At 39.7% G+C, this 261392-nt stretch overlaps 2 protein-coding genes and 3 pseudogenes across 11 annotated transcripts; 4 read left to right on the forward strand and 1 right to left on the reverse strand.

Moving 5' to 3' along the window:
• Positions 1–5368: 5368 nt before the first annotated feature.
• Positions 5369–45669, forward strand: ATP1B3 (ATPase Na+/K+ transporting subunit beta 3). Its single transcript, XM_054594906.1, has 7 exons — positions 5369–5681; positions 28054–28182; positions 32161–32268; positions 35660–35844; positions 38146–38199; positions 42303–42386; positions 45005–45669. Exons 1-7 carry the CDS (start codon positions 5573–5575, stop codon positions 45173–45175), a joined length of 840 nt encoding a protein of 279 aa, XP_054450881.1. The 5' UTR covers positions 5369–5572; the 3' UTR covers positions 45176–45669.
• Positions 45670–64007: 18338 nt separating this feature from the next.
• Positions 64008–233982, reverse strand: TFDP2 (transcription factor Dp-2). 10 transcript variants are annotated; one of them, XM_054595457.1, is made up of 14 exons: positions 233672–233982; positions 186648–186745; positions 175403–175469; positions 120325–120443; positions 111687–111790; positions 106903–107024; positions 105303–105350; positions 90097–90259; positions 85774–85920; positions 82848–82916; positions 75847–75998; positions 71734–71900; positions 66933–67038; positions 64008–66724 (listed from the first exon to the last, which is right to left on the reverse strand). In XM_054595457.1, the coding sequence occupies exons 5-14, from the start codon at positions 111687–111689 to the stop codon at positions 66541–66543; spliced, it is 1161 nt and encodes a 386-aa protein (XP_054451432.1). In that variant the 5' UTR covers positions 111690–111790; positions 120325–120443; positions 175403–175469; positions 186648–186745; positions 233672–233982; the 3' UTR covers positions 64008–66540. The 10 variants fall into 10 exon arrangements, with proteins under 10 accessions (XP_054451432.1, XP_054451435.1, XP_054451436.1 ...); XM_054595454.1 differs by lacking the exon at positions 120325–120443 and having other exon boundaries at positions 64444–66724; XM_054595455.1 differs by lacking the exon at positions 120325–120443 and having other exon boundaries at positions 64445–66724; positions 85774–85917.
• LOC129088241 (40S ribosomal protein S15-like) lies at positions 172217–182534 on the forward strand (annotated as a pseudogene).
• Positions 197561–198077, forward strand: LOC129088123 (protein Hikeshi-like; annotated as a pseudogene).
• LOC129088124 (proton-coupled zinc antiporter SLC30A2-like) lies at positions 204032–205416 on the forward strand (annotated as a pseudogene).
• Positions 233983–261392: the final 27410 nt, after the last annotated feature.

The following is a 261392-nucleotide window of genomic DNA, read 5'->3' on the forward strand; positions in this document are numbered from 1 at the left end:
GAATGCTCCAAACATCAAGATCATTTACCATTGAAATAATTACCATTTCAAACTCTTCATTAGTTGCTCAAAATAATACCACAGTTTAGTTTGCTTTATATTTGGAACACAGTATTAATGCTTTCAATTGCTTTCCATTTTTCTTTTTAACAAAAGGACGTGTCTACACCATGTGACTAAATTTATCCAGGATCTTAATCCCTGTCTCTGTGGCATGGAATCAACTTTCTGCAGGAAGGCATTCTTGTCCATTCAAAACCAGTTTCCTCCTTTGCCCTGCTACACAGCTGTCATTCTAGACCTTCCCTTCATTGCACTCCTGGTTTAGAACAAGTGTTTCTCATTCTTGGATTTCTATTTCTTTTTACTGGTCCATCCTTAATTGATTATTTTTTCAGGAAAGATGAGGTGGAATTTCTGAGTTCTTACGTATCTGAACATGTCTTCATTTTACCCTTACAGCTGACCGATGACAGCTTGGTTGGGAATGATATTCTGAGCCTCAGGATTCTGCTTCACAGTCTCCTGGCCCTGAGTGTTGGTGAGAAGACTGGTACCAGTCAGATTTCTGATCTATTGTAGTTGACCTGTTGTTTGTTCTCTGGAAGCTTTTAGGATCTTCTCTTAGTATTTGATGAACTATAAGATCACAAGGTAATCATTAAGTATGGGTCTGTTTTTATTTTGCTTGGCACTCAGTCATTTTCTCAATATGAAGATTCCTATCTTTCTTTAACTATTGGAAGTTTTCTTCTATTATTTCTCTCATTATTTTCTCCCTTCCATTTTCTTGTCTAACTTCTGGAACTATTAGTTGAATATTGTTTTTCCTAGACTATATGGTCTTCGGACTTTTAAAAATATTTCTTTTCCTCTGCCAGTTTGCTTTATTTACACTTTGGAAGATTACATTGACCTTTTTTTCAGCTCTTATGCTGATTTTTATTTTAGAAACTATTTATATTTTAAATTTTCAGCAATTCTTTTTTGTCTCTGATCATATATACATATATACAAATACATGTGTGTGTGTATTATTTTATGGATACAATGTCTTTGCAAATTTTCCTGATCATTAATTAGAATACAAAATTGTCTTATGTTCCCAGAATGATCTGAGGTCAGCTTTTTTTCTTAATAGTTTTTTTTTGAAATATTAAATCTATACCTTCTTTTGGTTGTTTTTAACTAAATGAACTAGAAAATGTGCATCAGGAAAATGGCCTATACTTTGCCTCCAAATTTTTTTTAAATCAACTGCTTTTATTATTCATCTATTTCATGGAAAAGAGAATATAGCAAATGAGTCAGGTGGAATGAAAAAAAACAACACAGGTTTGAACACTTTGCCTTATTTGCATCCTGGATCCTCCTATTCTCCTTCACAGACACAGCCCTGGCGCACGGGGCACATCGCCCAGGGCAGCAGGAGCAGCAGCTCTTCTCGCAGGAGGTGTATTCACAGGAGCCGGCACAGGTGCAGGATCCACCACGGGGGCAGGAGCAGTTGGGGTCCATTTCCAGCAGTTTTGAGGTCCAAAGCAGGAGGCAGGGCACTTATGCTATTGCAATGCGTGGCTGCCTCAATCTTTAAAAAACAATTTATGAAACATTTCAAAGATATGCAAAGTAAACAAAGAATAAGTCCTATATACTTATCACCCAGCTTTAATAAATATCCATATTCCACCATTCTTGTTTCACCTATACCTCCAACCCACTCCTGTAAATTTTATAACCAAATTATTAATTAAACAATCTTTTATGTTGAGTTTGTCATTTGAACATATTTTTCATTTAGTAAATGATCCGGTTAGATAACATACAACTTTTCATAAAGCACTTAACACAGTGGATCACAGAATTAAAAATTGTAACGATGAAACCCCTACCATTTACAGAGCATTTTTCTGTGCCAGATATTGTGCTCAATGGTTTACAGAACATTCGTTCATTTAACTTAAGATGATCAATAATGCAATTGTCTGCCCTTTAATCTTGAAGGGATATAGCGATGCTGTTTGTTAAAGGATTAGTTAAAAAAAAAAATTATAACCAATGTGTGAAAAAGTACATTTTCTGTGGAGAGGAGTGTGTATTCACAACTGTGTTTCTCAGATACAATTTTGTATCTGAATGCCAACACAATTTTAGCTGCTGCTTGTGGGGAAGGACTATTTCTAAGGACATCTTAATATCTATTCTCTGAGGGACAAATAACAGACTTTCAGTGATTCAGTACCATAGCTATAACACATCAGTTATAACACCAAGTTACAAATAAGATGATGCTATAGGTACTGAAATACTTTTTTTTCTGTACATGTGATTCTAAACTTCAGGAATAAAGTAAGAGTTTTAGCAAATTAAGAGCCAAAATATCTTGTTTATTCCATAGAACATAGAAAACGTATTCTGTTCATAGGACAGTATACTCAGTCAGTGGCTGCCAACTCTGTTTCTCTCATTTGGCCTCCTTCAGCTTTGTGAAATTTCCCCAGAGTGCTGCGAGCATTCACTGTGGAGGCAGTGGAGAAGATGGGCATTTGAATCCATGTGCTGTTGTCTGATAGTTTTTTGACCATGGGCCAATTATTTAATTTCACTAAACCTCAGTTTCCTCATTTACAAAAGTAGGGAAATAACACCTCCTTCCTTAAGGTATTTGTGAAGATTAAGAAAGAAATGATACTAAGCAAGTGGTATAGAGCCTAAGACTTAAGTATGTGTAAATAATTGTTGTTGTTATTACAATGGGATTCATAGGCACCCTCTATAGGTAGTGTAGTCAGATTTAGCAAATAAGAGTACAGGATATCCAGTTAAATTGGAATTTAAGGTGGACAAGAATAATTTTTTTAGTCTAAGAATGTCCCAAATATTGCATGGAATATACTTGTACTAAAAAATTATACTCCATTTCATCATCCACCTGGCAAAATAATTTCTTTTATTGGAGTAGGCCTCTCACAGGTACCGGCTGAGAGAGAATGTGCAGAGGACAAAGAGCCACAAAGGATTTTGCTTCCTTAACAATGGGAGATGTGTCCTTGGGGGTTCCAATCACCAACCTGTCTGTTAATAACCTAACAAACTAACCAATGGTGCCACAAAGACCACAATAATTTTTTTGTAAGAGAATCTTAGGACCCCAGCCAGTGTGGCTCAGCTGGTTGGGCATCACCTAGCAAACCAAACCAAACCAAGCCAAAAGGCCACTGGTTTGCTTCCCAGCCAGGTCACATGACTAGGTTGCCAGTTTAGTCCCTGGTGGGGGAATATGCAGAAAGCAGCCAGTTGATGTTTCTCTCTCACACTGATGTTTCTCTCCCTCTTCTTTTCTCTCTCTTCCCCTCTCTCTAAAATTAAAAATTAAAAAAAAAAATAGCTTTTTTAAAGGGAGCCTTAGGTACAGTCAAATAAACTTGCAGGGAATAAAGCTATGATTAAGTATCATATTAAATCTGCTCAGACTTGGTAGTCCACTATCTCCTAATACACTCAGTATTTTCTCTTCCAGGTAATGTTCAACTATCATATATCTGAAACAAATAGTTCCCCTGTTTTGGAGTAAAATATAAACTTCTCTCCAAACTGAAATCTGTTGGGATCTAGTTACTGTAAAAAATATGAAAGTCATATTAACCACCACTAAAAATATACAAACTACCAATTTCTGACAGCATGCAATGTCTTTGAAACACTATTTCATAATGTTCTTGCTTACCATATTTTCTTTGTGTGTGCCAAGTAATTTATTTCTCAGTGTGCTTGTTATTAGCATGGGCACTCACACATCCAAAATAAATAAAGCAGATGGATTTTATATTTTATTCCAGACTCTAACTCTTCCCTCTTACCAAAACTAAAAAGTCCATTATCAACTGTGTGTACCAGTACTTTAGCTTTCTTTTAATTTGTAATAGGATTTTTAATGAGATAAAAATAATTAACTACTTCCATTCCTAAATTGTTTCAACCTTGTATGTGAACTAAAGAAAAGGTCTACTTGCACCGTGTTTTTCTATTTCTAATACTAATTTCATGCCAGTTTTTACAAAATGCTTCTACAAATCTTTGTATGTCACTAGCTCAAAAAAGTAACTGGATTTCGGTTATTCCCAAAGTAATTGTAAATTTAGCTTCCCTAAATGCGGGGAGGGGGGTTCATTTTACAATATTATATTCTCCCATCTCTTTTTCACTTGTGGGAGACCTAATTCCTAATTTCTTGCTTTGATAAGCAAAGTGAGCCAGAATCTCATTATCCATTTAGTCCTTTGCATTTGCAGGCTGTTTAAACTTTCAGGTGGATTATAATGCATCCTTTCAAACACGAAGATGTGTACTAAATTTTTTCATTCATAACTTTTTATTTGGTAATAAAACAGAGGCAGTGCTCCATTTCTTTTTCCAAAAACCCGCACTTTCTGCCCAAACTCATATTGAAATCTTTTCATCTTGTTCCAAGAGTCGCAGAGCACGGTACTCTTCAGCTCCATCTCGTGTAGGAAAGGTAGACTGCACCTCAGCTCGGACCAAGGGGAGCATTCACTACAGCGAAAAAGATGAAAAGCCGGGGAAGTTATTTAGGCATCAACACGAAATGAATTGATTTCCTGTAGATGAAGAATCTCAGTGTCTGGAGAAAAGCAGAAGGCTCTTCGTTGAGAGAAACCTTAGGAAAGCATGTACTGTATATTGACTTCCTTGATCAATTCTGGAGAAATATTATACTCCATTTAATCAAGACTGGCATATTTAGAATGAAATTCCCATTCACCCCAGATTCCTGGTTAAGTCCGTCAAAAGAGCCAAGGACGGACGTTCTCTGAGCAGCAGTATATGTATAATACAGCACACTATCTTTTAGTCACGTCATAGAGCTCAAACGAGATCGCCTGGAGACGGCTTGGGAGGTAGCTGCAGAAAGGAAGGGTAAGCCCGTCTCGGGTGAGGGCGTCTTAGGCGGGGTGGAGTCCTTTCCGTGCTTTGCAGGTCGGACGCCGCAGGCAAGGAGCCGAGAGGACCGCTGCCCGTAGCATCGCTCCAGACTCCTCTTTCTGAGAAACCTGCGGGTGGGGAACGCCACCTTTTGCTTGTTATTATAAATTTTCTTCTTACTAAGATTTTAGGATTTTTAAAGTTGCTCTGTGAAGTTTATGCTTCCTCCGACCAAGCTGGAAGAACCCTTAAGCGATCCCGGACTTGAGCAAGAGAGTAGCAGGGTGCGGCGGGGGCGAGCCCCGGCTGTGGGCGGGGCGCCCTCGCAGCCTGGGGCTGCGCCAGGCCGCGGGCGGGAGGCGGTGGCGGCGGCAGTGGCGGCGCGGATCCAGCGGAGCGGGGATTGGCTGCGGCGGGCGGAGACGTCAGGCTCCCGCGGCCTCAGCGGTAGCCCCGCTCGGCGCGGCGCAGTCGGTTCGAGTGAGCACAGTACAGAGGAGGTGTCCTCCGCTCTTCCACCTTCTGCCACCGACGCCGGGCTGTGCCGCTTGAGCCGGGACGCACCTCCGCGCTCCTCGCCGCTTCGACCCCCGCGGCCGCCACTCCCCTTGCTGTAGGCGCACACACCATGACGAAGAAAGACAAGAAGTCCTTCAACCAGACCCTGGCCGAGTGGAAGCTCTTCATCTACAACCCGACCAAAGGAGAGTTCCTGGGACGCACCGCCAAGAGCTGGGGTGAGCAGGCGGCAGTTAGGCGCCCGGGGCCGGCCGCGGTCCAGGCGGCCCCCGGAAGGGTCGGATGGGAAAGGAGAAGCAGGAGACGGCTCCCCGCGCGGGGGGCCCCAGCAGCAGTCTACGCCGTCCGCAGCGGTTTTCGTTCCGGGCCTCCAGACTCTAATCCGAGGGCGGCCCATTCATTTTCTCGGGGCGGGAGGGCCGTCGCTTGCGGCCGAGGCAGCGGGCCCGCGGACAGCCCGGCCGCGCCGGTTTCTTCCTCTCGGCCCAGAGCGCACGTGCTGCCCGGGCCTCTCGCCCTGAGCGGCGCCGGAAGCCGGCGACCTCCGCCCGGAGCCGAGCTCCGAGCGCTCGGGCCTCTTTTTGTACGGAGCGTGCCGGAGGAGAGAGGCCCTGGCGGAGGCGCTGGTGGCGCCGAGAGATTCGGGGAAGCCAGACCCTGCCCCACGCCCGGGGAGAGGAAATTTCCACTCCCTCCGCTATCTTGTGACTCGTCCACGCTACCACCCCAACAGGACAGAAGAGGGAGAGTGAATGTTAAGTGTGTGGGATGCATGAATGCTGTGGTGAGTTAAGCCAAGCGCATCGTCCACGAAAATGCACTTGAATTTGGACAGTGAAAAGACCTTTAAAACTTGGTTCTTCCCTAATTCCTTTAATTACAGAGGTTTTCTTTATTAGGAAAATTGCTTCTTTGGGAGAAAGTAAATACTATCTGAAGGGCACAGTGTTTTTCTGTGCCTTCAAAACGATGTGATCGTTGAATATGTTAGCATTTTATCTATGCATGAGTTCTTTGTTTTAAAAGAAATATTTAAGCCATTCACCAGTGTAGTACTGCTTTAGGGTGCCTCTTTTTGGAAAAATTAAGTGAACAAGTTTTACTCTTTGTGGGCCTTTTGAAAAATGTTTTGTAAGTGGGTCTCGACAGAACTGTTTTTCTGAGTGAGAATAAATTTCTGGAATTGAGAAGTATTGGGACACATTTTTAAGAGAACCATAAAGAGTAAATTAGGCATGACTTAGAAAATAAACTTGATGCTGACAAATCGGCTCCTCCAAAGTGGATGGAAAGGTGGCTTAAGTCATATCACGAGCTGAAAGGGGCCTGGGAGGCTTTTTAGCTCAATCCCCATGTTAGAAAAGAAAAAAAAAGGAGATGTGGAGAGGTTGTGATTTTGCTTTGTGTAAAATTACATATTCCACAGAGCCAAGAAAAGAACCCAGTTCTTCTTTAATCCTAGTCCAGCGGTTGTATTATTTTACAGATGCCTTGCCTAACTACATGGTAATCACTCACAATTTTTATTTAAATGGCTGTCTTTTGGGAACCCACTAGTGTGATGAGGAAATACGTCTTGCATCCGGAGTTAAATGGGTGGGGGGAATAGTGAACAATTATTATTGTTTCTCAAGTGTACTAACTTTTGCTGAAGGAATTTTTGAGTTGTCAAGAGGGATTAATTTTTGTAGACTAACTTCCTTTCTCCCTTCCTCAGTGCCTTCTCATTTCCAGTGATTAGTATCTTCACTTAGTGTTAGAATGACATGACATTTTAAACTGGAGATCGTGCTCTCTGTATCTAACCTTTGTATTGTATGATGTTGGGGTAGAGGATTTTTTGGTCTGTGCATTTACATGGATAACGTGCACAAATTATCAAAAAATGGGGCATTCTATAAGGGCAGTAGAAGTACAAGAAAAGTTGGGATTAGTTTTTTAGCAGGATTAAGGCCAGACCTTTATCAAAATTGAAAATAAAGTATTACGCTTACCAACAAATATTAAATTTGTTTATTGTAATAATAGTGCAGGATTGCATAATAGGTGAAAATTATCCATATTATCCAATTATCCCAATCTATGGGCATCCCTCCAAGAACAGGTAGGGGAGTGATGTGTGGAGGCTGAAATCCATACTCAGCTCACCAGGCTGTGTACCCTAGAGTGTGGGGGTCTTCCTGGAGAAAAGGGGTATTTTGTTCTGATTCTCAGAGCGGCACTGCATGAGCTAGTTGATCTCATCATCCCAGAGATGCCCATTATTAGTATTTAGGTATATATCTGGGCAGACTTGAGAAATGTCTGTAACTCCCCCCCCCCCCAACAAAAAGAGATCATACAGCGTTATATAATCTTTTTGAGTATATTGTGGTCATCTTCCATGTTAATAAGGATCTGTATTACCATTTTTAATAGCTGACCAGTGTTCCATTGTATAGTTAGATGTTCTGTGATTTTTTTAAATGAACAGGTTTATTAACATGTATATTTCATGTATGCATGAGACATACAAAGGGAAAAAATCAGTGACTTCTGATTTTTTTTTTAAACCAGTGCATTATTGTATGTACTGGTCCTTCCGCCTTCTGTTCCCTTCATTTTTAAAGATTTATTTACTTGAGGTTTTTCTACTGGTAGAATTTCTAGGTCAAGTATAATATCTATCTTCTATAACTTACATTTTGAAAGCATGTTAAACTTAAGAAAAAAACCCATTTGTACAAAAGCTTTTTTCTAGTTGCTTTTGAATTTAATGTAAGTGGTGATGGGGATGATTACACCTTTTTTTGATCTTGGTAAAGTTGCTGCTGGGTCTGTTGGTGTGTAAAGAAAGTCCTTTTCTATCTACCCCAGGGATTTTATAAGGCATTTATCTAAGATGTCCCTGATTTTATTTTTATGTTTGTCTTATAATCTGAGATTCCTTTCCAGATTCATTAGATATATTAAAAATACAAATACTTACAAAGCAACTTTGCCATTTACAGTTGGAGTACAGTGAAAACACTACATGTTAAACCATATTGCCTTATTTAAAACAGCTATATATGAAGATTTTGAGTAGCCACTTGATTATGTAATAGCTTACACTTGGTTACAGCAGTTTAAAATGCTCTTAAATACATAAAATCACTTCATTTGATTTTCACAACCTTCTAAATCACACTGTGTAGTTGACCGAGTGTACCTAGAGCCGGTTTTTTAAGCACAATAGTCAGGACACATCAGGAATAAATAGTTGCCATTTATGGAGAACACAGGACAAAGAGAATTTAGCACTTTGTGACTGATGGTGCTAATATTAAGCCTAAATGCATTAAACACAAGTAAAATCAAAGTAGTGAAAGATAGCCCAGAGATCATTGTTATTTAAACTGTAGTGAACCATGTGTTGCAATTAACATTTTTTTAAACAATAAAATAGTAAAAAAATCAAAGGTTATTCTATGGAAAAATGCTGTTTCATGAAACTGGACTATATTTTGTATATATAGATACCCCAGTGTAATATGTATTTCTCACTGTGGGTCAGAGTCAGAAAAGCTTAAAAACTACTAACCTAGCCCTGTGAGAAAGTTGCACCCACAGACCTGACTTGCCAAAATTTACTCAGTGACAGAATCCTTGGGCCTTCAGGCTCCCTCCAAAGGCCAGGAGTTGGTTTTGGTGTTTTTCATTTTTTGTTTTTTTAGAAAGAAAATTAGGACATTTCATGACCTCATCTAATGTTATCTGTCAATAGATGCTGTATGTTAACGTACAGCCTGAGCTACTGATGTCCAAGCAAAGTCAGGATTCTGGACCAAAACTGTTAATACCTATAATTTTGTTCATGTGCCTTCTCTTTCATTATAGGTCGATGAAGTGCCATTTTCTCAATTACTTGCTCCCATTATGGGTCATGCTTCATTTACATTTGGGATACAGTGAAAATACTGCATCTTACACCACATTGCCTTATTTAAAACAGCTATGTATAAAGAGTTTTAATTATATATAAATGCTCTGCTTTGGAGATCAGACACCAGCCCATCTTGGGTGTCTGACGATAGGGATTCCCAGAAGGCAAGTGTGTTTATTTTCTCAGTATCTCATAGTTTTGTAAGGTGTTGTTCTTTGTCCTGTGGAATATGACATACTAAACTTTACAAATCCAAGCACCATTGGAAAAGTAATAGAACTTGCCGTAGCCTGTGTGCAAACTAAGCCTGTGTGCAAACTAAACGAAGGCCATTGGTGGGTGTGGCAGAGGCAGCAGCAGAGGCGAACTGACCGGCCACCCAGTAGGAGACAGGCACTTCTGGGCTGCAGGGGCCGTGGGGGAGAGGGGTAAGTTTCTGTGCTGTGTTCCAGGCACCATTGTGACTACTCTAATACGTGCTTTCCTGTTGGTAAAGAGCAACCTACCCCCATCGCCGAAATAATTTGATTTCTTTGAAATTGAATTTTGAATTTATACCTATAGAATTAGATTAGCTGTATTAAAAGTTTAAAAACCCGCCTGTTTTTTTCTTGCTTTATCATTATGTTTGACTAAGGACCCACCATTTAACACTGATTGTGTAATGGAAGAAAAATCCATTTAACCTTGAAATATAAATTTATTACTGTTTTCTAATAATGCATTTATCATGTTGATTTTGAAATAAAGTCACCTGTAGTGTTTAACCACGTAAAATGACCACTGTTACAATTTTAATGGTCTTTTTCTATGTGTAAATAAAATTTTTTAAATGTATAATGCATAAAAATTTTAAATTTACAGTTAGCTACTTAGTTTTGTCATTTAATGTTTGAGGGGGACGGTTTTTATTCCTCTGCCACCTTCTTAGTGTTTGCTGTGTTGGGGGTGTCCTTGGCTCTCTCCGTCTCTTCTGTGGGACTGGCCACACTTCTGCCAGAACGTATGTATTCTGGTGGCTTTCGTTTCTCTCTGTGTTAGGACTCCCAAATCCGCATCTCTAGTCCGTATGGCTTTTTCATTTTGTTATAACCAATTGCCTGTTAGAAATATTCAGTTGGATGTTTCATAGGCATTTCTTCATGTAAATCTCCGTTGTCCTCAGGGCCTCTTTCTATTATCTCTCTGGCATACTGCGCTCCTGTCCTCTCTCTCTGCCATTCCACACAGTTCTCCTGCCCGCTGGGCCTGTGTCCTAGCTTCTGAGCATCTTTCCTTCACCTTGACATGGCTACTCAGGTGTCAGCTTTAATAACCTGATCTCTGGTAAACATCTTTGAACCTCTCTTTGCCTTAAGACGCGACCAGGTGCTCCTATGTACCCCATAATACGGGTTTTTATTATGGTATTTATGGCTTTATTCAATATTGTTTCCCATTTACTAGACTATAAGCTTGCTATTCACATCTTACTCATCTTGATTCCCTAATACCTAGCCTGTTGCCTGGCACTTAGTAGGAACGCAATAGAAATCCATTGAATGATTGAATACTATCTTGAAATGTTCCCATGTATCCTCTGCAACATGTTTTTAATGTCTTTGATGGTATTGATGTATCATAGTATAACATTTCCCCCGAGGTTTGGGCATTGCCCCCAACCCCACGCCCCCCTTTTCTTCCCTACAGCACTGATGGGTTTTCATAGAAGGTCAGTGTTCTGAAGACGCTTCCACTTAACTTTCTTGTAGACTCAGCTGAGTCCATGCCCTGGGTCATGCATCTGACTAGGGTAACAGAACCAGGGTTATTCAGGTCTCCCAGGTCCTGTTTTATTCCCCTTTTTAGATCTTTTTTTTTTTTTTTAAGCTTGCTCTCAGATTTAATGAGGACTTAATTAACAGTATCATCCTCTCCCTTACAGGGAAGACTGAGCTATTACTAATATTTCTGAGAAGATTTCTCTAACTTAGCCTTCCACATGTCTGTGTAAGTTTGTTGCTGAGTTAGTTGTGGAGTTGGCTCTTATTTATGACTTTCTTTCAGTACTTTGCTGGTGCCATGGTAAGGTATGACTTTGGAACTAACCCTCATCCAAAGCATGAGGTACTTCTCTTTGGCTAGTAATTGGCACAAAAAAGTGGCCGTTCCCCAACTCCATACTTCTCTAACTGTTCCTTTCTTGGCTCCTTCCTGTCTGCTCCTCTTTCTCCTGTTTACTAAATGGATAGTTTCCAAGGGCTGCCTTTGACCTTGATTTTTCTTCATCATCTTCCCTTGCAGTTTCATAAAACAATTGCAGAGATCACTCACAGACTACTTCTTCGTTTAACATCTCTCTCAGATTCCAGTTGCTTCATGGTTATCCCATTAATCTGAGAGAGTGAGGCTTTGGTAACTCCAGTTCCTTACATATCTAGTAAATGGAGGTCTTTCCCCTTCCTCCACTGAAGTTATGAGTTACTCCTATATTTGTAATTTTTGAAAACAGTATCACTATTCCTTTGTGTCATCTGGGCTCGAAATCTGGCCAAATTAGGCCAGCTCTATGTCCATACACCTGACCTGCTCATCCTGCAAACCCCCATCCCTCAGTATTTTGTGAAAGCGCTCACTGAGGGAGCCGGAGATACTCGTTTTTCCTAGCTTCCTAATCCTGACTACCTGTTTGAAATTTCTTAGCCCTTAGCACTACCACCAAACTGTGTCTCTTCTTTATCAAGATCTGGTCATGCCTTTTCTTATAAATTCTCTCATGAAAAATCTTGAAGCGCCAGATAAAAGGCTTTTGTAACTTTTTCAAATGAACATCGGCCATTGGCTTTCCGAAGTATAATTGGAAGCTTTTTAAAAAGTATAATGTTGTTGACTGTAGGAAGGTGGGATTCCAACTGATCCACCCCCAGAAAGATCCAAGGGGTCAGTTGGAATCATTGTGACCTAAATCTTTGTAACTTCACTGCTGTCAGACCATTTCTAAGGCTGCAGCTTTGATCATGCTACTCCCTGTACTTCCAGACTGGATCCCCACTGCTTTCAGAAGGTTAAAATAAGTTCCAGACAGCTTGGCATTCCAGGCTTGTTGGCTTAAAACTCGATTTTCAACCTTATAACTTGCCATTCCCCACCTTACTTCCATACACCACATGTCACAGCCAGATGGGTGTATGTGAGGCCTCTTGGCCTGGAATGCCGTGCTCTTTCCCTCTCCCATGCCTGCATTCTCTGCGTCATAAATTCTCTGCTCTCGGAGCTGGCTCGAGTGCCAGTTCTGCCCGAAGCCTTTGCTGATGATGCCCAAGTGAAAATAATACTGCGTTTGTCTCCTGTAGCACCTAAAACTTTGTGTCCTGGGTTAAAGTTGCAAATATATGTATATTGTACTAACTAGATATTCTCACCGAGTAGGATTTACCTCTGTGTTTTATATCCCTACAACGACTAGCACGTAGTAAGCACTTACTATTTTTTTTTGATGAACAGATTGTCATTTAATTAGTTTCCACGTGAGATTCATCTGTTGCTTGGGCTAAAGTTGAGAGTATTGTGGGCAATTGGTATAGTTCCACACTGAAAGTCTTATTGGTATAAATTCTTGTACCTAAAGGTATATTCCCCTTAGCTCACCATGATTCTGTCCCAATAAACTTCTTATTCATTTTGTAGTTTCCCAATAGGGCATCATAGTAAAATGGAGCCTGTTGGCATAAATAAGCAGTTTTTACTTGATGAATCTTAGAAGTACACGAATATACTAGGAAGATGACCCAGTGAGGATGCAAAATATAGACCTAAGTTCTAGTTCCACATCTCCATCTCAGCTTAGATAACTCATTTAAAATCCTTGGGTGTTAGTTCTCTCTATAAGAGAAAAGTTGTATAAGAAAAGTTTCAAATGTCACTTTCAAATGAAGAATAAAACCTAAATAAATGCTTTTAAAACAAGAGGTGGCAAATCTTTTCTTTAAAGGAACAGATAATATTTTAGGCTTTGCCAGCCGTGGCAACTACTCATCTCTTGTAGCTTAAACGTGGCCACCATTTAATATCTAAACTAACAGGCATAGCTGTTTCTCAATATTTTATTTACAAAAACAAGCAACAGCCATGGTTCGCTGACCTCTGCTTTAGAACTTAATAGTTAGTGGTCTAGGCTGATTCAAGAAGCCTGAAGTGGTCTTAAATGGGATGTGGACTCATGGCTTTGTTCTTTTCATGTAACAAAAATGACACCATTGTTTGAATTTTTAAAATACAGGTATGAATAAGTAAGTAAGTCTGCTGTCATCCTTAGCTTTTTCCCTTGGTATCCACTGTTAATTACCTGTAATACTGGCTGTATCCACTTTGGATAAGAGTCTGGCAGTTTCATACAAAAGTAAAAGTAAATATACCTCTACCGCATGACCCAGCAGGTCTACGCGTAGGTGTCTACCCAAGAGAAATGAAAACATGTCCACGAACATACTTGTACAAGACTATTCATAGTAACTGCAAACTAGAAGCAGCTCAAGTGCCCATCAGCAAACTGGTTTGTCTGCACAATGGAATATTGCTCAGCAGTAAAAAGGAACTAACTGCAGATAACACAAAACCTAGATGAATCTCAGTTGGGCTTAGTGTAAAAAAAGCTTTACCAAAGAGAATACATACTATATGATTCACTTATGTGAAATTCTAAAACTAGCAACACTTAATTTATGCTGGAAAAAAGCCCATGTTGGTGTTTGCCTCTAAGGACAGTGGACGTGGGATTGCCTGGGGAGGGGCCGGAGAGAACTCATCTTGGTAGGGGTTGAATCACAAGTGAGTGCATTTGTCTGAAGCCAGTTATTGGTACACTGGAGATTTGTATCTTTTACTGATTATAATTTTTGTCTCTCAATTTTAGTTAATATATGTGCTGAAGTGTCTAGGGCTGAAATCTACTGACATCTGCAACTTGAATACAAAAATGCATAAATGGTGAATAGATATGAGATAAATATAATAGTTTTAATTGGAGAACCTAGGTGGGTTATGGGTCCATACATTGCTTAATTTCATTCAACATTTCTGTGTATTTATGAATAGTCTAACTGAATCTTGGAGAAAAGAAATACATGGGTATATTCATGTTTCTTTGGATTGCCTTCTGCTAATCATGGAGTCTTTTCTGCAGGTAATGATTATCAGTTTTCCTATCGGTCCTTTTTCAATCATTTATATATGTATATATGTGTGTGTATAGAATATATCAGAATAAGTAATTTTCTTGTCCACTTTTACATGAATAATAGGAAAAATGTATATTCTAGAATTTGCTTCCCCCCCCTACTTTATATATGTCTTGGCCATATTACCATGTCAGTAAAAATAGATTTATCTTATTCCTTTGAATCATTGTACAATATTCTGTAGTTTAGAGATGTATATCCAAAATACATGTATTTCTTCATAATGAATATTTAGGTTGTTTCCAAATTTTTCTTAAAAACTGCTGCTGTGTATGACTATTTAGGGTAAATACTGAGGAATGGAATCAGCAATTTGTGGTATATGCATACTTTTATTATTTAGATTGTCCGATAAAAAAGCTGTACCAATTTCTACTCCCACTAGCAGTGGATAAAAGAAGCTGTTTCCCATTCACTTCCTGAGCATTAGATATTATCACTCTAAAAATTTTGCCAGTTTGATGGGATGCTGGTATCTGAGTGGTTTAATTTGCAATTTCTCTAAAAACCACAACTTAGCATATTTTTTAAATTTTTTAAAAAGATTTTATTTCTTTATTTAGAGAGAGGGGGACGTAGGGAGAGGAACACCAGTGTGTGAGAGAAACATCGATGGGTTGCCTCTTGCACGCCCCCCATATAGGGGCCCAGCTCGCAACCCAGCCGTTCGTTGGTTTGCAGGCCTGCACTCAATCCACAGAGCCCTACCAGCCAGGCCTGTAGCTTAGCACATTTTTATGTTTACTCGGTTTCCATTTCTTTTCAGCCACTCACTCATGTTTTTGCTCTTTTGTCTCTTATTTTTTTAAATTGTACTTGCTCTAAATTAACATCACAAATTTAACAATTTTTTATGGGCTGTTCCTAATCACCCCAAAATATAGCGAATAATCCATCATTTCCTCACTGATTTGAATTGCCAACTTTGTTACATGCAAAACCTTATTTTACATGGATTTCTTCCTGGACATTATGTTTTGTTGATCTGTATCTCCAGTCCTGTGTCATTATCACACTCTAGTATATAAGCTCTATATAAGTACTTGAAATAAATGTGAGAAATTTGTGTACTGTCTGTCCACTTTTGGTATCTGAATAGTGCTAGCTTTATAAAAACCATTTAGGTAACTTATGGGCCATATGGAAGGAAGAGTTTATGTAGAGAAAAAGAGCCTATTCCTTGAATATTGGGAGAGCCAACGAAGCCATTTGGACCGGTGTCTCTTTTAGGTTAGAGCTCTGTTTATTTTTTTATTTTTATTTATTTTTTCTTATTTGTTGATTTTGGGGGGAGAAGGGAGAAAAAGAGAGAAACATCGATTTGTTGTTCCATTTATTTACGCGTTCATCGGCTGACTCTTGTACGTGCCCTGCCTGGGGATGGAACCTGCGGCCTTGGCGTATTGAGATGATGCTCTAAGCGACTGAGCTAGCTGGCCAGGGCATCTGTTTATTTTATTGTAAAAACTTCTAATTTGAAAATGTTTATTTTCACTAAAAAATCATTTCACCTATTTTCAAATTTATTAACTGAAAACTGGTTTTATTAATCAAATTTAATGATTTTTTTTTGCATTTGTTTCTATTAATTTGTGTTTTTATCTTAAATCTCTCACTTTCCTTGAATTTATCTTAGTCTTGAATTAAAACCCTGCTTTTTATGTTAGTCTTACTTGCTTTTTGGTGAATTCATGTAAGGCTGTGGATTTTCCTTGTGTTCTGCTCTGACTACATTGTTGTTTTGAATATGAGTATTTCAGATTTTGTTGCCTTTTTAGTCCACAGATTATTTAGAAGTTTGTTTTTCTAAATTTTCATTTTAATTTGCAGTGTGTTTACTTTGACTTTAGAGAATGTAGCCTTAGAGAGAGGGGATTTGTTGTTTTTGTTTGTTTTTGTATTTTTTTGTAATTTAAATGGTGGTCAGTTTGGGAACAGCATTGTAAAGACTGTAATGACTAGAATGTTCTTACATATATTAGATCACTGGTAGTTATGTTTTAAAAATACTGTCCTTTTGGTATTGTTTACTTGGCCTGTGGATTTCTGTAAGAAATACGTTAAAAACCCTACTCATGATTGTGATGAATTTTGTAATTCTACTTCTGTTTTATGTATTTTAAGCCTCTTAGCATCATGAAGGTTTATGGCTATTATGCCTGTATCTTGTTATTTATTTACATTTTATTGGTAGAAAATACCTTGTCAATGCTTAAAAAAACCTTTTTTAAATTGAATTTATTGGGGTGTCAGTGGTTCACAAAACCGTACAGGTTTCAAGTGTACAACTCAACAAAACATCATCTGCACCCTGCGCTGTGTGCCCGACACCCAAAACAAAGTCTTCCCATCCCCAGTTATTCCCCGCCTTTGCCCCCTCCACCTACCCGCCCCCCCAGCCGCCGCCGCCCCCCCTTGCTTTCCCTCTTGCTGTCCCGGCCCAGTTGTCTCTGTCTGAGATAGCTGTGTCTGTACCTGTAACAATGTATTTTTTTGCTTTAGTCCCTTCACCTTTCATCCAGCCCCTCAACCACCCTCCCTTCTGACAGCTGTCAGTCTGTTCTATGTACCCATGCCTCTGTTTATTTTATTTTCATGATTAGAGTCGCCATATGAATGAGATCATATGGTATTTGTCTTTCTCTGACTGGCTTATTTTACTTCGCTGTTGCAAGAGGTAAGATTTCCTTCTTTTTCTATGGCCAAGTAGTATTCCATTGTGTAAACGTACCACAGCTGCTTTATCCACTTATCTACTGATGAACACTCAAGCTGTTTCCAGATCTTGGCTACTGTAGATAATGCTGCAGTGAACATCAAGGTGCATATATTCTTTCAAATTAGTGTTTCAGGTTTCTTCAGATAATACTCTCAGAAGTGGGATTGCTGGATCAAAAGAGACAGTGCCATTTTTATTTTTTAGGAAGCTCCATACTGTTTTCCATAATGCTTTTTGACTTGAATTCTGGTTTGGTTGCAGTAAAAAATTACCACATCTACATTTATTTTTGAGACCTACTTTATTTTAAAATTATGTTTTAATTTTAGGTTTTCTTTTATAAATAGCATTTAGTGGACGTTTATAAACCCACCTTGAGAATTTCTTAAAATTATTTTGACTACTAAATTATTCCTGTTATATTAGTTGAGCATTTTAGTTTGTTTTAAATTTCAAACAAATTTAAAATTTTAACTTTTAGGAGATCATTCACTGACTTCTAAAAGTTGAAGGGTGTAAGGGTTACCAAGGGGCACAAGGAATCTTTTGGAGGTGATGGAAATGTTCTGTATGAAAGGGTAGTGGTGGTTTCACAGGTTATACAACCATCAACATTGTACAGTTGAAATCAGTGAAAGTTACTGTATGTCAGTTATTCCTCAAATCTGATAAGGAAAGAAATTCCAATTCCTTCCTCATTCAGAGGTAATCATTATGAATTTGTTTTGTACATTTCTGGCCCATTTAAAAAAACACTCTGTGTACATATATTTATAGAATTCTGTAATTGAGTGTTTTAAATTTAAGCAAGTGGTATGTATCATTTTGAGGTTACTTTTTTCTGCTTAGGGTTTTTGAGATCTATGTGGATCTATTTGAGATCTGTTTTTAACTACTGCTTATAGTTTTCCATTATGTACTTTATCTCCCTTGCTTTGTTTGAGGATACTTTGGTTGTTAGCAATTTTTTGCTATTGCTCTTCAATTATTTATTTTTTGTATTACATGACCAGTTACTGAGGGTGGTAATTCTGAGTCCTTGTATGTCTGGAATTGTTCTTTTGTTTTCTTGGTTGATTGGTATTTTAGTTTATAATCATTTTTTCTCAGTTTGGAACATATTGTTTTATTTTTGCCTAATGAGATCTGATACGTCATATATTTCTCTGCCCTAGGTAACCTGTTTTATGTTTTCAGAAGCTTAATGAAATTTTCTCTTTATTTTTGGTGTTCTGAAATTTCTTCTGTTTGTGTCCAGGTACAGGGTATTTTCCAGTATTTTTCAGTCCTTGCTGATCTAGATACAGGATTTAGTATTTCTTTGAGCATTCTCCCCGCTCCTCTTTTCTGGTGGAATTTCTATTAGATTTGTTGATATTGTGGTTCTGTCCCCCACATCTCAACAATTCCAGACGTACATTCCCTCTCTGTCTTTTTGCCCAGTGTTGTAGAATACCTTAATATTTATCACCCCCCAAAATTTCCTCTTGCTCCTGTGTAATCCATCTCTTTCTTTCCTCCCAGTCTCCAGACAAAAATAGATCTGCTTTTTGACACTTCGGTTTGTACTTTCTCAAATTTTAAATACAAGGAATCATGTAGTGTGTACTCCTGGGAGGGGTGGGCTGACTTCTTTCATTCAACAAAATTATTTTGAGAAATAGTTCGTGTATGGAGATAGGTGAATTTATTCAATTGTCAGCATGCATTTGGGTTGTTTGCAGTTTTTAGTGATTACAAATAAAGCATCTGTGAATATTCATATATATCTTTCCTCTGAATATGTGCTTTTGCTTTTCTTAGTCAAATATTTGGGAATGTATTGGCTGGATCCTATCATAGGTGTATGTCGCTCACTTCAAAAAGTTGTCAAACTGTTCTTTACAGCATGGTTTTGTGTTGTGTTTGATGCATTCCCACTAGGAGTGTATGAGTTTCAGTTGCTCCACTTCTGGGCCATGGGTTGGTGTGAATAGTCTTTGAAATTTCTAGCATGCTGGTGACTGTGTAGTGGTGGCTCCTGGTGGTTTTCATTTGTCCTTCCTTGATGATTAATGATATTGAGCACCTTTTCATGAGCTTATTTTTCCCATCTTTACATACACGTGAAGCTTGTGTTCAAACCTTTTGCCCACTAAAAAAAAAAAAAGGCACCTTGTTCTGAGTTCTTCAGATATTCTAGATGCTGGTAAGGTCTTTGTTGGTTACATGTTTTGCAAAAATTTTTTCCCAGTCTTCGGTTTGCCTTTCTAGTGTCTTAAGTATCTAGGTTATTAAAATTTGACTCTTCTCTAATTCAGCTTATCTACTATGTTTTTAATTTTAATAAACAATATGAAGGCTGATTTTTTAAATCATTACTGCACCTTTTACTCTATATTTTAATTATACTTAACACTTCTCCCTCTCCCTTGCTCTATTTGCTGTTACAACACAATTTTTTAAGGTGTTACTTTCTTTGTTTAGTTTGTACCTTCATCGGATTAGTTTTTTCTGACATGTTTCGTAGTCACTGGTTCTGTGCTCCTTCTCTTTGTGTTTAGACTTCCTGTCACTGCATGGAGGCTTTAGGTAGCACCCAAGAGCTAGTCTAGGTGTGGAGACTCTGCTCCTTTAGGTTTTTTACCAACCCATCTAGGACATTGGCTGCTTTTTCAGCCCAAGCCCCATGTTCCCTGTTCCTACTTCAGAGTAGATGCTGCTGCTGTTCCCAGTTGCTTGGCACCAGGGGGCATGTGTGTTTTGGGGGTAGGGGCACAGTTTACTCACCTGGCTGCTCCTGCTGTGGAGTCATCCAGTCATGTCCTTTTTGATCTAGAGCTTCCTTCTTTTCTCCTTTAGTTTTTAATTTTTTCAAAGAATCATACAAGTATCATTGCTGTCCTTTTATTTATTTTTAAAAGTTTCTTTTATTGTAAAATTTTGAAATTACAGTTTACATTCAATATTATTTTGTATTAGGTGTATAGCTTCTGTTCTCCACCTTTGGTGAGCCACCTCACTTGTTTCTGGGAGGTCTTCTCTGGTGAAATAAACCCCTGTCCTTTCTCTACCTGCTAAAGACAGTTAACTGTGTTCTCCCCCCAGCACTTGATATCTGTAATTCTTAGTTTATGTGTCTGCCACTTAGGATAATTATATTCTATGTAAATTTATCACCTTGAGTAACACAGAATGCTTGAAATATTTTACAGAGAATGAGAGTTTTGATTACAAAAGGTAACAACTTGAGGCTTCCAGGGACAGTAGGCTAAGTAAGGTACCTCACAGAGAAGTACTGGTCTGGGTGTACCTCTCTTACTGGTAGGTAAATCTTGCGCAGGTTATTTAATCTGGTGTAATCTTTTTATAACACCATAATTTTAATAAATATATAAAATTTGGTTGCATGTATATATGCATATATTTTTATTTTAAAAATAATACGTACTCATTAGTTTAAGGAAATTAAGAGCTAGACCTATAAAATTCTTAGAAGAAAACAATGCAAGTTTTACGACTGGATTAGGCAATGGAGTTTTTTTTGTTTTGGTCATGAAAAGATACTCAATATCATTTGCTTAGGGAAATGTAGATCATACCCACTAGGGTAGCTGTATAAAGAGACAGTAAGGAGTGTTGATGAAGCTGTGGAGAACTTGGAGTGCTGTTGGTGGGAGTGTAGAATGGTACAACTGCTTTGGAAAACGGTCTGGCCCTTAATCAAAAAGGCTAAATGTAGAGTTATCATATGACCTAGCAATTCTACTCATAGGTCAATAGAATGTGGATTATACCTCAGTAAAAAGTTATTTTTTAAAATTCAGATATACAAAGGATTTTAAACTTGTCCATATAATTTACTTTTTAAAAAATATACTCTATTGACTATGCTATTACAGTTGTGCCAGTTTTCCTCCTTTGCCCCCCTCCACCCAGTACCCCAGTTCCCTCCAGCAATCCTCCCCTTAGTTCATGTCCATGGGTCATGCATGTAAGTTCTTTGGCTACTCCATTTCCTACACTGTTCTTAACATCCCCCTGTCCATTTTGTATCTACCAATTTGTACTTAATCCCTGCGCCTTTTCCCCCCCCCTCTACTTTCCCACTCCCAAATGATAACCCTCCAAATCATCTCCATACCTATTATTTTGTTCCTGTTCTGCTTGTTTGCTTAGTTTGTATTTTTAAATTCAGTTGTTGATAGTTGGGAATTTGTTGCCTTTTTGATATTCATAGATTTGATCTTTTTCTTATAGTTCCCTTTAACATTTCATATAATAATGGATTGCTGATGATGAGCTCCCTTAGCTTTACCTTGTCTGGGAAACACTTTATCCGCCCTTCCATTGGGTCCCTGCTTTTCATCTCTTTGAATACTCCTTACTAATCCCTCCTTGCCTGCAAGTTTCTTTTGAGAAATCAGTTGATAGTCTTATGGGAACTCCTTTGTAGATAACCCTGCTTTTCTCTTGCTGCTTTTAAGATTCTCTCTTTATCTTTAACCTTTGGCATTTTAATTATGATGTGTTGTCAAGGGGTCCTATTTGGGCCCAACTTGTTTGGGACACTGTGCTTCCTGAACTTGTATGTCTCCTCCCTTCACCAAATTAAGGAAGTTTTCTTTCATTATTTTTTCAAATAAGTTTTCAATTTCTTGCTGTCCTCCTTCTGGCATCCCTATGATTCAAATGTTTGTATGTTTGGAGATGTTCCAGAGGCTCCTTATTTTCTCCTCATTTTTTAAATTCCTTTTTCTTCTTGCTGTTCTGATTGAATGCTTTTTTCTTCCTTATGTTCCAAATCATTGATTTGATTATTAGCTTCATGCACTCTTCTGTTGGTTCCCTGTAGATTTTTCTTTATTTCACTTAATGCAACCTTCATTTCTGCCTTGGTCAAATGAGTTCTTTGAGCATCCTGATACACAGTGTTTAGAACTCTGCATCTAATAGATTGCTTTTTTCCATTTGGTGTAGTTCTTTTTCTGGAGTTTTGTCCTATTCTTTCATTTGGGCCATATTTTGTTGTCTCCTCAACTTGGCAGCTTCCCTGTATTTGTTTCTGTGTATTAGGTAGAGCTGTTTTGTCTCCCTATCTTAGTGGCATGGCCTATTGCAGAAAAGGCACCTGTAAATTGGGTGGGGCAGAGCCTTAGGTAATCGCCAGGGTGAGGCAGCCCCATTCACCACTTTGTGGCTCTGTGTGGGGGAGGGCTCACAGAGGGGACAATGCCGCTGCTTGACCTCTGGAGATTTGCCCAGGAGGGGGCTGTCTCCTGGCACTCGCCCTGTTGCCAGTCCCATCATTTTCTCCCCATATGCCACTTGTACCCTTCCAGCAGTTGGCCTGGTGCTGAATCCCAGAGCAGATAGGTCTGTGTAAGTCATGAGACCTTTGCATGCCCTTTAAGGAGGAGTCTTCTGAAAATCTGGCAGTTTCTTCCGCCACCCCAACCCCCACTGGTTTTTACAGCCAGAAGTTCTGGGGGGCTTATCTTTCTGGTACTGGAACCCTTAGCTGGGTGGTCTGGTCTAGGGCTGGGCTCACTTGCTTCTAGGGTATCCCTCCCGACTTTTATCCACCACACATGCATGTGTGGCTGCCTGTTTTGCCATTTCTCTGCGCCATTCTGCATCCTTATGCCTCTCTGCATCTCCACCCCTCCTACCCACCTGGATGACTTCAGCTTCTTTAAATCCTTAGTTGTCAGATTTCCATACAGGTCAGTTTTCTGACAAATCTGGGTGATAATTTGTTTTGTAGTCTAGTTGTAATTTTTGGTGTAATTGTGCAGGGATGTGAAGTGTGTTTACTTACATTTCCACCTTGACTGGAAGTCCATAATTGACTTTTTTAAATTATACTTGCGTCTGCTTTAAAAATATATATATATATTTTGAGTTTTTATTGGATTATAATAAGATTAAAGAAGGCTGGGGGTTTTCTGTTGTGTGGCCCCTGGGTTGTTGGGTGTTATAATATGAGGCAGCAGTTTGTTCCAATGTTATCTTCTGCCTGCGGCTGTAGGGAACAGTTAGTTGTTTTTGCTTCCAGTAATTTCCAGTCCAATCGCTGGCTGTGAAGATTGGTGAGGAGGTGGCTCTCCACAGAGTCCAGAGACAGAGAAGGATTAGAACCCTCCCTCAACCTCATAGAGACAAGGTTAGGGGACTAGCTGGCATGGGATGCGCATCCACTGCCCACTGCTCTCTTGGTCGCAAGTCTCAGGAGGCCAGAGGAGAGGGAGAAATAGAGAACATCCCTGTATGGGCCACCAAAATGTTAGGGTGGTCGGTGACAAGAGTGAAAGAATTCACAGAAGAAAGTGTAGAGAGTAAAGTCTTTATTCACTCTCCAAGAAAGGAGAGGGGGATGGTGTGGAGCGATACATAAGCCTGCTTAAAAAAAATTGTTTCTTAAACATTTTATATATCTATTTTTAGAGAGCGGGGAAGGGAGGGAGAAAGAAAGGGAGAGAAACATCAGTGTGTGGTTGCCTCTCGCACACCCCTTCCTGGGGACCTGGTTTGCAACCCAGGCATGTGCCCTGACTGGGAATGGAGCGGCGACCCTTTGGTTCACAGGCCAGCGCTCGGTCTACTAAGTCACACCAGCCAGGGCTACTTTAAAATTTTTTAAACTGTAAACGCCAGTTTGTTTACCAAGGGGATGTAGTTTGTAATCAGAAAAAAATTTCCAAGGAGAGGCACAGTTTTTCTAGTATCTCGGCACCGTCAGACAGCAAGGGAGTTGGCAGCGAGAGTCAGATCACAGGGTCTCCCAGTGAGGTGAGTGGGTGTGTATGTGCAGGCCTTTATGAAGCCTAATGATACCCCCATCCCCCGCCAGGTTATGGTACTGGTGTTGTATAACAGTTTGTCTGGTCCGTGTCCCAGGTTCCTAGTACAGAGGGGTGCTAGGTTGATAGGAGTGTCTTTATTGTACTAGAATGACACATAGTGGGGCATCTAGATAGGTTCCATGGGGGCCTATGGGGGCTGGCAACCAGAGGGACCAACCATGTGTTTTGGAGCTAGTTCTGACCTCTAGGGAGGGTAGAGGAAGGAGCTGGAGATTGGTTTCAATCATGTGGCCTATGATTTAGTCATACCTACCTAATGAAACCCCAATAACAACTCTGGATACTGATGCTTAGTGGGGCTTCAAGGCTGGGGAGCACATGGATGTGCTGAGACGGTGCTGTGCCTTCCTTCCAGGAGGAGAGGGCATAGAAACTGCGTTCCCTCCCAGACCTCCCCCTTTGTGTATCCTTGATGATCAACTGTAATCCTAAGTATGGCCCTTTCCTGAGTCCTAAGTCTTCTAGGGAAGAACCAAACCTGAGGTGTAGTGGGAACCTCCCAGGTTGGTAAACCAGTTGCTAAGAAGTTTGGATGGCATCTGCAGGAAGGGCATTCTTGGGAGGACTGAGCCATGAATTAGTCTGTGCTACTCCAGGTGGTTGCTACCAAAACCGAATTGTCAGACACCTAGTTGCGGTTGAAAGGGAGTGACTGGACACTACAACCAACTTTTCTTTCCCATGGATGACATAGCGTAAACCTTGGCCAAATTCTTGCTGCTTAAGAGTCCACATGAATCCAACCTCATTTGTTAAAACATTTTTGAGAATAAAATGCAATTGACTAGATTAGACTTTGAACCTTAAGTTTAGCCTTAAAGTGTAGTTGCAGCATCATTCCAAAAATGTTTCTAGGTTTTTGGCCTTTGTCCCCCTGAATACTTTTCTTTTTATGTCATGGAGTCCCTGGACTTATATTTTCATTTCTATAATGTAAGTTAATTAAATACTATTTTACCCCCTTTTCTTTCAGATGGGACAAAGTGGTCAGGCCAGGATTTGAGCCCAAGTCTGACTGGCATAGCCCCTGCATGTAACCACCCTGCTCCATAGCCTCCAGTTGCATCTGTCCTTAGCACCTACCCCCTCATCAAAACAGGAGCAGAGAGAGGGAAAGGATTAGAAAACGGGGCTTCTCGAGGAACAGAAAGGAAGAGGGAGGAGAAGGGTGAATTCCTCTTTGAGGGAGAGGCAGAAGTTTGTAATTGTTCAACAGTTTTATTATGTACCTTCGATTGGAGAGTGAAAAATGTAGTGGTAGGATTGTTTTGCCTCTATACTGTTAGAACAACAGGGTAATTATAGCATGAAACTTTTTGGTATTTATTTTGGATAAACATCTTTGGTTATGATTCTGTTGACTTCTGACTGTTTAAAATACTTATGTTCCTTCAGAACTTTACTCAGTTTTTTTTAGGTTAGCGATGTAAGGAAATTCTTGAAGGATTTAAAGCTAGGGAACATCAGTAAAATAAGCACAACTTAGGCTTCATTTATTGTTTCCTGCTTGCCATGACTAGCACTGACGCAGACATGGCACATTGAACAGTTCCCGTCCGCACCACCCCGTCACTAACCGAGGAGGCCTCCAGTTTGAGCTCCGTCATGGTGTTAGACCCATCAGGAAACTGCATCTGAGTGTCCAACTGCACGTTTACCCCTGTGAGAGCAGCAGTTTACAATTTCTGTTTTTATTTTCTGTTGTTTTTCTTTTCCCTTTAGGAGGGGAGAGGAGGTTAAATGTTGCTGTCATTTCATGTATGAGATTTATAAGTGAGATTCATTTTAATTTTTAAATGTTAGGTTTGGATCTCTTAGCAAAATAATTTTTTTTTTAATCAAGTAGGAAAAACTCACTTCAGTGCTGGAAATGACTGACTGACTTGTTTGTACACTCCCTACATTCAGAATTACCTTAATGTACTAATACATGGCATCAGATTTGGGACATGGCTGTTAACTTGTGTATCTGTTTTAGGAACCTCTTTGTAGGAAGTTTGAACACTTTTCATTGTGTAATGGTTCTTTAGAAACCATATTTGGATACAGCTTCTTCATGTCTCCTATATGTTTATTTGCTTTGTAACCGTGTTTATGGCAATTTAAAATGAAGTTTTGAAAATGTTATGATAAAAATATTTGAGATGGCTTTAAAACAGTGCTAAATAATTTAACTCTTAACACTTTTGTTTCGAACTTCTTCAGTTTACTATCTACTGCATTCGTTGACAAACTACTCGGGCCTCAATCTGACTGTTTTTGTACAAGGTTGTGTTGGAACAAAGCCCACACTCATTACATGTATGTACAATATTTGTCCACTCTGCTCCGCTGGGTAGAGGATTTTATCCGTAGATCCTACAAACATGTAGATCTGAAAGGATCATTTCTCTCCTATATGTCATTAAACTAGCCTTTGAGCTTCACATGTGTTTCCTCCCCTTCTGTGGTTAACTGTTTGCCTCATTGAGATTGGTCTTCCCTTTCTTTCCTGCAACAGGGTCGCTGTGTGGGTAGGGAAGCGATGCTGTGTGAAGGTGACATGCTCTTCTCCTTTCCTCCTTCTGTCCTCTCGCTCCCTATTTTTGGCCTCCTGGTAATTGGGGCAGGGTGGGGATGGGGGAATGTTAGTCTAAATTAAAATAAAATTGCCTTAACTGTGTTTCCTCATTACTTGAAAAGGGGGAGAAAGGGAGACAGTTTTCTGGGCTGCAGTTAAGACAGAAAAGTTACTTAGCTTTTACCAAAATCTGTTTTGGGGTCATGAAGTCTTTTGAGAATCAGAAGAATGTAGTAAAGCTGCTCCAGGCGGGGGGCTAGGGGGTGGATATATTTTGAAATATGTTATTAGGGAAAACTTCTGGAGAGTAGGGTTGAGGAAGTCCAGGAGACTCCAGGACAGGAACAGGGCTGTTCTAGCCGCTGGGCTAGGAGTAGATTGAGGACACAGAATAGGTTTATGACTCGGGAAATGAAGCTGATGTTGATTCAGCTCGGAGGAATTAAGTGTTTTTCACTATTATTATACCTGAGGATTTAATATTCATTGATTAATTTTTAAACATTTAACTATAAATGTGTGATTTTAATATTCTATGTAATTTTGATGGTGACCGCTAGAACTTCAAATATAGACATTTGAGAAAAATCATTATTTTTAGATGTTCTCAAAAAAAGGTCACAGGCTTAGGATAGAACGATCATGGTGTTTTCAGGTTGTGAAGAGACAAAGATCGAGCCCTTGATGTTGAGGCTTGTGTCAGCCGGCTTTCGCGTTGTGCTTCGCAGTAGCGTTGTGAAGGCCCGTTGGTTGGGGTGCTTGTTTCTGGTCTTGACCTCTCTTTGCTTTCGCATGAGCCTTCCACTCAACTAGTGTTTCCTAAACTTTATTCGTGGAATACCACCTTCATGATTTGCCTTTCTGTACATTCCCTGGCTATTCTTTAAATCAACTCACTTTTTAACACTTAAATTTATGCATATAATTACTGTACGAAATACGGGGTTGATATACTAATTCTTTTCTATTTGCCACTTAAAGAAACATGTACAGATTGGGTTTGTCCCACTTAAAATCTTTTATCTTTCTAGAGGGCATCAAGTCCAATTTGGGAAACACTCCTCCAAGTGCCAGAATTTTAAAGCTCTGACCTTGAACCTGAGTATGCCTTGTAGAAGCTACTTATACCTGGAAGTGTTAGCAGGGTGGGTGGGTGCTCCCTTGCTGAAGTACTCCTTGCTTGGGCAAGCTCATGTTCTGAATATGGAGATATTTGGCTGTGTGCATGGCAGAGCTTGGCATCCTGGCCTTGCAGTGGTTGGTTTGTTTTTTTTTAATCTGGACACAACGTGTGCACAATGTATGTTTATATCTCCAAATTTCATAAGTTTTATTTTCTTCTACAGGTTTGATCTTGCTCTTCTACCTAGTCTTTTATGGGTTCCTGGCTACACTCTTCACGTTCACAATGTGGGTTATGCTTCAGACTCTGAATGATGAAGTTCCAAAATATCGTGACCAGATTTCTAGTCCAGGTAACTAACTTGCCATTGGAATGGTTTGTATAGCTTCATCACAAATGTTTTACATAGCAGATAAAAGGTTGTTAAACCTTGGCATTAGGTAATGTGAAAGTTTTGATTTTGTTGATTGTTTAATATTTACACACTGATACAAAGACCTTTAATATTTACACACTGATACAAAGACCTTTAATATTTACATACTGAGCTGATAAATCTTGTGTCCTTTGCCAAAAGCAAGCAGAAATTAATATCGAGAATTATAGTAAAGCCAGATTTGATGGAGGGATGACGTTCTAAACAACTGAGATCCCCAGCCAGGGCTGAAACAGTCTTGGAATGCCAGCTCTGCCTTCATTGTTGGCCATGGCTCTTGTGTTCAAGATGCTGGCTATTTTTACAGAAAGAAGATAATAACATGCCAGAACCCCAGTGTATATTCCCCAAAATGCGAACAACTTCTAGAGACAATACAAATGGAAGGCTCTACATGGAAGAGTGGGATCTGGGTAGCAGGCAGGCCAAGAAAGGGGGGATCTAGCATGAGGTTTCTGTCCACAGGAGTGGCTCTCATCCAGTGTTGATTTGCCTTCCAGAGGCCATTCAGAAATGTCTGGAGACATTTTTGGTTGTCGCACTGGAGCGGCGCCACTCTGAATACAGGCCAGGCACGTTCCGAAATAAACATCCACAATGCACAGCACAACCTGCCACAATGAAGAATTACCCAGTTCACAGTGTCAGTAGTGCCACGACACGAACCTTAATCTAGATCCTTGCTCACTGCATGGACTTGTAAGCCATGTCCACAGCCAAACTGAACCAGTTTCTCAACCTACTTTTTCTTAGAACAGTGTATTTTAATGGGTTTTCCTTTGTTTGCAGCTAATTCTGCCTAAACATGAGTAATTCTTAACCTTTCAGTTTATTTGACCAAGTATCAGACTAGCTCCATGCTAATTTTCTCGCATCTCTCATTGTAGCTATTTTCTTTCAACTTATACTAATTTTAAGATAATTATTTTTCTTACTGCTTCAGTTATGTTAATTACCATTGAACATAAGCTGATCTATTTCAGAAATATTAAACTCTTTATAATTGCATGAATAATATAAGCAGTGAAATATGTTTAATATATTTAAGTACAGTTTTAAACTGAGTTCCATAAAATTATTTACCAAGTGTATTATGGCTCTTAATGTATCATTAGTTTAAATAAATGAATGAATATGCACACATTCATATGTATGTATAATATTAGATGAGTATACATTAGTTAAACATCTTCATGGATTGTGGGCAATTTTTGTTTTTTTGCTTGCATTTTCTGAGTTTTTTTTTTTTTTTTTTTTAACAATGATCAGCATTTCAGTACATTTTTACCCAGTAAAATAATCACTAGCTTCAAGTTTCAGGGGTGGTGTGTGTGGGTGTGTGTGTTCTCTCAATCACAAGCACATACTGCCTATCCACACCCCTACTGACACACACACACATTCGTACCCCAGTGGTTGAGATTGGAAAGAAATAAGTTATTGTAGTCTTCACATTCTGGAGATGGTCATGGTTTGGGGTAAGCTAAAATCTTTATTTGGAGTGTGCATGTCGAAAATGTGGCTGCACCGCACTGTCCCGCTGTGGATTTTTTTATGTAAGAATTTCAAACGGGCTGTTGGCTGATAAATCGCAGGAGCTAGGGCTCCGGGAGCATTGCTGTGGACCTCAGAAGTAACTGGTGTCGGAAATTGTTTTAACATTCATACAAAATTTTGTAAATTTTTAAAAATTCTCTTAAAATTAGTCATACAAAGGAATGCAGTTTCTAAATATAACAGATTTCTTCATGTTTTTCTTTAAAATTAATTTAGAAATCTGCATGTTTTATTTTGGGTTTTTCTTAAAAGGTAGATGTTTTTTACAGGTACATGCAAGCTGCCTTGACTCTGTTACATTTTTGCTTGCAGTATAATAATATGGCTTGTTCCTGCTATAAAACGTAAAGAAAAACAGTAACATGTATATAACAGATTATTCTTTCATTTATCGGATGGTCAGAGGTGTTACTTCTACTGTCAACCTAAGAAATGTCCAAACCTGTAGGGAATTTTGATAAGTTTATTTGAGTCAAACTTATGAGATTGCCAGGAAGCAAGGTCTCAAATGCTCCCCGTGACAGTTCACAGTCTACGGAGGGATCATAAGGAAGATTACAGGAAGCACAGAGAAAGCAGGGCTCTGGGGATTGGATTACAGGAGAGCTAAAATTATTGACAGGATTATTTGCTCTCTTGAGGGTAGCCACCCTACAAAGGGGTCTGAAAAATAGGCATTTGAAAGGTTTGTTAACTAGATGCAGGGAAACAATGGATAGGGCTTGCTTAAGGCAAAGATAACCTTTTACTAGAGAAATTACAGCTCTGAGACAGGACTACCCACCCTGACTTGCCCAGGTGGGAAATTATATCATTCTGTGAGGTTTCTTTTGGTCAGATTTATTAACATGTGCGCGCGCCGCCCCCCACCCCCACTTTTTTGGGGGGGTGGTCTGTACTCCATTAAATGCTTTTATTTAAAAAAATAAGTTATTGCTGATTTTATAGTAATATTTCTGTGGGTGGAGTGGTAAGAAAAAAGACATTATGGGATCATACAAATTCAAGTGATCTGCTCTGTTGTGGTAGGTGAATGTGGGGTTGATCATGGGCGCATTTGTGCCTCATACAGAATAAGATTTGCTGTGCCATTTAGGAACAGTGCTTTATTGTATTTAGATAGTAGCGGATCTAGTTTAACTCAAAAGCTGTACAATTCAACTCAGGCAAGTATTTATGGTTTAAAAGAAACTGGATCTGGTTTAAAAAGAAAGAGATGACCATAGGCAGCAATTCTAATGAAAACTAAAACAATCACTTTTAATTTGTGTATTTTTTCAGATTCAGTGCAAGGCATATCTTTAATACTTTGCAGTGGGGAATGTTTAGAAACTAGTGAAAATTTTAGGATTGTTTTTGAAGCTCTTTTTGCAAAGCTGAATTAATAATCTAGATCTAATGCTTTTTAAACGACAGCTTCTATTAAAGTTGGAAGTCTTATTATGTTTCTTACAGATGAATATGCTTACATTTTCTGTCAATAAACTCGTGGAACATGTACTATATACATGAATGTGGACTCCTGCTATGAAATTGTTGGTGGTTATACTCCAAAGTCAGTATGAGAGAAGCGCTTTTTTTTTTTTTTTAAGATTTTATTCATCTTTAGAGAGGGGATGGGAGGGAGAAAGAAGGGGAGAAACATCGATCAGCTGTCTCTCACACGCCCCAGTCGGGGACATGGTGCGCAGCCCAGGCCTGTGCCCTTATTGGGTGGAAATTGAGCCAGCGACTTTTCATAGGCTGGCACTCAACCCACTGAGCCACACCAGCCAGCATGAGAATCACATTTTGTAGAGCCGTGTTTATTGTTGAAGGAAGGCAATTTAACCACAGAGTTAAAATTCCCAAGGCCTCGTTCACTGAATAAGGTGAGCTTTCTTTATGAATATTTCCATACGGCTGTTTGAATGGCAAAAGGGCTGCGATTTGATTTACTAAAATTTTTCTCCATATATTAATGGCAAGTTGACAAAACCTAAAATATTTTATAGAAAAATAAATATAGAAAGTACAAAGTAAACTGTAATTGAACAATAAAAAAAAAAAATACAAAGTAAAACTTGCCTCTTTAAGGAACAGAGCAATTATAATTAATTGTAGCAGACATATTTAGCAAAGTTTCTAATTGGCCTAAGGTGATTTTGCGCATTTGAGATTCTTTTGCTATAGATGTGGACCCTCATAGTCAGAAGTGGGACGTTCTTGGTAATTTCAACCTACCTGTGAACACAGATTTCTGTGTAACTTTGCTGAGATGTGTTTTTTAGGGTTTGGAGGAAAGAGAAGGGAATTTACTGCAGTTAATTTCCCCTTTTCTCCTTTATCTCTTTATAGGACTTATGGTTTTTCCAAAACCGGTGTCAGCGTTGGAGTATTCATTCACTATGTCTGATCCACAGTCCTATAAAGGGTACATTGAAGACCTTAAGAAATTTCTAAAGCGTAAGTTTCTTTTCTTAGAGTAAGATAAAAGATCTAAGTTATTATAGAAACTAGTAGAGATTATTTTACCTTTTTTTTTTTCCCTGTCAAACACAGTCAACTTAGAGGACTTGCAAGTAGATCTTATGATTAGCTGTGATATTCTAACTTACGGGAAGAGGGGTCTAAGCCTATGGGCAGTTGCTTTGAATTTTTTTATCCCATAAGTAGTACATGAGTAAGTTCATTGAGCCATAACATTTATATCTGCATTAAAATGGAAAGTATTTGAGTAATAAATTTAAACTATATTATATAAAATAATGCCTCTTAAGTGCTTGGATCTTTTGCATCCAGTGTTGTGCTTGTGCAGGGAACTGGGGATGTTGTTTATCATTAAAAAAAAAATTTGTGTATCAGTTTTGAGTTTTTTTGGAGTTACCAGTTGCAAAGATTCATAATAGCCCTCTGGCCCAGTTTTTTCTCACATTTTGCTTGGTCTAACCCCATGATATTAACATGAATAATCATCAAATGCTCTGGCTTCTTGGTTCTTGATTGTCTCACCTTTTCTGAGCTACACACTCCTACAGCCATTCCTTAGAACGTGTAGGAGTCCATTGCCAAAATCGCAGATTAAGGCTTTCCTACCGTGACGTTCTGTCATTGCAGTTTGCTTGTGTAACTTTCCTTTACTAGCCTCTGCCTCATTGGGACTTTTACTGACCCTTTTATCCTAGTCCTTCACCCCCAATCTTCCTTCTTATCAAGCTTAATTCCATGGTTTTTTATGTCTTCTTTACTCCTGCCAGTATTTTAAAATCACTTGCCTCTATTTGTCATAAATTGCAATGGATGGAGCCATAAAATTCCTGGATGACGCTCTTCCTTAGAACCTGCCCCTGAGCAGCCAGGTGCTGCTGAACAAGTATTTTCAATGAGACTAATTAACACTGGGCTACTTGATAGCCCCCCTCAGCCCGCTCTGCTACCTGACACGGCTGTGCAGTTGCTCTGGATAATTATTTCCAACCTCTACTCAAACCTCTACTTCCCTACCTTTTCCTTTAGGACCCACTTTCTTCATACATGGTCATGTGCCGCATAGTGATGGTTCAGTCAACAACTGTGTTTACCACAGGGTCCCATAAGATTATAATAGAACTGGAAAATTCCTGTTGCCTAGCAACACTGTACCCATCATAAGGCTATAGCTCAGTGCATTACAACAAATACCATTGTGTCACAGTTGCCAGCAGTATTCGGTACAGCAGCTTGTTGTACAGGTTTGTAGCCAGAGTTATAGGGGAACAGAATTTGTCACCCCAAAACGCCCATGGCATAGGGTTTATTTTAGGCTGTTTAATTTTAGGAAACAGCAGCCTTGGAAGCAGCTCTGAATACCAACTAAAAGTTACCCTTGGTAAAAGACCTTTACGTTTGCAAGGCCAATCTCCATGTGTAAGGGGATGGACCTTATCTCTAGAAATTCTCATCAGTGCAGAAGAGAAACATGAAAACCTGCTGCCCTTGTTTACTGTGCTTTTCCAGGTCGACTCCCATAACTGACACCCCAACCCCAACATCTTTTGTCTTCAGCTGAAGATGGTATATAAAGTGATAGTTTTGGGCTATTTTGGCAAGTTACTCAGTTTTTCTGGGTTTCCCCCATGTATACAGGAGGTATACCTGTTATTAAACTTTTGTCTTTCTCCTGTTAATCTTTTATTATGGGGATGTCTCAGCCAAAAACCCAAAAGGACAGGAAAAACGGTTTTTCCTCCCCTGTAGAGTAATAGGCTATGTGATACAGCCTGGTATGTAGCAGGCTGTGCGGTCCGGGTTTGTGTGCGTACGCGCTCTGATGTCTGCACAATGATGCGCTCACCTAAGGATGCGCTTCTCGGAATCGACCCCCATCATTGGGTGGCACTTGACTCTAACCTTTGTTTCTGAATCAAGAGAAATTTGAAACTGAGATGGGAATTCCCTCTGTGTCCCGCCGCTAATACAACAAACTGCCAGTTCCTCCCACTTGTCTGCGGCACCCTCCTGCCCTGAGGAGGGCGATCGGCTGCACCACCAGCCAGGCTTCGGCTCCTCTCCCCTCTCCTGCCTCAGAAGCATCACACTATTTGCAGTCCCTTCCTAGGTGTGTTTCATCTCTATAGGATCTTTCCTGTCAACATGCAAAACCCTCAGTTCCCTCCTGTTTTAAATCGAAATCCTCTTTTGATCCCACATCTTCTGTTAGCTACCCTCCTAAGTCTCTCTCCCTTCATAGTTAAAGATACACTTACTTTTTATGAGCTAGGATCCATGGATTAAAAATCAAATAGGAAAGAAAGGTCTATAATGAAAACAGTTCCCTGCCCTCCTCCTTCCTCACTGCAGTCCTGTTCATTCCACAAAGACTTTTTTTGAGTGCCTTCTCTGTTGAGCGCTCTTCTAGGCTCCGTCAGTAAACACAGGAAAAGTCTTTGTGGCGGTCACTGGCCCGCAGTGTATCAGAAGGTAATCAGTGTGCGGAGGAGAACAAGGCAGCAAAGGGAGTTGCGGAGAGTTGGGAAGGGCTGCAGTTGTGAAGGGTGGGCTGGCAGGGCCTCGTATCACTCTGCCTGCGCTTCACGGGGTCTTTCAGGAGTTCTGTTCGCTTGGACCACACTGCGGTGGTTCTTTCTGAGACACTATTGCACTTCATACAGACTGCTTAGCAGTGGGTATCTTCCAGTACATTAAGCTCAGTGACAGCGGGGACCATGTCAGGCTTGCTCACTGTTGTACCACTTCTGCCTGACACTGTGCCAGGGCAGGGCAAGCATCTGGCAAGCATTTGTATTTTTTTCTCCTCTTCCCTCCCCATCTCCAAGTTGTAACCAGTTTACCCTTTTACCACTTTAATCAATCTAGTTACCTCCATGTCTGCTAAGAACACCGTTCTCTAAGGTGTCTTTAAATCTTAGCTGTGTTTCAAGTCACCTTAGTGTAGCCTGCATAGTGCTGTATATCTTCAGACCCTTCAGTTATGATTTTCTACTTAACACCTGTCTTCACCGTGCACTATAAGCTCCAGAAGGGCAGTGGCAGTATCTTTTTATGTCCTCACCATTGTGTCTTGGGCCAGGAGCACAGACGGCATTCAGAGGATGCCATAGCCATGGCTTGGACCACCTCACGGTGAGAAAAGAGGTCTATAATCCAGCTTGTATCATTGTTGAAATGCAGTAACTTTAGAGCACTAGGTAACTCTTAACAGTTAAAGGAACAGACTTAACATTCTTTCCCTAAAATTATCTAATACTTAGCATTGCTGTTTTTGTCTTTGAAGAATGTTGTCCAAAGGAGGATATATTCCTGGTGTATTTAAGACCTTTTTTCAGCTGATCTGTGCACACATATGTTTCCTTTTTAGCATATGCTTCAGAAGCACAGAACAATCTCTCAAAGTGTACTGATGGAGCACTCTTTGAACAGATGGGTCCAGTTTATAAAGCATGTCAGTTTCCTGTTACCTTACTTGGAGAATGCAGTGGGGTTGACGATCCTGACTTTGGCTACTCCAGTGGACACCCTTGTATACTTGTGAAAATGAACAGAGTATGTACATATTTTGCTGCTGTTGCTGCTTTTTCCTAATGCCCTCTATTGAGAAGCTGACAAGTATTTTTAAAATGTTATCTCATTTAGGGTAGCTTGTGTAACAGGCCAATAGTGATATGATTGACCTCTGGAAAAATGAATGCAGGAAACAAACAAGATTGGTTCACAGATTAATCATGGTTTAGAGAGTAAAAACAACTTCTGTGCTTCCCTGTCGGAGAGTCACGTGTGCTTAGGCGCAGATGGATGCCTCACGGGGCCGGGGGCCTGGGTGTCGGGCCCTGGTTTTGTTAACTTGCAGTGCTCGCCTTTGAATACTGTGCTGTAAAGTAATTTCAAGTCCCATGGAGAATATATGAAGTTTTGACATATATTTAGTAGGAAAGCATATTTTTATAGTATATGTGTGTATAATTAAATAGTAGAAATACAAATAAAGTTGCATTACAATGAGCTCAGTTATAGCCAGTTAGCGGCATTTTGCTATGTTGCACAGAAGAGGTGCCTGAATTGTATAGCCAGTAGTAAATTAAGAAGCTAACGTCTCCCTGTGTGAGTGATAATAACTTGCCATCATGGTGTAAAGGAAGCTGCTCCCCTTCTACAGTGAAGTAAGTGGTCCCTAACCCCTGTGCACTGCTGCTCATTGAATGCTGCGCTGCAGAGTTGCATCCTAATACAATTATGCTGTTGAGGCCTTGCAAGGTCTCCCCTTGGAAAATGAGGTCATTTCCGAACATTTACTCAGGGGAAAGACAATTTCTTAAACAGGTATACACCTCTCAAGATCATGAGTTCACATAGCACTGAAGTCATTATCCGATAAGCAAATGGCTACCATCCCTAGTAAAAGTACAGCGTGCGTCGTCTGAAGTTGGCACTGCTAAATAAGGAGTTACCTGTAGGGGGTGTCAGCCAGATCCTAAAATGCCCACACTGACACCCCTCCAGTCCTTCCTCCCTTCCCCTCTCCTGGTGGACGATGACCATTTCCTGTCTATCCCACAGCCCTCTAGAAATCACTGAAACACTGCTGGACACATCATAGGAGCCAGTTAACGGTGGAGGGCTTTTTCAGCAAGACTTTCTTAAGAATTACGGTTAACAAAGTAAGCTAAAAGTAAAGTGAAACTAGAAAATCTAGCTTGTAAAATGAATTAAATTTTCCCCTTAACAGGGATGCCTGTTAAAATCCCAGCCTCCTAGGAGTGTCTTCAGGACAATTAGATTGCTGGAAAACCTATTCCCAATAGAAAGAGAAATTTCAGTTCCTTTTCCCACAGGACCAGCCTTCTGAGAGTATGGCTGCCGGCAGGGGCAGGCTTCGCAGAGCATGACAGGAAGACAGCATCAGACACAGGGATCAGTAGTGAGATGTATATACTGACTGCAGTTTGTCCCAAAACCATTATGTGGACAAAGATAGTTATTGCTGCTTATATTATTATTTAGATTACTATAATACTTTGTCTTTTATGAGGAATATTTAGTTACAGGCATTCGCATGTAAAATGCATATAAATTCAAAATGCCAAAAATTTCACAAAATAGATGGAAAATACCCGTTATCATTCATACAAGAGTTACGTCAGCTACAACCATGAAAATAGACTCATCCTATGGAGCTCAGTGGTGCTCCCAGTGTGTGCATTTCGTGGAACACACGTGGAATATGGTCGGGCTCTGTGGAAGCATTATGGAAACATGAGGATTGTGATCTGACATATTATCTTTTACTTCTTTTTTTAAATTTATTTTAGAGAGAGAGAAACATCTGTTTGTTTTTCCACTTATTTATGCATTCATTGGTTGCTTCATGTACATGCCCTGACCAGGGATCAAACCCACAACCTTGGTGTATTGGGACAGTGCTTTAACCAACTGAGCTACCTGGCCAGGGCATGACCTGATGTATTTTCATGAAGAACAGTTAATTAGTTATATTATGCCCTACAGTTCTTATTGTTTGCATTAATTATTTGTTCATATAAATCATGGAATTTAATGGCTTCTGTTTGTTTTAAGAGGGTAGCTAGCTAGTTCAGTACTGTGCTTTGGTCAATTCTTTGGTAACTGATTTATTTCCTAGCTTGGCCTAGTACAGTGGTAAGAGAGTTGGTAAGATTATTATATTGAAAAGTCCATTCTAATTCTCAAAAATAATTAGCATAAAAGGCACAGGTAACAGTTTTAATACACAGAATTACTGTTCGCCCCAACCCTTACCCTCCTGGTCCCTAGCAACAAAAGGCCTGTTGTATACATTTGTGATGTTTCAATCAATATTTTTTTCCCTAGATAATTGGATTAAAGCCTCAAGGAAAACCAAAGATAGAATGCTCTCTTTCTAAGGTTAGTATTCAAAAAATAACCCAACTTTTGTTAACGCTTTAATGTGCTTAATACTTTAAAAGTCTAATGAGTTTTAAAGTCCTCTGTAGGAGCAGTCCCCAGCCTTTTTGGCATTAGGACTGGTTTCGTGGAAGCCAGTTTTTCCACTGGTGGGGTTGACGGGAGGTAAAGGAGGCGGAGCTCAGGCGGTGATGCCCATGAAGCTTCGCTCGCTCGCCCATTCCTAACAGGCCAAGGACCAGCACCAGTCTGCAGCCCCGGGGTTGGGGACCTCTGCTCCATATAGGGCCATTCTCAGAGAAATAAAATTTCGCCAGACTTTGTGGGTAGCCCTTCTCTGTTTGCTCATGCCAATTTAAAAAGACTTGTTTTCCATGTGCGTTTGATTTCACAGACATTGCCTTTACAGTTCCACATATCATATTTCATTTATTCTAAAATTCACTTTTTTCCCCCTGGCCTAATAACACTGAAATTGTGTTATTGTGTTATTAATTGTGGTTGACCAACAATTAATGATGTCTTACAAGATTTTTTGTCTTAATGGTACATAAAGTAGTGCATGTCAATGGAATCTGAGATTTAATGAAATACGGTACATTTTCCTCAAGGTAGAGGCATTGTTTTTCTCTCATGTGTCTGCTTTATTTTCCTGGGAGTGCTGTGCAGTTTTCATCTCATGATTTCTTTTGTTTTCTCTCCATGCTGCAAGTGCAACTAAGACAAATATGTAAATGATGGGTAAGAGCTCTGAGGAGAAACTTTTAAGCTCTAAATTTAATTTTATCGTTGTGCAAAATATTAACATTCCAACTCCAATTGTGTGTCAGAAGTATTTCTCTTGAAAGGTTATGTTGAAATCACTTCTGACATTGTTTATGGAAGGAAAAACAAAGTTATTTGTTTTAACCATGAATGGATTTCTTGTTTGGGCAGACACTTGCTCAGTGATTCCCGAATTCAGTCATGCATTAGAATCACTGGGAGAGCCTGTTGATTCCCGTTCCTGAAGTCTCTGGCTCCATTGGTCTGGGGTGACGCCCAGAATTTGCTTTTTTACCTGGAGTTCCCAGGTGATGGTGATGCTGCTGGTCTGGGGCCCGCACTCTGTGAACCCCACTTTAGAGCATCCTTATTAGTTTCTTTTGGGTACTTACTCCCTTGTGAGTACCACACAAAATCAGGAAGTGTGTGGTTTCTCATCCGGGTGGAGGTATACATATTTGGCCATAGGCAGTCTACTTTATCTCTTTGTGCCATATTCAGCTCAGCAGGAAACTTGGATAAAAAGCCAGAATCTCACTTAAAACCAGATGCTATATCGAAGCCGAGCTTTTCTTGATAAATAAGTCCTTCTAAAAACCTAGTGAGCATACACTTATCTCTTAAGACAAAAGAAAACATTCCCACTGTAAGCTACATTTAGAAGCTGCGTTGTGTAACTCTTTATGAACCTCCTTGCTTGCAGATCTTCCCAGCAGCAAGTTCCCAAGGTTTGGGTGCTAGGCTTCAGCCACATACAGGTGCTGATTTCATGACAGCGTTACCTGCATGAGGAGGGTTTGCTGTTGCACGCGGCAGACCACACAGATAAGCTTGGGTGGTGGGCCTTGGAGCCACCCCGCCCAGAAGGGAACACACACGCAGGTTTAGGCCAGAAGGGCAAAAGCTTTAAACGGCCCTTTTCTAAGGTTTCAGTTTTATAAACCTCTGGCCAATATAAAAACCCTCCATGTAACTCATCCCTTAGGGTTTTAAATGGATTTTCCTCCTGTGTTCTGTGTCCTTTGCTTTTAGAATAGTCGGGGGAAATGCTGATGAAAAATCCTGGTATAATGACTCCGATTTCAGATTGTTTTTGTTATGTGTAAAGTACGTAAACTAATCAAAACAGATGGGGGGTGTTGTTTATTTAGTTATGGGATATTTTTGTTTTTAGAAAAAGCACACAAAATTAGAAGTGCTTGTAAAACTTCGCATTTTACTCCTAGGCTAGTCACACAGGAGCGGCCAGGTGGCGTCTAAGTTTTTGTGTCCCTTTGGGGCAGATGGAAACACTCACTGCACGAGCAGTGGGGACGGACATGCCCTTAACAGGTGGCCTTTTACAGGCTTATGTCGTTCATTCCTTCGGTATTTTATTTTCTTACAAAAATGAATCATGTTCATTTGGGAAAATTTAGAAAAATGCAGAAGAAAAAAATGGTAATGCTACCCAGAGATCATCACTGCCTAGAATATGTGGTGTATTCTTTAAATAGTTCATGGGTGATGATTGTGTAAGAGGAACAAAATGTATTAATTTTAAAACTTTATTTTGTTTTCAGTAGAACTTAGTGCCTGTTAATGAACTCCTGTACTTAGTTGCTTATAGTTTCCAATGTGGTACCATTTCTTGAACCTAGAAAACTATGAAATGTATGCTTTACCCTTAAGTAGCTCATCATTATTCAGATATGCATTTCAATATTTCACAATTTCTAAATGCTTGTTTTCACAGAAGGTATAAAATACAAGTTTAAGTAAAAGCCTGCCAACATTAGGGTTTAGGTACAAACCAAGAGGACAGTTAAGAGCCTGTCACACCTGGGTAACCTCGAGCCTGTGACCTTTCCTGGGAGCCCCAGTTCACCCTCCATAACTGGCCCTGCCCTCTTATGGGTTGTCAGGTCTCCATGAACGAGGTAAATATCGGAGAAGTGTGGCATCTGCTTGGAAGCTCACACTGAAATAAACTGTAACCCAAGGGAAACCTTTTGCATTTGGGGGAACATCTCTGTGTTCCTATGGATTAAGCTCATATTAAGGAAAAGTAGTTCATACAAAAGCAGTGCAGAAAAGCACTCATATTAAAGTGGTTATTTTTTTCTCTGATACAAAATGCTATTTTAGACTTTTTTAAAAATAAGGAGTATAGGCCTACAGCGGTGTTGGAAGAGTGAATTTAAAATGGCTTGTACAGTTTCTGTCAGCCTTGTTTTCTCCCGCGCTCTCCCCGTGGCGGAGTCTGGTCATGAGCACGGCCCTTGCGTGGTCTGCTCGCTGTGCGCTCCGTGCCGGCTTCCCTATCGCCTCGTGTGCGTGTGCTGCGTGACGGTTAATGAAGTAAGCTTTGGTGTCCGTGTGTGCTTTCAAAAATAGAATTTAGTGTATTCAAATCTGGAACTCAAGCATTTGGTCATGTTTTATTTTACATAGTGCTTAGTAAATTTGCCACGGATTTTAATTGTCTATATGTTATCTAGTATGTGTTAAAATTACAGTCATTAAAATTAGACCTATTTGGAATGTGTTACAAGATAATTTTTATAAATTGCTTATTAAAAAGAATACTAGAAATATCTAACAAACAGCAGGAGCGAGTTGGATTATAGATGGTGATTAGATTTGTGTATCATGTTTATCTGTTTTTTTTAATACATAGAATACAATTCCTATAGACTCACAATATTTTTCACTGATTTACATGTGCTCCTAAACTTATTTAAGGGAAGTGTGGTATTTAAATTGATTAAGAATGGGTTTTTGCTTGGAGTACCTTAAATTTTTCCTAGTAGTTTTGTCCATGTCACCATACTCCCTCCTCTGGCGACAGCGGTCACGGTTGTTCATCACCTAAAACTTTTGGGCCTGCTGCCCCGCTAGGTCGTGACAGCCATTGCTCTCCAGTCTGGGGGCACAGGACTTTATTCATTGGGGTACAGCGGTCCTAAACCCGCTGATGCGTTTCTGCGGCCGAGTGGCTGAAGAACTGGCATTTGGTCATTGGAAGACAAGTAAGAGTTTACAGACAGTGCATGAGCAGGTCTGGCTGTGAATTAGAGGGTACTGTCATGGAAAAGCGTGTGTATCAGGAAATGTAAGAAGAGTCAGGATAGTTTGTTTCAAGGGGTTTACATCAAGATGAACAGTCGCCTCTCCAAACACACCTGTGATTAGTGCAGTTGGAGCAGCATTGCAGTTTCCCCGTATTGTTCATAATGAGAGTCTGTAATATAAATGCATGTTTAAATTTGCTTTTTTGTGACCTAAAAAGTTTTGGTTTTAAGTTTGTGTTTTTTTGTGTGTTTTTTTTGTTTTGTTTTTTTTGCTTTCAACTCTAGGGTGAAAACACGACTCTATCAGTTTATCCTGACCCGGGAAATCTAGACTTAAAATATTTTCCATATTATGGGAAGAAATTGCATGTAAGTATTTAGGAGCTCTTAAGTGACTGTGACTCTTGGGAAATGGGCTCATCTGTATTAAAATGTCGCTTGTCTGGGACCTGTAGACATGTCTTATGTAACTTGTGCTTCATTTGTTCTGGTTTTTAAATACAAATGGTGATGGCAAATTGAGATTCCATATCTATAATTCAGATCACAAAATCCAAGCAGGAAATACCATTATCTTTTTCATTATTTAGCATATGATTATTTCGAGAATATAGAGAAGTACTAAAAAAAATAAAGCTCATTACCCAGAGATATATTGTAGTCTAATTTTTTTTCTTGTTTTTAAAATGTATGTATATAGGCAAATCATTTTATAAAATTAGGATCAGTCCTGGCTGGTGTGGCTCAGTTGGTTGGAGAGCCGTCCATCCATCAGAAGGTTGTGGGGACGGTCCCCGGTGAGACCACACACAGGAGGCAACCGATCAGCGTTTCTCTCTCATGCTGATGCTTCCTTCCCTCCCTCCCTTCCTCTCTCTCTAAGAGCAATACACATATCCTTGGGTGAGGATTAAAAAAAATTTTAGGACCATACTGTGTGTATACTTGTCAAACTTTTACTTTAAAATAATTTCAAACTTAAAGTGGCTAGGGTAGTAGAAAGAGCCTTTCCCCAGATTTCCCAAATGTTCATATTTTATCTCATTTGTTTTAACAGTCTCCGTTTATATGTAATTTTTTCCCCTGAACAATTTGGCACTAAGTTATAAATGTGGTGCCTCTTTACACTAAATGCTTGAGTATTTTTCCCTAAAAATAAGGACATTATCTTATGTAATCATACTACAGTTGTCAAAGGAAATGAACATTATTAAAGTAGTGTTATCCAATCTATAGACCTTGTTAGAGTTCACCAGTTGTTCCGGTAATGTTCTTTATTGGAAAAGAAATAGTGTTTTCCGACACCAGGATGTCACGCTGTCAGCATCTTCAGTCACCTGTGACCTGGAACAGTGCCTCAGTCTGTCTGTTTCATGCCCTTGTACTCTTCAAAAACGAGTGCAGGTCTTTTTTGGCTTGCTCATTTTGGGTTTGTCTGATATTTTCATGAATAAATGTAGGTTGTACATTTTTGGCAGATATGCCTCAGAAGGAATGTTATGCCCTTTTCAGAACAGCCTATCAGGAGGGACATGGTGTTGATGAGTCTCATTAATGGTGACAGTAACGTTGGCTGTTTGGTTAAGGTGGTATCAGCCAGATTTCTGTAAAGTTACTCTTCTTTTTCCCCCCTTTTTAATAAATAAATATAATCTAGGGAGAATACTTTTGAGAGGCTGTAAAATTCTGTTTCTCCCATAATCTTAGCATTTGTTGATTCTTGCATGAATCAGTTAATAGAACTGTTCCCAAATGTTTTTCTAATTACATCTCTCCTTTTTCCATTTACTTGTTGGCATTCTACTCTAAGGAAGAACTTTTTCTTCTCTACAACTTATTATTTATGTATATCAGTATATTTTCATGGATTCTTATTTTATTCATGGGGTTATAATCTATTATAATCACTTATTTTGGGGCTAAAATTGTCTCAGTCTTGGCTGGCGGGAGACATTCAGTGGCTTCCCTGTCCTTTCGACATGCCCCCGCGATTCTTTGAGCACCTCCTTCCTGGAACCACAAGATATTCCAGGTTCGTCTTACACTCTGCCTGTCCCAGCCCTGGAATCAGCCCCTAGTTCCTTTTCGGGAACAATGGTATTTGGAAATCACAATGCTAGTACAGCAACTGAGTATATTTGTACCAAGCGTCACAAAGTCATAAGTAGGAGATCTGGGGGAAACCTAAGTCACATAATCAATAAGGTAGATCTTACACATATTATCAAACATTACAATACAATACTTTTCCTCAAGCACACCTGGAACAGTCACAAACATTTATCACTAAAAAAAAAATTCTAGCCCTTACTGGCATGGCTCTGTTGCTTGAGCATTGTCCTGCAAAGCGAAAGGTTGCCAGTTTGGTTCCCCGTCAGGGCACATGCCTAGGGTGCGGGCCCTGTCCGTGGCTCGGGACGTCCAAGGGGCCACGGATGAGTGTTTCTCTCACACACTGATGTTTCTCTTCCTTTCTCCCCCCTTTCCCTCTCTCTAAAAATAAGTAAAATCTTTTTTAAAAAATACATCCTAAAGTTTCATGAAGTAGAAATATAAATGATGCTTTCTGATCACAACGCAATAATTATTACTATAATTAGTAATAAATAATTTAAAATAAAAAGACCATTTCCAAAGAGGGAGGGAGTTGAAACCGTTTATTAAGCAACTCTTGAGGGAAATTCAAACGAAGATTGTAGAGTATCTAAAAAATACTGATAATGAAACACAACATGATCACAGCCCAAGAGATACATTTAAAGCAGTGCTCAGAGGAAAACTCATAGCCATAAACACTTTTTTTAATAAAAAGTGAAAATAAATGAACATCCAGTCTCAAGGAGGAAAGGTAGAGAATGGGAAGTAATAGATCTAATTAATAGATTAAAATTTTGTTGGTTTTAATATTTTACAAAGTAAGCCAACTGTTGATGAGTGTAGATGCAGTTACTTTGAATTACTAATCCCTTTTCCTCCTCATTTGCCAGGTGGGCTATCTACAGCCGTTAGTGGCTATCCGGCTCGGCTTCGATGCTAGCGGAGCCCAAAAAGAAGCAACGGTCGAGTGCAAGATTGTTGGATCATCCAACCTGAAAAACCACGATGACCGTGACAAGTTTTTAGGACGAGTTGCGTTCAAAATCACAATGCGTGCATAGTAGGAGTTAGAATACATCCACAGGGTTAATGTTGTGTTGTCTGTTTTTATTTTCTATCAGCTGGACCTGACATTCTAGAGTTACGAGACCCCCTGAGAGAGGGGTGGGTGGTACACGACACTGGGGTAACGTTGTAATGTGCTTCCAGATCATAGTGTCCAATGTCCTCTGAAGTAACTGCCTGTTGCCTCTGCTGCATTTGGGAACCATTGCACAGTAGCCCGATGGGGACTGTGAACACCTGATTCTGAACATAGGGGTCTTGTCCTATTTTTATGTGGGTTAATTGCCAAGTGTCTAAAGCTTAATGTGCTGTGCCATGTAAATATTTTATAGATTTAACACTGGTTAACTGTCATTTTGATGCCAGCAAAGTTTTAGGGGTGAAATGGTACCTGACCAACATGAAGTGACTTTATAGCTGCAGAAAAACGTGTGTGCGGAAGTTCTGGGTATGAAGAGGAAAAGAAAATAAAAGTGGATTTGAAAAGTTATCTTGAGTTTCGTGTAAAGTTATTTTTCACATGCTGAATTAGTCTGTTAATCTTTTTGATTATGAACACAAACTTTTTGTTGTAAAACATGTTAAAAAAAAAAAAGGGTAGTGAATGAATTGTTAGTGCTGGGACTAAATTGCTTATCAATAGCCTTTCAGCCCTGACTGGGTGGCTCAGTGGATTGAGTGCCAGCCTGCAAACCAAAAGGTTGCTTGTTTGATTCCCAGTCAGGGCACATGCCCTGGTCCCCAGCTGGGGGCATGTGAGAGGCAACTGCACACCAGTGTTTCTCTCCCTCTCTTTCTCCCTCCCGTCCCCTCTCTCTCTAAAAATAAATTAAAAATTTTTTAAAAAGTATTTCAGACCATAGATGAAACAGCATTTTTAGGTTTAAACGCAGTTAAAGTCCTAAGATTTAAATTGTATAATAGTTTGTGAAATACTTTGTTACAGCTTTTATTTAGCGGACTGGATTCTAATAAAAAATATAAATTGTGAAATATAAAACATGGAAAACTTCTCACCAAACAGTAGTTTTATTTTAGCATTCTTTGATTAGTGTCATGAAATATTTCCTCTTCCTTAGGAGTTTCTCATGATTCTTTGTCATAATATCAGGTGTTTTCTCTCTTGAGAAAGGTTTGCTTACTATATGGTCTCGGGGGGGGGGGTTATTTAAGCTTATTTTTTATTTTCTCCTTGAAAAAGAAAAGCTGATATTTTTTAGGGTTTTTTTTGTTTTGTTTTGTTTGTTTTTTGATTTATTTCTAGACAGAGGGGAAGCGATGGCGAGAGGGAGAGAAACATCAGTGTGTGGCTGCCTCCTGCATGCCCCGCACTGGGAACCTGGCACGCAACCCAGGCATATGCCCCGACTGGGAACCGGACCAGTGAGCTGGTAGTTCGCAGGCCAGCACTCAATCCACTGAGCCACACCAGCCAGGGCAGGTTTTCTTTGTTTTGATGCAAGTCAGTGAATGGGTCCCACCCACCCCAGCTGGCTCAGGCGTGGCTGGAGAAAACGCGAGTGCTCCTGCCGGCGTGAGCTGGGCCTCGGGGTCCCCGTGGCTCCTCCGCGCTTTGGCAGTGGGCACTCACCCCCATCCGGAGATCTGCTTGTTGTTCTCACTAAGGTCTTAGTGATGACAGATTTTCATTTTAGAGGTCTTTGCAACTGAAGAAAATGATTCTTGGAGTTGTTAATAAAGCATGCCTTTTCTGGGCTTGGATTTTCCTCTCTATCCTGTCTCTTGAGACTAAAACAAGGATAAAAGCTGCTGCGTTGAGAGCTATGTCATGGAGTGGGTCCAGTGTGAGCAGGTCAGAGCCTCAGCAGCTGTCAACTTGGGCTTATGTGAAATTCTTATTAAATACATGATTAAATGTCTATTGTGTTTTTTGAGGTATAATATGGATTTTTTTTTTTTATGAGCTTAGATAAAAGCAAGTTTGTTCTCAGACCATGAAACAAGAATTGAGATATTCAAAGTGAGTTTTGGAGGGGAAAATGGGAATACATGCAAGTCACTAAGTCATACTCATGCCCTTGTGGTTCAGAAGTTGGGGCATGGCTTTTCCCGACTGGTACAGTTTGAGCCCTTTTCTGCTACATTTCAGGTTTTCCTCAAAACTTCACTGAGCATCTCACATGCAGCGTCTGATTCTCTATGAGAACCCCTGTATATCCAGCATCCGCCTAAGTGCTGCCTGTGCTGCCTGTGCATAGACTACAGTTTGATTAACAAGGGACAGAGGACTAAAGACAAGCAGCTTTGCCTCCTCAGGGAGTGAGTATAGCACTAGTTTGATTGGTGGGTGTGAAATCAACTGTCAGTTAACTAGCTGGTATTTAAATTGAACAAGTATGTCATATTTCTAGCTCAAGGAAAATTGTGCATTAGTTTCCACAGGCGCACATCCAAGCTGTGTTATACTTGGAATCCTTTTCTGCAGTGAACTCCATTTCATTTTGATCACTTTGGTGGCTGGTAAGCGACGAGTTAGAGTGTAGTTCAGTCTGTCCCACTTCGGACGAACAGGCTTTCAGGCGCCTCCTGTGGTACAGAATGTGTGTTGTTCGTCCTGTGACTTAAGCTCTATTGTTCTTTCTTGGTGATTTTCCCCCTGTGGTGAGATAAGAAAGGCGGGGCTGGTGCAGCCTGGGAGGAGGACTTCCCAGATTCTATATTAGATTCTGCTGGAAAAGAAATTCTGATAGAATCTGCTCGTGATCATTCGTTTGGGGGCAGAGGGAGGTAGAGTTGGCTTCAAATCCTCATTTACAGTTGATGCTTAAAAATCTTACGCAGCTCTCTCCTTCACGGTAAATTGAGGGTAACGCCACCCTTGAGGGCTACAAGGATTAAGTGAGTAAATTCACACACAGTGCCAACAAGTAGTCCACGTTCATGTTAGCTTCCAGGGCTTGCCCCCCCTTTTGAGGTTGCAGGCCTCGGGGGCGTTTCCTTCCTGGTGACTGGAAATGGCGTGTGTAATGCAGCTTTGCTGCTGTGTTGGAGCGATTGTTTTCCACTCGTTGGAAGGGGAGTGGCGAAAGGAGCTGGAGTCTTTGCTGTCTCTCCGCAGCCTCCTGTGTGGCAGGATTGTACGAAAAGGGGTGTCACGAGCATGTGACTTTGAAACAGTCCACATGGGATTCTTTTCATTTCACTCGGTTTCTGCTTTAGTAAAATTGTCAAGTTGGAGTTTAAAGAAGACTGAACAGTTTGCTGAACTGATTTCAGAGTTTTCTGGATCCCACCAGTTGCCACCCTGGCAGAGCTGTGTTCTGAGCAGAGGATCCTCGGGTGCTGCTCACCAAGATTTCCCTCCCGGGTGGCCAGTGCTCCCAGAAGGGGGTGTGTCTGCTTTTCGAACACACCAGCTTTCTCATGTCCCAGTGACTGTTGACCTTCAACTAAGTCCCTTTAGACCAATTATGCTACCACATTTTTAACCTTTAGAACTTTTCAGGAAGGACCTCTGGGTTTACTTTCAGGAGCCCACAGTGTAGTCTGACTATTGTCAGAAATTGCAGGATCTGTCCATTGAACATGGACTTTATAGAAACAATCAAAATTCACTTGGGAGTCAAGACTGGTGGGGGCCGGTATTTCAGCATGAAGGACAGCGTGATAAGGGACCGTCCCCTAAGCCAGTCTCAGATCATTCGCGCGGCCCTGGCACCACTGAAGAGCCTCCACGAGAACAAATTGGATTTGACTCCTGACCAACCAGCTAGTGACAGGCTGTCGTTAATTAGTTCTAGATTCATTTGAAGATTTGACCACTCTTTCCACTCAAATATGAGTCTTTGGAATTGGAACAGTGAGTTGTCTTGCTGGCGACAGACCTCAGAAAATCAGGAGGCGGGGGTGCTGGCCCCTGAGACCCTGGGGTGCGGCCACACTCTGAGCGTGCCCGTCCCGCAGGTCACAGCCCGGGACTAATGCCGGCGCTGAGGAGGAGTGAAGGGGGACATGAAATAGCAGGCAGGGGGGGCGCCATGTTTTTTATTAGCCCTGTTCCTTGTGACCCTTCCCGAGGAACCAGCCAGCCAAGGAGGGCGTGAGAGGGATGGACTTTGTGCAGAATTACGCGCGCACTCAAGTGAGTCCTCTCCCGGAGCGGCAGGGAGCCGAGATGTGGTGGGAGACACTCCATAGCTGGGTGGGTGCTGGGCAGTGGCTCATGAGTGAAACTACGGGCCAGGGAGGAAGAATCAAACTGGGTATAGCGAGTAGAGAAGCTTGGCACAGATGACAAAATTCACAGTAGCCCTGACCAGTGTGGCTTGGTTGAGTGTCATCCACAAAGCAAAAGGTCCCTGGTTTGATTCCTGGTCAGGGTACATGCCTGGGTTGTGGGTTCGGTCCCTGGTCAGGGTATGTCCGAGAGGCAAACCAATCGATGTTCTCTCCTCTCCCTTCCCATCTCTCAAAAAAAAAAAAAAAAACATTAAAAACCTCTCAATCAAATTTACAATAAGAAAGTCACAGCACTTGGGGTACTCTCCCTAGATGATGAATCCTGATTTGGCTCTATTGCCTCTGGGGTTGTGCCACCTGGCAAGAGCGACTTTCAAGATAAAGCTGTTACTTGCTAATCAGCCAGCCTTTAAATAGATTATGCGAGATAACCAGAGGGCCTCGTGCAATCACAGGAGCCTGAAGCAGAAGTCTGATCTGAAGCTGGCGGAGGGCTGGATTCACTGTTGCTATCTTGAAGCCTTGCAGAGAACCTGAGAAGGAAATGGATTCTGGAGGCTGAATCTGCCAGGGAGGCTCCACGGGAGGCCCCGTGGAGCCACACTGGGCCCAGACTGCTGACCACGGAATCAGGAAGGTAGAGGATCACCTGAAGCCATTCAATTTGTGGTCCTTTGTTACAGCAACCAATAGAAAGCTAATACGGCCATTCTCTCAGTGAAGATTATATCCTCCAGCCCAGTGCTTTGCAAACCTAGCGTGCCTGTGACTCCTGAAGGGATCTTGTGTAAACTGCATGTGATGATCCAGCGATGACTGCATTGAGGCCTGAGAGTCCTGCTGCTCCGAGGCCCACATTGGAGCGCAAGGCTCAGTACCATCGCGGGCAGTGCTGTGTCTGGAACCCGAGCCAGGGCAAAGGCTGGAGGAAGCGGGAGTTGGGAGGCAGGCCTGGGGTAGATACTATGCAGCTGTGAAATAGCCTCCAAAGACTGAGGTGGGACGGCACCCTCTGTTGGGGGCCCCTGGCCTGCAGGTAGGCTGGGCCACCCCACACAGATTCTATATTAGATTCTCCCACATTGGGCATGACGGTGTGGTACAGTTTTTGCTCTTTTCTGTGGCCCTGTGGCAGGACAAGGGCCTGCAGCCATGGGCCCAGCTTCCTGAGGATGGCACGGTGCGGGCCTGGCCATCAACAACGTCCTTACCCAGCACCCCTTTGGCCCCAACTAGATAAAAGGTAAGCTGCTGGTGGCCTCCAGGCTGGAGGTGAAGGAACGCGCCGCGTCAATGAAAACACTGCACAAAGCTGCTCTCAGTTCTCTAGAGGGAATAGACTCATTTTTTTTTTATTCTTTTATTTGTAATGTTTATTGCGCGCCCCGTGTGGGCCAGGCCCTGTACTAAGAGCTTGGGATCCGCTCAGATCACAACGAGGCCCTGCCCTCACGGAGCTTGCGTACAGCCTCGCAGCTGCAAGCACAGCAAAGCCAGGTCCACCCCGTCAGTGCCCTGAGTGCAGTTGTCCTCTCTGCTCTACTGGAAGGCAGTGGCCTCTGGAAGCGAAGTGCTGAGGCCGGAGTGGGCCTGGCGTGCTGGTCCACTGCTCACCTCTGGCCCCCAGGCGTGCTGGGCTCCATAGGTCTGTGGAGCCTCTTTCTGAGCAGACCAGTTGCAACTGGTCAGAAATTCCTTTGAGGCTGGAGCTACCCAGAGGGATGGCAGTGATGTGCCTACAAACACAACCTCAGGACATTTGCTCTTACCTTACAAACACCCTAAAACAAGAAAGGATTGGAGAAAATCCCATCAGACCCTTAACAGATAACTCCAAAGGAGAAGAAAGGCTAGCCGGTATGGCAAGCAGAAGTTAAAAATCCATTATTAGTTGGAAAAGAATACTGTGATATTTATAGATATGTTGCAAGTATAAAAGTTTAAAAGTAGTGGCAGGACACTGGCAGGGGGGCAATGTTAGAGCATTGTCCATAAAATAAAGGGTGTCCGGTTCGATTCCCGTAGGGAGCACATGCCTGAGTTGTGGATTTGCCCCTGGTCAGGGCGCGTACCTAGGTTGCAGGTTTGATCTCTGTTCACAGTGCATACAGGAGACAACCAACATTTCTTTCTCTCTGCCCCTTCCCCTCTCTCTAAAATCAATAATAAACTATCCTCAGGTGATGATTAAACAAATAAGAAAACTTCATATATGGTACTTGGTCTAGATCCTGCGAAGAAGCAGTTATTTTAAAGAGGGTCTGTCCCAGAGTCCATCTGAGGGAGTTTGTTAATGAGGCATCAGAGGTTTCATGTCACAGACCCCAAACATCAGCCAGGTTCGGGGAGCCCCAGACCTCTGGGGCCACTTTGCCCGGGGAACCCCAACAACTGGAAGAAACAGGTGCAAATAGCAGCCACTGGCCCATTTTCTCTGGACAGAATGCGTTTTCTTAGGTATCTTTTCCATGACGCTCTTTCTGATTAGGGGAGGAGGCGCGGGGCCATGCAAGATATGAGCAACCTATTCTCTGAACTGTCACAGAGAACAGACGATCCAGCCGTTCAGATGTGGCCTGTTGCCCTTTTAACCTCTCTCCGTGTGCTGGGCCGCCATCTTTTGTGTGGCTCTCCTATGTCCACTGGGGACTGCTAGGCTCTGACAGCCTCCACCCCCACCCCCCGGAATGAGCCTCCTTTGGGCTGTCTTGCCCCAGGGACACGAGGCTCAAAGCTGTCTGGGTGGGTGGTGGCCCTTTGTGGGTCAGTGCTTCTGTCTTTAGTTCAGACTTGATCATCTGTGCTGTTCCGTGACACTAACGTCTCAAGTTGTGATTGGCAGCCCCTCGGGGGCAGGAGCTGCCCTCTCGCGGCCCTTTGTCTCCTTCAGCCCTGACTTCTGCCACAGTAGGTTTGCTCTAGTTCCTTAGGGGCTTTCCTTGAAATTTTAAAAAAATCAGTCCTGTGTCTTTATCAAAGAGCTAGAAAGAGACTACACCTGGCAGCCGTGGGGTGAGGTACTGGCCGAACGGTGGGCGGGGCTTGGGCCCTGGCGATTCAAGGGCAGGCCCGCGGCCTGGGAGGGGAGGCCAAGGGGACCAGGCCTGGCCCGGCTGAGCAGGGGCCTGAGGGGGCGTTTTCAGGCCCTGGAACAAACGGCTGGTTCTGCCTGGCTTGCTGGCTGGTCTGGGCAGGTCTGGAATCTCCTTGAGGTCACCCTGCCTTGTGTACCTAGATCATCCACGGGTTCTGGTCCTGTTCATTGTTTTCCACGTCCACCTCCTTGACTTCTCCATCCTCAGGTGACTCGTTGTCCTCGTTCATCTTGCCACTGTCCTCTGAATCTTCTTCACTCTCCTCGTCATTGTCTTCATCTTCCTCTGAACCCAGAGGACTGCCTGCCTCCCACATCTAACGCCAACTCTGTGCCAAGTGACAGCCCATTTGACCTGGAGTTGTTTGTATAAAACTTAAAGTCAGACACTTTCCAGATGTGAAGACCACCTAAGAGGGGCTTCGATCGACTCCGTTTAAGAGCGCAACCTCGACCGCTTGGCTCTAAATCTTCTTTCTCTGCCCTTTGCTCAAGCTGTGTGACCTTGGACAATAACAACCTTTCTGTTTTTGAGATTCTGTTAAAGAGGGCTAAGTGTTTAGAACAGTACCCGGCAATTATGTCTTAGTAACTTATTGTTGAAAAAGATGAGTTATTTGGGAACAGTTCACTTCTCTGTTCCCTCCCGCGCTCCATGCTCCTGCCACCGGCGTCCTCATTTGCCCAGGCACCTTGTCGGCCCCTCACTGCCGCCGCCCGCTTTGCAGCTTAGGGGACTCGCTCAGGTTTGTGGCTGCTCCCTGGAGTAGTGGCAAAGCTCCGTGCTCCATCAAGGGTCTCAAGTATGACTGTCTTTGACCTTAAGGATGGAGTGGGGGTGAATGTTCAGGACTCAGCCTCGAAGGCCTTGTGTTGGCTTCTCTAGCATTTAAGGCACGTTCCTGACTGGAAACAAGGAGGGTGTGGGGACAGCTCTGGCTGGAATTGGGATCCTCTCTCCGCCAGTGACCTGGTGGTTTTACAACCATGGGATAGTCACTGTCCTCCATGGCAGGCGTCTCCTTGGAGGGGCCATTACAGCGCATTTCACAGGGGAAGCAGCCACAAGGATGACAGACCTCTCGCTGTAGTTCTCAGTCATTGTTCCTGACTGTATAAAAAGCTCTTTCCTCAGGCTCCCTGGCTTCCCTGGGCAAGTGTCCTCTTGTTAACAGCTGCCCACACTCGAGCATGAAAAACTCCAGCAGCTGCTTGTTAGAAAGAGCTTGTTCGTGGCAGCCGCAGGGACACGGAACCACCTGGCGCGGGGCTGTGGCCGGAGCGCAAGACAGCCTTCCAGTATCTGAAACACGGACCATACTGGCTTGGCACCCGCTGAAGACGTGTAGCCCAAAAGTTTCCATGGTCTCTTCCTAGCTTATAGAAAATAAACTGCTAAGCTTCCTCTGGTGGTGTGGGGGTCGGGGTGGTGGGGTGGGCAGAGAAAGGGTGCAGTGGGCTCACCTGGGCCAACTGCAAGCTCAGCGGGTTGGTGGGCGAGTGCCCAGAGAGGGAGTGACTGAGGGCTGCTGCTCTCTCCTCTTAAGAGTTGTGTTTTCTGCTTAAATCTGCTTATTTTCCACAGCCACCCACTCACTTCTAAAACCAGGCAAGTGCCACACTTTTGCCACATCTCAGTCTTCTCCGTCTTGTCCCCTCTTGACTCAATCCAGCAGAAACGAGCACACAGAGTAGTGAAAGACAGCTTTTCATACTTGCCCAGGCCTTGACCAGCTCATCTGTGCTGCGGTGAGAGCGCTGTCTGCTTAGCTGAACTAACCGGAAAATCAACATACTTAGGGTATGTAGTTCATTCACCCAGTCCATCCATCCCTCCGTCCGCTCATCCATTCACTAAAGACTGAGAACCTAGCATTATAATTCAGCTGCTATGCCAGACCCTGAATTTACAAAGATGAAAAGAAGTCCATGTACAACAAACGTTCCTCCTCGTAGGTAATGAAGATTTTCACCAGTCTCCCGATTGGCAGTGGAGTTCGAGTCCCTGAGTCGGGTGGGCGCTGGCTGGTGGTGTCTTGGGCTACAGCGACCTTCCCTCTTCCAAGGGAGCTTCCCAGCCACAGCGACCCCACGCATGCGTGCCCACACGCGTGTGTGCACAGCATCTCACCAGAGGGAGGGAGACAGGTACAGTGTGCATAGGACACTCCCTTTCTTTCCCCACTGAGGGTGATGTTTCTCTTGACTTAAAAATTTGTCAAGAAAATGACAAACTCAACTGCAGAGTGTGTTCTAATACTGCTTTATTCAACACAACAAAATCCTACAGAAACATTGGTATTTTGGTGTAAGGTTATGCATAGGAATTATTTCATGGGATTTAGGATGAATATATATGTGGCCTGAGAAAAGCCCAGCTGTTACCAGGAGAGACCTGCTTCTTTTTGCCAGTGCCATAAAAAATTAAAGATTTGCAAATCTATGAGTGGGCACGCAGGGTTTATTGGTGATCTGTTCTCATGGAAGAGAATGGGCCCAGCGAAGGTGGGGGTGGGGGGCTGGAAGGCATAGGTTCAGGAAGAAGCAGGGCAAGGGTGGCGAAAGTAAGGGCGGCCAGGGGCCAGGCAGCCTGGCCAGGAGGCCAGAGAACCAAGCTTGCCAAGCCCTGAGTCCTTTGCTCTAAGGACATATTGTTGGCGGGGGTGAGGGGTGTTTACACATTGATTGACAGGTAAAGGTGGTGCCGACTTTGGAGGGGCTAACACTAAAGGTGTGAACGAGCTTCCTCCTTTTGGGCGCTACAGCCCCTTTCGGGCCTTTCACGCCTTGGGGTGAAAGCGTAGTTTCAAATGCTTTCTTTCTCAGATAGTGGAGAAGGTACATAGAATTTCAAGAGCTTCCCTCCTTCCTGCCTTTATTTCCCCTCTGGCCGCTTACGCTACTGTAACACAGCCATTGTTAATATAATGAGAGCAGTTTGCACAACATCCCTGTCCTGGCAGCCAAGGAGAGTGGACTGGAATGCGCAGGCGTGAACAGTGGCAGCTTCACTCTGCTAGTCAGTGGGGGCAGTAGACACTGTTGAGGGAGCATGTGTAGTGTGTGGCTGTCACATTAAAAATGAGTGAGTAGGGCAAAGAATCTGCATCAAATTTTGTGTTAAGTTTGAACATTCCCCTGCGGACACTATTCAGATCAGAAGGCCGCAGCTATGGGCAACTGGTGATTGGCAGCTTCATCACGACAATGTGCCTGCTCATGCATCACATCTTGTGCAGAGTTTTTTGGCGAAATCTCCCAAGTGACTCAGCCCTGCTACAGCCCAGATTTGGCACCTTGAGACTTCTGGCTTTTCCCAAAACTAAAATCACCTTTGAAAGGGAAAGAGATTTCAGATTGTCAATGAGATTCAGGAAAATACGACAGGGCAGCTGATGGCAATTGGGAGAGCTGTGTGAGGTCCCAAGGTGCCTACTTTGAAGGGGACTGAGGCATCATTGTCCTATGTACAATGTTGCTTGTATCATATCTTCTTCAATAAATGTCTCTTTTTCACATTCAGGGCTGGATACCTTCTGGATAGACCTCGTATACATAATAAATTCCTCAAATGGCAACTCATCCAAGGTTATCAAATGAGTAGAGATCATTAATTTATAGCCAGCAAGACTTTAACTGAATCAGGGACTCTTAGCGCATCAATCGGTATTTGTTGAGTCTTGCAAACAAAAACCTAAATAAAACACACCACCAGCACAAAAGAGATAGTGCTTCAAATTAACCAGCAGCTGCAAGAGTTTCGTCCCTCCCTCAGCACCTGGAGGAAGACACAGCTGGCTTTGCTGGGGGCCCTTAGCCCTGCGATGCTATGTGGGTGCTGAAGCTTCCACTTGTGCGCTTTCTCTGCCCACAGTATTTCTCCCCAGCTTTCTGCCATCTGCTCTGTGCCTGTCCTTTGTCAGGGTGGCTGGGAGTGGTCCCAACCTGCCCCAGCAGGCACCTGCCTCCTGGACCAACCCCTACCCCTGCATCGCTCCTGCTTTTGTCCTCCAGGCGTGGAGCACCCTTTCAGAAGGGATTCAGCAGGGAGGTGTGGGGGAGGATACAGAGGAACTCTTCGTTTCCTCAGCAACCTGCTGTCTTTGGCCAGACCTCTGGCATCTGCATAATCAATGCATAGGTGTGCTCTTTGGTGCGGCCCCTACAGGGAGGTAAGAGCTGCCCTGGAGATAGCGACCCTTAGCCTAGACATTTAAGAAATGTTTTGGGGGAAACTGCCTCTGGAAACCCAGGAGCTTCCTTGACGAGCGCTGTCCGTGAGGACAGACTCCGCCACCGGCCTGTCTCCAGGGCTCTAGGTGGGGACTGAGGCCAGAGCCTGGGACTGTGGAAGCTGCCTGGCTGCCGGGGCCTGAGCCAACGCAGTGGTGAGCTAGCTGGTCCCTCTCCCTTGCCGCCCGGTGGCTCGTCAGCTTGAGGAGACTAGGAGAATGGGAGGGATGCGAACCGCCCATGTGCGGGGCCATCTGATGGTCTGCTCCTCCTTCTCGCCAACTTCCAAGAGAGTCCAGTGTGCTCATGTTGGCTTTAGTTCTTAAAAATAATTTCCAAAAGTATTTGCTGCAATAGACATCTGTCATTGGTGTTTCCATCTTTAACTGTTAACTGAATTTATTGATTTTAGAGAGGGGAAGGGGGGAAGAGGGAGAGAGACATTGATTTGTTGTTCCACTTCTTTATGCACTCATTGGTTCTTACATGTGCCCTGCTGGGGATGGAACCGGCAACTTTTGTGCATCAGGCCAACATTCTACCCAAATGAGCTACCCAGCCAGTGTCCTGTTAACTGAGTTTGGACACAGCTTGAAGAAACTGTCCATTTTTTTTAGATGATTGTCAGATGGGCTGGAGCCCTTCATGCAGAATAATAGCTCTCCTGGCAAAAAAAGCCTTGTCTCTACTGATAATACCTACATGCTTTAAAGACACGTCCTGTAAAAGCACTTTTCATTGTATTCAACTTCAAGATCCAATACAGACTCATGTTCACTGGAGGTTTAAAAACATATCTCTTTAACCCTGGCTGGTGTGACTTGAGTGCTGGTCTGTGAACCAAAGGGTCGCCATTTGATTCCCAGTCAGGGCACATGCCTGGGTTGCAGGCCAGGCCCCCAGTAGGGGGCGTTCAAGAGGCAACCACACACTGTTGTTTCTCTCCCTCTCCCCCTCCTTTCCCTTCTCTAAAAATAAATAAATTTCTTTCTATTTATTTATTAGTAGAACTTGAAAATAATTCCTGTGGAGATGGTACCTTTCAGGACCATCATTTCAGGCTTTAGCACACATTCTACTTGCAAACTCTGAGTTCTGGCTTCTGAGGGCCAAGTGCTAGGCCATGGAAGAGGAAAATAAATTCCTGAGCTTCGTACAGTAGATGTCAAAGTACTGTAGGCTCCTTGAGCAAGGTAGGAGTTAAGCAAGCAAGAAGGAAGTGGTTGGTAACAGTCACTGCGCCCGGTGCCAGAAATGTCAGAAAGTGATTTGTGTGAAAAGTGAGAAGGTGGTTATGACAAATTTCTACTTTGCATTAGCTGAGACTGGTTTTGCCCACTTGGATGCAGACCTTCCCTTACCATAGTGCATTTTACACTCAGAGAAGATTAATTAAAAGCAAGTTCCAGCAAGAAGCTGGAAAGGCCTCCCAGGAAGAAGGTTGAGCTCCCGGGCATTTGGCAACAGTCCACAGTGAGAGCAGATGGAGCAAGAACGCCGGGAGGCTGGAGGTATCCTCGGGTGTCTTCGGGTAAGAGGAGCCAGCGCTCCAATGAAGACACAGACATGGAAGAAGCATGGAACTGCAGAAGTTCATCTGTCAGAAGGAATGGGGAGGAAAATAGCTTCTGGAAGTGGGAACTCCAAGCTGGTAGTCAGTTCGGTTCTGTCCCCAGGAGAAGGCTTTGTCATTTGAGGCTGTCATCTTTCTCATGCTTCGTCTCCTCAGCCGAGCCCGGCTCCAGAAGCTGGGTATTGGCGTAAAGAGCTCTTGGGCTCTGGAGACGACTTCCCTGGTCAGCAAAGTGTCCAGTGGCTGCGTTGATGGCTACCAACAACACTCCCAGCTGCCCTCACAACATCTCTCACGTGGTCACAATGGCAAAAGCACTTTCTGATGGCCAAATGTTTCAGTGTTATTCCCATAGGTCTTTGGACACATTAGCCAAACAGCACTATGGGACAGAAGGAGCAGAGAGGACACGACACCAGCTCAGCCACATCCCTGGGATGAGGCCGTGGGCACGGGCTCCTCACTTCCACACTGGACTCTACACCATGAGCATCATGACGAGCATCACACACTGCATCTATTGAACTCATGAGTCTTTTTTTTTTAGAGAGAGAGGACAAGGGAGGGAGAAAGAGAGGGAGAGGAACATCGATGTGTGGTTGCCTCTTGAGCACCCCCTACTGGGGACCTGGCCTGGGGACCTGGCCTGCAACCCAGGCACGTGCCCTGACTGGGAATTGAACCAGGACCCTTTGGTTCGCAGTCCAGTGCCCAGTCCACTGAGCCACATCAGCCAAGGGAACTTGTGAGTCTTTATGTAAAGATGCCTTCCTTACCAACATTAACATTCAAGTGATGCTTTCTGAATCATTTCCTAGTGTATTTTCAAGACCTGACTCCATTCGATGATTCCCAAATTGCTCCAAACCCTTGTGTCCCTTCTTACGCCCCCAAGCCCACCATGTACCCCGCTCAGCTTGTTGGAGCCCAGGAGATGGTGTTTTCAGGGGCTCCGCCTCTCCCTGGGGCCAGCAGAAACTGCCTGACCGGGGGCGGCGGGGGCGCTGCGGTGGCTGGGGCCAGGCGAAGAGCTGCGGGAGGCCCACTCTCAGCCCCGCAGGGCTCACTGACGCAGGTTCAGTGTAAAGGGAAGATAAGCATCTTCCCTAAAAATCACATTCACGCCCATCGTTTCTGGGACTGTAAAGACGTTATTCTTCATGTTATCTTCTCAACTGACCTTAAAAAGATATGAAGTCATAGGTCTCTCAGAAACATTTTTTTTCCATTTAAAATTAAGTTTATTGGGGGTAAATTGGTTAATATTACATACATTTTAGCTGGACAGTTTGATAATGTGGCTATACCCTTGTGTGCTCACCACAAAGTCTGATCTCCTTCCATCGCCGTGCACGTGGCGCTGTGATCCTCCCTCCTCCTCTGGCAGCCACCATTCTGTTGTGTCTCTGAGGTTTGCTGTTTGGTTGTGTAACCCACACACAAGTGAAATCACATGGTTCTTGTTCTTTTCTGATGTATTTCACTTAGCACAGTAATCTCGAGATCCCTCCATGTTCTCACAAAAAAATTCATCTTTTTTATGGCTGAGTAGTATCCCACTGCATATATGAAACGCATCTCTGTTATCCAACCAACCGTTGAAGGACACGTGGATTGTTTGCATGCCTTGGCTATTGTGAATAATGCTGCAATGAACAAAGGGGTGCATATGTCTTTGTGAATAAGTGTAGAAAACCATCTACATATCTGAACTATCTCCATCATCGGTGGGACAGGGGGTGTCCCTGTATTGGAGGGCGCTCCTGGGAGGACCACCTGCCAAGTACGAGGGCAGCAGGACAGGCCAGAGGAGGTGCCTGAACCATGATGCCGTTGCCAGAGGAAGTGGCCAACTCCATGAGGAACTCGGAAGTTGGGGCGGCCCTTCAGATACTCTAAACTGGGGCACGGAAGCTGGGCTGTGTGCCCCCCTCACTGACTGCACTTCCCGGGGGAGGGACTCAGCTGTGGGGGGAACGTCTCGGAAAGCGGGGTCGGGGGTTGGGCAGTGTGCCACAACACCCACCGACCCCTCATCTGCCCACTAACAGTGAGGCCAACATTATTTTAAATTGTTTTTTTCTATAGTACATCTCCTTCACATCATACAGCAATCTGATATTTTTTCCCCCTCAAGCACAACTGATACTCATTTCAGATGCTTTTTCTTTTAATCTTCCAGGACGGACAAAGATACGCACACTTTAATGGACAGAAGCATCATTCAGAGTTTATTGAAAGTATAGCTTCCCAGGCCCCACTCCAGAGCTTGGGTCAGACCCAGAGATGCAAAATTCTAACCCCCACCCCCATCAATGCTGCTGCGGGTGGTCCTTGGACCATTGTTAGAAGGACTGCTTAGGGCTTGTCTGTTATCTACTGGAAGCAATTGCATAAAATCCAGGAATAATTAAGTGTACAGAAATAGCTCTTCTATAAAATTTCCGTATAAAAATAATGGTATTTATTTACAAAGTTTGAGATGCTACAAAATAATACATTGTATTCGGTTAGGTACTCCAATCTCATAAAGTCTACATCAGGCAAGTCAGATGTGGTGTTTGCATTTCATTTTCCCCTTATTTAAACTGCTTAGAGTATGTGGCACCATGGTTTCCTTCATGCAGAAAAAAGGAATCATATCTTCTGGAAATAAAACCTAACAGCACATGATCAGAGTAAAGTATCTCCAAATGAACAGGTGAGCCAAGAGGTGATTGGAGCTCACAGCCTTTTGCTTTTTCATCTAAAAGTCAAGTGTGACGGTGGTGCACAAAATACTCCGAGGAACTCAGTAGTGAGCCGTGTCCTCAGAACGCGGGCCTCCTGAGCAGATGTACAGGCGGCCAGTTGGCAGCTCCATTTTCCAGGACACGGGGAGGCTGGCCCTGCCATGGTCCTACTGGGACAGAGAGAGCTGCAACTGCTCGGAAGTGTTTTAGCAGAGAAGTCCTCAGAGACCTTTTAGTATGACAATGAATCTGACTTTAGTCATGAACAAGCAAAAATTAGGCCATTTGTCATTAGACCATGCCAGGCACGTGAAGATGGCACAAGGAATTGACAAAATGATTGGTTTTAAAACCCAAACATAATCTGAGGACGTTTCCTTGTGGAGACAGACAGGAACAGAGACAAGTCAATGTGGTAGAGAAGTGTAGCTGGTAATTCACCTCAAGCCCCTTCCCAACGACCAGCAGGCATGACAGTCTTTGCCCATGGAGCAGCTTCTTCCCGGATGTGACTGTCTAAACCCAGGGTGTTCTGAGTTCAGAGAGGCCATGACACCGCAGCCTCATGAGCAAAGTCCCACCTCCACTCTTGGCTGTTGAGCACTGGGTGTAACCCGGCCGGTGCTAATCCCAAAGCCATCTACACGGAAGGACCGCGGGGAGGGCGTGGCTTCAGGAGGCAAAGTGGTGCCCCCGGGAGGAGGGATTTCCTGGTTGGGGGTGCAGACCCTGCCGCACAGGCTAAGGGATGTTAGACAAGTGATGTCGTAATGAGCGGGATGGAGAGATGTTCTCTCCCCTTCTGAGGCCCTTGGTGGGGGAGGGGGGAGTCTTGCCTCCAGGATTCAGCCAAGGTGACTCCCAATGCAGCTAATAAGCAGGGAGCCCAAAGCAGGATCTGCCGGAATAGCAAGGGGTCAAGATAACATTGAATCCCATAGCCTTTTGTAAAGCAAAGGCCATGTAACAGTGAGTTTACCCCGCCTGAGAGAACCACAGCACAAAATAGAAGCAAGCAGCCGACCTTCTCCTGTACCCACAACACGGTGAGTGGACCTGCTCCCAGTTAAGCATCTACTTGCCGGGAATTCCCAGGGCGCAACTGAGGGTCAACTTTGCATCCCCTTTTTCTTCTTTAGCATTGTGTGCACGCAGAGGTATGTGGAAAACTGGATCCCAAAGGTTACCCAAGCATAATTTTTAGATATCTTGGTTGTGTAAAGGGGCTAATTCCTGAGAAATAGTATAATCCATAGGAATATTTAGCCCAATTTTTTTAAAGGTAATTACACTTTTAGGCAAACATCAGACTTTTTCCTTTAGTGTTTGGCATGAGTGGAAGGTAAACTAACTGAACACTGTATGGTAAACAGAGGGCGGGGAGGCACGCTTCTGAGGGTCCCTCCAACGGCTCCGTGCAGCCCCGGCACACGCGATGGACTTGAGGGTCTCCGTACATCTGTGTGGATGCTTATCAGTGCTTGGGAGGCATTGCTTTGGGTGCGTGAAAATGGGGAGACTACTTGGGAAAATGATCTTTATGTGGCCTTTAGTCCCACTGACATCAGTATATAAGCAGAATAAAAGATGACCCTTTAGATGTCTAATGTAAAAAGTAGATATTTATGTATCTGATAAGTTGTCAAACTAGAAAAAAACACCTTAAAAAGTGATTGCATTTCCACCTTTCGATTGGAAGGTGACGAAGTGGATAATGAGAATGTCATGGATTAAATCTTCTCTTGGCTTATGGATACTGCTGGTGGCTAAGCCTGGTTTTCTTTTAAATACTAAACATTGTTTAACAGACTCTCAAATGTATGCCTCACAACCGGAACAGCATGGCCATGGCAATTCAGCAGAGGTTCCAAGTGCTTGCTGCAGGGCTGTGTGGCGTGGTCGGATCCTACAGACATGTCTTTCAACGGTCTGATTCAGGACCGATGTCCCTTTCTCCAGGAGGACTTCCCTGGCCACCCCCAGCCATTGCCCATTGTCCCACTACCCTGACGTGTTTTTTTCCATAGTGCGAATCAACTTTAACGTTTTCTGCTCTCTATTCACTCAAATACTTACTGAAGGACGAGACCTTTATTTACATTCACTGCCAAGGCAGCAGTCTTACGCCCACCTCAGGTTTTCTGGGGTGTGGACATGCTGCTTTTGTATGCTTAGGGGACGGCGCTAGTCACTTAAAGGGCCCTTGAGCTGAAACACTGACAAAGCAAAACAGGGTGCCTTCTCTGTGTGGCTAAGGTAGAAACGGCCGAGGTACTCCCCTACTTCGGCCAACCCTGTCCCCGGGAACGCCCACCTGCACTGCGCTCTGACCGCCCCAGGCACCTAAGTCACAACTGCGCTTGGAGCGACTTTGCTGCCTCCGTGACCCAAGTAGCCAAGAGCTGTGGTTTAGCAAACAGCCGGCAGTCTGCCTGGCAGTACCGACCCCTCTTCTGTGAAACATCTGTTTGAATGATCAGATGGGGGGGCACTAACTTGTTTGAGGACTGACCCTGGCATTATTTTTCAAGTACGGCAGTGTGCCTGCCACTGTGACCCTCGCTGATGAGGGGAGTTACCCTCTTGATCCTGTTAAATGGCAGAAGCCACACCAAGTTTTCTGCCCACCACTTTATATTATATAGGATTAAATCGAAGGGAACAAAACATGTGGGCACCCTTTGTCAAGTTTCCGAGGGCCAGCGGGCACCGAGGTGAAGGAATCCCGTTAGCGGCTCCTTTCCTGCCGCCGCGCCACGGCCCCCGGGGTCAGGCAGTGGATGCCCGCGCTTACTGACGGTGCTTTCATCACCTTGTCACCGCGTGAGAAGAGTTAAGTGGAAAAGATTCACGGAGGGGAAGGGTGAGGAGAAAGAAGCTGGGGCGGGTGCCTGGGTGCTTTAAGCACTGCCTCACCCACGGAAGGGCCACACGGGGGGACGGGGACTAACGGAGCGGAACCTACTGGTTGAATGACACTGTGCACTTGAAGGTGTAACAGTAACCTGACCCTCAAGGGGAAAAAGTCCTTTGGAACTCCCCGCACATCAGTGTGACCCGCACCCCTGGGAGGGGTGCCCATGCGTGCACAGCTGTGCACACATAACCCCAGGGGACCTCCCGTGAAGGTGCCTGGATGTTGGAACCACAATTTCCTAATTTTTTTTTCACTTTAATTTCCATACAAAATTGTGCCTGAGTGCTGAAATTTAGGCCCCGATGATCTGTTTAGGGGAGATGTAGAAGGATGACCGAATGTATCTTTCTAAACATCTCAGCCTAGCTTTCTGCTCAGGTAAGGCTTTATTCACACCAGCAACATGTCCTGATGACCACGGGGGGGACTCTAGCAGATGTCCGCAGCTGTGACCCAAAAACATTACTGAGGAACAAGGGCCATTTCCGGTCCAACAGCACACAGCTATGGCTGGGGTGGCCAATGACGGGGCACCAACAATAATGAGTCTTTGGTTGCTTTTTCTTTTCAACCTATATTTTATCAATTTAAAGCACTATAGCAGCAGTAGCAGAAGAGAAGAGAAAAGAGAAGAGGGAAGAGAGCAGTTTCCCAAAAACTCTAGCAAGGATTTTGCAGTTTGGTGGAGCACAGGTTATGATTAATGTTCCTGTCATGAATGTTGATGTGCAGATCTTGGGACCTGGAGCGCAATGCTTTGAAGACTAAAAAGCTAGCCTGCCCCTTGGTCTCTCGAGGTCCCTGCTAGGCGCCCTTCAAGACAGAGATGAGGAAGGCGGGGCTTAGTAAAGGAGGCGGCAGATTTTCAAAGGAGAGCTGGGAAGGAAGCCCGGCTTTACCTGCCGGCAGCCGCCGATCTTCCAGCCAGGGTTTCCCAGAGGCCCATGAGCACCTGCTGCGGCCTTTGCAGCCTCAGACTTCCCCCGTCTGGGCCCAGCCTAAGACACCTGCCCCAGCACCCAGGCGGAGAATTCTCTAAAACCCGCCTCCATCTCTCTGCCCCCGGAACACTCTGAGCCTACACTATGGCTTATTTCTGACAGAATGAGTTTTGTCTCTTTTATTAAAGTCATATGTTTTTGTGTATACATTTCCATGGCCTAGGCAGACTGACGCCAGCCGGTCTGTGGAAAGGCAGCGCAAGGCACCTGCACTTAGAAAAGGGCTGATTTAGGCTGAGTGCCCCACAGGTGCTAGACGCATAATCTAGGGGCAGATCCAAATGATTCAAGACAAAGATGCAGAATTAATTTTCCATTATTATTTGCTCCTTTTTCAAGGCCTCAATGTGAAATTAAGCTGGGGTGTGGCCACCGTGGCAGATGTCTCTACACTGCGCTCCTCAGAGGAGCAGGCGCTGTGAACACACCAGCGCAGGGTCCCCGGGGGCCTCTCTGGCTGTGAGATAACACACGAGCTACTGCACTACCATGAACAGACCATCCGGAGAGTTCACCGTTGTTTCTGTGAAACGCTATATCAAGTTAGTTTGAAATGCAATTTACCCAGGAATAAACTCAATAAAGTCATTTTGATGAATGAAAATGTATAAAAGGTGACATGTATAGGAAAACATTGCTGTTCATATTTTGGAAATAGACTTTTCTTTTAAAAGTAATGACATTTGGTTCATTTTCATCAGTTGCACACTGGGTGAAATCACACAATGACTGCGGGGAACTGTAAGCAAGCAATCCAGTCAAAGGGGTTTGTTTCTTTGAGTGAAAACGCTGTATGAAATGCATAGCTTTGACTCAACCTATAGACACCATTTCCTTCTCTGTAAAACTCCAGATTTAGAACGCTGGCAAAAGGCAGTGCTGGCAAAGTATTTAATGCACGTGGAAATGCTATTCTATTTTGGCTTCCAGAAGTAGCCCTAAAAAATTCTATGCACCAATGCATTGGCTAATAATGATCATTTCAGTTTTACTATAAATTATTCTAAGTGTCACTTAAGTACTTAAGAATTAGCGCTCGCTCCTTTCTAGAAGCCGTCTAAGGCAGCGGATGCGTGAAGCACCTCAACTAGACCTCCCACCAGCTCCGCCGTTCAGTCCGGACCCCTCAGGCCACAGGATGGCCTCTCCATCCGCCACCATACAACTCGCCCCCGCCGGGGGCCTTCCGTGCTCACCTGTGCCTTGTGAGGGGGAGGAACATGGTCACTGAGGACTGTCCGTTGCAGCGATCGCAGGTCTGAGGAGGGCTACATGGGTGTGGGGGACAGAGAGATCCCACCTCAGGGAAGATAAACGGGCTTCACTCATGCTGCCCAGTTCTCCCGGGACTGTCCCTGCGGTCACCTCAGAAAGCTTGCTTTGTTTGAGAGGCGGCCTACTGCTCTGTCGTTCAGAGTTTTCATTCACACTACGTTACCTTTCATCTCAATCGTGTCGGCCTGCGTGTAATTCGCTTATTGTGTTTCCCTAGTTTTCACTGGACACACAGTGCAGACAAAGGCAAGGGCTGAAGCAATCATTTCAAAACAAGAGCTCACACTAAAAACACACATGAGCATCAAACATTAAAACGTGGGTTTCGTCCTGTCTTTATTCCGGGGAGGAAGAATCCTCCTCCTCTTCTTCCTCATCTTCGTCGTTGAATGAGCAGGGGGTCTCGCCTCGGGACTCGGAGCAGTGAGAGGCTGCACTGCTGGACTGGTGACTGTTTGGGGCAAGGAACTGCCCGGTTGCTAAGGCCACTTCCGCATCCAAGCACAACCCCTGGTTTACACTAGCAAACAATTAAAAACACACAGGCTCGTTAATGTGGCGTACATTTTCAGCTCGTAAAATACAGGACTAAAGCATGGGAAAGGAGGCCCCACTGGCGAGCCCTGCCCGAACCTGCTGGGGCGTGTGCGGGCAGCAACACGCCGGCTCGCCCTCCGAGAGGGGCAAGGCTCCATGGCTGGCCTTGGTGACTCTGAGAAAGTACGTACCTTGACTGGGACAAGGTGGCCCCAGTGGTCAGGTCTAAATTCGAAACTGATTGGGTCGAGTTCAGCAGTAGTCCCTGATTTAACCAAGAAGGTCCTGTGGAGATATCTACAGGAAGAAACAAAAACAGAAGGTGTCAGCTCTGTAAGTCCAGCAGCTGCCACTGTTACAGTGCGAGGAACGCGGACAAGCGAGGGCACAGGCCTGTTCCACAGCAGTTAGACACATTTCCAGCCCTGGGAAGAGCCCAGGTTTCTTCAGCTTGGGGAAAAGAAATTTCTAAAACATAAGAGCAGGGAAAAAATCTATGTAGGGAGGCAGACTACAGCAAGAAAAAATTCAAATTAAACCCACTGCAGACTCTCATTCTGTTTTCTGAAATAAGACCTCACGGGGGCAGCTCACAGAGGATGGCAATCGCTGCACTATCCTGGGCACCTGCTGTCCTTACCACAAAGCACTCCAGACGCCGATGGTGTTAACAGCCAGGCTGGGGCGGGTAAAGAGAAAGTCCCATCAGAAATATCGCAGGTGTACAGGACAGACACAGTTTTGCCCAAACCCCTGCTGCATCATCTTTTCAAATACCTCCTGGTGAACTCAGTGGTATTAATCATCAAAGACCTATTCCTTCTGCCCTGGCTGGTGTGGCTCAGTGGACTGAGTGCTAGACTGCGAACCAAAAGGTTGCTGGTTTAATTTCAAGTCAGGGCACATGCCTGGGTTGTGGGCCAGGTCCCCAGTAGGGGGCACGCAAGAGGCAACCACACATTGATGTTTCTCTCCCTTTCTTTCTCCCTCCCTTCCCCTCTGTCTAAAAATAAATAAATGAAATATTAATAAAAAAGAAATCTATTCCTTCTCCTGGTATCTTTGGCTTATAACTCAAACTAGCCCTTATTTTAAAAGGTCTTAAGCAGTCATGCTTTTAATGAGGGTAAGATAGGCATTACTGTTCAGTCCGCATGAAATATTTAGGGTGTGTCCTTTCAATTTATTTTCTGTGCGTATACCGTATTTCTCCTAGATCAATTCTTATTGTAATTATATTTGTTTAATACCTGCTCCTTATCTAGAATGTGAGCTCAGAGAGGGCAGTGATGGGAACACATAAGGTGTCAATGTTACTGAATGAATGAGTACAGTCTCTTTCAATGGTGAGTTTACAAAGTAGGTGACGTGTGCGTGTGTATCGAAGAAAATACATTCCTAAAAAGAAATTCTCTGAACTATATTATAAGATCAAACATACACCAGAAAATGTAATTCACCAAAATGAGCTTTTATTATATTGAATCAAATCGTTTTTAAAATTTTTTTGAGAGGCGAAGGGAGGGAGAAAGGGAGCGAGAGAAACATTGATGTGCAAGAGATTCATCAACAGGTTGCCTCTCACATGCCGCCTACAGGGGACCTGTCCCACAACCCAGGCATGTGCCCTGACTGGAAATCGAACCCGCAACCTTTTGGTTTGCAGGCTCTATGGAGCCACACAGGGCCACACAGGGCCCTATATTTTTTTTAAAAAAGATTTCACTTATTTATTTTTAGAGAGCAGGAGAAAGAAGGAGAGAAACATTGAAGCGCTGCCCCTTGTATGTGCCGCAACCAGGGACTGAACCTGCAACCCAGGCATGTGCCGTGACTGAGACTCAAACCAGCGACTTTCACTTTGCAGGATGACGCCCAACTAACTGGGCCACATTTTTTAGAGCAATCAAAACAGTTTTATAATTACTGTGCAAAAAATACAAAACTATGTGTGTTGGGATTGGAAACTCTGCTCTCCAGGCTCCGTCTGACCAAGTGAGAGGCATCCTGTGCAGGAAGAAAATAAACTAAATGTCTACATTGATTTTAGAATGGCCTTGAGAAGCTTTTTCTTTACAGCTAACTAAGGTAGCTGTAAAAAAAAAAGAGCTTCAACTCTAAGAATAGCAGACTTTAAGAAACATTAAATAACAAGACTGTACATGATAAAATTAAAGCCAGAATCCTGTGCTGAATATTAATCAGTATATATGGACGCTTTGTCAGAGCACAGCTATTTATTTGTTTGTGAGCAGGACACATTAAATTTTCTTTTTAGAATGGCCTTGAAAAGCCCAAGTTTCTTTCACATTATCCCAGAAACCACACAATGGTCCTCACCATCTTATTCAAGAGCTCCTCTGTCCCTTTGCACACTAAAGGCATACGTTTCTTATTTTGAACTAACCAGAAAGTCTGTACCCCAGGCAGCCAATGAGGTAAAAACCACAGAGACTGCCTCATCACCCTGAGCTTCTACCGAGAACAGGATGAGATAGAGACGCAGTGATTTATTGAGTGAGTTCTTTCCCCAGGCCCTGCTGGACTGCCATCAATGCGCAGGCCCTGCTCCGGGACAGCAGGGAGGGCGGCGGGGCGGGGCGGGGCGGGCACGGGCCGCGGGGCAAACAGGGTTGAATTGGCAGGAGGTGATTGACGCCAATTTAAGAACTAAATTCAAAAGAAGCCAATCTCATTCAACACTTGTGTTGTGACCAAAGGGCATAAAACAAAACTAAATAAAAACTTCTTTGCTTATATGTGATTTAACATACCTTAGAATTTATTAAAATGTCTTTAACAAGTGATGTGAAATTCTAGGTGGTGATACTTACAAGGAAGGAAACTGCCCAAAGCAAAGGCAGAAGCACTGTTTCTACACCCAAATTCTATGTGCAGAATATGTCATAATCTTAGTAATTCGGACAATCATGGAGATTTCTGAATTAGTGAAAAAAAATCTGAATTATAGAACATATGAAACATAGCGGTTTTGTTTTCAAGTATACTCAGTATACTCTTACAACTCATGATAAAAAGACAAAGAAACTCCAATTTAAAAATGAGCAAAGGATCTGAGGAGACATTCTCCAAAGACATACAAATGGCCAAAAAGCACATGAGAAGATACTCAAATCATTAGTCACTAGGGAAATAAAAATTAAAGCCACAGTGAAATACTAAATCTACTAGGACAGCAATAATAGAAAAGGTGGAAAATAACAAGTGTTTAGAAGGATGGGGGAAAACTGAAACCCTCATCCATTGCCGGTAGGATTGTAAAACGGCACAACTACTTTGGAAAATAGTTTGGCAGATCCTCAAAATGTTAAATATAAAGTTACCACATGATTCATCAGTTCCACTCCTAGGTACCTACCAAACAGAACCGAAAACTTACATTCACACAAAAACCTGTACAAGAATGTTTATAGTAGCATCATACATAAAAGCCAAAAAGTGGAAACAATCCAAATGTCCCCCAAGTAATGGATAAGCAAAATGTGGTCTATCCATACAATGGCAATAAAAAGGGATGAAGCAGGGACGGGCCTTGGAAACATTACGCTAAATAAACGCAGTCAGTCACAGAGGCCACATATTGTAGGAGTCCATTTATATGAACTGTCCAGAATGGACAAATCCCCCGGGACAGAAAGTAGAGTAGTGGCTGCCAAAAGCTGGGAGGGGGGCGGGGGGCGCGGGCCGGGCCAGGGAGTCATTGCTAGTTTATATGAAATTTCTTTAGGGGGTCATAAAAATGTTTTAGAATTAGTGGTGATGATAGCACAACCTTGTGACTTTACTAAGAACCACTGAATTACACACTTAAAAACGGTCTGTTTTATGGTGCGTTAATTAAATTTCAATTAAAAAAAATTACAATACCACTTCAACATCCACCTGGCTGGGAAAAATAGAACACGTCCCCTCTGCAGGTGAGAGCGTAACTTGCCAGAAACAAACAGAAATTCTGGCATCGCCTGGTCCAGCTGAAGGTGCGCCTGCCTCTGACCCCGCAATGTCGCGGTTCACGCCCACACACGATCGCTAGGATGTAATTACAGGAATGTTCAAAGCAGCTCTGCTTTTTAGTATTAAGGAATTGGAAACAAAACTAAAGGTTTATCATTAGTACAATGAACGAAGAAGTTGTGAGATTTTCACATAATGGAATTCTATACAGCAGTAAAAAAGTATGAATTACAGCTACATTAAATCGCATGGGTAAATCTAAAGAACATACTGCTGAGTTAAAAAAAAAATCAAATCACAAAAAGATATATCACTATGATTCCATTTATATCAAGGTCAGGGGCAGGCAAAACTAAAGTGCTTCCAGTTTACATTGTGTTTGTATCTTCGAGAAAAGCACGTGATAACACACAAGAAAGAATGAGGACGGCGCCCGTGAAGCAGCAGGAAAGGGTTCAGGACGGGGGGCGGGCACGCAGTGGACCTGAACGGATTTTCTACGAGAAAAGGAGAAAGGGTTTAACATGTGGCAGGGGCGTCCAACCCACGGCCTGTGGGCCACTTGGGGCCCAGGGTGGCTATGACTGCAGCCCAATACAAAATTGTAAATGTACTTAAAACATTATGAGTTTGTTAAAGTACATTTTAAAAAATGATTTTATTTATTTATTTTTAGTGAGGGGGGAAGGGAGGGAGAAAGAGAGAGAGAGAGAGAGAGAGAAACAACAACGTGTGGCTGCCTCTTGCGCACCCCCTCCTGGGGACCCGGCCCGCAACCCAGGCCTGTGTCAAAGGGAACTGGTAACCCTTTGGTTAGCAGGCCGGCACTCAGTCACTAAGCCACACCAGCCAGGGCCACTATGAGATATTTTTGTGATTATGTGTTGCAATGTATATAATGCATGGCCCAAGACATCTCTTCTTCCAGCGTGGCCCAGAGACGCCAGAAGGTTGGACACCCCTGTTTGGGGTTTGACATTAACCAGGGACAGCGTGTGAAAGCATCAGTTACCGTACCTGTGATGTAGCCTTCTAAAGCCTTTGGCACCAGTGATTTAGCAAGTTTCAGGTCCTCCAGCGAGCATTTGCCTGACTCTAGGCCAAAGGACATTCCCATCCGCTTCAGTACTTCGATGTCATCGTGGATCTCAAAGGTGTTGTCAAAATTGAAAAGATACTCAAACCTGCATCAGGAAACAAAGTTGGTATGGGGTTTTCCTTAATGTTGGGGAGTCTGAAGAGTTTTATACTCTCTATATATTACATAGACGAATGCTATGTTCAGTTATGGTACTAGGAATTGTCATCATTTACAGCAGTAAGGGTTGTTCTGCTGTACTCAGGAGATGACATCTCGAATACACCATTTTCCTAATTAAAACAATTTTCCTGTGACAGACGAAAGGAGTCCATAAACCTCAGCCCTCATTAAACTATGGCAAACTGGAGAAAAAAAATTCTCATCTAAATCCAAAACTTTTCAAAGTTGTCTGCAACTTTGTTACAAAAAATAAAACATGAAGAAAGCCTTCCAGTTTAATACAACCCTACTATAAGTTGGCCTATTAGGATTGAAGAGAAAACATTCTGGATGCTTATTTCCTTATTTTCATGAGTCAAGTGTTAGCTATAGCTAATTAGGTATTAAGCAATAATGGAAAACTTTTCACAAATTAACCAATCCCCAAATCCTGCCTTGAGGGACTAAGAAGTAAAACGTCTTAAGAAAAATGTGTCACATACAACACATAGCGTATTTCCAAATGTTCTTGAAAAATACCCAATCAGGATGCCCATCTACCCAGCACAAGCTTTCAGTAAAGAGGCAAATGTAGGAAGAAACAGTCCCTTCTGACATCTAGGCTAGGCCCTGGGGTACTACCCCCCACAGGCCTCAGACCTACAGGGACAGAGCAACGCTGAATATTCTGGGACAATGGTGGGTTTATGGAGCAGCGAAATTCTGTTTTTTTAAAAAAAGATTTTATTTATTTTTAGAGAGAGGGGAAGGAAGGGAGAAAGAGAGGGAGAGAAACATTGATGTGAGAAACACCAGTTGGCGCCTCTTGCATGCGGCCCACCAGGGGACCGAACCTGCAAGGCACGTGCCCCAGCTGGGAACTGAATAGGCGACCCTTTTGCCTTGTGGGACGATGCCCAACCAGCTGAGTCACACCAGTCAGGGTACAAAGTTATCTTTATTAAAATCAAGTCAGGGTAAAACTTTTTACGCTAGATCTTAGATAAAAGCAAAAATGATAATTTGAAGCAAAATGTCATATTTGTAATTAATTAAGTACATCAATACATTTTCAGAATAAAAGCAAATAAACAAAAATCTGAAGTGGGTGCCTTCCACAGAGATGATTTCAGATATACATTAAAAACAGATGGTCTGGTCCTGGCTAGGTAGCTCAGTTGGTTAGAGCATTGTCCCGATGTGCCAAGGTTGCAGGTTCAGTTCCCAGTCAGGGCACATAAAAAAAAAAAAAGATCAACCCATAAATGCATAAATAAGTGTAAAAACAAATCAATGTCTCTCCCTCTCTCTCTCTCAAAAAAACAACAACAACAACAAAAAAAAACACCATACAAAAAATTTTTAAAAAAGGCTAAGGGTTTTGTTAATTTAATCCTCATAGTGGGAAAGCTGCCTGGCCAAATTAAGGGGAAAAGATTGCAAAGTCTTAACTGAAAGATAAGGCTTTAGGACCTACCTTAAGTAACAAGCTCCTACAAGCTTCTCAGAGTCTCTCTCCCTCCCTCCACACAGGTGAGGGCGGGAAAGAGTATGAGTCAGTCACCACCTGAGGATGGAAACTTGACTAGATCCCAGCCAGCGGGGGAAGGGAATCTGCAAAGCCCTTAGGTAAACGACCTCTAGACTTCCTGTGACCCCTTTTAGACTTAGAAAACTAACCAAAGATGAGAATATAATAGTTTCCCACAAAACAAGAGACTAAATACAGAGAGTACTTAGAATTCTAATAGGTATTTTTCTGGAAAATACGTTCATTATTCTCTAGACTTGTCAGTTTTAATGTTAGTTCTTTTAGATAAAGTTTTTTGTAAAGAATTTGCAAGTGCGTGAAGGACAATACAGACATCTACTATTTACTGACCACTGGGCTGGGCCTTTGGGAATATATTTATAACTTTTGTAAACTAGCAACTTAAATACTGTAATTTGTGTTTTTATAAAGGAGGGAATTAGATCTTGGAGAGGTTAAGAAACTATACAGCTGGAGGAAACTATTTGGACATTCTGACTTCATAGCCTACGGCAGTCTCTACTATTTCTCACCGTGTCTAAGGTCTTAATTACCAAATACTTTTGAAATCCCTGCTCACTACTGTTCTTCTTCTTTGTTTCCTGGGTGACTTCTCACTTAAGTGACCCAGAATCTCTGTATGCAGTCAAGACGCAGGAGGCAGCACTGCCAGAGAAAAAGCAGGGAGCAGCAGGGGACAGCGAAGCCCGAGGGCCATGCTGTGGCTCTAAGGAGATGGAAGTTCTGGTCCCTGAACAGGCCCAGGCTCGGCCTCTGGTACTTGTGTCATTGTTGAGCTCTCTTTTGCTTGCAAATATGTCCCAAACTGTTCGATATATTTTACGCCAACCCTTTATAACAGCCTTTGACATTTATAAAGCGTTTGCTTGAATCCAACTTCACAGGCATTCTCTCAATTAATCCTCACCACAAGGCCAGGAAGCGACAAGGCCCTGGTGTCACCCCCGTTTGTTCTTCAGAAAACAGAGCTTTGGAGCAGCACGTGGGGCAGCCGTGACCCACCCCCGGGTCTGCCTCACTGCCACCCTAGGCCCTTAACTATCTCACTGTACTGGCCACAGCCGGCAGACCAATGATATCGACTATTTTCATGAAGGGTAAAATAAATTACACATTAATTGTTTCGAAAACTGCTCCTTTGCATTTGCTGTGATGAACATTACCATCAATCTTAGTTAAAATGTAAAAATACGTTGGTGGGATTGTAAATTGGTACAGGTACTACTACAGAATGGAGGTTCCTTATAAAATTAAACATAGAACTACCATTTGATGCAGCAATTCCACTTCTGGGAATATATGCAAAGGAAATGACTGTTTTGAAAAGATATGCGCATCCCTGTGCTCACTGCAGCGCTACTCACAAGGCCACGGCTATGGTATGAAAATAACCTAAGTGCCCATGGATGGACGAATGGATAAAGGCTATGGTAAGAAAATAACCTAAGTGCCCATGGATGGACGAATGGATAAAGGCTATGGTAGGAAAATAACCTAAGTGCCCATGGATGGACGAATGGATAAAGACAATGAGGTGCGTATACAACGAAACACTCAGCCACAAAAAGGAGGAGGAAACTCTGCCCTTTGTGGCGACATGGATGGACCCTGGGGGCATCGTGCTAAGTGAGAGCAATCAAATACCGAACAGCCTCACTCATGTGTGGAACCTAAGAAAACCGAACTCACCGATACAGAGAATAGTTTGGTGGTTGCCAGAGAGGAGGGGGTGAGCGAAACAGGGGAAGGTGGTCAAAAATATTAACTTCCAGTTATAAGATACGTTTAAAAAAAGAGAGAGAGACTGCATCTAACAGAGAATGCATCTAGCATTTTCATATCCATTCGGCCATCAATAGACAGAAGCACACTCAACTATGATACAGCAAAACAGAGAAGTAGCTGCTTTAATGCCACATGTTGATCCGAAATAACCTCCACAGCAAACTATGGCAGGGAGTCACCAGCGAGCCTGCCTTGTGCCAGGCCCTCACCGATGGCCCGCCTCACTGCAGGCAGCTGCCCACAGTTACACCGCGTGTGTGTACACACACTCACATCCTGGTCTGGGTCCAGACACTACCCTGCAGGTGACAGGCCGCAGCACAGCGCCAGGTGAGACAGGGGGCTGGGGCGGGGGGCGGGGGAGGAGTGGTGGCGCACACACCGGACCGACGCTGACAGCACCTCAGGCTGGAAAAGGCGCTTCACAGGCCCCACCCCAGGAAGCCGGCCTGGGAGGGCTCAGATGGTGGAGTGCGCCCTCCTTGATTTTGCAAATGACAGGAAGCTGTTAACAGAGGCCCAGCCTGCAGTCTTCCCCCAGCTCTGCACTCACTTGTCGCTGGAGATGCTGCAGTCTATGACTGTCTTCCTGCTCGTATTGATGATTATGAACGGCAGCTGAATGGTGGAGTTCAGAGCTGGCGGGCCCTGGTTCTGCTGTTCATTTTGCCGATTCCTCTGCACCAGGTTTTTGAAAGCAATTTGCTGTAAGGATCAATGAAAAGAATACAGTCATTTAACGTAGATAAGTGAGAGGTGAAATTAAAATATAGTTTAATTAGGAAGTTTAAAAGGGCTTCCAGCTATAAGTGAATTAAACGTTTAAGAAAAACTACTAGAATCCAACTCAATAAATATATTTCAAGAAAAAAAAATTACATTTAAGAGGTGTCTCACATCATCCCTATGTAAATACTGAGCCCCATGGTTCCCGTCATCCACAGAAACGAGATCTTACAGAGCTATCAGAGCCCGGGGCGCCTGCAGCTCTTCTCAGAGTGAGGGCCACGGTGAGGGCGATGCGCAGGGAGCTTGCATTTTCCATTTATCTAACAGACTCCCGAGAGGTTAGGGGTAAATACATCTTTTTATTTTTTTAACCCTCACCCAAGGACATTTTTTCATTGCCTTTAGAGACAGAAAGAGAGAGAGAGAGAGAGAGAGAGAGATGTAAGAGAAAAACATCCATTGGTTGCCTCCCATATGTGCCCCTACCAGGGCTCCAACCAACCAAGCCACACCGGCCAGCACAGGTTAAATACATCTTTTGGGTCTCTAGCCGAATGATATGCAAACTTTATAAAGCCAAAGAACCCTTTCCTCCGATGGGATCTTATGAGACACCCACTTTGTAAGACTGGAGAGTGCAGCGCTGCCTTGCTGGCGGCAGCGGGGCAGGTGTCCTGAGCCAGCCAGCTCTGCCCCCTTCACCCCTTAGGGTCCAGCGCAGGACCTCTAAGGGTCCTCGGGGCACAGTTTGGAATCTGGCCCAACCCTCTCGCCACCTGATATCTCTCAGATGAGGAAACTGAGGCTTGGCAGTGATGATAACATATATCATCACTGAATCTTTGTACTGAATCTTGCTATTTTTAGTTATAGCCCTAACTCAAGAGTCAAAGAAAATGACCTCCCTTTTATTATTATTTTTAATCTTCACCTGAGAATATGTTTATTGAATTCAGAGAAGGAGACAGAAGAGAGAAGGGGGCGGGGAGAGAAATATCAATGCGAGAGAAAAACATCAGTTGGTTATTTTCCCTATGTGCCCTGACCAGGGACTGAACCCACAACCTTTTGATGCATGGGACAATGTCTCACCAACTGAGCCACCAGGCCAGGGCACCGCCTAGCCCTGCCTTTAATAATGCAAATGTGTCAGATTTCCACAGCTAGAAAGACCTCACACAGTTCAAGTTTTTCATCTGCTCATGAAACAGATACTGGTTTCAAAAGCTCCTGGACTCAGAGCCATTCATTCCCTTTTACCAGCTGCTTCCATCTTCTCCTCCAGGACTGACGAATTTCAGTTTTTTTCTGTGGTTTAGCAAACTTATCCTAGAACTGTTTATTTTAGGTTCTGTGTCTTAACTAAAGTTTAAGATTATTATTACTTAAAATGGCTGGGCGCTATCTCCCTGGAAAGTGAACATTTACTCTCTTAAAATACATAAAACAGAAGGGACACCAATTTGTTGTAGCCCTAACAGTGTGTCCAAACATCACTATCAAAAAACTATCACTCGCAATGCCATTATCAAATATTACTTAAGTCATACTCCAGTATCTTCTGCTGTTAAAGAACAGGCAGACATTGCCTAATTCATTTAATAATGAGGGAAAACATGCTGAAACCATAAAAGAAACTGATTCTTTCACACATATGCAAAAGAACCATGTTTAAATACTTCTGCCTGGCCTCTCTTCCCTTCTAGTAGAAAAAGCGCCCGGGGGTGCTCTCGTACTTTGCCGAGCCTTGTGGCCACAGGGCCACACGAGGACCCTGATATAAGGGACTATAAGCAGTGATTAAGTTAGAGTTCCTACACGTTTATGAGTCACTGTGTCATATTATACACATTTAATAGCATCAGTGATTTTTCAGGGGAAGGGGAGCAGTAAAAACATATATTGAATAGAATGTTATTTTGATAGAAAAACAAAAATCCCCTCTGATTTGTTCTAGACTGATTTCCTTACTTGTTGCCCTTTAATTTTCCTTTCAGCCTTTTGTTCTTTTCCAGTCTCATTAACACCTATTTCAGAGGTTGAACAGCTTCAGGTTTGCTCGTGAGCTGCTCCAGACAAGGCTCAGGGGCTGGAAGTGCTCATTACACAGATGTAAGTAGGGTATCTGGGGGTTACCTGGAGGTATTACATACTCACGCCGTTCCTCTTCCACATTATTAAGAACGAAAAAGAGGTGGTAGCATGTAAGTAAAACTTACCTCTGCCATGGGATGTCAGTGAATTGTGACATTAACTGTTAAAAATTAAGCTAGCCTAGCGATGGCAAGTTATTAGTGTTTATGGACAACTTGTTTAATTTACTTTCTTTCTTTCTTTTTAGAGAGAGGGGAAGGGGGGAGATAAAGACAGAGAGAGAAATATCGATGTTCTAGAGAAACACCGATTGCTCACCTCTCACATGCCTCAACCAGGGACTAAACCTGCAACCCAGGCATGTGCCCAGACCAGGAATCGAACTGGCAACCTTTCAGTTAGCGGGACGACGCCCAACCCATTGACCTATACCCGTGAGGGCTGTTTAATTTACTTCCTATGACAATTTCATCAGTGTTGTTTGATGAAGGAAAGGAAAACAAACCTCTAGGAATAAATAAGTTATATGTCTACCAGAGAGGCAAAAGTTGTTTTCAGTTATACTTTGGATTTCATTTCAATAGAGAGACTTGTTTTTATAAATGTTGATAGCTAGGTTACCCGGGGTTGAAGTCCTCTATAAATATTTGGTTTGAGAGACCACAGAGGAACAGAAATTTAGGACTGAAAAAATACACACAAGAGCAATCCTGCTAGGCATCATTCTTTCTGATAAACAAATAATTACAAGTATACTGAGAAATATATTTTAAAAATAGCATGCCAAGCCCTGGTTGGGTAGCTCAGTTGGTCAGAGCATTGACTCAATACACGAAGGTTGCAGGTTTGATCCCCTATCAGGGCATGTATAAGAATCAACCAATGAGTACATAAATAAGTGACACATCTTAATTAGAATGTCAAAGGTTAAAGATAAAGAGAGAATCTTCAAAGCAGCAAGAGAAAAGCAGTTAGTTACCTACAGGGGAGCTCCCATAAGACTGTCAGCTGATTTCTCAAAAGGAACTTTGCAGGCTAGGAAGGACTGGCAAGGAATATTCAAAATGATGAAAAGCAAGGACCTACAGCCAAGATATCATTTGGAATTAAAGGGCAGATAAAGAGCTTTCCAGACAAGAAAAAACTAATGGAGTTCATCATCACCAAACCATTATTATTTGAATTGTTTTTTTCTCTTTTTTTAAAAAGATAAATGTGTTACTTTCAAAAAAGATTTTATTTATTTATTTTTAGAGAGGGGGAAGGAGGGAGAAAGAGAAGAAGAGAAACATCAATGTGTGGTTGCCTCTCAAGTACTCCCAACTGGGGACCTGGCCCACAACCCAGGCATGTGCCCTGAGTGGGAATTGAACTAGTGATCCTTTGGTTTGCAGTCCAGCGCTCAATCCACTGAGCCACACCAGCCAGGACTATTATATGAAATGTTAAAGGGACTTATTTAAGGAAAGGAAGAAGATCAAAAATATGAACAATAAAATGGCAATAAATACACATATATCAACAATTGAATCTAAAAAACAAACTAAGCAAACAAGAAGAACAGACAGAATCGTGGCCATGAAGAACATTTTGATGGTTGCCAGACGGGAGGGAGACCTGGGGAGGCCGGATGAAGTGAGGGGATTAAGAAGTACAAGTAGGTAGTTACAGACTAGCCACGGGGATGTAAAGTGCAGCACAGGAAATGGAGCAGCCAAAGAACTTATACGCATGACTCATGGACATGAACACTGGTGTAAGGATGGCCTGAGGGAGTGGGCGTGCAGGGTGGAGGCAGGGAAGGGGGGAAAATCGGGACACCTGTAATATCATAATCAATAAAGTGTAATTAAAAAATACATAAATAAACAGAACGACAAATCAATGTTTTCCTCTCTTACCGCTATCTTTCTCTCTAAAAAATCAATAAAAATAAAATAAAATAAAATAAAATAAAATAAAATAAAATAAAATAAAATGCGAAAAATCAAGCTCTGATATGTCCATGACACTTCTGAGGAAATCTGAGGAAGGCTTCGCACGGAGTTTAGGAGCCACGCGATAACAGAGCTGACTGTCCAGGGACAGGACAACAGAGAGGCGGCTGGGGGAAGAAGGTGACAGTGTAGGAGTCACAACGTGAGGGCCTGGTGGGCCAGCTCTACAAGAAGATAGGATTCTACCGGGAGGAGCTATAAGATTATGAATAAATGGTCGGCTTTCAAGGTCTTTTTTAAAGCTGCAGAACACTCTTCAAACAGTCTTATTCGAACATCTAACATGAAAAACACACAAAATGCCTCCTCCAGTGGTAGCTCCTCAGGTAGGTCCTCTGGGCTTCATTCAGTGTGAAAAGCAGACACAGAAGACAGAAAAGAAGAAATGCCCTAGTCGGGGAGGAACACCGTCTCTGGGGCTCCCTCTGTTTGGAAAGTCCCTGTTCAATCAGCGGCAACTCCTCTGCCAGGGCCCTGCCCTGCTCTGGGGTCAGACACGGATCCCTGGAAGGGCGAAACAGTCTTCTCTTGCCCCTCAGATTTATACGTGAATGGGAAAGAACACAAAAAACAAGCATAAGCATCTGGAAAGTGAAAAACAAAAATCTGGAATATTTAAGAATACTTAACATATTCTGTCCATTAGACAAAGTGAATATGTTAGGGAAAAAACCCTGCTATAATATTTAGTAACTTTCTGCTATCTTTATTTCTGATACATGGATCACACCAAAAATTTAATCCTACAGTTGCTTGGCCCTGGCCTGGTGGCTCAGCTGGTTGGAGCATTGTTCCATACACCAAAAGGCTGTAGGTTCGATTCCCGGTCAGGGTACAAACCTAGGTTTTGGGTTTGATCCTTGGTGGTCAGGGTGCACATGGGAGGCAATCAATCGATGTCTCTGTCTCTCTGTCCCTCCCTTCTCTTTCTCTCACTGTCTCTCTCCCTCTACCCCCTTCCTCTCTCTCTCTAAAGTCAATAAACACATCCTCAGGTGAGGATTAAATTTTACAGTTGCTCCAGTCAAGGTTGATTTTATGATTGGTTGAAAGCGTTTCAAAATAAAGACAATTTACTGATATAAAGCAAATGCATAAAGATTCTCAGACTCATTTTACAAAGCTTTTTTTGATTGGATTGAAAACAGCTCCACTGTATAGCTCAAAGTAAATTTGTACACCAATTACAATTACCAAAAGTAGAAAAAAGTCCTTCTACCCTGTGATTGTACCTCATGGAGTTTTATACAAAGGCTATATTATATTTTTTAAAAACCACCCAAATTCTAGGCAATTATCCAAAAGTATAAATATAAGGATTCTTATTACACCATAAAAGTTAATTTTAATTTAAACAGAAATGTGCTGGGAACCGTCCTGCCTGGTTTCAGGGACTGCAGCCTCACCGACAGGTGAGAGGGCCCCGAGGCTGGAGCTGAGCAAGGAGGCCTTGGGAAAATAGGCCACTGAGGAGACATAACCTATCTCCCTGGCAGGGGCCCAGCCCCTGCTTCCCTCACATCACCCTGCTTGGCCCCAGAGGATGACTGGTTAGTCAATAATGGGTAAGACCCCTCAATGGCAGGGGCAACCTAAGACAGGCACAGTCGCTTAGGGGTCATGAGGGAAGGACTTAGGGGGCATGGAGAAGGGGCAAAAGACCCTCACCCCTCAGCTTTGTCATGGCCAGAGTCCTCATTCCATCTGAAAGAAGTCTCCTCATCTCTTGGCTGCTCTGCTCCATGGCCTGACCGGGTCAGTGAAGCAGTACTAAAGGCATGCACAGCCCTAAACTGAATCAGGCGATTGCCCAGGGGCAATTAGACCTGGAAAAGGAATGCCTTAAATCCTATGAAACTTACTTAACAAGTACTGATGTTTGGGGTCAGAGCATAGAATGTGATCATTTTCCTAGGTTTCAGGGCCAAATGGGTGCCGCCCTGTCTACCAGACCCTGACCTGAGGCAAATCTCTGTGTTCCTTCCATTGTTATCAATGATCTCTGTTTTCTGTAAACATAGACTTTTGACATTGATTGATGAGCTTGCATGCATTCTGTATAACCCTGCGCATATCCTTCTCAATAAAAGCCACCTCAAGAGAAAGGCTCGGGGCATTCTCCACTAGAGGGAATCGCCACCCCCTTTTCCTGGCAGACAGAGTGTCTGGAATGACTTATTTCTTCATCTGCAGCGGCTGGGGGCACTGCGTGGGATGGGGTGCTCTTCTCAGAAATGAATTTTAAGGCTTCATATTTTTACAGAGCTTATTGAGTCACTGTATGTTTTTCCATTACAGACAATAAGTATTACAGGTGGATTTGATTATTTAACCTGCCCAAAATTTAACTAGATTTACTTTCTTGTATTCCAAATTAGGACTGAACCGCCCCCCCCCCCCCGCCCCGAATAGTTTCTGTGAGGAGTAATGATAAATGTCAACAGTAAACTGCTGTGTAATCTAAGTCTCACACAGGGCAGGTGAGTGGCTGTGGGCCCTGGGGAAGGTGAGACAGAACTGGCTCAAGGACAGACCACGTGGATGGCGAGGGGCTTGCTGCAGCGAGGCTGCCCTGCTGGGGCGGCACCTGGCCCCAGCTCTAGGGCCCCCTAAGCAGAAAACATTGACTCTAAATAAGTGAGTGGAGAAGCAGAGTGCAGATTTCTCTCTCCTTTTCTTTCTTTCTCCTTCCTTTATTTATTTTATTACTGGGAAAACATCCCGGCATCTTTACCTGCAGGAGAAGCTCTTGCAGCTGGGCCCGCTTCTGCTTTATCCGTTCTATCCGCCTCTGCTTCTCTATCTTTAAAACATAGGTTACAAAATAACATGAACATGTGTAGAGTATAAAGCTCATTTTCAGGTCCCGATGCTGAGATATCAAGAATTTTCTTTAGAGAAATGCAACCCATTTTAACTACCGACATCAGTAAAGGCAAATTACACCTCTTGGAGGCTGGGGCGAGGGTTTGGGTAAAAGAGCAGACAAGCAGCAGAACTGCCCACTGTTATCCGCAATGAAATCCATCTCCTTAGTGAATACATGGTATGTTTTACTCGTTGCTATTTATTACTTAATTTGTAACAGAGTAAGAACTAACACTTAGAAACACTTACTCTATGTGCCAGCACTCAAACTCAGCACTTGACACACATTATCTCAATTCATCTTCACAAAACCCTATGGGAGAGGTAAGTACCGCTGGTACCCATTTTTGCATGTAAGGAAATGCAGGCACAGAGAGTTAAGTAACTGCCCAAGGGCACACAGCTTAGTGCTTGGCACGACCCTGAGCCATCTGGTGCCAGAGACCCTAGTAGTAATTGCTTTGCTCTATTGCACCCCCGCCCCCACCAAGAATGAGGAAAGACTTCATTCAAGATCTCAATTTAACTGGCTTTTATTTTTACTTTACATTTTATTTATTTATTTAAACATTTAATTTATTTGCCTCCCCTCCCCCTATAGGGAACTACATGGCTGATGGCCAGGTGAAAGAATATACATAGTATGTGGGGCGTCTGAGACAAAGTCCTCCCTAAAATTTCCCCCCCTAATTTCTGTTCTCTTTAGTATGGTTATTTCTCATTAACTCAGTCAGTGCTAAGACTCTTTCCAGATGGTGCATAGGACCTTCTAATGCTTTCATACTTGCTCTGATCATACAGAGGTTGACTTTCAATCCTATTCTATCTTGTATCATATAGGTTTCACATGTATAAATATCACTTTCCTGATAAAAGAAATTATGCCAGGTTTCTCTCTCCTTCCTTCCTTTTCTCCTTTTATTTATTTTATTTTATTATTGAGGTAAAAGCGATGTATTTTAACTGATTTAAATAAGCACAGCTGCTACAACAAACAGCTTGCATGTTCAATATATAATACCTGCTTGTAGTAAGAAACATGTTTATGGGACAAACTGCCCAGCTTCAAAGGACTACTATTTTCCGTATTCTTATTATTAGGTCTGAATTTCCTTGCGGATGAGTTCCTAACTGTCTCTTTGGGAAAAGTCAGTGACGCCAGTTGAGACCTTTTCCTTGTCTACCCCAAGAGAATACTTCTCATTTGCTCCCCGCCCACTGTGGTCTGAGCCAGGAGTTCCCTCCCCCTGTCCCTGTAACCACCACCACACCTCATCCTAAATTCCTTCAGATTGACTGCAAATCTGCGTGGCTCTCCTCATCTGAAAGCATGTTGTAGGAGTTGCACCCTGTGCCCGAAGCTGGGACAGGCCAGGCCCCCACCGGCCCCTCTCGTCCCACATCCAGGTATTCGGGCTCTAGGACCCCGCCCCAACCTCACCGCCACGGCCTCACGCAGGGTCTCCAGTCGCCCCCTCCCCGGCCCTGCTCGTGCTCCTGCCAGTTCAACCCCAACCCCCCACTAGCAGAGTGACCCTTCAGAACACATCCGACCAGCCCTGCTCGTAGAGTCTTCAATAGCTTTTCCTAGCTGATAGGATAAGGTCCCGACTGCTTCGGACTTACTAATCCACCCCCTTTCTTTCTCCTCGCCTGTACTGCGGCCACACCGGCCGGGGGCACGCTGTCGCCTGCGGCCTCAGCCCAGGCCCGGGCAGGCCCCAGACTCCTGCTCCGCCCTCAGGACTGAGCTCCGGGACGTTCTGTTCTTGGTTAAGTCCTCCCTTGTCTCCCTTTCCAGTAAATCTGCACACACTTCTTTCACAGCAGTCATCACATTTTGGGTAATTCCTTTTACATTTCTCCTCTCAATTAGAATGAAAGCTCCTCAGAATCAGAAATTTTATCTTGTATAATCTTTGGTTACGCATATAACAGATGATAATAGATTTCTGTTATCAGCTTAATATTGCTGGTAATTAAAATGACCCTCAAATTCCACTCTATTAGAAGGAGAAAAGGAGGACATCACCACTGCAGCAAATACATAAAATTATTCTGTAACTTATGATAAATGTCTGGTTTCTCCCTCCAGTATAATGGTACCAGACGAGAAAAACATGAAGTCGAATTTATCTCCATAAGCTTTCTTTAACCTCAGTTTATCCCTTTTAGGGCATGACAGTAAATTATGTCAAATTTGTAAAACATATGCCAGGACACATGCTCATTTAGGAAGGATTTTCTATAATGATTAAAGTTAACAGAATAAAAGATGCTTTTGCACATATCATGTCCAAATTCATGCAACTGCCAAACACTCTATCCATTCTGACAAAGCTACAAGTGAAACACCATTCTGCTGCCACTGATTCTAGTCAAAGGCAAACATTTAAACATAAGAAATAGACAGCTGAATCCATTTTGTGGGGCCCATACAGCAAACATTACATTAAACAAGATATTATTTCTAGAACACAAATCACCAAAAATTTATTAGAGTGTTCGGAATTCAATTAGAATATAGATCTTCTCTAAGAAACAGTAAAAATCAAGTCATTTAATTTCTATGTCCCTCAGGTTCTTCAGGGTATCAGTCAGACTATATTATACATCTCTAAAGTTCCTTCCAGTTCTAAAACTCTACATAGAAGATCTATTTTTTAAAAATGACATAGTATACATAAATAATTAGAAATATTTTACTATTTTGTGACTGTATTTCTAAATTAAAATACCTCTGATGTAAAATAAAGCAGACTACTTTGTACGAACGGATTTTCCTCACTTACCTCCAGGTTCTGACACTCCTGAGCAGAATTGGTAGGCAGACCAATCCATTTGATTTCTTTTTTTTCCTTTGAAATGATGTTCATTGCCATTAGCACATTTAAAGCATCATAAACTCTTCGTCTAATGTTTTTCTGGTCATAAGCCTGCTAAAAAATATTTTTATTAAGTGATACAAGGGTTAAGATATAGTAACAAGACACTAAAATATTTAATAAATAGTATTATTATTATATTTTCAAAGTGCTGAAAGAATTCTATACCCAGTGTACACACTTATCCTTAAAATGTAAAGATGAACTAAAGATATTTTCAAGTAATCTAAAACATGAAACAGTCTCCTTGCTGGTGTAGTTCAGTGGACTGAGCGCAGGTCTGTGGACCAAAGGGTTGCTGGTTCAGTTTCCAGCCAGGGCACATGCCTGGGTTGTGGGCCAGACCCCCAGTAGGTGGCACACAAGAGACAACTACACATTGATGTTTCCCTCTCTTTCTCCTCCTCCTCCCCTCTCTCTAAAAATAAATAAAATCTTTTTAAAAGTTTCTAAAAAATAAAAATAGAACATAAAACAATCTAAAAAATAAAGATTATGTTACCAACAGATCTAAATTTAAAAAATACTAAAGGGCCTTCTTCAGGGAGAAGAAAGATGATCTAAGATGGAGTTTGGAAATGTAGAATGGAATGAAGACCAACTTAAAAGTTTAGCTATGTGGGGAAATCTCAATTGAAACCCTCTGTATAAAACAAGAACATCTTGTGGAGTCTAGAATATATATATAGCACTAACATACATGACAACAATAGCATATATATCAGAAAGGGGTAATGGAGTTAAAGTGGGCTAAGGCCTTGCATTGTCTGCAAGGATATTAGACTTTGAAAAGTCAAGAACACATGTTTTAAGCTCTAGGTAAACAGTGCATCTCAAAATGTGGTCCATGGACTAGTACTGATCAGTAAACTCTTACTAGCTTATAATGAAAATAGGAAATTTGCACCAAAATGTCATCACATAGATCACTAAAGCACACTGTTTAGTTCAGCTAACTTTTTGGGGTGGGGATAGTAAGACTTTCTCAATGAAGGAAACCGTGTTAACAGTGTAGAAAAAGCCCTTTATCTTATTGAGGATGGGTAGTTCCTAAGAACAAAATCCAATCAATCAAATCCTAATAAATGATAATAAAAGATAGTGGAGAACACTTAATCCATTTAAAGGTAGAACTAACAAAGTAAATGGGAGATTTAAGTTATAGAACTGAATGTAAACATCAGAAATCCTGACACTAGAAATGAGAATATAATTGCTTCTTGGCCTTTTGGCTAAGATCAAGTGTAGAAATGGTAAAAGGACAACAAATATCTGGAGGAGGCAACAAAGTAGGTCAGCTGATTCCTTCCTCTTTGATATTGGAAGGGGTATGGATTCAGGCAAATGAACCATTCAAAGCAGATGAACTAAGTAATAATAGAGCTTTTGGCCTAATATATTTATTTTAAATCATAAAACCAAATATGATAATATTCTTTTAACAACTACCACTTATATGCAATTTGAATCCTCTGGTAGAGGGGAAAGAAGGGAGATGGGAGTAAATATAAGCATAGTAACTTCTTTTTCCTTCTATAATCAACAGATAGTGGTCTACAGGTGATAACTCAAGAAACAAAATGTTGAAGTTACTTAAAGTTATAAATATAACCAATGCAAGAACTAAAGACTATAAACTTTCCAAATTATCAGAAAAATAACAGCAGTGAATAGACAGGAAAAAATCCAACTCTTGCTTATACCCAGGGGGTGGGGATGGGGGAGGTTAATATGTATGTTAGATGTTGAAAAGTGGTTAGAAGAAATGCCTTCTTGTAGTAACATCTGAGCAAAAATCAGATGGAGGGGAGAGAGAAACCACATGGATCTCTAGCAAAGAGTGCTCCAGGCAAAGGAAATAGCAAGTACAATGGCTGACAAAGACCATAACTGGCATATTCACAAAATGTGCAGTGACTGAGGGAGTGCATAGTAGGAGATGAGATCGGAGCAGTAGTACTGGGCACATAGGGTCTCGCAGATCACTTTGGGAACTATGGCTTTCACTCAGAATCAGAATACCCTATAGGTTTTTTCCAATTAAAAGAAAAAAAAATCACCCTATATAATGGCTCAGAAGGAAAATCTCAAAGCAATGAAAAAAATAGTTTATAGGTAATATAAGTAAAAATTTGTAACAACAAATCACCTAGAACTATCACCTAGAACTATAAGAACTCTTCCTAATATAACTCTTAGGTCAAAGAATAACATTATATCAGAATCAATGGGATCCAAAGCAGTTCAGAAGAGGAAAAGTCACAGCCATAAAGACTTTCGTTATTAAACAAAAATAATAAAAGTAAATAAAGTATACATCATTGCCTGCAGTGTAGAGAAACAACAAAGGTAATTACAGGAAAGAGAATATTAAATAAAGATAGAAACAGAAATCAACCCTGGCTGGTGTGGCTCAGTGGACTGGGCGCTGGCCTGAGAACTGAGAGATTGCCTGTTCCATTCCCTGTCAGGGCATGTGCCTGGGTTGCCAGCCTGGTCCACAGTTGGGGAAGAACAAGAGGCAACTGATTGATGTATCTCTAACACACCCATGTTTCTCTCCCTCTCTTTCTCCCTTCCTCTCTCTCTAAAAATAAATAAATGAAATCTTAAAAAAAAAAAAAATCGACTGCAAAACAGGAGGTCAGTACAAACAAATCCAAAAGATGGTTCTTTGGGAAACATAATTGCAAATAATTCTGAAAATAGGAAGAAAGAGAGGATTTTTCTTAAAAACAAAATACTAACTTAAGGGAAACAGGAATTCTAAACAGACAAACACCAAAGAAGGAATGGAGATACCTATCTAAACCCCCGCCCCAATCACCAGGCCTAGGTGGTACCATAGGTGATTTCTATAAAATTTCAGGGACCAGAAAGAGACATCCAATGCTAATTAACCTGTAACAGAATAAAGAGAAAGAAAAAAGGAAGCCTCTAAATTCCTATTATAAAGCTAGCGTAACACTACTAATCAAAACTATAAAGATGGTAAAAACAAAACAAACAAAACAAAAAACCTCACTATTCTAATTCATGACTATCAGTGTTAAAATTATAGTTTCATAAATTTTCAGGAAACTGTCCAGAATTTGATAAATTCAACAACAATTTCATATTTTTTAACTGAGAAAAATGTTCATTTTTAAAAAAGATTTTTAATCTCAAAGCAAAAGCTTTATTATAATTAAAGTTAAAATACTATATTTCCACTAAGATCAAGAGTTAAAAACTCAATATGACTAAAGTTATTGTTATTTAATATTGTTGTGGAGTATGCACAGTATCATTACATTTCAATAAAATGTAAACTGATCAATCATGATAAAAAGCAAGAACTGTTAGGAAATGATGAAAACAATCTGTATCCTGATTACTGCGGTTGTTCCATAGGTGTACACAACTTTCAAAACTCATCAAATTTTACAGCTGAATTCAATGCATCTTATTGTATGTAAACTATTCCACAATAAATAAGGAAAAAAACAATACTTTAATTGCATCCTTAAGACATGTACGTTTCCCTCCCTATATATAATTTTATCTCCATTAGAAAAAAAAATGGGTGATTTATATGTGGTTAAAAAAAAAATCTCCATGATATGTTGGAGAGAAGATAAAATTAAGAAATGCAGCATTTAAAGCACAATCACACTTGTGTTTAAAATAGAAAAGGAAATAAATTTTATCATGGTATATGCATAAACAATTTCTGGAACAAAACTCAAGAATCTGGGAATAGTGAATATTGCCTTTGGGGAGGTAGATTAGAGTCGGTGGTAGGAGTTATTTTTTATTAAATACTATTTGGTATAACTGAGTTTTTAATTAACATGTTCATGTATTAATTTTCAATTAGAAACAAGATAAAATTTTCGTCTTGACTTAGATAGAAGAAACACTAAAAGATTCAGAAATGTATCCAAACTCATTCAAATATAAAAAGTATGTTTAAAAAAGTATGTTGCTTCAGTAACTCCCAAAATTATATTTTAAAAATATTTGTTCATCTTTATACTGAAATATAATAAAAGAAATCTTTCCAAAACAAAACAGACAAAACAAAATTAACAACAACAAAAATTCCCAACAAACAACATGAAACCCGCAAGTAAGAACTTGGGGATTCCCCAGCTCGCCTGAGTTCTCAAATCAATGACACAGACACCCCAAGGAGGTACCCTGTTGCATTGCTCATCAAAGTCAATGTGAAGCGAGTGATCTACCTACCGAATCAGCTGACAAATGGTTATTTGAATTGGTGAACTCTGATACCAGCTCATCAGCTACTTCATTATATGATGTTGTACCTTTCCGCTGAACTTTCTCGCACACTTTCATTGAAAAATGTCTTAAGCCTTTTCCATTTTTATCTCCTTTTTTGCTTCGTTTACTAAAAGAGAAAAAAAAATTACACTCCATTTTAATTACTTAGCAACTTCCTTTACAAAACTATAAAATAATGAGTGAGAAGATAGCAATTTGATTTTTTACTTCAAGTGTAAGATTTAACTGAATTAGAGATGAGGACATGCTTTAAACTTAATTTTTACCTTAAAAGGCTAACAAAATATGAAGCTAGAGTGCTATTCTTATGCACATCATCTATTTCTGCAGCAAACATTTACTGACCAATTACTTACTATGAGGTGCCAGGCACTGTTCCACATCCTAGGAATAAATCCCTGAGAAGAAGAGATAAAAACTCTGCCCTGGAAGTTTATATACTGGTCAATGCTTATCTTTTTGTATGCTTATATTATAGTTCTTTTTCACCTAAAAGTACCACTATTCTCAGTTTCATTTATCTACTCAATTTTAAAACAGATGTTATTGGCATTAATAATAGATACCAGTCTTCAATTATTTCAAATTCGGTTAATGCCTAGGCCTAAACTTTGATAATGTAATCAGTAAAATTTTCAGGGGTTCGGTTTAGTTCTAATAAACTGAGTAGTTCTACTAATCTGGCTGCCAACTACATGCCAAGAACTGTATTAGTGGTTGGCAGTGCAGAAATGGTAATTGAGGCAAAATCCTTTCCCTCAACGAGCCATGGGGGAGGGGAGCGAGAAAAGAACAGGCAAATAATGACAAACAACCCAACGTAATAAGGTAAGTGTCCATCAGAGTTACACTGTCCTGTGGGAGCTGGGGAGAGGGGCATGCGGTCTAACCTGCAGGAGGAAGACTTGCTGGAGTGAGAGTCAAGTGCAAACAATCAGCAAAATGGAAAGGCAACCTATATAATAGGAGAAAATACTTGCAAACCCTTTATTTTATCTGATGAGGGATTAATATTCAAAATATCCAAGAAACTCCTACAGCTCAATAGAAAAACCACCACCAAATAACCCAACTGAACAGGCAAAGGACATGAATAGATATTTTTCCACAGAAACTTACAAATGGCCAACAGCCGGATGAAAAGATGCTCAACATTGCTAATCATCAGGAAAATGCAAATCAAAACCAGGCATTACCTTGCATCCATTAGGATGGCTATTTTACACACACATACACACATACATACATAATGGCAACGTGGAGAAATTAGAACCTTTGTACACTGTTTGTGGGAATGTAAAATGGTACAGCCACTATGGAAAACTCTATGGAGTTTCCCCAAACTGCCATATGATCTAGCAATCCCACTTCTGGGTAACTATTCAAAAGAACTGAAATCAGGATCTCAAGAAGGTTATTGGCACCCAATGTTTATGCAGCAGTACTTACAATAACCAAGATATGGAAATGACCTAAATGTCTTTAAGCAGGTAGATGAAGAAAATATGGTGTAAATACATGCTTACAATGGAATATTATTTAGCCTTAACAAAGAATGGAATCTTGCTGTATGCTACAACATAGATACACCTAGAGGACATTACACTACATAAAATAAGCCCGACACGAACGGACAAATAATGCATAATTCCACTTACAAGAGGTACCTAAAATAGTCAAACTCATAGAGGCAGAGAGTAGAATGGTGCTTGCTAGGGGCTAGAAGGAAAGGGGAAACGAGGAATTGTTGCTCAACAGGTATAAAGTTTCAGTTATGCTAGATGAGTAAGTTCTAGAGATCTGCTGCTGTACAACATAGTGTCTACAGTTAACAATAATGTACACATAAAAATTTGTTGTGGGAAGATTTTCATGTTAAGCGTTCTTACCAGAACAACACAAAAAGAGAGTTAGTCAAGGGACAGAAGTTAGGAAGGGTCCCCAAGCAGGAGAAGCGGCGGCGGTACATACATGGAAGAATGAAATAGGTGATAAATGTCGAGAGATATAAACAAACAGTTCAGCGTTATCGGACCATAAAGTTCAAGGCAAAAGATGAAACAGAAAGATAGATAAAGGGCCAGGCCCTTCATGACATGTAAAGAAACCTGGACTTGATCATATTCCACCAGTATAACTATATTCATTTATATAGTTTTTTACATGTTTTACTGTACTATATACATTAAGAATTAGACACTAAATGCACTTTTCAAAAGAATAAGATGAGGACAGACATCTGCTTTCTTTGACCCGTGTCCCCAAGCAATCACCCGTGCACTCGCTGCGGTCACGGGCTGCCACCGCCATGCTGTGGGAACCACTAAGTGGCAGTAAGCAGGGCGGCGCGGGGGGCGGGGGGGCGGGGGACGCGGCCACGGCGTAATTTTCAGTGAGGTGGAGATCCTGGCTCTAAAGTAGAAGATGGACTTGTGGGAAGCAGTAGCAGAGACAGGGAGACCAGCCGAGAGGCTACTGCTACAGCCCAGGCAAGAAACGAGGAGTCCTGAAAGTGGGGTAATTGGTAGGGTTGACTAAGATATGGGTTTGCAAACACTTTAAAGATAGAGATCAGTAGAACTGAGTGACTGACTGATGTGGATGGTAAGGAAGCGAGACACAGGAGAATGAGCCTCAGAAAGAGGGGTCATTTACTGAGATCAAGGAGATCGGAACAAGGTCGCGCGCTCCATTTTAAACCTCTCATTTGCACCGTCCAGTACCCTAGGCATGACCCACATGTAGCTATTGATCACTTGAAATGTGGGGAGTCTGTAAATGTAAAATACACACTGTATTTCAACGACTTGGATGAGAAATGAGTATAAAACATGTCATGAACAATTTTAATATTAATTTTATTCATTTATTTATTTTTATGAAGTCTTTCAAAAAAGTTATTGATTTGAGAGAGAGGGAGGGAGGAAGGGAGAGAGAAGCATCGATTTGTTGTTCCACTTGTTTATGCACTCATTGGTTGATTCCTGTATGTGCCCTGACCAGGGATCAAACCCGCAACCTTGGCATATGAAGGCGATGCTCTAACCAACTGATCTACCCGGCCAGAGCCAATGTTGAATATTTTAGGTAAAATGGATTACATAAAAGATATAAAATTAATTTCACATTTCTTTTTACTTTTTAAATTGGCTATTAGAGATTGAAATTGGTCATGAGAAGATTAAAAATTATAGGCAGCTTGCATTACATTTCTATTGAGCAACAATGATGTTGAGGTGGACACACCTATAAGCCATCCAAATATAAGAGATATATATGCAGCAGAAAACTGGATAGGTAAGTCTACAACTTATGGGAGAGATCACTCACAAACTTATCTGCCTGTGACCCACGCCATCCTCCTTCCCACCAGCCTCAGAGGGTTAGGTATCCCTCCTCCTTTTCAAATCTCTAGTTCTCTTTTTAAGAAAACAGCTCCATTGAAATATAATTCACATACCATAAATGTCACTTTTGTAAAGTATACAATTCAGTGGTTTTAAGAGTTATGGAACTATCACCACACTCTAATTTCTTCCCCTTAAAAAGAGACCCTGTACCCACTGGCAGTCACTCCTCACTACCTGAGCCCCGGGCGCCTCCCAGCCACTGCTTTCTCTGCTTCTATGGATTTGCCTATTCTTCCAAGTCAAATATTCCAATAGAAATGTTCACTCCAGTGTTTCTGTGTCTGTATTCTTTGTTCTCTTTGACTGTTCCATTCAGTGTTTTTTGATTTTGGGGTTCTTTTTAAATATACTTTATCATGGTACCTGAATCTGATCAGGGCTCCAGATCCACCTACCAGTTTAAAGGAAATACCGAGGACAGAAGAACATGCTGAACTACAGGACAGAGATGCAATACGCAAAGGGATTTCTCCTCAGGACACATAATGTGGTTTCTTCAAGTAATAAATCATAAGGGAAAAGGGGACAGAGGGAGACAGAAAGGAATAGAGAAGGGACATTTTGTAGATTATAAAAGACACATCAATTTACTATTTAAATCATGTTTCAAACAGACTGTACACACACACACACACACACCAGCTAATGGGGGAATCTAGGAAGATAGCAAGATAGCGGCATACTTTTTAAAATTCTCCAAATCCTAATAAAAACAGGGAGAGCAACTAGATAGCAAAACACAAACCCCATGACAACATTTACAACAAAACTGAATCACACGGTATCCTCAACAAACCTCAGAATACAATATCAAAAGGCCTACACAGAAGTGTCGGTGTGAGTAGAATAAGAAATCCTCAGTCGGGCTGCATTAAACAGGAATCAGAACAGGGTAATCCCAAAATAGCCAATAAGGATTTACTAGAAAGCACTGTAGGCCAATTTGAGAGGAGCAGTTGAATGGAGGAGTTGCACCCTCTTGAAGGTCAGGCAAGTGCAAAGGACACACACTAAAGACTAAAGCAGTTTTAACAATCTAGTTCGTTTAATTCCTACAATTAACATTCAAGAGAAAATGACAAATATTGAAGAGAGGCAAAGACTATACTGACAATAAGACTATCTGAAGAAGAAAATAAAAGCAAGGGAATAGAATAAATACTAAATGCTATAATTCAAGCAAATGTTTGTAAAATAAAAGGAAAAAAGGGCATATTAAACCAGAATGGCAAATACCAAACATTCTAGTAAAATTACTGAATTTCAAAGGAAAAGAATCCTTTAGAGATCTAACATTTTTCAACAGCAAGGTGTTATGCCAAAATAAATTAAATATATTTAAGAAATTGAATGAAAAAATGAGCCAAGGATTTTTGTACACAGCAAACTTACTTAACTCAAATATAAAAGGCACCGATGTAGGGATTACTAGTCCATGAGCACCTCCTGAGGAAACCACTGAAGAACAAGCCTCAGACAATCAAAATCACTAGAGAGACACGGATATAAGGCCTGGTGAGCATTAACTATACAGTAACCTGTAGATGTGAGACTAAATGAGTATATAAATGGTTATATGCTCTCACACTGTAAAGGAAGTATGACTATAAAAACGGGGAGAAAATGAAGAGAGCATATGCAAAATAATTTTTAAAGTTTTCAGTAATCACATTGATGGTATTATTTGGGACTGCTGAGCAATGTAATATGAGATGAGATAAAGCCAATGAGTAATTATCACATACACTAATACCATCATCTCTTTCATTCCCTATGTCCTTAAAAATCAGAATCAGTGCGAAATAAAGGGGATTGAGATGTAATAGAGAATAGGTTTATTAAGATTTGAATGGGAAATACCAAAATGAACTCATGAAGTATTATACCTGTGTGTATCTTAGCTCTGTCCATTTAAAGGACTAGAAAAATGACCAACCTGGTAACAATGAGCATCCTAGGCCCCTAGCAAAGAGGCTGACATACCATTCTCACTAAAGAAAACCAGGGCTTCTTGGAGAAATGGCTCCTTCCAGGTAAAGGGCAGAAAATGTACAAGATCAACGTGGAACATCTTGTTATAACAGACAACAAAGAAGCTATCAAAGATTGCTACGATCATGTCAAAAGGACTTAAACATCAACTAGAAGAGGCTCCTGCTGGCCAAAACTGAGACGATTTAGGCTTCAATAGTGATAATAACTGCTATGTAAGAAACCCATCAAAACATGTTTAAATTCATCAGCTCATAATGATTTTTTTTTGAAAGGGAAAGCCTGTTCACCTTTGGAGATAGAAACAAATTCATCATCTTGAAAACTGCGGGTCAAGCATTTATTTTGCTTTACTATATGAACTGTACCTCCACGTAAACAAACAGAAGAGGGAAAGGGTTTTTATATAAAAGTAGTGCCAATAGTAAATGAAAAGAAAAGGACAGAATTAGAATAACACTAATTGCAACCCACAAGGAATTGATAGATACAAGCAATAAGTGTGTACACAGCACAAAGAGAGATGACCAAACTTCATGTGCCTCTTAATGGAAGAACATACCACTATCTATACATAGTCTTGCCAAAGGATTGAACATTAATCTCATAAAGCCTCTGACTCTCATTGCCAAACTACAGGAAATCCAGAAAACAGAGGAAAATATATTAAGATGCATATGAGTATGCAATCAACAAAACCTAGACTGTGAGAAATTCCATAGGTCAAATAGTCTCATTTCTTCAACAACTAAAGTATAAGGAAAATAATAGGACAGAGGGGAAAGCTATATAAAAAAGAGACACCAAATTTTTTCTTTAATGGGCAAGACTAAAATGTAGTGCCAAAGGAGGCACATTTAAGTGATAAAACTACTTACACATGCAAGAAGCGATTACTATAAAAGTCACAAGAATGGTTATTTATAGGGGTGAGAGAGGATCGTGACTAGGACGGGACACATGGAAGGGCTCCTGGGCTTATAATTCTTGAGCTCGGGATGGTTACAAGAGTGTGTGCCTTAAAGGGTTCATCAGTCGTCCATTCGCTTTTTGATGATTTTCTGTATCTGCATTTTATTTTACAAAAAATTACAATATGACATTTGAAACAACTGTAAATTTGAATACTTGCTAGATATTTGATATTAAGGAATCACTGTTAGTTTTCTTAGGTATAATAACGAGATAGACATGTTATAGAAAGGTGTCTTTTTAGACATAAACACTGAGATATTTATGATGGAAATGATAGGATTCTGGGATTTGCTTTAAAATAATATAGGAGGGGGCATATTTAAATAAGATATGGCATAAATTGATCAGTGTTGAAATTCAGAGATGGGTACATAGGCGGCTTATAAATGAACCATCTACTTTTATATTTAAAATTCTCTAAAATAAAGAGTTAACTAAAAAAAGAAGAGAATCAGAACAGTTCAACCATACCTTTGATTATTTACACAGGGTCCAGTCCTTAGCCTCCCAGTTTCCTACGCTCAGACCAGCCTTCTCAGGAAGGGGTCCTTACACATGACACCACCATATTAACACAAAGGAAAACTCAACATGTACAATACGTAACTCTGGCTCCTACTGCAGCTCTTATCTACAGTAGCTGAGTGACAACCATCCACCCAATCACCAAGCCAGCACACCAGATTCATTCTATGCTCCCTAATTGATCTAATTTTATCAAATCTAATTAACTTAACCTCTTCTATCTGTTCCCACTGCCCTAGTTCGGGCCCTTATCTCTCTCAGCCTATAACTAGGACCTTGTAATTGCTCTCCCTTGTGCTGTGTAGATGCATTTCAATCCTTCCTCCACATGGCCATTACAGGGATCTTTCTAATAAACCCGACTACGTCCCTATCCTGTTTAAACCTGGTGGTGGTGGTGGTGGTGGTGGAAAATAGTAAATACTTAGTGAATGTTAAGTAAGTGCTGGTCAGTGTTCTAAGTAATTTCATTTTGGAAAAGAATCCCCCAGTTCCCATTTGCTATACTGTCTTCCATGCAAAGCCCATTCTATGCTAAGTAACCCTTAGTTTGGTGCGTTGAGATACAAATGGCTAGTCACACATAGGTTTATATCATTAATACAAGTTAGGTGACAAAAGTAAGAACTGCTAAAAATAGGAGTACAGGAGTTATTTGGAAGGAAATATGTTGTGTATGGGGTTTTATATTTAGGTTAAAAACTGGATAATGGCTTAAAGTAAATAAAATTCTTGACTCAGTGTTTATATACTTTTAAAAGCCAGGGACAAAGCAGGCTGTTGTTTTTCATGTAATTCTAGTCTTTTTAAAAAAGAGAGTCCTGGCTGGAGTGGCACAATGGATTGAGTGCCGGCCTGCAAACCAAAGGGTTGCCAGTTCAATTCCCAGTCTAACGCACATGTCTGAGTTTCAGGCCAGGTCCCCAGGAGGGGGTGCACAAGAGGCAACCACACATTGATGTTTCTCTCCCTCTCTTCCTCCTTTCCCCTCTCTCTAAAAATAAATAAAATATTTAAAAAAGGGAGAGAGCAATAAAATAATCATAGGGTAGTTTGGGGCGATTGCTTGCCTTACCCTTTACAGTCATACATGGGTAATACTTAACGAAGAAAACTAAACACAGTCCTTAAATAAGAACAACTAGACTTTGAATGCTGAAGAACACACTCCTGAAACATAAATACAAGACTACATAAAAGAGTTTTATGGGTTCAGTACATGAGTTGATAATAAACTTGAGGAGAGTTATGGTTAAATATCATCACTGGTAAACTATTTATAGTTACATATTTTGAGAAGTTTGTTTCATTTAACTCTGACCCAGTCTTTATCCATCAGAAAAACGGGGACACAAATATCGGTCTCACAGGGATATTGCAAGGATTAAATGATAGAGTTTGCATAAAACATTTGGTACACCTGAGGTGATTTTCCTCTTTGTGAGCTCAAGAATTTTTATAACCAATATAGAACTGAATGTTGACTCAATCAAGAAATTAAGCTTTTTCTTTGAAAGGTTGGTAGAGCATGTGCCAAAACCTCATCAATGTCTCTATACTAAAATTCAGCAATAGTTAGGACAGCCAATACCTACTGTACACAGATAAGAGATTTGGTCCTAGCAACCCATTCTATATAAAAACTTCTTTAACAATTAAGGGAACAATGCCTCTAGTTAAAAAAGAAAAATTAAAAGGTAAAAGGCTATATAAAGAACTCAATTCAACTCCACAACAACCAAAAAAAAGAACCCAAAAACAAAAACACAACTCAATTAAAAAATGGGCAAAAGAATTGAACAAAGAAGATATACAAATGGTCAATAAGCACATAAAAAAAAGCCCAATATCACTAGGGAAATGCAAATCAGAACCATAATGACATACCACTCACACCCATTCGGATGGCTATTATTAAAAACAAAAACAAAAACAAGAAGCGCTGTGAGGATGTGGAGAAACTGGAATCCTTGCGCATTGCTGATGACAATGTAAAGTGGGTGTAGAAAATATTATGGTGGTTCTTCAAAACTTTAAACAGAATTACCATATGATCGAGCAATTCCACTTTTGGGGCTACACCTAGAGGAACTGAAAGCAGAGTCCAACAGATATATGTATATCCATGTTCATAGCAGCAATATTCACAAGAGCCAAAAGGTGAAAATGATCCGAACAGCCATCAGCAGATGAATAGGTAAAAAGAAAAATGCGATGCATACAGTACATATAATGCAATATTATTCAGCCTCAAAAAAAGAATGAAATTCTGAAACATACTACAACATGAATGAACCCTGAAGACCTGATAAATGAAACACGCCAGGCATGAAGGGGTAAGTATTGCATGATTCCTCTACCTAGAATGGTCAAAATCACAGAGACAGAAAGCAAAACTCGCTACTGGACCCAGGGGGAGGTGGGGAGTTACTGCTTGATTGGGTACACAGAGTTTCAGCATGGGGTCGTCAGAAAAGTTCTAGAGATGGACAGTGGTGATAGCTGTACAGTAATTTATTTTCTCAGTGGTTCTTCTGGTTTCGAACTTGTTTACGTTGTCTTTCATGCTTAAATGTTGATGGTTCCATGGCTTCATTAGCCAGTATATCTCTATAAAATAAAATGCTGTGGCTTTAGCATTTCACCATTAATTATGGCTAAAACATCAAACTCTATACAAAAGAGGTCACGTTTCTAAACAAAACAAATACAAACTCTATTCTTCATTCTTTAAATCACTTCCATTGTCACATTTAGTTTATTACGAATGCTGCCACACTCAGAAAAGATGTGCCTTTTCTTGGCAAAAATAGTTCAGGAATGCCTGATTAACCATCATAAAATAAGAATTTAAAATAATACAAAATTTACTTTTCTAATTTAGCTAATAATTTTAAATAAACTTAATACCAGATTTGTTTAAAAAATTGAAATGGTTGTAAAAATGTTATAAAAATAAATGCCAAAAAATGCCTACATTTCACACATCCTCTATATGCTTTTGGGTTACATTAGACAAATTAATGTTACATATATTTTGTAACATTAATTTGTCACATGCTATAAAATGTCACATGCTATAAAAATTAGCTCAAAATGCACCAAAGACCTAAATGTAAGAGCAAAAACTATAAAACTCTTAGAAAAAAAATAGGCATATATCTTTTGTGACTTTAGATTTGGCAACTTTTTCTTTTAGATATGACACCAAAAGCATAAGTAACAGGAGAAGAAAAACAGGTAACATAACATAGTCTAAATTAAAACCCTTTGAGCTTCAAAGGATACCATCAAGTAGGTGAAAAAGACAACCCACAGAATAGAATTTTTTTGCAAATTGTAAAGTGTCTTGTATCTATATTTTTAAAAGCCCTTACAACTCAGTAATGAAATGACAGTCTCCAGGATCTGAGCAGACAGATGTTAGTCAAAGATGATACACAAACAGCCAATAACCACAGGAGAAATTGCTCAATACCATCAGCCATTGGGGAAATGAAAATCAACCCTAACGAAATAGATCCACATAAAAGAGACAGATATGTGTTCACAAAGATGTGGAGAAATTGGAATCTTTTGCTGGTGAAAATACAGAATGGTACAACCACTCTGGAAAATAGTCTGACAGTTATTCAAAAGGCCAAAGAATTACCATATGACCCAGCAATTCCATTCCATACAAGAAAAAGAAAAACTTAAATCCATATAAAAACTAGTTCACAAATGTTTACAATAGCATCATTCACAATAGCCAAAAAGTAGAAACAACTTAAAATGTCCAAATAGACAAAATGTGATATACCCACACAATGAAATATTATTCAGTAATAAAAAGAAATGAAGTACTAATTTATGCCACAGGGTGGATGAACCTTGAAATTAAGCTAAAGGAAAGAAGCCAGTCAGAAACTCAACCAAAGCAGGGGTCCTGCTTCCTTGAGATGAACTTTCTGGGTTTCAGCCTGAGGAACTGTCTTTGGTGTAATTTCTCTGTTTGTAGAGATGGGATGGGAGGTACAAGGGCAAGGACGTGGAGGACTGGGAAGGTTTAGGTGGCTGAGGTGCTCCTTGGGTATTTTTCACTCCGCACCCTCGTTACTCCCCCAATAGCTCTTCCTTGCTAGTTACACGTGCAGACTCCAGGCCGGAGGCCCTCCGGGCCAGGGCGGGGCAGGGCGGGGCAGGGCGGGGACAGCTCCCATCCCCAACGCGGACTTCTCTGCGTGTTTTGAGGTGTGGATTTCTCTACTTTCACTCGTCTTTCATTATAATCACACTAGTTTTCATCTTCCAATTGGAAAAAATCTGTAACTCTACCACTTTCTACAGCACTTTTGGAGATTTATTTCCTTTTATTAGTTTTGCATGAAAATGTCAATAGGATTTTAGGGGTTAGGGTGTAAACGTGGTGTTCAGTTTATCATCCTTAACTGAAATCTTCCTTTCTAAATCTTAAACAGATAGAGTTTACATGCTCTCTTAGAACCTGAGCTCTTTGAAACACCAAGATCACCTTTCTAAATGACACTAAATTTGGCCACAGGATGTAAACACTATGGCCATAAATCAAATAAAAGAACCAGCAGGAAGCATTCTTTAACAAATAAAACCAAACTGAGAAATTAAGAAATAAGAAAATAAAACTACTAATATAGTATAGTTTGAAAAACATGTTATATTTCTATAATAATTTCATTTTAAGTATTCAAAAAGATTGTGCCCAAAGAATTAAAGTATTTCTCTTTCTAGGGACTTAACAAGAATCCACAACCAGTACCCTTTTTATATTTTCCTAATAATAATTTATTTTTATTTACAAAAATAATATAAAACTAAAATTTGTAGTATAAAGCAGTATACCCCATGTATAATAAATGTGTTCCATTTAAATAAATTATGTATTATATAATAAAAACTGTATTTCTTATTAAAATGAGTAAACCAGAATATTTAAATCAGCAAGATAATTTAGTAATTTGATAAAGTAATTTAGAAAAAAAAACCCCTCACTTTCCCGTAAATATGTTTACCATTGGGTATGTGTCTGGAGTGTGGCGGGGGGAAGGGGGGAAACTTGAGATGGGAAATAAACGTTTATTCCTCATGGACCTTTACTCTCTCCCTCCTTGGGTATGTCATCCAGGCCTATGACCATTTACACGCTGATGAACTACTTCCATACTAATGATACTATCACTTAGATAACTAATAAAATTCTTGAACTTCCTATATCTAAAACAAAACGCAATCCCTCCCCAAACCTAACAACAATAAATGTAAATGACATCCATATTCCCCCAGCGGTTCATGCAAAAAAAAAAAAAACACCCAAAAACAAACCAAAAAACCATCCTTTATCGCCTCCATTCCTCTCTTCAATCTGTTATTAAACTCTGCTGGTTCTAGCTCCAAAACTAATTCATTTTTTCCCTATCTCCACTACAAGCCACTGCCTCCTATGATACCTTCTAACAGACTTCCCTGCTTCGGTTCTTATCTCCTTAGAATCCATTTCAGTAGCCAATGTAAATTAGATGTCATTTCTCTTCTTAAAACCCTCTTTACAAATAAAAACCAAATTCCTTTGGTTTTACTGTGACCTGTAAGTCGGTCCATGATCCGACTGCTGCCCACCTCTCCATCCTCGGCTCCTATCACTTGCCTTTCTTACTATCTCCAAGCCACTGTGCTTCCCCAAATACAGCAACCCGGTTCCTCCTTTAGTTTTACAGTTGCCATTCCCCCTGCCTGGAATCCCTGGCTGCCCCACATCACCGGGCGATTTACACGCCTGACCTCTTTGCATTCAAATGTGATCTCCTCAGAGAGGCTTTCTCTAAGGCAGCCACCCTGCTGCCAGTAATGTGCCATCCACCCTTTTATTCTTTTTCATACCACCTACCACAGTCGAAAGTTTAGTGTCCACCCCCATATCAACTCTTTAAGGGCAGAGACTTTTCTCTTATTTATCATGCTCTCCGATGCCTAGAACACAGCAACCCTTAACAGATCTTCAAAATATGTGTTGGATGAACAAACGTCATCGGCATCATTAAGCAGTTACAGATATTAACTATAAAGATTTTGATTATTATTAACTTATAGTATAAGTTGTATTAGTTTATTTTAAATAAAATTTTAACTGAATTCCAACACAAAAAAAGATATTAAGGACCAGTAGAAGTCCCAAAGCAAAAGCAGACCTATTTGGAAGAGATGCATTTAGAAGACACCATCAGATTCTGTCCAAAGGTTAAAAGAGAAAGTGAACAAACATCTTCCAGGATCAAAACCCCATGCAAGACCAGAAACGGAATTTTCACAGCTCCTTCTCCTGCAAACTCTGTGATAAGAAGCCCAGTGGATCAGAATACAGGGAAAAACTGTTGAGAATCTCTCTTCCAGGGACCCCACCAACCCACCAAACAAGTTCTTCAGAAACCAACTTGCTTTTGCAAAGGACCTTAACCAAGGAACAACTGTGTAAAACACACCTCAAGTTGTACTGTCAAGCAGTAAGATGAGGATAAAAAACTTGTAACTATCTGCATATATTGATGTATAAATCCCTGAGGAAAACTAATAAAAATATTTACATAGCAAACTAAAATCTACATATGAGACACAGAAGAAATAAAGATTAACCTAGAGTTGAGAGCTGGCTTTTTAAACCTGAACACTTGGGAGAAGGGAAACAAAGACTTTTTGCAGCACTGTACAAAAATACAATAAATTTGGAGGAAATTAAACATTTGTAAGAACAATAATAAAAACCACATGTAGTCATTTTTGTGGTTTGATTAGGGAGAGGGATTCATTACAGAAAAATTATATTAAAAAACAAAAAGAGAATAATAAAAACCATTAGCAAAATAAAAAAGCCACTGAACCAGATGTAGAAAGACAAAGCCGAATCAATGGTTATTCTAACAAATTTAACCTAGCACTTTTAATGTGATCTTTTGAGGCCTTTTTCTTACAAAGGAGAAAATAAAGAGAATCTTATTTTTATACTGTTTGCAATAACAGCTGCCAACAATCATAACTAATGAATAGTTCTATTTTAAGGCCTTAAACATTGCTAAATACATTTGTAAGGACTTACACTCCTACCCTTTCCTAGGATAAATACAAAGACCAGTATCAGTTGGAAAGTGTAATTTCCATTAGAGAGAAAAGAACATTTTGTCATATATTTCTATATGATACAGTAGTTCCTCAGAGATGATTTTGTGTTCAAAGCAGTTAAGAACCAAGAAGCAAGCAACAAGAGCCACCAAGGAATTAAAGCAGAGCTGTGTCAATATAAGAATACACACTTTTAAAATATATAGCCCAAGGTCCTCACTCAGAGCCCATTCCCTTTTATTTTAGACTGAATTCTAACACAGTTGGCCATCTAGCTTCTCAGTGCCCAGCAAGTGAAGGATGACAGCAAACTAGGAAATGTAAAAGACAGACAACTTTTATATTGAGAGCAGATAACCTAACAGGAGAAAGGAGACTGAAATACCATTGAAAAAGGGAATTACAAAATCTTAGAATCAAAAATAAAATTTAAAAGCATAACTGGCAAGGTGTTATTTAAAACAGTAATAATCTTACAGAATTCAACTGCCTGTAAGACCAGGCATCTTATTTTAGCAGTGCAACATTAATATCGTACTCAGCACAGTGGCTTGCGTGGAATACTGAACTTATGTTCAACAATGACTAGAAAGTGAATTTTCAATCCTGCAGAAAGTGACAGTTTTCAGTCCTGGAGTTTTACACTTGGTACGTAGGCACTTATAGTTTTTCAACAGACCACAGGTGGTTCTGATGCACACTGAGAACTGAGAAGCACTATCCTAATAATCTAAGGAAAGGTTACATTGTACTTGATGTATTATTTAAGAAAGAAGTAAGAATTCACTATGATCTTTAAATGTGTTCAGTAAAGTTTGTAGAAGGTTTGGGCATGCCGAGGTAATGTGGAGCATTCACTTTGGTAGAATGCATCATCTCCCAAAAGGAGGGAGGGGGCTAACTGACATACTACCAAAGCCAATCTACTCACAGGATAATTTCTTTTAAAACCATATAAATAAAATAAATAATGTAGTATGAAATAATGGTAGAAACTCAATAAAGTCAAAGTTATTGTGTATAAAAACATCTCACTAACTTAAACTAACGCAAAGTCTGGGAACCAAACCTCTCTACGCAGTAGCATCTCCCAAACAAAATACTCACACTCATACTCACCTTTCTGAAAAATCAGTGTCTATAAATTCTCTAGCCCGTTTTCTATCACTAAAAAGAAGAAAAAAAAGCATAAAAAGAACACATATAAACACTACTTTATTTCATGAATAATTTATTGTAACTTGTCTAATTCTACAACAAATATATCCAAACACAAAACTAACTAATCATTTAAGATGCATCCATAAAATAAAAACTTAAATTTTACCAAAGGACCAAGAAATCACATGATAACCTTGTTTGAAATGAGATCAATGAATCTTTAAGGAGGAAAACACTGCAGGTTTACAAGGAAAAAGACACAGAGAATTTTTATTTACTCTGGAATGACTGACTATAAAAACACTGCCAACCATACCACCCCCAACATAAAGCGCAGCTGGGGCTGAAAACATTCGAACCCTGGTCATCTCCAAAGTGAGCCAACCCCACCTGCACACGCGTAGCGTTCATGTTATAATCTCCCAGGGCTGTGCAGAAATCCCGGTGACTCTTACACCCACATGAGAATGCTCATAATGACTGAGTCAAGGCCACAGAAGCACAGGTGGTTCTGCCATCTCATCTCATTTGATAATGGAAAAGTATGAATACATATGAAACTCTTCTGTCTCTGTGCGTGCGTGCATGTGGGTAGGTATATGAAGATGTATATGGCTTAAAATACTTTGTCAGGATTATTTCATTAATTTGTTTAATAATCTTGAAGCAAGGAGATTTTTCCTCAACCAAGATTTATTGTCTGCCAACTAGAACTTACAGTTCTAAGTCAAAGATAGAACTACCAGCACAGTATTTAAATAATGATCTAAATAACTTCTAAAGTGACAGAATGAAGTTTTGAGTAATTAGTTTTACTATTTGTTTTTCTTTTATGGAAACAAGAGATGTTTAAATTAGTGGAAAAATGCTTAGTAATGGTATTTTACAGGTAAAGATGAAACAAGTGAAGCTTTGATACCACTCAGCAACACAGAAGAAATATGAACTGCCCAGTATTTCAAAACAATCAAGGGGAAACTCAATGAAAAGTTCAATATACTTGGCCTCTTTCTCCTAGTTCCTTTTATGGTTTTTAAGGAAATAAGAATTCATAAGAGAAATTCTGAGTATAGTCAACATTGAATGTATCTTTTTGTATTTTTGACATACATGACAAACATTGTATGTTTGTATAGTTACATTTTATATTGTTTTGACATCTTCAAAGCAGCTAAATGCCATAATCATATAAAGTTGCCTTTCAGAGCTGAAAAAAGCCAGAAGATTCAGGTATAAGTTTTTATACTCTTTTTCTCTCTTTTAAAACGGTTGCTCAAAAAAAAAAAAAAAAAAAAAAAAAAAGATGAGTGAGTAAATAAAAAGTCTCCAGTACCTGTGAAAAAAAATAAATATAAAGATAAAATAAAATGGTTGCTCCATAAATGGTTTCTATCTAAGATATGAAGTGAACTAAAATAAGTAATTATAAAGGAGACACATTCGTCTTTAAAAACTAGATTAGTATAAAACAAGAACAGAAGACAAGGTTGTGAGGAAAACGGTTACAGCTTTTTAAAAAAAAAAAGCTTAAACACTGGCAACTGATAACAGCTCTTACCTGGGGACCCAGCCGGTAGCCTCTGCTATGTGCGTCTGAGTGACCATCGCCGGCGCAGGGGTGTACGGGCTCCCGATCAGAACACTTCCTGAGCTGGTTAGTCTCTGAGGTGTGCTTATAATCTGTAATTAAGGACAAAGGAAATAATAGTCTCAGTTATTAAGAAAAGCCTACGGGCACAAAATAATGTTGATGGCTAACCTATATACAAGGAGGAAACTTTATTGCCTAAAATGCACTTACTATTAATCATCTAAAATATGAGCAATACCTCTCATTTCTTTATATGAATCAAAGTACAGTATCCTGAATACTGACATGAGGCCACAATGCAGGTTTCGGCAAGTGAAGAGCAATTTGGAAGGATTAAGCTGGCAACTGACAATGTTTTAAAAATCAGAAAAACAAAAAGTTTTCTTTGAAATTACAGAACCTAATTCCAGTTAAGCTTGATTTACTAGAACCGGGGTAACAGTAAATCAGATCTTCACAGTCCAAAATATTTCCAAAGACATGACACATTGTAGGTTATTACCCAGATGCAATTTTATCTTTTTTCCAAGAGCATTATTTCCTCATGTCATTAAATATTCTTCAAAGACATATTATATTCCATCATTTAAACTTCTTATTCCCTCTCAGATATATGGATATTCAATCATTCAATATTATACACCATGCTGTGATAAACATTTTTGTACAACGATCTTAGCCTTAATTCCTATTTCCTAAGGCCAGATTCTGGAAATGGAACTCAGGACATGAAACACAAGTTCCTTGGTATGTCTTACCAAATTGCTTTTCAGGTCTCTTAACTTTCATTTGTACATAGAATATTTCCCCCCCCCAAATGTTTATCATAATTAATCTGAAAACAATTTAGCATTCTGGTAAAATCTTTTAAAGTGTTTTCATTAAAAAAAAAAAAAAAAGGGCAGTGAATAGGGGTATTAGTGAAACAAGACTGTCCCCACCCCAGATAACTGTCGCAGGGGTGGCTGGCCGCAGAGGCTCTACTTCTGTAGGCCTGGGAAAATGTTCGTAATAGTGAGGTTTTGTTTAAGTGCCAATTGAGAGGGAAAAGCATCAATATGGATGTATACTTTTTAAACGGCAGCTCTTAAAACAAAAGAAATACTTTTATTTCTACTACCTTATGTAAGTCAAAATGCTAACTGATTTTTTGTCTTCCCGATTAAATGAAACCTGTTTTGGCAGCCAGGGGCTAAGCTGAGTCATTAAGTTAGTTGCCAACTTGCTCCACACTGAACCTCAGGGAAGAATTCATCTGCATTTCGCGCTCAGTTCAGATTTAGTCAAGTCTACTCAACATTTATTCATTTACTAAATACTTAAGAACTTTAGTTACCCTCTGTGTTTGGCATTATGCCAACTAGGGGCTAGGGAAATATTACAATATACAAGTGCCTAGGAAATAATTTTAGTAAGTTAATTTTATAATTCAAAAATAAAAACAAAAAACAATAAACAATGATAGGTGTCTGGAGAATTCTGACTCTCCACAAAATGCCAAGGATTATTAATCAGGGCATTCAGAAGCTTGCCTTGTGTGAAAATATGAATACTAGGTAATGTGTCTGGACCTCCTACATCCCTCTATGTATCCCATCTCACCTCCTCACCTACATTTCGGTGCAAGATCTGTGAGGGCAGAGAGTGTCTGCAGGGCCTAGCAGAACACTCACAGGATAAAATGTACTGAACGGAGACAGAAGACCCAGCTTTTAAGATGATGAAAAAAAGTAGTTTCTTTATTCACTGATACACTAGAAAGGATTATATAAAATCCAGCAAGAAAATACTCTACGATATAAAAGACAGTTCTCACCAATCACTACATCACATATTCAAATGTCCTCTTGACTGTGACAACTTAAGGAAAATTTGAGTATTTAATCAGTCTTTGGTCTACTCTTTTGAGAGCAGGGGTCTTCAAAAAGCAATTCTAAGTGTTCCACCCTACCCTTGGAACAGGCTCCATTACTTGTGCAGTATTACTACTAAGGAGTTCTTTCTCTGTATTTGTTACTAGCAGCCTACAGCCTCGGTTTTACTTGATTTAAAGGGCTTTGTAGGGAAAAAAAAAAGAAAGAAAGATGGAAAGGAAACAGAGCATAGGAAGACATAGTTATCATTACTGAGGATGACTTCGGAAATGAACTGCTATGTTCTAGTTTACTTTTTCTTCCTCTGTGTCAGACTGTCAGCTGGTACTCTTCTCTGGTCTGAGAGTGGTTAACAGTTCTCTGTTCCCTTCTTTTTAGCACAGGGCCTGGTACATAGTAAGTTCTTAATAAACATTTTCTGAATGAACAAATTGGGGATGATAGACTTGAATGGGAAAGACCAGTTGGAAGCTCACGTGAGATGCAATGAGTTTTTAAATTAGGACAGTGAGTCTTAAGAAACAAACCCGAAGGAAAGTTAACAGAACTGATCAACCACTGAATATTAGAAACTTATGTAAGTGATGAGTCAGACATGCCCGTAAAACTAAACCTTAATTTTGAAACCCCCAATTAAAATGAGACATAATTCGAGGCAATTACTTTAATATTCAGTTGATCTGATAAGGCCAATGAACATTTCAAGTTTACCTTCCCCTCAAAACCGTCCTCCCCCAAACAAAGACAATCTTAATTTAAATGTAATTGTGGTTTCTTTGACAATAGACTACAGTTAGGCAATGAAAATCATACAGCAATTGAACCTCATTCGAGAGATTTTCTGTCCTCAATCAGTGTATCTTATGTACCACTGCCACCTACAGTAAGAAAGCCAAGGGAGCATGTTATTCTGAAGGGGAAAAAAGCTATATAATTATAAAGTATTATATTAAAAGATTTCACTATTTCATGAAATTCTAGTTTTTAATATCAGAAACATGTAGTTTTAATCATATTTAAAAAATCATAAGGTCATATATATACACATACAGATGCCTTTAAGAAAAGGGCAAGTTTCCCAAACTAAAACAGTTACTGCTAGTTTTTAGAAACACCAAAAAAAGGTTTTTCTCAGGGACTTTTGAAATTTCTATCTACCATTAAGATTTGGCTTCCAAAAAGACATGAAATTTAAATTTGCCACAAGGAGAAATGAGGGCGGTTTTATTCAAGAATTTCTAATTAAACAAATATTTTTTAAAATCATGAATGAGAAATTGAAGGCCAAGGGACAATGTTCATAAGAGACAAGCAAGAGAAGAAGAAAGAAATGGCTCTAATGGGGGTCTACATCAATGAGGAAATCAAAACAAAAACTCTGGATTCTGGCCCAAAAGCTAAGAACTGCAAAAAAACACCTGAGAATTAGGGAGACACACATAGGCCTGGGGCTGGCCTGGTTTAAGGGACGGCCCGATCTCCTTTCTGTCTGACCCTTTTGCTGATTCTGAGGTTAGCAGTAATTGGGTAAGTATTATACCTAATTACCTATCATTGTCCGAACTGAAGCATGTAAAGACTTTCACGTACATTAGTTCAAACTGAAAATTGAAAGAGAAATTACATGTTTCCAAAAGAGAAATTCGAACTTGAGCCATCGTCACTAAAATACCAACAGAGAACAATATCTCAAAACAGAGGAATACTGTAAGGGCCAAACTCGTAAGAGTTTGTTTAATTTTGGTGTTTACCTAATCACATTTCAAAGTGCAGACTTTAAAGTTAGGTGCCCTCTCTCACCTGTACCTGCCGTAGTGGTTGAGGGGCAGCAAGATGCTAGCAAATGTTTGAAAATACACCTTGAACCACCTTGAAGTGGAAGCACTTACCTAAGCTTACGTTTCTATGAGGTTTGGAGCTAGATTACATTCTTCACATAGTTAGGGTAAATTGTTAGATCTTTGGCTTGGATTCTGTAGATAACTAACAGTTCTCAAGCGATCAGAAAAATGTCATGCCTAGAATGTCTTAAAATCTTAAAGACTTCCTGGAGCCAGTAGGTACATTAAAAGATATTTTTGTGTAAATAATTTTGTGTTTAACAGAGTCCTCAGTTCTGTACCTTATAGGCAAATTTTATCCTTACTGCACTATACATGAGAACATACAATGAGGAGCTGCTGTTCAAATGCTTACAAAGTTTTGCTGAGGGTGGTGAAGCCATTTAAATTAGGTATATTTCTTAGAGTAGTTGCATGCAACTTTGTTTATAAGTAAGGCTTTCTAAAAGTGCTGTACACTTCAAGCTCTAACAAAATTAATGAAATACCATCAGAAAAAGTTAAATATTTCTCATTTTCATCCATTATTTCTACTGTTAAATATTAAAATGAATTGGCACGTTATTCGCCTCTCAAATGTCCTTTAATCACCGATTTCAAACTAATAGCTCCAGATACAGGTTAACTAATGGGTCATGTACAATGTATATGAGAGCGCATAGTTTAGGGCAGTCAAGATTATTTTAAAAGTCAAAAAAAAAAAAAAAGGAAAGAAAAAAGGAAAAGAACATAAAAACAACAGATTTCAAAACAACTTAACCAAACAAGAAACAAGAGAAGACTCACAGAGGGAGCAAAAACGTCTTACACATGTGGAATTCACAGAACCAAATGCACAGAAATTAAACAATGAAGAGCACACGCCTTTCTTTTTCCCAAGACTTAAACAGTTACATTCAGATAAAAACAAAACTTCTTAAAAATCTGATTGAGGTAAGAAATTAACTGGAATATTTGACCATCTTTAGTACAATTATCCTTTAATTAGTCTTACCTAAGCAAAGTTTCAAATTTTAAGATTTGATAATTTTCTTACCATTTGGGGTCCAACATTCACATTTATTGGTCCTAGGGTTTTAGGTAAAATCTTTGTTGGTGAGTTGGTGCTGGAAACTGGATACGCAACAAATGAAATGTTACCTGAAATGGTATCGAAACACTGGGTTAATGTTCTGCAATATCAAGGCCACCTTCTAACCCCATGGTCCTAACCCCAGTTTTGTTTAAGTAATTTATAGTTATCTCATAAGTAAATTATAAACAAGAAGGCTTACTGAAAAGCCATGCCAACGACTGCTTTGTTGCAGTGAATACAATTAGTTCTGCTGAAGAGGAAATCTGTAAAATAAATAGTTTAGTCTATCTGACAATTAACTACTGGATATTTAGTTGGTTTTTTAGAGAAAAAAATAGAGCGAATACATAAGGCAAAGCATAGTTTAAATCAGAGTTGAGAAATCCAGTTACTTCTTTATTAGACATCATAAAACCAAAAAAAAAGTATGAAGTAAAATGTGTTAGAATTTCTTTATAGTATAAATACAAAATATTTATACTAAAACATGTTTTCAAAATATTGAGTTGGTAGTTTTTTGAGGTTTTATTACAATAGAGAAAAAAATATGATGCCACCTAGGTTAGTAATGTTGGAAACTGTGGGATTTGTACAGTGTTTTCAAGTGATTTCAACACTTTATATTTTAAATTAAGCTATCAAAGCACCACCCTGCAAAAAGGTCAACGAATAATCTTTGGAACTACCACATCAGCAACTTAACTGCTCCTGACAAATTTCAGTTTATCAATGTTTCTCTTAGAAGGTAACAGTGTAATTTGATACAACAAAGGGGATCACCCAGGAAGCATGTGAAAGAGCCACATTGAAACTCTGGGGGGGAAAAAAACAACATGTGAGAGAGAGCAGGACTACAAAAACACCTCCTTCTCAGTCTCCTTCCCCAGACGGCCCCCTTCCTCGGCCCCCTTCCTCGGCCCCCTTCCTCGGCCCCCTTCCTCGGCCGCCGAGGCTGGCCCATATTCCTTAATCCCCTTCCCTTACCTCCTGATTCTCAGCAGACACTCATTATCTCCTGCAGTCAGGATATCAGGCCACGGGGCTAAATTACAGCTCTTCTTCCTCAACCTGTGAACTTCTCTGCACCCTCATATTTTTACTTATTTCTTTCTGAGTGGAGGTTCTCATATAAATTACTTCTTTCATGTCTGCTCTACATTTCCTGTCTCCTCAAGGATCTCAGTCATCAATTACTATTCTGTCCCTTGAGTTTTCAACTGTGCCATTGGCGCTTCCCCTTCAGTTTCTCTCTCTGTCCATTTGTTGTGTATTATTTTTCCTCAATATCCATGTTTTAAAATCACATTCTTTATCTTTCTCAGCCTCGCTCAATACCCAAATAAAGCCTAATACCCAAATCTGCTTCTCTTTCATGTCGTCAGTCTTGGTATACAATGGAACATTGATCACGTCCACCCAGTGACCCAATCCAGAAATAATCACCCCCTCCGCAATCAACTGACCGTTTCCTACTTGTTATCTCTGTACCCTGGTTCCTTTGGGCCGTAGGTACTTCTTTAATTGGGAACCTTATTATCAAATCTGGTTTGAATGCAGTCACTGCTGTTCACAACCATGGTTGTACAGTGGAATTATCTGGGAAGCAATAAAAAATACCGATGCCTGGGTCCTGCCCGCAGGGCTGGTCATATAATTGATACAGTCAACTTGGGCATCAGACCGTTAACAGTTCTCCGGGTGGCCCCAACGCAGAGCCAGGGCTGGGCACCGCGGCTCTAACTGGATATCCTACTTCAAATAGCTTTCCTAGCCCCTCCAGACATCGATAACAAACCAGTCTTTCAACTGGTGAAACCGTCCTGGCCACTCCCCTTCAGCTTAAGGCCTTCAGAGGCCCCACAACACTTTCTCGACCTTTCAGACTCCTGAACAAGACACAAAGCTCCAGTTCGGAGATCTCACTCCAGCCTCCCTTCCCAGCTTCACCTTCAGCTTTTGCCCCCGACGTGCCCCCCACGCTCCAATCATGAAATACTGCAATTCCGGGAAAGGCCCCAGTTCAACTATGCCCTGGCTCTGGCGTACACCTTTCCTTGTGCTGAGACACCTGCCACCTCCTAACACTTCGAAATGGGATTTCATACCATTTTCTGAGTTATTACTATGTGCCAGAGTCTGCTCTAGTGGCGTCCCATACGCACGTCACCTCATTAAGGCTGAGGACAACAGTGTGAGATACAGCACTACTGGCTTCATTTTCTACATGAAGAAACTGGGATAGAGAGAGGCTAAAAGGCCTGCGCAAGGTCTCACAGCTGGTGAGAGCCCTGGCTCCCTCTGCCACCTATGCTGTGTGTGTGGCCTTCTCTTTGAAAGCTGTGCCCAGCCTCCGTGCTCTAGGTTCCGGGCGCCCTGCTTCTGGCTTTTCACACCGCCTGTTATCATTTACTTGTAGTTCTACGGTAAGTGGGCCGTGTCTCTCAGCTTTGTATCCCAGCTGATTTAGTCCCTGGTTTAGTCCCTGGTACATAATCGGTGCATGAAACTATAAAAACTGATTAGCATAGACCTTTCCTAATCTGGATGCCAGACTTCCCGTAATGTAGCCTACACTGTAGCTTTTCTTACTTTTTAACAGGTATCATGACTTACACTAAGTTTGAAGTAAATTTAAATACCAGGTCCTTATTTTTTGTTTGTTTTAAAAACATGACTGAACAACCAGTATTGAAATATACTGAACAACCAGTATATGAAATAGTTTCCTTACTCTGTAACTGTGCAACTGATTTTTTAAATAACGTATCTTATTAACTGCTAAAGAGTAAGGCTATTATCAAAACTCCCTAACCATGGTTATTCACTAGTTTAAGAATCCACCAAACTTGGAGAATAATAATCTACGATTCTAGGGGAGAAACGGCTACATAATTGACAGACATATGGCACAAGCTCAGTCGCAGGCAGGAGAACACTCCACAAACTCCTGTGAGGGAAACCGTGGCCCTGAAAAAGCCTGGCTCTCAGATGGACTTTAAAAATCACCTTCATCCTGCTGAATGTTTAAGAAGAGACCATCTCTGACCTACTGTGGTAGGGGCAAAGGTCAAAAACTTCCGGAAAACCCATAAAGCAAACAAGAAGATAATTAAGGTTCGGAAACAGGTTGACTCTGATTTTAAACCTAACACTAAAAAAAATTAAGAATATAAAACATTGGTAAAAAACAAAAGGAGAAATATTATTAAAGCCAGATCTGACATGCCAGCTAATACCAAAAGAACTTAGAGGGAACCTAATAAATTTGTCAAATTGATTCTAAAGTATATGTGGAAGAGTAAAGGCTGGTAACAGCCAAGAAAATCTTGGAAAAAAAAAAAAAAGGAATAATGAGGAAGAAGGGAACTTCAGCTCACCAGATTTCAAAATTATTGCATAGCTAAAGTGAATGAAATAATGTGATACTGGCTAAGAAGCAGATAAATAAATTGACAAAACATAAATTAAAGTCTAGAAAGTACTTCACCTACTGAATATATATGAAAATTCTATGTATGGTAAAGGTAGCAATTCAAACCAATGGGAAAAAATGGATTACTTAAGGAACAGTGTCAAGACAAGAAATTGTCTATCTGAATAAATGAAACCTTAAGATTTCAATTTCTCATCTTGCACAAAAATAAATTCCAGAAAGATAAAAATCTTTAAGTATGAAAATTAAAACCATAAAAGTATTAGGAGAAATGAAACCATTTTTTCTAATAGTACAGGGATGAGGAAAGCCCTTCCAAGCATGCTACAGAATTTAGAATCTTAAGTGGAAACAGATGGACAGATTTGACTCCCTAAAAACAAATACCGGTATTTTTTAAGTAACAAAAGACCCAATAACTTAGAAGACAAATCTCAGAGTTGGTAAACAAATCCACAACACATACAGGTCATTATTAGATTACTACCCTTAAAATTTTTATTCACTTAACTTCCCACTTATAAATCAATAAGACAACACCTCAATATAAAAATAAGAGTACATGAAGAAATATAAATGTCCAATGATCATATAAAAAAAGTTTGATTTTAATAAAAAAATTAATATCTAAAAAAAAGGAAAGTTTTTCACCTACCAGATTGATAAAGATTAAGTTTGACCATGCCCTGAGTTGGTTAAGATGTGGCAAAATCAGCACATTCAAAAAAATATTTACTTGGCACCGACTACCTTACCTATCTGTCAAATACTAATGCTGGGCACTGCAGACATCCGGTGCGGGAGACACTCTCCCTGGCACTCAGGGGCTGGCGCCCTCTGTTGGTGGAGGGCGCGCGGTCTGATGGAGTTAGAGGAGTAAGGGAACTGTGTACAAAATTTGTTAGAGTACAAAATTTTAAGTGCTTTAAAAACAGTTCTACATATTTTTAAGCCTCTTTCCACCTCAACAAATACCCTTTCAACTGCCCTCCACTGCTTAAGTAGCAAGCTGGTCCCCTGGCCTCTCCAACATCTTAATTAACAATGGGCATACCCACTCCTGGATAGGAATCCTAATGAACAAAGCAGATGGAGAACAATTATACATGTTCTTGGACTGCAGCACTGTGGATAAAAGCAAAAGCCTGGAAACAATTTAAATGTTCAAACATCTTTTGATACATGTGTATGATAGAGTATTATACAGTCCTCCCCCCAAAATACAAATATGTACTGCAATGGAAAAATGTTTTCATTACAAGGGAATATAGCCCGGGCTGCTGTGGCTCAGGGGACTGAGCGCCGGCCTGTGAACCAAAGGGTCACCAGTTAGATCCAGGCAGGGCACGTGTCTGGGTTGCAGGGCCAGGTCCCCGGTTGGGGGCGTACAAGAGGCAACCTATCGATGCCTTTCTTCCTCCCATCCCTTCTCTCTAAAAATAAATAAATAAAATCTTTAAATATAATTAGTATGATTCCATTTATCTTAAAAACTATATACACACGTAAGTTTACATATGTGCAAAAAGTCTGGCAAGGTAAATAACAAATTTAATAGAGGTTGGCTCTGGCAAGGATGGTAGGGGGAATGTTTTACTTTGTTTTAATACTTTTTTATTATTGAAAAAACATTTTATAAACATACATGCACTTGTTTTATAATTTAAAAAGCTATTGCCATTCTGAAGAGAAAAAGAGAAAGTGAGACAATCAGCTACAGCTGCTGAAACAAGAGGAACGTCTATTAATGAGGTATCTGTTTTTTTTTAATTAGTAAAAATAAAATCTGTTTTAGAAGCAATTAAAGGGGCTCTGCTGGGATTTCAATAATTGCAGCATTCAGAAAAAAGCCACGTATGTGTTTAGACAGTTTATTTTTCATCGAATAAACTAAATTCAGCAGCAGAAATGCAAGTTTCTGATTCAAAAGGACATATTTAAATAGGTTACAAACATCTAGTCTCCCAAAATTTCAGCCAGGTAAAGAGAGGTAAATCACACTAAGTCTCAACAATTTTTCTTAAGTGCCTGGCCTTAATTCCTACCTTCTTGGCAACAGGGGCCCAATACTGTCCAGAAGCCAATTCCTGGTACTTGATGCATTTATTGAAAACAAAAACTTAAAGATCTGCCTGGATTTTGGTTCTGGCAATTCCCTGAATTAACTAAATGAGATCAATCACCTAGGGAAGTGGCTGGGGGAAAAAAAAAAAGGTAAAACCTCATGCCAAATCTTGGCATAGGCACAAAATTTTGGCTCAAATCTTATTTCAATTTCTTGAGTAAATGAAATCTTGCTGTTTTCCATTAGAATTGTCTAGACACCAAAGGTTTCTTTCACTCATAACTCTTCCAGCTCCAGTTAATCACCTTCAATATGTTCAATTAAAATGAAAAAAAATTCAAAGAATTGTGGTTTGTCTGCATGATGCCATTGTAAAATTATTTTTTCACAGCACTAATTTTCTGGGGGAAAAATTTTGTTTTTTGCTGGAATTAGCTTTTGGAAAAACCTTCTTAACCCAAGCCTGTATCACATCCTCACAGAAGAACCAAATTACTAAACTTACTGTAGTTTAGGATATGCCTACTTTATGGGTTCATAAATAAGTCAAAGCAGAAGTACTGGTATAGCTCATGTGCACTGGGTCCAACTTCACAGGACAAGCTAACCTACAGCTCTAAATAAAAGTTTTAAAATAACTCAGATTGTGGTGGAGTATGTGTTTGTCAAACGTAATTCTACCAGATACATATCCATTATACCTTAATTAAAAAAAGGATGGGAAAAAGTGACCAACACAATTTTATATTTATTAGTAAGAGGCTAATTACAGATTATATAGCCCTTTTGATTTTCCTCTTCTGTTACCTCAATCGGGACTGTTCTTTAAATTTTTATTTTTTAAATAGGCAGTTCGTGTATTTGTCTAAATGACATCCTTCAAGCTACTGTCTCTTTTAAGTCTCCTGAATCGCCCCCATCTTTCACTCTCCGCTAAATCATTCTCATCAGCACACAAATATGCATTATTTCTTCCATCTAAAAAACACACAATGTACAGCTCTCTGGCTCCCAACTCATTTCTGTTGCCTCCTACAAAAAAATTCACAAAATCTGTCCGCATTTGCTATCTCCACGTCTCCGTTACTATTTTTTTTAACCCACTTCCTCTTCTCCCCCACAACTTCACTGAAATACCTCCTGCCAAGATCATCTTCATGTTGTTACGTCCAATGGTCAACTCTCAGCTTCAACCTATTTTAACTTACCAGCCCTATTTGACACACATAGAGAAAGAATTGCATCTCTGAGAGACTTTTCCTTGGCATCCAACTATCATTTTCTATTGGTTCTCCTAACTCCCAGGCTTCTCCTTCTCAGTCTTGATTGCTGGCTCCCCTTCTCTAAAAACATTCAAAAACATCTGGTCCTCCAACTTTCCTCTGTCAACATGTTACTAGGTGATCTGATGGCTCTCACATATATTTCTCCAGATTAAACCTTTCTCCTGAACTTCAAATGCACATATCCGGGTGTCATTTCTCATACCTCTATTTTGATGCTCAATAAGTATCTTGAACTTAACACCCAAAATTTAACTCCTGACTGCTCTCCATCCCACCCAGAAGCCTCCGTCTCCCATCTTTCTCTTTGCCTCCCTAAATGTCACTCCAGGCCCTGGTCGGGGGACTTGGCTGGACAATGGTCCTGATGCCCCAAGGTTGTGGGTTTGATCCTCAGTCAGGGCACATACAAGAATCAACCAATGAATGCATAACTAAGTGAAACAACAAATTGATTTCTCTCTCTCTCAAATTAATCAATAAAAAATAAAAATAAATGTCAACTCCATTCTTCAACTGTTCAGACAAAAAAAAATCACTTAATTCCTCCCTTTCTTTTATATCCTACATTCAATCCAATAATAAATCCTGTTGGCTCTATGTTTAATATATATCTTGAATACCATCACTTCTCACCTACTCCACTGCTATCACTCTGGTCCGTCACCATCCCTTGCTTTAATTATTACTTTTAAATTTTATTTATCTATTTTTAGACAGAGAGGAAGGGAGGGAGAAAGAGAAGGAGAGAAACATCAATGTGTAGTTGTCTCTTGCACGCCCCCCACCGGGGACCTGGCCCACAACGCAGGCCTGTGCCCAGACTGGGAATTGAACCAGCAACCCTTTGGTTCTCAGGCCTGTGCTCAACCCACTGAGCCACACCAGCCAGGGCTCTTGCTTAAATTATTGTTTCATCAACCTACTTCTGCATTGCCAACCCCCGATTCTATTCCCATCCATTACAGTAGTCACTAGACACATGTGGCTATTAAGCACTTGAAATGTGGCTAGCATGACTTAGAACCTCCATTTTAAATTTACTTGATTTTAATTAATTTAAATTAAAAAACCAAAGCAATTAAAAATGTTTTCCCTTTAAATAAAGCTGTATTGTTTTGGTAGTACTAACTTTTACCGTAACTGTTGAAAATTTAGCATCTAAATTGACATGTGCTCTAAGTGAGAAATACTCTTCAGATTTTTAAGGCTAAGTACCCCAAAAGTGAACAATGTCTCTTTGATAATTTGTTTACATTGATTACATGTTGAATGATAATATTTTGGATATACTGGATTAAATAAAATCTGTCACTGAAATTGTTTGTTTCTTTTTACCTTTTTAAATGTGGCTACCAGAAAATTTTAAGTTACAAAAGTGGCTCATATTATATCAGTGAAGAGCATTGTTCTGTCCCCCGCACAGCAGTCAAAGTAATCCTGTTACGTGGAGTGATTATATTCAAAACCCCGGCTGGCTTTGCATCTGTCAGCAGAAATCCTCCTGCTGCTTAAAAGAGCCCTTTGTCACCTGCACATTTGGTTCTGACCTCATCACCTGTCCACCTCCTTCTACTTCCTTCTACTGCAATCACACAGACTTCTTTGCTGTTCCTCAAAACATGCTGAGCAAATTTATGGCTCATGGCTGCTGTTATTGCCTCTGCCTGTAAGTTTCTTCCCCCAGATATTTATCTGTGTCTTATTCCCCAGCTTCCTTCAAGTCTCTGCTCAGTCATCACTGCATCAGAGATGCAGACCAGCCTATAGCAGCATTTCCTAACTTACTATGATTTTTTCACCAGACTACAGGCATACCTCAGAGATATTGAGGGTTCAGTTCCAAATCACCACAATAGAGCGAGTATTGCAATAAAGTGAGTCGTAATCTTTTGCCGGTGGAGGGTCTTGCCTTCAATTTGTAAAAAATGCAACATCTGTGAAGCACAATAAAGCAAAGCACAATAAAACGAGGTATGCCTGTACGTATCTCTTATTGACATGCTGCATATTTTTATTTACTTGCTTATGCAATTAGTAGCTGTCCATAGCCCACCCGCTCTCAGAATGTTAAGCTCTGCAAGGACAGGGGCTTTGTCATCTCATTCACTGCTGTGTCTCCAGCAACTAGCACTGTGCTGGAGGCATAGCAGGGTTCGACAAATATTTGTTGGGAGAGTGAATGAATGAATGTCTGATGGAAACCTATGGTATAAATTCATGAGACAAAGCTATACAGTGAAAACTAAGTGTCCTCCCAACGCCAACTGCCACCTAACCTTCCCTTCCCTAGTGACGGCTACTGGTGCCAGTTCATTTGTAATCTTCCAGAAATATTCTAGGCATATATAGACATATATGCATAAATATCCTTTTTTTCCCCTTTGCATATGTGGTTGAATACTGTAACAGTTTGCATGTTACTTTTTTCCCCACTTAGTAATAGGTATTTATCTGAGGTGGCTTTCCATACCAGTATATGTAGTTTGCCTCAATATTTACTTTGTTAGTTATATACTATTTCTTTTTATGGCTATAGCAGTTTACTTATTAAGCACATTAGTAATGGATTAAGTATTACAAACATTTTTAATAGTAAAATCTTTTATTACTAAAAATAACACTGCAAAAAGTAAACACACATACACACAGCTTTCTATACATTGATTGTACCAACTTATCCTCCCTTCAAAATGTATGAAACGTGTCCGTTTCCACATATCCTTACCAACGCAGTGTGTTATCAAACTTTATTTCTGTTAAAAGTAGTACTTGATTTTGCTATTTTGGTTTTATTATGAATAAGGCTGACTTGGTTTGCTTAAAAGTTATCTAAATTTTCCTTCCTGAGAAGTATGCTCATCTTTCTATTGGCTATGGGTGATGTTTTTTTATTGGTAGGCCCTCTTTAAATATCGAAGGAATAAGTATATTCTTTGTTATACCTGCTGCAAATATTTTTACACATTTGACATTTGTCTTTTGCTTTTATATATGATTTTCTGTGCACACTTAAAGAAACGCAGGCAACTTTATAGCTCTTTCCTTTTATGACTTTTACATCATGCATAAAAAGATCTGTGAGTATGTTTAAACATAAAAATAAAGGAAGTCAGATTAACTCCCAAGTTTATTTATCTTTACTCTCCACTCTGGAGGTGGACATTGTGCACGGACATGCTATGCATCCTTTACTATCTTCCAGGCTTCGTATTTCCAGTTGGATATGCTGTTCTTTGAAATTATCATTAATTATAAGCTAAGATGGTATAAAATATCCCCCATGTTCTCTTCTAATTCTTTAATGCCTTCACTTTAAATTTTACACCCTCGATCCATCTGAAATTATCTGACATGAGAAGTGCAAAATCCAATTTTTTTCCCAGAGGGCTACTTTAATGAATAATCAACTCTCCTTCCCCCATACTGATACAAAGTGCTATCTTGATCGTTTTACTTATTTGGATTCACATATTGTCTTTCTATTCTGCTCCACTGATCTGCTACTTGTGTGACAGTGTCACATGCTTTCTTTCGTTAGTGATTAACATTTCCACCAGAGAATAAGCAGTCAGAAAGTGTCAAACATTTCTTCCCATACTACCCTTTTATCTACTTGTTAATACCTGTTGTAAAGGTCTATCAGTTCATTTCAAATATATTACTAATGAAATCAAGTCACAGTTTGATTCTGAAACAGGCTAATTCATTTCGCAATGAGAAAAGATTCCACAACCTTTGATCAGCCGTCCAGAAAACAATGTATGTCATCGAAGACAGTGGACTAGGGAGGAATGGGATGTAGGGCTCAGGGGATATCTATCGCCTTTACTTAGAAAAAAATAACTCAGGTCCAGGAGATGAACAGCACTATCTTCCCAAGTGAAGCACATATTAAAGACTTATAATTAATATGAAAAGATAGCATATCTAACTGGAAATACAAAAACTGTAAGTAAAATAGCCTATCTATATATATAGCGTAGGTCATGATCAAAAGGTAAATAAACACTGCAGTCACTCTGACTTCATTAATTGTTTTAAAAATTTTTTAAATTTATTTTTAGAGACATGGGAAGGGAGGGAGAAAGAGAGGGAGAAACGTCGATCAGCTGCTTCTTGTACATGCCCCCGCCGGAGACCAAACCCACAGCCCAGGCATGTGCCCTGACCGGGAATTGAATCAGTGAGCGACCTTTCGCTTTGTGGGATGACGCCCAACCAACTGAGCCACACCAGTCAGGGCTGACTTCATTTTTATATTTAAACGTACTCAAATTTTTAAGTTTTTATTCCATTTATAGCTAGCTACTAGTATAGTTATAATGTGCATTACCTATCTGCACATTATAACCCTGTTACATTGCATTTCATTACATTTGTGCACAACATGTTCACCAAACTTCCTAAGAGTAAATCCAAAGGCTATTGCCATTAAACTTTTAACTTGGGCGACCACACTATCACTACAAATAGGAGGAGTAAGAAACAGAGGATGAAAGTTCATAATTATCTCCAAAGTACTCGTATAATGGTTAAAGTGACCTCCAGAACCTCCCCTTGCGCATTTGGTTCCAAAATAGAGATCAAGCATCCTATAGAGAACATAGGTAAGGACAGATCTGAAATGCACACCCCTGCAGATCACAGGCATGGAAGTAAAAGCCTCGATGTTTCTGCAGCTGTCAGAACACAGGACTTCTAAGATTCTCCCAAAGGGACCACCTAACCAAAATCTTCCCATGAACCAAAGATCCTTTAAATGGCCATAACAAGAAATAGCTCTACAACCCTAAGGGCACACGCCTAAATAGGTCAATAAATCTTTTATGTCAGTCTTTCCTACATACTTTCCCTGGAGGATCAAATCTGTCCTCTTGGCTTTGATAAGCACTTTTCCTTGGAGGACATCTTTTAAAACGATTAGCAAACTCCTTCTTTATCTGGTATCCAGAACCATAAATGCCATGAATTCTTCCATTTGAAAGGAGAAAAAAAATTCTCCATCTTCCCACATGTCAGGGTTTAAACAGTACCTCTTCATTTCTTAAATGAACTCCTTAATTCAAGCTCTGGTATCTGGACTATTATAACTGTTTTCATTTAGTTCATCAAAGCTTAAAGCTAAAAGATCTTAGAACTCACTTAATCCATTCTCACTAGGTGTCTTTTGTAGAACCTTTCCCAATCAATATTTTTAAAATGTCTGTCCAAAAACACTAAGTGATCCTGCTGCTTTTTCACTGGCTGCTTTATCTTTAGTTAAAATCTGTCATTTTGTCCTTTTTCTATTACCGTGCTCAGTCAGGGAAACCTTTTAATTCTTAATTTTCTCATTTCTCTTCCACCTGCTTAATTAGAATTCCCCATTGTAGGACAATATATCTTCTGATTAATAACTAAATAAGTTTACCATATGGCCTCAAGTAACTTGGTTCTTCCAATTTCTCACAATTCTTCCCAAATGTGCCTGGTTATAAAAATGCAAAGGATGTGAGAGGAACGGAAGAGAGTAGTATCCCTCTTATTCGAGATACACATTCTTATGTTCCATTTGATGCCTAAAAAATTTGAAAATAGGTGGGAATGCATATTATTTTTATTTTTTAAAAAGATGTTATTTATTTACTTTTAGAGAGAGGCAAAGGGAGGGGGAAGGACAGGGAGAGAAACATCAACCCATTGCCTCTCACACGCTCCCGACCAGGGACCTAGCCCACAACCCAGGCCTGTGCCCTGACCAGGAATGGGACCTGTGACCCGTCAGTGTGCGGGATGGCCCACTGAGCCACACCAGTCAGGGCTGGCAGTGTGTACTGTTATCAGGGCCTCGGGTGATTCTTAGGACCGGACCAGCCTGGGAAAGACTTCATCAAGTTTTCCTCTTTGTTTAAGGGAACGAAGTAATGAAGTATTATATAAGGAGACTCTTTCTACTCTGCTTATCTCTATTTTCATTTTAAAAAGAGAAAGGGCTTCAGTCTCTTTTTCATGAACGTTCCATCTTTTCAACGTTTAACCTATTTTCAACCACTACTTTGAGCGCCAGCACCACAGCCAGCACACCCACCAGATGGCACACAGACGCTGCCTGCATGCCCAGTGAAAGGGGCTGAGCTGAAAGCAGCACATTTTATCTTGAATCAGCAGCCACTGAATGGCTAGAGAAGATCGAGGCAGCTGGGAGCAACCACAAGGACCAGAATTTATGAGCCTCGGAATACCCAAGGGCTCGTAATTGGAAATCATTCTCACGAAGAAGCCAACAGCCACTCTGAAACGGTGCCCTGCCCCGGGCAGTGTTAACAAAGAAATTGCTTTAAATTTGCAGTCAAGAGGTATTTTTCTCATACTTATAAAAGATGCCGAAGACGACAGACAGATCTAGAATGTGAAAGATCCATTCTTAAAATAAATTTAAAACTTAGGACACAAACTCGGAAAGGCCAAAGATCCCTGATTTAGAGTTTCAAAACAGTTCTTTCTATTCCTTAGCAAATAAAAAAGGGGGTCACTGTACTCCATAACACTATACTAAGTAGCTCATTCAACATTTCGATGTTATCAATATTCTTATTTCAACATGCTCCACTTGAGAGCTACTATTGCAGCTACATTTAAATCGTACTGTGAAGAGCCAGAAAGCTTAAAGTTAGACATCGGTATCAATAAAATCTTTTGCATTAAAATTTTATCCATTAAAAGATTTTGCAAACCTTTATAAATCCCACTGGGTCTACTTGGCACACAGTAAGTGCTCAGTTAACAGTCTCTTTATTTTTCTATCAGAGAAATTGCCAAGAGAGTTGCCAAACTTTGCAACACAAGTGAGCCAAGTGCCAAAAACAAAGCCCCCCTGCTGATGAGCTCTTGCTTCAGAGTCAGGATCCAAACAGTTCATTTGAAAATTGGTTCCTTGAAACTTGGTAGAAAGAAATAATTGTATGACATGGTAGGTTCCTGGGCCTATTAGCACAATAGAGTTAATACACTTAAATACAGTGATACCTCGGTACTCGTCGTTAATTTGTACCAGAACTCGTGACGAGTACCGAAAAATGAAGCATTTTTCTCTTGCAGGTTGGTTTCGTGACTCATACAAGTTCTAGCATGCAAGTGCTTGAACCTCCAGCAAGCACAGAATGCTGAAATAATTTTTCTTATCAAAATGCGAGAGTACAGGGTTTGATGAGTTCCGAAGCCGACAAGTACTGAGGTATGACTCTATATACTTAAAGCACAAAACACATACTATTTTACCTGCTCCTAAATAATAATATAAAAGTTTTCTTTAAAAAAAATAGGCACCAGACAAATCTTCTGACTTCCACCCCAGAGATTGTTTCTAATTGCATACACATATGTAAGGCAAAGAGAACATCTAAATCAGCCGCTCTCTAGGTGTTCTGACTTGGGGAACAATGAATAGTTAGAGCTCAGATTTCCCAGACCTCAGTTTTGTGCTAAAGAGTTCACATGTAAAGCAAGGATCATAGGTACCTCACTCCAGAAGTCTTATTTCAATATATTGCTCTTAATTTGAAGGGTCAACAGTCTCAGTTATTTCTGCATTGTTGTGGTTGGTTCTGTTTTCTTTGTTAAGTAACTGATGCCCACATTTATAATCATCAGTGACACACATTTTTGGTAACTACAACCTTTGATGCTGCCACAGTTACATAGCCCACGGAGAGCCACCAACATTGTTTTAGGGCTGTCTATTCTATTAAAGTGACATATTTCTTGGTCAAAAGTGTAAAAGTTCTTACTTTAGTCAAATCTATAGTTTATAAATCCATTTTAAACTCCACATAAGTTATTTTACTTAAAGAGGAAGAAAACCCTTCAACTGCTACATAATACTATTCCTTTGAAAAGCAAACTGTACCTAGATCAATTTTAGAATCTTCTAATCTTATTGAAACAATGATCTGAAAAGCTTCAAAATCTTTAATTTCTGGCATTATTACTTAAAGCAAAGAAAATCTTCAGGGTATCAATAAATCCTAGTTAAAAGCAAGAGAAATTTTTAATAGTCTCGAATGTTGATAGCTTTTACAGTCTTCTCCTTGGACTAATTAAACACTTAGAAAACTATTTAATATTTGCTTTACAGAAAAATTTTGAACTATGGTTCAAATAATTTTTTGGCTAGTACATATTATTACTAATTTTACAGTGTAGGGTATGTCAAAATTTTAATTAATGCTTGACATATGAAAGGTTTGGCACACTGGTTTTATAAGAGTTAACTTTTAAGAAATTGCATAAAGTTGTAATGTGTAATAAATGTACACTTTCCAAGGGCACAGAACTTCTCTTTGTGTTACTACTAAAAGGTTTTTATTCATTTCTCCCACATTTCCTATTCAAAGATCTTCTGAAATAAGTCTCATGCTTCTCACTGAAGATAAAATGAACTAACACTATATGCAAATGATGTTTCATATTGCAATTTCATTTTGAGCCTCAATACCCATTGTGCAATTACAAACTGTCGCAACCTCAGTATTCCTCGCATATTTTATGATGGCTTAGTTTTTCCCCCTAATATTCTATATGATTTAATGACCATTTTTACGTACTAAAATTAACTTTCTCACATTTCCATTAATTACACACAATGTTTCAAGATTTTTAAAAAGCCTCTTTAAAAGATACGTTACTCAGAATATGTTTACCTATACTGATTCTCAACTCCTGAATATAAAAGAATAAATTTAAATGATTAAGTTTTATGTATTCACTGATTAAGTCAGATTTATGACCTCCCCTCCCCATTTCAGCCACTGTGAATTTTGAATGAAACAGCCTCAATTGTAACAGAAGAAACATCTGTTGCTTTTTTCCTTCACCAGGGCTTTCCTAACTGAAAGAAAGGCTCCCTGCCCGCCCTCTCTCTCCCACTCCCCCTCCCCACCCACACTAAGTTGCTTAAAACTTTTAAGTAAATGTATTATTTAACATTTTACTGTATCTACTTAAAATGTCATAGTTTATTTAGAAACAATGACTTCTTTATTAAAATTCAAAGAATGAGTAAGTGTTACATACATCAAAAAACAAGAGATGTGACTGGTAAATATTGTAACTGAAACTTCAAGAGTATTCTTGGAATGATCAACTCAATCACGTTGTCACACATTCCTGGCTTGCTCAGTATTGTTTAGGGTTAAGATTTTCTTCACAGATTCATATAGGATCTTGCATGCTGTATTTTCTTTGCCAATCCAACACTAACATAATGGCAGTCACTACCCCAAGAGGCAGACACCAAATGGTGCCACCCACACGCTCACACTGTGCCTCATAATAAACCATAAAGCAGTGGAATGCACCGGCCCCTTTATGAGCAAACAATGCCCGAGCTTCATTAGAATACAGCTGACATTTTCAAAGCACAAATACTTTTTAAGAAAAATGTACTAGGGGGAAAAAAAAAAAAAGGAATGAAACAGCTATAAGCTGAAAAATTTTTTAAGTGTCAGGTTTATTCCAAGGATCCTGAGGAAGCATATTTCACTGTTGACAATTTAAAAGTTTTCATAAATGGAAAAAATGTATAGTTGAGGACAAAGCTTATTTTATTAACTACTGGAAAGAAATGAAAGTAAATACTATCATTTGGATTGCATTTACAAGTAATAACCATGAAGTAAGTACCTTTAAAATTATGCATTTCCTCAACTGCTTCCTCAGTTCCTAAATGAAGAAAACTGAGCTCCGGAATTATTTTCACATTTTAATTGATTTATATAAGTAACAGTGATAAACTAAGCTTACTCTACCCCTCCCCCCCACCCACCCCAACCCCCATACTCTGTAGTTTTCCTGTCTGCAACAAGCAAGGACGTCTTGAATTCAGCGTGCTCCTGGCTATTTATCAATTTAATATTGCTACTGTTGAAAGAATATAAAATAAGCGCTGCAAAAACTCACCCAGCAGGAAGAAACAAAATGATCTCTCTTACCTGGTCTAAAGAAGCATGCCTCTCACTGCAGTACCAACAACACTCTACAGTCTTTGTTACCATTCACTGGAAACTTGAGACTGTGTCAGACATAAGTAATCGAGCTCAGAAAGCTCAATTTAAAGCACTTCTCAGTAAAACTAAAAAGATGCTCAAGAAAACTGGTGAGTTAACTGTCTTTCAGAAGACAAATGAATACTATCTAACGCAACAACACTTCAAAAGAAACTGAAAGTGCAGGTCTTAACAGACAAAGGGACCTTTTTATGTAAAATCTTGCTTTTTGAAAGGTTACTTAAAATATGCCTGAAATAAAAGTGGTAAAACAGTATAATGCCTAACTCCATTTTCCTAAAAAGCACTTGAATTTTAACTAGCTAAAAAATAAGATTAAACTTACTCATGAAACCTGCATAATTCGAATTATACATGTCAAGGTATTTGCTGGCTCCAAAGCAGTCACAAGCAGGAGATCTTAATGCATCTTGAAAGCAGAGCAAAAGCACCATGAGTTTCAGAGGGGGGAAAAAAAGGAGGAGAACTCTTGAAAAACTGGTCAGGGCTTTTCAACCTGTAATAACTGTCCAGCTCTCTGGGGAGGAAAAAAAGTCCCAGTCCTGCCCCCTGAGATAGGAGGCTATGCTTCAATGCCAAAATGAATGACAGGCCCATTTCTCATATCAACAAAGAGCAGCTTAGTTGTGCTCAATTTTTTTTTCCACTTTCCCACACAGTTCGAAGTTCTGACATTTTCAGGTTAGTACCTTTATACCTAGGGTTAAGTACCTTTCTCCACTTTCTCAAGAGAGAACCCAGGTTATCTTGTCCTAGTTTTTATAATGATTAATTAAAAATACGTATGTAACCATTTTACTCAGCTTTTCTTAGACAGGAAGTTGAATAAAAGATGACCCCCCTAAGTTGCTTTCCAAATCTATCCTTTGCAATATCAAATCACCATATACCTTATTATTAATATTAATGGGTTTTACCTGCACTCTGATACTTGGGCACAAGAAGAAACAAAAAGTAGGTAACAAACATAAAAATAAAGTAACTGAGGTTATAAAATTTTCAACTAGTTAAATTTAAAAATTATTTACTGAAATACATGTCTATGATTATACAAATTCAAAGCAATAAACTCTTCGATCAACAATATATATTTACTGAGTGCCTATTAGGAGCCAAGCACTATCTTGGGCTCGGAGACAGAGCAGTGAACACAGCAGCCAGAAGTGAAACAAAAATCTCCGTCTTCAGTGAGTTTATTAGTTTATATCTCAATTCCCTGTACACCCCTCCTAGATGACTAAGGCACCTGTGCTGATTTTATTAGTTACCACCTAATCTGAACTATGCCCCTCTGAAAGTATGCTTTGACATCGGCCCAGGAGGGTTGTTCTGTCTTCAGTGTTGTAATAGGCACTGTTAGACACTCCAATAAACATATATTGAATGAAGCAGATCAAAGAGGGCCTTTTCTTAGTCAAACTTTGCAAACAGACTATGAACCCTGTTACACTTACATGCCTACTGAGATATGTCAAAAATGATATAAGAAAGGTGCAAATTAGATTGTGTTGCAAACATATAGTCACTTAAAACTGAAAATGCAGCCCTGCCTGGTGTGGCTCAGTAGATTGAGTGCCAGCTTGTGAACCAAAAGGCCACTGGTTCAATTCCCGGTCAGGGCATGTGCTTGGGTTGCAGGCGAGGTCCCCAGTTGGGTGCATGTGAGAGGCAACTGGTCAATGTATTTCTCACACACTGATGTTTCTCTCCCTCTCTTTCTCCCTCCCTTCCCTTGTTTCTAGAAGTAAATAAATAAATAAAATCTTTTTTTAAGAAAAATTGAGAATACAACCTATATGGTCTTGTATCTTTTCAGATTCTACAATCTGTTTTCACTATCAGATGTGAAATTCATTAAAATATTTGAGTAATCAGTTAAATTCTATACACAAAGTTTTTATGGCCCACCAGATTTCAGAGGAGTTTTGAATAAAAAAAGAAGAAACTTGTAAATTACACAGCATCCGATCAGTTTTGTAAATTAAAATCTTGTATGTTTGCATCCATTTACATACCCTATTGAAAATAATGTTGAACTCTCCGTTCTGCTTATCATCTGAACTGCCTTCCACAAGCCACAGAGAGGAAACAAACACATACTTCCAACCTATCAGATCAGCCAGAAGTGCTCACTATATTACTCAGGGCACAGACATTCAGAGGCTAGATATGGTTACACCTACTCTGGTACAGTCTTAAAAGAATAGGAAATTAAACTTCCTAGTACTCAGGTACACTCCCCATCCCTCTACATAGCAGAGCATTCCCACCCCATCCCCTCTACGCTGACCCCTCAGAGCTGGACAATGATTACAAGTTCAAATATAATATTCATGCATTCAGTATGTGTTCTAAAAATAAATCCAAGAGCAACCCAAGGTCAGGAAGACATGTGATGGCTGAGGTCAAGTATAGATAAAATAAGGTGGGGCTACCCTGATCAGTGTGGCTCAGTTGGTTGGGCGTTGTCCCACAGAGCAAGAGGTTGCCGGTTCGATTCTTGGTCAGGGTTCAATTCCTTGGTTGCAGGTTTGTTCCTTTTGGGGGAGGGGGGTGTATGAGAGTCCCTCTCTTTCTCCCTCCCTTCCTCTCTCTCTAAAATAGACAAATAAAATCTTAAAAAAAAAATGTCAGGCCAAAGTAGGATCACATTGTTCCCATTGGAGCAAGTCTTTCTTTCCTTAGCTATTATTCATTCTTTCCTTCAACAGATGCTTATTGAGCACCAGGCTCTGAGCTAGACAGCAAACGGACCTTTTCCCTACTGTCCACTCCATAGGTCTGACATTAATCCTATCTCTAGTCTTCTATCTCTTTCTTTCTCCCTGTTTGTCTTCCCTGGGGCTGCCCTTTCTGCAGTCCCAATTCTTCCCTCACACTGCCCTTCAAACCCACTCCAACCAAGCCTTCCTCAGCAGGCAGCACGCTCGCCGCCTTCTGTGCTCCTTCCCTCCTGTCCCCGACACGTGAACGACACACGTTGGGAAAATTCATAGGCTTCCTGTGGCATAAGAAAATGCATCTCATGTAGGTCCTCTCAAATAATTTCTTTTTAATCTTACATAGAACATCCACTTAAGCAAACCATTATTTACAACTATTGATTACCTGGAAAACACCAACAGGGGGCTAGGCATTCTCTCCCCCGACTTATGTGCTAATGTATTTGAACTAAAGTTGGCTATATTTCTTGGCGACCTGAACAAATATTTACTATATTTTACAAATAAATACATTTATATTCTAATTTATATTCTCTATAGGCAGAAATGACACTATGATAGCACAATAAGAGTTTCTTTTGTCCCATTTCTGCTAAACACATCTACCAGATCCATATTGAGGGAATGGAAATTAGCTATGTTGATTTCCTATACATATTCACATTTTCAAGTAAACTGTCTAATCATGTTTCCAGTTTTTTTTCTAAAACACATACCACTTCCCTGATTTAAAAACAAAGCAAAAGAGTCTGGCCAGATAGCTCAGTTGGTTAGACTATTTCCTGATATTCCAAGGTTGCATGTTTGATCCCTGGTCAGGGCACATGTAAAATTCAACCAATGAATGTGTAAATAAGTGGAACAAATCCATCTCTCTTTCTCTTTCCCTCTCTCTCCCTTCCTGTCTCTAAAATCAATAAGTAAAAATTTAAAAAAATACAACTTCTAATAACCTCAAAATGTCTAGAACTACAATAGAGCCATAGCCACATGTGGATATTTAAATTTAAATAGATTAAAGTTAAATAAAATTAAAATGTTAATTTCCCAATTGCACTAGATACATGTTACCCAGCCACACGTGGCTCGCAGCTGCTATACTGGACATTGTAGATACAAAACATTTGGAGAAAGCATGAGCATTGGAGTCAGAATGCTTGGTCCAAATTCATGTATTGATTTAGTGACAAGGGACGGAAACTCAGTTCAAACTAATTTGACTTTAAAGGAAATTAGTTGGCTCAAGTAGCTCACAGAGTGTGAGAAATGATTAGGAAACCACAAAAGAGAACCAGTCAGAAGTGAAGAATAAATAAATGGAAGCATATACCGTGTTCATGGATTGGAAGAATTAACATCATTAAAATGTGTGTACTACTCAAAGCAATCTATAGATTCAACACAATTCCTATTAAAATAACAATGGCATACTTCACAGATCTAGAACAAATATTCCAAAAATTTATATGGAACCAAAAAAGACCCTGAATAGCCTCAGCAATCCTGAGAAGGAAGACCAAAGTAGGAAGGATCACAATACCTCATATCAAACTACACTACAAGGCCATGGTAATCAAGACAGCCTTGTACTGGCATAAGAACAGATACATAGATCAATGGAACAGAATAGAGAGCCCAGAAATAAACCCATGTCTCTATGGTCAATTAATATTCAACAAAGGGGGCACGAGCATACAACGGAGTAAAAACAGCCTCTTCAATAAATGGTGTTGGGAGAACTGAAATGGTACATGCCAAAAAAATGAAACTAGGCCACTAACCTACACCATGCATCAGAATAAACTCAAAATGGATAAAAAACTTGCATCCCACATAGCAATATTTTCATTGCTGTATCTTCTAGGGCAAGGGAAATAAAGGGGGGGGGGGAACCCCAAGCAAATGGGACTACATCAAATTAAAAAGTTTCTGCACAGCTAAAGAAACCATTATCAAAATGAAAAAAGAACCAACTGTATGGGATAACATATTTGCCAATGACATATCAGACAAGGGTTTAACCTCCAATATATATAAAAAACTCATATGACTCAACACTAGGAAGACAAACAACCCAATTAAAAAAGGAGGACATACAGATGGCTCACAGACATATGAAAAAATGCTCAACATCACTAGCCATTAGAGAGATGGAAACTAAAACCACATAAGCCCTGACTGGGTGCCTCAGTGGATTGAGCTCCAGCCTGCGAACCAAAAGGTTGCCGGTTTGATCCTAGTCAGGGCACATGCCTGGGTTGTGGGCCAGGCCCCTAGCAGGGGGCGTGCAAGAGGTAACCACACACTGACGTTTCTCTCCATCTCTTTCTCCCTCCCTTCCCCTCTTTCTAAAAATAAAAATAAATTTTAAAAAATCTAAAAAAATAAAAATAAGACCATATGATGTCCCCTCACACCAGTCAGAGTGGCTACCATTAATAAATCTACAAACAACAAATGCTGGCGAGGCTGTGGAGAAAAGGGCACCCGAGTGCACTGTTGGTAGAAAGGCAGACTGGTGCAGCCACTGTGGAAAACAATATGGAATTTCCTCAAAAAACTAAAAATAGAACTGGCTTTTGACCCAGTGATTCCACTGCTGGGATTATACCCTAAGAATTCTGAATCATCAATTCAAAAGAATCTGTGCACCCCAGTGTTCACAGCAGCACAATTTATAATAGCCAAGGGTTAGAAACAGCCCAAGCAGCCATCAGTAGATGAGTGGATTAAAAAACTGTGTTATATTTACTCAATGGAATACTATGTAGCAGAAAGAAGGAAACAAATCCTACTTTTTGCAACAGCCTGGACTGAACTGGAGACTATCACTAAGTGAAGTAAGCAAGTCAGCAAAAGACAAATACCATATGACCTCATTTATACCTGGAATCTAAGGAACAAAATAAACTAATGAGAAAATAGAACCCGAGACATGGAAACATGGAACAGACTGACAGCTGTAAGAGGGGAGAAGGGTGGTATGTACATACAATGGAATATTATTCAGCCTTAAAAAGTATGGATATTCTGGCATATGCTACAACATGGATAAACCATGAGGACATTATTCCGAGTGAAACAAGACAGACAAAAAAGACAAATACTGTATGATTCCACTTACATGAGATACTTAGCAGTCAATATCATACAGGCAGGTTCTATGGGTAGGGAAAAATAGGGTATAGAGTTTCAATTTTACAAGATGAACAGAGGTCTGGGAATGTATAGCATGGTGGTTGCACAACATTATGAATTCACTACCACCAAACTGTAATGCTTTAAAATTGGCTGAGATGATAAATTTTGTTATGTGTATTTTACCACAATAAAAAAAAAAATTTGAGCCCTGGCTGGTGTGGCTCAGTGGATTGAGCACAGGCCTGTGAACCAAAGAATCTCTGGTTCAATTCCCAATCAGGGCACATGCCTGGGTTGTGGGCCGGGTCCCCGGTAGGGGGCATGCAAGAGGCAACCACATATTGATGTTTCTCACCTTCTTTCTCCCTTCCTTCCCCTCTGTCTAAAAAGTAAATAATAAAGTCTTTAAAAAAAAAATTTAACTGAATTTTTTAACCAAAAGGTAAAAGGTGTAACTGGCTGGGTGGCTCAGTTGGCTGGAACATCATCCCATACACTAGAAGGCTGCGGGTTTGATTCCTGGTCAGAGCACATACCTAGGTTGTAAGTTCAATCCCTAGTTGGGGCACATGCGGTGAGGCAACTGATCTGTGTGTCTCTCTCATATTGATAGTTCTTTCTTTCTCCCCCTCTCCCCTTCCTCTCTCTCTAAAAATCAACAAACATATCTTTGGGTGAGGATTTTTAAAAATTAAAAAAAAAAAAACCCTCATGCAGCAGTGGGTGCAGAGGGTGTATGGGAAATCTCTGTACCTTCCCCTCAATTCTGCTCTCAACCTAAAACTATGCTTTAAAAAAAAGCTATAAAAATAATGCCACATACAGCTATAGTCCAAAATGTCTTTACCCTCTTCTTTGCCTCTTCAAAGTCTGCTCACTCCTCAGCATCCAGGAGTAGTTCCATCTCTGCTATGAGAGCTTCTCTTACCTCTCTTTAGGGTCTTACCTAACCATCTTCCTCTAAATTCCTACATAAAATAACATTAAAATACTAAGGCCAGTATAGACAAGATAAATTAAATGTGTTACAAGAATAAACTTGTTACAATTTAAATTTCAAGAACTTTTAGTTAAGTTACATGATAAATTTGATTTTAGAGAAGAGAGGAAGGGAGGAGAGGGAGAGAAACACTGATTTGTTGTTCCGCTTATCCATGCATTCATTGGTTGCTTCTTGTGTGTGCCCTGACTGCAATCGAACCACAACCTTGGCTCTAACTAACTGAGCTACACAGCCACATGATAAATTCTTTTTTTCTTTTTTTATTGTTGACACAATTACAGATGTCCCCATTTCCCCACATTGCCCACCTCCGCCCACCCCGGGTCCCCTTCCCTCTGGCCATCACTGCACTGTTGTCTGTGACAAATTCTTAATGAGCTATTATTGTCAAAGCTACAAAATGAACTATGTTGTTCTAGCTGCACGTATTTAGTAACCTTGACAATGTGCCAGATGCTAGAAGGAGACCTAAAAATACATTGGTGAAGGAAAAGATATAATCCCTAGCCTCAGGAAGTTACAGTCTAATGGAGGAAATACTGTACACAAGTAAACAAATACAAAAATATCTATTGTGTTCACTGCATTGAAAGAAACTAGTGGGCATCAGAAAGCTGGGAAGGATTATTACATGTATGCTCTTTTAAATTAGATGGTCCCGGAAGATCTCTCTGCGGGAGTGATATTTAACCTGCAACCTGAAAGATGAGGTGGTGTCAGCCATAAAGTGGGGGAAAAGAGTGTTTCAGGCAGAAAAATAGAACTGAGAAAAGGCTCACATAATACCCGTAACTAAAATAAAGCAAATAAATAGAAGCTGAGGATGACAAATAAAATACATATAATGGAATGGTTATGGGAAAAGGTGACTAATTTTGTTTATTTTTACAAAACAGTAGAAGGAACCCACTTCTATTTTCTTATCTGAGGTTACAGCAAAGAACATGCGGGAAGAATCAGAATCATGGATGTCATTATGAGCAGAAGAATAAAAAGGAACACAAGGATTAACACCCCTCAATAAGTATTTGCTAAACACAATCAGGAACATGTACTAATTCACTGTATTGATGTGTTATATTTTATTTTCCTATGAGAATTTATACAGTCTCCATGTTTTACCATTATAAGCAATTATGTAATTAACATTTCTATACTCAAATCTCTCTCTCTTTTCTAATCACAACATGCCGAAAGGGTTTCTACTGGGTCAAAGGATATAAACTATTTTTTGCTAAAACCTTCCCACAGATCTTTGTTTAACTAGGATAAATCCACAGAAGAGAAAACGCCGAGTCAGAGCGTGCATGTTATCAAGACTTTTGATTTGCACTGAGCAAATCATCCTCCAGGGGTTCTGCCCCTCTGAGTTCCCATACTCTCCCCTACCGCCCTGATGTGGGTATTAACAAAAAAACAAAAACAATCACTTCACTAATGTGACTGGGAAACATGGGCTTTTTTCATTTAAATGTGTGTTTTGATTACTGGTGAAATTGAACACACATTCATATTTTCCTTATGCATTTGCACTTCTTTTATGAGTATGCCATTCTGCTACCACATTTCTTCTTGCAATGTCAATATGTAATTTATTTATTTGTGTTACCTTTAGTTATCATGTTTACTAAGCCCCCTCTGGTCTGGGACAGTTTCTCAGATCTGCCTTGCTTTCTGATGACCTCGACAGCTTTGAGAAGTACTGGTCAGGTATTTTGTAGAATGCCATACCCTCTGGATTTGCCTGACTTTTTTCCTCGTTGTTAGACGATAATTAGTATGGGTTACTGGAAGACTCCATCACATCATATCAGGGTACATGCTATCAACATGACTTATGGCTGATAAAATTAACCTTAAGGGTTACCTGGCCAAGGTGGTGTTTTTCTAGTTTTCTCCACTGCGAAGTTCCTCCTCCACAGCCGCCCCGTGTTTCCATGGGCTACTCTTTGGAAGCACGGCACTGCACTCAGCCCACCCATTCAAGAGGGGCTGGAGGATTTAAGTTTTACCCCCTGGGGACCTTATCTACATAAAGTATTTGGAATTCTCTATGGGCAGCTGTCTCTTTCCCCTACATATTTATTCAGTCCATTATTTAGAAAAATATGAACTGATGTAGTTTTATTTTATACTTTAGGTTAAAATCCAACATTACAGTATTTATTTTCTTGCTCAAATTGCTCCAGCTTGGCCATTGGGAGCTTTTTTGGGCTGGCTCCTGCATTGCTTTGGCACTCGCCACCATTTTGGTTTTTTTATTAATAATATTTTCTTATATTTTTGGTATTTAAGACACTCCAGGTTACCTTGTATATTTGCTGCCCCAAAACTAGATTAGCTATTTTTCTAGAGCCTTGGGTCCCTTTTTTGGAGAATAGTATTAGAAACCAAGATCTGGGTGGTGGGAGACATTACTAGTTTTTAAAAACTCTAGCAAGATTTGATTGAAGTGGTGTCATATAACTTTTATTTGCTTTGGAAAGAACTGTCAATTTTTAAATACTTACACTTCTCTTCCAGGAATATGAAATGACTTTCATTTCCTGAATTGTCTTTTATCTTTCTTAGTACATAATAAAACATTTGTTTTTGCTGAATATCTTAGTGATAATAATGTAAATGTCACTTGATATTTCCTCCATCTGCTAATGCAAATCTTCCAGACCTTACAAAGTCTCCAACAGCCCAAAAGGCTTTCTATCAGCCTATAAAGGTGTGATCCTCAGCCTTGGCTGCAAATTAGAGTCAACCACAAAACCTAAAAATCTCCTGTCGCCTCGGCTTGGTAGCTCAGTTGGTTAGAGTGTCGTTCCGAAGTGCCAAGGTTGCAGGTTCAATCCCCAGTCAGGGCACATACAAGAATCAAATAAGGAATGCATAAATAAGTGGAACAACAAATTGAAGTTTCTCTCTCTCTCTAATCAATAAATAAAAATGTAAAAAGATCTCATGTCCAAGTCACATCTCAAAGCAACTCCATTGGAACCCATGAGGGTGGGATGAAGCATCGAAAGGTCTCAGATAATTCCAATGTGTAGCTAAGCTCAAGAAACATGGCGTTAGTTTTTTACATTCCTCATTAAAAGCTCGTCCCAGTAAGTACTGCTGAGTAATGTTGCCTCCATTGGGCACAGATCGCCTCCTCCTTCCTCTGCTGAAACACTGGGCATCCGTGAAGTGTCAAAGCTTCAAGTTTTGCCTTTTTTTAAATAAGGGAGAATATTTTGCTTCCTTACTATATTGCTTTCTAAGAGATACAAAGAAGCAGCACTGCTTGTGACTTAACGAGATGACTTTCATAACATTATATTTTAAAAGATCATTGTTTTGTTGGTTTTATAAAAACTTACACTCACCCTATTCTCATAGGATTCATATATCTTTTAAAAAACTCTTAACAAAATGTTAAGCAAACTGAATACAGCAATAAGTTAAAAAGGATAATACATTATGAGCAAGTAGTATCTATCCAAGGAATGCTAGCTGGCATAATCCAAAAGGATCTATAAAAAGAGCCATCAAAAGTAATAAATTTTAGTAAACATTAGTTTTTAATGTTTTAATTTTAATGAGTTTAACACAGTAGCAGGGTTCAATACATACAATATACAAAAAACACCAAAGAGTAAACTTTACTATATGTAAATTATACCTCAATAAATCTGACATTAAAAAATGAAACAATAGAAAACTAAATAAATAGTGGTGTCAGCTGACCTCCTTATCTTATTCCTGTTTTAAATGGGAATTTCTGTTTTTAATGGAAAGGCATTAAATGTGGTATAGACTAATAATAATAGCCTCTTAAAAATATATTTAAAAGTATCTTTTAATTCCTAGTTTGTATGATGTAAAAAAATTTTTTTATATAGCATGAAAAGTATTTCATACAAAAATATGGTTCTTTGCTCTACCTACGTAAACATATTATCGGTAACCTTAGTATTAAATCAACCATTTTTACCTTCTTGAGACAAATTCTACTTGGTTCAAGGTATATATTGGATTGACCAAAAAAGTCTGTATGGTTTTTTCCATAAAATAAGAGACACATTTTTCATTTTCACCAATAACTTTATTGATTTGGAGATTTTGAGTATGTTGGCTATTTCCCACAAGGTAGAGTGTTGATTGTCCTCAATTAATGTCTTGATTTGATCACCATCAATTTCAACTGGTCTACCTGATGGTGGATCATCATCCAGAGAGAAATCTCCAGCATGAAACTTTGCAAACCACTTTCGACATGTGCAGTTAATCACAGCATCTTCTCTATACACTGCACAAATCTTTTTTGTGCGTTTCAGTTGCATTTTTACCTTTCTTGAAATAATAAAGCATAATGTCAAAAACACTGCATATTCTTCCATTTTCAATATTAAAATGGCTACACAAAAATGCATCTGTTTTGATAAGTTTTTTTAAATGCACGCTGATATGACAGCTGACACAATATAATCTAACAAAGTTGTTTTGAATGAAGTTAAGGACAACTAAGCACTACTAGAGCCATCTTATGGAAAAAAACAAATGAACTTTTTGGCCAACCTAACAGTTCTCTTACTATGTTCATTTTATTTGCTAATACTAAAGTTTTGCTTCTATAGTGTGTGACTGGTTTATAACTTTTTGTAGTGTTAATTTTTATTGTCTAGTCAAATCAGTTTTGTTCCATGCACTGGGAAACCTTTAGTTTTGTACACTGAGTGTTTTATTGCCTGGGTTATCTATTCATAGAAACAGGAAAAAGTTTACCCATAAAACTCTCAGGACTAGAGATTCTTTTAAAGTGATTTATCAGACAATTTCTATTTCTTCCAACGTATTAGACTTTTTGAGTTTTCTACTTTTTAAAAAAAACCTTCACCTGAGGATTTTTTAAAAACTTATTTTAGAGAGAGAGGAAGGGTGAAAGATCGGGAGAGAAACATCAATCAGTCGTCTGCTGTATGCACCCTGACCAGAGCTCAAACCCACAACCTACATATGGTGCCCTGACCTGGAGCTGAACCTGCAACCTTTTGGTGTAAGGGACGATGCTACAACCAACTGAGCAACCTGGCCAGGGTGAGTTTTCTACTTTAAAAATAGAAAAATCAATCTTAGTAATAAAATTTTCCCCCAAATAATTTATTTCAGCAGTATTTTCAAACTCCTTAACTGCTATGTAATAATCTGATGTATAATGTTACTAATATTTCCAACGTTTTGCTAAATGACTCCCTAGAGTTTGTTATTATGGTAAATTTACCAGCTCTTCCAGTTTTACCTTATTTCTATCATCTGATTTTATTCAAATTTAAAATTTTTATTATATTCCTCCTCTTCTAACTTTTTCCTAACTTTGGGAGACAAATTGTTTAATTCCATTTTTTTTTAAAGATTGTATTTATTTCTTCTTAGAGAGAGGGGAAAGGAGGGAGAGAAACATCGATATGTGAGAAACATTGATCCATTGTCTCTCTCAACAGATGCATCAATCCAGAGATACATTAATCAGTCACCTCTTGCCCACCCCCAACTGGGGGCCCAGCCTGCAACCCAGGCATGTGCCCTGACTGGGAATCGAACCAGTGACTTTTCATGTTGCACGACAGCACTTAATCCATTGAGCCGCATCAGGCTGTGCTGTATAATTCCATTTTAAAATAATAAAAGCATATACACAATTTTGACTGTACCTTCATACATATGTGTGTATGTATGTGTATATACATATAAATTATAATTTTTTGTTATTTTTAAGTAATTGCACTTCAAGGTTTCTGTTTTAGCTTGACAGCTATTTTGGGGGAGAAATGATAGATGGGCTTCTAGTATTAATTTCACATTTTATTACAATGTGGCCAGATATAAAGATATATCAAATTACTGTTTTACAGACAATATTGAAATTTTCCTGTTTTCTGTAATGGTTACCTTCTGTAAGTGTTCCATGAATGCCTCAGAAGAAGAGACCTTCTCTGTTTGTAAGCCACCGAGTGTTGGAGTTGAAGTAGTGTGGGGAGAATATTCACCTGGGAGTGGCAGAGATGGGAATTTGGTGACACATGCAAGATTAATCACACAAGTAATGGGAGCCAGAAGGACTTCCTTTAGAAGGCTGTTTAGTTTTATAAGAAACTATTAACAGTTTTCCAAAGTGCCTGCACCATTTTGCATTCTAACAGACCGAGAATAAGTCCATTACTTGCATTCCAGTCTGCAGTTTGGTACTGTCAGTTTTTTAGATTTTAGCCATTCCAAAGGTGTTGCTTTTTCACTGTTGGTTTAATTTGCCATTTCCTAATGGCAAATTATGTTGAGTTATCTTTCATATGCTTATTTGCCTTTTGTATATATTCTTTGGTGAAGTGTCTCTTCAGGTCTTTTGCCCCCTTCTTGAGTTCTTTTTATATTTTGGATGCAAATTTAGGTAGTAATTTAATTTGACCCAAAGAGAGGTCTGACTTTGTCCTTAGCCCCTGGGAGTTGATCTCTAAATCCTTTGAATGTCTTGCCTGATGAAAGTATCCTTCTTTAACTGGGAGCATTGGGCCAGCTGGAGCAACAATGTGATTTAGCCTGGAGGCTTTGAGTCACACCAACAATGAGATTTACGGTGGGGGAATTTGAGTGTGGTATCAGCTCGACTTCCCAAGGGGCTAGAGACTTCAATCAGCAATGGGAGTACCTGGTCAGGCTCCCACGACTGAAGCCCAGAAAAGACTCTGGACACCAAAGCTTGTATAGGCTTCTCCGGCAGGCAATACTCTGTGCATGCTATCAAACATCAATATCAGGAAAGTGAAGCTGTACCCGACTCCATGGGGAAAAGACAACCAGAAGCTCCACATTGAGTTCATTTCTGGACTCTGCCCTTTGTGCCTTTTCACTTGACCTATTTAAATCAGTGTCCTTCAACTGTAGTAAACTGTTAACTGTGAGTATAACCAATTTCAATGAATTCTGAGTCCTTCTACAGAATTATCAAACCCAAAGGTGGTTTTGGAGACCCTTGAACTTGCAACTGGTATCAGAAGTAAGGGCAACCTTTTGTGCACTGCTCTCTAACTTTGCAATTGGCTAACTTCGCAAAGTCTTTTATCAGATGTGTTAATATGCTATTGTATCTGAAGAGTCATTGCCAAAGCCAAGGTCACCTAGATTTTCTCCTACTATTTTTCTTCCAGATGTTTTATCTTTTTGATTTACATTTATGTGCATGATCCATTTTGATGTATAAGGTCTGTGCCCAGGTTCATTATTTTTTATGTGGACTTCAATTGTTCATCTTTCCAGCCTCATTTGTTGAAAAGACTCTCCTTTCTCCATTGAATTCCCATTCTTCCTCTGTCAAACAAAGATCAGTTGATGGTATTTGTGTAGGTCTACTTCTGAGCTCTTCTCTATTCTGCTACACTATGTATCCATTCTTTCCTTAATACAAGCAGTCCCCCTTCTCTGGGAGGATACATTCCACGACCCCCAGTGGATGCCTAAAATCAAAGATAGTAGGATCCTACATAGGTTTTTTCCTATTCACACATACCTAAGATAAAGTTTAATTTATAAATTAAGTACAGTAAGAGGTTAACAATAACTAATAATGAAATAGAAAATATATACTGTAATAAGTTATATGAATGTGGCCTTGGCTGTTGTGTGGCTCAGTGGATTGGGTGCCAGCCTGCAAGCCAAAAGGTCACCAGTTTGATGCCCAGTCAAGGCACATGCTTGAGCTGCGGGCCAGGTACCCAGTAGGGGGCGCGCGAGAGGCAACCACACATTGATATTTCTCTCCTTCTTTCTCCCTCCCTTCCCCTCTCTCTAAAAATAAATGAGTAAAATCTTCTTTAAAAAAGTTATGTGAATGTGGTTTCTCTCTCAAAATATCTTATTGTACTGTACATACCCTTCTTCTTGTGATGGGAACTGATACAATGCCTGTGTGGTGAGATGATACGAGGTGAATTGCGACCTAGTGTTAGACGACTACAAGGGTTACTTGAACACAAACACTGCCATACCTCAACAGTCGATCTGTTAATTGAGGCAGTTACTATGTGACTAATGGGTGGGTAGCATATTCAACGTGATTCATGTTCTAGATGGGGTAGTGTGAGATTTCATTATGCTAATTAGAAAAGTTTACAATTTAAAATTTATGATTGTTTATTTCTGAAATTTTCCATTTAATGTTTTTGGACCACAGTTGGCCATGGGTAACTGAAACCACAGAAAGCAAAGCCTGTGGATAAAGGTATTGTACTATACTCTCTTGATTACTGTAGCTTTAGAGTAGCCTCAAAAATCAGGTAGTATGAGTTTTGGATGTTGGTTTTTTCATCCAACTTGAGTCTCTGTCTTTTACATTTATATGTTAAAATATTAATCTTTATTCTAATTACAGATAAGGTAGTCTTATACTCTGTCACTATATTTCTTGTTCTTTAATATTACTTCCTTTATTTTCTGTCTTTTGCTAATAACTCTGTATACATTTTCTTTTTCCTAATAATACTATCAATATTGTTCCACTGTTTTTGCTCTGTTGTACTGGACAGAAAATCTGTGATTAGTTTTATTTATAACTTTTTGTAGCACTCTCCTTTCCATCCCTTTCTGAGATGCCTATATTTTTTAATTCTCAAAATTTTCAACCTGATATATCCAGTATTCTTTATGTATCAGAGAAATTCTTTAAACTGTAAATGTATTTCTTAACTTCAAGTATGTTGTCTTCTATTTTGCCTTTGAGTATTGCTTCTCTTCTATTTATTATTCTCCTTTACTCAAGAATACTATTTAACTACATACTGAGGATTTTAATTCTCTGTATCTATCATTTTTACCTTTTTCCACTGTTGTATTTTTGAAGAACTTCAATTTCTTTTGTACATCAATGACTTGATTTTCAACACTGATTATCTTTTGACTCTATTGTGGATTTTTAAAAATTTCATTTACTTAAAAATTTTTAAATTGATTTTAGAGCTAGAGAGAAGGGGAGGGGAGAGAAACGTCAATTTGTTGTTCCACTTATTTATGCATTCATTGGTTGATTCTTGTATGTGCCCTACACAGGAATTGAACCTGCAACCTTGGCATATCTGGGTGATACTCTAACCAACTGAGCTAGCCAGCCAGGGTATTATCATGAATTTTAATAGCATCTTGAATTTTAATATATTTGTGGGTTTTGAGGAGTCTTGAAGAAATTTTAAAATATAGTAAAGTACAAATAACAATTCAAGATCCTTTGTAATCACCCTTATTTCCCCTAAGTTCAGGGCCCTAGAATCTCTCTTGGATTCAAATCTGAGACCCACCTCTCACTAGTTGTATAATTTTGGGGAAGTGATTTAACCAATTTACTTCAACTTCCTTGGGAATAATCACTTAATTAATTAATTAATTCATGAAGGGTTTTAATACAGTATCTGGTCCTCAATAAATATTTAGCTATTATTATGATAATCTTTGCTGGTATCTCAGTTGATCCCTTTCCATGTCTTTTAAACACTAATTCAGATTCATTAAATAATTTCAGGAAGAAAGCAAATATCATCTAATATTATCTTGTTTCCTCTCTCAATTTTTTCCAAGTATGATTTTCCTGTGTCTTTAGTATGAGGTTTTTTCTTTTATTTTGCAGAATTTTTAATATGCTGATGATGGCTTAAAAAACCATTATCCATTAGTAGAAAATTGAAAAAATTATCCAGGTTTGGTGTTTACTAAGAAAAAATTTAGGTAACTTCTGGTTGACCTCTCCCCTTCACTGTTCCCCTGGGTATTATTTAACTTTAATTCTCAGTTCTTAAGTTGGAAAAAAGATAGAATCACACAGCCCTTAGTCAAATTCCTAGTGTTGAGCAGTCTTATAATATTATGGTTCTCATCTATTTTGGAGATTAAGGATCTTGCTGGGATCCCACTAAAATTACATACTCTCTCTCTGGAACACAGAATTTTGCTTATCAATTCAGTCTGTTGTAACTTGAAGTCACTTCATGGAATCTATGTGAAGAAGCCCCTGACAAACTAGGGCTCTGGTGAACTAAGACTCTCCTGGTTCTACTGTCTCATTATGTGATGTATGTGATTGGTTATTTAATCCTGGACACTGAAACAGAATCTAGTTTTCCCTAGTCAAAATAGGGCCAAACCAAGAGTGAAGCTGGTGATCGGTATGAGAAAGTTCATTAAACTGTTCTCTTTTCTAAGTTATTAAATTTTCCATAATAAAAAGCTTCATTTGTGTATTTGAAGTAGGGCCTGAAAAACGCATACCACTTCCCCAAATTCTCTTCTCTCTGCTCGTTCCTACCACTATTCCCTTCGCATTTGAAAATGCACCATAACCAGCCTGCTCCTGCCCCTGCCTTTACAGAACTGTGGTCACCAAGGGGAGCGGAGAGGTAACGATAAGAGAGATGGGAGGCAGAAAAAGAGCCCTGGACACTGCAGATAGCAGTTGCAACACCACAGAGGACAGCTGCCAAGTTTCTGGTTGGCAAAGAGCCAGCTTCCTTACCATGTAGGGAGGCAGTAAAGATGGGTAGAAAACCTAGTTTTCTCCTGCCTGCCCCTGCTATTCAGTCTCAAGGATCTGTCTTTACGTTTACTCATAAAAAATCTTCCTGAGGCCTGGCATATTTTAATTTATATTTCCAGTTTCTCATTCTATTTGTAAGTTGGCTTTTCCATGTATTTTCACCTATTTGACAATGGAATAAGAGCAGGGATTAAATTTGGGCTGACTAGCTGGCTGCGAGCTGACCCCAGGCTTCCCAGAGTTGAATTATTGAGGCTAAAATGAAAGGTCCTCAATAATCTGGCAAATGTCTAACCTCTGATAAGTGGAAGAAATAACTTCTGATCTACCCTTGCCTCTCTTAACTTTCACCCACACTACAATTTTACACAAACAATATGTTTATCAATATGTTTATTGATACTATTGAAAATACGGAATAGAGCATAGTAAAAAAGAAAGTGTGATTTCTCTCAAGGAAGCTCTAATCCACATTAACAATATCAAGAAACAACTAACGGATGTAAGGTTTAAACCGAAGCACTGTAACAACCAGTTAGAAATATTCAAGTTTCTCCAATAAAGTGCACATGGTAGAACTCATAAATTGGTGAGCTAATATGCCAATTATCAGAGACAGTCTCAAAATAAAGTGGAAAATAAGTAAGCATATAAACAATACTAAAAGAAATTAGCATAATGGGGTGGAGTGAGATTATTTAGAGGTATAGTTCTTTAAATTCCTCTGGTCTTGTCAGTAATGTTCCATTAATAAAAGATTTCCTGAAAAAGGTAAGTACACAGAGCAGTGTGCTTAGAAGGCTGGACTCTGATCTGAAAGTCAGGATATGAATCGTCTCTACCACTTGGGAAAATTAAATGCACTGAGCCTCAGTTTTCTCATTTCTTAGTACTAGAAATGGAGAATTAATAGTACTTATCTTGCAAGGAGGTTGTGAGGATTATACGACATAAACATAACAAGCTTAGCACAGTTCCTGGCAAATACCACTGAAAACACAACAGAATTTTTATAAGTAAGTGGAATTCTTCTTTCAGAGGTTAATGCCTTGAAAATGCTGGGATAAAATAAGGTGTCTACTAGGATTAAAGGTACTTCAGAAAAATAATCAAAACAAATAAAACAAAAACAAATATAAAACATTGTAAGTAGATTATAGGCCAATATCTCTCAAAAATCCTAAACAAAATTTTAGCAAACTGAATCCAAGAATACATAAAAAGGATACTCTATCACTTTGGCATAATATATCATGCCTAAGTGAGGTTTACCCAGGAATATAATGTTGGTTTAACATCATAAAATCAATGTAATTCACTGTGTATAAACAGAATAAAAAATAAAAACTTCACTATCATCTTGATCAATATAGATGAGGTATTTGGCAAAATGCAACAACCACTCATGATAATAACTTTCAGCAGACAAGGAGTAGAAGGGAACCTCCTCACTGGGCTAAAAGGCATCTACAGCTAAAAATTATACATAATGGTAAAAAACCTACAGCTAAAAACTATATATAATGGTAAAAAAATTAATGCTTCCCCCCTAAGAACAGGAACAAGACAACGATGTCCACTTCCACTGCTCCAACATTGAACAGGAGTCTAAGCCAATGCAATAAGTCAAGAAAAAAGGGCAAAGGGCATAAAAATAAGAAAGGAATAAGTAAAATGGACAAAATGTTGGTCTGTGTGAAAAATCCTATGAAACTCATAAAAATTTACTAGTAGTGAGTTTATTAGTGAGGTTACAGGAAACAAGGAAACCTAAAAAAGCAACTGCTTTTATATTCTAGCAATTAAAAAATCAGAGATTGAAATAAAAGATAATTTGTAATAATACCAATAATATGAAAAACTTGAGGATAAATTTAACAAAATATGTACAAGCTCTGTACGATGAAAACCACATTTTACTGAGACAAACTACAAAAGACTTAAAAGACATTAAACCATGCTTATAAATGAGAAGACTCAACATTGTTAAGATGTCAATACTTCCCAAATTTATCTACAGATTCAATGCAGTACCAGTAAAAATATCAACAGGAACCTGTAGATATTTACAAACTAATTCTAAAATTTATATAAAAACACAACAGATCTGGTATAGCTAAACTAACTTTGAAAAAGAACAAAGTTGGAAGACTTGTACTATCTGATTTCAGGACTTAAAATATAGCTAGAGCAGAGTTTCTCATCCTCAGTAATACTGACATTTTAGGTGGGCTATTTCTTTGTTAGGGGAAAGTGTCCTATACACTGCAGGGTGTTTAGCAGCATCCCTGGCCTCTACCTTACCAGAGGCAAATCCCCATGAGTTGTGATAATCAATATGTCTCCAGGCACTGTTAAATGTCCCATGCGGGGCAAAACTATACTTCACTGAGGACTACTTGAGCTACATTAAGTAGTGTGTAATTAACATGAACACATACATTTAGCTCAATGGAACAAATAAAATCTAGAAATAGACCCTCAACCACACAGTAAACTCATATTTGACAAAGGCATGAAGCAATTCTATGGGAAAGGGTAATACTGTCAATGAATAATACCATAATGATTGGTTATTCATATGCACCAAACCCCTTTCCTCATTTCATATACAAAAATTAACTCAAAAGTTATTACAGACAAATTTAAGAGCAAAAACTATAACCCCTGAGAAAAAAAATATAGGAGAAAATCTTAGTAATCCTGGCTTAGGCAAAGACTCTTAAATAGGACATAAAGAAGTACAAATAGACTTCCAGTCAAGATGGCAGCACAGGTAACATAGCTTGCCTTCTTGCACAACCACATCAAAATTACAACTAAACTATAAAACAAACATCACTCAGGACCATCAGAAATTGAGTTGAATGAAAGTCTGACCACTACGGAATTAAAACACATTCATCCAGACTGGTAGGAGAGGCTGAGACATGGAACAGGCTGGTCCCACAAGCATGTGTGGCGGATAAAATATCAGGAGGGATATCTCAGGGGCAAGGAGTCCCAGCCTCACACCAGGTCCCCCCAGCCCAGGGTTCCAGTGCCAAGGATATAAGTCCCTATAACTTCTGGCAGCAAAACCTAGAACGGAATGAATCAGTAGAAGAAACTTCTGCAGTCCCAAGCAGTTCCCCTTAAAGAACTCACACATGGCTCTGGCTGATGTGGCTCAGTGAACTGAATGCCAGCCTGAGAAATGAAAGGTCGCTGGTTTGATTCCCAGTCAGGGCACATGCCTGGGTTGCAGGCCAGGTCTTGGGTTGGAGGCATGAGAGAAGCAACTGGTGGATGTATCTCTCACACATTGCTGTTTCTCTCCCTCCTTCCCTTCTCTCTAAAATTAAATAAATAAAACCTTAAAAAAAAAAAGGAACTCACACATGGGCTTATTCAGACTTACTCCCTCTGACTCCAGCACAGTGGTAGCACCTTGAAAGGCTCCAGTGGCGTACAGGGAGGAATTGAAGTGTTTGGCATTGAGGTGGGGGCTGGGGAACAGCCTTCTCCCAGACAGAAAGGTGGACAAAGGCCACTGTCCCTTTTCTGAACCATCCCCGCACAGAGTCACAGAGACAGCAGGAAGGTGCCACATCTGAGACTCCATCAACCTGGCTAACACTGTCCTGCCCTGAAGATCCCCTGAGACTCTATACCATCCAACTTATGGCCCACACAAGCTGTTAACAGTGACTTTTCCATATGAATGGTTGATCTTGACTTATGCTTCACAACTTCCTAAATCCTATCAAATAAGCAACAGCCAACCCCAGGGTGCCCCCAGCCACCACACCTTTTGCTAAGTGGCCCCAGGAATAGCACTAGCAGCAGCCAGCCTAGACTCACAGCTTGGCTTTGCTTGGGAACCTCCAAGCCCAGCATAAGTAGCAGCCATCTTATATTGCTCTACAGTCCATGCAGAGTGGCCCTGGGCAGTATATGGGCAGGGATGACTTTGGCCGGCACCACCAGGAAAACCCTACACACCCAGCGGACAGCTATATACTACAACAGAGCACCACGACCCTGACCCACACACAGCTGATCCTCCACGGAGGGTAGAGGTTGGTGGTCAGTGGTCACAGCCAGTCCTTGCAGCTGACTGGCCTGGGTAAATCCCTCCTATTGACCTGCCAACAACAATCAAGCCTCAACTACAAGAGGAGCATGTACTCAGCCCACATGAGGGCCACACATCAATTACCCAGCTTGGGTGATAGGGGAGGCTGTGCCGTGGGATCTACAGGACACCTACTACATTAGGCCACGCTACTAAAACTGAGAGTCATAGCAGCTCTACCTAATACATAGAAACAAACACAGGGGAGCCTGCCAAAATAAGGAGACAAAGAAACATGGCCCAAATGAAAGAACAGATCAAAACTCCAGAAAAAGAACAAAACAAAATGGAGATAAGCAAACTATCAGATGCAGAGTTCAAAACACTGGTTACAATGATACTCAAGGAACTCAGTGAGGACCTCTGGAGGATAAAAAAGATCCAGTCAGAAATAAAGGACATGCTCACTGAAATAAAGAACAATTCACAGGGAAACAACAGTAAATGGATGAAGCTGAGAATCAAATCAATCATTTGAAACATAAGGAAGAAATAAATTCAATCAGAACAGCAAGAAAAAAAGAATTAAAAAAAAAAACAAGGATAGGGTAAGGAGCTACTGGGACAATTTCAAAGATACCAGCATTTAAATCATAGGGGTGCCAGAAAGAGAAGAGAAAGAAATTGGTAACTTATTTGAAAAAATAATGAGAGAAGACTTCCCCAATTTGGTGAAGGAAATAAACATACAAGTCCAGGAATCACAGAGTCCCAAACAAGATGATCACAAAGAGGACCACACCAAGACATGTCCTAATTAAAATGCCAAAGATTAAAGATAAAGAGAGAATCTTAAAAGCAGCAGTAGAAAAGCATATAGTTACCTACGGGGACTTCCCATAATGCTGTCTGCTGATTTCTCAAAAGAAACTTTGCAGGCAAGAAGTATTCAAAGTGATGAAAAGCAAGGAACTATAACTTAGATTACTCTATCCAGCAAAGCTATCATTTAGAATTGAAGGACAGATAATGTATTTCCCAGACAAGGTAAAGCTAAAGGAGTTTACCATCACCAAGCCATTATGATATGAAATGTTAAAGGGACTTATTTAATAAAAAGAAGAAGGTCAAAACATTAAAATGGCAATAAAGTCACACTTATCAACAACCTAAAACAATCTAAAAAACAACCTGAGCAAATAGAAACAGAATCAGAGATATGGCTATCATTAGGATGGTTACCAATTAGGAGGATAAAGAGGGAGAAGGGGGGAAAAGGTGTAGGGATTATGAAGCACAAATTGGTAGGTACAAAATAAAACAGGGTGATGTTAAGAACAGTGTATGAAATGGAGTAGCCGAAGAATTTATATGCATGACCCATGGACATGAACTAATTGGTGGCACTGTCAGAGGGAATGCGGGCACTGGGTGGAGGAGGGCAAAGGGGGAAAAATTGGAACAAAGGTAATACCATAATCAATAAAATATAATTTAAAAAAATTAAAAAAATGTTTAAAAAACTAAACAAAATTAAAAGGTACTATGACCGCCAAATTGGTTAAAAAAAAGTGCAAAGTATCTTTTTTAATTGAAAAATTGCATATTAAAATATAAAATGCTTGTTGTTCCAAATTTACTGTTAATAAAATAAAAAGGGAAACTACAGGCTGGGAGAAAATATTTGTATAATACATATTTAATAAAGGACTTGTATCTAGAATAAGACAACAACCCAAATAAAACCATTAAAAGATGGGCAAACAATGTAATTCATTGAAGATATGCTGATGGCAAGTATGCACATGAAATGATGCACAACATTATTTAGTCAGTGGGGAAATGCAAATTCAAACCACACCTAAGATACCACATAAACCCACTTGAATAGCTAAAATGAGAAAAGACTGACCATACCAAGTGCTGACAAGGACACAGGGCAACCAACACTCTTATATATTGCTAATGGGAATACCAATTTGTACAGACACTTCAGGAAACATGTCCGACAATTTCTTATAAAGTTAAACATACATTTACCCTATGACCCAACAATTCAACTCCTAGGTACCTTAGAAAAATGAAAGCTTATGTCAACACAGAAGTTTATATTTGAATATTCATGACAGCTTTATTCATAATAGCCTACAACAGGAAACAATACAAATGTTCATTGACTGAAGAATGGATAAACAAATTGTGGTATATCCATACAATGGAATACTAGTCAGTAATAAAAAAGAACTACTGTCTGGGCCAGGAAGCTCAGTTGGCTAGTGTCCCGATACACCAAGGTTTGCAGGTTTGATTCCAGTCAGGGCACATACAGGAATCAATCAGTGAATGCATGGATAAGTGGAACAACAAATCAATGTTTCTTTCTTTCTCTCTCTCTCTCTCAAATTGATAAGTAAAAATTAAAAAGAGAACTACTGAGACATGTAACAGTATGAATAAATCTGTTATACCTAAACTTGATTTTTCAGAAGAAACACAGACTGAGGAAGTGGGATCTTACGAGCCTTCTTTTCTTTTGGGTTTTAAGCAGGAGACTGGTTTGTGGCAGAAAACCAATAATTGAAACATCCATTTTTGATCCTTCAAGGTAGTTCCCTTATATTTTGGGGAATAGTTTTCAACAAGATCTATCAGGGGTTTCCAACCTTTTGGTGTCTGTGGGCCATGTCTCTTCTGGAGGAAGAGTTGTCTTCGGCCACACATTAAATCCACAAACACTAACAAAACCTAATAAGCAAGAAAAAGGTCCAAGCATAATTTCTTTGCTATCCACCACCGCAGATAAGCAAAAAAGTGCTTTCATGCAGACTGCGGGTTGGACACCCCTGCAGAGGAAAAATTAGCTATTTTAGACTGATATAAACAAGTTAGTTTTACTCTACTACTGTGTTGTTGCCATAGTAATCCATCTAAGTAATAGAGAAACCACAGGTTCAGATATCTGGTATATGTGTTTGGCTGAGAATCTACAGCTGGCAGAATTGTGAATGCCTATGAATCAAAAGCCAGAATCACTCAAGGAATGACGGGGTCAACGAGCTTCATTAGGGATTTGCAGTGTGCCTATACCATGTGCCAAAAACAGGCACTCTGCTAGGCAAGGTCCTAGTTTTTATCATTTCATTTTCACAAGGGTCCTTATGAGGTAGCTGTTTTTGAGATGAGATTATTTTCCTGTTTTTGAAATGAGACAACTGACATTCAGAACCTCAACTAAGTAATCTGTCCAAGGTCATCATTATTATGTGACAAGGCTAACATTCAAACTCAGAGCTATTTGACTCCACGTCTTTACCATTACTTAAAACTTTTTACTACTATATAAAAAGCTCAGTTTCCAACTATTACAGCCAGCACAGCTCCTAGGAAATAATAGGCTGAATGATTTTTGTTTTTCTTTCACAGTAGACAGGGAGGAGGCAGCTATTATCTAAGGTAGGCAGGAAACAGGTGTTACCTCCAGCTATCAGGAGGGGAAACTAAAACTTATCTAAAAAGTGGTAAAGCAAGCTTTTGAATCCGGGAATTCTTAGCCATTTTACCTACCTACATTGGCATTCCTCTGACATTCGTCATGAACATGATGACGAAGAAGAAAAGATGGAGGAAGAGAAAAAGTACAAGCAAGTATAAGACCAAGTGTTTTCATTCGTTGGATAGACCACACATATTTATTGAGTACCTATAAAGGTCAAGCACAATGCTTGGCACTGAAGATACAACAGTGAATAAAATAAACAAGACACAGTTCCTACCCATAGGAAAGTTACATTCTACCAGGAAAATACTGACAACTAAATATACAATTAAAATATAGTGCGCAATGTAGAAACGGGGTAGCACAGGGTGCCATATGAGCACAAACAAGGCAAACGAAACCCAGAACAGGCAAAAATGGCACTACAGGATATCCAGTTAAATTTAAATTTCAAATAAACAGTGAATACTTTGTTAGTATAAGTATGTCTCAAATATTGTCTTGTATTCTTACTTCCTACATCTGGCAACCTTCGGTAGGGATGAGTTTTAGAAAAGTGTCTCAGAGGAAATGATACCTAATACGAAAACTGAATTAGTACTTGTCCCCAACGAATGAGGCAAGGATTTCAATCTGAAACCTCTTGACCGTAGCCAGTAAGGAGCTGAGGGCTCTTGAAAACAGATTTCCAGCCGCGGGCCAGCCTTCAGGTGATACAGTGTTGGCCAACAACTTGATTATAATAAACGAGAGACCCTGAGGCTGAATTACTTAGCTGAGTTACTCCTGGTCCACAGAAACTGTGAGATAACAAATGTTTGTTGTCTTAAGCAGCTGGGAATTTTTAATTCACCAATAGATAAGTAATACTCTGCCCATTAGAGGAGTTCTGCATCCCATAAGAACGGGCCTACACTATTACCCCATCATGCTCCGTAACTGCTGAGAGCAGCCACAGTGAGTGTGGGCGGCCTAAGCGAGAAGGAGGTGGTGATCCAGCGGGGCCACAGCTGCAACTGTCAGTCAATTACGCCTCTGGCCGGCAGGAGAGCTGAATGGTGTATTTCCATGGTCGCCGCAGGACAACAAAAAGTTTATTAACAACATATCCTTTCTGAAACAAAATAATGAAAATAAGATTTTAGAAAAAAATAAAAAATATTTCTTTGTTCAGCTGATTCATTAGAGAGAATTGTGTGAAAATAGAAACATAGAAAATTAATAGAGAAAATTAGCAGAGCTAAGAAAACTCCAAATCTTGATTTAGCTGTGGTTCTCAGCCTGAGTTTATGTGTGCTAAGAATTGATGTTGCTCTGCCAACCAAGGAAATAGATAATTAGTTCCTGGGTTGTTTTGACTTTCCTATTCCGAAAGGAATTTCTGAAACTTAAGGATAATGTGCAACTGAAGAGCTATGTACTGTGGTTAATCAACTAATCCAGAATTTCTAAGAGTACATTGGTGAAATTGGTGAAACAATTTGAGTGTTGTAAATTCCGTAAATTATTTCAGTCCAAGAGATTAAGTTCAAGCAAAAGTGATTGTATTCAAACTATCTACTAAGACTAGAGAAAGGAATCTCCCTCCCTTCCCCAAACTGAAGGATGAGTTGGAAGGCAGTAGATAATAACTGTGAGCCAAACATGGCGGCAGGGAGATGCAAAGTTTTCTTTGACCACAGCCCCCAGACTGAGCCCCTTGACTATATAATAGTTTTCGATCCAAACCATCTCAGGGGTCAGGCTCTTATGGCATATTTCTCCCCAAGCCAGTTCAATACCAGTTGAGCTAAGTATGTGTTTGTTTGAATTCAGATACGTCAGAAGTCATTTTTCTCCTTATGGCCTGTAGAACAGTCACAATTACCGTACGAAATCCCCAATCCAAATTTCACAGAAACTAAGATAAAGACATTACTTTAAAGGGCTTACATCTCTAGGATAGCATAATTAACTGATGTAAGTAAAGTCTGATCTAAGCCATGTCTTCTAGAAAATTGTATGTAAATTAGCATTTTAAAGTATTTAATTTTTAAACTATACAATTTTTTAAAAAATTACCTTGGTATACTGATCCTATATATTTAAAGAGAAAACACAGTGATCAAAACAAAATCTAGAATATCTTTGAATTAGAGTACCTGTTATTATAAAACAAAGCAACAGTTACTCAGCTATTTTTGTATAGAATTAGGTAGCAGTTTTATATATTTGCTTTGATCAATTATATAAAATTGATACACATATTAAACAAAGCCCTGAAGTTTCAGGCCTAAGCCCCATGAATTTTCTCTGTATCCACTGTACTACATATTATTAAAATTTTCCACTGACTGTATTCAATGTTTCTTAACACCTGGATTGGTTCATAGTCTAAAGATCTGGAACCAAAAACCAGGGAAAGATTTAAAAACTGGCCAGCAAAATAATCAACAATTTCTAGAGGATTAGCTTTCTTTTTTAACCAAAGAATACACTGTAAAATTCTGTAATCCAGAGTAGCAGAAAACTGAGAAGAAAAACACTCAACACAAAACTCCTTAATATCATCCTGGATCAACAGATGCTGCTCAGACAGATGGACTATTCTAAATCTCTCTGCCTCCAGCTTTCTTTCCTCCTATTTGGAACTTCTTTTATTTTCCTCCTCTTAAATTAAGCACCATTGTTTTTATAATTTTCTTTGTTCATAAGTAACTTACATGTATTGCAGAATTTATGTCACTGATACATGTTAATTAACAAAGATAACAATACTTACTTTGTTTTTTATTTTAATGGAAATTTATATAGTTAAATTCTTCAAAAATTAGAACTACAAAAATAATCACAAAAATGCATGATATTTCCAGTGATTTCACAATTTTATCTTTCTCCTTTCTTAACTTGTCTTTATGGGATTATCTTGGAAGAAAGTTCCACTTTGAAAAATGTTGCTAATAACAACTTTCTTTTATTCATCTCAAATACCCCTTTTTAAACTAAAGATCCGAAATTGAAGAGTGAGGGACAACAAGCAGAAGCTCCAACAAAACCTGAAAAGAGAAAGACTTGACAGCAGAATTTTGTCATTGTTTCATCCACTCAACAAACAGGCGTTAAGACCCTATGAGTGGGGCACCGTGCAAGGGACAAGTCCTGCTTTGTTTCAGGAGCCTACCACTACAATATAACCTTAAAATACCAACAAGGCTAATACAATTTTATACATGTAATATGCAAATATAGAATATGTATATAAATGTGTGTGTATGTATGTATGTATGTACATATATGTATAAAACTGAGTTTATCTATGGAGGGTTAATTGCTCTGTGTTTTCCACCTGGCTCTAAAGACTCAGCCAATAAAAAGAAGGGAATATATTCTGAGAACTACACATGTAGAGTTAGGAATAAGGTTATTAGTGGATAAAATAGAAAGCAAGCCACGATGTTAAGAACATTTCAAAGTTATCAAAGCTCTAAAAGTAATACAAACACTGTATAGTGCTTTGTAAATACTGTGAGTCTAGCCATCTCCCTGATTACAACAGCCAAGAGAGTCTATCAGCTTGCTTGTTTTTGCCAAAATATTTAAACTCAATCTACTGAAGAATTTTCATATAAGAACATGTCTTCAATGTTATAATTGAAGTCAACAGGAAAATAAAATTCAATTACAAAAACAGACTTCACAGACTCATACCCAATCTCCTTATACAAGGAGGGGGGGCCCCAAAAACATAACTGTATAAAAAATTGTGTATTTATTCTTGCATGTTTAAAATTCAGTCACCTTCAGAGTACTCTCCATTTGATGCAATACACCTATCGAGACATTTTCTCCACTGCTCAACCCAGCTTTTGAACTCGTGGGTTTTGATGCCTTTTAGTGCTTCTGCCATTTTTTGTTTCACCTCTTCCACACTGGCAACACGTTTCCCTTTGAGGACTTTTTTTCATCCGGGGACACAAACAAAAAATTTGCTCGGGGCAAGATCTAGTAATAGGTAGGGTGGGGCACAAAGGTCATGGCATTTTTTGTCAAAAACCGGTGATGCCATGTGGGCAGGTGCACTCATAAATCACTCATCACGAAATGGGCAAATGCGTTGAGTCTTCAAAAAAAATTCACTGAAGCTGAACGCAGCCTCTCACAACAAAGTCAGCTAAATATGCTGATATAGAGGGGTTCCTAGAACACCCATATAGCGGGGGAAGCCTGTAGGACAAGGGGCCTGCCCTCCAGAAGATACTTCCGGGATTTTTTGGGTCCCCCTTGTATGTCTTATTATAGGACATTATGTTAACACTTGAGTCTTATTTCCATTATTAAATGTATGCTATTTTTAAGATCCGTAACTGTGACCTTGGTTCAAATTATAGCATCATTCAATGCATAAAATACCAGTAAAGTATTTCTTGTAATTCAGCTCCCTGGAATGAAGCTAAAATAAGGGGATGTTTGATACAAAACTGCAAAATAAACAATGATTTAATCATAATTTACAACCAAAAATATGGAAAAGATTTCTCACTTCACAGATCATCAGGATAATACAAATTAAAGTCACAATTACCATTACACACTCACCAGGCTGAGTGTAAGAAAAAGGACGAAAATTACTAAGTATTGGCAAGGATACGAGCAACATGGAATTTTCATATACTGCTGGTAGAGAAGATCATTTGGAAGTTATCTACTAAAGCAGAGCATATTTATATTCTAACCAAACAATTTCAGTCCCAGGTATATGCCCTACAAAATGCACAGATATGCTCAAGAAAGGACATAGGCTAGAAGGTTCATTAGATCACTAATTGTAACACTACAAAACTGAAAACAACGCAAATGCCCGACAACATTAGAGTAACTAACAGCTTATTAACACCATTAGAAATTAGAAAATATTTCTAATTAGCAATAAGAAAAGATCAACAACTACATACAATTCATACAATATGGATGAACCTCACAAACATAATGAGGAAGAAATGCTAGTCTCAAAAGAATAATTACTACTGTATGATTCTGTATATAAAGAACAAAAACAGACAAAAATAATTTTTGCTCTTAGAAGTCAAGATAGCAGTTACCCTTGAAAAGAAGCACAAGACATGCTTCTGGGGTGCTGGTAATAGCTTCTAGATATGAGTGCTGGTTTGTAAACTTTTGCTGAGCTGTACATTTTTCTCTATATATTGCAACTAAAACTTGAAATTTACATATATACAAATATATGACATGGGCATTTTCATTATAAAAGTAAAACCCCTTTATAGACACATTACAAAATACAGAAAAGAATATATAATACAAATCAATCATAACCTCATCTAAAGATACCTGTAATTTGACATTACTTCCTAATTTTTTCCATAATAAATTTCAGTTAAGAACAGATCATACAACTTTACTTAAATTTGAGCTGTTAAATCATATCAAAACATCCCTAAATCAAGTAATTGTTTATTGAGCATTTTCTATATTTGAAATGCTTCTTTTCATAAGCAAAATATGAGTACAAAATTAGCTATCACATACATACATGCACAAATTAATTTAAAATCACCTTCTAATATGCATCTGTGCAGGAGCTACCTTTTTGCTGTCTATAAATAATTCTACAATAAATATCTCTGTCTCTGTCTTTATTAATTATACGCCAAAATTTAGTTCCTTAGGAGAGATGTCTAGCTTTCAGAATTACAGGAGCCAATGTTTTTGCATTACAAGTAGCAAAAGATAAACTATTGCTATAACATGAAGACAACAGTTTGAAAAAGCAACAAAAAGGATAAAGAAAACTTTATTTACAATGGAGTCAGGAAGCTGTGAAGGGGGAACTCTCACATATTGCCACCCAGACCCCAAATGGGAGGACACATCACACCAGAAGGAAGAATTTCTCCTAGTCCAACAAAAGACCTCCACCTTTGTCAGTCGTTACCAGAACCTCTTTAGCTGGTTGCCTTCAGGGTTGGGCTCCTGGTTACTGCCCAGCCAATGAGAAACCAGTACATCCAGATAATGAAAAGCTGTTAACACCCTGCTCTTCCATACAGCTCCTCCCAAAGACCTCTTTTTCCCCCTATAAAAACTAAGTCCCTCTCCTCTGTTCTTTGGACTTGCCTGCAGTTAGCTATCATTTGCTTTTCCCAAATTGCAATTCCCCTACTATTCGGAATATATCTATTTTGTTGATAAAATAAGTGTTGTTTTTTTTTAAGGTCAACAAAATGCTAAGTATTATGCATAAAACTTTACAATGGAGGGTTAAGTGAGAAAATATAATTTCTTTGAGGAAGGTAGTATTATCTCCACAACACAAATGTGAAAATCAGACAAAGAGACTTTTAGTGAGAGCAATTTTCTGTTAAAGCTGTAGACCCAGTAAATACCAAAGCTAAATTTGAACCCGTGCTTCTATTGCTCCGAAACCTATCCCTTTTCAAATATATCAAACTTACTTTACAACATGAAGCAAAACACAATGTGTTTTTATTAGAGTGAATAAAACTAAACCTAAAGAACTACAGTTAGTAAAATTTTAGCAACTTTTAATAGTTTTCTATTTAATAATTTTGAAAGACAGTTTTTGAAAACTATTTTAGCTACCATTTTAATTTTTATTTACCATATATTTTATAAAGAAGAGAAGGAGAAGCCCTACCTGGTGTGGCTCAGTGGATTGAGTGTCTACCTGCGAACCAAAGGGTCGCAGGTTTGATTCCTAGTGCAGGGCATAGGCCTGGGTTGCAGGCCAGGACCCCAGTAGGGGGCACACAAGATGCAACCACACATTGACGTTTCTCTCCCTCTCTTCTCCTCTCTAAAAATAATAAATTTAAAAAATATATTTAAAAAAAGAAGAGAAGGGAGAACCTGGCTGGTGTGGCATAATGGACTGAGTGCCAGCATATGAATCAAAGGGTTGCCAGTTCGATTCCTGGTCAGGGCACATGCCTGGGTTGAGGGTCAGGTCCCCAGTTGGGGGCTCATGAGGAGCAACCACACACTGATGAGATTTATCTCCCCCTTTCTCCCTCCCTTCCCCTCTCTCTAAAAATAAATAAATAAAAGCTTTTCTTTTAAAAAAAGAGACGGACAAGCCAGATTAAATGTCAGAATGGATAATTTAATCTTTCCTGAATAATAAACATCTGTGATTTAAATTGCTACATTTGATTTTAGAAGCATTGTTTTGGCAATAAAGTTGTTAAACAGCTTTATGGCATGTTTTTACATTTGGAAACTTACACAAATTTTATGTTGGTCATGACATGACAAATTTAAACAAAGAAATTCAAAAAAGATAAGATTTAAGAGGTTGATTTTAGAACTAAATTCTCAATGACAATCAAAATTATCTTCTCTGGTGCTGTGGGTTTGATATTAACCAGTACCAATAACTACCAATAGTAAGAAGACATGGGCCATGTGGGTTCAGGACATAAAAACAGGCAATTAGACAAATTCCACTTCAAAATACTAAGCAAATAAATCACACAAAAGCAGACCTTGTAATCTCCACAGGATTCTACTCTTCCACTTGAGCTCTAGGCTGATTCACTGAAAATGAATTTTGAAATAATACAGAAACAAGATTGCAGATATCGTTCTCTCCACAAAGAATCATCAGTTTATCAACATTTCTCAAGAAAAAGTAACTGATTATCTCACGAAATATAAGAAATAGGTATCATCATGTCATACTCTTTATAATAAAGCAATTTAGATGAATGGGAATGGAGAATAAAAGTGTATATGAAAAATGGGGGAGAGCCATTTTATTGTAGCTCCAGGTAAAACATATTGCATTGTCAAAACTATTTATAAATCTATAACATGCAATCAAAGCACAAGGCAAAGTTATGTAATTCTGCCTAACCACAATATATATTGTGAAAGCAGTTAACAGGAAGCTAAGAGATGGGGTAACTACAGCCTGTTTTAAAACACTTTGATTTTTCTTTCATTTTTTTGTTTTAAATCAGGAATTCTTTAAACTTTATTTCTAAAAGGTAATTCTTATTTTCTAGTATTTAATTGTTTAATAAGGTATACTAAACACTATTATTTAAATAAAGCATCTTATAGATAAACAGAAAAATATAGGAGAGAAAAAGGATCAGACAGCATAGGGTCTTCAGGAAGAGCAAGCTACTGGAATGAACAAGTCAAGAAAACTGTTTGGAGAATGGGACAGCTGTCTATTTTCAAGTCATTAAGCTATTTTTAAATAGCCTGAAACCAAACAGAAGTTCAAAAGGCAAAACCAGAACCGTTCACTATGTTTATTTAAATATAATCTCCTACTAAGCCTAGCACAGTAAGAGAGGCCAAACTCACCCTAATATGACCTCAGATTTACACAGGTGCTGAAAAATTTTATAGAAACAGCAACCCAATGCCACTTATGCCTACTATTCAAAGTAATATAAAAATACATCAAAAGCTTACTTGATATTTTAGGACTTAAGTTTGGAAAGCAAAATTCAGGGGGGAAAAAAAGAATATGGGCAAATGTTAGCAGCCTTTTTAATTAAATGTACAACTCTAAAATTTGTAAGCCACTGAATTTTTAAGATTTTGAACACTGAAATAATCTCTAACACCAACTCCCTATCCTTTCACCTTTCCAGCTTCCTTCAAACTTTTTCTCATCAAGGAAGTGAAGTTTTTGCATAATAATGCAGAAATGTCCTGTAGGGAACCATTTCAGTGACAGTTTGGGCAGAGCTCCGAATTCTTTCTGTCCTTATCACCTTGTCCACAAAATGCTTCCTATCAAGTGGTTATTCCCAACTTGAGGTACAGATTCACTGCAATCTCAATCAAAATCCCAATAAGTTATTTTGTGGATGTCAACAAACAGATTCTAAAATGTTTACGGAAAGGGAAAAAACTCAGAATAACCAATACAATATTGAAGAAAAGTTGGAGGACTGATACTACCCAACTTCAAGACTTACTATAAGTCCACAGTGTGGTAGCAGCAAAAGGGTAGGAAAATAAAATGAAATAGAGAGCCCAGAGAGAGACCTACACAAATATACTCAACTCAACTTTGACAAAGGAGCAAAGGCAACTCGATGAAGAAAGGAGAATCCGACAAATGAGGATGGAACAAGTAGGCATCACATGTAAAAATAAATAAATAGATCTGGGCACAGACCTTACACCTGTCATAAAATTAAAATAGATCACAGACCTGCCCTGACCAGTGTGGCTCAGCTGGTTGGAGCATCATTCTATAAACCAAAAAGTCCAAGGTTTGGTTCCCAGTCAGCATATGCCTAGGTTGTGGGTTCAGTCCCAGTTGGTGTGCACATGAGAGGCAACCGATTGATGTTTCCCTCACATCGAAATTTCTCTCCGTCTCTTTCCCTTTCTTTGTCACTGGAGTCAATGGATAGATCCTCAGGTGAGGATTAAAAAAAAAAAAAAAAGGACCATGGACCTAAATGCAAACTGAAAAACTCTCAGACGAAAAACAGAAAATTTAAGTAGCATCAGGTTTGCCTTTTCTGATGCAACACCAAAAACATTACCCATAAAAGAAAAACATGGTAAGTTGAACTTCATTAAAATTAAAAACTCCTCTGTGGAAATACTGTTTCTCTACTATCCGATAATGAATGCCAATAGTCTCTGTGTTCTCTTAAGAAAGACATTATTTGTTCTTGTTATGTCTGTATATGTGTCATTATTCCTCACTTCCTCTTTGAAATTTATTTTATTTTTCAATTACAGTTAACATGCAATATTATTATATGTTAGCCTCAAGTGTACAGCACAGTGGTTAAACGTTTATATAATTTATGAAGTGATCCCCCCATAAGTCTAGTACCCACCTGGTACCATACGTAGTTTTTACTGTATTATTGACTGTATTCCCTAGGCTGTACTTGACACCCCATGACTATTCTGTGACTGCCAATCTGTACTCCTTAATCCCTTCACCTTCTTCTCCCAGCCCCCCGACCCTTGTCCCATCTGGCGACCACCAGTTTCTTCTCTGTATCTATGCGCCTGTTTCTGTTTTGTTTGTTAATTTTGTTCTTTAGATCACACATACAAGTGAAATCATATGGTATGCGTATTCCTCACTTCTTTTTAAAGTTATATACTCAGCACTCTCTGAACTTTTATTAACTTAATGTGTCTTTGTAGATCATTACATATTTATACATACCCAATTTTAAATCTGCATAGTGTTCCATTATGTGTATAGAACACTATTTAACCAGATCATACAAATGGATTTATAGTTTCAAATATTTTGCTGTTATAGACAACACTGGAAAGATTATGTTTTATTTCCCAAATTTATAACCATGTCAATAAAATATATTCCTAAAATTGGGATTGCTGAGTCATAGGAAATGTGAATGCTAAATTAATAAATACTGTGCATTGTTTCCCATAAAGGTTATACTAATATATGCTCCTACCAGCAGTATGAGAGAGCATATATGTTACCCTACACTCATAACAACAACAGTGTTTTAGTAAACTCCTTAATACTCACTGATCTTACAGAGTGAAAAATGGTAAATGACATGTTTTTATGAATGAGGTAGAGTACCTTTTCATCTGTGTAAGAACTATTAATATTTCTTTTTCTGTGAATTGTTTATTCATAAGTCTTGCCCATTTTCTAAAAATTGGACTGTCGGTTTGATGGTTCCTTTTATCACCATACAATATTCCTCTTTGTCTCTTTAATGCCTTGAGGTTTTTAGTATATTTTATTTCATATCAATATTAGTTTACTCTCAGTACATCTTTGACAATTTCTTATTTTCAATCTTTTTTAGGTTTAAAAATTCTGAATATATTTTTAGTTCCAAAACAACTTTTTCTGGGTTGCAACTGTATCCTTTTGACAAGAGTTTTCGTTCCTTTTTTTCCCCCATCACAGCTTTCTCTCATTTTTTCCATTAGTTCTGCCTCCATAGGAGGAATATGATTATTCAATGATATTCTCTCTTTTGAGTTGCTGAATTCATTTTAATAGGTTGTAGTTTTCATAGCTGGAGGCTATTGCAATCTCTTGGATGATGTGGAGCTGGCAGTCAGTACGAGACATGCATATTTTAAATCTGATGTGCAAGCAATGAATGAGTTGGCAAAATGGAACTGCTCTGCTTAGGATATAAAGGAACAAGTGGAAGCTGTACAGCAGACCTCATGTACCTGCAAGGATGCCAGCAGGTTCATTTCTAAGTGCAACCCTCCCAGCAGCTGCTGATCAGGCAGTTTCGCAGAGGGCTGCATATAGCTTGCAGGCAAATACGGCCTCTTTCCACATGCCAGAAATACCCAAAGGCACAGCCCACCGGATAGCATGTGCCTCTCAGATAACTGAGGAATCCCTGGTCTTCACCAAAGGTCCTGCTGAACTTTCAGCACCATATATAATAAAGCCCTCACAGTATTTTTATCTTACATTTTTCTTAGTACAGCACAATGACATAATTTATGACAAGGACATATAAATACTCAACTGCTCTTAAATTCTCTACTACTGCCTTGGTTATGACTGATTATATAACTATCTTCAGGCTTTTCTTCTTCTGGTTAAAAGAAGAAAACTTTTAAACCTCCAACTCTTAGACATATGTCCTAAGACAAAAAGCTCAGAAACCTTTACTGACTACCTTAACACCTTGTTTTCCAAATACTGAAGATAAGTTCCTTCTTTATACACTTCTCAAAGCTTAGATAAATAAACATTTTGGTTAAAAGTCTGGGAATGCTATGGCCAAACAAGCCTTTGCAGTTCCGTATTTACTGAGTATGTGCAACTGTGTTAGACATTAAGCTAGAGTCAGAGGACAAAAATATGAAAAAGGACAAGGAGCTCACAGTCTAATAAAATAAAAGGACAATTATATAAAGAAATACAATATAATGTCATGAGGACAACAACATATGTACAGGATCCAAAGGTCAACACAAGGATGGCACATTAACAAAGAGGTACAGTGGAATTCATTGCCAGCTAGATTTCAACAAGCACATCTAACTTTGCCTAGTGGTCAAAGGAATTGTAGATAGAAAGGACATTTATTCTCTCAACAAAGCTCCAAATATGGGACAGATACTATAGGACAGATACTTTGAAATATCTGCCCGAGACATACAATGATGACTAAGACAAAGTCTCTGACTCCATGGAGGCAGGTGGGGACCAATAAGTAAACCAGTACTTAAAGCACAGTGTGATACATTCTACAATAGAGGTAAGTAGAGATATCAGAGGCTTACGGGCTGAGCAGGAATAAGACCTAAACAGAGAGATAAGAAATCAACAGAAATTGGGCAGGTAAAAAATACACATGGTAGGATTGGAGTGGAGGATGATGCCAGGGAGGCATGACATGCTAGGCACAGAGAGGAGCGCATGGAGAGGCAAAGCCATGGACAGAGAGACAAAATACAGCTCAGCTCAGTACGCCAGAAGCACAGGTATCTGAGATAAGGCTAAAGTGAAAGCAAGAACCATATTATGGAGGATCTTTTAAATTGGAGTTTGGACTTTATCTTGAGGGCAATAAGGAACTGCTAATGGTTTTATTTTGTTGTTGTTGTTGTTTTTTAACATGAAAAGACTTGTTCAGATTTGTGCTTGAGAAAAAAGTATGTAGCTATAGTATGGTTAATAAAATAGAAAGAAAGAAATTTGTAGGTAAATGAAACAGCTGCAGTGATCCAGAAAGTGGTTTCCTAGTTGTCTGAACGAAGTAGGAATGGAAACAGAAAACGGAAGGGAGGGTGGAGAGATTTAAGTGGTGGAAGAAACAAGCCTTCTAACTGATTTGATTGGAAGCAGAGGGAAAGAAAAAGGAGTCAAAGATGACAGATCCCTCAGTTTCTGGTTTGGGCAAAGGGTGGTTAGTGCTGCTATTGGGTATAACAAGGTAAAGGAGAGAGCGTACTTTGAAAGGGTAAAATAATCACTTTAATTCTGGTCAGACTGAGTCTGAGAAGCATACAAGTTATTCACATGAAGATGTCCAATAAAAAGTTGGATATGCAAAAACTCAAGACAAACGGCTTGGACCAGAGATAGAGATTGGAGAATCATCCACATACAAAGTAAATGATAACTAAATTAATGTGAATAGATGAAACTGCCTGGGGAGAATGTACAAGATAAGAAGAAAATCTAAGACAAAACCCCCCTGAAATACTAACATTTAGAAGACAAAGAGCTAGGAGAGTTGAGTGAGAGGGAACAACCAAAAAAGGAAGATGAAAATATTAACAAGAACAGAGTAAACAATGAATGCTTACTATGTGGTAGGTGTTATAATAACTGATTTATGTGCACTACATCATTTAATCCTTAAACACTCTTATTATAGATAGAAGGACATACATTCTTTCAACAAAGTTCCTAGTTTGAGACAGATGCTATGGGACAGATACTTTGAAATAGCTGTCCTAGAGATGGAATGGTGAGTAAGACAGCCTCTGACTTCTTATAAATAATAAGTGAGTAACTTATGATCTGCATCATTATAGATGTGGACATTTTGGATTAGAGAGATTAACTTGCTCAGGTTTACCCATTTGGTTGGGTATAAGAAAGGCAACCAGGATTTCACCCTAGTCCTCCAGAGCCCTTTTTCTTACCTGCCACACTGCACTGCTTTAAGGCTTAGAAAGTGCGGTATCACAGACACAAAGAGAAACAGTAACCCAGAAAGACATCATCCCGGTAGCAATGAGCGCACCTAGCACTGAGATCTTGGTTTCCAATAATTTTCTCCATTAAAAGGAATCAGGACTCTTTGGGGAAATGTGGAGTGGGAAGGAAATACATAGAATGAACCTGGAGCATCCTGTAGTGATAAAAAGTAAGAAAGCGCTCAAACAAACAACCCCGCAATAAGGGGAATATGTCAAAGGGTATACAGAAAACCAAAGCTCCCAAAGGCCATAGTTGTAATAGTTTAAGCAGCAATAATAATAATAGTAGTAGTAGTAGTAGTAGTAGTAATATTGGGCTTTAACTCAGAATATAAAGTAGATATCTACAAATCCATACAAATGTCTACAAATGACATAGATTGAATGAATGAGTGGAGACAAGACAAATCTAGGGTGCGGAAGAATCCAAGAAGGTAGACAAAACTCTCCACTCCTCAAATGTGAGCTCTACATAATGACTTCCTTCCAAAGACTATGGTATGGAACGGGGGGGGGGGAGGATAAAGTCACTTTACAGTAGAGAAATGTGACAAACTCTACCTCAGCCAAGTGATCAAGGCTCATATCAACAATGATAAGTCATGTTGATAGTATGCAGCCTTGATATGCTGTGATAAAAATGGCACTTTTTTTTTATCTATGGTTTTTCCCTCAAAAACCTTCAAGCTCAACCTAATCATGAGGTAAACATCAGAAAAATCCCAATTGGAGGGACATTCTATAAAATACCTTACCAGTATATCTCAAGCCTGTCAAATTATCAAAACCATGGTAAGTCTGAGATAGTGTCACGGCTGAAAGGAGACTAAGGATGCATGCTCATGAAATGCAATATAGTATCCTGCATAAGATCCTGCAATAGAGAAGGACATTGGCTAAAAACTAAGGAAATCTGAATAAAGTGTGGACTTCTGTTAATTATAATGTGTCAATACTGGCTCATTTATTATAAAAACTGTACTAGACTAATGTAGATGTTAATAGTAGGAGAAATTAAGTGAGGGGTTTATGAGAACTCTCTACTATCTTTGTAATTTTTCTGTAAACCTAAAACTATTCTAAAATTTAAAGACTTTTTTTTAAAGGGCACATTAACAGTGTCAAATGTTGATAAAAGACAAAGACCAAGAGCAGTTCCAGGGGATTAATGGAGTCAAAAGCCAGATTACATTGGGCAGAGAAGTGAATGAAAGTTCAGAATGAGGTTGCAAGTGCATAGCTTCTTCTAAGAAGTCTGATAATGAGGGATGAGAACAAGTCAGAGCTGGAAGCAGAGACTGAGTTGAAGAAAGTAGTTTTGGTTTTAGTTTTGTTTTTAATCAAGGTATAATTCACATACCCACATATTCACCTTTTAAAGCATACAATTCAGCCCTGGCTGGTGTGGCTCAGTGAACTGAGTGCTGGCCTGCGAACCAAAGGGTCGCCAATTCAATTCCCAGTCATGGCACATGCCTAGGCTACAGGCCATGTCTCCAGTGGGGAGCGCTTGAGAGGCAACCACACATTGATGTTTCTCTCTTTCTCTTTCTCCCTCCCCTCCCTTCTCTCTCAATAAATTAAAAAAATACATAAAATATTTTAAAGTGTATAATTCAGTAGTTTCTAGTATATTCACAAAGTATAACCACACCACTATCTATTTCTAGAATATTTTGATTACCTCAAAAAGAAATGGTAAAGTTAAAGAAGACCTAAATAAATAGACTATGTTCATGAATAGGAAGACATAGCATTGTTCAGATGTCAATAAAACTAAAGTGGTCTACAGACTCAATGAAATCTCTATCAAAATTCTGTTTCATTTTCACAGAAATGGAAACGCCAATCCTCAAACTCATGTGGAATTGTAAGGAGTCCTAAACAGCCAAAAGATCTTGAAAAAGAAGAATAAAGTTGGAGGACTCAGAGTTCTCAACTTTCAAACTTACTACCAAACTAGTATTTGAAACATTGTGGTACTAAAATATGGAGAGACATATAGACCAATGGGATGGAATAAAAATCCCAGAATTAAACCCATATATATGGACAACTGATTTTTGACCAGGGTGCCAAGACCATTCAATGGGAAAAGAACAGTCTTTTCAACAAATGGCGGTAAGAAAACTGGACATCCATATGCTTTCCAATTTGGCCACTGCCTTACAAAAATTAACTCAAAATGTATCAGAGACCTAAATGTAAGAGTTAAAACTATAAAATTTTTAGAAGAAAATCTTGGTGAAAATCTTTATGACACTGGATTTGGTAACCATTTAATAGATATGACACCAAAAGCACAGACAATGACCAAAAAAAATAGTTTAACTGGACTTCATCATAATAAAAAACACCAAAGGATATCAAGAAAGTGAAAAGCCAACCAACTAAATGTGAGAAAATATTTGCAAATCACTTATCTCACAAAGAATCAATATCTAGAATATGTAAAAAATTCCTAAAACTCAATTCCAAAAATGAACAATCCAACTAAAAAATGAGCAAAGGACTTGAATAGACATTTCTTCAAAAAAGATATGCAAATGGCCAATGAGCACATGAAAAGATGCTCAACATTACTAGTCATTAGGGAAATGCAAATCAAAAGCACAAGGAGATATCCTTTCACACCTAATGGCTATATTAAAAAAAACACCCGAGACCAGGAATTCAAACAGCTCTATATATAACAACAATGTTCATAGGAGCATTATTATCATAGCCAAAAGGTAAAAATAACTCAAGTAGTCATCAATGGATGAATGGCCAACCCAAGCTGGTATATAAATAGAATGGAATATTATTTAGTCACAAAAAAAGAATGAAATTTTGATATATGTCACAATATTGATAGACCTTGAAAGCATTATACTTAGTGAAATAAAGCAGGCACAAAATGACAAATATTGTATGATTCCACTTATATGAGGTGCCTAGAACAGGCAGTCCGGAGGTTATGGGGGCTGAGGAGGGGGAGAAACTGTTTACTGGGTACAAAGTTTTTGTTGGGGATGATGGAAAGTGTTGGGTACAAAGAGTAGTGAAGGCTATATTATACAACATTGTGAAAGTATTTAATGCCATTTGATAAAATACAATTGATAACCACTTACAAATGGTTAAAATGATAAATACGTATATTTTACCACAGTAAAAGAAATGGTAGCTATTGGCAGTTGCTACCTTTTGTGTTCCCCACAACCACCCCCATCCTTGGCAACCATTCATTACGCTTTGTCTCTATGAATCTGTCTATTCTGGACATTTCATATAAAAGGAATCAAATAATATTTGGCCTTCTGCGTCTGGTTCCTTACCTAGCATAATGCTTTCAGGGTTCATCCATGTGATAGCATGTATCAGCACTTCGCTCCTTTTTATTGCTGAATAATATTTCATTGTACAGAAGCTAATAAAACTATATTTAAGAACGTAAAGTAAAATAGTTTCAAAATGAACAAAAAAACAGGAATTCTCAGTAAAATCAAATAAAAATTCTAGAACTGAAAACTTCAGTATCTGAAATTAAAAATTCATTGGATAGAATTAACTGCAGAATGATGATAATAGAAAAAAACATAAGTCAACTAAAATGTATATTAGCAGAAAATCTCCAGTGTGAACAACACACAGAAAAGTTGGGAGAAAATAATGAACTTGGAGGGCAAGGCCGAAGGACGGAATAGACATACAACTGAAGTTCCAAAGGGAGAGCCACTTGTAGAAAAAAATTTGCACATTTACTATCCAAAACTTCTTTAAATTTGGTGAAAGATGTATCTTTAGTTCAGTGAGTCCCAAGCAGAATAAATACAAAGAAAACCACATCTATGCACATCACAGTCCAATGCTAAAAACCAAACAAAAAAACTTACGATTAATCTTTTTATATTTAAGATGGCTTCCCTAATGCACACTCTTAAAAAGCTTGATTACATGACCAAAAGAGGTCAATATTTTTCAATTTCCTCAGAGATACTGCAAAACTTCCCAAAAGAAGTATCAGTGTGGCTGAAGTACAGTGGGTATAAATAAGAGTGGCAGAAATAAGGATGAAGTCATGTGTAGGGGCATAATGCGGGATTTTGCAGGTAAGGAGTTTGGGATTTTATCCTAATTTAAATAGGAAGAAGGTTTAAACCTGTTAAAAAGGTTTTAAGCAGGGAATGACCTAGTAACTGAGTATCTTAAGAAAATAAATTGAGAGAAACAAAAACTTAGCTGACTAAAAACATTCATTGTGATGTCCAGCATCCCAGCTATATAAAGATATAGATGTCTACCTGTGTTTATATAAATAATATATGTAAATATATACATATCATATATATAACCAACAACCAAAAAAAGACTCAAATATACAGCAATTAGAAAATGGGAAATGATTAATGAATTACGACTCATAAACACAATGAAATAGTATGAAACTCTAAAAATGTTGTTTATGAAGACCATCAATATAAGAAAAATGTTTTTGTGCACTCGGAAGAAAAACAGAGGAGAAAATTATACGTATATTAGCTTTGTAACTATAAAGCATAAGTATATGAGTAATAGGTGAAAAATAATAAATAAAAACAAAGTTACATTAGATGATAGAATTTTTTTACTAATTTTCAAATTTTTCTATAGTATCATTGTTATATCATCATTTCAATTAAGTAAAATACTTTTCTATACTTTTCTATATCTTATTTCCAAAATAATTCTCATCTTAGGCCTGTAATAAATATTAACTGAATTTCAACAATTTAAAAAATTATTAAAAGAAAACTCTTTTCTAAATCCTGTACGTTTGCTTAACCTGGAGTTCTTTTTGCTGCCACCAGCCAACAGCTCAAGGAAGAGGAACAACTTTCTTTTTAAACAAATAGCTATTTCTAAACCTGATTTCCCTAGTTTTTGCCTCAAAAATGATTGTTTCCATCTTCTCCATTTGTCCTATTAAGTTAAACAAACTGAGATGGTTTTACTCTATAACTAAACTTCACTGGTGTTATTGACATACATTCATGGCTGACCTTCGTGACTCTCTTTCTTACCCTTCAGATGCTGCATCTGACATCAAAGGCAACCTCCCTCTCCTCAACCCTCATTCTCTTCCTTTGTCGTCTTTCAAAGGCTTTTTTTTCTATGTCACCATTCCCCTTTATGACTTGGCATCCTCTCCCTTTTTATCTGCAAGATCATTGCATTACTCCATTATCTCTGTCCCACTATTCAGTGTCATAGTTTTCCACATTACAAAGCTTGTGGTTCCCAGCTCCTTCTCCTGACCTGGATAATACCATTTACTAAAGCAGAGATTTCCAACTCTGTGTTGTGAACAGACTACGGGTTACTAAGATACTGATCCCCTCGGCCTTTGGGGCAGCCAGGAGTGGACTGGGGCAGCTGGAGCTTCTGGCTTGCTTACCCCTGACCTTAAGCCACCTCTCTGTTTATCCCAGTGCATCCTATAAATGTTATCAATTTCTATTTATGCCATAATGTGAAAATAAACCAACAGCCATATAAAGCATTTCAGTAGACATTTCTCCAAAGATGATGCACAAATGACCAATAAACACATGAAAAGATGCTCAACATCACTATTTATTAGGGAAATGCAGATCAAAACTACATGGAGATACCGCCTTGCTCCCATTAAGATGACAATAATTAAAAAGAAGAGAAAACAACAAGTGTTGGTGAGGATGTGGAGAAATAGGAGCACTTGAGCACTACTGGTGGGAATGTAAAATGGTACGGTTGCTGTGGAAATTGGAATGGCTATTCCTCAAAAAATTAAAAATAGAATTACCATATGACCCAGCCATTCCACTTCTAAGTATATAGCTAAAAGAATAAAAAGCATGGTCTTAAAATAAAACAAAACAAAACAAAAAAAAAAACCACACAGGGTCTTGAGGAGATACTTATTTTTAAATATTATTTTACTTTTCAATTACTGTTGACATACAGTACTATATCAGTTTCAGGTGTATAACATAGTGATTAGACATTTATATAACCTATGAAGTGATCACCCTGATTTAAGTATGGTACCCATCTGACACCATCCATAGCTATTACAATATTATTGACTCTATTCCCTATGCTGTAATGAGGAGATAGTTGTAGCCCCATGTCCACAACAGCATTATTCACAATAGCTAAATCAAAAAAGCAACCCACGTGTCCATCAACAGACGAATGGATAAGCAGAATGTGATATAGTAGTCCCCCCTCAGCCAAGGGGCATAAGTTCCAAGACCCCAGTGAATGCCTGAACCCTACATATACTTATGTATAGCACTGAACACTATGTATACTATACTTTTTCCTCCAACTGTTGTACCCTTTCCCTTAAAGGAAGTACTTTGTGGCTCCTCTTTGGCACATCCAGACTGCCATCATTACTACTCTTGTGCTTTTGAGCCATTATTAAATAAAAGAAGGGTTCCATGAACACAAGCACTGTGATACCAACAGCTGGTCCAATAACCAAGACAGATGTAAGTGACCGAAGGGCGGGAGCATGTACTGTGCGGATACGCCGGACAACGGGATGATTCACATCCGCGTGGGACAGCATGAAATTTCATCATCTTACTCAAAACGGCATGCAATTCAAAACTTATGAATTGTTTGTTTCTAGAATTTTCCATTTAATATTTTCAGACTGTTTATTGACTGTGGGTAACTGAAACCATGCTACAGATAAGGCGGGGACTACTATACGGGGAGGGCAAATTTAGGTTTATAGGTGTGAGTACAAAAAAAAAAGTTTACTCTTATATTATTATTTATTAATTTTGAATTATCTCCCATATGAACAACTGTGAACCTGTGTTTGCCCACTGCTGTATATATGTACAATGGAATAGTATTCAGCCTGGAAAAGGAAGGAAATTCTGACACATGCTGCAACATGGATAAACCTTGAGGTCATTATGCTGAGTGAAATAAGCCAGTCACAGAAAGACACATACTGTATGATTCTACTTATACAAGCTATTTAGAGTAGTCAACATCATAAAGACAGGAGGTAGAACGGTGGTTTCCAGGGGATGATGAGAAGGAGAAATGCAGAGTTGTTTACTATAATTTTAGTTTTGCAACATAAAGAGTTATGGAGACAGATGGTGGCGATGGTTGTACAATATGAATGTACTTCCTACCACCAAACTATATATGTAATCATGGTTAAAGTGGTAAATCTTATGGTATATGTATTTTTCCACAGTAAAAAATTTAGGAAAAATCTGAGAAGTGTCAAGACTTGAAATATCAAATATCTCTTTTATTGCTTCAAAATCCATATTTAAACTCTCAGTAATTCTGTAGATCATTAACATTAAGCCACACATTTTTATGCTGAAATACAGATTTCTCTAACTTTCTCTCCAGAGTACATAGCTCACCTGAGACATAAACCCTTTGAGGAAGTTGATGTTTCTCTCATAACTATTTGTATTGTAATGGCATACATTTTTCTCCTACCCGATTTAATGGAAAACTTCAAATATATACAAAGGAAGAGAGATAGAAATAACAAAATCTCATATAGCTATCACCCAGCTTAAACAAGTAATCAACTCATAGACATTTTTCTTTTATCTATAATTCTACCCACTTTACTCTTCTTCCTCCAGTGGATTATTCTGAAGCCAATCTCAGACATCGTTATCATTTCAATCATCAATAATTCAGTATGTTATCTCTAAATACCAAAAGACACTGTTGAAAGATACATATTGAACATACGACCAGTCCCCTGCATAAGTTCCTGTATTGGTCAGATTTCTGACACAAGGAATCTTACTGAAGATTCCTCCAGTAAGTCATATATTAGACACACGAATTTATATACATTCAATCATTCTATTGTAGTTCCTCATAAGTTAAAAGAGGGCCTTCAAAACAAGAAAAGCAAGAAGAAAGTGACTAAACTAGTTAGTTCTAATTGTAATAGGATCACTGATCAAGTATGGTCTTAGAGACCTCTTAGGAAAGCGATGGAGAAAAGTTATACACTCTCTCCACCTCTCAGAGGTACTTGACTTTCATATGACACAAGTTATTTGTATGATAACAACACAGTAATAGTATATACATATTATTACACATAAAGTAATGTATGTACCTTCACGTTTTATAAAACAAATGCAATAAAACTAGCTCAGTGCAGAAAATTTTTATTCAACTGTCCTTACCTTTTGTTGGACTGAGATTCTGATCTATAAATCCTCTTAATTCTGTATTTGTGGAACTCAAACCAACCTGAATAAAATAGTTTCAAAAGTTAAAAAGAAGATCTAAAGTATTATATGATCACTTAACAAGCTATTTCATACCTTTCACCAGAGGTCCATATCAAATGTTAATATAGCCACATAAAAATGAATTAACTAACAACTATAGGAGAAGGATTTAAACGAAAATGTTGCCATATTGCTTGCAATGAGGAAAACATGAATGGTTTAGATAAAGTAAAATTAATAAAATGGCACTTATGAGCAGAACTTGGGTCTATAGATTTTACCGATGGCTTTTTTTTTTAAAAGCAAGTACCGTGGCGGCCCTGAAGTCACCCAAGTTTCTCACCCTCATAGCTGCCCTTAATCTTTACTATTCAAAATCACGGCCTACAATGCTTTTCCACATTATGACATGTAAAGGATCAAATAAAGACCGTCATGAGTGGGACTTGTTTCGTGATGAGCCGGAAGATGTTTAGGACGTGGGTCTACGGCAGCGCGACGCCCACGCGCACTGCCCTGCGGGGACCCCCCCCCTGCCCCGCCGCAGGGGGTGTGGCCGGCCCACAAGCTCCAGGTGTCACTTTTACCCAGGGCCTGTCTTCTCAATCCCGCACCTCTCCCCAAAGAATATGCTGTTTATTCTGTTTTAAAAAGTTACCAAAACTAATAATAACACAACGCAGGGGGGAGGTCCACGGGCCCACGTCCGCCCGGTGCTTAGGTTGGCACTCTGGCTCATCAAGCCTGCCGTGTGCGTGGCCGTGGGCAAGTCCTACAAGCTTTCGACCCTTCTGTCTCCTCACCTGTAAACTGGAGGGCGCTAAAGCATTCACCAATGCAGGCAGTGAGAAAGCGTGGGTAAGATAATTCATGCAAAGCATATAGCACAGTGCTGGGCACAGAGTGCTCCATTCATGTTAACGTTCATAATCAGTATGATACTTGAGGGAACACCTACAGCAAGTATGTTTATAAATTCGCCTTCAGACAATGTACTTCATTCAATGTGCTGTCTACTGGACTATTTGGAATCAGAAGTGAATATGGTAGGACCCTCAAACACAATTTTACAATTTATTATAGAGTCAGGAGGGGGGAAAACCTCTATTTTAGAAAACTTGACACAAAGCAAGCATCCAATAAATGGTTGTACTATTACTATCATATTATTGTTTTAATCCCTGTAGATTTGTAATCTTAAAACATCATTGCTAATTCAGTGCCTCAAATATCCTTTGTTTTGTTTGTTTATTTATTTATTTAGTTCAAATACATTTGCCTACACCTTCCCGCCACCACTTTCCCCTGCCCTCCTCCCCCATCTCCCTCCCTCAATCCTTCCCCACTGTGGCTTTGTCCATGGGTCCTTTATACGTGTTCCTTGACTTGATCCTCCCCTTTCCTTTCCCCACCCACCCCTCCCTCCTTCCCTCTGGACTCTGTTGGTTTCTTTTTTCTTTCGAAGTTGCTGGTTATCAAATATCCTTTCAAAGTACCATCACACTGATAGGATTTCAAAGCACATAAACTTTATATATGCACACTTGTCTTTTGTTTTTAAACTACCCACTGCTTTAACATTATACATTCTATATAAGCACTCATTTGATACCTTACAATTTCATAATGTAAAGGCTATTTGTTCCCTTATTTGGTAATCCAAATGCTCTACCAAAAGCTGTTTTCTTTTTGTTACAAGATATGTTATCAGAAATATTTGTAAATATCATGGAAAAGTAATTCTGATGCACACCTATCGTTAGCACCTAACATTAAATTTTTATGACAGCAGCTGAGACAAAGACATCTAAAATACAGCCCTTTTTTGCCCTTGCCAGGTGGCTTAGTTGGTTGGAATGTTTTTCTATACTCGTATACCAAAAAGGTTGTGGGTTCAATTCCCAATCAGGGGACACGCCTAGGTTGCAGGTTCAATCCCTAGTCAGGGGTATACAGGAAGCAAGCAATCAATGTTTCTCTCTCACATTGATAATTCTTTCTCTTTCTCTCTCCCTCCCTCTTTTCCCCTTCCTCTCTCTCTAATATCAATAAACATATCCCCAGGCGAGGATTAAATAAATAAGTAATAAGTAAATAAATAAATAAATACGTAAAACAAAGCTTTTCAATTCTATGTAGATAATGGTGTAGATAGTTAATTCTGTCTAGCTTCTCACAAGTACTCTGTCAGAAATAAAGTAAACCTTTGCAACAAAATTTGCAAATTACCAGTACACAGGTCTCCAGAATTGCTCACAACTGCTAATGTTAAGTGTTCAATTTGTAAATGCCAAGAGTTTGTTGTGGCATCACTAACATGCCTCTACTTTTTACACTCTTCTGCTATAAAAAGAAGAGAAAGACACAACTTCTATTGGTGTTCTCTACTGTAAAAGGAAAGAAGGCTAAGACAGCCTTTAATATATTCCATGCTCAACACAGTGGGACTGTTTAGTGAATGTACTGCAATAACCTCAAAAGCATCAGTTTATACCTTTTTATTATTATACAAAGATAACGGCAAAAACCTCAACTAAAACCACATATTCACGGTCGAGAGTTCACAGTTACTGGGTTACTGTTATGTTTAAACACCTGCTCTTAATGTCCAACTTCTGCAGAGTGAGGCAGCAAACGAATTAAGAAACTTTTTTAGCATCTGTACACCTGCATCTTAATAATCAACAAATTATACTCTAAAAAGATAAAAGTCAACTGTGAGTCAATATTGTCTGCTAATTTTGGTGTCCTAGATAGAGGGAAGGTGTTCGTATTTAGAGTTCATATAAATTTATTTAATTAAAACTACCAAAATTCATTTAATTAAAACTTCAAGAAGTACTAATTTCTGTTTTCATAAATAGTTTACAGTTTAAACACTCAAAGAAAAAGTAGGTTGTTTGAGAATAGAAAAAGTTGCTAGGAAAGGCATTTAGAAGTATTAACTATTCTTTCCTTATTTTATTTAAAAAGGATCTTTCTTTAATGTTTCACAGAGCAAGAGAAAAAAGTGAATTCATTTTACATAAAATTTTTCATCTAATGAGGTCCTGAGAAAAGTTTTCTATCTGGATATTCCAACACTGTGTTGCATACTATAAGCAGTCATAACTGTCTATTGAATAAAAAACATCCAAGCCCAATTTTTAAGGCTCAAATCATATTCCCTAATAATGGCATAATAATTTCACTAACATATAGTATGTCAGCGCTGGCCTGCAAACCAAAGGGTCACCAGTTTGATTCCTAGTCAGGACACATGCCTGGGTGTCGTGCCAGGTCCCCTTTAGGGGGTGCAGGAGGCAACCACACATTTATCACATCTTTATGTTTCTCTCCTTCTCTTTCTCCCTCCCTTCCCCTGTCTAAAAAGAAATTTTTAAAAATATTCAAAAAAAAATTTCAGCTAAGCATCACTGAAGGAAAACAAAATTTAGACATCTACCATTTACAAGCAAGGTGATCTTGGAACAGTAGCTACAAAATAGGGATAATACATATGTATACAAAAAACTCAGAGAGCTCCTGTATGAAATTAAAACTTGTGTGAACATGAGTGTTAACAGAAAAGCAATATTCAAGTATTGGTTTTTATTCAGTGGCTGTAGTTTTTGACACTTCAACACTGACTAGACAGTTTATAAAAGAGAAATGCCAATGACTTATAAACATAGAGAATACCAGTTTGACCTAATTAGCAATGTAATCAGAGATTCCTGATCACATTGAATATATATATATCAAGTCATATACCACTTTTTGCTGATAAGATTGGCAAAAATTAAAAAGAAATAAATGGAAATGGGATTCTGATACACCACAGGTTAACGTATAAACTGGTGAGATCTTTCTGAAATGCAATTTAGCAATATGAATCAAAAGCCCCAAACAAAGCACACACCCTTAGAACCAGTAATTTCATAAGACTATGCCTCATGGAAATAATACAAAATGTAAGCAAAAATTTTTTGAAATTTTAAGAAAAAAATGGAAATAATTTAATTGCCAATATTAGGAAACCAGTGTAATGTATGTAACAGACTACACAAAACAGCCATTTAAAATGATGGTGCAGAGTTCTCAAGACTCTCATCATAGAGATTAAGCTAAATAGTAGGTTACAAAACAGGGTGACCTCATTTTTACTAAAAAATATGTAACGTACATACATTTGGGGGATGTGTGTGTATGCACATTTGTATAAGTACCAGGCAAAATTTTGCTCATACTCTCTAGACTAGTTTATCTGTACTTTCTAATTTTTCTGTAATGAGTATTATGGCTTACATATTTTTTAAAAGACTCTTGGCAGGGCCAAAAAAAAAAAAAAACCCCACCTCACACTAACTTTCAAGTTCTTTATTGTGTACTGAGTGAACTTACGTTAGACACCTGCATTTTGGGTCTAGGAGAGTATCACTGGATATGAGCAACTATTGGAGGGCAATTTCACCTCAGACACAATGAATATATGGCCATCTTGGCCGAGTTTCCTTTTATAAAGTGACCCGCCCTACAGTCCGTGTAGTTCGGGCTGGACTGCTCATCTCAGAGCCCCACGGTGCCATGGCAGCAGGAGTGGACCCCGACCCAGAGCGGGCCATTTTTGGGGCCCCACTTCCTCCTTCATGCTGGCTTGTAGGCCAAGCAGGGTCAGCCAAAGCTTCTGCATGGAATTTGAAATATAAATGCTAAAAAGGAAAACCTCCTTCTCTTCCTCTGAGATACACAGTCTAAGGCCAATGTAGACCGCTATGGTGCCATATAGAGCCGAGAGATGTAAAAAGAGAAACAGAGCCCTGACACCATCGTTTAATCCCCTGAATCCAGATGTGTTTGAAGGCAGAGTACTCCAGGCTTTTCAGCTGTGTGAACCAATACATTCTACTTCTTGCCATAAGCTATTTTGAGGAGACTTTCTTATTGTTTGCAAACATAAGAGACTAAGTATGGCGTGGGTAAGGCAAAAGTAACTCCACAAAAAACTTCTCTCATAAAAGAAATGCAAAACAGGAAACTAAAAAAGATGTAAATAACAATATGTGTGTATGTTTAAGGATACCTCCACAAGACTGGACAATCTCTTCCATATCAAAGAATCTCTTTTCAGTGACATGTGACACAGTTGATCGATCCCTCCTTCTTGAAACACTTTCTTCACTGGATGTCCAGGCTCATCAGGATAACACTGCCTCTTCCTTTTCTGGCCATCCCGTCAGCCTCCTTGGTCCTCATGGATTCTCCATCCATGCATGCGCTATATAACCTCATATAGTCCCTCTGCTTTAAAGCTATTTAGTAGGAAATGACTCAAAAACTTCTACATCCAGCCCCAAGCTTTCCCCTGAGCTCCGGAGTCGTTTATCAAACTGCCTAGTCAGTTACCTTTATCAGGATGTTTTTAGGTCCCTCAAATTGAATATATTCAAAACAATTTTTGAGTTTGGCACAAAATCCTGCACCACCCTAAGAGTCCCTCTTCACTGAGTTACACGAGCCAAATACTGAGGAAGTCTTCCTTATCTTCTCCCCTGTCCCAGTATCCTAACTGGTAAGTCCTCATGGCTGTCCCTTTAAATACACCCTAGATGCAGCCACTTTTCCCCACCTGCAATATATCATTATGTTATCCCAGTGCAAATCACCACACTCTGTTGTCTGAGCTACTGAGATACATACCCAAGAAGTCCCTCCCTGCTTCTCTTACACCCCTCCTCGGTCTATTCACTCAGTAGCCACAACAAACTTTCAAAATTTTAAGTCAGGTCATGCAAGCATCCTCAAAACCTCCAATAATTCCTCACCAACATTGCAAGTGCATACCCCCTGCCCCACTCTTCAAGGCTCCACATGATCCGGCTCCCGTCACTCTCCCTCGCTTGCTCTGCTCCATCTATAAACTGATCATATTATTCCAAGAACAATCACACTTTCACCGGCTCTACCTGGAACGCTCCTTTCCCAGATATGTACATGGCTGGCTCCTTCCTGGATTAAGACTCAAAGGCGCTGCTCTGTCTAAATGTCATCTCTTCTTAAAAAGGACTCTTTTGGACACCAAGTTGAAAGAGCACCCCCCCCCCCCATCCTCATCACACTCTCTCTTTACCCTCTTTTTCTTCATAACATTTATCATTATCTGACTATATATTTATTTCTTATCTTTTAAAATTATATTTTACTGATTATGCTATTCCATTTGCCCCAATTCTTCCCACTTTGCCCCCCTCAACAGAACACCCCCACTCCCTCAGGCAAACCCCACACTATGTTCATGTCCATGGGTCATATGTCCAAGTTCTTTGGCTGCCCCCTTTCCTGTACCGTACTTTACATGCCCATGGCGATTCTGTAACTACCTAATTGTACTTCTCAATCCGCTTCAAACCTCTTCACCCATTCCTCCCACACCCCCCTCCCTCCTGGCAACCATCAAAACACTCTCCATATCCATGATTCTGTCTCTGTTCTTCTTGTTTACTTAGTTTGTTTTTTCAGATTCAATTGTTGATAGATATGTATTTATTGCCATTTTATTGTTCCTAGTTTTGATCTTTAAATAAGTCCCTTTAACATTTTATATAATAATGGATTGGTGATGATGAACTCCTTTAGTTTTTTTCTTGTCTGAGAAGCTCTTTGTCTGGCCTTTGATTATACATGATATCTTTAGCGGACCTTCCTCAAGTTCACCTAGTGTGGCATGGATCTCCACCAGCTGCTTGACATGTCCTATGAGCAACAGATGCAGCTCTACAGTGCCAGGCAGCGGCGGCGGATGAACCGTGGCCTGTGGTAGAAGCAGCTCTCAGTGCTAAAGCGCCTGCACAAGGCCGAGAAGAAGGCGCCGCCCACGGAGAAGCCTGAAGTGCTGAAGATGCACCTGTGGGACATGATCATCCTGCCAGAGATGGTGCGCAGCACGGCAGGCGTGTACAAGGGCCAGACCTTCAACCAGGTGGGAATCAAGCCTGAGATGACTGGCCACTACCTGGGTGAGTTCTCCATCACCTACAAGCTGGTGAAGGACGACAGGCCCAGCATCAGGGCCACGCACTCCTCCCGCTTCATCCCTCTCAAGTAGCCAATAAATACACAGACTTATTTAGAAATAAATAAATAAATAAATAAATAAATAAATATTTGTGCTGGGTAGAGCAATGTTGGCTGTAGGTCCCTGCTTTGCATCACTTTGAATATTTCTTGCCAATCTCTTCTAGTCTGCAAAACTCCTTTTGAGAAATCAGCTGACAGTCTTATGGGAACTCCCCTATAGGTAAGAGAACTGCTTTTCTCTTGCTGCTTTTAAGATTCTCTCTTTCTCTTTATCCTTTGACCTTTTAATTATGATGTGTCTTGAAGTGGGCTTCTTTGCATCCATCCTGTTTGGGACTCTCTGTGCTTCCTGACTTGCATGCCTATTACCTTCACCAAATTAGGGAAGTGTTCTTTCATTATTTTTTCAAATAGATGTCCAATTTCTTGCTCTTTCTCTTCTCCTTCTGGCACTCCTATGATGCAAATGTCAGAATGCTTGAAGTTGTCCCAGAGGCTGCCTATACTATCCTTGTTATTTTGGGTTCCTTTTTCTTTATGTTCTGATTGGATTTTTTTTTTTTTTTTTTTTTTTTTTTTTTGCTTCCTCATGTTCCAAATCATTGATTTGATTGTGGGCTTCATCCACTCTACTGTTGTTTCCCTGTAAATTGTTCTTTATTCCAATTAGTGTATCCTTCATTTCTGACTAGATCTTTATGCTGCTGAGGTCCTCACTAAGTTCCCTGAGCATCCTTAGAGCCAGTGTTTTGAACACTGCATCTGATAGATTCCTTATCTCCATTTTGTCTAATTCTTTTTCTGGAGTTTTGCTTTGTTCTTTCATCTGGGCCATGTTTCTTTGTCTCCTTATTTTGGCTGCCTCCCTGTGTTTGTTTCTATGTATTAGGTAGAGCTTCCGTGCCTTCCAGTTTTGGTAGTGTGGCCTAATGTAGTAGGTGTCCTGTAGAGTCCAGTGACACAACCGCCCCATCACCTAAGCTGGGTACTTGAGGTGTGCTCTCCATGTGAGCTGAGAACAGCCTCGTCTTGTAGTTGAGTCTTGGTTGCTGTTGGCAGATCAATGGGAGGGATTTACCCAGGCCAGTCAGCTGCAAGGACTGGCTGTGACCACTGACCACCAACCTCCACCCTCCATGGAGGATCAGCTGTGCGGGAGCAGGGCGGTGGTACTCCGACCGGGTCTGTAGCTCTCCTCTGGGTGTGTAGGCCCTGGGGTTTCCTGGGTGGTGCAGGCCAAGGTCAGCCCCAACCTGTGTTTTTCCTGGGGCTACTCTGCCTGAGCTATAGAGCAATCTGAGATGGCTACTAGTTGTGCTGGGCTTAGAGATTCCCAGGCAAAACCAACCTGTGAATGTAGGCTGGCTGCTGCTAGTGTGGGGCCTGGGGCCACTTTGCAAGAGGTATGGGGGTTGCCGGCTCCCTGAGGTCAGCTGTTCTTTGTTTGAAGGGATTTAGGAAGCTGTGAAGCACGAGCCAGCCCCAGCCATTCATATGGAAAAACCTCTGTTAACAGCCATAAATTACGTGGGAGGGAGCCTCAGCGGATCTCCAGGGCAGGGCTAACGGTGTTAGCCAGGTTGATAGTCTCAGATACAGCACCTGCCTGCCTCTCTCTGGGAGAAAGCTGACCCCCAGCTCCCACCTTGATGCCAGACACTTCAGTTCCTCCCTGTACGCCACTGGTGCCCTTCAAGCTGCTACCCTGGTGCTGGAGTCAGAGGGAGTATGAGTAAGTTCATGTGTGTGTTAAAAGGAACTGTTTGGGACTCCAGCATTTTGTTCCACTGACTTGATCCCCGTTGGTTTTTGCAGCCAGAAATTATGGGGACTTATCTTCCTGTTACTGGAACCTTGTGCTGAGGGGTCTGGTGTGGGGCTGGGACTCCCCGTTCCCGAGACATCCCTCCTAAACTTTTATCTACCACACATGGGTGTGGGCCCAGCTCGTTCTGCATCTCTGCCTCTCCTACCAGTCTGGATGGATGTCATTTCTTTAAGTCTGTAGCGGCCAGACTTCCATTCAACTCGGTTTCTATGGTTCTGAGTGATGGTTGTTCTATAATTTAGTTGTAATTTTGATGTGGTTGTATGAAGAGGCGGGCCATGTTTACCTGTGCCACCATCTGGGCTGGAAGTCTATTTCTTGTCTTTTATCATTATACTGTAAGACCCAGGAAGGCAGGTGGCTGGAAATAGTGTTACCCATACATACTGTTGAAAAAAGGTAGGGATGGGAGAGAGGAGAATGAATTGCTCGTGGCATTGTAAACTCATATAATCCTTTTAGTAAGTACCTCAATAAAATATATTAAAAGCCACAAAAAAAATAACTACTGCAGAATGGCTAGTAAACTTGACTGGATATTTTCAGACAATTTCAATTGTCTCCTACATGCTTCAGCCCAGTCCGAGGCTCGATCTCTCCACTTCAAAAGAGGGGCAACCCATCACTTACTCCTCTCCCCCCAGGTTGCCATAATAGAAGTAGAAACATGTTGCTCATTGTTTGATTTCTTCCAAATATATACACAAAAATAATGGTGGTATAATTACCACTGGTAATTTCAAATGCTTTATGTTACTTTCAGGAAACAACTTTTAATACAGCAAGCTGTACATATGGCTAGGAAGATTGTATTTGATTCAAGGTACATTTGAAGCCAAAATATACTTTTGCTATTTAAATATTACCATCTTGTTGCTCAGGATAACTTTCACATCCTCTTTCTTTCTAAAGGAGAGAAAATCAAGCTAATATCCTATAAGAAAATTCCCAATACAAAGACTAAAATTTTGCTTCTTTTTTTCCCCCTAAATGACACTTTAATAAATGTATACAAGAGTCTTAGATTAAAGTAAACTACTCCAGGTAATTTATCCTAACAAAATTAACTAAATTTTAATGATATTTGCTTATAGCCACTAATGCATGCTAAAAGCAAGATTAATAATTGCAAAACAGAGATAAGCAATAAAGGTTTATTTCTTAATGCCATTCTTTAGACGAATAATGGTAGTATTTATAACCAGTTGTCTGGCTCATAAAGAGAACTCTTTACTCACTATAATGCCGCTTCTCCTGATGACAACTAACCAGACCACTCGTGGACATCAGACTTGAGCACTGCCAAGTCCTCCTCAAGGAGTCTGAAACTGGAGCTGATGTAGGCCGGCAGAATCTGTCAGGTTGCCTCTGTCCCTCCCTCCACACTCCCCTCTCTCTGAACAGGCTGCTCTGAAACATGTGCACTGAGATGTTGACTGGAGAACTGAGAAGGACTTGCAGAGAGACAGGGTGATGAGGCAGGTGCACAGAGAAAAGCAGAGACGACAAATGGAAACGATACACTGCCTCAGTTCCTGTTGGAGTTCACGTTCCTGGCCCCAGGTCTTCCTGCGAGCCCAGTAAATTCCGACCCTTGAATTCCTTGAGACATCCTTGTATTTTTATAATAAATTCCCTCTCTGTTTAAGGCACTCTAAGCTAGTTTCCATGACCTACAATCAAAGAGTCCAACATAATAATCCCTGCATGCTTTAGTATTTATTTCCTGGCATAATCCTTCACCATTAACTGGAAACAAATCCATTGATACAGAGTGACAATAAAAATGTGACTTCAAAGAATGTAGATCCGGAAATGACAGTTTTGAACAGCAATAACAAATGTGTAACTTCTCCAAAACACCTAAGGTCCAATGTAACATCAGGAATCATGTTATGGAGGATAGCAAGTTTCTTCTAAATAACATCTGAGTATACACATTTCCCTCAGTAAAAACAAAAAAAGAAATTGAACCAAAGAAAACAATAAGGACAAGAAACTTTCCAGCAAGTGCTAAAACAAATTTATTACAGTACCCAACAAAGGAGCAGGGTGGGAAACTTTCTAGAGCTAGCAATTGCGCAGCTGTTGAGAAGGAGCTACTTAGCAGCAATTTATAAGAACGCTGCCATGCCTGTTAGCGTACTGCATTCAGCAGGATTCAAGTTTACTATCTCATTCTTTGCATAAACAAAAACAATTATGAATTAATACCAGTAAATTGAATTTGATTGCTCTGAGTGGTGAAAAAAAGACCTAAGGAAAAAGCACAACTCACTTTAAAAACACATTAAAAAATTTACAAATACTTACATTTTTTGCCGTCATGTCAAATTGTATTCGATTTAAAATTCTGTAAAGCCATTAAAAAAAAGAAAAGATTTTGTCTTCAATAATTCTTTAAAAATATCCTGTTAAAAAAGGAGAAAAGGAATAGTAATGTAATAATAAATATAGGCAACATTTATGTCATATATACTTTGTGACATACATTGTTCTTTAAGTGAATTATCTAAATTAGTCTTCACAATGAAACTGTAAGACATGTACCATTTTAACCCTCATTTTCCAGATAAAAATTGGGGTTTACAGAGGTAAATATTTTGACTAAATCAACTGAGCTAACTCAGCTAACAAGAGATAGAGCCTGGGCTTTGAAATACTGCATTAGGCTGTCTTAGATAACCCATTGAAAGAGACATCAGGGCTTCTTGGATAAGCAGCCAATCCCAGGGCTGGGGGAGGAAATGTACAAGATAAACGTAGAACATTTAATTGTACCTAAAGGAAGGGTGGGCTCAAAAAATGATGGAGTCATATCAAAAGTATGCAGGAAGCAGCTTAAAGGGCCTACAACTGGACAATAAACACCAACATACATATTGACAGTAACAGATGTAACAGACCATAACCCTTGAATAAAATAATATTCCTGGAGACCATACTGATATGAACAAATAATGAGGAAGAGGGGAAAGCTCTTCTTGCAATATAATGCCAATTAACAAATACAGGGTGGGGCAAAAGGAGGTTTACAGTTGTTTCTATGGGAAATATAATAATGAATAAATAATACAAGAAGAAACTGTGTTTTGGGTACTCAAAACTGCAAACCTCTTTTTGTCCCTCCCTGTATAAAGGAATGATGTAGAGAACCCCCAATTTGTGGTTTTTTACAAAGGATTAAGCCAGAATCATGGGTAGATCCTAAAACTAGTGGATGAGAATTGGTGAGAAAAATTATATACCCTTGAAATCTCTCCCCACAAAATCCATATGAATTCACATTTTACAGTGAAGACACCCGACACACACCGTTTTAACCACAGCGGTCAGAGCTCCCCAGTGATCACCAGCAAAGAGACAGACCGACACCTGCACCTCCTCAAGTGCACTGAGATAGACGGAGTATCACTTCTGAGGGTTTCTGCCCAAAATGCACAATCTAAATCTAATTATTAAGAAATCAGAGAATTGAGGAACACTCTGTAAAATAATTCGGAATTTTTCTAAAATGTTGGTGTCATTAGAGACAAAACAAGCCTGAAAAACATTCCAAATTTTAAGAGACTAAAGTCACATGAAATTTAAATTCAACCCATGATCCTGGACTGGCCTCTAGACCAGAAAAGTAACTGCTAGAAAGAACATTATTGGGACAATTGGAGAAATTGAAATATGGTCCACAGACTGTATAATAGTACTGTTTTAATGTTTTATTTCCAGCTTTTAATCGCAGTTAGATAGGACAAAGATCTCAAGGTCTGGGCTGTTCTGATTAAAAGTTATTCTTGCTAAATGTCTAAATGTTAAGATGTACCAAAGTATTCTGCAGATGCAGCTGTAAACAGGACGACACTGCCAGGAACTCAATTGGATAAAGTAGCCAACAGCAAAGAAGAAATCGATGCATATAAGCAATGGCTAAGTCTCTCTTTGAGGAGACAGAGCTTTGGAGGTGAATCCCTTCTCTTCTTGCTGCAAGTGAATAAAACCTTGAGACAACCATGTCTCATGCTTCAACAGAACACCTCAAGTGGCAACCCCTTGAGTTCAGCAACAGTATTATGGGTTTTTAATTTTTTTTATTTTATGTTTTTAGATTTACTTATTTGTTTTTAGAGCAAGGGGGAGGGAGAGAGAAAGAGAGGGAGACAAACATCGATGTGTGACAGGAACATCATTTGGTTGGTTGCATCTCACTGGCACCCAACCTGGGACCCGGCCCACAACCCAGGCATGAGCCCGCAGGGGGGATCGACCCAGCCACCTTCAGGTTTGCAGGCTGGCGCTCAATCCACTGAGCCACACCAGTCAGGGCTGTATTATGGGTGTTTTTTTTTCAGTGCGTGTCCTGCTCTTAGAAAAATACACCAAAATATTTAGGAGTGAAAGGGTATATGACAGCAGCAACTTACTTACAAATGATGAAAAAGAGTATGTATAATTTACATACACACACAATGGGAATGATAAAGCATATGTGGTAAAATGTTAAAAACTGGTAAATCTGGGAAAAGGGTACTCAGGAGTTCATTGTCCTGTTTTTACTTTTCTCTTACTTTAAAATTATCTCAAAACTAAAATGTTAATAACACATTTGAGGATAAAGCTGAGTTTCGCTTTGCGACTGTCGTGGCAGATTTGTTTACATCTGTCATGACCTAATAGGAAAACCAAGTCCCTACAGTGGAACTGTTTTTCCTATTCATTCATCGATTATTTGATATTTCCTCTTCAGTATTATAAATATGAAATAAATAATAAAGCACGAGTTCCTGAGATTCCATTCACCAAATTACTTGACATATTAAAACTAGGAATATAAGGCTAAAATATAAGTACTTCATTTTGAAGATTACTATTTTAACCAAGCTTGATATAATAGACCTACATAGAGCTCTATACTTGAGATCCTATTTACAAAATTTGTCCACATACAAAGTCACAAATGATGAAGTAACGAAATTCAAAGAGGCAGTATTATCCAGTTTATAGTCTCTAACCACAATCAATTAAATTAGGAATCAGCCATTTTTTAAAAACACCTGAAAGTGAGATATTTAGAAAATAAAAATATATTATTGCTCAAACAACCCATGAATTAAACAAGGAAACCTGAAATATTTAGAACTGAACAACAATGAAAATAAGAAAACCTGGAAAGTGCAGCTGAAATAGTAACTTGGAAGTAAATTTATATTTCTTTTCATTCATTAAGCAACCAAGTGAAAAGTTCAAAAAGATCAGTGCGAACTCAAAAGGAGAAGAAAGAACAAGAACTAATGAAATAGAAAAACCCCCCCCACAAAATGACAACTGGTTCTATGTGCCTTGCTTGGAGCGCCCCATATAATAAATACAGCAGCATTGTTAGCAGAGTGGAAAGTGGATGGAATTTTTTTTTTTTTAAAACTTAGGCTCAGTCTCAGGTCTGAAACGTATTAGCTGGTGTGACTGACCAAGTGACTGCCCCTCCATGATCTTCAGTGTCCTCTGAAAAAGGGGAGTGCTGAGTTTTTAGGGTTATGTTAGGAGTAAATTAGATACAATTGAAGTGAAAATCATCAAATCCACCAAGTCAATGTGCCAAATGCCCTCCAGTTCATACACAAACACTGAACATTCCTGACCACAAAAAATTCAGTTTTAAATATTTTCAAGATTACCTTATGAACGACCGAAATGTATTTATAACAAAGACAGTAAGGTCTTTTCCATCCAAAGTGCCTGTTATATTTTAGAAACTTGCTGTATCTATCTTACGCAGATACTGTTGCCTGCCCAATATCACTTCCTCTTCTTCCTTAGGAGAAGTTGAAGGTGACAATGTGTCCAATTAAAACTACTACATTCTCAGTCTCCCTCTCAGACAGGCTGACCATATGATGTAATTCCAGCCAATGAAATATAAGCAGACATTGTTGGGCAGAGCTACCAGACTTGGCTATTCTTTTTGCCCTTCCCCTTTTTCCATGTCCAGAGTATGGTTGTAATGGCAACAGAAGCTTGTCTCCATGGATCTACTTCATTACTGTATTTAGTATTCAATCTTGTACTATATTTCCTAAGTACTGTGTTATTGAGCAGCATATGCTACTCTTGCAAATAAAAGAAATTAACAGTGTTACTATTTCTGCACACTATAGCTGTAGGCTACCAATAAAAATACTATGTAGCCACATTAATGAGCTTGACAAAACAAAATTTTGTTTAGTAGTTCCTTTGTATCTTCTCTCCAGAACCAGCACAAATTAGAACCTCTAAATGTTACTTAAACGATAACTATTTGAAAGAGTGAAAGTGCGTGTTTCTTGAGCAAATTTACCTTAATGTCTCTGTGCCTCAATTTTTTCATCTGCAAAGCAGTGACAGTATTTATCTATTTAATTAAATGAGGCAAGGCATGAAAAATCATTAAGATACGACCTAGCACAATGTTAGCACTCAACCAATGTTAGTGAAAAAATCAGTCTGCTGTTTCTCATGACAAATTAAGGTTTCTTACTCATAAATAATAAATACAGAATTCACACATAGTGCAAGAGAAAAATACCATAACACAAATGCAATTTAAAACAGAAGAAAAGGTTTTAATTGTGGTTAAGAAAAACTCTGCTAAAATTAACAAGATTAGGTAGTAAGTTCACTCATTAATTTATTTATTCATCTGTCCAACACTGGATGCCCACTACACATAAGATCCTAATGCAGGCACTGGAGATATCCTAGTGAATGAGAGAAACAGTGTAAACCTTCAAATGTAATTTAAGTTAACAGTAAGATAAATGTTACAAAATGAAATGGGATTGTGACAGAGATGTGTTCCATTAAAAATGAAGTATGCTATACTGTCTGAGAGTTTATGAACCTATAATTTAAAAATACACATTTCTAACACACGCGCACGTGCGCGCGCGTGCACACACACACACACATACTTCTAAGTACTTTTAAAGCTTCTTTCTTTTACATTGTCTTTAAGCTACAAATTATTTGAAATATATGACTTAAATCAAGCTTCTAGAAAGTGAATAAACATGACACTGAATGTTCCAAGAAATTGCCATCTTTGACAGTACTGGTGATTCTCAAAGATAAACCTATCCTGTGCACTGATGCATTATGTTTTACCCAGCCTCAACAATTGTACACTCCTTCCTGTCACCAAGTTTTCTCTTGGCTAAAAATAAATAAATAAATTGGATTTCTTCTTCCACCTTCATGAACACATTATGTCAAGCTCAAAGAGTCAATCTCTGTGACCTCACCATCTGCCATGATCTCTTGTCAGCTTCAGACACCATAACTCCCACAGATGGTCTAAAAATGCAAACCCTTCTCCTTTCCAATCACAAGTTAGCAGCTATAGCCACAAAGCCTTTTAAAATGGTACAACCATAATCAAAATAAAAGGAAAAAGAAAATATAATTATAAATAAATACGTAGAATTCACATTATTGAATCAGAGTACATAGGCTTTCTAATGCTGCTGGGAGAAAATGCTACTAAAAATTAAAATTTCAGCAAAGGCAGAGTATTTTTCTTGTTTTTTTATTTTTAAATTATATTTTCTTGATTATGCTACTACAGTTGTCCCAATTTCCACCCCCCTTTTCCACTCTCCACCAAGCACTCCCCACACCATTGCTCATGTCCATAGGTCATGCATGTAAGTTCTTTGGCTGCCCCCTTTCCTATACTGCACTTTACATCCCCGTGGCTATTCTGTAACTACCTATTTGTACTTCTCAATCCGCTCACCTCTTCACCCATTCTCTCCCCACCCCCAATCTGGCCACCATCAAAACATTCTCTGTATCCATTATTCTGTCTCTGTTCTTCTTTTTTGTTTAGTTTGTTTTTAGAATCAATTGTTGATACATACATATTTATTGCCATTTTATTGTTCCCAGTTTTGATCTTCTTTTTCTTAAATAAGTCCCTTTAACATTTCATATAATAATGATTTGGTGATGATGAACTCCTTTAGTTTTTTTTCTTGTCTGTGAAGCCCTTTACCTGCCCATCGATTCTAAATGATGTCTTTGCTGAGTAGAGCAATCTAGGCTGTAGGTTCTGCCTTTGCATCATTTTAAGTATTTCTTTCCAGTCCCGTCTAGCCTAAAGCTTCTTTTGAGAAGTCAGCTGACAGTCTTATGGGAACTCCCCTATAGGTAAGAGAACTGCTTTTCTCTTGCTGCTTTTAAGATTCTCTCTTTCTCTTTATCCTTTGACCTTTTAATTATGTGTCTTGAAGTGGGCTTCTTTGCATCCATCCTGTTTGGGACTCTCTGTGCTTCCTGACTTGCATGCCTATTACCTTCACCAAATTAGGGAAGTGTTCTTTCATTATTTTTTCAAATAGATGTCCAATTTCTTGCTCTTTCTCTTCTCCTTCTGGCACTCCTATGATGCAAATGTCAGAATGCTTGAAGTTGTCCCAGAGGCTGCCTATACTGTCCTTGTTATTTTGGGTTCCTTTTTCTTTATGTTGTTCTGATTGGATTTTTTTTTTTTTTTTTTTTTTTTTTTTGCTTCCTCATGTTCCAAATCATTGATTTGATTGTGGGCTTCATCCACTCTACTGTTGTTTCCCTGTAAATTGTTCTTTATTCCAATTATTCCAGTGTATCCTTCATTTCTGACTAGATCTTTATGCTGCTGAGGTCCTCACTAAGTTCCCTGAGCATCCTTAGAGCCAGTGTTTTGAACTCTGCATCTGATAGATTCCTTATCTCCATTTTGTCTAATTATTTTTCTGGAGTTTTGCTTTGTTCTTTCATCTGGGCCCTGTTTCTTTGTCTCCTTATTTTGGCTGCCTCCCTGTGTTTGTTTCTATGTATTAGGTAGAGCTTCCATGCCTTCCAGTTTTGGTAGTGTGGCCTAATGTAGTAGGTGTCCTGTAGAGTCCAGTGACACAACTGCCCCATCACCTAAGCTGGATACTTGAGGTGTGCTCTCCATGTGAGCTGAGAACAGCCTCATCTTGTAGTTGAGTCTTGGTTGCTGTTGGCAGATCAATGGGAGGGATTTACCCAGGCCAGTCAGCTGCAAGGACTGGCTGTGACCACTGACCACCAACCTCCACCCTCCATGGAGGATCAGCTGTGTGGGGGGCAGGGGGGTGGTGCTCTTTTGTAGTATGTAGCTGTCCACTGGGTTTGCAGGCTCTGGGGTTTTCTGTGTGGTGCAGGCCAAAGTCATCCCCGACCTGTACACTGTCCAGGGCCACCCTGCATGGGCTGTAGAGCAATCTGAGATGGCTGCTACTTGTGGTGGTACTGGCGATTCCCAGGCAAAGCCAGCCTGTGAATCTGGCCTGGCTGCTGCTAGTGCTGGGTCTGGGGCCACTTAGCAAGAGGCACAGGGGTTGGGGGTTTACTGAGGCTGGCTGTGGCTTGTTTGATAGGATTTAGGAAACTGTGAAGCATGTGTCAAGACCAACCATTCATAAGGAAAAGTCAAGGTTAACAGTTTGGGTGAGCCAGAGTCTCAGCGGATGTTCAGGGTAGGGCTGACAGTGTTAGCCAGGTTGATGGGAGAGTCTCAGGTATGGCACCCACTTGCAAGCCCCATGGCTCTGTGGGGGTCAGGGCTCAGAAAAGGGAAAATGGCCTCTGCCCACCTTTCTGTCTGAGAGAAGGCTGTCACCCAGCTCCCACCTTGATGCCAGACATTTCGATTCCTCCCTGTACGCCACTGGTGCCTCTCAAGCTGCTACCCTGGTGCTGGATCTCAGAGGGAGTCTGAGCAAGTTTGCGTGTGGGTTCTTTAAGGGGAACTGCTTGGGACTCCAGCAGTTTCTCCACTCAATCCCCATTGTGTTTCGCAGCCAGAAGTTATGGGGACTTGCCTTCCTGGCATTGGATCCCTGAGCTGGGGGGGCCTGCTGTGGGGCTGGGACTCCTAACTCCTGAGATATCCCTCCCGAATTTCTAGCCACTACACAGAATTTTTATCCATCACACGTGGATGTGGGACCAGGCCATTCCATTTCTCCACCCCTCCTCATCTCTCCTATCAGTCTGGATGGATGTGATTTCCTTAATTCTGTAGTTGTGAGACTTCTATCCAACTTGATTTCTGACAATTGTGATGGTTGTGTTATATTTTGGTAGCCATTTTGATGTGGTTGGGTGAGGAGGCGAGCCATGTTTACCTGTGCTGCCATCTTGACCAGAAGTCTAAAGACAGTGTATTTATATGGGAGACGTTATTAATTTAAATACATATTTCAAAGTTTGGGAAATATACATACTTTAGGCATTCTCCTACGTATGATCTCAGATAACTTATACCAGAACACTATCAGGTAGATACACTATTCACATTTTACAGATGAGAAACGGGCCTGGGTAAACCCCTCCCATTGACCTGCCAACAGCAGTCAAGGCTCAACTACATGAGGAGGGTGTACTCAGCTCACACATAAGGTGCGCCTTGAGTACCCAGCTTAGGTGACAGGGGAGGTTGTATCACTGGACCCTACAGGACACCTACTACATTAGGCCACACTATCAAAACTGGAAGGCACGGAAGCTCTACCTAATACATAGAAACAAACACAGGGAGGCAGCCAAAATAAGGAGACAAAGAAACATGGCCCAAATGAAAGCTGTGAAGTAATCTGCCCAGCTAAGCAACTATGTAAATGGCAATGACAGAATATCAACCTAGGAACCAGCAGACATGCTCTTATCTACTGTGCTAAATTACAAAATATATCTGATGAGATATAATAATGATATCCTCAAAATATAAGAAAACATTATTATAATAAACCATATAAAAGAATAACATTTTACCAAAAGAAGCCTTCAGAATTTCATATAGGACAACTCCTATATCAACTCATGGATCAGGTTTTAACCCTTTTTAGTTCATTAATTAATGGACTAAATTAAAATTTTCTTTATTTTTGAGTAGGTAGTAAATTTCCTCACTTTTTCCCACAGCTTCACAGGAACACTTTACATCATTATTACCATAATTTATTAAACTAGCCCCCTACTGATGAACAGTTAGAATTCCCATTTCTAAACTGGCGACAGTATCACATTTTGATGACTGAATCCTTCATGTTTGATCTGGTCTCTGCCTACCTCTCCAGCTCTGCATTGAACCACTTCCACATACCCATCTCTGATCTAGTTCCACTGGCTTTCTGTCAGTTCTTCAGAAACACGCTCCTCTGGCCTCAAGGCCTCTGCACATGCTGTTTCCTCTGCCTGGAACTTTCACCAGTGGTTAATTTCTCCTCCTTCAGATCTCTTCTCAAACTTCACTTCCTCAGAGGTCTCTACACAATGCTCTCCTACTTTCTCCTTTTACAGTACCCAGTTTACATTGGGTTGTCATTACCTATTTACCTGCATTATTAACAGAATGTGGTCTGTCTCTAGCAACTACCATGTAAATTCCATGAGGGTAGGAACCCTAACTGTTGGGTTGGCCAAAAAGTCTTTTTTTTCCATAAAATAAAAAGGTACATTTTTCATTTTCACCAATAACTTTGTTGATTTGAATATTTTCAAATCAATATTTGAAGTATCATTCATACTTCGAATCATTATTTGAGTACGTTGGCTATCTCCTGTGTGGTAAAACATAGATTATTCTCAGTTAATGTCTCGATTTGATCACTATCAACTTCAACTGGCCTACCTGACCGTGGAGCATCGTCCAGTGAGAAATCTCCAGTACAAAACTTTGCAAACCACTTTTGACACATTTGAATTGGTCACAGCACCTTCTCCATACACTGCACAAATCTTTTTGTTACCGTTGTTTTTACTTTTCTTGAAATAATAAACCATAATATGCCAGAAATGTTGCATATTTTCTTCCATCTTCAATATTAAAATGGCTACACAAAAATTTACCAATTTTGATAAGTTTTATTTATTTATATATTTTTAGAGGGAGGGGAAGGGAAGGAGAAAGGGAGAGAAACATCAATGTGTGAGAGATACATCGACCAGTTGCTTTTCTCACGCCACCAACTAGGGACTCAGATCACAACCTAGACGTGTGCCCTGACTGGGAATCGAACTGGCAACCCTTTGGTTCTCAGGCTGGCACACAATCCAGTGAGGTGCACCAGCCAGGGCATGATAAGTTTTTGTTGTTGTTTTTTTTTTAATGCATGCTGATATGAGAGCTGTCACAACACAATCTAACAAAACTGTTTTGAATGAAATTAAAGACAACTAAGCACTATTAGAGCCATATTATGGAAAAAGCCAAAAGAACATTTTGGCCAACCCAATATTTTGTTCATTATTATATATCCAGTGTCTGGCACATGGTTAGAACTGAAGTAATGTTTGTTTTTTAAAAAAATCTTTATTGAATTAATTATATATTCAATGTTATATTTATTTTCATCCTTTAATAATGTATTATAATTTCCTTATCACACATATGACTTGGCAGCAGAAAATCAAAAGAAGTGTAAACATTTAATACAATCACACATCTCAAATGTCACTCAGCTATATAGCAGAATTTTAAGTGTCACTTTCTGACCATGAACAAAAAGTGTTTTGGAACCAGCATTATATATGTGTTCATTAATTTTTTAGTTTTATGGAAAAAAATTTTAATAGGGTTACTTTGATTTCAATATGTTTAAGGTAAAATGAAGTACAGGCAAGAGTAAAATTCTAAAAGCTTTTTTTTCAAGCTCTCAAGTGCTCTCTAAAAACACTTTTATGTACTAACAGCTGTTCTGACATGGAACCATTGACATTTTACACTTATGACAAAAATTGGTTAATACTATAAGCAATTAATGACAACTTAAAATTTTTTTTCTTTCATTGATTCTAGAGAGAGGGGAAGGGAGGGAGAGAGGGAGAGAAACATCAGTGGGAGAGAGAAACATTGGAGCAGTTGCTTCTTGCACTCACTCCCACTGGGAACCATATGCACAACCCAGTCATGTGCCCTGACCAGGAATCAAACCAGAAACCTTTTGGCTTGCAGGACAACGCCCAACCAACAGAGCCACATCGCCAGGGCTAATAACAACTTTTAACAGAGTCTTCTCCATAAGTGTAGCGAAATAATGAATCAGTTGCCTGAGCAGTCCTCATCTGTTTACTTATTCAATACTTACTGCCTACTGCATGTCAAACACTAGGCTGAGCATTGGAAGTACAGCGAGAAACAATGACAGTCCCAGTTTCACTAAGAAGGCAGATATTAGGCCGCTGCCACCATGTTTGGCTGCTTGGTGGGGGGAGGTCTGCGCATACAGCCGCACAGCAAGCAGCGGAAGATAAATTTGTTTTTGACTTGCCTGATTATGAAAATATCAACCATGATGTCATTTTTATCCTGGGAACAATCCATTTCCTGAGGGAACAGGCGGATCTGTCTACTTTTCCTATCCTAATTCAAATGGAATGCCAATATGCCTAGAATTTGTCACGAATGGGAAACCAAGTGCTGTCTTCAAAATTTCAGGTCTTACATCTAGAGAAGGAAGCCAACACCCTTTTGGACCCATGGATACAGTCCGAACTCCACGTGTTGCTGAGATGGGAATTTCAGTGGAATTACTGGACAGTCTGGCCCAGCGGACTCCTGTAGGTAACGCTGCTAGACCCTCAGTTGACTCATTGACTCAGTTCACACAAAAGATGTTAGCCAACTTCTACAATTTTGCTTCATCATTTGCTATCTCTTAGGCCCAGATGACACCAAACCCACCTGAAATGTTCATTTTAATTTGAATAAAATAATTTTTAATAGATTCTGAAATTTTTTTCTGTTTTGAAGATAAATGACTCCATTTAAAAATGAACTCAAAAGGATCATGAAACCTAAGTTTAAAAACCTTAGTGACTGTGAAGCTTAATTAAAATCTTAATAAAAAACTAAAAACATTAAAACATGAAAATATGTTCCTCATTAATGAGTTTTTCCCCTTAAGCTTAAAATACTATTCAGAGGCAAAACATTTTATTTTGGCTATGATACATTTTTTTTTAACTTAAAAATAAAGCATTGTCATAAACGAAACAAGAAGGCAGGCATTAAACAATGAAGTTTAAAATGAAGTTAATGACAATTACTGTATGTGCTACTACAGAGACAAAAAAAAAAGAGGCAAAAGAAGCATGAAACATAACAGACTGAGACTCAGGTGATTTTAGAAATTTCTCGCCAGCAAACTATGTTGTAGCCTGAAGCCCTGGAAAAAAAAAATAAAAAATAAAAAAATAAAAAAAAAAAAGAAAAAAAAAGAAATTTCTCTGGGGAAGTAGAGTCTGAGCTGAGTTCAACACAGTAAACCACTGGCAAAGAGGGGGCACTCACAGGCAGAGGGAGTGGCTAGCACAGGACTAGGAAGAAACGCATATGGGAAATTCCAGGAAATGAAGGAAGATCTATGTACCTGAAAATAAAGGGCAAGAGGGTGTGCTTCGATGAGAAGAGGTGGGAAGCCAGGTCAGGCAGAACATAACTTTTTTGTAAAATCAGATCAGTGGGAAGCCTTGGACAGACTTTAAGTAGAGAGCTGAACATCAGAACTAGAGAGAGACTAAACTGTGTTCACTAAAGATTAAGTAAAAAATATTTGCATTCCAATTCCTTAAAAGCCAGAATTAACAGCTATATTTCGCAATTCTTTTGTAACCGAAATACTCATTTCTTGACTATATCAGATAAATTTATACTCACTACTATAATCCATTTACCTAAAAACAAACAATCCATTGCAACAATACTCAAAAGCTCAGAAATAAGCAAAAAAAAAAAAAAATTAAAAAAAGTTGCCAGCTCTTAAATTAGCTTTCACAAAACCCATGCACTAGTCAGGATCTCAAATCCTCAGGTCCTCCTTCATCTCAATGATTTTATTTAACAAAAATTGTTATTAAATTTACTTATCTTGATTTTCAGGCATGAAGCCAATTAAAGTCAGTAGAAAAGGAGCAAATGAGCCTGGCAGTATTATAGATGAGTACACTGACAACTGTCAGCTTAATACTAAAGTAAAATTAGACATAGAATTATATTTCATCAAATAAATCCACTGAAGTAGAATCCTTTCCTCATATCCTGGCAAAACTGGATTAATGGCGTTTTCCTATACATGCTTCCACAATAAAACCTCGGGGATACTTTTGTTTCAAATATTTTTAGATTATAACATTTATTATTTGTTTTTCATTGTTGAAAACAGAAGTTTAATAGAGAAAACAGTTCTGTTCTGTCCAAAGGAGACACATTAGAATCTAAGATCACCCAAATTTAGAACAAACTTCACATTTCATGATCCTGCCAAGAGCCTAACAAAAAGTTGTTCTTTCAAACAGCACAAGACAAATTTTAAACTATTCGTTGACTTTTACACAATGACTACATGGATTACGTCACTTGTTGCACATATGCTCTTTAGCAAAATTTCATTCCCAAATGAGCATAGCCTTGGATTAGAAATACAAATGTTAAGACTTACCCTCACTTGATCCATCACAACAGGCTGAAGGAGTTTTTTAAATATCATTTGGGTGTTTGGGTGTTAATGTAAATTTACAGAAAAAGTACTGTTCAAAGAACTATGCAAGCATAAAATACTCAATTTATCCAAGAGTCAAAGAAGATAAAAATGGGACAATCAAAAAGAAGCAATCTGTGAAGAAAACAGCATAATTTCTCATCCTCATTTAGAATGCCACTGTATTTATATACGTACCTAATCTATATTCAAATGACACCAAATGAAATAATTTTATAATCAGCATCATTGTAAGAGGTATTTACTATGGTTAATTCCCAAAATAACTCTCCATTATACAGGAGGGAAAATTGAACCAGAGAGCTTAAATAACTTGCCCAAGGTCATTTAGAACCAAAACTTACAATAAAATTTAGGTAAATGAAATGTTACTATATACATGTGCCACATCCTAAAAGGGTGAGTTTCAAGCTGTCTTCATTTTAAAGTAATTTAAGATTTTTAAGTCATTATATTAAAGGACATTTCTATTACTTGTAAATGTTGAACAATATAAATTATTATACGTATACTTTAAAATTATCTTAGCCCTGACCGGCATGGCTCAGTCAGCTGGGTGCTGTCCTGCAAAGCGAACTGCGGGTCAGGGCACAAGTCGGGGTTGCAGGATTGGTCCCCCATCGGGGCACGTGCAAGGGCATCCAATTAAAGTTTCTCTCTCATATTGATGTTTCTGTCCTTCTTTTTCTTCCCCTCTCTCTAAAAATAAATAAAATCTTTAAAAAAAAATAAAATTATCTTAAAAAGACTGCTTGAAAAATGGCAGAGTATGAGAACATTTGTCTTATTTGCATGAGTACCCTAACTATTTAAATATAAAAGTTAAGTGATGGCTCTTTTAAATTTATGTTAATACACTGACACTTGTAATAAATTAATCTTTATTTTTAATTTTTTCTTTTTAGAAAGAGAGGCAAGCCAGAAGGTGCAAAGGGGCACAATGAACTGTCACTCCGCCTCCTTCCCACCTACCCCCCGTATACCTCTGCATGGACAGTCACAGTACTTACGCTTCTTATGCATCAGCCCTGGGTTTCTTTGAGCACATACAAGTAAGTAATACGAAAACATTCTTGTTTTCTCATCTTTGAAAAAGCTTAATAATTAGTTTTGTATCTTGCTTTTTTAAACGTAATAACATAGCATTGGGATCTTGCCAAACTAGTACAAAGAGAATATCTTCATTCCCCTTTACAGCTGCCTAATATTCTGTTACATGACTATACCGTTATTTAACCAGTTCCCTCTTGTTAGAATTTGGGTTTCCAATACTTTATTATAAACAATGTTTCAGTGAATTACCTTATACATAAGCAATTGTGCATGTGAAATTCTTTGATCTAATGATATATGCCTTTTTAGAAATATTGCTCCATTGTCCTCTATAGCTGTTGAGGAAATTAGCACTCCAACCAGCCATACATAAAAGTAACTATTTCTCCACAGCTTCTCCAATACAGCATCCTTCTTAATGTGTTTATTCAATATGTTTTTAAAATGGTATTTGCCTGCAATTTTATATTATTCTTTTTCCGAGTGTGACTATTATTACTTGCTTACTCTTTCATTTGAGCTTTGCAATATGCACCTCCAATTCGGAGGCAGGGGGAGGGCGGGGGAGGGAGCAAAAACAAAACTGTCAGTGATTATCTTGGATCATATCAATCTTCCCTACATTAACTTAATTTATAAGTTTCACATCTTCTAAATGTTGAGTCTTCTTATGGAAGAACAAAGTATATATTCTCATTTATTCAAATTTGCTTCTATGTCCTTTAGGGGTATTTAAAATTTTGTCCTTATATAGGTGTTACTAGTTGAATTGTGTTCCTCAAAAAGACATGTTCAAGTCCTAAACCTATGAATGTGACCTTATTTGGAAATAGGATCTTTGCAGATATAATCAAGTAAGGTGAGGCCATACTGAAATTAGGGTGGCACTAGCCCAGAATGACTTGCATTCTTACTAGAAAAGATAAACACAGAGACACAAAGGGAAGTCGGCCACTTGAAGACAGATGGAGGCAGGGATTGGATTGTGCTGCCACAAACCAGGAAATGTCTGGGGTTACCAGAAGCCGGAAGAGGCAAGAAAGGATCCTCCCCTAGAGACCTCAGAGGGAGGTGGTCCTGCCAATATCTTGATTATTGACTTCCAATCTATAAAACAGTAAAAGAATAAATTTGTTGTTTTAAGCCACCCAGTGGATGGTACTTTCTTATGGCAGCCCTAGGAATCTAATGCAAAGGGTTTACACAGTTCCTGGTACAGTTATTCCTAGGCTGTTTTTTTTTTTTTTATAGTTTTGGGGTGTTTTTTGCTGGTGAATTGTTCCTATTGATGGCATTCTCCATCATCTCTTCCAAGCTATTTGAATATAAGAAAGTTACAAATTTCTATTAATTAACTTTTTACCTCACCACATAACTACATTCCCTTACTGTCTATAATAGTTTTTAAGCTGACTCTTTGGGGTTTTTCAGGTATAAAATTATACAAAAATAGGGACTGCTGGACCTTTCAAGTCTGCATAACAATGGAGGTGGCCTGAGCACAAATTTCTCCCTGAGCCTCCCCAAACAGATATAAAATAAACAAGAAGAAAAAATAAAACCCACATGGAATCCATGCCTCCAACATTATCATTACTAGGAGACAGCAATCACAACAACCTTCAAATTATCATAAGTAGAGTGGGAAAAAATAAATGCCACAAATTATTCCACTGCCTACCTTCTGCAAGCCTGTGGATGCAGAGAATGAGTGAATGGGAGCGAAAAAGACTTCATGAGCTCTGGCTGGTGTGGCTCAGTGGACTGAGTGCTGGCCTGCGAACCAATGGGTCACCGGTTCAATTCCCAGTTAGGGCACATGCCTGGTTTGTGGGCGAGGTCCCCAGTTGGGGGCCCGTGAGAGGCAACCACACATTGATGTTCCTCTCCCTCTCTTTCTCCTTCCCTTTCCCTCTCTCTAAAAATAAATAAGTAAATAAATAAAATCTTTAAAAAAAAATAAAAAGACTCCATGAAAAAAGGCAAAGGAATACAGAGGACTTAGGAGAAGCACAGACAAAATTATCCACAGAGAGAGATTGTAAAACAAATGCAAAAAATACTGAACACAAGTTAGGACTTAATAGTTCACAGCCCTACTGATGTGAAAGTACCTAGAAATTTCTGGACCAGCTGTGGCGGCCGCCAAGAAAAAGTGCTTCTGGCAGGGAATCAGGTATATAGATATAGAGAACAGACCTTGCCTCTTAGAGACAAAGTAATAAATGGAAAGACAAAAAAGGGAAAGTAAAGCTCCTGAAGAAACAAAATAAATATAAGACCTACCAACCTTTTCGTTACCTCTCCCTCACCATCAACCCCACAAATTCATAAAAGAAACTGAAGAGGGAAAGGCGACAGAACTCTCACATTAGGGACTGTGTCCACAAAATGAATAGACCCAACAACAGCAAAAGTAGACCATGCGCCTACAAAAGCACAGCACAAAGACAAAAAAAAAAAAAAAAGAAAGAAAAAAGAAAAAAAGAAAAATAAAAAGAAAGAAAAGAAAAAAAGTTGCACTGTTGATGGTTTTCTCCCCCAAAACTAACCATGAAGTTGGAAAAAAAAACTGTACCACGCACACCTCAAAATGAATCAAATATCCTCAGACAACAATTTGCAGATATGGAAAAAAAACAAACAAAACACCCTGAGTCAGAAATATAAAAACTAAGAACCAAAGTGGACCAAAAAAGAAAAATTAAATAAAATGGGCTGAGCTACAGAAAGAAATAAAAGAAAGGCAAAATCATATGTGAAATGAAAACTAAGTTATAAGGCACACCAAGGACAAGAGAATTCAATAAAAACTCAAAGGAGGAGAGGACACAACCGTAGCCTGAGGGGCCACGTTCTTCCCCTAGGGGTATTCAAGGCGGATTCCTACAAACCAAGCCACCTAGCTGGGTGGGACGCTGCCAGATCCAAGCCGCGAAGAGCACGTGCAGCCCTCGTTCAGTCCTAACTTTACAGAGGCGGTTCGGCTTCTCGGTGCAGGCCAGGTAGGCTCGCCAGGGGCAGAGGGGAAGGGTGCTCTGGGTCAGCTCCCGGGCGTCCTTTGCAGCCACCCACCCCCTCCTCCTTCACCGCGGGCTTTTGCACAGGATGTGCCGCTGCAGGCCGCTTCACCCGAAGTGGAAGTGGCGAGGGTCGGATAAAGCGCTCAGCGCTAAGGCTGGAAAGGCGCGGCAGCGGGACGAACCCACCGCAGCCAGAGCAGGAGCAGCTGCGCGGCGGCGCCGGCGTGCGAGGGGCGCACAGGGGGAGACGGGAGAGGTACGCAGGCTCTCCCCGCAGGTGCGTGCGGCGCAGCGTCTGGCGCGCAGCTTCCCGACCCAGTGCGCGGCGCGCAGGGCCGCAGGAAGGCCGCGGATGAGCAGTACCTCCTAGACGCCAGGCCCGGAGCCCGGTCTTACACGGGATGTCTGTGGCAGGATGGGGCTGGCTGGATTTCTGTGTCCCTACCTGACTCGGAGTTGTCATCCACTGAGCTGGCTGTGGAGAGTAACCATTACTGTCACACCCAGAAGGGTCCTGGCAGTCACTGTGACCCCAAGAAGGAGCGGGCCTGTCATCAGTGCTATGGCTTCTGCCATCTGCCTGGCGTTCATGATTGGGGAAATCATTGGTGGGTACCTGGCACGTAGCTTGGCAATCATGCAGCCCATCTACTCACTGGCTTTGCCAGCATGCTCATCAGCCTCTTCTCTCTGGATGTCCTCCCCGCCAGCCACCAAGATCATGAATTTCAGCTGAGAGCAAGCTGAGATCCTGGGAACTCTGCTCTCTGTGCTGTCCGTCTGAGTCATGACTGGGGTACCGGTGTACCTGGCAGTGCAGCAGCTGACCCCTGGGGACTATGGGATTGCGCGGAGGGCCGTGCTGATAACGGGGCTGCGCTGCGGCCGTGGACATCATGACGGTGTTGACTCTTCACCAGTATGGCCACGGGCACAGCCATGACACCAGCCAGCAGCAGGAAAACCCATGTCCGAGCTGCCTTCATCCGCGCTTGGAGACCTGCTGCAGAACTCGGGCATCCTGGTGACAGCCTGTATTTATACTTCAAGCCAGAGTACAAGCATGCAGACCCCCTATGCCCCTTCCTCTTCTCCATCCCGAGGGACGTGATCCTGGTGCTAATGGAAGGGACACCCAAGGGCGTGGACTCCACAGCTGTTCTGGACCTGCTGCTCTCGTGGAGCGGGGGAAGGCCTTGCACAGCCGGCATATCTGGGCGCTGACTGTGGCCCAGCCTGTGCTGCCCGCCCGCATCATCATCGCTCAGAATGCAGAGGCCCAGGCCGTGCTGACAGCCAGCGCCCGCCTACAAGGAAGGAAAGTTCCACTTCTACACCATGACCATCCGGACTGAGAAGTACTCTGAGGACAGAGTAAGCGAGGCAGTCAGGCAAGCGAGGGCCCCTGGAACTGGCTGCCTGGCCAGGTGCCAGCTGGAGCATGGGCAGGACCTGCACGTGGCGGACTGAGTGTCCCCCAGGCCCAGCCAGGACCCCGTTTACCTTGGCTGCATTATAAACCAGATCCCTCTCCTGACCTTAGCTCCGCGATCAGTGTGGAGGAGCCTGGCCCACAGCAGAATGAGGCTCTTCCCTTTCCTCCCCTATCTGACTATAGCCAGCGCCAGTGGGAACGTGGCCAGTGTGCAACTAGTATGAACCGCCTCCTCCTGCTCCTGGGTCAGTTCCTGGTGGGGCTGGGTTTGGGCCTAATCGTCAGCCAATGCCATGTTACCATCTGCCTCTCGGAAGGCAGTGAGGCACAGTAGGGGGTACTGAAGGGTAGCCTGGCCTCAATGTCCCTGCCTACCTGCCTCATTTCCTTTTTCCAGTCTGTCTGGACTTTGCCTTAGGAATCTATAAAGAACCCTACCCTAGAGACAGAGCCCCCTCCCTCTGCTCTAAGAAGGACCTGATTTAAGGAGGCCCTGGGGTTTGAGGAGTTATGAGACAGGCTACTAAGCCAGGATGAGTGGAATAGGGAAACTGATAGTTAAATGGCTAAGCCATTTACAACTATCCGATGATAAATCACAAAATCCTATCTTCCCTAACCAAGGACTGCTTAAAAGTAAATGGCTTACACTTGTCCCCGACCAGAGGGCAAATAGTTTAAATCACTCTGTTCAGGGAGATAGATAATAAAACTGCAATTAGTGCCATTTGTGCCAACCATATACAAGGATGGATGAAGCCAGAGGAATCAATCTCATTTTGGCGAATGAGCTTGAGATCTACCCCTAAGACCTCCTCTAAACTCCCAATCCTTAAAACTCTCAAGGTGGCCCTGGCCAGTGTGGCTCAGTTGGTTGGAACACAGTATCGTACTCCAAAAGGTTGGGGGTTTGATTCCAGGTCAGGGCACATGCCTAGGTTGTGGGTTCAATCCAGTTGATATTTCTCTCTCACATCGATGGTTCTCTCTCTCTTCCTTCCTCTCTCTCTAAAATCAATAAATGTATTTTTAAAAGTTAAAAAAAGAAGGCTATTGAAGAAAAACAGGAAAACAAAGAGAATGAAAGTGAAATAAAGAATCTATGTTGAAAAGTCCTACCAGATACTTAGCAAAATGGCTCCAGAATGATAAACTGTGACATAGAGCCTAGTAAAATTGTTTATGGAAAAAAAAAAAAGTCAGGGCTTTCTGGGAAAATGATAAAGTAATTTACAAAGGTAAGGGAATTACACAGCATCAGATTCCTCAAAAATAACATACAAGCACAACAAAGGTAGAGCAGAATTTTCCAGAAACTTTAGATAATGTAAACCAAGGACATTATATCCTGCCAAAGTTTACTTCAAGTTTCAAGGACATCAAAAAAGAGTTTTGGTATCAGTCTTGGTGATGATTTTTTGGATTTGACAACAAAGCAAAGAGAACAAAAACAAAAATAAAAAAGTCAGTCTAACATCAAACTAAAAAGCTTTTGCAAATGTTCCGATATGTCAAGGTTGCAGGTTCAATCCCCAGTCAGGGCACATAAAAGAATCAACCAATAAATGCATAAATAAGTGGAACAACAAATCAATATTTCTCTCCCTCCCTTCATACCTTCCTCCCTCCCCTTCCTCTCTCTCTAAAATCAATTAAAAAAAAAAAACTAAATAGAGTCTGCACAGAAAAAGAAACCATCAATAAAATGAAAAGGCAACCTACTAAATGGGAGAAAACACTTGCAATTCATATATTTGATAAGGGGTTAATATCCAAAACACATGTTTAAAAATGCATAGAACTGAGTAGCCAAAACCCCACAAACAATCCAAATAAAAATGGGCAGAAAAACTGAATAGAAATTTTTCCAAAGGAAGCATACAAATGTACAACAGGTATATGAAAAGGTGCTCAACATCAATAATCATTGGGAAAATGCAAATCAAAACCACAGTGAAATATTGCCTCACACCTGTCAGAATGCCTGTCATCAAAAAGAACTAACAAATGTTAGTGAGGATATGGAGAGGAAAGAACCCTTGTGCACTGTTGGGGAGAATGTCAACTGGTACAGCCACTGTGGAAAACAGTATGGAGTTTTCTTAAAACCTTAAAAGTAGAGCTGTCATACAATCCAGCATTTCCACTTCTGGGTATAGATCTGAAAGAAACTCACTGTATTGAGAAAGACAGCTGCACCCCCATGTTCACTGCAGCATGTATAATAACGAAGACATGGAGAAACAACCTAAGTATATTGAAAATGACTGGGTAAAGAAAATATCATACATATTCACATATATATGAAAAACCACAGGCTCAAAATGGTGTAAAAGCCCATGATACCAAACCAAGATTTACTTAACCGATCTAATAGTCTAAAAGCAGTTTCAACCTCTCACAGAAATGTAATCTTTTTTGCTCCTTTTTATTTATTGGGGTGACACTTGTTTAACAAAATTGGTTTTCAGGTGCCGTTCTGTAATGCATCATCTCCAGAAATGTAATCTTAATCCACCAGTCTGGAATTTCTTGGCCAAGCACCAGCACTCTGTCACAAAGGCCCTCTCCATCCCCATAGAAAGAAGAGGCAATCTGCATGATAAAAACCCTTCCCATTCTCTTCTCCCCCCCAAAAATGTCCAGTCCCACAAATAATCTTTTCTTTCTTTTGCTAATAGCTTCCTTGTCCCACCCTTCTTCCTATAGACCTGCCTTTTGTATAACCCCTCAGAGCACCCTTCTCGTTGCTAGATAGGATGCCACCCAATTTATGAATTACTTAATAAAGCCAATTAGATCTTCAAGTTTACTTGGTTGAATTTTGTTTTTTTTAAACATGTATAGTTTTAAAAACACATACACACAATGGAATATTATTCAGCCATAAAAAAGAAAGAAATCCTGCCATTTCCAATAACATGGTGGTCCGTGAGGGTATTATACTAAATGAAATAAATCAGGCAGAGAAAGACAAATACTATATGATCTCACTTACGTACGGAATCTAAAAAAGCTACACTGAGAAACAGCAAACAGACTGATGGTTACCAGAGGTAGAGGCAGACGAGGGGGGAATTGGGAAAAGGTGGTCAAAAGGTACCAACTTCCAATAACGAGGTGAGGGATGGGGATGTAATGGACATATGGTGACCACAGTTAGTATTATATATGTTATATACATTAAAGTTGCTAAGGGAGTTAAAAGTTCTTATCACAGGAAAAAATGTTTTTAGCTATGTGAGGTGATGGAGGTTTAATTGTGGTCATTGTTTCACAATATATACATGTATAAAACCATTAGATTGCACACCTTAAACACATACAATGTTGTATGTCAATTATATCAATGAAACTCAAAAAAAAAACAAACCAGTTTGAATATAGCAAAACACAAGGGAATACTATGGATGTGTGTCCTTTCTGAGGAATCTGAGGACGAGCTTCATCCAATCAAAATATACCTGGGAAAATTCTGCAAAAGGACTGGCAGTATTTTATATATTGAAGTGTAAAGGTAAAACTGAAATAAGACTGGGGTCAGGGAGTGAAGAACAATATGAAAACATTACATGTTCTCACAGAATAGAAGAATACAACCAAAAATTGAAGGAGAGAGGAGAGAAAAGGAGGAAAGTAGAATAAGAACAGTGATTGGTACATAGGTGGGATGCCATTTTTTTAAAAAAGATTTTATTTATTTTTAGAGACAGGGAAGAAAGTGAGAAAGAGAGGAAAGAAACATCTTTGTGAGAGAACTATCAATTGATTTCCTCTCCTGCATGACCCAAATGGGGACCAAACCTGCAACCTAGGTGTGTGGCCTCACGGGGAATCAAACTGGTTACCTTTTGCCTTGCGGGACAGTGCTCAACCAAATGAACTACACTGGTCAGGCAAGGTACCACTGAAAACGGATAAAAAGTTCAGTAAGAAAAAAATGGTACTATTAGAATAAAGACGTAAACCTTCTCAAATATCAAAAGAGATGCTTAAAAAAAGCAAAGAGAACATATACAGAAATACAGTAGCTATAACATAATCCACATCATAATGACAAATAGTATGTCCCATTATAAGGTCCATAATATACTGCATTTATGCCATATAAGGGTTGATCAGCTTAATAGATGGTACTTAACACAACTGGTTAGCCATCTGAAAAAAAATATACAGAATATACCAACTGTTTTAAATTCATTCCTTTGAAAAACAGAGGGAAACTAGGATGCAGGAAGTTTCCTGGGGAATGCTCTTAGGAGACACACCCGTAAGTAAGTGCAGGAGGCAGAACGGGCAATGGAGAGAAACTGGCCCAATGAGGTCGCAACTGGGGCCTCAGCTGACAATATATGCAGCGCTAGAGCTGGGATGCTCAAGTGGAAGCTAGTTGGGTTAGATTTTATATCCCTGCAGCACCCAGTTAGTTCTCACAGCACTCCCCTAGGAGTGAGCATAACCTTGGGCAAGACAGTACCTTGGGCCAAGGGCAAGTCCCAGTAAGGGATGGCGCTGTAAGTGGAGAAAGCGTATTCAGCTATGAAGGGAAGGTCTGGGCAAAGTAACAGAGTACCCACTACAATTACAGAGCAATGAAAATTAAGTAATTGATTTCAGCCACTTTGCTGCATATCTGAAACTGGTATGGAATGGCAGTGAATGTAAACTGTGGTCGAAAAGTAAAACTAAATTACATTAAAAAGAAAATTGAGTAACATGCCACAACATGGATGAAACTTACACATGTAATAATAGGTTACAAATATTTCTATACACACATATATATACACAACATGATTCTGTTTACATAAAGTTATGGCATGCAAAATATACATATTGCTTAGGGACACACAATTAAAAGTAAAAATATTAGAAGCACATGGCAATTACAGATACCAACTTTCACTTCTCCACGCGAAAGAAGGAAAGCATTTAAGTTGGGGAAGAGGGAAGGCTTCAGCTACATGTTGGATTGTGTAAGCAGAGTTACAGGTTACATACATTTATTTATCTGTATATCTCAGCTATAACAAACATTTAAGTCAAAAAGAAAAACGAAAAACAAATCCAAGACCCATCTCTTAAAACAATAAGCTGATTAACTACTAACAAACTTAATAAGGAAAAAGAAGAAGAAGAAAGCACAAATACACAGCATATGAAGGGATAAAAAGAACCCTGGCTGGTGTGGCTCAGAGGACTGGGCAAGGGCCTGCGAATGGAAAGGTCGCCGGAGAGGCAACGGATCAATGTTTCTCTCACACATCCATGTTCCTCGCCCTCTCTTTCTCCCTCCCTTCCCCTCTCTCTAAAAATAAATAAATATATTTTAAAAAAGGAACAGATAAAAGGTGAAAATACCACAGAATCAAAAAAAAATTAAAAATCATAAGAGCTACTTTGTTCAGCCTGAGGCAAATCAATTGAAAACTGGATATAAAGGATAATTTTCCAGAAAACTGTTATCAAAACTCTTCCAGGAGAAACAGAAAATCTGACAAGTTACTATAGTAAAAAATAAAGTTGTAAAAGGGTTGCCTATCTAAACAACAACTGGGTCTCTAAATAAATAACTGGGGCCATATTCTTTCACAGATGAGTTCTATCAAAAAGAAAAAAATATATTTTTCATTATTTATTAATTAAAAAATAATTATTAATTTTAGTAATGCTCTTTAATCAAATGTTAAAATACTTTTAAAGGGTTTGACAAGATTTTAAATGTGTCCATTATAAAATACAGTCTTGCTAAATTCCTGTTATAAATGTTTAATGAAGGAAAAAATACTGACGTTTTTTCCTCCGAGGGTTTCCTAATTTTACCGTTTTGCATGCAGTCATTAGTTAGGGGCACAGGTAGCTCATCTGTCTTTACAAGAGACAGGGCAGAGGCATGGCGAATGGGGGGGAGATCTGTCATATCTCAGAGCTTGTAAAAATTCTGTCTACTACATATATCAATTTTCTTAGGAAAATAGGAAGCAAGGTCACGTGTAAGTAAGAACTGGGGAGAAGATGTTAGGGGTTTGAAGACATAAGATTTGAAATGGCAATCTGAGGGGTGTGGGAAAATTAAGGGACCAAGTAAACTTGAAATAAGCTTTGGGTAGCATGTAGAGTAATACAAACACTAACACCAAGTATCGATTAGACGCAACATGGAATATGGCCTTATCAGGAGTGGTGTCTGTGTGTGGGAGGAGGCAGGGAGATAAAAAAGACCCAAGTAGAAAAGAGCCACAGCAGAAGGGTAAGAGATACTAAAAAACATACCCTTTGTATAAAAAGAGGGGAATACTCTATGAATCAGACAAAAGAGCTAAATGGTTTTCTCTTAAAAGGACTGAATTTTATTTTTAAATCTGGTAGAACTAGTTTATTCTATATATGCACGAATAGCTTTCATAAAAATATAATTTGAAAATAGCATTTGAAATATAAAAAAGGAGTAGGATAAGGGAGAAAAGAAAGTATATACCAATTCGTATATATACATGTAGATATCTTATATGTTTAGCTGTTTGAATAAAGTGTTTATTTGTTTAAAAACAGAGAAAATGGGGACTATTTAATGAGACTATACTCATATTTTATGAATAATGCATATAGAATTTACCAAATGCCCTTTCAGCATCTATGGATATACTTTTCACTAAGCATTTATTAAAGAAACTGTCTCATTAAAGAAAAAAAATGAGGACACCTATTATTATGACCCAACACTATTTTTAATATTGTTCTGCAAATACCAGCTAATGTAATTAAACAAAAAAATAATATAAGTATATAATTAGAAATGAAGAGGTAAAATTATCATTATTTACAAATGATTATGACTGTTTACAGAGAAGCCTCAAGAGAATCAGCTGGAAAGCTCATTCAGACAAGGAGGGAACTGGGTGATGTGGTTGATAAAATTCATATGCAGAAATTAGTAGTTTTCTTATATATTAAAAATGTCATCTAATAACAACTAGTTAGAAGAAATCATGGAAAAATTACCCCACTTATAGTAGCAATGACAATAAAAGAAAATTAGGAAGAAACTCAGCAAAAAATATATAGGGGTAAAAAAATTTAAAAAAAAAGTCAAGTTCTTGAACAGAATACAAAAATCATAACAATATCAACTGCCCCAAAATTAATCTACAAGTATAATGTGATCACAAAATTAACAAGATCTTTCCCTCCTAATTATATCAATTGATTAAAAAGTTAATATGGAATGCAAGACCTAAAACTATAAAGCTCTTAGAAGAAAAAATAGGCAAAAAATTACATGAGATTGGATTTGGCAATGAATTTCGGATATGACACCAAAAGTACAGGCAACTAAAGAAGAAAACAGATAAAAGGGCTTCATGAAAATTTGACTTTTGTGCCTGAAGACACTATACACAGAGTAAAATGTCAAGATACAGAGTGGAAGAAAATATTTTAAATGATACATCTGATAAGGAGTTGATATTTAAAATATAGAGAACTCCTAAAACTCAACAACAAAATAACACCCCAGTTCAAAAATGGCTAAAAAATTTGATTAACATTCCTCCAAAGAAAATTGTAAGTGGCCAATAAGCACATGAAAAGACGTTCAACATCATTAATATTGGAGAAATGCAAATCAAACCCACAATGAGACACTACATTGTGTCCATTAGCATGGCTACTATATAAAAAAACCCCCAGAAAAAACAAGTGTTGGTGAGGATGCAGAGCAACTGTAACCCTTGTGTGTGTTGGTGGGGATGTGAAATGGTATAGCTACTATGGAAAACAGTATGGCAGTTCCTCAAAAAATTAACAATTAAAAATACAATTACCACAGGATCCAGCAATTACACTTCTGGGTACGTATTCAAAAGAACTGAAGGCAGGGTCTTGAAGAGACACTTGTACACCCATGTTCACAGCAGCCCTGTTTGCAATAGCTAACACATGGAAGTAACCCATGTGTCCATGGACTGATGAATGGATAGGCAAAATGCCATGTATACGTATCATGGAATAGTACACAGCCTTAAAAGGAATTAAATTCTGAGACATGCTCCAACATGGGTGAACCTTGAGGACAATAGGATATGTGAAACAAGCCAGCCACAAAAAAGGCAAACGCTGTATGATTCCATTTATATGAGGTACTTAGCGTGGTCACAAGCATAGAGACAGAAAGTAGAGTAGAATGGCAGCTGCTGGGGACTGGGAGACAGGGAACAGGAGTGGGAATTATTCTTTAATGGGTAGAGTTTCAGTCCCACAAGGTGAAAAGTTATGGATAGCAGTGGCAGCAATGGTTGCAAAACATTATGAATATACTTAATACCACTGAATTTTACACTTAAAAAGTGATTAAAGTCGTCAATTTTATGTTATGTGTAATTACCACAATATAAAAATTTTCTTTAATGGACAGAAAATAAAGTAGGGGAAGAGCAAGAAAAAAAAGTTTATGTGGAAAAATACGCAAAAATAACCATACAAATTCTGGAAACATGGAGTAAGGATTAACCCTACCCAATTATTTAAATAATTTATAAAGTTACAATAATTAAAATATTATACATGCTAAATGAAAAGGCATATAGCTTGAAGAACCAGAAAAACAAGTCAAAGGATAGTCCCAAATCCATTAACAAAATTTAGTAAGTGTCAAAGTTCAATCGGGGGGGATATAATTGGTTTAGGCAGATTATTCCAATAAGTAGCAGTGAGCATTAAATAACCATCTTAAAAGAATTAAATGGAGCCGTATTTTACTTCTCATTCAAAATAAATTCCAGCTAGATCAAATAATTCAATGCAATTTTTTAGGCTACTAGAAGAAAACATGGGAGTTTGATTTTTTAAATCTCTGTATGTGGAAAATTTAGTTCTAAATCCAATCCCAGAAGTCATCAAAGGGGAAAAAACTGATATGAGTACAAAATATGTGTCATATACATACATATATACATTTTTTCATTAAAAAATAAAACCACAAAGCTAATCATAAAAATCAATTGGAAAGAAAAGTATTTGCAACTCACATTCCCAGATAAAATTCCAGTAACATACTTTTTCAAAAGCCACAAGATGGCGTTATTACTTTATTAGTCTCCCTGGTACCAATATCTAAGCCTCTCATCTTTGTCAGTAGAAACCTGTTTTTCCTCTTCTTTGTGTCTGTCTCTTTTTGCCCTTCTCCATTCCCTCCTATATTTACCTATCTTTCTACTTTTCACCCATGATATAAAACTGAAATAAACATCAGTGAAAAGGGAAGATAGAAGAAATCCTGAATTTATAACAATCCTATTTTAAAATGGATATAACAATTAAAATGTTTAAGATTCTCTTTGTTAAATATGAACACTGGTTTATATCCATCCTCTCCTGAAACGACACTAAAATGATGCTACAGGGCTAAAAGAGGATAAACATAAAATACACACACACACACACACACACACACACGCGCGCGCGCGCGCTTGATAAGACGGAACAAGACAACCCCATGCATGTGAGGGTAGGTGAGGGTATAAAACCACTGAGAGGCAAGCCAACAGACAGGCTTAAGGACCTGAAGGCAAGAGTCAGGGTTGGTCTGAAAGTAGGAACAGTGGTTAAATGTTTGTAAGGAACAGTTTTCACTCAGAAGTCTTACCAGGTACCCAAGAAACTGCCTCTCCTGTACCCCAGTGAGAGACAATTGTTTTACTTTCTTTATACACTAAACCAGACAGGTACACACAGGGGTCGTCTGTCACATCATACCACAGAGAGATTAAATAAAGATTTACATCCTGAACAGTGGACCCCTACCTCTGTTCCTCAACTCAGCTTCCAGAACACAGGGCAATCGAACAGGGGGTTAGGACATTCCTCTACAGGAAATCTGACCCAAGAGAAAAGACCTACAACCACTCAATCACCTTGTGTTAAGATTTGCAGTTAAAGAAACAAACTCACAGACACAGAGAACAAACTGATGGTCGCCAGATGGGAGGTGGGTTGGGGGCCTGGGTGAAAAGGTAAAGAGATTACAAAGTACAAATCAGCAGTCACAGAATAGTCTCAGGGATGTAAAGTACAGCCTAGGGAAGAGTCGATACATCGTAATCACTAGGTACGGTGCCAGGTGGGCATGGAATTTATCAGGAGGGATCATTGCGTAAGTTATAGAAACGTGCAACCATTATGCTGTACACCTGAAACTAATAATATTGAATGTCAACTATAATTGAAATTTTTTTAATTAAAAAAAAAGACTTGTCGTTAAAAACTCCCCATGGACAAAGTTTTTACTCGACTTTCTACTGACTCATTCTTTAATCTGAACAGATGGCCCAAGTTTACGGAACAATTGAGGAAAGTCTCAATCATGAAAGGAAGAGACCAAACTTACAAAATAGGAGTAGACCAAATTAATAAACAAAATAGAAAGAAAAGAAAGAAAGAGGGACAGAGCGAGCAAGAATGCAAAGGAAAGGTAGGAAATCGCCCACAGAGTAGAACAAAAAGTTTTTAAAAGTTTTTTAAAAATTGAAAAAAATTGTAACACCAATCCAGAAGGTCCAACTAAAAAGGAATTCCAGAAAAGGAAGAGTCAAAAAAAGGAAGGAAATGATACCAAAAAATGGCATTTTTGTTTCTGGCAACATAGTGAACTAAATGATGTGTAAACTGTACCTTAACAAAACATCTAGAAATGTTGAATAAATTACAATAAATATTCTCTCAAATGCTAAGCTCACAAGAAAACAAAGATTTCAGCTGTCATGGAGGAAACTGTCAATAACAACAACAACAAAATAACCAAAACTTTTGGCTTTTGATGGTTTTAAAATGACAAGAGACAAGGCCTTGGGAGCCACACTAAGCAGTAAAGAGCTGGAGTAGAGGCTCCCGCCTCCTTCACGTATTCTTAGTGAAAAAAAATGAACTAAAAGCACAGGGCGGGGAAGCCATTGGGGAATCAGCCACCATCAAAGAAAAGACAAGAAAATGTCTCTATTAGCTCTAGACTCTGGAAACTAGGAGTAAAAAAGGTTCTTTTGAAAACCTTCAGATTCAGCCCTGGCTGGTGTGGCTCAGGGGGTTGAGTGCTGGCCTGCAATTCAAAAGGCCGCTGGTTCAATTCCTGGCAGGGCACATGCCTGCGTTGGGGGCCAGGCCCTCAGATGGGGGTGTGTAAGAGGCAACTGATGGATGTATCTCTCACACACTGCAGTTTCTTTCCCTCTCTTCCTCCCTCCCCTCTCTCTAAAAGTAAATTAAATCTTTAAAAAAAAAATCCTCAGATTCAGATATTACAATGACATCCAATAAAAAATAAAACAAAAAAACAATTCACCCAGACACAGTACAACACTAAGATTAAAGAGCTCTTAACAGCAGAGAATGACAAAGAGGTACGAGGAACAAAAGAAAAAAAAATTGACTAATGGGACTTCAAATTCAATGTCATGAAGTTTCTTCCTATGTTTTCTTCTTAGCTCTTAAAGTTTAGGGCTTCAATTCACTGAGTTAATTTTTATATGGGGATAAAGTAAGGTCCAACTTCATTCTTTTCCATGTGGATATCCATCCAGTTTCCCCATCATTTGCTGAAAAGACTGTCCCCTTGGCACCCTCGTCAAAAATCATTTACCCATGTATGCAAGGGTTTATGCTGTCATATTATATTCCACTGGGTTACTATATGCCACTGATTTATATGTCTGTGTTTATGCTGATACCACACTGTATGATTAGTGCAGCTTTGTAAGAAGGGTTGAAATTGGGAAGTGTGGGTCCTTCAGCTTTGTTATTCTCTCTCAACATTGTTTTGGCTGCTTGGGGTCCCAAGATGGTATATGGATTTTAGGGGGAATTATTCTATTTTTGCAAAAGAAAATTGTTGGGATTTTGATAAGGATTTCACTGAATCTCTGTATTACTTTGTGTACTATCAACATGTTAACAATATTGATGATTCCAATTCATGAACACAAACTGTACATTTGTGTCTCCTCTAATACCCTTCAGCATGTTTTGTAGTTTTCAGTGTACCAAAATATTGCCTCCTTAGTTAAGTTTATTCCTCAGTATTTTATTCTTTCTTATGATATCCTAAATGGAATTATCCTCTTAATTCCTTTTCAGATTATTCATTATGTTAGTGAATAGAAATGCAACTGATTTTTGTGTTGACTTTTTTATCCTGCAGCTTTGCTGGATTTTTTCATTAGTTCTAAAAGATCTGTGGCCCTGGCTGGTGTGACTCAGTTGATGGGAGCATTGGAGCATCATCCCATAAATGGAAAGGTCGCAGGTTTGATCCCGGCAGGGCACAGGCCTAGGTTGTGGGTTCAGTCCCTGGTCGGAGCACCTATGAGAGGTGGCCAATTGATGTTTGTCTCTCTTCGTCCCTTCCCCTCTAAAATTAGTGGCACGTCCTCGGGTGAGGATAAAAGCAGCCAATGTGGACATCCTTGTATTGTTCCTGAATTTAGAATAAAAGCTTTCAGTCTTTGACCATTGAGAATAATGGTGAAAGTAATGGGTTTTTCATATATGGCCTTTTCATATGTGAGGTAGTTTCCTTCTCCTCCTAGTTTGTGGAGCATTTTTGTCATGAAAGAGTGTTGAATTTTATCAAATGCTTTTCTGCATCAATTGAAAAGACGGACTTTTAAATAAATGGTGCTGGGTAGTCATTTTGAAAAAGATAAAATCAGATCCATATTTCACACCACACAAAAAGAATAAATTTCTAATGATTGGAGATCTAAATGTAAAAAAATGAAACCAGGCAGCCATCAATCCAATCAAGTAACAAATACAAACATCATCAATGATAAAATGTAACAACATGATAAATCCCTTGATCCCATGCCCTGTGAAAAACAGAAAGACAGAACATGATTTTTGTGTGTGATATTTTTACTAAAAAGGTGTAACTGTAGTCCGATAAGTGAAAACAATGGACAGACCTGAACAGAGGGACATTCTGAAAAATATGTGATCAGCACTCTTCAGAACAAAGAAAAAACAAAGAAAACAAAGAAAAATGGAAGGCTATTAGGAAAAAGAGATGACTCGGGGTAAATAATAAATAAATGGGATCCTGAATAGAACCCTGGAACAGAAAAATGTCATTAGCAAAAAAATTGGTGAAATTCCAATAAGGTCTAGAGTTCTGCCAATAATATTTTGCCAATGTTAATTTCTTGCTCTCCATAATGACGTTATGGTTATGTAAAATGTTAACATTAGGGGAAACGGGCTGAGGAATATAATTAAACTCTGTACAACTTTTACAAATTTCCTAAAAACCAAAAAGAGCTCTAAAATTAGTTCAAAATAAAAAGTTTTTTAAAAAGAAGTAAAGCAATAATTTTACCATTAACTAACAATTATATCTTTAAATATCTAAAAGTAGATACTATTAAAGGTGGAATTAGAAGCCAAAGTGGTTCCCTTGCATAAGAGGGTTCATCCTGAAAGGGGCACGAAGGTGCTAGTAGCGGTCTCTTTCTAGATCTAGGGTGCTTGTTACACAGATGTTATTTAATGAGTAAAAGTTAAGTGCAATTTTTAAATCTATCATTTGTCAATTAAAAACATTTTTTAAACGGTTTTACCTCTGGAGAGTGGGACTAAAAATATGAGGAATGCCTTTGCTTTCGAAAATTTTGAAATTGGTAACAGCTGAATATTAATACCAGCAGTCAGAAAGGCAAATGGGACCCTAAGCCCAAAGGAATCCAGAAAACACAGCTGGCCTACTTTATTTCTGCACCCCTAGCACCTTATCTCCTATATTCTCCTTAAGGAAATGTGGGATTTGTGCAAGAAGATCAAAGGCTAAGACTGAGAGTATTTAGTGTCTTAGTTGGGAATATCAGACACAATAAGATTCACTTATATTAAGCGCAAAAAAGTATACATTGTCAGAACTTACAATATTGAACTTAAAAATTTTAGCAAAGACTTTTTACTTATGACATAGTAAGTAACCAGCCTTTCAAAGCAAAATTCATCAAAGTTGCTATTGGTCACAGCATGAAAAATTCATGGTGGGCTGAGAATTACTCTACCCTTGAGGTAGTTAAGATGATAAAAAATAATGAGAAAAGTTTTGCATTAATTAATAAGCCAAATTAATATAATAGTTTTCTGTTTTCACTCAAGGCTAATCTGAGTCAAATTGTTTTTTTCCAAGGTGAAATGCTGGAGCAAATTTTACACAAAAGGGAAGTGTTAAATAAGTCAGAAACTTTTGCTACTAAGGCAGATAGCTGTTGAGCTCTGCCGAGCAGTTTTTCAGAATGCTTCAGTATACTGGTACATCTAGAGTTAAAGTGAAGAGAAAAAAATCCTTTTGTGCTATATTTTCTCTTTGATAACAAGATATGTACTATCATTCTTATTTTCAAATACTTATTTTCTTGCAGAAATAGCCGCACCCCTGTTGATCACATCATTAGCCACAGAATCTTTGATTGAAATACATTGTATTTCTGCTCTGTGACTAACAATAAATGCCACTATTATTTGCTATTATATATTTTTTTTGAGAGAGAGAGAGAGAGAGAGAGAGAGATCGATTTGTTGTTCCATTTATTTATGTATTCACTGGTTGATTCTTGTACGTGCCCTAATCAGGAACTGAACCCACAACCTTGATGTATCAGGGAGACATTCTAACCAACTGAGCTATCTTCCAGGACTGCTATATATTTTTATCCTTCTTGTTTTGGGGCAACACTTTTAGCATTTTACTCTTCTTTCATCACAACTTTAAGATTTGACATCATTTCATTATAACTATATTTTATTTTAGCTGATATATGTATATTTAATTTTTGAACAAGTCAAAAGGACATGGAAGCACATAATATACACCTAACAATAAAATTAAAATATTTATGTTACAAAGAACTTAGGTTAACATCCTAAGTACGTACTTGTTTCTAGTCACCGTAAACTAATCAGTGCCTAACAGATTCACACAGCCCATAATCATGATTTAACCAATTAACTGAAATACAGCTGAATTTAAGATACCAAATACATTACACAGAGATGATCTATTTTTGAAGTTATAGTAAACAGTAACCGTAGTGAAAGGATGATCAGTCAAAAACAATGGTTAATTTTCAAATCACTCATGTATTTCAGTGAATTCACAACACTCTAGATAAAACAAAAACTATACTAGAAAGACCTCACTAAGAAGCAGCTCTAGCCCTGGCTGGTGTGACTCAGTGGACTGAGTGCTCACCTGTGAACTAAAGGGTTCAGTTCCCAGCAGGGCCCATGCCTGGGTGGCAGGCCAGGGCCTGAGTAGGGGGCGCGAGAGGCAACCACACATGGATATTTCTCTCCCTCTCTTTCTCCCTCCCTTCCTCTCTCTAAAAATAAATAAATAAAATTGGTTTTTTAAAAATAAGAACAACTTCTAAAGATTTTGGGGTTCTTGCATGAATGCTGAAGGCCTAAGACGATATTTTCACCAAGCAATAGAGTGGAGCGGCTAGCACCAGAGTCACACAGGTTCATGTCTGAGCTCCAGTTCTGACATCAGTCCTTCTCATCCTAGTAAAGCAACTTCTGTCCTTATCTATAAAATGAAAAACCATAAATCCTCTTTCATATACTTTGGGGAGGATTAATTAATATCCTCATCACATCATAGGTCTTTGGTGAAAAAAAGCCATTAGGAATCCATAATGAATATAAACTACTCAGATTTGTATGGATCTTTATCTTGTTACTTAATCCTAGCAAATGTTTTGGGTGGGTGTTTTGTTTTTACATTTCATGAGTTACAAAAAAACAGCTTTGTAAACAGATTCTCACTTTTTTTCAATGAGCTGCTTATATAAAAGAATCTCTTATTTTCTTACTACAATCTCTCTCATCTTGGAATTGCTTCCTGTTATGGGGAAGAAGGGTTTTGTATTTAGTGACCCCTTTCTAAAAAGTATTTTCTTTAACATTAGTTTCACATGCTTTAGATTAGTGTTTCAGTTTTGAAATTTATTCTTCTTTTATGTCAAGAGAGGAAATCCAATTGTTTTGAACTCTTTATCCAAAGTGTAACTTTAGCTTCGAAAACTAGTAACTCAGAACAGATCTTTCTCAAAGCTGTACTATCTGATTCTCCAGATCATCCCCAAAATATTATCAAATCTGATACAGAAACAGAAGAAAATCATTTGACTTAGGAAGAGTAGAACTACTTTTTTTAGTTCTTTCAGAGAGACCTCATTAATTAAAATATTTAGCCACTTTTACAATGTAATTAACTAGTTTACTAATTAAGTTAGCAAGTCTGCTCAAATTTGCCAAGGTTAGTGGAAGAAGTTTTTACTACTAACAGGCCGAAAATCATTCTAATATGAATTAGAAAAGAATCCGACATCTGCTAACACCTGAAAAAATATTGGTACCCCCTAATGGAAATGTATACTGTAGTATTTTCTAGGTTTAAAATAACTTACTGATAAAACTAAACTATTATAGTATTAAATTTTTCTTTGATGTTTTTGTATTACTTACTTACTTGTTTCTACAATAAACCTGCTTAGAGTTGTCTTCCAGAGTTAAAAGCTGAAACTTCAAAGAAGCAGAATACCTCTATAAACACCATGGATTTCTTATATTTGAAATCTAAACAGCTATATCTACTCCAGTTATCTCGAAGCTTCACTGAACATTCCACTTTAAAAAGAAAAAACACAAAGACCTCTGAATAATGATAAGCATTTTGGTACTTTTATTGAAATGAGATGATTCTCTTTGCCTTTTGCTTCTCCATTTTTACAATTTTGAAATAAACTTAGTAAGTTACTTTAATTGTTTGACATTATTTGTCTAAAGTTTTTATAACAGCATAAATATTTTGGGAGATCAACGAGGCTTGTGCTTCTTTTCCCAAATATAATAATCAAGGAATTTATATTGTAATTGATTTTCAAATTTATTTATTGATTGATTTTTAGAGAGAGGGAGGAAAGGAGAGAGAGCAAGAGAGAGAGAAAAACATCGATTTGTTGTTCCACTTATTTATGCATTCATTGGTTGGTTCTTGTACATGCCCTGACTGCAGGCTGAGCCCGTGACCTTGGTTGATTGAGACCACACTCTAACCAGCTGAGCTACCTGGCAGGGATGTAACTGATTTTTATTAGATAAGAATTTAAGCTGCTCTTATCCACCCCTTTCTCAATCAAAGTAATTCTCTTATGAAAGTCTGTATTTGAAAACTACCAACTTTAAAGCTTTTCAAATAAGCTTTTCAAGATCAAAAATAGTTAAATACTTTTGGAAAAACTTTCTAAAATAATTTTTCTGGCCACTATTGTTAATCTTCCACAAATTGTTTTCTTTCAAGATCTATGTTTAGTGATTATTTTTACAGCAACTGTGATATAGTATGTCTTGGAGAACATGAACTTAATGGGAAAATTGTAGGCAGAATGTTAACATCAGCAGGTATTCTATTCCTTTTCGTATATGATGGAATTTTTCACACAGATTTTCAAATTCATTCTTCGAATGCCTACACAGGTCATATATGCTGTTACCTTCCTCCAATACTGATTTTTTCACCTTAAAAATACACAGTCACTATATCCAAAATTTTTTCCTACTTGTAAAGACTTTAGAACTTGTAAAAATGTATCAATTAGTACAGAATTATTTATCTGAAAGTTTTTCCAAACTTTTATTAACCTAGAAATCCTTTTATTGACTGCCATTTAGTGACGGCTTCTCATCGTCTCTCTCCCGCTCTCTCCTTTGGATAGCGTTTAACAAATCCTTCTTATAGGTAGTTTTATATCATACCACAATTTCAAAGGTGCTATGAATGAAAACTTTGATAGGTTGTTTTTTTAATTAGTTAACTTTTATTCATCTCACACAAGAAATACATAGAATTTTTAATGAAAGTAACTTTTAAATAATTTCTATGCAATTTAAAGAAATTTTTACAGTGGAGTAGATTTTTTTTTTTTAATTATCCACTATCATGTAGAACAGACTGTAAAAGAGAAGTTAGTGTTTACAGTTTTAATTAAACATTTTATTTTAGCAGTTTTGAAACACATATTATTTTTCCACATTTATAGGTTGGTTATTTTACAAGTTGATTTTACTTAAATAAAACTGAATTATACTTTAACATACTCATGCTTCAATAACAACATATGTGTTGTAAAAGGAATCTGTTTAATAAACATTATGCTTTTGAATATTTTATTAAAAAAAAAAAGATTTTTGGCTTCTCCAAACTACTTTCCCCTATTTTTCCCCTGCACTTAGAATTCTTTAAGGGCTGAGGCTATGTCATACCCTTTTGTCAACTCTGCCTCACATAGTGCCTGTACCGCAGTAACGCCTCCATACCTGTCTGCTGAGTGACTCACACAAAGAGCAGCTGCTGGGGAGTCACCATCTCTTCCTGCCTACTATCTGGCTGATAGTTCATCACCTCCCTTAAGAACAAGGAAGGTAAAGGGGTCAGGAGGACCAGAATTTAAAAGGAAAATAAACAGAAAATAGAATAAGGGAGTTGGAAAGTACTCAAAAATCTAATTCATTCATTACAGATTATTCCAGTGGGGAGGGAAGACATTAAGAGATACATGCATTTTAAAAACAAAGATGACTCTGGCTGCAATGCTTGCAGATGGAGACAGAAAAAGAGTGAAAGAAGGACTGGAGGCCCAGACTGCTGTTAATGGCAACAACTGCAGGAATGGAGAGAAAAGGATGTGGACTACCTTTTTGCTTTTTTTTTGCTTCAGGCATCTCTACCAAGAAAAGCTCTCTGCAGATTGGATGGGGTGAAACGAACACTGGTATCCTGCCCAAAATGGACATTTGATAAATTTAATCAGTGAATTAATCAACACTAAAGCTCAATATGGATGAAAGAATTTGAGAGAATCTGTAAGTGCTCTAAGAAAAGCTTCAACAAACTATAGAGCTCTGGATGACACTTAGATCCAGAGTCATCCTTGGATCTAAGTGTTATCCAGATCCTTAGATGACTCTGGATAAGCAGCTCCTGGCAATTGTTCAGAAACTATAGAGAGTAAGAGACGTTGCTATAAGACTGAAACAGAAAAATATAGTACTGCTCTTCAAAAAAAAGAGAAAGGGGACCCTCCCAACATATGATCAGCAAAGTTAAATGTAACTAGACAAGATTCTAGAATCATTACTGAGAGAAGTTTGTGAGCACAGAAAAAGTAATAACCAACATATGCTCCTGGAAACCAGTAGTTCATGAAAAACAAGTAATGACAGATTAATGCTCTTTTCCTGACAATTTTTGAATTGATAGGATTTTAAAACTGAACTATAGAAAAATGTCTGGGGTTTAGGAAGGCAATTGTTAAAGTTTCTTATACGTTCCTTGTGAAAACTTGGAAATATTTGAGATGGATAATAGTAAATTAGCTGTATTTTAAATTGGCTGAAAGCTTGAACCAAAGAATTGAGTTTTTTAAATTATATTTTATTGACCATGCTATGACGGATGTCCCAATTCTTCCTTCTTTGTCGCCTTCCACTCAGCGCCCCCCACACTCCCTCAGGCAAACCCACACCATTGTCCATGTCAATGGATCATGCATGTATGTTCTTTGACTACTCTATTTCCTATGGCGTAGTTATACATGCCCATCACTATCCTTTAACTACTGATTTGTAATTCTTAATCCCTTCATCTTTTTCACCCAAACCCCCATTCTCTCCCATCTGCTCCCATCTGGCAACCATCAAAACGTTCTCTGCACCTATGATTCTTTTTCTGTTATGCTTGCTTGTTTTATTTTGTTGGTTTTTTTTTTTTAGATTCAGTTGTTGATAAATACATATTTATTGGCATTTTATTTTTCATTTTTTAAATTTTCTTCTTAAAGAAAATGCTTAAATATTTCATATAATACTGATTTGGTGTTAATGAACTCGTTTAGCTTTTTCTTGTCTGGGAAGCTCTTTATCTGTCCTTCCATTCTAAATGATAGCTTTGCTGGGCAGAGTAATCTTGGTTGTAGGTCCTTGCTCTTCATGACTTTAAATATTTCTTGCCAATCCCTTCTAGCCTGCAAAGTTTCTTTTGAGAAATAAGCTGACAGTCTTATGGGGGCTCCCTTGTAGGTAGCTAACTGTTTTTCTCTTGCTGCTTTTAAGATACTCTTTGTTTTTAACTTTTGGCCTTTTAATTATGATGTGTCTTGGTGTAGGCTTCTTTGGGTTTGTCTTATTTGGGACCCTTTGCACTTCTCGGACTTGTATGTCTATTTCCTTCACCAAGTTATGGAAGTTTCTGTCACTATTTTTTCAAATAGGTTTCCATTTTCTTGCTTTCTCTCTTCCTTCCAGCACCCCCATGATGCAAATTTGGTATACCTGAAGCTGTCCCAGAGGCTTCTCACATTATACTCATTTTTTTGGGATTCTTTTTTCTTCTTGCTGTTCTGCACTTCCTTATATTCCAAATTGCTGATTTGATTCTCAGCTTTATTCACTCTACAGTTGATTCCTTGTAAATTGTTCTTTGTTTAACAAGTTTAATTAGTGTATTCTTTGCTTCTGATTGGATCTTTTTTATGCTGTTGAGGTCCTCACTAAGTTCCTTGAGCACTCTTATAAACAGTATTTTGAATTCTGAATCTAGTAGCATGCTTGTCTCCATTTTGTTTAGTTCTTTTTCCAGAGTTTTGTCCTGTTCTTTCCTGACCAGGCCTGGGACAACTCAGGGAGAGGTACAGGGCTTGCTGAAGCCAGATCTGCTTATTTGGGAGAATTTAGGACAATCTGAAACATGAGTCAAGATAGGCCATTCATTTGGAAAAGCCACTGGAAACAGCTTGGGTGGGCCTGAAAGTTGGGTGGGCAGTGCCTCAGGGAATCACCAGGGTGGGACAAACCGTGTCACCCTAGTTGATGTAGTCTCAGATATGGTGCCCACCTGCCGGCTCTGTGGTTCTATGCAGGGAGGGCTCAGGAACAATGGCCTCTGTGAGCACTTCTGTCTGGGAGAAAGCTGCCGCCCAGCTCTCACACTGATGCCAGACGATCCAGTTCCTCTCCATATGTGTCTTTGGTGCATTTCAAGCTGCTTCTCCCATGTTAGAGCTCAGAGGGAATGAGTGTAGGTAAGTCTTTCATGAGCTCTTTAAAAGAGAAACTGCCAGGGAATCCAGCAGCTTCTGTCTTCCACAGCCTCAATCCCCACTGGTTTTTACAGCTAGAAGTTATGGTGACTTCTCTTCCTAGCACTGGAACCGTGGGCTGGGGGGCCTGGTATGGGGCTGGGACCCTTTGCTCCTGAGATATCCTTCCCAATTTTTATCCACCACACGTGGATATGGGACGAGCCATTCCATGTCTCTGCCACTCCTACCAGTCTCAATGTCTTTCTCTTTAATTTCGTAGTTGTAGAGCTTCCATTGAGCTCAATTTCTGATGGTTCTGAATAATGATTGTCCTATAGTTTAATCATAATTTTGATATGGTTGTGCAAGGAGGTGAGCGATGTTTACCTATCTCACCGTCTTTGAGTGTTCTTTTAAAATCAATGTTAAAAGAAGTCTCTGGCTCGTATTCCTGCCTAGTCAACATTTTAAAAGATTTGCATGAAGGCAATGTCAGCATTATCAAACTTATAGTTTATTAAATCTATGGACAAATAAATAAGCCTATTTATTGAATTACCAAATCAGGATTTTGTTTTTAAGTTGTGAACAAAAAAATGTTTCTATGGCAAGTTTCTATGGAACCTCAGAAGGTGACTGATCACAAATTCCTAAATGGGTAGGTCATGGTGAGTAGTCACCTCTAGGCATATACCTTTTTTAATAAAAAGTTTATCTTTGGACCTGGCTGATTTGGCTCACTGGATTGAGTGCCAGCCTGTGAACCAAAGGCTCACTGGTTTGATGCCCTATCAGGGCACATGCCTGGGTTGCAGGCCAGGTCCCCAGTAGGGGGCACATGAGAGGAAACCACATATTAATGTTTCTTTCCATCTCTTTCTCCCTCCTTTCCCCTCTCTAAAAATAAAAAAAAAAAATTTCAAGTTTATATTTGACTTAAGCAAGCCCTGTCCATTGTTTCTATACATCTAGGTTAATACACTTTTGAAATGCCTGTTTTCAGACCCTTCAAGAAACCACCCTCAAGAAAGCACAAATCTTGTTAACTGTCTTATAATATAATCCCCATCTTGCTTTTTCCCGCCTTCATGCGATCTTCCTTCCTTCCCTCCTTAACTCCAAATGCACAAAAGAAACTGCAAACGGCCATTCTGGGAAGTATTTTTCTGAGTCTTGAGATCTTGCTTCTAGACATATCCTCTATTTGGCTCAAATAAATTATTATAAAAATTCTCAACCAAGTCAACAGACTAGAACCAATCTCGTCGGGAAACGCCCTGCCTGGTTTCAGGACCTGTAACCCTGCTGACAGGCGGGAGGGCCCCAAGGCTGGAAATAATCAGGACGCCTTGGAGAAACAGGCCCCTGAGGAGACATAACCTGTCCCGCCTGGCAGAGGCGTCGCTCCTGCCTCTCTGCGTTGTCATGTGATGATTGGTAATCCATGAGGGGTAAGTTATCTCATGCAGAGATGACAACCTAAGACAGATATTGATCGGGTATGGGCAGCAGATAAGAAATTGGGGGACACGGAGAAACGGCAAAAAGGTCCGCACCCCTCGGCTTGGCTTGGACATGGCCGGAGTCCTCACTCTACCTGAAAAAAGTCTCCTTGTCTCTTGGCGGCTCCCTCCCCCCGCCTGGCTCAGGTTCAAAACAATACTGGAGTCAGTCCTAAACCAGATCTGGCGGTTCCCAGGGAAATGAGACCTAGAAGTAAATTCTTTAAAGTGCGCTTTGTTCTTCCCTCAGAAGCTATAGCCAGCTCATGCTGGGAAGGGAATTTACAGTATTCACAGACCCTAACCCTATACCCTGGGGCACTCTTAGGTTTACTACGCTCTCAAGTTTAGTCATCTCTCTTGTTTCCTAGTCTCCTCTCGGACCCCTGTAAATAGCTGTGTTCCTGCCATTTGTTTTCTTCAAAACATCACCCATTCTCTGTGAGCATTCACATACCGATGTAATGCGATAACCTGTGCATTCCTGTTACCTAGCCCCACTGATAACCTTTTCCATAAAAACCTTGGAACAAAGGGACTCTGGGCCTCCCCCACTAGAGGGATGTGCCACATCCCCTCTCCTGGCAAACAGAGAAGCGTTTGCGACAACTCGTGTTTATTTCCCCCATCCCTGACACCCTCGGGATGGGCTCTCGGGATTCAGAGTCCGGGGTCTCAGCTGGCCCGGAAGGTGGCCCTCAGATCGCGATGCGCCGCGCACCATCCCCACCCACCATCCCCACCCCCCATCCCCCCACCCCCCGCGCCGCGCCACGCCCTCTGTCCCCAGGGCAGTTGCTGCCCAGACTGGGGAAGAGCAGCGACTGAGGTCACTGGGGATGAGCAGCGACCCCCGGCATTGCTCCCCCAACAGGTCGCACCCCGCGTTACACAATCTGATAAGAAAACTTAATACAGATAAATGTAAAGTCCTACGAAAAAAGATTCTATGAAAGAATTGGAAGAGCAGGACGTTAAAAAGTGGGAGAACATGGACAAAATAACTCAAGAATTTTAGCTGATTACAATATCAATAATAAAAGGTAACATGTATAGCACTTAAATGCCAAGGACCATTCTAAATGCTTTACATGTATGTATTTATTTATTCTGTATAACAATCCTGTGAGATAGGTGCTATTATAATTCCCATTTTGCAGGTGAGAAATCTGAGTCCCAAAGTAGTTACATAATTTACTCAAGGTACCCAGCTAATAAATTGTAGAGTCAGAACTTAAAACCAAGCAGGATAGTCCTAGAGTTCGTCGTCTTAACTAGGGCATTATTATGAATTAACAGAGTGTTGTGGTTGCAAAGAAGTGTTGACGCAAAAACGTCCAAACCTGTAAAGAATTTTTATAAGAGTTTATTTGAGCCAAGCTGACAGCATATGCTGGGGGAGATGATCTCAAATGATCCAAAGAAAAACAATCGTATAGTTTCTTTTATGCATTTGAAATTAAGGAGGGAATATAAGGAAATTTACATATTGGTGGGAGAAAGCAAGGCAGGAATAGGACTACAAGACAGTTAAGATAATGTGCTCTCTTGAGAATTAATACCCCCTTCTAGGGGTATTATTTCTGGTATTTCGAAGGTGTGTTAACCTAGATGCACAACAACGATGAACAGAACCGGCATAAAATTTTCACTAAAGAAGTTATAGGTCTGGGGCATAACTACTCACCATGACCTGCCTGGTTAGGAATTTATGGTCAGATCACTCTGTGAGGTTACTTTCCATAGAACCCCCTTTTTAAATTCATAGTAGCAAGTCCACTCTTTATCTTTTAAAAAAATTTTTTTTCAATATCCTTACCCAAGAATGTTTCTTGATTTTAGAGAGAGAGGAAGGGGGAGAGAGAGAGAGAAACATCGATCAATTGCTTCCCACTGGTGCCCTAACCAGGGATCAAAACTGGAATCTAGGTAGGTATGTGCCCTGAAACCACAACCTAAATATGTGCCCTGACCAGGGATCAAACCCGTAACCTTTTAAGGTATGGGATGGTGCTCCAATCAACTGAGCCATCAGGCCAGAGCGAGTCCACTCTTAATACTAAAGTGCATGCTTTCAAATCTTCTCTCCTGGTTTATACCTAATTTTGGAAACCACACTTAATCAAAACAACAAAATTATTAGAAGTTAAAGACTGAGAAGATTATTTCTAGACAAGAAAAGAACCAGTAGAATATAAATATCTTCAAATATCTGAAAACCCACATACAGAGGAGAGTACTAGAACAAGTGAAGGTACAACTTCTAGTTCAGCAAAAGAAATAATTTTAGTATATGTGCTACCAAAGTGAGCTAAAAGACATAATTTTATAAAAATCAAAATTGTCCAAAAATCTTCACCTTAGAAAATATGAAACTTTTAATCTCTCCAGAAAAAAAATATGCAAATACATATAATTTTGCATTAGATTTCCAAGAGTTAAAAGTCTACTTTTATATCTACTCATGCTCCACCCCTAGAATCATGTACCCCAGAGTAACATAGAAAGGTACAGGATAAAGAGGCAAGTGCATTTACTAATTTTCATCAGTTCACTAACGAGTTCACCCGCATCCACTTGAAAGTGCGCCTTGCTTCTCTCTCAGCAGTGTCCTGGGGGAGTTGCACACAGGGGCAGCGGGTAGCTACAGTCTGCCCCAGGCTTATCCCCTGATCCTGTCCCCAAGGACACAAGTCCTGGCCTGTTTCTTTTCCTCTACCTAAATAAAACTTGCTTTTCCTCTCAAAATAATGTTGTAATAATAATAATCTTTAAAATTCATTACAACTTAAAACTCTATGATCTAAAAATACTTTCGACTCTATGCTTCCTACTTTTTTCTGAGATTCATCATGATACATGTTGCAATGAGTTTAAATATGACAGTCAAAAAAAAGTCAAGTTTGCCAAGTGACAATATAAACTATGAGTAAATTTAAAATAGTAAGGCTTATTATTCAACCTTTAAATGAAATATGCCTAAGTTTAAAGATAAAAAATAAGATGCTAATGTACAACTTAGTATCTAATATTTAATGCCCAAATTAGAAATTCCCCTCCTCTGCTTTTAAAACTTCATCTTAAATTTCCCCTTTCCATCCTTTGTTCCTAATTAATTGTTAAGACTGACAGACCAAGAAACAATGGCCTAGAAGTCAGAATACTTAGGTTCTAATTCATTAACTTTGTCATGAATTTAATTTTGTCTTAGTCCATCGCCTCATCATGTTCTAAAAACTTTCACATATTTAAAAGGGCTTTTAAAATGGTGGAGTGCTATAGAAATATAAATAACTCATGTAATTATCAACAGTAAAACAAAGCCAGTCTTTCTATCGCGTTAAAAAAAAAAGAGCAAATGGACATTCACATTTCAATTCCAAATTATAAAATGTAACCTTTGACTCCTTAGGGTATGTTTTAATGTATAATTTTCATCTACAAGTACTTTCTACATTAAGAATAAACATATCGGTATATTCAACTTTAAGTTGTATTGAGAGGACATAGTTCAGACAGTTAAGAATTTTGGCTACAAAAGAAAAACTTGAAGGTGCCAGTAAGCTGCACATTTACAAGAGATGAAAGGAAAGTTACATTACCACGAAATGGTCATAAAGTATTACACGCTTAAAAAATCCATTTCCTCTCTTAAACTGCTAGAAATAAAGAGAACTACAAAGTTGGGAGTTTAATAATTCTTGTGCCTTTATTAACGAACAGAAATGCCACAACACTGAAACTGCAACTGTCGTGCCAGAACAGTACGGGAGACGCCATGTCTGCCACTATGCTACTCAAGATCCAAGCACAAGATGTTCTAACAAACCACATGTATCTAGCAGCAGTGCAAAAGCAGGAGAGAATCCAAGCTCTAGGCATTTGATTTTTCTCCTTGGTGCTACCTGAAAATGGATGCTGCTATTAAAGATTTATTCTAGTAATAGGATAGTGATAAAGGTTTAGCTAAATTATAGGCTAACCAATGAAATGGAAAAGTAACATGCACTATCAGAACAACTAAATTATTTTATTTTTTAATCACTTTTATTGATTATGCTATCGCAATTGTCCCAATTTTTTCCTCCTTTGCTCCCTTCTCCCCACTCCCTCAGGCCATCCCCACACCATTGTTCCAGGCCACAGGTCAATCTATAAGTTCTTTGGCTACTCCCTTTCCCATACTGTACTTTACACCCCCAGGGCTACTCTGTAACTACCTATTTATACTTCTTAATCCCCTCACCTCTCCACCCCTTCTCCCACACCCCTCCTCCCATCTGACAAATTCAAAAATTCTCCATATCCATGATTCTGTCTCTGTTCTTCTCGTTTGCTTAGTTTGTTTTTTGGATTCAATTGTTGACAGATATGTATTTATTGCCATTTTATTGTTCATAGTTGTGATCTTTTTCTTAAATAAGTCCCTTTAACGTTTCATATAATAATGGTTTGGTGATGATGAACTCCTTTCAACTACATTATTTTATATTTAATTTTGGACAGGTCATGATTACACCATGTAGAGGACACATGAACAACTTCAACTATATTTATCAAGTGAAAATGATCTCAAGTCATTAAGAGAAAAGTGGCCCAGAAAAAAATTAGGCTGTAGAAGTCAAATGAAAAAAACTACAGTTTGGGGGAGAAGGGGAAAGGAAGAGAAAGAGCTGCTGAGTTACTAAAAAGAGAGCAAATCAGTGAGACAGGGAGTCTGAGCCCTCTGAGAAAGAATGAGGAAGAGAAAAGGATTCAGAAGCTTAAAGGGAGCTTCAGGAGAGAATATGGAAATGGATGGGCCTGTTAACTGTTCCAACAGAAAGAAACAATACAGGGAACTTTTCTGAGCCAGCGTTCTGGTAGTCAATAATAAAAATACCTAATTAATCCATGGCAGTTAATATGTTGTGAGCTTTGCCCTAAAGGTGTTCCACAGATTAGTCCATTTACTCCTCACAACACCCCGAATGGGCAGACACTACTGTTCTACAGATGAAGAAACTGAGACCACACACGATGCAAGGTAGCACAAGCTGGAACCAGGGCTGAGTGCTCATCCGTTTAGCTAAACTGCCTCTCTTCCAGAGCTTACAAAAACCTTTGTATTTTCTGTGGAGAGGGACCATGGCTCTCTGGAATTTCTCAAAGGAGTCTAGGCCCCAAAAAGTGATCCTAGACTTTAGAGCAAAGTTCCTTTATGGGGGTTATGAGATACTTCCAAGAGCACAAAGCTTTGGAACTCCGGAAAACACCTAGTAGACATAGATGGAGGCGTGTGGATCTTGAAAGGAGGAAAAGACAGAAAACGAGACTTAGAAGCCATCCTTCTCCTCTTAAGATACAAAGTAGAAAGCAGCCTTTCCTCTCCTCCACGAGGGTGTGACTCAGGGTCGCCACCTCCCCACAATTTGCGGCGGGGGGGGGGGGGGGGGGGAAGAGGGCGGGGACAGTGAGGGGACAGGCTTTCCTCCAGACACTCATGGGTTACTCGGCCAGGTTTGGAAGGACGGGAGGTTATAAACAGATACGACTCGGGGTGACAAGGGGGCCCCCGAGGCGCAGGGAGGGAAACCTGCCCAGGAGCACACCGCACCAGGTCTAGAGGCCCTCGTCACAGGGGCCCGTGGCTTTCCCCCAGATCTTACCCCCACAAGGCTGCAGAGGATTAGGTGGTCAGGCAGAGCTGTTCTTCCGAGCTTGGGGCACCTGTGCTTGGCGGTGGCCGGGTCCCGACGGACTCACTCGCGGGGCAGGGCTCGGAAACCTGCGGCCTGTCCAGTCAAGGCCCTGGAGTTTGAGGCCCCAGGATTACGACTGTGCGTGAGGCCTCGGCGCTGCCCAACGAGGAAGGATCAGGGCCGCCCGCGTGCCGAGCAGCAGCAGTCGCTGCAGGCAAAATTGCTGGCGGCTTCGTCCGCCCGCACCCGGCCCAGCCACTGCCCCGCTTCCCGGGCGCGAGCTTTGGCGGTGGAGCAGCACTGTGAGCACCGATTGGCCTGTGGATGAGTAGCGTCAGGCGCTTCCCCCCACGGATTGGCCAGGTCGGCGGTGCGTGCAAGGAGTAAACAAACCCCGCCCCCTAGGCTTCCCAAAGAGAGGAGGGGGCCCGCGATGAAGGGGCGGGGCCGCGAGGTGAAGGGGTGTTCTACTCCAGACCCCGCTGCACAGCGGAGTACCCTGCCTTGACCTCGCCACCTGGCTTCCCATTCTCATGCAGGGCGGGCTTCAGGCCCAAGGCCTAAAATTTATAAACACGCCCTTTGCTCTCTCCATTCCCCTAGGCTTGACTTTTCCATCTGCCCCCATACCCACGGCTCGAAAACAGGAAAACCCCATCTTTTTAGAAGGAGGGCAGCTAGGCAGTTACATCTTGGTCCCAAGGCCTTTGATGGATCTCCCCCGGGGAGCAGCAAGCAAGGGAGTAGAAACGAGTGACTGCGAGACCACGTGTGGAGCACCCTGTGATTATTCAGACAATGGATTAAAGACCACTGGGAATGTGGTTTCTTGAACAAGCAAGTAAGATCCAAACCAGGCCAAGTTACCATGTCACGTGGAAGCTGAACAGAAAATCGCAACACATAACCCCAAATACCTGTCCTTTAGTTCAATATTAAAATATTTGTATATTCTGTGCCTCGGTGAAAAATCTTGTGTGAGCTGATGTTCTAGTGGAGTGGAAAAGACAATATGCAAAAGAAATAAGCAAAATAGAAACTATGTTACATCCTGATACACGCTATAGGAAAAAATGTAAAATAAGGTATTTGAGGGATGGCTTGTGTTAAACAGGGTGCTCAGAGAGGGTGCAGAAAAGGTACCATTTAAGTAAATACCTAAAGGAGGTGAGGGAGTCTTAGAGAGCACCTTTGGACCTTTCTCGAGTGGGGTGGAGAGACCATTCCTGCATCACTGTACGTAAATAAATTCCTAGGAGTTCAAGAATGCCAAATGCAGCACTTTTCTGACTGATTTTAAAGTGATTGATTGCCTTACATTGTCCAGTAACAAATCAATAGGATTTATTTAATTTCCACAGAAATTTTGTTAAGGTTTTATGGTAACAAACATTTTTCACACACTTTAGGCACAAAGATACACAAGTAAGCAAGACAGACAAAACCTCCACCCTCAAAGAACTCAATCTAGCAAGGGAAATGGATTGTAAACCACCTCAAGTGCAATGTGTAAACAACCATAATAGAAATAGACATAGCACTTGGACCAATAGGGGTAAGGGGGAGAGGGGTGTTATTAAGGAGCTGTAACTCTCTCAGAATCTCTTTGTCTATAAAGAAAATTCAGTACTAAATTTTGGAGTAAGGCTATGGCTGTCAGGGATCATCTGACCTCTTACAAGTTTCTAGGGTGAAAGTCTAAAGATAATATTAAGTCGAACCGAATGAAATTGCTAATAGTTGGCAATTTTCATTTGACTCAGCATAGTCTCTTGTAGAGTTAACATGAGGATTTTGCTATGTAATGCATATATAATGTGTTCAATAAATGATGGTAATTATTGTGATAATTTGATATTTCTTTTGAAAAAAATGATTTAAAAGCCAATGTTTCACAACACCTTCCAGCACTATGCACAAAGTAAAATGGGCAGTGAAAAGTTCCACATTTTCTATTTTGATCTAGCTGTGTTTGATCTAGCTGTTTTCCAGTTTGATCTAGCTGTGAATTTCCATGACCTAATCAGAATATGCTGTAAAAGACACTAAATGTTAGTTTCACAGCAGGCCAAGAAATTTAGAATAAGAAACAGCTTGATTTTGAAGTCAAAAACTGAAACTACTGCAGAACAGAATAAATTGTCGAGTTGCTTCAGGAGGAAAATTTATGTAAATCAATTTTTCATTCCCACTCACAGTTCCAATTTAGCAATTTGCACAATAGTCAGCTTTTTCTCTTCCTTCTTATTTCCCCATTAAGGGATCTTATTTCCTTTGAATAGGAAAATAAAGCTCCCACCATCTCCAGTGCCAGAGAGTAGATGTTTGAAACGTGACAGAACACTTATTGATTCGGCAAACACTTATTGAATGCCAAGAACGGTGCAAGGCATTGGAAATACAAACATAAACGTCCAAAGAACTCTGTTCATGGGTGGTGTTCTTTGTGTTTGGAACAATCTTCCAGTTCACCCACACCTCACCGACATGTGCTTTCACATAAGTTTAAACAACACTTTCTCCAGAAAAGCTTCCTCTGACTCTCCATCTCCAGCTCCTTCTCATTAAATCCTGTTTGTCTTTCTAACACTCATCAAGCCTGTAATTACTCATTTGGCATCTGTATCCTGTTAGACTGCAGGCTCCTTGAGATCTGGAGCCATGTCATCCTATGCACTATCCTCGGTGCTTAAAAGAAGTTCTGTAAGTTTTTATTGAATGGATGAGAGTGCTACAGCTCAGCACAGATGGAAAGAGGAGAGAGGCAAAAAATAAATAAAATCTCTACTTGTAAATATGCGGGCCAACAGAGAGAGGGCCATGAAGAAGCAGATCTGTTACAGTTCAGCCTGAGGACTTTCTGTGTGCTGCCCCTCTCCTGGTCAAGGATGCTGCTCTCTGCAGGTGAAGCTATTGGGTTCCTGCCCCTGTCAAACTTTAATGTGCACAGCAGTCACTTAGGGATCTTACTGAAGTTCAGACTCATTTCCAACAAGTTCCCAACTGGTGCTGGTGCTGCTTCCGCACAGTTTGAGGAACAAGGGACTTAGTGGCACCTTTATTTAATTGTATGCCTTGAATTTTTTTTTTTACTTTTTAAATTAAATTTATTGGGGTGACATTGATTAATAAAATTATATAGGTGTCAGGTGTACAGTTTTATAATATATAATTGGTATATTGTATTTGGTGTTTACCACCCAAAGTCATATTTCTTTCCATCAACAGTTATTTTTTTATTTTTATTTTTTATTTATTTTTTCAAATACATTTGTCTCTGCCTACCCCCCACCACTTTCCCTTGTCCCCTCCCTTCCTTCCTCCCTCCCTCCCTCCCTCAACTCTTCCCCTTTGGTTTTGTCCATGAGTCCTTGCTATATGTTCCTTGACTTTCCCCTTCCCTTCCTTTCCCTCTCCTCCCTCCTTCCCTCTTGTCTCTGTTCGTTTCTTTTCCTTTCAGTGTTCATCAACATTTATTTGACCCCTTTTACCCTTTACTAATCTTCCTACCCCTTTTCCCTCTGGTAACCACCATACTGTTTTCTGTGGCTATGGGTTTTTGTCTGTGTGTTTGTCTTATTTCTTCATATGTTACTTTTAAAAAGTTTTGTATGTCACATATGAATGAAATCATGTGGTTAGTGGCATCTTTTTATTATACAGACAAAATTATCTGTAGTTATCTAAACAGTTATATATGATTTTTTTTTAAAAGCCTCCAGTTTTCACACCTAATTCATCCAGTGACTGATGAAAGAAATAATACTTAAAAAGAAAAATGTGTTCAATCAAGGCCTGGTCTTCCTGAGACTGTCCTGTTGTGTGCAGTTTAATCACATTGATAGGGCAAAGTAGAATCAAAACCTTGGAATTTCCTCAGCAAGGGACCCTCCTTCTCCTCAGTTCATTTCTGGCATGACTTGGTCAGGGCAGTGAAAGGATTTCAGAGTTATCCTTAATAAAAACAACTTCTTCTTAATATCAAATCTAAAACCCTTTTTATGAAAAAAATATTTTATTAGTCCTAAGAATATAAAGTAAATGGAAAGAGGTATATGGAATGATTAATGAATAACCCTTCACGTACCAGCTTAAGAAATAGAATAGTAACGCTACTGGGGCCCTGTGTGTTCTCCCCAAACGCCCCCTCTGCCTTTCCCTCCCCAAAATAACCATGTCCTAAGTTATAATTTCCTTAGTTTTCTTTATGATATTAACACATATGTATGTAACTGCAAGCAATATATTGCTTAGTTTTACATGTTTTTGCACTTACATATATTTAGGTTCAACTTTATTATTCATCTGCAAATTATTTTCTTATTTTTTCATTTTTTTTCTTTTTAGACAGAGAGAGAGAGAGGGAAGAGAGGGAGAAAGAGAGGGGGAGAAACATGAATGTGAGAGGGAAACAACGATTGGTTGTTTTTCATAGGCACCCCAACCGGGGAATGAACGTGCAACCCAGGCATGTCCCCTGACTGGGAATTGGACCTGCAGCCTCTCAGTGTCCAATCAACTGAGCCACACTGGCCAGGGCTGCAAATTATTTTTTTGCTCAACATTTTGTTTGAACAAAAAATGGCTGTAGTTCATTCATTGTCACTGAGATTGTTAAAAATAATAAAACCCACATAGTCCATCTTCTTATTGGTAAACATTTGGGGATTTTTGGTTGGTTGTTTGTTTCTATTCTGCTGTTAGGAATATTCTTGTACACCTTTCCTTTGTACATGTGAAAGTTTCCATAGGGTCTTAGTCATGTATGGTGGTGCGAGTCAAAATATTTAAAACTAGTAATTACATAATTGTTGCTTGTTCTCCTTCCTCACTCTCACTGAGACAGCTTCTTATGTACAGATAGTTCATTTTGGAAAATGATTTCAATGAACAAGACTAGGTGCTAGATAGAGTGAAACATGCAGGAAGAAAAGCTAATCTAAGGATATGCTACTGAAATGATCTCTGCTGGAGGCCACCGAGGCTTCATGGTGCAGGAGACTCTCCAAGGAGCTGTGAAGAGCACACCTCAGGTTGTTCACTCAAGTGATAAAAGAGGCTGTCTCTATACACTGGCTCCCATTCCCACTGTTTAAAAGTTACACCAAAGGGTATCAGCTCTCTAGCACTTCCCAGTTTGAATATGGGTGAAAATGGCAGAATGGGTTCAAATGAGTATTCTAAGCAGGAAGCAGAGAAAATCCCAGCTCAGAAAACAGGAGATATTGAAAGGGAAGATGCTGTTAGGTTATACCTGAGCTTCTGATTACTACAACAACTGGTATACAAAGGTGGACCAAGAGGATGTAAAGTGGACCAAGAGGTCACCAATACTGATATAAATAATTGAACAATAAATGGAAGATAAGAGACAGCTCTTCCTTGCAGTAGAATTCCAGGGAATGAATGTAAAGAAAGAATAGAAACAAAAAATTGCCATTATTAGGCAGATGGTACAGAATGATTGTTGCAGGCAAGGATCATCCATGGATGCTAAAACTAGTGTGTGAAAGTGTGATGGAAAAAAAGATATTTATATGGCCTAAAAGTATCCCCTCATTATTAACTACAAACTAGAAAATAGTAACCTTAAGATGGAAAAACCAGCAGACACAACCTGAATCAAGGGCTCAAAGTTAACATCATCAATATGAAGACATACTGAGGCATCTCTCCAATAGACATTGAGAAGACCACAACATCATGTCTTCTGTTTTCTAACAAAAATTTAGAACATTAACCTAATCACACAAAAATATCAGGCCAACCCATATTGAGGGACATTCTATAAAATAACTCCCAGTGCTCTTTTGAAATGCCAGGGCCAAAGAAGAAAGACTGAAGAACTGTCACAGATTGGAGAAGACGAAGGAGACGTGAAAATTAAATGCAATTTGGGATTCTGATGGACTCCTAGACTGGAAAAAGGACATTAGTTGGAAAACTAATACAATTTATATAAGGCCTATAGATTAGTTAATCCTATTGTATAAACATGGATTTCCTGGTTTCAGGAATTATATTGTGGTGGTATAAGATATCCATTAGCGGAAGCTGGGTGAAGGGGGATTTCTGTGTACTACTTTTACAACTTTTCTGTAAGTCTAAAATTATTTCAAAGTAAAAAAGTTTAAAAACTAACTACAGGGGAATCTTATTAAAACTCACATTCTGCGCTGGCTGGTGTGGCTCGGTGGACTGAGTGCCGGCCTGCAAACCAAAAGGTTGCTAGTTCCATTCCTGGTCAGGGCACATACCTGGGCTACGGGCCAGGTCACAAGTTGGGGGCGTGCAAGAGGCAACTGATTGATGTTTCTCCCTCTCTCACTCCTTTCCCCTTGCTCTACAAATAAATAAATAAAATCTTTTTAAAAAAACCACACAGATTCTGATTGAGAAGCTCTGGAATGAGGCTTGAAATACTGCCTTTTTGAGAAGCACTCTGAGGGCAGTGGAGTGACTAGTCCCAACAATATAGTTGAGTAGCAAGACTTTTTCCCTCCCATTGTATTGAGGCAAAATTGACATACAAGGAACTAAGCATACTTACAGTGGAAAAATTGCTGACTTTTGACATATGCATATACCCATGAAATCATTGCCACAATCAAGATGAGTTTACTGAGAGACAATTCTACATGGCTCTCTCACTTCTGTTGGTCTTGCAAGGAGAGGCATGGAGGCCTTTGTTATAAAATAGAGATAACGTCTTCCTCCAGAGGAGAGGGCAGTTTTGTTTATCGTTCAATATAATAAAAATAATACCCTCTGTAGCCAACCTTGGGCAGGTTTACTTGTAATCCATTACAAAAGACAGGCTTCCTCGGCCTGAGATTTCACAGCTGTACCACAGGCCCACTGTATGCACAGCACCAACCTGGACTGCTCCAGGCAGGAGTTGAGAGGCAAGGGGAACCAAGGCAGGTATGAGGGTCCTGACGTTTGCTATGCCATGAGTAGCTAAGTCCTTCATCTCTGGCCCAGGAGTCTCACATCTTCTGCCAGTGTCCATGGAACTGTGGCCAACTTGTTAGTTTCCGGGAAGAGCAAACTTTCAGACTTTCGTCAGTTTTTCACAGTGTTCGGTGATGAAGCTGGGATGCTGACAGGGATAGGACTTGCTGGGAGAGACAAGACAAGGGCTGGTTAGATGAAATGAGAATTCCCTAGCATTCGATAGCTAATATCCTTGCTCAAGTGGTGGTGGGGGGAAGGGAACTTAGCAAATGTAATGTATTTGCCTTAGAATCTCCTCTTACTAGGTTCTGTTTATTTTTCTAAATAGCAAAAATCCACTATTACTCTATATCATCCTCACTTCTTTTTTCCTACAATTGGTTTTATATAAACCAGGTTCTTTAAAAATATTGCTATAAAATAGGTGAATTTCAGGAAAGTGAGCTCCGCATCATCTCCATAATGCCTCCCTTTTCCTTGTCCTTCTCATCAAACTAATATTACTTTGAACTAAGATAAAAATCCAAACCCATCTCTCGTCTAATAACTTGATATTGGTCATCCTTCAAATTTTCTACTATGGAATGATACCATGAGCTCACAGATCATACGAGGCTCCCCTACGGTCAGGGAATAGAATCCCAATTGTCTGACTGAAGACTCCACCACATGGAGGGCACTGTGTATATGTGCAAACCCAAAACAATGAGCAGAAAAACACTAGATGAAAATGGCTTTAATACACAATATGTGTAGCTCAATTATTCACTGTATCATTGTAGTTTCCCAAACAATTTTAGATGATACTTTTCAGAAGGGATTTTTTAACAGCTGCGAGGCTAATTCCATCATATTAATATTAGAAATGATCTTTCTGACAGTTATTCTAAATCTTCCTAAACACTTAAAAATATAGTATATTTTCATAAAAAGTTACATCATCCTTTTTCCCCCACAAGGAAAGAGACTTTTTTTTTGCTGTCCCCTATTCTGCATTTTGTCATCCCTGCTTCCTGTGAACACTGGGAGCGAATGAGTGACTAAATACCTGATCATGGGAAAGGAGTGACCTGAACTTCGTATCCTGAACTGGGTATAATGGGATCCACTGAACCACAAAATTGCATGTAAAAGAAATGTAAGTTGATTTGGCATGTACAAGTTTGGGCCCATGTCACTTTGAAAGACATAAGTATACTTCATGGGCTGGGAGCTCAGATAATCGTGGTTCTTTTTCATACTGTTTTACCTTCTGGTCCTCAGTTCATACCTGCAGTCTCATGGGGAGCTCCCTATGATCCGCTAAGGGTAAAGGAAAAAGTCCAGGGTCTTATTTATAAGTAGATTTCCACGGTTTGCCAGCACTAGCTGGAAGCGGTCGGTTTCAGCACTATGATTCTATTGTAGTCATAGAGCTACAGTAGAATCAGTGGATTCCTGCAGCAGTCTGTCTGCCACCAATGGCGCTAATACAATTCGGTTTGCTGGCCAACGTGCTCTTGTTGCAGAGAACTTTCTTGCTCTGAGACTGGTTCCACACTGGCAGCCTTGTGGATTACCTAGTTAAACAGGTCAGCACAGCCAGCACTGCATATCCCCAAGTGAAATCTGTTGCCTCCAAAATCCCAAGAGGCCCACCAAGATTATATTCCTTTCCTTGCTGCTGATAGTACAAAATGCAGCAACTTATCTCTCATGAATATCCCACATGCTCCAGAATTTGGGACTCTTAGATACTCCAACCATTTTTGACAATATCACTGAACTTTTACAGGATTTATCTGCCACGCTTAATTGTCTTAATAGGACATCTAGAGGGCTTTCTAACATCTGCTCACCAGATCCCGTTAGCAAGTTGTCACGAACCAACATGATGGTCTGGGGCACATAAAGATGAACAAGTTCACCCAGACTTTATTACAATAGAGAGGAGGAGAGTGGATGTAGCATTAGGGTCAGATAACAAAGGTAATTGTTAACCCTGCCATATAAATGCAAACTTTAAAAAAAATGATCAATTGGAATAAAGCATCTGCTTGGATCCAGCACCCTCACGCCTCACACTATAGCTGCCTCAGGTCCACTGGCGGTCACCTGCACCCAAGCCCCTGGTGCCTAGAATCATAGTTACAAATTTCATCACCATATGATTCTATTTACAGTAATCTTCTGTCATTCTCCATTATCCACTGTCAAGCATTCCTAAGCAGCAGCGCGGAGGATCGCAGGGCTGCTGGCATCCCTCATGCAGCGGCAAGGTTGGCTCGCCATACTTCCATAGAGCCAACCTGTAAGGAGGCAACAAGCCCAGATGGGTTCAGGCCAGACCAGATCCCCGCTCCTAGTCCCATAGCACGACATGGAACTGGAGGGACCACATGACGAACTGTGCAGTTGGTGGTGGTTTGATCTGTCATTAAAGAGCAAACCATAAGCCACAGCTAAGAAGTTTTACACACTTTCATGCAAACTGTCTCTGACTAAATAAAACTTTCTTTTTGTTGAAAAAAGGTCCTTTAAAATTTATTTTTGAACTTCCAACAGGATCTATAAGTAGTAAGATTTCATATTATTTGTATATTTGCAAATATTCCTGTGCTTTTTCATCCCTTGTCATTTAATTACATAGGGTCTATTGGGGCTACCACATACTATGATATTTTGAAGGTATTACTCAATTTATTTCCTGTCATCTGTTTTGCTGATGAAAGATCCAGTGTCAATTTTACTGCAACAAAATGGGACACATTCATTTAGAAAAGTTGTCTCTTTCCCTGATAGATAGCTATATGTTTTTTTCCTTCATTTTTGATTTATCTGTAGCTTCTCCACTTGTTTCAATTTCTAACTGAGGATAAAGTATTTCAGTAATTATTTCTGCATACTTCTCCCCATTATTTCTTCTCTAATTTTGTTCAGGCCTATATTTGTCTTATTTTGAAATTACCCAATATATTTTCAATATCTAATAGTTCTTTTAAAATATCTGTGTATGTGACTATGTTGCATTCTGGTAAAGTACTGTCTTCAAATTAATTTCCTTCAATTGTGAACTGTTTAAACTTTTAAAAACCTTACTATTATTATTTTATTATAAAGGATATTTTATCATTACAAGTGATACCAATGAACATCCAGAGGAAGAGGTGCATAGGGGAAACTCTGGAAGTGTCCCAAGCACAGAAGATTCAGTCCCCACAGAGCTGGGGAGAGGCACCCTCCTGGCTCTACCAGTCCGGAAGCTCTCCCAACTCCATTGTTGGGGGGGGGTTTAGTGAGGTTCCAGTATGTAGGCATGATTGACTAAATCATTGGCCACTGGTGATGTGACTAGTTAAACTTGATCTCAAATTTTTGAGTTTTTCTTTTCAATGATCTTTTCATATTTCTAAGTGTTCCATTTTAAAAAATATCTACTTATGTTGGATTTATCTCTGCCTGTTTTTGTTTCTTTACTAAGAGAAAATATCTTTTGTAAAAAAATAAACCTAGGAGGACTTCTGGCCAAGATGGAGACGTAGGTAGAGACATTTTGCCTCCTCGCACAACCAAAAGAAGGACGACAAATTTAAAAACAAAAAATAACCAAAACTGCCAGAAAATTGAACCGTATGGAAGTCTGACAACCAAGTTAAAGAAGAAACATTCACCCAGCCTGGTAGGAGGGGTGGAGACAGGCAGCCGGGGCAGAGAGGACACACAGCAAGGCAGTGGCTGGAGGACCAGGCGGCAAGGGGGCGGTGGCTGGCAGACCAGGCGGTCCCACATTTGTGTGCAGATAAAGGACAGGAACAGCTGTGGAGCGAGACAGACCACACAATCCAAGGTTTCAGTGTGGGAAAAGAAAGCCTTAAAACCTCTGGAGGTAAAAAGCTATGGAGGTTGCAGCAGTGGGAGAAACTCCCAGCTTTATGGGGGAGTCCATTGTAGAGACCCATGGGGTCCTAGAATGTACACAAACACACCCACCTGGGAATCAGCACTAGAAAGGTCCAATTTGCTTGTGGGTAGCAGGGGAAGTGACTGAAAGCTGACTGAGAGGCAAACAAGCGACATTGTTCCCTCTCGAACCCCTCCCTTACATACAGTGTCACAACTCAGTGACCTGGGTTGCTCTGCCTTGGCAAATTCTTAAGGCTCTGCCCCTTTCAACATAACAGGTGGGCTGAGACAAAGAAATATGGCCCAAATGAAAGAACAGATCAAAGCTCCAAAAATACAGCTAAGAGATAAACAGATAGCCAACCTATCAGATGCACAGTTCAAAACACTGGTAATCTGGATGCTCACAGAAATGGTTGAGTGTCGTCGCAAAATGGAGGAAAAAGTGAAGGCTATACAAAGTGAAATAAAGAAAAATATATTGGGAACCAACAGTAAAGGGAAGGAAACTGGGACTCAAATCAATGATTGGGAGCAGAAGGAAGAGATAAACATTCAACCAGAACAGAATGAAGAAAAAAGATTTCAAAAAAAAGAGGAGAGGCCTAGGAACCTCCGGGACAACTTTAAACAATCCAACATCCTAATCATAGGGATTTTAGAAGGAGAAGAGGAACAGCAAGAAATTGAAATCTTATTTGACAAAATAATGAAGGAGAACTCCCCCAATCTGGCCAAGGAAATAGACTTCCAGGAGACCAGGAAGCTCAGAGAGTCCCAAAGAAGTTGGACCCAAGGAAGCACACACCAAGGCACATCATAATTAAGTTACCCAAGATTAAAGATAAGGAGAGACTCTTAGAAGCAGCAAGAGCAAAGGAGACAGTTACCTACAAAGGAGTTCCCATAAGACTGTCTGCTGATTTCTCCAAAGAAACCTTGCAGGCAAGAAGGGGCTGGCAAGAAATTTTCAAAGTCATGAAAGGCAAGGACCTACATCCAACATTACTCTATCCAGCAAAGCTATCATTTAGAATGGAAGGGCAGATAAAGTGCTTCCCAGTTAAGGTCAAGTTGAAGGAGTTCATCATCACCAAGCCCATATTATATGAAATGTTAAAAGGACTTATCTAAGAAAAAGAAGATCAAAAACTATGAACAGTAAAACAGAGGGGAGGGGGAGGGGAAGAATGGGGGGAAATGTACACGGAATAAGGAGCATAAATAGTAGGAACTAAATAGACAGGGGGAGGTTAAGAATAGTATAGGCAATGGAGAAGCCAAAGAACTTATATGTACAACCAATGGACATGAACTAAGGTGGGGAAGGGGAATGCTGGGGGGGGGGGGCATGGTGCAGAGTGTAGGGGAATAAAGGGGAGAAAAAAAATGGGACAACTATAATAGCATAATCAACAAAATATACATTAAGAAAAAGTGGAAAAAAAGAGAAAGTGCCAGTCATAAAATTAGTTAAGGGAGTATAAAGTGCATCATAGGAAATATAGTTAATAATATTGTAATAATTATGTATGTCAGATGAGTACTAGACTTAAGCAGAAGATCACAGATGTTGTACATCTGAAACTACTATAATATTGTATGTCAACTGTAATTTAAAAATAAAAAATTATTTTAAAGAATTGCCAGGAAGAAAAAAGGGAGGCCAACCCATGGGTTAAAAGACATAAAATGCAGCGTGTGTGTGGATCTTATTTACATTATAATTTATTTTAAAAAATATTTTATTCATGTATTTTTAGAGAGAGGAGAGGGGAGGGACAAAAAGAGGGAAAGAGACATCAATGTGCGAGAGGTAAATCAGTTGGTTGCCTCATGCACGCCCCCAACCGGAGACCTGGCCTGCAACCCAGGCACGTGCCCTGACTGGGAATTGAACCTGTGACCTTTTGGTTCGCAGGCCAACGCTGAATCCACTGAGCCACACCAGCCAGGGCTCTACATTATAATTTAAATAAATTATTTAAAAATCAGGCAGTCAGGGAAATTTGAACATAATAGGTAATTTATGATATTAAGAAAATATCATTGACTTTTTGAGGTACCATAATAGTATGGTGAATAGTGAATAGTATGGAATAATAGTGAAGTGGTTTGCCTGTATGTATTATGTTGTTTGGGTATAATGGACATGTAAGTTTCAGATATACAATATAATGATTCAGTATTTGTATATATTGTGAACTGATCACCATGGTAAGTCTAGTTAATACGTCATCATACCTAGTTACCACATTTTTTTTTCTTATGATGAGGGCTTTTAAGATTTACTCTCTTAGCAACATTCAACTATATGACACAGTATTATTAACTATAATCACCTTGCTGTACATTACCTCCCATGACTTATTTATTTTTTAAAAAGATTTTATTTATTTATTTTTAGAGAGAAGGGTGGGAGGGAGAAAGAGAGGGAGAGAAACATCAATGTGTGGTTGCCTCTTGAGCTCCCCATACAGGGGACCTGGCCCGCAACCCAGGCATGTGCCCTGACTGGGAATCGAACCTGTAACCCTTTGGTTTGCAGGCCAGAACTCAATTCACTCAGCCACACCAGCCAGGTTATTTATTTTATAACTGGAAGGTTGTACCTTTTAATCCCCTCACCCATTTTGCCTATCTCCATCACTCTGGCAACCACCAATTAGTTCTCTGCAACCTGAGCTGATTTTTGGTTGTTCATTTTTAGAGTCCACACAATAAATGATATTATGTGGTATTTGTTTTTGTTTGACTTATATCACTTAGCATAATGCTCTCATGATTCATGTTGTTACAAATGGCAAGATTTCCTTCTTTTTATGGCTGGATAATATTCCACTGAGTATATGCGGTCTGCCTGGAAAAAGGCCAGCCATTGTTAATATAATGAGAATGGTTTGCACCACATCGATGTAACCTGGGAACCAAGGAGAGTGGACTGGAAAGTGTATGTGTGAATAATGACGATTTCACTGTACTAGTCAGTGGGGGTGGTAGACACTGTTGATTGAGCTGTATGATGTGTACCGTGTGGCCATCACATTTAAAATGACTGAGCAAATAGAGCAATGAATCTGCATCAAATTTTGTGTTAAGCTTGAACATTCCTCTGCAGAAACTACTGGGATGGTTCAGAAGGCCGTAGCTCTGGGAAACTGGTGATTGGCACCTTCATCACAATGTGCCCACTCATGCATCAAGTCTTGTGCAGAGTTTTTTGGCAAAATCTCCCAGGTGACTCAGCCCCACCACAGCCCAGATTTGGTGCCTTGCAACTTCTGGCTTTTCCCAAAACTAAAATCACCTTTAAAAGAGAAGAGATTCAGGCTGTTGATGAGTTTTAGGGAAATACAACAAGGCAGGTGATGCCAATTGGGAGAACTGTGAGGTCCCAAGGCGCCTACTTTGAAGGAGATTGAGGTGTCATTGTCCTATGTACAGCGTTTCTCGTATCTTCTTCAATAAATGTCTCTAACGTGGCTGGATACCTTCTGGACAGACCTCATATACACATTTTCTTTATCCACATACCTATTGATGGGCAGATAGGTTGTTTCCATATTTTGGCTACTGTAAATAATGTTGCATTGAACACAGGGTGCATATATATCTTTTTGAGTTAGTGTTTTGTTTTCTTAGGATAAATACCCAGAAGTGGAATTTCTGGATCATGTGGTAGTTCCCTTTTCTTCACATCCTCACTAACGCTTGCTATTTCTTGTTTCTTTTTTTTCTTTTTTAATAATAGGTGTGAAGTGATATCTAACATTATAAGGTGATACCACATTGTGGTTTTGATTTGCAGCACTCATTGGATTGAGAAAACTCACACTCCAAACTACTACACCAAGGACAAAGAACACAGTTTCTTCCTTCCTTCCTTCCTTCCTTCCTTCCTTCCTTCCTTTCTTTCTTTCTTTCTTTCTTTCTTTCTTTCTTTCTTTCTTTCTTTCTTTCTTTCTTTGAAAAAGGTTTTATGTATTTGTTTTTCGAAAGAGGGGAAGGGAAGGAGGAAAGGAGGGAGAGAAGCATTTATGTGGGAGAGATACATCAATTGGTTGCCTCCAGCATGTGACCCCAGCCAGAGACCTGGCTTACAATTCAGGCATGTGCCTTGCCTGGGAATCAAACCTTTGACCTTTCGGTTTTTAGGCCGGCACTCAATTTACTGAGCCACACCAGCCAGGGCAGGACAAAGACTTTTTCAACTGATGTTTTAGTTTGTAAACATTTAAATATTATTTCCTACCCCAAAACATCCTTTAAGGCCCCATGAGAAAGGAAAGGGGATGTGACCAGAAGTGGGGAGAAATTTCCTTCACCAATACTGTCCATGAAAGCTGTGTGTTCTTGATGAAGTCAGTCTGGGAAGTACTGGCAAAAGAATAAAAGGCTGACTGACACAGAAGTATTGCTTGGTGTGCATTTCAAATCTCTACCTTATTCCCCATCTTTTGGTGAAGGAAAAAGAGGAGAGAGGATTACAGTACTTCACCAAACTGACAAAATAAGCATATGGCATCCTCTCACTCTCTCCTAGGTTCCAGGCTCTGCAACGTTACATGAGCTTTGCCTGAAGTAATGGGTAGCTGAGAGGCAAATATAATAATACTCCATAAAACAATTTGAAAATACTTGCACACTGAAAAGGAGCAGGTTGTAGAGAGCAGAAGTGGGCCCAGGGAAACTTTTGCCAAAAGAAAATATTGTACTAAATGAACAGTAAAGCTCCCTTTTTTTACGTGAAGAAACTGAGATTAGAGGGATAGAACTTGCTCAGAATCACACAGTAAGTAGGTCAGAATCTGGTCTGTCTGAATCCAGGGTTGTGTTCTTCACAACCATACTCGTTTGTCCAGCGTGATTCATTTATAGAACAAGTATATTTGTCTGTTTTCCTTGAATAGTCCTAGTTCATATCCATGCCTGTTACAATTGTTAATATTGTCCACTTTGGCTCTCAAAAGCCACCCAACTTAGACAGTAATTTGGTCACTATATATGTCAGAACTGTGTCAGAATCGCCTGGGAAACATATTACAAATGCAGGTGCCTGAGCCCCAGTCCAGATCTAGGTGCTTTCTGAGGGTTAGTCCAAGAATTCACTTACAGGTATTTTTAAATTGTTTTGTGAAATCCCCAGGTGAGTCTCAAGCCATCTTAAGTTCACAAATCATTTGTCTATGCTATTCTGCCTTCCCCAGAGGTCCTGAGAAGGTTTCGGTACCGCCCCCACATCAGAGAGATGCTCCCAGACATGATGCATCCAGACAAGTAGAGCCTGAGAGGTCTCACGCCAGCCAACCCATCAGGACAAACCTCCTCCGGAGCCCTCCCCTTCCCACACCTTACCTCGTACCACTCCCCGAAGGTAGTGACCTCTAGTTAGTCCTGACTCTAACACGCACCACGCTAATTCAAGCAACTTAGGAGTAAAAGAAGGTACTATGGTTCTCAGCCAGGGTTACCTGACTTCTAAAATGGTAGTGTTGGCAATCTGCCTCCTGGGCACATCCTCCCTGCAACAGCCCCAGCAAATAAATGTCCCATCTTTGCTTATTAAGGGTCAGCAACAGGGATCCTCCTCCTAAAGAAGGTTATCTGTCATTGCTGGGAAGTTCTTTGCCACACTGTATCAAAGGGTGCCCCAAATATAATTTCTTTCTAGGAAGGGGGGTGTCAGGGGAGAGGGAGAGAGAGAGACAGAGACAGAAAGAGAGAGAGAGAAACCTCTCATGGTTGCCTTCTCATATGCGCCCCACCTGGGGATTGAACTTGCAACCTGGGTATGTGCCCTGACTGGGAATCAAACCTGCAGACTTTAGGTGTACAGGACGATGCTCCAGCCAACTGAGCCACAGGGCCAGGGCCTAATCATCTTTTAATAACACCTCTTCACAGTGTTGACCATGCTTTTTGCCTGGGCTGCTTCGGTGCCCACATCTTATCCTTTCATGCTGCTGGCATTGTCATTATTTTCCTTTTGGAGGAGGAGAGGAGTGTATTGATTGGATTGCCATTTTTCATTATGTCATTTTTGTCATAAATTTGTTTTCAACTTTTATTAATTTTGTATCATTCCCACACTGTGAAGTCGTTCAGTACTCTCACTTTGCCTTGCGGTACCTTTAATATCTCTGCCAGTGTCACTTTGAAATATGATGAGCTTGGCCTTATGGAACATCAGCTATAAATCCAGAGCCCCACCATGAAGCCCTGCCACTGAGCAGAGCTCCTCTCCACCACCTGTGTAACGTTGTATAAGCTGCTGAACCTCTTGGTTTTTGAGTCCTCGGTTCTAAAATGCGAGGTTTCTATGAATTGACATTTGAGGCAGGACGGTCAAGAAGAGCTTGTCTTTGCTTTCACTCTTCCCTGCTGAGATGTCTTCCCTCTGCTCTCCACAGGTCCAAACCTCACTTGTCCTTCAGGCCCACCTCCACCAAGGAGCCTTCCTTGATTTCCCAGTCCACACAAATCTCTACCTCTCCAGCTGTTGGATTCTTAGGGCCAGTGCCATAAACCTAGCTGTCTTAGGTTAATCTTGCTTCTCATGCTAATGTCAGGGTGGACTTTCTCCTGCCTTCCTGTGGTCCCCAGGGCTGTGCCAGCCTACAGGCATGCTCCACAGGGAGTGGCTACTTGCGAGGGCGTGGGTGGGGAGGGCCAGGTGTGAGGGGTACAGTCAGGTACCTCTCTGCCTCCAGCCTGCTCTCCATAAAACCTCAAGAGCCTTAAGTCACAGGTTCCATATGTGACCTCACTGGGTAGTGATGACCTCACAGTTTCCATGGCAGGGTAATTACGGAAACGGTGTTCCAGAGGAACCTTCCCTACCACTTCTCTACCAGACACCAATCTGCTTCGTTTCCTGAGAGACAGATGAAGGACTGGACCTTGTACATTCAATGTAACTTGTCCCATGTCCCCTGGGAGTGCTTCTGCACAGGAGGCGTTGGGGTACACACAACCTCACCTGGCTGTCACAGGATCTTTTTGTGCTTGTCTATCACACCTAAGAACTACCCTATCTCCGCGCCATACTGGTGGCCTGGGGTCCCCGCAGGGCCCCACAGTGTTCCTGCTCACTGCTGAGGACAAGGGCAACATGTATCCTGGGCAAGTGTTTCGAAGGTTCTCATCTTTATCAATGCAGCCTTCCCCGTTGGGCTACAAGATGCTTCCATTCAGACCCTTTACTGGTTGGCCTCTTAGCAAAAGTCCAGTGCATTTTTGTTGACAAATGATGACTGGAGAAGTTTGAGGAAGAACTGTTGAGCGCTGCTCATGAACCTCTCCTTCAAACTTAGTTTCCTCCATGGTGTTCTCATGTAGACATCTGCATGGGCCCCCTCAGACACACTCCCGACTGAGCTGCTGAGTCCTGGGGGAAAGGGTGGGGTCAATCTATGGGAAGAACAAGAGCCAAGGGGAGTGATGCAGTGATTCTGAGACTGGAGGGCTGAGGAAGTGGTATCCCAGGGGGTTGGATTGATAAGCTCAGGCTTGGAACCAAGAATCTGGCTCTGTATTTTCCCATCACTATGACTCAGTATTTGGCCTTTTTCTGATCTAGATAAAAGTACCAGGGGCCCTGGCTGGTGTGGCTCAGTTGGTTGGAGCATCGTCCCACACACTGAGAGGTAGCAGGTTTGATCCCCTGTCAGGGCACATACCCAGGTTGCAGATTTGATCCTCGGACGGGGAACCTACGAGAGGCAACCAGTTGATGTTTCTCTGTCACATCGATGTTTCTCTCTCTCTCCCTCTGCCTCCCCTCCCTCTTTAAAAGCAATGAAAAATAAAGTGTCCTCAGTTGAGGATTAAAAAAAAGTACCAGGGGACTAAGTTTCAGTGTGTTTAAAAAAAAAAAAAAACCCCAACAAACAACAGTATAAATCAAGCCTGAGAACAGTTGTCAAGGTGGGAGGGGTTCTGAAACTGATTTATATTATTTCCCTCCCAAAACTTGGAAGGCATTTCCTTAAACCCTCAGAATTGACAAGCTGTAAGAAATCTTTTCTCTGTTCTGGAAGAGATGAAGGGGATCCTGATTGTAATTATTTTCAGGTTTTGTTTTCCCTGGGAATGGGGAAGCTTCTCTCTCTCGCTGCTGCCCTCGGCCCCACAAAATTGCTTTTGCAGCCAACACCCCTTCTCCAGGAGACTCACAGAAGCGATGGGTTCAGGCTGTGTTTTAGATGCCAAGCAGATTAGGTTTCAGCAAGGATCTGGGAGACACATTAGAGAGGGGACATCCTGGCAGGACAATGTACAGCACAAGTGACTGATCAGTCCGGGTTTTCTTTCCAGCAGCTGTGGCTCCCACCTTTCCTCCTATGCCTGCTGACTACCACGTCCTCTATTGAAGGTATAAAAAAACGCAGGTTGGCTGGCATGCGGAGGCGTACTGCCTGGTTGGTGGCTACCGGGCCTATGGAGATGTTCCTTTGGCCACGCCAGCAAAAGTGGAAGCAGACAAGCCAGTCCCCAGACGAGTACTCAAGAGATGTCACCCAGGGGAAGAGTTGGGCAAAGACCTCAGTTGCTACAGCCCCTAAATTTGGTGATTGGAGGGTGGTGACAACAGGCTGACCCCCACAGAAGCTTGCTGGCTGAGGCACTCTGCAGAGAGGACAAACATGTAAGGGCCTGAGACAGCTAATGCCTCTTCCTTCAATGACCCCCGCTCCCCGCCACTTGTGATTACAATGTGAGCCGCTCTGTCCGAGCCTTCCTCAGCCAGGAGCCTCCTTCTGTACTGAACAGCCAAGGAGCCTCAGCAGCTGAGGTTTCCAATGGGAGGCTGCTCTGAACATCCCAGGGCCGAAGCTGGCCTGGCAGGAAACCTGATGCTCCCCTGCCCTGTCCTCGAGTCCCTTCTTGGGCAGAAGAAAGGTCTGCAGCCTGTGAACCAAGTCAGATCCAGCAGCAAAGAGAGGATGCAGAGTGGCCCTAGCACAGGTCCACCCAGGCGGCCATGTGGGCTCCTGCCCAGAGTCATTGTCATGGCCACCCACGCAAACTAGGTTTCTTGAAATTGAAAGCAGCAATCTGTGGTAACCCAGGGAGCCTTCAGTCTGGGGTCTCAGGAGCAGAATAGGGACCTGCTCCTTGGCAAAGTGTTGAGCAGTAAGGCCCTCTCTCCCAGGGCCCACCTGCTTTGTTGTTCCCAGCCTGTCTGTCCTCAGTGGGGTCCCTTACTGATCAGTAAGATCATTTTCTGTGAAAGCCAGTGTTTGACTTGAAATCCAGGTGTCCATGGTGAGGGCGCCAAACCTCCCTGTTCCCGTGAAGTGCATGTACCTGGGCCTGCAAGACCTTCTGTCTCCACAAAGGACCCTTGGGTGCAGTTTCTTTGTGGTTCCTGTAATGACATCTGTGCAAACTGGGGCAGGACTCAGGCTGAAACCAATGAGTGCTTCCTAGTGGAGCGTGTGTATGTGTTTGTGTGCACAGGCAGGACTGAGAAAATGCCCTTTTCATCTATGAATCCACCCCTCCATCCATTGATTTATCTACCAGATATTTACTGAGCACCTGTGTTTGTTGTTTGGGATATTTTGGTGATTGAGCTTTCAAAGCATCCACAAATGAAAGGAAGAGACAAAGAAGTCAACAATATAATTCCCAATAATGAGAGCTGCTATAAAGAAAAGTAAAATAGGGTAAGAGGATAGAGTGATGAGGGGGTGCTAGGCTACACAAGGTCAGGGAAGGTGTGAGGAGGCGTTTTCAGTGATTGAGTGATGGGTCACACGAGGAGCTGGAAGAAAAGTATTCCTGGAGGACCATATGGCAAATGCAGAGACCCTGCGTTAGGAATGAGGCCGGCCTGTTCTAGGACCAGCAGAAAGGCCAGTGTGGCCAGGGAGGAGAGAATGAAGATGTGATGGGAGGAGGTCTGGGCCAGACTCTAGGGGGCCTTGTCAACTGTGGTGAGGATTGTGGATCTTAAGTGTGACGTAAGTTATGGGTTGCCTTTGAACAGGGTAGTGATCCGACGCAGATGTAGATCACTCTGACGGCTGTGTGCCGTGGCAGTGAGGTGCCGGCTGCTAGCGGCGCAATGCCTCAGCACTTAGGGGACAGTTGGCCCGGGGGAGTGGAGGAAGGGGAATATCAGCAGACAAGAAAGAGCACAGGCTTTGGGCCTGTGTCCCAGGCCCACCTGCTTCAGGAACCCAGGACGGGGTACTGTCAGCAGCTTGTGGCCCTCTGCCTGGGTGAAATCACCCACCTCTCAGGGGCCAGAGCTGCAGGACTGTTGCTTCTCCCCCAACACATGACCTCAAGGCCAGGGAAGGTCCTGATCACATAAGAAGTCTCTCTAACCTGGATTAGAGGAGGGAGACACACACACTGGGGCTTTCAGAAAGTTCCCACTGTGAGTCTCATTGAACCCACAGAAAACAGCTAATGCCTCTTCCTGCAGTGACCACCCAGCACCGCCCACCACTGGAGATTAGAACTTTAGTCTCTGTATCTGTCATATTTGCTGAGACTGAGGTTGACTCGTGGCCCCTGGCACAGTCAGTGGGTTCACAATTCTCAAACACGAGGCAAACAGACTTGAACTCATGTAGGGATCTTAGGAAAATTAAGAGATTCCCAGCACCCATACCAACACATTTTTAGAGTGGAGTCTGGACATATGCACTTTTAAAAGCTTCCCATAGCTACCAGTTTATAGGAAATACAAGGGACAGAGGAACATGTGAAATAATAGCATGGAATGCAATCAGCAAATTCCAAAACAAAACTACAGGACAAAGGATGTGATTCCCCCCCCGCCCCCCAATAAATTGCAAGGAAGAAATTTTCAAGACAGTAGAATAGATAAAGGCCGTGCTCACCTGCCCCCAGTACATCAAAATTTACAACTAAACTGCAGAACCTGCTTTTAGAACAGCCTAAAGATGACCTAAACAGAAGTCCTACATAATCAAGGATATTCAGAAAAAGCCACATAGGAGGTCTATAGATGTAAAACGGGCAGGTCCCATATTCACAGTGTAGCAGCTAAGAAACGGTCGCGGTGGGATACCTGGGCTGCAGTGGACCCCCATCCAAGAGCGAGCGGCCCCAGTGCCAGAAGACAAGTCCCCATAACTTCTGGCTGTGAAAACCAGCAGGGATTTTGGTAACAGTTACCACATATGACTCATTTTCTCATTGGCCTGAGGACTTGGAACTGTCGAGGTTTCCTATGAGTGTCAATGAACGGGATGCACAACATGTTCCCAAATTAGTAACACCTTGGTGGTGAGCGAAATTTTAACTGAGAAATATTTGTTAAATGTGCAAGGCCCTTTAACAGGCTAAAAGAAGTCACAAGGACCCTTCACAGGGCTGACATAGCTCCCAAACTTGGGCAGCTCCAGGTTCTTGTTTTTTAACAAGTTCGGACTATAGATACCACAGTGATCTACCCCCTAACACCTCAGAACTACAGTTCCTGGGGGAGGCGAGATAGTGGAGGAGTGAATAGAAGTCACACTGGCCCCCTCCCAGGCCCAATCTGGAATTACAATTAATTGTGGAGAAACCACCTGGAACGAACAACTGAATGAGAGAGGAGCCTTATAACCTCAGACAGACAGAAGAATCAGCTTTAGCACAACCTGACTGGTAAGGAGTGTGGCAGAGGCAAGAGAAGGAGGGCTGGGTGCCCACAGGTGGCAGCACCAGAAGGATATTGAAACGGCCAGTTGGATCCCCCCGAGAAGAGAGGCATCTAAACCATAAGTGGGGATCTCCCACCTACAGCACCAGAGCCCAAAAAGTACAGATAACAGCCAGCTGGGAAAAGCAGCCAGGTTGCTCTCTGCCAGAGATGGGCAGCTGGAGATGCAAAGAGCTGTTTAAAGGACCAATGCATAAATTTTTATTTGCAGCCACTTATCCTGGGCTGTGGCAAAGGCGGGGCAGAGTAGGCTGGAGATGCTTGAGAGACGGGGGATGGAGACTTTGGGGAGAGAACTGACGGAATAGCTGGCGGGATCCTGGTGCTGACTCCTTCCCCACACAGCAGCAGCCATTTTGATCAGGCAGATCACTCCCCTGAGCAGCAACAGTGTGAGAGGACACAATAGCCCCACCCCTAGGAGGGGCTGTCCTGGCCTATGGTGATGAAGCCTGACTGCTGAATACAGGGTAGCAGCCACAGATGGTAGATCCCTGGCTAAAGGGGACACAGAGTGGTCTAGAGACACTTGAGGAGAGGAAGGAGGCTTTGGGGAGAGAAGTGTGAGAGGGGGCAGCGGGATCCTGGTGCTGACTCCTCCTCCATACGGCAGCAGCCATCTTGCTCAGGCAGACCACTCCCCTGAGTGGAAGCAGCCTGAGAGGACACAATAGCCCCGCCCCCAGGAGGGACTCTGCACTGCCCTCTGGTGCCTAAACCTGACTGCTGAGTGCAGAGTGACTAGATTAACAACTGAAGGAGACAGCCACAGACAGTAGATTCTTGGAAATCTTGAACAGACTGCCTAAGGTCAAATGGGGTCAACATCTGACATCAACAGAGACAGATCCAGAAAGAAAAAACAGCGGAAAATACTAGGGACTACTAGAGATGAAATCCACTCTGGTCTTCTCCATGATTTGCGATATTTTTTTTACTATATAGTTTTTTAACATTCATTTTGGATCCATCAAGTCTGTGCATATTAAGTCATTAGATCTTATACTAATAGTTTATTTCTCTCCTTTCTTATAATAGTCTTAATCTCTTTATAGCCTTGTTAATATTGGTTCATTGGCTGTTGGTAGTGGGATTGTAGGGGGTAGTTATTTTTGCAGATGTGGGTTTGTTTCCTGGGTTTTGTGGTTTTGTTCTGGCAGCACCTGCACAAAAACACACAAGACATGGTGGGCAGAGTGACCCTCAGTCAAACAGCTGAGGGTAAGACCCACCAAAGAATGACCAAACAACAATCGAAACCCAATTACTTCCAGAGAGTCAACATAAATGGCATAAAAGGCATCCAAAGAGCAGCAAATTCAGGAGATCAAGGAGACTGCACCACTGAATCTCACAGGTCTCCTACTACAGAAGAAGCACAAGTAAAAAAGAAGAGTCTCACAAATAATGGCAAGACAAAGAAACACCCCCCAATCTAAGGGAAAGGAGGAATCCCCACAAAGAGAACTAAATGAAATAGAGGCAAGTAAACTATCGGATATTGAGTTCAAAACAATGGTTCTAAGGGAACTCAATGAGCTCAATAAGCTCAGAAAGAATTACCAAAAACTACAGGGAAACTAAGAGGAACTTGTTGCAAACTATATCAGCATGAAAAAGGACATAAAAACTATCAATAAGAGGCAAGAGGAAATGAAGAATATAATTTCTGAAATGAAGAACACAGTAGAAGGAATCAAAAGCAGGCTAGATGAAGCAGAGGATTGAATCAGCAAGCTGGAGGATAAGGTAGAAAAAAGCTCCCAGAAAGAGCAAGAAAATGAAAAGACTCAAAAGGAATGAAGAGGCGTTTAGGATAATGCAGGACAACCTGAAACAGAATAATATCCACACAAGTCCCGGAAGCACAGAGCTCCCATTCAAGAGGAACCCAATGAGGCCCACTCCAAGACACATCATAATTAAAATGGGAACTATTAAAGACAAAGAGTGTATCCTAAAGGTAGCAAGGGAGAAGGAGAAAGTAACATACAAGGGGGTCCCAATACAGCTAGCAGCTGACTTCTCAACAGAAACACTACAAGCCAGAAGGGAATGGCAAGAAATATTCCAAGTCATGAAAAGCAAACACCCGCAACCAAGACTGCTCTACCCAGCAAGACTCTCAATTAAAAAGGAAGGCAAAATAAGGAGTTTCCCAGACAAAAGAAGGCTAAAAGAATACACCTTTACCAAACTAGCACTGCAAGATATGCTAAAGGGATTGCTTTAAGAAGGTGAAGAAAAAGAGTGAGAAAGAGAGGAATAAGGGTACAAAGGGAAAAAATAAATAAGTACCTATCAATAATAATTTTAAATGTAAATGGATTAAATACTCCAAAGACAGAGGAGAGCTGAATGGATAAGAAAACATGACTCACATACATGTTGCCTACAAGACACTCACCTCAGAACAAAGGACCTACACAGACTGAAAGTAAAGGGATGGAAAAAAATATTTCAAGCAAATGAACAGGAAAAAATAGCAGGGGTAGCAATATTTATATCAGACAAAATAGATTTCAAAACAGGGGCATAAAAAGACACCCAGAAGGACACTTCATAATGCTCGAAAGAAAGAAACAAGCCTCAACAAATTCAAGAAAACTGAAATCATAACAAGCATTTTCTCGGACTGCAAGGGCTTGAAATTAGAAACCAACCTCAAGGAAAAAACTCAAAAACATTCAAATTCATGGATAGCATGCTGTTAAACAATGAATGGGTCAATAATGAGGTCAAAGAAGAAATCAAAAAGTTTCTGGAAACAAATGAAAATGAACACACAACAGTTCAAAACCTATGGGACACAGTGAAGGTAGTCCTGAGAGGGAAGTTCATAGCACAACAGGCCTACCTAAGAAAGACAGAAACATTTCAAATAAACGACCTAACTGTACATCTTCAAGAACTGAAGAAACAACAACAAACAAAGCCCAGAGCGAGTAGAAGGAAGGAAATAATCAAGATCAGAGCAGAATTGAATGGCATAGAGACTAAAAGAAAAATTCAAAGGATCAACAAATCCAGGAGCTGGTTCTTTGAAAAGATGAACAAAATCGACAAGCCTTTAAGCAGACTCATCAAGAGAAAAAGGGAGAGGACCCAAATAAATGATATCGAAATGAAAGAGGAGAAATTACAACTGACACCACAGAACTACAAAGGATTTTAAGAAATTACTATGAACAACTGTATGCCAAGAAATTTGAAAACCTCGACGGAATGGACAAATTTCTAAAAAAATATAACCTTCCAACACTGAATGAAGAAGCAAAAAGCCTGAACAGATTGGTAACAGCTGGTGAAATTGAAGCAGTAATCAAAAACCTGCCGGCACACAAAAGCCCTGGACTGGACGGTTTCAGAGGAGAATTTTACACAACATTTAAGGAAGAACTAATCCCTGTCCTTCTCAGATTATTACAAGAAATCCAAGAATTGGGAAGACTCTCAAACCCTTTTTATGAGGCCAGCACCATCCTAATCCCAAAACCAGATAAAGACACAAGAAAGAAAGAAAACTATGGTCTGGTATTGCTGATGAACATAGATGCTAAAATCCTCAACAAAATATTGGCAAACCACATCCAGCAATACATTAAAAAGATCATCTACCATGATCAGGTGGGATTCATTCCAGAGATGTAAGGATGGTTTAATATTTGCAAATCAATAAATGTAATACATCACATAAAGCAAAAGACAAAAATCACATGATCATATCAATAGATGCAGAAAAATCATTTGATAAGGTACAACATCCATTTATGATAAAAACACTCAGCAAAGTGGGAATAAAGGGAGCATTCTTAAGCATAATAAAGGCCATATATGAAAAACCTACAGCCAACATCATACTCAACTGGCAAAAACTAAAAGCTTCCCCACTAAGATTGGGAATGAGACAAGGTTGTCTGCTTTCAACACTTCTATTCAACATAGTATTGGAAACCCTAGCCACAGTGATTACACAAGAAAAAGAAATAAAAGGCATCCAAATTGGAAAGGAGGAAGTAAAACTGTCATTGTTTGCAGATGGTGTGAGGATGTACATAGAAAACCCCTTATACTCCATCAAAAGACTACTCAACCTAATAAGTGAATCTGGCAAAACAGTGGGATACAAAGTCAATATTCAGAAATCAAAGGCATTTTTGTACACCAGCAATGAAATATCAGAATCAGAAATCAGGGGGAAAAAATCCCATTTGCTATAGCAACAAGAAAAATAAAGTACCTAGGAATAAACTTAACCAAGGAGGTAAAAGACCTGTACACAGAAAACTATACAACACTGAAAAAAAAATTAAGGAAGACAAATAAATGGAAGCATATACTGTCTTCATGGATTGGAAGAATTAACATCATCAAAATGTCCATACTACCCAAAGATATTTATAGATTCAACACAATCCCTATTAAAATACCAATGACATATATGGAGCCATAAATGACTCCGAATAGCTGCAGCAATTCTGAGAAAGAACAAAGTAGGAGAGATCACAATACCTGACATTAAACTATATTACAAGGCCACTGTAATCAAAACAATCTGGTACTGGCATAAGAACAGACACACAGATCAATGGAACAGAATAGAGAGCCCAGAAATAAACCCATATCTCTATGGTCAATTAATATTCGACAAAGGGGGCAGAAGCATACAATGGAGTAAAAGTAGACTCTTCAACAGACGGTGTTGAGGGATCTGGACAGCTACATGCAAAAAAATGAAATTCAATCACCAACTTACACCATACACAAAAATAAACTCGAGATGGATAAAAGACTTATATTAAGTCGTGACACCATAACAGTCCTAGAGGAGGACATAAGCAGGAAACTCTCGGATATTCCACGCAGCAATATTTTCACCAATATGTCCCCTAGAGCAAGGAACATAAAGGAAAGAATAAACAAATGGGACTTCATCAAAATAAGAAGCTGCTGCATGGCTAAAGAAAACATCAGCAAAATGAAAAGGGAACCAACTATATGGGAAAATATATTTGCCAAGGAAACCTCAGACAAGGGTTTGATCTCCAGCATATATAAAGAACTCATACAACTCCACTCCAGGAAGACAAACAACCCAATTAAAAAATGGGCAAAGGACCTGAACAGACAATTCTCCAAGGAGGAAATACAGAGGGCCCA

This window comes from Pteronotus mesoamericanus, unplaced genomic scaffold, assembly GCF_021234165.1.
Source record: "Pteronotus mesoamericanus isolate MK-2021 breed Mesoamerican mustached bat unplaced genomic scaffold, CSHL_Meso_final scaffold_54, whole genome shotgun sequence".
Taxonomy (NCBI): Eukaryota; Metazoa; Chordata; class Mammalia; order Chiroptera; family Mormoopidae; genus Pteronotus; species Pteronotus mesoamericanus.

Coding starts and splice junctions, on each gene's coding strand:
- TFDP2 (XM_054595452.1), bottom strand. CDS start 128,986: ATGGTGCTTTTGCTCTGCTTTCAAGATGCATTAAGATCTCCTGCTTGT. Junction 82,917..85,773: donor AGGAGTGTCAGAACCTGGAG/GTAAGTGAGGAA, acceptor TATGTTTTAAAG/ATAGAGAAGCAGAGGCGGAT. Junction 71,901..75,846: donor TGCAGCATCTCCAGCGACAA/GTGAGTGCAGAG, acceptor TTCCTGATGCAG/GTTTGAGTATCTTTTCAATT.
- ATP1B3 (XM_054594906.1), top strand. CDS start 5,573: ATGACGAAGAAAGACAAGAAGTCCTTCAACCAGACCCTGGCCGAGTGG. Junction 28,183..32,160: donor TGACCAGATTTCTAGTCCAG/GTAACTAACTTG, acceptor ATCTCTTTATAG/GACTTATGGTTTTTCCAAAA. Junction 42,387..45,004: donor ATTATGGGAAGAAATTGCAT/GTAAGTATTTAG, acceptor CTCATTTGCCAG/GTGGGCTATCTACAGCCGTT.